The 258,406-nt window shown below is 38.5% G+C and overlaps 3 protein-coding genes across 11 annotated transcripts; 2 read left to right on the top strand and 1 right to left on the bottom strand.

Moving 5' to 3' along the window:
- Positions 1–28,548: 28,548 nt before the first annotated feature.
- Positions 28,549–32,816, top strand: NEUROD1 (neuronal differentiation 1). Its single transcript, XM_003990912.5, has 2 exons — positions 28,549–28,743; positions 30,440–32,816. Exon 2 carries the CDS (start codon positions 30,451–30,453, stop codon positions 31,519–31,521), a length of 1,071 nt encoding a protein of 356 aa, XP_003990961.1. The 5' UTR covers positions 28,549–28,743; positions 30,440–30,450; the 3' UTR covers positions 31,522–32,816.
- Positions 32,817–46,158: 13,342 nt separating this feature from the next.
- CERKL (ceramide kinase like) lies at positions 46,159–156,654 on the top strand. Of its 6 annotated transcripts, none has more exons than XM_023259525.2 (13): positions 46,191–47,064; positions 86,205–86,447; positions 122,361–122,492; positions 129,953–130,016; positions 136,706–136,848; positions 141,936–142,010; positions 142,986–143,163; positions 143,244–143,303; positions 143,898–143,923; positions 144,019–144,127; positions 146,778–146,874; positions 151,969–152,144; positions 152,790–156,654. In XM_023259525.2, the coding sequence occupies exons 1-13, from the start codon at positions 46,827–46,829 to the stop codon at positions 152,869–152,871; spliced, it is 1,623 nt and encodes a 540-aa protein (XP_023115293.1). In that variant the 5' UTR covers positions 46,191–46,826; the 3' UTR covers positions 152,872–156,654. The 6 variants fall into 6 exon arrangements, with proteins under 6 accessions (XP_023115295.1, XP_044890027.1, XP_023115296.1 ...); XM_045034091.1 differs by having other exon boundaries at positions 46,197–46,489; XM_023259527.2 differs by lacking the exons at positions 151,969–152,144; positions 152,790–156,654 and adding an exon at positions 150,395–151,570 and having other exon boundaries at positions 46,159–47,064.
- Positions 151,943–246,980, bottom strand: ITGA4 (integrin subunit alpha 4). Of its 4 annotated transcripts, XM_003990911.6 has the most exons (28): positions 246,082–246,617; positions 245,601–245,722; positions 226,051–226,157; positions 225,825–225,954; positions 223,981–224,048; positions 222,602–222,731; positions 220,942–221,027; positions 219,964–220,026; positions 219,737–219,874; positions 215,773–215,884; positions 209,497–209,591; positions 208,094–208,184; positions 207,474–207,519; positions 206,949–207,103; positions 204,285–204,439; positions 182,362–182,511; positions 179,922–179,998; positions 168,016–168,166; positions 166,572–166,667; positions 165,804–165,883; positions 165,350–165,439; positions 162,955–163,045; positions 160,300–160,407; positions 159,159–159,284; positions 158,440–158,559; positions 156,529–156,627; positions 156,025–156,144; positions 151,943–155,412 (listed from the first exon to the last, which is right to left on the bottom strand). In XM_003990911.6, exons 1-28 carry the CDS (start codon positions 246,285–246,287, stop codon positions 155,314–155,316), a joined length of 3,111 nt encoding a protein of 1,036 aa, XP_003990960.3. In that variant the 5' UTR covers positions 246,288–246,617; the 3' UTR covers positions 151,943–155,313. The 4 variants fall into 4 exon arrangements, with proteins under 4 accessions (XP_003990960.3, XP_044890022.1, XP_044890023.1 ...); XM_045034087.1 differs by lacking the exon at positions 160,300–160,407 and having other exon boundaries at positions 246,082–246,980; XM_045034088.1 differs by lacking the exons at positions 245,601–245,722; positions 246,082–246,617 and adding an exon at positions 230,609–230,833.
- Positions 246,981–258,406: the final 11,426 nt, after the last annotated feature.

The raw sequence follows: 258,406 nt of genomic DNA, 5'->3' as shown, positions 1-258,406 counted from the left end.
ATGGATATTTATTTGTGCTTTAATGTCTATTAACACCTTAACATAGAAGAAATTTGGAGAAGAGAGCTGGGCTCTGAAGGAACATGGAGGGTGGCCTGTAAATTAGGAAAGGTCCTGGGATTGATTTTCTATGTGGCTAGAAGAGGCAAAATAGAAATACTGCAGTGATGCGTCATCCTTTTTCCTTCCACCTTCTCCCCAAATACAGTATCTTGGGCCAGGATTTATGATTAAGATGAACTGTAAAGATGTTTATCTTGCCCCTTTCTTTTCCCTTTTAAAATCATCTCTTTTTCCTTTTGAACTAGAATGTAAGTTTGTCAGACTCACCAAATGTATAGGTAAGAATTTGAATATTAGGTTTTTAAAAGGAGGCTTGAGTCAGCATCATTTTGGGGAGCAGGGGAAGAACTCACAGGCAAATATTTCAAACAATATTTTGAAATATTTAATATTTATTATTGAAACAATATTTCAAACATATTTTCAAATATTTTCAAAACAAACTTTTCATTTCTTTGAGGACATTTTTGGAGGGGCCCAAAAAGGGTAAGCAAGGGTCTGGGGCTTCGGACTCACGTTATCCTGACTCTGCCAAATGCCAGCCTTGTTGGTCTGGCATTTTTATTTATGTCTTTGCTTTGTTTGTTTTATATGGGTGTTTTTAAAGCAGGAAACTAGGAGGTTTACAGTAGATATGGCTCAATAATTCTTTCAATTATGATGATTTCTGCTTGAAAACAATGCATATTCTAGCACTCTTACTTGACTCACAACTTTCTAGAAGCTGTTTATCACAGTTACTTAACTTGTACATGATTTTGCTATGTTCTCACCACCATTTGGGGGAAAGTTATTCAGAGAGAATAAATTAAGAGTTTTGTATTTGCTCTTAAAAAAAAAAAAAGTTGTGTGTACTCAGCACTCAGGGCATTGTGCTGCAAAGAACTGAGATTTTCCATAAAAAAAAAAAAGAAGAAGTTTTCCCTGCGGTGTTTACAATGTGTTCCACACATATCAGGTTCTGTGCCAGAGCAAGGACTAGCACAGTGTCATCATGCAATGGCATTTCAAACATCACCATGCCAGATGGGCTATTACAAGAAATATGTAAAATGATCCAAAACAGCCAATTAAATTTCTTTGTGTTTTATAACCAGATCTAACATAACGTATTCTCTCTGGAAGAAAGTATTTCTAGATCAACCAACTCTCATTCTTATGTTGTATTCAGGGTCATTTTCATTCATGGAAAGCCTTTGAAAAGTCAGCCTAAAAGCCTGACCTTTGGGATTGGCATTGTATAAAGTGCTGGGTCATGTGGACCTGAGAATTCCGAGTCACCAGGGCACATGAACCCCCACTTTAACATTGTTCTCCTCTGGATTCCTACATGGTGAAAGTCCAGACACAATGAGAACTCTCTGGTTCTCAAAAACAAATTCACAAGCAATTTGTGAAAGATAAGACTGACTGCAAGGTATTTTCATTTCTGATTACAAAATTAGGACACTCCTTTGATCATTATAATTCACATCACATTGTACTACTCCTTCCAGAGATTTAACAGCTTTTTCTGGCATAGGAAGATCATTTAAACATTCAGGATCATCAGTGTATTGGCACCGAACCTAAAAGAAGTCACCCACTGACAAATTAACACCAAAAAATATGAATTTTCATTTTACTTTCCAAAGTCTCAAGAGAATTTTTATTGAAAATCTTCCTTCCACTGAAACAGAGGGAGCAAAATAGTTTTAGCAGTGGACAGTTTTTGTCATGTTGTTTTATTTTCTCTCAAGGATTATTATTTTTTTCAGAGGAGAAAATGCAATTTCAGTCTACTCAGAATTAAGAGTTAGTAGTAAAAACAGGAGTTGCTCTTCAAATGCAACTAAGTTGCAGTTCTATGGTATAGTGTCTGTTATGTTTAGGGCAGGCTACCTCTTTTAATAAGTGCTTCTTTTTTTAAAGATATTTTTAAAAAGTTTATTTATTTTGAGAGAGAGAGGGAGGGAGAGAGAGAGAGAAAGAGCACACACGTGCAGGTGAGTGGCAGAGAGAGAAGGAGAGAGAAAATCCCAAGCAGGCTTCCCCCTGTCATCAGGGAGCCCAGGAAGCCCATTGTGGGGCTTGAACTCACAAACCTCAAGATCATGACCTGAGCCGAAATCAAGAGTCAGTCGCTTAACTGAGTGAACCGCCCAGATGCCTCTTAATAACCACTTCTTGCTGGTGCCCAAGCCTGCTGGAATGCTCTGTCACTGTAGATACCTTCTTCAGAAATTTCTCTTAGGTTCTATCTCCTTTCTTGTTTCAACTCATGTTGCTTCTATCTGGCTGTCCCCGTTGGTATCCCACTGCCCTCCTGACTTTGATTATGCTCCATCTCGGATGCTGTTGTCGTCCTGCCCATAGCCCCCAAGACCTTGCCAGTGTAGTGCATGTTGGCCAGACTTCTAGCTGCCAGCATCCTCATCTCACTGCAAAGCTTGCTCTGCCCATGTGCCTGGGAGCGGCTCCCACCGATGACTGATAAAATGTTAAAGTCTTAAGCTGGGAGTTTGGGGGGTGGAATTGGTGTATAGATACCCCAGCTCTCTCAAACCCAGGTAGAATAGTTCTGAGGCATATGTTCTACAATGGCTCCATGATTTCTCCAGCAGTATTAAGCTTCAGTTACTTACAGTAGTAATTACTGATAATGCATTCTTTATTAACTTTCTTAATTTTTTTTGTATCACATCTCCATTCCCCTGCCTATGTTTCCTAGTATAACCTCCCAAATAACTACCTGGGTTTTATCTCAAGGCCTGCTTTTAGGGAACCTTAATCAAAATACTTTCCCTGGATTTCCTTCTTTGCTTACATGCTTTCTGTCTCCATTCAAGTGATGTCATACTCCATGTCCCAAGTAGGCAGACAGATAATATCCCAGTGCCAGCACCCTATATATCTTGGGGCAAGGTTGACAATTAGATGCCCTATTTGTACTCAAAAGGCATGATTTTATATGCAATATCTTTTTCTTTTATTATATCTTTATCTGCCTCAGTGAATTGATCTATATTGTACTACTGTACTAATGATTCAGAAATCTGAGTCTCCAGGCCAGAGCTCTGTCTCATATTTTGAACATGTATATCGGACAGCCTTGGATGTGCTCACACCCATTACACTTACCATAAGCCGTCTTTAGCCCAACAAACTTCCTTTTAATCATTTTTTTGCTCCCAGGCTCCCCTGCACCATTCACCCAATTGCTTAAGTCAGAAACCGGAAAAAAGCTTTGACAGTTCTCATTTAATCTGATATCAAAGATGCACATGGTCAGCTCCATGGTAGACAAGTCAATTTATACATCCTTGATTAAGAGCAGCTTAAATGACATTGCTTTATTTTTCTCACATAACAAGTAGGTTCAAGGGAGATGACTGTGGTATTGATTCAGTAGCTTAACAACACCCAGCATTACTTCTGCAGTTCACTTGGTGTTCCCCAATGAGATCAAGATAGAGTTGCATTATTTCTTCTTTGAGGAAAACAGAAGTAGAAGACACAGCAGCAGGCATGAGTCCCTTCCACCAGGAGACAAAGCTTTCCCTGAAGAACCTCCCAGCAGATTTCTCTTTGGCTTATTTGTCAGAACAGAGCAGATGACTACCCCAGCTCCAAGGGAGACTGAGAAAGCCGACAACAGGATTGCTACCATTGGATTACCTCAGTCAAGTTCCATTGCCTCAAGATGGGCATGTTTCCACCTGAGAGTACCAAGAGAAAAGAGAAAATAGATATTCATTAAGTAATTTGCAGCATCTGCAACAAACTCCATCCTTCTTCCAACCAAGGATCAAGCTGGGTGTATTGTATCCCTTAAATATCAATGAAATGTGTTTACTTCACCACCGCCTCCACTTTAGTGTAAACTGTCATCCTGCTCAGGACAACAGCAACAGACTCTTGCTAGGTGTTTCTGTGCTTTAAGTCATAGTTCCTTCCCCCGGTCTCTTCTCCAACCCTATCCAGAGTGATCTTTCATGGAGATAAATCTGAACTTGTTATCCATCTGAATTAAACTGCTTCAGCAGCAAATGCCAGGGTACTTAGGTCCTATGCTCATCTTGTCCCCACTGCTTAGAACTTGTTTCACCAACCACTTCCACTTACTGCATTTAGCTAACTCCTAATCATTCTTTAAGATTTTCTCCCTCTTCCCATCCCATCCCTCATCTCCCAGATGAGGTGGGTGCATTTTTATGGGTTCTCAATAGTATATTGATATTGTATACTTGTTCTATATCATATCACATCATATCATATCATATCATATATCATATTTTATTGTTATCATCACTGTTAGACTTTCTTTCAAAGAAAGGTATTTGTTGCATTCACATCCAGGTCTCCACCAACCAGAAAATATTTGACATATAGGGTTCAATTAATGCTTTTTGAAAAAACAGACTGATTGATTAAAGAAGAATATTTGCATATTGTTAATTGAAAAAGTTGGAAAGTAATTATTTCTCTAGACAGCTGTAGTAAAAGGATGAGCAAGAGACACCATAGTGAAGTTATTGGGAATATGGATTCTGGATTCCTACAGACTAGCTCCACAAGGTCAGCTCTGTGACCTTCTGTTAGTTAAGTTAATCTCTTTGTGTGAATTTCCTCACGTGTAAAATGTGGATAACAGTAATACTTAAAAGGTTGTTATAAGGATTTTAAAAGTTAATGCTTGCATTTGTAAGTAATTCATAGAATGATACCTGATAAGTGGTGAATATTACAAAAGTTTTTGAAATAAGTGAATAAGACAGTTGTGATTCCTGTCCTCATAGAACTCATAGTAGAGGCCAGTGCAATCCAATAGAAATATAAGGTGAGCCACATATATAATTTAAAAAGGTCTAGTAGCTACATTAAAAGTAATTGGATTACAGGTAAAATTAATTTTAAAAATTCATTTAAACCTATATATCAAAATATTACCATTTTAACATGCAATCAATCTAAAAAGTCATTAATAAGATATTTTGCATTCTATTTTGTAGCAAATCTTCAAAATACAAAGAATATTTTATGCTGATAGTATATCTCAATTCAGCTGTTTAATTTTAATCTACATTTAGATTTAGTTTACTTACAGTTGTAAGTAAAGTTGTATTTAGATTTAATAAACTTACAGTTGAATAAGTAGACTCACATATCCAAGTAGTTCCAAATATACCTAATTTTACAATAACTGTTTTGAATATAATTTTTAAAATTGAAATTTACTGGGACACCTGGGTGGCCCAGTTGGTTGAACGTCTGACTTTGGCTCAGGTCATGATCTCGTAGTTCGTGAGTTCAAGCCCCACGTCAGGCTCTGTGCTGACAGCTCAGAGCCTGGAGCCTGCTTTGGATTCTGTGTCTCCCTCTCTCTACCCCTTCCCTGCTCATGCTCTGTCTCTCTCTGTCTCTCAAAGATGAATAAATGTTAAAAAAAGTTTTTTAATTGAAATTTACTAAAATTAAATAAAGTTAGGGATTCATTTTCTCAGTCACACTAATTTACATTTTAATGTTCAAGAGCAACATATTGAACAGCAGAGGACTAGAGAAAAATATGATAAGTAAGCAGGTGATTGTAGAATGTGGTGAAATGCTATGTTAGGGCAAGGATAGAGTGCTCTGGGAGTACATATAAGGGGTGTTGACATAGTGTGAGCAGAAGGAATTTATCAAAGAATTTCCTGGAAAAAATGCTGTCTGTTCTGAGACCTCAACAATAAGCAAGAGCCGGCCAGCTGACAAGGAGGAAAGAGTGGCTGACAGAAGAAATGGTATTAGAAATGAGAGGATGAGGTCCCAATAATTCATTTTTGCTCTTATTTCTCATCTTTGGAGACACATCAAGTAAGAAGTTGCTGTGGCCGAGGTCAGATATGTTGTTGCCTGTTTTCTCCTCTAGAATTTTGATGGTTTCCTATCTCACATTTAGGTCTTCCATCCATTTTGAATTTATTTTTGTATATGCTATAAGAAAGTGGTCCAGGTCCATTCTTCTGCATGTTGCTGTCCAGTTCTCCCAGCACCATTTGCTAAAGAGACTCTTTTTTTCCATTGTATATTCTTTCTTGCTTTGTCAGAGATTAGTTGGCCATACATTTGTGGGTCCATTTCTGGGTTCTCTATTCTATTCTATTCATCTATGTATCCGTTTTTGTGCCAATACCATACTATCTTGATTATACCATTGTAGTAAAGGCTAGAATCTGGGATTGTGATGCCTCCAGATTTGGTTTTCTTTTTCAACATTACTTTGGCTATTCAGGGTCTTTTGTGATTCCATACAAATTTTAAGATTGTTTGTTCTAGCTCTGAGAAGAATGCTGATGCTATTTTGATTGGGATTGCATTGAATGTGTAGACTGCTTTGGGTAGTATTGACATTTTAACAATATTTGTTCTTCCAATCCATGAGCATGGAATGTTTTTCCTTTTCTTTGTGTCTTCTTCAATTTCTTTCATAAGATTTCTATAGCTTTCAGGGTACAGCTCTTTAACCTCTTTGGTTAGGTTTATTCCTGGGTATTTTATGGTTCTTGGTGCAATTGTAAATGGAATCAGTTCCTTGATATCTCTTTCTGTTTCTTCATTAGTGGTGTATATAAATGCAATCAATTCCCATACATTGATTTTGTATCCTACAACTTTGCTGGATTCATGTATCAGTTCTAGCAGTTTTTGGTGGAGTCTTTTAGGTTTTCCATGTAGAGTATCATGTTATCTGTGAAAAGTGAAAGTTTGACTTCTTTGCCTATTTGTATGCCTTTTATTTCATTTTGTTGTCTGATTGGTGAGGCTAGGACTTCCAACACTATATTAAACAACAGTGGTGAGAGTGGACATCCCTGTCATGTTTCGTATCTCAGGAGGAAAGCTCCCAATTTTTCCCCACTGAAGATAATATTAGCTATGGACCTTTCATATATAGCTTTTATGATGTTAAAGTATGTTCCTTCCATCCTGACTTTATTGGGGTTTTTTTTAATTAAGAAAGGATGCTGTATTTTGTCAGATGTTTTTTATGCATTGACTGACAAGATCATATGGTTCTTATCCATTTTTCTATTAATGTGATGTATCACATTAATTGATTTGTGGATATTGAACTCTTGGGACTTCATCAAGATAAAAGGCTTCTGCACAGCAAAGGAAACAGTCAACAAAACTAAAAGGCAACCAACAGAATGGGAGAAGATATTTGCAAATGAAATATCTGATAAAGGGTTAGTATCCAAAATCTATAAAGAACTTACCAAACTCAATACCCAAAAAACAAATAATCCAGTGAAGAAATGGGCAGGAGACATGAATAGACACTTTTCCAAAGGAGACATCCAGATGGCTAACAGACACATTAAAAGATGCTCAATATCACCCATCATCAGGGAAATACAACTCAAAACCACAATGAGACACCACCTCATACCAGTCAGAATGTCTAAAATTAACAACTCAAGAAACAACAGATGTTGGCGAGGATGTGGAGAAAGGGGAAACCTCTTGCACTGCTGGTGGTAATACAAACTGGTGCAGCCACTCTGGAAAACAGTGTGGAGGTTCCTAAAAAAATTAAAAATATAATTTCTCTATGACCCAGCAATAGCACTACTAGGAATTCATCCAAAGATACAGGAGTGCTGATTCATAGGAGCACGTATACCCCAATGTTTATAGCAGAGCTATCAACAATAGCCAAATTATGGAAAGAGCTCAAATGTCCATCAACTAATGAATGGATACAGAAGATTTATATAAGCTACAACGGAATACTACTTGGTGATCAAAAAGAATGGAACCATATGGATGAAACTGGAGGGTATTATGCTAAGCTAAATAAGTCAGAAAAAGACAGATATCTTATGTTTTCATGCATATGTGGAATTTGAGAAACTTAACAGAAGACCATAGGGGAAGGGAAGGAAAAATAGGTTACAAACAGAAAGAAAGGCAAACCATAAGAGACTCTTGAATACAGAGAACAAACTGAGGGTTGGTGGGAGTGGGGGGCAGGGAGGCTGGAAAAATGAGAGATGGGCATTGAGGAGGGCATTTGTTGGGATGAGTACTCAATGTTATATGTAAGTGATGAATCATGGGAGTCTACTCCAAAGTGAAGACTACACTATATACACTATATGTTAACTAACTTAACAATAAATTATTTAAAAAAAAAGAAATGAGGGGAAATACAACATTTTCACAGACCTGAACATATTTCAGAGTGACAAATTCAGAGTGTACATGTGTGTGTAATAAGTGGAGAGCAGGTTAGGAAGGAGGAGCTGGAAAAGGGACCAGGTGAGAGGGGAGGCTGGGAAAGGAAGCAAGGGAGGAAGACAAGCCAGCGTTCCTGAGATATATGAGGAGGCCGGACGAGCCTAAAGGCAATGAGGAGCCCCTAAAGGATTTAACAGGGTAGTGACATGATCATCTTGTGTTTATTAAAGATCATTCTGACTACCTTATGAAAAAAATTTGGACAATGAAACTGATGGCTGGCATGTCACACCCATTAGAATGGATACTATTAAAAAAACAAAACAAAACAAGATAGAAAATAACAAGTGTTGGCAAAAATCTGAAAAATTGGATCATGGGAATCCTTATGCTCTATTGGTGGGAATGTTAAAATGTTGCAGCCACTATGGAAAACAGTATGGAGTTTCCTTAGAAAATTAAATTAGAACTACCATATGATTCAGCAATTCCACTTCTGGGTATACACTCAAAAGAACCGAAATACCTCTTTGAAGAGGTATTTGTGCACTCATGTTCATAGCAGCACTACACACAAGAGCTAAAATGTGGAAACAATCCAAGTGTCCATTGACAGATGAATGAATAAGCAAAATGTGGGGTATATACAATGGGATATTATTCTTCCTTAAGAAGGAAGAAAATTATGACACATGCTACAACATAGATGAAGCTCAAGGCCATTGTGCTAAGTGAAATAATCTAGCCACAGAAAGATAAATACTGTATGATTCCACTTACACTAGGTATCTAAGGTAGTCAAAATCATTAAGACAGAAAGTAGAATGATGGTTGTCAGGGCCTGGGGCGGGGGAAGAAGAATGGGGAGTTATTGTTTAATGGGTATGGAATTTCAATTTTGTAAGATGAATAGAGTTCTGGAGAAGGATGTTGGTGATTGTTGCCTAACAGTATGAATGTACCGAATGCCACTGAATTGTACACTTAAATATGGTTAGGATGTAAATCTTATGTTGTCTGTATTTTACCACAATAAAAAATGTGTAGGTATCAAGTTAAAAGAGGTTATCACTGGGGGAATGGTTTGTCTTTCTCTCTGTTTATAACTTATTTTTCCTTCCCTTCCTGTATGGTCTTCTGTTAAGTTTCTCAAATTCCACATATGCATGAAAACATAAGACATCTGTCTTTTTCTGACTGACTTATTTAGCTTAGCATAATATCCTCCAGTTCCATCCATGTGATTGCAAATGGCAAGATTTCATTCTTTTTGATCACCAAGTAGTATTCCATTGTATCTTATATATCTTCTGTATCCAGCGCTCAGTCGGTTAAGCCTCCAACTCTTGGTTTAGGCTCAGGTCATAATCTCATGGTTTCATGAGTTTGAGCCCTGCATCCGGCTCCGTGCTGACAGTGCAGAGCCTGCTTGGGATTCTCCCTCTCCCTCTCTCTCTCTGTCCCTTCCCCATGTACACTGTCTCTGTCTGTCTCAAAATAAATAAACTTAAAAAAAATAAAAAAATAAAAGAGGTTATCATTGTGATATAGCCAATAAAGAGAGGAGCTGAAATGGGGTAAGAGAAATATGGATGGAAAGAAATGGGTTGATTTCAAGGATATTAGGGGTACAGATAACAAGAACTTGTTGGTGATTGATTTTAGTCAAGTATGAGGAGAGTCAGAAATCAAGCTACGTCCTAGGTTTCTAGTGGTGAGGGAAATAAACCGTTCACCTTCAAACACACTGATTTTCAGGTGCTTGCAGTGAATCCAAGGGAAATTGTCTAGCAAGGAATTGTAGATATAGGTCATAATTTCTGGAGACAGATCCTGGAGCCACTTTCATACAGAGGGTAATTAAAGCTGTAAGAGTTGATGATTAACAATGAGTATGCCATAGGCATTTATGGTTTGTCTGCCAGCACATTTCCCTTGGTTTTCTTTTGAGTATTTTACACATTCTCACCAACAGTCTATGTGATTTGGGTGGCAGGGGACGTGGTGGGGAGGAATCCCTTCTGGCCTTAAGGATAGAATATAAGACCCAGGTTGAGGTCAAGTAGAAAATCACATGCACCTAGAAGATCAAATACCCATAACGACTAGGGTAGAGGAGTGGCAGCTTAAGCTAGTTTTTAAAGTAGGAGTCTAAGGACTTGTACTGGAACTACTGGTTAAAAAAAAAAAAAAAAAAGGCTTCTATTCTCAATCCCATTAGTCTAGAACCTAGAGAGAGATGAAACTAGAGCTATTGCAGCCATCCTTGCTACCATGAGAATGAGAATCACTTAGAGCCTGAGAAGGAAACAAATACATAGATTCAAGATGAAGAAAAACCTGAATTCTTTTTATGTCATTTCAGCCTGAATCCAGCCGTGCCTTAAAGAATACCTAGCCTTGCACATTTAAATTATGTGAGCTAAAAAAATTGCCTTTCTTCTTAAGCCAGTTTGAGTTGAGTTTTTAAGATATCTGTATTATAACAAATACAAGCAGTCCTCACTTTGCATGGTACTGCAGGACCATAAAAATGCTCTTTCAAGCAGAAACCATGCAGTGATCTTAAAAACCAATAGGAAAAAAAAATACAATTCGTCTGCGACCTTTAAAATGTTCTTGTCAAAACAGTAAAAACTCTTTAATTGTTGGAAAATAAAAATAATCATAAAACTAATATTTATTTAGTACACAGAAATTTAAAACATTAGAAACATTGAGAATTAAAGTGTTCTTTTTCTTTGTGCCACTCTTATCAAAAAGAGTTTGAAAAGTTTTTGCCTTCTTCTCATGATGTAACCTAAGATATAGAGAATCTTTTCTAGGCCTTGGTGAGCTCTCATATTCCTTTCTAAGTTTGGATCAGCTTCCAATATTTTATCTTTTGTACCTAAATGTCATGAGATTCTCCATGATTTCCTTTCCTTTGGGCATTTTTGCCAGTGTCACTTCTGGCAAAAGTTTTTTGCCTTCTTCTCATGATGTAACCTAAGATATAGAGAATAGTTTTTGCCTTCTTCTCATGATGTAACCTAAGATATAGAGAATCTTTTCTAGGCCTTGGTGAGCTCTCATATTCCTTTCTAAGTTTGGATCAGCTTCCAATATTTTATCTTTTGTACCTAAATGTCATGAGATTCTCCATGATTTCCTTTCCTTTGGGCATTTTTGCCAGTGTCACTTCCTCTGGGATATCATCCTTGGAATCCCAACCACTTTCCATACTTATGTTGGTACATTTTCTTTCCAGAAGTTCCTGTGGCTGCACGTCTAGAGTCATGGACAGCAATAGTGTCAACACTCCCACAGTGAGCTATTTCTTTTGTAACTCCATTTACATTCACTTCAAATTCTTCAAAAATCATGCCAATTTCTAAAACAATGAAGTAAGCCTTTACCTGCAGTAAAAGGATCTTATTCAGTCTTATAATTACTGTTTTCTTTCAATGTAGCACCCAACTTCAGCACTTGGCCTAAATGCTCGTTAAACTGATTAGGTATGTGTTTTCCTCATAATCTTCAATCCAAAGTAGAAGTAAAATTTCTGTTTCCACCACGTAGTGGCTTTCTGTTTTGAGTGCAACTTAAACAGTCTTGAAGCCACTTTACCTTGTTTTTGTTCGATTCATCACACTTTTTCAGTATTGTTAATTCAGTGGCTTCATGCGGTCCAGGTCTTGTCCTATCTTCGGTCTGCTGTCCCCATTTTCAAATCTCCTAATCACATCCAAGTTTACTTCCAGAATTAGCATTTTAAATTTCATTGCTGCACTTTCAGCTTATTCCATTATTCGTTTTTGTAAAATATCACACAGGTTTATCACTGAGAGACAAGGAGATGACTCAGCTCCAGACTTTGCTGCACATAAACTGAATAACTGGTATGCAATGGCCAACCATCAACAGACTTTGAAAGAAGGAGTTCGGTTGGTCACTGATCCCTATGTGGGTCTGTTATTTATGCAGGGATCTGTGGGGCTAGCTGTGAAGTTTGTGTTTTATGCAATTGTAGTTAATGTACAGTGTAACTAAAATTTGAACCCTTGTTATTGGAGGACTTGTGTTATTTAACTAAACCATGGTAAATAAAATTTGCACACATCAGAACTGTTCAAAGCAATGACTGACTGCCTTACTACCTAATGCAGAGATTATGTAAGGGGAAAACAGAAGAAAACCCAGAAGAGAACCCTGAAGAAAACCAAGATTTAAGGAATGGCAAAAGAAGAGAAGCCTGCACAATAACTTATAAAAAGTGGCCAAAGAGGTAGGAGGAAAACCAGAAGCTTGTGGTATCACACAAAGCAAGGAATGAGATATTGAAATTGCATTTTCTACTTCTTTAAATCAAAATATCATTTTCATCTCATAAAATATGCCATTTTAAAGTGTACAAGTATACTCACAAGTATACAAGTATATTCACAATATATAAGTATATTCACAAGTTGTGCAACCATCACCACTATCTAATCCCAGAATATTTTCATCATCCCCAAAAGAAACCCTGTACCCATTTGTAGACCTCCCATTTCCCCTCTTCTTAAACCCTGGAAACTATTAATCAACTTTTTTTTTCTTACTGATTTGCCTAATTTGGACATTTTACATAAATAAAATTATACAACATATGCCCCTTTGAATCTGACATCTTTCACTTAGTATAATGTCTTCAAGGTTTATCCATATCAGAGCATCTATCTATACTTACTACTTTTTATGGCTGAATAATATTCTATTGTGTGGATATACAACACTTATTTATCTATTTATCCAGTGATGGACATTTGAATTATTTCTATTTTTTTGCAAATGTGGCAATGATCATTTGCATAAAGTTTTTGTGTGAACATATGTTTTCAATTTTGGGGGGGGGGATATACCTAGGAGTAGAATTGCTGGGACATATGATAACTCTAACTTTTTGAAAAACCACTAGACTATTCCTGCAGTGGCTTTACCATTTTATATTCCTATAAGCAAAGTATGAGGGTTCCTTCATTTTTTTCAAAATCTTTAAAAAATCTTTTAAAAATATGTGGATATTTCCTCTTATTTTATTCTGTTTGTCTATTTTCTCATTTTATTTTACCAATCATATTTTCTTCTTGTATCTTTGACTTCCATATCCCACATTTGGTGAAGTTACTTCTACCTGTGCAAATAATAAATTTTCTTCATACTGCAAATCATTTATGGTTTTCCTATCCCATAGTGTATACAATTTATTTAAACTATGCAGAGCATAAGGTCTCTCATATGTCTCAAGTCATTTGTCCAAGCTGTTTATAACCACCAAAAACATTTCCCAAGTTGGTTAAATATAGATAAGAACCCTGACTGTATTTACCTTCCTTTCCTCTTCAATTCAATTTATTTAATTCAATTTAATAACTTTGGATTTAAAACCTGCCTAATAATTTTAGTGGTAGGTGATGCAAAGTGAAGAAAATCACCTTTTACTTTAAAAGAAATATCTGGGGGCGCCTGGGTGGCGCAGTCAGTTAAGTGTCCGACTTCAGCCAGGTCACGATCTCGCGGTCCGGGAGTTCGAGCCCCGCGTCAGGCTCTGGGCTGATGGCTCAGAGCCTGGAGCCTGTTTCTGATTCTGTGTCTCCCTCTCTCTCTGCCCCTCCCCCGTTCATGCTCTGTCTCTCTCTGTCCCAAAAATAAATAAACGTTGAAAAAAAAAAAAGAAAAGAAATATCTGTGTGTCCCCCACCATTGGACCCTCAGAACCTTCACTGAGGGATCAGCCTCCTAAATTTTCCTTGGATTTGCTTTCCATCCTCTGGCATGTGTGAACCTTCTTAATGCATCTATAGTATCTGTTGCTTCCTACATTCCACACCTATCGACATAATGCCGTTGATGTAGTAGACCAAAATGACGTTCTACAGAGCGGTGAGGTGATCAGAGTCCTCAAAGACTAAATTACTGAATATGCCTCAAATAGAATATATCAAGGCAAGTTGTGTCTGGTGTTCTCTGCTTATTGGGATAAAGAAAAAAAATTGTCAGAACAGTAACTGGATACCATGAATCAGGACTGTGTTGACTTACTCAACTATAGAGATCCTGTGGCATAGCACCTACATTTAAAATCATCACTTGTTTAAATTTAATGTAACTTGCTGACATTCTCCAAGACCCATCTGTCACCTGCATAAACTAAAGAAGAGGTTTTTTGGTTTTGTATGGGGATTGCACAGGAATCATTACCTGCATTTGTTAGCATATGAATTCATTTGCTGGAAAGAGATCCAAGGTTATACAGGCATTAACAAGATGAAAATTTGTTTCTCACTAAAGTCCTTGCATAAGCAGACTAGAGCTGGTGTGGTGGTACTATCAGTGACCCAGTTCTTTCTGTCTTATTCTCACACACACTGTCTCTAGGGATATACCTTGGTCTGCCTTCCAGCTGGCACAAAGGGGAAAAGGAGAAGGGGTAGACACATCACTTCATTATGATGGCAAGATCCAGAAATTGCTGTCGTCACTCTCACTCATGTACCATTGTCCAAAACTTAGTCACATTGCCATACATAGCTATAATACGGCAGGAAAATGTAGACATTTCTCCAGAGAGGCTATTTTTCTAGCTAACACCTGGAGATGTTACTTCTATAAGAGAAAAGGGGAGCACCATTGGGGGACAACTGGTAGCTTCTGCCATATCACCTTACACCTCTCAAACTGGTGATGCTGGTCTTATCTCTGCGATCCCCTCAGTGTGCAGCTTTGCCCTGGGTAAGGTTAGTAAGCTCAAGATGCTTTATTTGACCCTTTGTTCCATAATAACCCTCGTTGGGTGGGGGGAAGGGGGTTAGGGAGCCAACCTGGATATTCAGTCATCTGTATATGCAGGAAATATGGAAACAACCACAGTGTGGGTTGCAGACCCACAGGTACCACTAAAACAGAATTAAGCCCCCAAATCCAAATGTCATGTCACTTTCATACGTCCCCATTCTGCTAGGTAGATCATAGTGACATCCTAGACTGTGTTACTTCAGAGTCAGGGACCAATAATCCCCGAAAGATCCAGCTATTTCCCTTTTCCAAATACCCAGTTACCTTGGTAAATAGTCAAAGATCCTTTTGGAGAAGGCTGAAAGATTTATAGGATGTGCTTGTGATAATGTTACAAGGTCTTCCTTCAAGGTTGGCTGATTTCCTCTAGATTCAAAGAGCTGTGGGTTTGGAGTGGATTCAAGTGTGGGAATTAGGTGAGCAGCCATGGTGATATTTGGCGACTTATGATAAGCCGCTATTAGGTTTTATCATTCATTTATTATTATTGTTATTATTATTCTGACCTAATTCATTCCTAGGAAATCCCATGGAAGTTTAAGATACCACCAAGGAATTCTCTTTTAAATTACCCCATTCACCCTCCAGCTCTGCTACACATTATGGTTAAAATTGCACTTTGCTTCTGATTTTTCTATGAGGCTCCCTGGCCTGTTGCTCTAGAACCTGTCATCACAATTGCTATCAGCAATTGCCGCTCAACAGTAAATCACCCTCTTTCCTTCCCACCTGAAGGGGGGCTTTTAAAAAGATATTGTTGGTCCCAAAACAGTGTACACAGTGCTTCTGGTCATAGTCAGACAGAATGAAGAGGTAATCAAGAAGGTTCCAGATAATGATGAATTCACTCTGACCTTTTCTGCTTAAAACTTTGGATTGCTTTTTCTTATATCACTGCAACAAATGTTTTGCATCTCAGCTTCATGCCATGTAGGTCATTTTTGAATGTATATTTTAGTCACCCTCTTAACAAACATTGAGAACTATTCCCGGGGACTTCACTAGCACTTTGGATCCAGAATGACTAATAATTACAACAATATCCATAAATTCAGTCTGATCTGAAGTGGCATTCTATCCTCCCTAGACTAGTATGTTCAGAATCTGTTTCCACACATTTGCCAGTCATTTAGGAAAATAACAGACAAAACCTTGCAATTATTTACTGGCCTTCTGGGCATGCCATTACTCTTGTCTCACCTGAACCCTGCTGGGGTCTGACACAGTCATCAATGAGAGGCAATGAGAAGTGGGAGGAGTGGGACAAGAACAGAATTTCTACTCTCTTGCACGCTGAGCACTTCAGGCAAGCTTATACGCAAACCCAGAGCAGCCTCACTGGGTATGTCAGGAGGAGGTGCTATAAGTTGGACATAAGTCGGACATAGGAAGGCTCTCAGTATAATTTGAGTATTCAGAGTAGTTGGAACCATCTCAGTCCTCCCCAAAGTTGCCATTGCAGTTTTCAGTTTTTGCTCTTTTATGAAAAAAAGATCTGCAGATGGTTGTGGTGAAATATTGAGAACCTATAGTGGTTCTCAAACATTAGCATGAGCCGAAATCACATTGAGGTCTCCTTAAAACCCAGATTTCTGGGTTTCTCTGTCAGTAATTCTAGAATGAAGCCCAAGAACTTCCTTTTCTAATGAGTTCTGGCTTGGCGCTTATGCTGCTGATCCAGGGACCACATCTTAGGCACTACTGCACCATCTTGTAATTCAACAACCTACATTTGATATCTGGTTGTATCAGTTCTGTAGTTACAGATGATTGGAGTTTCGTACAGAGAAATCAGAAATCCCTAGCTTTTGATCGTCTTTTGACTTAGTCATGTTCTTTCCTAAAGTTATTCAGTGTACTTAATGGCAGACAGCCCACCTCCATGCTCTTCTATTCCTGAACTCCCATAATGGTTCACTGCAGTAGCCACTCAGTGTGGCATCATTCCCGGTGATCACAGGTGAGAAGTTAACTAATCTTTTGCTGGGTGCCATGGATTACTGTCATCTCTTCTTTTAAAAGCTCTAACCCAAACACATATATTTAAAAAAATTTTTGATCACGTATTCCCATCTTCTTAACGTTCTGTTGCCCGTAAACCATTCTGGTACCAATTACTATACAGGGAAGAGTTTTTAATTACAGACAATATGATCAACTCTACCTGGAGTCTGTGCAAATGGATTTCATAGTGGTTATAGAAAATTCACAGAAATGATATGAGGCCTGACGAAAAACTGGAGCTGAGATTCTAGGTGTGAGGTCCCAAACTATATCACAGAAGAAAAATACTGCCTCTCTAGAGTCAGAAAGCTGACAAATCAAAAAGCCACCACCGCATCTGCTGGCTTCACTACATTGCACCAGAATTTGTGCCAACTGAATAAATCCCCTGTCTTCTGACTCCCCCCCCCCCACCATGTAACTTTGCTCTAAACTCAAGCCTAGTGCATATGATTAGCAAAAACACATCTGGGGAGTGTAGAAAACATTTTTAATGTATTCCTTTGTTGTGGCTCTCCAGCCTTCTCACTCTACAAAAGCATGCAGAAAGGGAGTGAGATTAGGTGCTGAGTGAACCAATCCATAGTATCTGTTCCAGGTAGAAAGTGCTGTGTGTAATCTGTATGACTGTGCTTGGCTGGCTAAAAGAGAATAGGCACTGAGAGGATCATAAGGCTGACGGGAAAGTGGAATCAGAACATGGTGGGCCACAAAGTTTTCCAAAACGTCATACTTAATTAAATTGGTAATCAACTAATCTGAATAAAAGTAAAGGGTAAAAAGTAAAAGAGGTTCACCCTTTTCTAGATATGTAACTTTGAACCAGATACTTAACTTCTCTGTTTCCTCATCTATAGAATGCCAATAATAATGAAAATAATAATACCTATTCATAGAGCTGTTAAAGATAAATGACATAACTTTTCTATATCATTTAGCACAACCCCTAACACATACATACTAGTTTAATACTTATTATGAGGTATAGAATCAGTTTCAAAATTCTTGAAATACTTATAAGTGTAGGATATTGATGGAAAGTCTCACCTGAACATATATTTTTAATTAATCAAAACATTGAAAACCCTACTCAATTTGGAAGAAATTGAATTTTTTCATAGTAGTGTATCATTTAACTATTGCTGCCTGGAAAACTAACCCAAAATGTAGTAAATTAAGGAAACAAACTATTATTTCTCATGTATCTATGAGTCAGCTGAATGCTTTTGTTGATCTGGGTTGTATTTGTCAGGATTCTTAAGTAGCCCTCCTTTCTACTCTCATGGACTCTGTTATGCCTCAGATTACATTGTCTCAAAACTAATAGTTTATAGGACTCCCTTCTCTATGTACTAATATTGATGCTTGATTATACACAGTAGTTTTTAGATATTAATATAACAAAAAATAAGAAATTAAGGGAGCCACAACTCTCAAAATCTAATTGCTAAAACTAATGTTGAATTATTTATAAACATAGGGTTTATCATCTTCAAATAGAAAAATAACATACCTGGTTATTTTCAATGAAAGAATTCTATTGCATTCAGAACATAAACAATTTGCCAGTTCAATGCTACATATTAAAAAACAGTAAGTTCCCAAAGACTATATACTATAATTAGGCAACATTTTCCCTCAAGTGGTGGTTTGTCCAGATACGCAAGAATAACCAGAAAAGTTATCCATGAACTGGGGGAAAGCAAGGCTTTACTGACCAGATCAGGGACTAAATGGGAAAAAGAGTTCAAGAAGACACATACACACACATATATGTGGAGAAGGGAGCAAATGGAGGATATGAGTGAGTATATGTGTGTATGTAAAAGTAGGAAACACTAACATTTAATGTATAAATGACCCTGAAAACCACATCCAGTGTGTTTTCTGAAATAGACAACTTTTACAGCATGGTTTCCATGAAACTAACAATGACTTTCTTCAGCGAAGGAAAAATGGAACTTTATTTTTCTGCTTTCCAGCCATGCATTTGATGTATCTGCTTATTAGCTGCCCAAATTGAAACACATGTATTATTGACTTTCTGAATCTTTTGATGTTTAGAAACTAAGAAGATCATCAATAAACTAATTACATTAACAAGCGATGCCAGGTACAAGGTTTCCCTTTGCTCTCCCCCCATCTCCTTGTGAAAGTATACTCCTTTAGGCAATGTGTTTGCTAAGGAACAAGGGCTGAGTTGCAATTAAATAAGATTGTTTTTCTGAATGAAAAAGAAATCTTCAATTCTTTATTAAAGGCTAAAGTAGAAGCATATTAAGTAAGGATTTCTTATTTTGAACTAGGTAGGTCCAGAGCCAAAACAATTTGAACTCTTTAAGGAAAACAAATTTTAGTGTAATTCTCAAATAATGGGCTTTCAATGACAATGATTATTCCTATGATGTGGAACAATTTATCTGTATGATTTCCTCCAACTTGATACATTTTATCAGTTAGTTTGCCTACAAAACTTGGATGCATAAAACTGACTAAATTACTGGCTACCATTCCACCATTCTTATTTCTAGAAAGACTCAGCAATTTATAGTACAGTTGTATTTATTAATGTTATTTTTAGATTAAAGGATTAAACTGAAGCTTAAAACTGTTTGAAACAAAATTAAAGTGTGTGTGTGTTTATAAAACATAGCTTATAAATAAATCTTGGTAATATCCTTTTTTTTGGTACAATGTAGTAGCTAAAAGGTACAAGCTTTAGAGTCAAGTAGACCTGACATTGGGCATATTACCTGACATATATAAGCCCAATTTTTCTCAGCTGTCAAATGAGAATTATCATTGTTGTTAACTCAGTGCACTTGGAATGTCTTAAGTACTCAATAAATGTGTGCTGTTGTTCTATTACCTGCTTTGCAAAGTAGGCAGTACTATTAGATTGTAATTTTTTAATGGGTTCATAAGTTCTTATTGAACTAAATTAAAGTCAGTATGTTACTTCTGAGGAAACCAACAATATTCATCCAAAGTTGTAAAGAATCATGGTTTTTGGTGGCCATTGGGTAATTCGTGTGAAACTAGGTTGTGGTTTTAGGGTAATCTTTCTAACTCTATCGAAATATGTCCACTAACTTCCTCTCCAACCAGCCTGGTTCAAGTACATCATCTCTTGCAAGGAAAGCTGCAACAGCCTCCCTTTGTTTGACTCACCCTTTATGTAATCAGATTTCTATACTGCGATTAAAATGATTGTCTAAAGGGGCACCTGGGTGGCTCAGTCGGTTCGGCTCAGGTCATGATCTCGCGGTTCAGGGGTTCGAGCCCTATATCGGGCTCCACGCTCACAGCTTGGAGCCTGGAGCCTGCTTTGGATTCTGTGTTCCCCCCTCTGTCTGCACTCTCCCTGCTTGCACTCTGTCTGTCTCTCTTTCAAAAATAAATAAACATTTTTTTAAAAAACTTTAAAAAAGTGATTGTCTAAAAATGTAAGTCCTACTCAAGTTTCATTCATCTGCTCCCAACAGCTCAAAGCTCTTCAATGGAAAGCAGGCTCTGGGACCTGTCTTCCTTTTTGCTACCTCACTTCTTACAATTATCCCTCCTCTCCTTAGTGCTACACTGCATATTTTTAGGTTCTTAAACTTCCTATGCAACTCTTGCCTCAGGCCCTTTACATATATTCTTTCCCTTGCTTGGAAGACTGCCCCCCAGATCAGCCCCCTTCACTGGGTAACATATTTCTCATTGCCTCAGCTATGCTAATGTGGGGAGCCCTCCCACATCAGTCTTTACCAGGTTCTTTTGTCCTCAGGTTTATGGACTAGTGAGTTTTGTTTTCCTTTCCTGTGCTTTATTTCAAGTCTGATGGGAACACACTCACTTGTGAGTCAATCTTATTAAAGTCCTATTTCTTTCACTAAATAGAAAGCTTTGAGGAAGCAGAGACTAATGTCTGTTTCCATGTGCTCTGTATGCCTAACACGTAATGGTAGCACAGTGCCCGCCACATAGTGGCACTCAATATAGATTTGCAGGATACATGTGTTAGTGAAGCAGGCAGTTTCTGGAAGGAAAGTAATGAAGAGACAAGCTCTCCAAAAAATAAACTGAAGCAACTTTAGAGCCTTTGCATATGTCCAGCTCTGGCTCTGTACATAGCCTCTATACCCCAGCATTGTGAACCAACATGAAAAGATAGGACTTTTTTGCCCCATCAGAGATGATCAATCTTTTCCACATCAAGCCATATGAGGTGGGATCCAGGAGAGAATGTAAAAGAGAAAAAAAACCACATTTGGTTTAATGGAGGACTGCTTTAAATTATATCTCCTTCTCTCTACTTATTATTATTATTATTTTTAGTTCCTTGAAAAATAAAGTTCTCCGCATCCAAAATAAACAGCTAAAAAGACCACAAGATTTGTGACTTTCTCCTTGTGCCATCAAAGCATTTGAAAGTCTCAGTAAATGATGGCCAGAGACAGAGCATCCCAAGAGGCTGGACCCTCTTCAGTCCCTAGCCACATATACCACCACCTTAGGACCAGTCTCAACAGTAGTCAGAGGGACTGTAACCTGCATAATACAACTGCAGCAGGACATGGTTCTCCAGCCTCCATCCAAAATATACTTCCCTTAGGCTTATTCATCTATGAATGTCAATACCAAGTACTCATTTTCTTTCACTGTACCTTGTTACTTTGCAAGTGCTCCAGGTAGAGGCATAAAATTAAGTAGCATCTCTCTCTTTTAACCTCTTAAGAAGTATGAACTTACAGATTCCTTTCACCAATAAGCATGGACCAGAAAGAGTATAAAGGTGCTTCGAGCACCTGAGGGGACTTGGAAAGGTGTCACCAGTAGCAAGAAAACAAGAACATGTAAAGGGTTAGTGTGGGGCAAAGCAGATGCCAGGGTCTAATTTATAATCTTGGCAATATCGGCTGTAATCTGCCTCATCAAATTAAACCATCATCAAGGAAAAGAAAAAGAATTATGTAGAAGCACATATAGTTACAAATGGGTAGAGGAAAATGTGTCTTGCATCAGGCAACTGTGGATGCCTCACCTCACAGCTTCTCACCATATGTTAGGATCACCGGGGTGGCCAATTCCCTTCAAGATAACTCTCAGCATTCATACTCCTCCCCCTGATGCTTTTTTTTTTTTTTTTTACTGATGCCTATTTTTCTTACAAACTAGCTTGCCTGCTTAGGAAAGGAACCAGCCAATGAGTATGAGTGATAAAAGTCTCAGATCAGACCATCTCACTAAGGAGCAAAGATCTCACAGGAGGAAAATAGACTGAGGTGTTTATCCATAACCTAGGAAGTCGTTTTTAAAATCAACTCCCATGACAAGTAGATCCTTTTATGACATCATTGTAAAATGCCTAGAGCTTAGGCACATTTGTGTCATTTGGGTATGTATATATGTGTTTAACTATTTATCTGTTTATTTATTATTAGAGCCCAACTTCATAATCAGATCCTCCTGGTTGGGCCCCAAAAGTGGCTTGTCACTGAATGAAACTAATTTCCCATGGCAGGTGCTCCCAGCAGGTGGCTGCTCACAGTACCTGCATCAAAAAGGTAGATTTAGTCAGAGATTTTATTTTAATATGAAATCTGTATTGCAGCCTGAGCCACTACTGGGTGATGTGCCAAAATTCATGTCTGCAGCATGATTTATTATGTGAAAATACCACAGAACTAATCAGTGGAGTTACTAATTAATACAAATCTGCATTTTTTGCATAACCAATTAGTGCAAGGAGAGAGCAGTGAAAGAGGAAGTTTGACTCCTTTAATCTCAGTGCCTACTCAAGCAGAAAGACCCACCAGGGCCAAACTCCAAGATCTACATTTGGAATTTCCCCCTTTTGATTAGTTAGAGACATAAAAGGTCAAATTATCAATATTTAATTCATATGAAAATGTATTTGTTAAAGAAAAAAGGAAACATTTCATTTAAAGAAAGTGAGACTCTAGGTGTAAATTCTTGGATCAAAAATAATGTATTTTCCATTTCAATAAAGTCTGAATATTTTATAAGGATTTTGATTGCTAATAATAATGACATTTTAAAATTACATCAATAATGGGGGAGGGGTTTGTGGCATATGTTTCTAAGATGTTTAAACCACCAAGGTGCTTGTTCTTCTGAGTTGTATCTCTACTAGACTTTTCCCAGTATATTTTGGATATCATGTGTATTAAGACACAACACTCTAAATCCAGTATTTAGATAACGTGGCTCACCAAATCTGAGTAAATAATGCCATTTAACTTCAGTTGGTTTATTCCCCCATTAATTTAATAGAAATTGTTTATAATATGAAATAAGTTGAGAGTTGAAAGGGTGATGGTGATGGGAAAAGATTTATATCATCAATAAAATGTACACTCCATACAATAAAAGCAAAATTAAAAAAATAATTTTAGATGCTCTATTATTTCTGTGCACAGCAAATTTAAGAGTTCACTTTGATTTTCATGCTGTGTGGCAAATAAGCACAAGTATCTTTCTCAAAGTTACTCAGTCTATCATTTCTTTGTTTCAGACTCCCTAGCTCAAATGATAATTTAAGCCCTTCCCTCGCCTCCCTGGATTTCTAGTTTTCCAGGAAACTTATTCTGAAAAGAAGGTGGCTAATTAAACGCAGATTTACAGGGCTCTCTCATTAAAAGTTCAGATGTGGTGGTCAATGTTTTTGCGAAAGAAGGCAAATAGGAAAAAGCAAAAGCTGCTGAAAGGGTTTTTTGTTTTTTTGTTTTTTGTTTTTGTTTTGTTTTGTTTTTTTGAATCTTAGTACCGCGAATTTCAAGGCCAACGAAGTGGGAATTGTCCACGGTGCTGATACCTTAAGGAAACTATTTTTCCTACAAGCTGCCTGGGGCTCTAAACCTGGCTTGCCTGGCTTCTGTGCAATCCAGGAACTTGCCCGGTCTCCTCCCCCAACCCCGAAGCAGCCATTGTTCAGGGCGTCGTCGGTGTTTCTCTGCTCTCCGTACCCGCAGCAACACCCACTTACCCGGGATTGTTTGCTTGTTGCTTTCTTTTAAGGCAAAAGTAGGCGCTTGTCAGCTACTCAGCCCTGTGGTCCCCTTTAGACCTCAAGCTGTTCCTCAAGTCTCACAAAACAGACACGCACCCTCCTTTTACCCTCCCCACCTGAGAACAGAAGCTCCCACAAACACACACTCATGCACACACTCACCCACATTTACGCTCACATAACTCAGACACACTCCCTGACACATCACATATACATTCACACACTCATTCACATACATACAATCGCACACGCTCATTCACACAATCTCATACACTCATACTCAGATCCACACACACTTGTACGCTTAAGCACACTCACACGCATAGCGTATCTAACCCACCAGGCCTTGAGCATTCGTGTGGGTGACCTACGCTTGCCACAATGCTCAGAGTTGCTTTGATTTCGCATTGTGGATGTGGGTGTTGGATGGTTTAAGGAAAGCCCCTCACTTCTGACGGATAATCAGAGACGAAGTCCCTTGGAGCCCTACAGGCGCCAGGAGGGGAGCTACCCAGGCCCCGGCGGGACAAGGAGAACGTAAATAATAAATAAAAGAGCCCAGGCAGGCCGAGCTGGGGAAGCCCGGTACTAAATCACTTCCCAAATCACAGCCGCGTTGTGCTCCATCCAATAGCTCTAAGCGATTTGAGGGGTTGGGGGTTGGAATCAATTTTTTTTCCGTTCTCGCAGGTGCAATATGAATCAATTATCTTAATTAAGATTATGCCGCAAGCCCAGGAGATTTGGGGAGGACGGGTTTTGCGCTCGGGGCGACGGCGAGGCATTTTAATAGCTTCTCTCTTGCTCCCGGCTTTCCCCCGCCGCCTGCCTGTCGAGCCCGGGCAGCTCCAGCCTCTGGCCAGGACCTAGGCGCCCAGTGGCCTCCCTGGAGGCATAGGCGCAAACCTGGCGCCGCGCCGGCGATCTGGAAGGAGCCCGTAACATTGTCCTCTGGCCTCCCAAGGGCCTCTGAGCTGCCGGGCCTTTGAAAGACCTACGTACAGCTCTCTGCCCTAGGGCTTCTTCGGCCCCAGCGCCCTATAGTCTCGCCCGCCTCTCAGTCTCCCACCACCTCCCACCTCTGGAACAGGCTCAGGCCAGAACACCCCTTTCCTGGGAGGGGAAGGGAGAGGACGCTAGGGCCACTCGAGGTCGGTGGGGCCACCCGAGCCACACTTGAGTCTTTCATGGAACGCAAGCCTCCCTTTGCAAGCAGCAAGCATCTGTTTCCGCGAGAAACAGGTCACCGCCGGGATCGGCGGTCCTGCCCCTGCTCTTTATCTAGGCCCCGCGAAAGCGTTGAACACCCCACCCCCACCCCCCGCCGCCCGCTACACGCTTCTCACTCCCCTCATCCCGACCGCAGGCCTCCTTCTATCCCCCTCCCGTACACGGTGGCACACGCCTCCCTCCCCCCATTGTCCCCGCCCAGGCCACAGCCCCCTCTCCCCGACCCCAGCCACAAGCATCCTCCCGCCCTCCTTCCCGCCGGCGCTCCTGCTGCCGCTTTAACGGCCGGGACCGCCCGGCCCGCGCCGCGCGCTCCAAGCGGGGACCCGGGGGGCGACAGATTTGGGGCATTGCTCGAGGGCAGTGAGTCATGAAAGCGGCTTTTGTTACCCGCGCGTGCGGTTCGCGTGCCGCTCAGCAGCCTGCAGCGCCCAGTGGGGACCGGAGCTGGAGGAGTACCGCTAACGGCAGCGCGGGCAGAGAAGAGAGACGGGGCGAGAATTTAGGGAATCGGGAGGGGAAAAGTGTGCAACTGTCGAAACAAAGTCCAAAGAGGGAGAGGAAAATAAGGAGGCGGGGTCGGCGACTGTGCTTCAGTCCGTCCTGTTCCAGCGTTACCGCCACCACCGTTCTTCTCTGCCCCCACTCTCTCGCGCTGTCCCCTCTCAACAAAAAGCACCTTAATCTAGGTCTAATCTGCACTCCTCCCTTCCCCGCCTGACTACTCGGCTGCCGCCTGGGGGAGGTCCAGCCACACTCTCTGGGCGCCAAAATTCCCTCGCTGGGGGATCGACGTTCCCCGCGCAGAGGAGGGTTTGCACCCAAGCTCTGTGAGCAGGCAAGCTCAATGAGAGCCACCGTGAGACCGAACCTCGCCAGGATTCTGGAACATCCCGGAGTAGCCTTTTCTTTGTACACATTCCCAGGCCTGGGGAGACGACGGGCAGTGGGATTAGGGGTGAATTTATTAGAAGGAGAGGGAAGGAACGCGTCTAATAATTCCTGCACTTTGCGAATTTGAGTCCAGGCTGGCGAAACACCCGGGTTCTTTCCCGCCTGGAACATCTGGTTCCACCAAGAATCTCCTGCATTCCACAGGAAGTCGCAAAGTGAGGAAGTTTCTGCTACCCAGGGGGAAGAGGGATCCCCTAGGTCATCCCCAAGTCTTCGGGCAGCTGGAACCATCTCTTGCATCCTCCCCCAACATTTCCCCTGAAGCTCCTCTAAGACAGAGGAGTAAGAGCTAGGGCTCGAGTTCCACATCCCAGCAGCACGGTGGGCTAGCCCGTGGGGCGGCTGCCAGGATTGCAGGGAGCACTTGGTCCAGCCTGGCCGCCAGTGTCATGGACCCGCCTCTTCAGGCGGGCAACTTCGATGCCCCTTGAGTTTTAGCCCATCACTGATGATACAGACGGCGCAGGGGTAAATAATGAGACTAGGCTCTTAGGTGCATTCTTTTATCTTCCTCTGTGCTCTTCGTACACTGACGAGTGAACGCAGAAAAGCAAGACTCTCTACAGCTCTTCTCTTGGAAACTCAGTACAATTCACCTCACGCTTTACGCAGCGGGTCAGGGAGCACACCCCCCCCCCTTTTCCCCTTTTCAGATTTGTGCTGGATGGGGAAGGGTGCATACACCGCCTTCCAGACACCGGTGATTTCGATAGAACCCTTTCCCCCTCTCCACAGCGTCCCCCCTCTGGTTCCCAGAGGCACCTAGCTTCAGCCTCTCAACCCTGACACTGTTTGCAAACTCAAGGGGCTTTTAAAGCAACTGCCTTTAAATAAGCAATCCAAGTTCGACAAATTCATTTCAGGGGGCTACAGGTCTGGGAGGGATAGGGGTTTAGTTAAGGGAGGATTAGAGATGAAGCTGGTGGTGAAGGGATGGAAAAGATGTAATATATAATGTATGATTCTAAAACATGCCTTGGTGGGAACGAGTAAAAAAAGAATCGCCATTTAAACACAACTATGGCTCCTTCAGAATTAGTCTGGAATCTCTGGTCTTTGCCTGACATGCAAGGTGGAGGTGAAGACTCATCAAGTCAGAGTCTTTGAGGTCTGGAGGAGTCATGGCCACTAACCCTTTCCAAAAAGAAGAGAGAGAAGAAATATTTAACATAGGCCCATTGCATCCTCCCATTGAAAAGGCTTGTCTGAACCAAGTACCTATTTACAGGCCTAAGAGTGGGGAGTGCCAGCCTGTGGCACGGAACAAGAGGCATCCGATGAGGGCATCCTTTGCAACAATCCAATGGCCTTGGTTAAAAGGCAGAATCCAAGCATCAGAGGAATACCCCAGCTTTCACATCGAGAGCTCTAAGGCCAAAGGAGCCAAGGCCTGAGAGCGTGGACTAGCTTGCGCCGAGGACAAGGACCTCTGTGGGGAGGGAGGTTGATGTGTTGAGGGGTCTCCAGGGACAGAGGCAGCTGAAGGTGAGGGCACGCCAGGTTGCATGTATGGTGAGGTAGAGTGACAGGTACTGTAGAGGCTGGGAGTGAGTGATCCAGGTAGAGGCTAGAGGACTAGCATCAAAGCCGAGTGCACAGATTAGGCCGTTTTATATGGCGTACGTTTTCTTAAGGGGTTGATGGAAAAGAGGAGAAGCCACCCTTTGGCGCCAATAAGCAAAGCGTCTGCCAAGCGGGGGAAACCAAGAGATGGACAACTCAGAGAGGGCAGAAAGTCTTGGTGCTCAGAAAGCCAATGTCTGGGCGCGGCATCCTACGGAGTCAGGACGCTTCAATGAGCGCCTCAGTCTCCAGGCTTCGGCCTCTTTCACCTCCGCCCTACTTTCCGCCCCTACGCAGGCCACTCACTCCGATCTAAACCCAGTCTACCTTAGCTTTCCCGCTCCCTTCCCTCAATTCCCCTCCCCCCCTTGCCCCCTCTCCCTTCTGCCGCCTGAAAGGGTTAATCTCTCCTGCGGGTAAAAACAGGTCCGCGGAGTCTCTAACTGGCGACAGATGGGCCACTTTCTTCTGGCCACAAAGGGGCCGGAATGGAGCGCTCCGCGGCATACAAATGGGCAGGTCACGTGGTTCCCGGCTCCTGGCTGGACCGGGAAGACCATATGGCGCATGCCGGGGAGGAAGGAGATGGGGCGGGGGTTGGGGTGGGGGAGAGGGGAGCCGGAGTTGGAGGAGGGTGGGAGAGGAGCGAGGCTGAAGGGGCGGGCGGAAGAGAGCGCTCAGCCTGGACGCGTGCGCAGACGCGGGACGCAGGGACCTGCTAGCCGCTCGGCTCCCGGGCCCCGCCTGCGCTCAGCATCACCAACCCGGCTATATAACCTGAGCGCCCGCGCGGCGGGGACACGAGGAATTCGCCCCACGCAGAAGGCACGGCATCCGGAGGCCCCAGGGTTATGAGACCATCACTCAGGACCTACTAACAACTGCAGGTAATTACAACCCTTTCGTTTTTGTTTGGGAATAAAAGCAGTAATTGAAGACCGGATGTACCTACACATATTCTGAATGTGTGCGTTTGTGAGCGCGTGTATGTGTATTGAAGCGGGCATTCCTTCCCTTGATTGCCCGCAAGTACTAACACATTTCGACTTGCCTTACTCAAATACCCACCGCAGGCTTTCTAAAAAAAAAAAAGAAAAAAAGAAAGAAAGAAAGAAAGAAAGAAAGAAAGAAAGAAAGAGAGAGAGAAAGAAAGAAAGAAAGAAAGAAAGAAAGAAAGAAAAGAAAAAAAGAAAAAATGTGTTAGTGTTTTGGTTTTGAAGGGAAATTATAGGAGCTATTTTGAATTAAAAAAAAAAATAACGCACAGTAACTCTGATTATTTGCTAGTAGTGATTTCAAAGTCCTGAAAGCAAATAACTACTTCACTTTCTCACTTCTTCCAATAAGTAAAAAGAAAAAAAGAAAAGCCCTTGTTACCAGATGTGTTTTGTGTGCATGTATTTTGTGCGCATTGGAAGTGCCAAGTTATTTTTTCAGTGCATAAAAGGGACACGGATACCTTGGTACACACATCCTGAGAAATAATTGTGTTGAGAGATAGTTTAGTTGAGAAAGTGAAAAAAGGTGGAGAAAGGGAGAGGAACCAACTCCTGCTACCTGTTACTGCTCCAGAGGCAGCCAAGTCCCTAGCAGCCACTGCAGAAGCCAGAAATTCAGTTGTCTCACTAAAGGCTTTTTATTTTCTTTATCAGAAGCGGCAACTTCACTATTGCCAATCGCTGACCATTATAATTACCCAATCTTTTAAAAAGAGGTTTGAGGCGAACTTTGAAAAGCCCCAATAAAGAGCGGGCGGCTATTTCAATGGGCTGTTTATTAGAGAAGAGCCTTCCGCACCTGATCCCAAGCGCATGGAAGGGTGCTCTGTGCGGTGCCCCCAGCCCTGGCCATATAGCTAGTGCTTTTGTACAAGGTGGAAATTCAGCAGAGGGGTAGTGTTGGGAGGCGAGAAAAGAAAGGCGAGGGTGGCATGCAAGACCCCTGCCCACTTTTGTTGCCAAATGTTTCGTTGATGGTGAAATAATTTGATGGAAACTACTTTTTCTCCCCCATGAATTTGCTCTTCAATCTCCGGTTAGTATAATCGTCTTAAAAATCACTGCCACCGTGAGTAAATTACGTAATGTCTCTTAACTGTAATCGCTAAGTGCCAAGAAGCCAGGGAAGAGAATGGAACAAACAGAATTGCAATTTTCAAAGTCATCATTTTTTTGTGTGTGGATTGTGACTTTGAACTCATGCAGATAACCATGAAGTAGTGAAACGTTTGCTCCTTTTTGTGCATATCATCCTGCTACATAATCACCATAAACACACTTTTGCCAATCATTAGAAAACATACACACAGGAGTGCACATACACATATATTTACTCTCTCCCCCACCTCCAGCCCTGCCCTGTCTCCTGTATGCCAGTGGGGCACACACACGCCATTATAAAACAAGCCATTTAACTTTTCCTTAGGGGCATCCATTTTGTAATGAGCTGGTACTTCTCTTCACATGGATTTCTATAAAGTTAGGTAGTGAGTGGTAGCTGAAGGCACAGGTAGTTCGTAAATGTAGCATTTTTCTCCTTTTCTTTCTGTTCCTCTCCCCCCCCCCCCCGCCCTGTTGAATGTAGGAAATTGAAACATGACCAAATCTTACAGCGAGAGCGGGCTGATGGGGGAGCCTCAGCCCCAGGGTCCTCCCAGCTGGACAGACGAATGTCTCAGTTCTCAGGACGAGGAGCACGAGGCAGACAAGAAGGAGGACGACCTCGAAGCCATGAACGCGGAAGAGGACTCACTTAGGAACGGGGGAGAGGAGGAGGACGAAGACGAAGATCTGGAAGAAGAGGAAGAAGAGGAAGAGGAGGACGACGATCAAAAGCCCAAGAGACGGGGCCCCAAAAAGAAGAAGATGACCAAGGCACGCCTGGAGCGTTTTAAGCTAAGGCGCATGAAGGCCAACGCCCGGGAGCGGAACCGCATGCACGGGCTAAACGCGGCTCTGGACAACCTGCGCAAGGTGGTGCCCTGCTATTCCAAGACGCAGAAGCTGTCCAAAATCGAGACGCTGCGCCTGGCCAAGAATTACATCTGGGCTCTGTCGGAGATCCTGCGTTCGGGCAAAAGCCCTGATCTGGTCTCCTTCGTACAGACTCTCTGCAAGGGCTTATCTCAGCCCACCACCAACCTGGTTGCCGGCTGCCTGCAGCTTAATCCTCGGACTTTTCTGCCTGAGCAGAACCAGGACATGCCTCCGCACCTGCCTACCGCCAGCGCTTCCTTCCCTGTGCACCCCTACTCTTACCAGTCGCCGGGGCTGCCCAGCCCGCCCTATGGTACCATGGACAGCTCCCATGTCTTCCACGTTAAGCCACCGCCGCACGCCTACAGCGCTGCTCTGGAGCCCTTCTTTGAAAGCCCCCTGACTGATTGCACCAGCCCTTCCTTTGACGGACCCCTCAGCCCGCCGCTCAGTATCAATGGCAACTTCTCTTTCAAACACGAACCGTCCGCCGAGTTTGAGAAAAATTATGCCTTTACCATGCACTATCCTGCAGCGACCTTGGCAGGGGCCCAAAGCCACGGATCAATCTTCTCGGGCGCCGCTGCCCCTCGCTGCGAGATCCCTATAGACAATATCATGTCTTTTGATAGCCATTCACATCATGAGCGAGTCATGAGTGCCCAGCTTAATGCCATCTTTCACGATTAGAGGCACGTCAGTTTCACCATCCCCGGGAAACGTACCCACTGTGCTTACAGTGACTGTGGTGTTTACAAAAGGCAGCCCTTTGGGTACTATTGCTGCAAAGTGCAAATACTCCAAGCTTCAAGTGATATATGTATTTATTGTCGTTACTGCCTTTGGAAGAAACAGGGGATCAAAGTTCCTGTTCACCTTATGTATTATTTTCTATAGCTCTTCTATTTTAAAAAAGTAATATGGTTAAAAAAAAAACACCACAAATTTGGTGTAGCTGTTTTCAGATCATATTAATTATCTGATCGGGATAACAAAATCACAAGCAATAATTAGGATCTATGCAATTTTTAAACTAGTAACGGGCCAATTAAAATATATATAAATATATATTTTTCAACCAGCATTTTACTACTTGTTACCTTTCCCATGCTGAATTATTTTGTTGTGATTTTGTACAGAATTTTTAATGACTTTTTATAATGTGGATTTCCTATTTTAAAACCATGCAGCTTCATCAATTTTTATACATATCAGAAAGGTAGAATTATATCTAATTTATACAAAATAATTTAACTAATTTAAACCAGCAGAAAAGTGCTTAGAAAGTTATTGTGTTGCCTTAGCACTTCTTTCCTCTCTAATTGTAAAAAAAAAAAAAAATTGCACAATTTGAGCAATTCATTTCACTTTAAAGTCTTTCCCTCTCCTTAAAACAAAAACCAGATCCACAACTCTTAAGAGGATGAAAAAAAAAGAGATTTAGTCCTTATCAAAACATATCAATTCAATACATTACTTGCACAAGCTTGTATATACATATTATAAACAAATGCCAACATACCCTTCTTTAAATCAAAAGCTGCTTGACTATCACATACAATTTGCACTGTTTATTTTTAGTCTTTTACTCCTTTGCATTCCATGATTTTACAAAGAATCTGAAGCTATTGATGTTTCCAGAAAATATAAATGCATGATTTTATACATAGTCACACAAATGGTGGTTTGTCATATATTCATGTAATAAATCTGAGCCTAAATCTAATCAGGTTGTTAATGTTGGGATTTATACCTATTGTAGTCAATTAGTACAGTAGCTTAAATTCAAACCATTTAATTCATAATTAGAACAATAGCTATTGCATGTAAAATGCAGTCCAGAATAAGTGCTGTTTGAGATGTGATACTGGTACCACTGGAATCGATCTGTACTGTAATCTTGTTTGTAATCCTGTATATTATGGTGTAATGCACAATTTAGAGAACACTCATCCAGTTGCAATAAACTAGTATTGAAAATCTGACCAATTGTTGCATTCCTTCTTAAAGTGATTTTTTAAAGTATAAATAATTCCTAAGCATAATAGATGCTTAATTCACTGAATTAAAACTAAATGCTATTTGTAGAATAAAATAAAAGTTTACTTTAGCATAGTCTCCAGTCTGTTGATCTTGTTTAGGGAGTCACCAGCTTTTGTAGATAATGAAAGAACCAACTCATATTTCATTACATGGAATATGAGGCTGGGGGGTGGGGTGGAGAGACAAACAGTTGGGTTTTCATTTTTCTTTGTTTTAAGTATCTTCACTTTTAGCTTTTTGGGTTTTATTCTTTTAAATGATTGTATTATGATTTTTCCTATTTTTTAAAAAGGGGTATTTAGTTAATTATAACAAGGAGACGCAAACAAGCGCCGTAACTTAGTTTGTCTATATATTTAAAAATACATAAGAAAACTTTACCATTTTCTTAGTGCTTTATTATCTGTATATTTTCCCGAACTGAATTGAAAATCAGTACTATCACAGTACCATTGCACTTTGCAAACCAGCACTATACAATAGCAGCATGCAATATAGTACTGGATTGCAAACCAGTAGTAACCCAAGAGAAAGTTAAATACCTTTAGAAAATGCCAGGAGGAAATGATTTAATTAATTTAAAGAATCCAAGAAGTGGCACTTTGTAATTTTTTAATGAACATCTTGTGATGATTTCAAAAATTTTTTTTTCCAGGAGAAAATGATAGTAAGTTATTTGTGTTCAAGAACATGCTATTTGTAGTATAATATATTATAGGATGATACAATTGTGTCCCTTCCCTTTTTTGGAACACTAAATACAACTCAGTGGAAAAACTTACAGATGACTCTGTCCATTGTTAAGTCCACTAAAAAAAAAAAAAAAAAAAAAAAAAGTTTGGCATTTCTCTTCCTCTGGATGTACTGACTGACAGGAATGCTTTCTAGGGAATAACGTTTTGGCACTTGTGCCCTGGCTCTACCATGGTGCTCTGATTACTGTCATTAGTAACTCCATTGTTCCTCCTCTGATTCGGATGCCACATTGGATGACTACCTCTCTTCCCAAGCTTGTTCCTTTAATCTCCTTCTCATTGGTGATTTAGGGGTTCCAGAAAGCTGACCTCATTTAGCAAACTGCTCCAGAAAAATGTGAGTAATCTAATGGACGGGAACAATTAGCCATACTAATAACATTGCCAATGGGGCTATGTCAAGCTGTGACAGTAGCAGTAAGGAATATTTCAACATTAAAAAATGTTTGAGTTCAATTTAAAATATATCATTTTAACATGTTTTCCATCAGCCTTCATCACATGACAGAAATACTTTTAAGTTAGTCTCAACTTTATCCAAAATGCAATAATCTCATTCCAAGTGAATCAGAGTTGTTATTTTGAAATCAAGCTGTTGCTTCTAGGATTGCTCTCACTGTTCTTATTTTATGAGACATAATACTGATACGATATCTGAACATTGTCAGCCTTCCAGCCTAGGAGACCATGAAGTGAACATTCAGATCTGATGTGATCTATTCAGCAGCTCAGTTTCACCTATAATTAAAATTATACATCTTCATGCAAACCAAAATCTGTTGCCTTAGTAAACAGAAGAAATAGTTAGAGAATGCATTTTAAAGATTCCAGCTTTTAAGACTACAAGCAAGGAAATCTATACTGTGGATATATATATATATATATATATATGTATATGTACATATTTGTATGTAAGGTAGAAATTCGAACTGTAAGCTGGGTTTTTTCCCTTCAATTTTTCCTATATAACTTCATTCTAAAACATAAGGATTCTTTCAGTCAGTCAAGGAGTAACTCACATGCCACCATCTTTTATTCAAAGGCAGGCACAGATGTTCCTTCTGCAGGGGAGGTTTTAATTTATGAAAATGATATTGTTTATGCATGAATGAACTGAATGCACTCTGCATAACACACAGCACTTCCATCTGATCAGAGAAATACCACAGAACCAGTGCCAATGTCAGAAACATATTCTACAAATTTACTCACTTAAATGTTTAATGAATATTTGGAAGGCATTTTCAAACCACAAGAAACCTTTTCAATTATCTTTTTCTTTTCTTTTTGAATTGCTACCAATGTTTAAAAGAGACACGGCTTTTATAATTGGCTAATGCCTATATCTAGCTTATAAGAAAAGAAAATATTTTACTAAGTGTAAAACCAGCCAAAAAGAAGAAACACTGGTGACTTTGGCTTCGTGGAAAAAAAATGTTTTTTAATGTTGCTGTATATTGCTTGTTATGAGTAGCATTTAGGGTTTTATGTGTTCCTTCATCTTGGGCAATTACTATTCCTATCAAATAAGATGCTTAGATCTACTTACTTAATGTGAAAATGTTCTAAAGAGTTATTTCCAGAAAAAAATGGTATTTAAAATCAGTAGACAATTTCATAGTGGGAAATGAAATTTAGCTAAATATTTTAACCAGTGCATAATTCCTTTTGAATAGAACACTGCATAACTTAGATTTCATTTACATTACCAACTGCATTCATAGAGTATGATCTATCTACTTTTAATCCAAAAAATACAGTTAAATGAAAATTAAAATGAAGGATCATAGTATCTTAAGAAATTTGGTAATTTTAGGTTTCTAATATGGTACAGTAAAGTAACACTTGAAACAAATTGTAAATGTTCTAATGTATTAATCTTAAAAAACTCCCCGTGTTTTTACACTCGAAAGTCTATAATTCTTACAAAATTAATGCATTTCTGAAAGAAGTTAGCAATTACTAAAATGATATATGGATCATTAGCTAACAGTTTGAACTAAGCTATTTTAGTTCTATAATTAAACAAGAGATTCAAAGTGAAAATATCTATTAAACAGTTAATAAAACTAGGCTTCCAACATAAGCCGATTTTGTCCTAATGGGGATTGTAAAACAGTAAAGCTCTTCTTAAAGTACACTACAACCTCCTCTCTTCCCTTTTCATCTCCCTCCACCATTCATTTCCTAAAAACTGTCTAAATAAAATCTTTAATTCCAGGGTCTGATAAAGAATAAAGGAGCCAATATAACATCTTGTGGAACACCAGGACTGAGAACTCTTGTTGCTACCATTGCACAGAGGCATTCTGGCGTCAGATACACAGTGATTTGTATGGTGGCATAATCATTGGCTCCTCGCCAGGCATTATGTTTCAGAGGACACTATTGTCAAGAACCATTCAACTAGAAATTTGTGCTGTATGCACTGAAAAGTTGAGATCATCTGCCTTCCCATGTCAGGAAGAATTTTGTGCTGGCAATTGACTCATAGACTCTTCACACACACTAACACTTGGTTCAATGACTCTGATGGAATTAGCTGGGTAACCAAACTAGTGGCATTGACAAGACAAGACCACAGCCTCTGGGGGACTTCTGTTTAAATTGCTGATTTTAAAATATCTTAAAATGCAGAGTATTATGTTAATGCTGGACTAAGCCTTCAGATACATTAAATGTGGATGTGGCCATCGAAACATTACTGTGCTATTTGCCTTGCTAATATAGAGGTAAGTAAGTGGGGAGTGACAATAATCACTTTTATAGATCCTCAGGTATAGAGCAATCCAAAGGGATGGATTCACTTGTAAAATAACATGTAGAGATAAGAGAATAAATTTTATCTCACATTGATGAGGCAACTTCGTAACTCATTTTGCTGTTAACAAGATTAAAAGCTAACCCTGCTTTAGGCTTTGATGTCTTAAAGACACATCTACAGAGGATGGCCTCACAGGCTTACTGGGTCAGTACTCTCTGCTCTTTATTAATTTACACATTTCATAACCAAAGCAGCCATATGCCTTATTTTACAGATGAATGACTGCAGGAACCTGGGATACCTAGATCCTTGCATTACTGGTTTCCTTTCTTCGTTTAGGTTCTAGTGCAAATGCCGCTTCCCCAAATCCCCAGCTGAAGTATTCAACCACTTTCACTCTCACCAAAATCAAAATTATATTGCCCATTCCCTTTTCCAGAGCATTTATCTGAAGTTATCTTGCTTCCTTATTTGTTTTGTTTTTGTTAAATCATCTCTCTCCTGGTAGAACGTGGGCTTCATAAGGACAGAAGCCTTGTCCCTTGTTTGTTGTTTCGCTGGTGCTTAGAAGACCTAGGAGATCCTCCATACGTATTAACATTACGAGAAAATCAAACCACACTACTCTAATGCCAAACCTATGTTATAAATCAGGTCAGTTGAGAATGGGAGAGGACCACAAATGATGCTCAACTCAGTGAAAGTTATAAGCATTAATTCTAGAAAAAGAGAACGATTGAAATGAATTTCGTACTACATAGCACCAAACAGCCCTACCCCCACTCTGCTTTACGATAAAAGCCATGACTTAGCGGTTCTTTCTTTTTGTTAACATCAATTTGTTAAGTATGATTTTGGAACTGTAATAAAAGAGAAACTAAAATGTTGTTGGCTCTTTCCAGACCCTGCTTTTTTAAAAAAAATCTTTAAGAGCTTGCATGCTACCTTTTTCCTTTGTGTTCATCATTCTTCCAGCAATTGTTCTTGTTCTTGTTGGTGTTACATAAAATTGTCCCGAACTTCCTTACCATCGTTGAAGAATTTAGATGACAGCAGACCAGAATCTAACCCATAAGTACTTTGTAGTCTAGCAATGAGTTTGAGAATTTGAGTAACGTTCAACAAATAAAAAGTAAAATAGGTTACCCATAGGTAGATGATAGCACGGAAGTAGAAATACACAATATAAAAGAGAGTACTGTGTCATCACAATAGTTTCTTGTTAAATTTATCTTCTTTCAAAGTATCAGTTAGAACAGAAAAGTGGTTAAGTTTATGGGGAATGTAATCGTCTTTGTCAATACAACACAAATGAAAGAAGAACACAGAGTAGTTGTTTTTAGCAACATCAGGTATTCATCTTAGCACTGCGCATAAATTATTAGGAAAGGTGCTCAGGGACCAGAAACATCAAAGGATCAGTATTCTTGGGAGGTGATTTTGTTTAAAATCACTGAAAATGAAAGGACAGCTAATGTTCTTTATAATCATTGTATTAATACACATCTTCATATTAATACACAGTGTGTGTTCCTGGTTGAGGTAAATGCTGCTGAATTACCTAACCTATAATTTCTACTTCAAAATGTTCACTGTGTAAACCTAGCACATCACTATTATTTCTTTAGTGTTCTTTCTAAATGATGTCAGTTAGAAGATCATCCCCACTTTTGGTGACGTCAATGAAGGGGTATTACAATGCTTAAGAGACTGTTAATTCCTTACCGCTGGTGTCACTAACAATGGTAGGGCTAGTCTCCTCATAGTAGGGCATTATAAATTTATAATCTGCGGTAGGTTGCAGGTATGTGACCAAGAAATGTTCACATCCAAGACTAGAGAGGGTAATAAAGCATTTTAAAAAGGAGAGTTGGGCTAACATCACTTGTCATTGTTAGGTAACTGAATCAGCTTTACTCCAGATAATGATTAAATACACAGCAAACAATAGTAACAAATGCATGCAAATTATAACTAGAAGATAAGTAGGGTTATTTATCAAAATGTTTCTTTACTGGAAGAATTTCCTAGTTAATAGAGGCAAGGCTGCTTATTATATACTTTTAAGTTCCAACATGAGATTTTTGGTTATAGAAACTCTATTTTAATGTTTCCTTTACTCTGGCTAGCATGTTAAAAATATTGAGGAAAGAGATCTTTTGCTTCCCAAGGTTTCATTTTTGCCTAATTAACAATAACACACTTATCTTAAAATATATTGCCAAGGAAACAACACACATATATAAAATATGCATGCATTTGTTATATATATATACATAAACATGTATATATACACAAACATGCATTTGTTATATATATGCATACACACACACACACACACACACACACACACATATATATAGTACTGAGTTAAAGAGTCCCATCCCCCAATTCCCCAAAATTCATGTCCAGCCAGAAATTCAGAGTGTGATCTTATTTGGAAACAGTATCCAAGTAACACATCCTAATGTATAAGATGTAAATTAAGATGAGGTCATACTGGATTCAAGTGGTCGTTATAAGAAGAGGACTGATGTCTTTATTAGAAGAGGATGGAACATGCAGACAGAACACACAGGGAGAATGGAGATATAGGCAGAGATTGGACTGACATATCTATTCACCAAGATCTGCAAGAATTGTCAGCAATCACCAGAAGCTAGAAGAGCGGCATGAAACAGATTTTCCCTCTGACTCCCCAAGAAGGAACCAACTCTGCAGACTCTTTAATTCTGGACCTTGGTCTTCAAAACTGTGAGCAATACATTTCTGTTATTTTAAAGCTCCCCAGTTGTGGTCATTTGGTATAGCCATCCTAGGAAGCCAATACATATGCTAAAGTCTACAATAAACTCATGTTAAAAATGCATAAATATGGGAGATTTCATTTGAATTCTTGTGAGAATATTACCATGAAGTTTTAATGACACAATACATAACTACTAGCTTATTTCAGTTAATACTAGGTTTGATATTTGAACAAGCTGACAAATAATAGCTATTTCATAAGCATCTGAATTATGTTAAAGTTTATTGGTTTTTATTCATGTGAATTATTAAACTGACATCTAGATTTAGTGAAGTGTGAATGGGCCTACTTAATAATCTAAGGATGATTTTGTTTAAAATTCTTAGCCTGGAATTTATAAATATATCTATATTTATAGAATTTAAAAATACAAACTGCCATTTATTCTTCATGTGAAAAATGCCATATTTATTCTATATGTGGGGGCAGCATGTATACTAATAGATGGACCTCTCAAAAGAAAAATATAACATTTTCCCTGTTTTACAAACATTTAACATACAATTCTATGACATGCAAAATTACATAAAATATCTTTTTTTAAACGTTTATTTATTTTTGAGAGACAGAGAGAGACCGAGGGCAAGCAGGGGAGGGGCAGAAAGAGGAGGCACAGAATCTGAAGCAGGCTCCAGGCTCTGAGCTGTCAGCACAGAGCCTGATGCGGGGCTTGAATCCACAAACGGCTAGATCATAACCTGAGCTGAAGCTGGACGCTTAACCAACTGAGCAACCCAGGTGCCCCACATAAAATATCTTTAATAATATGGTCCAAGTGAATTTAACTGCCATGACCTCTAAAAGTTCTATCTACCTATTCCAGTTTATTTAGGGCCTGAGCCAATACTCTCCTTGTAAGCTTAAAACCCAAGGATAGGGGTACCTGGGCGGCTCAGTCGGTTAAGCAACTGACCTCAGCTCAGGTCATGATCTCATAGTTTGTGAGTTCAAGCCACTCCAACCTTAGTTGCGTAGGGCAACACATCTCATTAGTTGACTATTTTGATTGATCAAAATATCAGTTACTGATTATATCTTCTGAAGGTATTCAATTAATCATAAGTTTTAGTTTATATAAATCTGGGATGCTATCTTGTTTTTAATCTTTTTTTCTTTTCTTTTCTTTGGAAGAATATTATTTGGCTTCTTTTAGGGTCTTATCAAAAAGTGACAAACAAGCATAATTCAGAGGAGCTACAGAAGGCCCAGGACAGACAGTCTGGCTTAAAAAATATTCGAAGAGCAAGAAGTGGCCTCAAATCAAAGATGAAATTCGGGCTGCTTCCAGTTAAATAAGTCTTCAGGTCAAGCCTCAATCAAAGGTATAGTTGGAAGACACAGTTTCCCTAGACAAAAGTAATTCTAAAAATATTAGAAGAATTATACCCCAATATTCTGACTTGGAGTCCAAAGTATAGAGGGACTAATATCAAAGAGATTTGTGGAAATATCTCCTGTATAATATTATAGAATATGAATTATATATATATATGCACAAATATCATATATCATATATACATATATATATGAACAACATAAAGCTTACAAAATTTCTAAAGGAGTTATACACATTTGGACTAACACTTCAAAATTAAAAGAAGCCTCTTGACCTCCAACTTTTTACGGATAAAAAAAGGCTTAAAAACGACTCAGCTGTCATCGTGGGCAATTTCTTGTCAAAAAGAAGAATGGTATAAAGGGCAGAACCAAAATCGCAGAGGTTGGAGGTAAGAGCTGTGGAGAACAGTGAATTAGAGAACCTCTCCTAGGGAGCAGAGCTGGACGTGAGATAAGGAACATGTGATCTAGCAACACATGCCTGCTTGAATCTCAGAATTGCTCTGAACAAGTGATTGTGATGTGCTTTCTGCCCCACCCTTACCCCCACCCTCGGTTTTCCAGTGGGAGCATTTACTGTGGTTATTCTCTGCACCTCTCCCCATTGTATGTTGATGTGGGGGGCCGATAACTTACATTTGTAGTTCACAGTTTCCCAGAATACAAGGAGCACAAAAAACCTATGTGATCTGGACTTTGAATCTGATTCTGTAATTTTTGCAGAGACATTTTGCCCTCTACCTTTTAGGCAGCAGAGGCCAGAACAGCAGGAACATTCTGACAAAATGCCCACTCAGGATGAGAGGGAGGCTCCCTTGGCAAGGTTCCCATTTTGCATTAGAAACACCTGAGAGGGGCCCCTGCGTGGCTCAGTCTGTTAAGCCCCTGACTCCAGCTCAGGTCATGATCTCGTGGTTGGTGAGTTCGAGTTCCATGTTGGGCTCTGCTCTGAAAGCGCAGAGCCTGCTTAGAATTTTCTCCCCCTCTCTCTCTCTCTCTCTCTCTCTCTCTCTCTCTCTCTCTCTCTCTCAAAAAAATAAACATTAAAAAATTAGAAAAGAAAAAAAAGAAATTACTGAGAGCTGGACACAATTAAAGCTCACTTCACCTACAATGTATGTTGATATGGAGAAATTAAATATGTCCTGAATTTTTCTTTTTTCCTTACCCATGAGATACAATATGTTCAGTGATACCAACAATTAATGCAGGAACTCAATTTATTCCTTTATGGATTCAATGAACATTTATTGAGCATTTATTCTTCTCAAGGCACTCTTTAGGCATGAGATAGAGCCATAAGCAAGCATACCAGGCCACTGCTGTCATTGAGGTACCCATCTGATGGGAAAGGGTGACAGAAAAGAAGTGAACAAAAAAAACAATGACATACACTCAGATAGTGGGAAGTACAATGAGGAAAATAACGTTGGGTAAAAGTAAACTTTTAACCGGCCAGGGAAGAGCCTCTGAGAAGGTGACACGAAGTTGACCTGGGCACCGTGCAAAGCCATGCCACAATAAAGATTGTTCCACACAGAATAAATAACAACAGCAGAGGCCCTGCATGAGGACTAAATTTGGTTTAATTGAATAATGGAAAGAAGGCCAGTGTAGTTGGACACAAGTATAGAAAGAATGGAAGAAAAATGATAGGAGATGGGGTTTGAGTGGGTGGGCAGGAGTCAGATCATAAGGAGTCTCCTACGCCATGGTGGGAGTTTGTATTTTATTCTACCTGCATGGAGCAGTCCTTAATAAAAACTGTTCTCTAAAGTAAACTGGAGTTTGCAAAAGACGATGTTGATGGTAATTTGATAACACAGGTACTCATTATTGCTCACACAAACTCCAAACTTTGAAGCCAACAGAGACTGTGTGAGACTAAAGGGAATGATCTAAGATTATCCACTGGCCAAAGCTCAGGTGTCAGAATTCTTTGCCCCTACCCTTAATGCAGTAGATCTCGATGTCTCAGCGGGCTGTAACTTCACCGGCCTCCATCTGTGGAACTAAGGTGTCCCTGACTTCAGGAGGCTGTCCCATTAGGTCTAACTCTCCTGGATTTGCCCAGATATTTAATGATATCCTGAAAACAATGTTAATAGCAGAGAATTTTTCAAAGTCTTTTGCTCAGACATGAATTTCTAAAAAAAAACAAAACAAAACAAAACAACAGGGGTGGAGATTGTATTTCCAGATCTAGCCAAATATCTTCCAAACATACAGCAACCATGTGCCTGTTATATTAGGACTCTTAATGTTTAGTGCTCTGAAAACTAATCCCCAAGTTTCATCCAAAGCAGGGAAAGCAATGTTCAGGAAGCTGCCTGAAAATTTTCAGAGAGCAATGTTCATGCATTAGTGGATCATATATATGCACCACTTATGGGACAACTGATCCTTAAGAACTAGGGAGAAAACTATTGAGGTCCTTCAACACTATTATTACAAATAAGTATTAAAGGAATTCATTCATTCTTTCAGATATTTCTTGAGCACATACTACATGCTAAGCCCTGTGCCAGTACTTGAGAATTTAATGAAGAACAAGATAAATTCTCTGACATCAAGGAACTTTTATTCTAGCAACAATAATAACACTTAACATTTATTGTTTCTTGTATTCCGGCACTGTTACTAAGTGCATTAACTCATTCAATGGGAAATCTAGACAATAAACAAATAAGTAAACATACAGCAAGAGGTAATAAGGGATGTAAAGGAAAATAAAGCAGGAGATAGTAGATGAATGGTGGCCTGCAAATATCTATGTCCTAGTCCCCACAACCTGTGAATGTGTTACCTTCCACAGCAAAAGGGACTTTGAAGATGCAGTTAATGATTGTCCAGATGGGTCCAATGTAACCACAAGGATCCTTATAATAGGGAGGGAAGAAGGTCAGAGTCAGAAACAGAAGATGGAAGGATGGAAGCAGAGAGAAGATGCTTGGCTGCGGCTTTGAAGATGGAAGAAGGGGCCATGAACCAAGAAATCCAGGCCACCTCTAGGAACTGGGAAAGACAAGGAAACAAATTCTCCCCTGGAGCCTTCAGGAGGAACTCAAGCCTGTTGGAAGAAGGGGCCATGAACCAAGAAATCCAGGCCACCTCTAGGAACTGGGAAAGACAAGGAAACAAATTCTCCCCTGGAGCCTTCAGGAGGAACTCAAGCCTGTTGATGCCTTGATTTTAGTCCAGTGAAACCAAATTTGGATTTCTGACCCCCGGCAATGTCAGATAAAACATTTGTGTTGTTTTAAGCCACTGAGTTAATGGTAATTTGTTGCAGCTGCAATAGAAAACTAATACACACAGTTAAGGGAAGGTGAATGACGGAGGAGGGTCAGCAGTGGTCTCTTAGAGATGGTGATCTTTCAGCGGAAGGAGGGAGCCCTCTGGTTGGCTGGCTGGAAAAGCATTCCAGCCAGAGGAAGCAGCAAGTCAAATGCCCTGAGAAGGGACTAGTCTCAGTGTGTCCGAGGACTAGTATGGAGGCTTGTGTGAGTGAGCAAGGTGGAGGGTATGAGTAAGTGACCTCAGAAAGGTAACCAGAGCCCAGATTATGTAGGGCCTTGTGCACTTGCCAAGAATTTTGAGTTTGCTCCAAGAGTGATGGGAGATCAGAAGAAGGTTGTGAGCAGGAAATGATATGATTTTGTTACTTTTAAAAAGGAGCAATGTGATTGCCAGGTGGAAAATAGACTCTGAGCTGGAGGAGGCAGTATAGGCAAAAGGGAAAGCAAAGAGCTGGGAGGTTGTTGATGTTGTCCAGGTGAGAGGTATACAGGCACAGGCTGGGAAAGCAATAGGCTGAAAGGAGTGTCTTTTGCAGATGGAATTGACAGGATCTGCCAGCGGATTGGATGTGAGGCCTGAGACAATAAGAAATAAGAATGACATCAAGGATTTTGATGAACCTATTTGCTGAGATTTGGAAAGTTCTGGGAAGGTAGGTTTATAATGGAAAATCATAGATTAGGTTTTAGATATGTTATGTTTCCGATGGTTATTGGACAGCCAAGTGGTGATGTCAGGTAGGCAGTTGGCACTAGAGCCTCAAGTTCAGGGGAGTGATTAGAGCTGGTGACATCTCTCAAGGAGCCCTGAGGAGGATGGAAAGCCATGGTGCTGATGCCCGTGTGGCTAATCCTGAGGACAGAGACCATGGGCCCTGCAACCTTCAGAGCCCTGGGAGGGGACAGCTCATCAAGGGGAAAGACCAGAGCACAGCCGTTACTTTCATCCTCAAGAAACATAAAGCCAGTATTTCTGACTCTGACCTACTGAAGCAGGAGAAAGGGCAACTTGTAAAGGTCCTAAGAAGTAGCCACTGCCTTGGCCTATTTGCCCTGGCTCTCAGTGAGCTTTGAAAATGCCAGTGAGCTCTGTGTTGAGGGTCCAACAGCTGTGAATACAAGATGCTGACTCCAGAGCAGCAACTCCTTCCGCAAGGGCACCAGCCTCCCCAGGAGTGACTGCTGGGCTGAGCCACCTGAAGCCTGCGTGGGTTCAGCAGCAGCTGCACTTCTGCTCCAAGAAACAGCTCTCTGCCATCAGATCAAACAGCGGCTCTTCCCTGCTTCCCTTGGAAGCTTGGGGATTTGTTTTCAGAGCATTAAGCGGTGAGAGTCCCAGCTTAACTGGCACACAGGCGCTTCGGCTCTGAAAGGGATTTGGCTAGGCCTCCAGTCTCCCTCCCTGGTTGTTTGAAATCCAGGTTTGAGCAGAGAACCTTGAGACACTCCTGCTGCCATGCGCTCTTCTGTCTGGCTTTGCGGTGTGAGCAGGACAAGAAGAGAATGAGAGGAGCTTGCGTAGCTGAAGTCACTGGTTCGGCACCAGCACCCTGGAGCTACATCCACGAGTCTTCAAACTCAGTTTGCTCTTTACCTCCCTCACCCCTAACGTTTTCTTGATACAATTATTCTGACTTTCTAAAAAGGCTGCTGACTGACCTCCCACGATGCTCCTCTTCCAGAGAACTCCGTTTCTCTGTTTCATTGTCACAATTTGTCAGCTGCCTGTGAATACACTGCTTTCAGCAGTGATTCTCCGGCCTAGCTGAACATTGGAATCACCTGGAGGGCTTTAAAAACTCCTGAAGGCTGGGTCCCATCCCCAGAGATTCCAATTTAATTGTCTTCAAGTGTAGCCTGGGCCTCTGGATTTTTTTTCAACTCCCCAGGGGTAACTCCAACGTGCAGCCACAGTTGAGAACCGATGCCTCCAGACTCTGTGCTAACAAATTATCAGCTAATTTCATGAATCTCTACTATAAGAAGAAAGGGAAGGATAAACCCACCCCCCAGGGCTCTCTCCATTTGCAGGTAACACTACACTGTAGCAACAGCCTTCCAGAGAACAAGCCCGACTGCTTGTAATCTCCCTCCAGAGAGTGCCAGATCCAGGCAAAGACGAGTTTGCAAAGGAGAAATCTTCCGGGGAAATTAGGACCCTCAACACTGACAGCACAAAGGCACCTTTTATTCATTAAGGTGTTTTTTTTTTTTTTCCTATTCCAGTATAGTTATCATCCAATATATTAGTTTCAGGAGGACAATATAACGATTCAACAATTCTAAACATTACTCAGTGCTCATTATGATAAGGCACCTTCTGTTTGTCAGGTGAGAATCTGTGAATGTAAACCAGAGACTTTGGCTTCCTCTCGGGGCTTTTGGGAAACGAGCTCTCTCTACCAGGTGCATAAGATCAGCTAACTACCGGGGGTGTGCCAGCACGGTTATATAGCATGACCTCTGCCTTCTGAGGGAGCCCACTGGGAAGCAGGTGGGGAAACGAGAAGCCCTTGCCACTCAAAGTGTGTCCCGAGGACCAGTGGCATGGGCGTCGCCGTCATCCCGGGGCTTCTTAGCAATACAGCCTTTTGGGCCTCCTCTCAGACCTCAACAGTAAGAAACTGCATTTTAACAAGATGCCCAGGGGGTAAGTTTGCGAAGGGAGGGCGTATAGAACTGTGGGAAACTCAGTGCACTAAATCCTACTGAACGGGGAGGGCTAGGCGGAGGGACCCACTTCTTCGTCTGCCTGCATTGGGCACCTTTGGTAGTGAGCGGCAGCGACCCGAAGCCGGCGGCCCAAGGTGCGGGACTAGGTCCGGGCGGCCCCGCCTGCCTGCCCCGCCTCCCTCCTGGGTCTCTGCCCTGCGCGCGGTTGCTGTGGCAGCGCCGGACGCAGATCCAGCCGAGGCTGCTGCGGCCTCCACCTCCGCCTCCAAAGGCCTCCCCAGACCCCAGGCTGCCGCTCAGCTAGCGTCTCCGCCATGCCTCGGGGGAGGCGCGGCGGCCGGGTGAGCGCCCTGGAGGGCGGCCCGGAGGAGGAAGCGCCCCCGGCGGCGGCCGCGGTGCCCTCGGCGCTGTGGGCGTCCCAGCTGCAGCCGGAGGCGGCGGCCGGGCAGATCCTGCTGCGTGGCATCTTCGAGATCGGGAGGAGCAGCTGTGACGTGGTGCTGAGCGAGCGGGCCCTCAGGTGGCGGCCCATCCAACCCGAGCGCCCCGCGGGTGAGTGTCCCGGCACCTTAATCTCCAGCCTGGCCTCCACCCTGCAACTTCGCCGGCGCCTCCTCTCCGCCCTCCCCAGGCTCCTCCCCCCCCCGCCCCCCCCCCCCCCCCCCGCGTCGCGAAGCCCCCGCCCGCTCCTTCCGAACTGGGGAGAGCAGTCTAGTCTCCTCGCGGCCCCGGGGGCCTCAGGCTACCCGCCCTGCCCGCCTGGCTCCCCGCCTCTGGGTGCATTCCCTGGAGCAAAGTCACGGCCAGCTTCTGCTCCAGGAGGCCGAAAAAAGAATTGAGCCCCAAAGGGCCGGTGTTTTCCAAACTGCGGGAAGGTCCTCTCCTTCGCTCCAAACTGGTGGAGTTTGAATCCATCAACCTCTGCCCGTCCCCTGAAAGTATAACCACTTTACAGAGTACATCTACACGTGGGTTCTGAATCGAACTCTCACTTTGTTGACTTCCGAAACTTTAATCCCCTTTTGGGCTCTCTGGACTTCTCCATCCCTCACATTCCTTGCCTTGTCTAGGATCAAGCCCTCTACCTACGTAGAAACCCTTGATTTTTTTTTTTTTTTTTTAAGTGTTGACTTTAAAGTCCTCATGCTGCTTATCGCACTCGCCTTTTATTGACTTGACTTTAGTTATTTGGAAATGTTACAGTGCTGTATTTACAACAACTATTTCAAGTCTTCGTCGAGAGAAGATTGCTCAAAAAACCTTCGGATGTGACACTGTCTCTCCTGGCTAAATACAAACTTAAGAAATTATTTTTAAAACATTGCCTTCCGTTGCAAAACCAGGCGCCCTGTACTACTACTAGTAAAGTATAGAAACATGCCACTGTTCTAAAGTTTCCCGTGCAAAAAAAGCTAACAATGCACTGAGTAGCCTTAACTAAAATTACCTTCTACCTTAATTAAAATGTTTTCAGGTGTCATGAAAACCAAGGTAGAATGTTTTATTGAACCTCTGAGTTAAAACCGAGGGATATGGATGTAGAATTATTCCGTGAAGTTTTTAAGTCCGTTTGAATTTGGGAGATCTAGAAGTTTCTAAGTTATATGAAGTTTAGGTGAGCCTACAAGAGCCAGCTTAACCTACAATGAAGGTGAAATACTACAGAATTTAAAACGAGACCTTGCTCAGTGAGAGCTCCTATAAATAAGTGTTGTGGTACTGGGACACAAAAAGGCAAATAATGACACGGAAAAAAAATGCTGTTGTAAATTAAGTGGTGATGGAGGAAAAGCAGGCTTGCTCTGTGTTCATGGAAGTAGAATTTAAAAACTATACAGGTTGAAAGTTTTGATTGTTTTTTTTTAAACTTTGCTTGAAACCTCTTACTTTTCTTTCACCTAGGTGTATTTTTTTTCTTAATGAAGGCCTAGTGTGCAAACTTCTTCAGGCCTTTAAAATTGGAAATACGGAATCCTAGCACCTTAGTAAGAACCTATATTTATAAACAGATGTTTTACCTAGTAAAAGGAGTGGGGAAAAGAAAAGGGAGTAAGAGGTATACTTAAATGAAATGATCTCTGATGTAGAATTAGTTTAGATGTGAATGCTGAAAGACCAATGAGATTGTCCAGATAATAGAGGATAAGTTGTGTTAAGGTTACCATGCTTGGGAGGACGGGGTATAGGAGGATGTAGTAGGGGAGACCATGGGTGTATTGGCCCCAGGCCATGACTGGCGGCTCCAGGAAGGATGGGGGTGGAGTGTGGGATCACCGGGCTTTATTAGATCATACATAGGAAATATTTGCAACACCAGTTTTTGAATCTCAGAGTACCTTAGTTGCTGCTTTTAAAAGTAGATGTCATTTTTTAGAGCAGTTTTAGGTTCACTGCAACATTGAGCAAAAGGTCCAGAGATCTCCATATGTTCTCTGCCCCCTACACATGCACGGCCTCCTCCATTATCCACATTCCTCATCAGAGTGGTACATTTGTTACGATTCATGAACCTACGTGAACACATCATCACCCGAGTCCATAGTTGATGTTACGGTTCGCTCTTGGTGTCATACATTCTGTGGGTTTTGACAAACTTGTAATGATGTGTGTCTTGGGGTTCCCCAGGGAAACAGAAGCTTGGCTGTATGTTTGAGGAGATCTACCATGGGGTTACGGTGGCTGAGCTCTACCACTGTATGCCATTTGCAAACTGGAGAACCAGGAAAGTCAGTGGTATAATTCAGACCAAATCTGAAGGTCTGAGAAGCAGGAGAGCTGATGGTTTAACTGTCAGACTGGATCTGGATGGGGAAAAGGAAAGCTGTTCGGAACCTGTTTTGTTTGCTGTCAGTACCTGGAAGAGTACCTGACACGAAAACCATTGTTGAATGAATTTGTTAACTGGCCTCATGAACCTTACTTTTGCCTACTGCGTTATACTACTGACTACACAGCTACTTGTGACTTTTCATCACCTGCAAGAGTATCCTCTCCCCTTTTGTTAAGGTATTGGAATTCTTTTCTATAAAAACTTTCTTAAGCTAATGTTGGCCTACTTCTCCACTGTGGGTATCCTGGCCAGAAGGTTCCATCGTGCTAAGCTGCAAGGTGGTAAGCACTGACCTGGACATAGATTGACCAGGATGCCACCACTATGATACAAAATGTGTACACAAACGGGCATCATCTGTTCAGAAAATGCTAACCACAAACTGCTTAATGATCTTTCTATTGGAATCTTAAAATTTGACCATTTGTGAAATCACGAGTTTATGCATGTGAGTATAAAGTAATTACCGAGTTAGCTGTGACCTAGAAAGGAACAGAATCCAGAAGAAATAGAAGGATCAGGTGAGTTCTCTGAGGCTTCGTGAGAAAAGTCAGGCAAGTCTGGGGCATGGAACCCAGACCAGGCAAAGCAGATCAAGGGTAGTACCACAGTGTGGGTAGCCCCCAACGGTCTCTGAAATTGGGGAATAAGGTGTCAAAAATTAAGGGCGCACAGAAAGGGGACATGGGCAGATGTATTAGACAACTTTGCATATTTTACAGCATAGGCCTTCACTTGTGCTGTTACTGGATCAAATACATTCTGAGTTCAATATTTTCAAAAATATCACAGATTGCCTGTTGGCATTGTTCTAAATCTCAGCCAAGGACAAATTTCTAGGCATGTTTGCTTAGCAAGTAGTAAGCTTCTATTTGAAATGTTAGATGGAAGCAGGAGGTAGAAGCATTTTTGTGCATCCCCAAATCGGGATCTGCTTACTGTACTGTGTGACTGGGTGATAATGCTTTCCCATCAAGGAAAAGCTACGGGTGAGGAGAGTTAGTAATGGGTAGGATTACACTGTATTAAGCTCAAATTTTAGTACAGTTAAGAATGATCAATTTAGGAATTTCTGTGACATGAATGCCAAATGCTCACAAATGTGTCTGCCATTTCACAGTGGGAACTTCACCATTTACTAACGGATAGCACCTTGACATGGGAAAAACACGATGGGATCTTTTAGAGGCTCCCTCCTCCAGCTGTCTGTACTCTCCTGTCTGTGATGTAGGAACATTTTCAGGAGTGGGCACCAAAGGATATGAGGTCTTGTCTGCAACTAACAGGACCATAGCTGACTTTGGGCAAGTAATTTAATTCCACTTTTTCATCTGCAGAATGAGGCATTTATATTACAGTTGACTCTTGAACAACTTGGGTTGGAACTGTATAGGTCTACTTACACACGAGTTTTTCTTTCTTTCTTTTTTTTTGATGCAGTACAGCACTACAAATCTTTTAAGATTTTCTTGACTTTTTTGTAGCTTTATTGCAAGAATACAGTATACAATACATTTAGCATACAAAGTATGTCTTAACCATATCATGGGTAAGGCTTCTGGTCAACAGTAGGCTATTAGTAAGTTTTGGGGGAGTCCAGAGGTAGATGTGGACTTTTGACTGTATGTGGGTCACCACCCCTAACCCTTGCATTGTTCAAGGATCAGCTGTATATAATCATTGAAAACCAACTCTCAAGTTGCGTTTTAAAGAAAATACCTATTTTTATAGACTTCAGATGTTAGGACATCGTAGGTAAGTCTCTGCTTTGAATGCTCAAGGGTCAACAGTGTGATGTGTAGGAGGAGGTGTTGTATTTTCCAGCAGGAGCTTCTCCACCCTAATGAACTTCTAATTAGAAGAAACATGGGAAATATGGGCCCCTTGCTCCCCTTCCCCAGCTTCAGGGCATAGTGATGAGAGGTGGAGGGTCATCTCAGCACAGGGCCTGCCTTGAGAGAGGAAGAAACCATTTTCTGATAGAAAATTATTGGTCAAGCTAGTCATCAGACTTGTTTTTTTTATGGGCAAAAGGACTAGCTTAGCTTCGATATCATTTCCTCTACCTTAAAAAAAGTTGTTTTTTAATGTTTATTTCAGAGAGCAAGAGAGAGACAGAATGTGAGCAGGGGAGGGGCAGAGAGAGAGAGGGAGACACAGAATCTGAAGCAGGCTCTAGGCTCTGAGTGGTCAGCACAGAGCCCGACATGGGGCTCAAACCCATGAACTGTGAGATCGTGACCTGAGCTGAAGTTGGATGCTTAGCCGACTGAGCCACCCAGGTGCCCCTCATTTCCTCTACCTTCTAATCAAAGTTCAGGGCAAGGATTTTACGGTATGTCCGGTTAGCATCTGAAAATTATGTTTTAAATATTAAAAACAAAGAGTTTCAAATCTTAGGGCTTAAAAATCTCTATTTTTCATGGACTTACTACTGCAGGTTACACAATTTCATGTTAGGTTTTTCCAAAGGGCTGTTTGTAACGCAGCTCTTAGCTGAGTTGAAGGAGAAAATCTGAAAATCTGAGAAAGCTGGGCTGCAAATTAAGGTCTCTTTTATGAGAGCTAAAATGATTTGCTTTATATTTGCTGGAAACTTACCAATGTGAAAGGTAGTGTGGGAAAATGTGAAAATGAGAAAATAATTTAAAAACAAGAGTAAATGGTTGTTTGGGACTTAGCAGGGCTGGGTACATTCTAAGTATTAATCTGCCTAAGCTGTTTGGGAACAGATGTACGTGAAACAGATCCCAGTCTTCTGTTGTGTACATCCAAAGTGAGACATCTGTCGGTGGACCTTGTGGTCAGAAATAATGGAAGCAGGGGTTAAACCCCAAAATGACCTGTTATGTGAATTATTGAAGGATTAATTACTCAGTAAAACCTGATGCTTTGATTCATCAGTGTACATGTTAAGAAAATACTTCTTTAAAAAAAATTGACAATCTGTTCCTACACTGTCAAATTTGAAGGAATTTTTAAAAGATGGGTGTGAAAAATCAAGCTCACCCTGTAACTGCATGTACTGTTAATGAAGTTTTTAAATGCTTTGGAAGGTCTGTTAACCTATTATATAAATATTAAGTAGTTATATTGTATAAATATTAGCTTTTCATTAAAGTAAATTGGTCCACGCAGAGAAACAAATGCAGAATGGATCTCTAAAGCATGACCGTGGAGTTAAAATTTCTGTGGTGATGGAATGTTCTGTATCTGAACTGTCCAGATTGCACCATCCATGTGTGGCTATTCTACCTGAAATGTGGCTAGTGTGACTGAATAACTGAATTTTTATTTAATTTTAATTTGATAGCTGCATATGGCTAGTGGTGATCACATTGGACACCCTGGCTTTAATGCATGCAGAGTTGAAATCATTTATTTCCTTTATTCCTAGGTATTGGTTTTAATCTTTATAGGAAGGCAAAATTTCAAATCTTAATGTACAATTGATATGGTTATACCACCTGAGCTACCTATTTAAGGATAAATCCACTTAATCCAGAAATGTCAAAGTGGCAAAATCCTTTCACGTATTTTGTGAATACGAAAAATGCTTTGTTTATTGCAAATCATTTGATAGTAAAGTTGAAGTCTTGTCTATAAAAATTGTGTTATTCCTCATAGTTATTATTTGAACTGAAATTCAGCAAACTAATCTCTTTCTTACTATAAAAATAGTATATACAAAATAACTGCCCTGGCCTGTGTACCCTGACCCCCGAGGAGTCTGCATATTAATGTTATTCCTTAACCATGTGGCACTATCTGAAGGCAAGTACTTTGAAAAACTTGATCTATTATGTCCCCCTTCTTTTTGCCCTCCCCTACATGGGATCTTTGGGGCTACAATTGGCATATAAATACCTTCCTAGGAGTGGGGAACAGTACATGTGCTGAAGCCAAGGGACTTAAAAATTGAGGGTCCAATGGCTGGATCAAGGTCAGTAAACCAGAGAGGTAAATCCAGATGGGATTGTCTGAAGTGGGAAGATCTGAAGTGACTTGCAGAAGTCTAAACGTAAAGCTAAGAATCAAAGAGCCATGGCAGTAGGTAGAGGGGTTGACAGATACTTTGGGTACTCAGGAGGATAGTATTGCCTCGACTAGGCATTTTTGTGCTCTCTGCAATTTGGGAGAACAGACCATCGTTGTTTAAAGACTAGGGATACAGCTGTTAAAGACTAGGGATACAGCTAGGGATCCCTGTTAAAGACTAGGGATACAGTTGTTAAAGACTAGGGATACAGCTGGGTGGCTCAGTAGATTAAGTGTCTGACTTCAGCTCAGGTCATGATCTCCCGGTTTGTGAGTTTGAGCCCCATGTCAGGCTTTGTGCTGACTGCTTGGAGCCTGCTTTGGATTCTGTGTCTCCCTGTCTCTCTGCCCCTCCCCTGCTTACGCTCTGTCTCTCCTGTAGGAATAGGAGATGTCTACTGGGGGCAAATGTCTGGGAAAGATAAAAGGTGGGGGGAGACAGATTGGGAGGGATACCCTTGTGACTCTGAGACCTATAAAAGGAGGATAAGGCAGGCAGGGGCAGGGAGAACCTTGGCCCATGATGCATATCTGGTCAGGTCTCTGCTTACCTATGGTGAGATTTTGGGGGAAAAGACTGCCCATTAAGAGTCCTGCCTTGAGCATAAATAGCCAAACCTCAGCTGTGTTTAGTCCTGGGAACAGTGTGACCTCAGCAACAAAGCTTAGGAGAAGCCTTGAAGGGACCAACAGCCGGAGGCTGGCTGTTAGCTAACTGCACTCTTTGCAGCAGAAAGGAAAGTTCTTCCTCAAAGGGACAGGACGGCAGCCGCAGTGACCAGTGAGGTTTACTGTCATCGTTATGAACTCAGGTATTCAAATGTATTAAATAGGCTTCAATTTGCAGAATGCCAGTTCTTACTGATTCTCAAGTTGTCCTAATTTCTGGCATTTTGGATGAACGGGAACCCCTCCAAGTTGACTTCTAAGTTTTTTTTGACATTCCCTTGGCTGTCTCTCATAGCTTTCTTGCTTTCTTGAATGGCAAGATATTCCAGGCTAATCTACATGTCATGCCCCAGACATAGCATCAACCTGATCATTAAAAGGAAGCTTAGTTCCTTTGAGTAGGGGTATTTAGAGACCACAATTGGAGCTCCAGTTGTGCTCATTGCTAATATTTTCCGTTTTCCAGTTTTTTCAGAAACAGCAAGGAAGTATGTATTTTTCTTCCAAAAAGAAAACACATCATGGAATTATGCTGATACTTCCAGTTTAAATTCAGGACTAAAAGGTGTTTACTTTGTCTCCTTTCTGCTATCCTTAAAATCTTGATTTCTAAGTGCAACAGTATCATTGCCAACCATATCATTGCTCATTTGCTTTATCTTGTAACGTGTAAATCACAGAGTAACAACACCAATGCTACCATTAACAGTACAACTTCTGAAAGTCATTTAAGATCATTCTGTAATTTTTTATTGTTGTGTATAGAGTACATACCAGGGTATGTGCTGTGTGTAGTCAAATTACTAGGGTTTTAAAAAAATGTTTTTAATGTTTTATTTATTTTTGAGAGATACAGAGTACAAGCAGGGGAGGGACAGACACAGAGGGAGACATGGAATGTGAAGCAGGCTCCAAGCTCTGAGCTGTCAGCATAGAGGCCAATGCAGGGCTCGAACCCACGAACTGTAAGATCTTGACCTGAGCCGAAGTTGGACGCTTAACTGACTGAGCCACCCAGGTGTTCCAAATTACTGTGTTTTAAAGACGCTTACAGTCCTCCCTATCTGTGATGTTATATCCTCAACCCAGTATGCAGAATTGTCTATTTACATTTGTTTTTGATTTTTGGCATTACTTCTTTAAAATTAAATTTTATTTTGTAATTATATAAACTATTTATAGGGTTCCAGACTCAAACTTACTAAACAAACTATATTCTGGGAAGTATAACTTTTTATCTGTGTCCTTTCTACCCTTTTCTTCCTTCCTATTACAGGTAAGCTTATTTGTCTTTTCAAATTTTGGGGTTGTTCTTTTGTAAATATAAGCAATCGTGTATATGTATATACTTATATGCATATGTATATATATTCTCTTTACCCGACTCCTACCCCACTTCCTTAAATGCATGGCAGCATACCATATTTTTTTTCCACCTTACTTTCTTTTTAAATTAACAATATATCTGGCATATCACTCTAGGGTGAGAGTCTACGTTTCCTTTTATATCTGCACAAAAATCTATTGTGTACTATAGTTTATGGAAAGATTGGGTTGTTTCTAGCCTTTTTTTGCTATGGAAAATAGTGGTGTAATGAAAAACGTTATGTGTCCATTTGATTTTTTTTTCAGTATATTTTTGGAATAGATTCCTAGAAGTGGGCTTGTTGACTAAAAGAATAAATGCGTATGTGATTTTTATTAGATTTTATTTTTTAGAGTTACGTTTTAGGTTCACAGCAAAGTTGAGTAGAACATGCAAAGATCTTCCATGCACTCCATGCCTGCCTGTATACCTTGCTCAGTATTTCCAAATTACTTCATAAGAATCGTACTATTTTGCCTTTGTATCATTGTTGTATCAGGACACCTGTTTCTGTGAAGTTTCTTCTAAAGAGTATATTGTGAAACTTCTAAAAAAAAGATGAGATGAGAAAGGGTATCTGATGAGAAAGGGTATCTCAGCATAGTTTTAATTTATGTTATTCTCATTAAATCATTCATACTTTTAGCTTCTTTCTTCCCCAGTTAGGGAGCACCTACTATGTGCTGAGTTTTCTGATAGGTTCCAGAGATGCTATAATCAATTGGACATAGTTTTTCCTTCCAAGTGTTCATAATCTGCAGGAAGATTTACCAGCAAAATTACTGATGGTCTATTTTATGTGCAATTGAGATATTATAGGGCATTATACACATACATGGAAATGTAACTAAAGGAGAAAATCATTTTGTTGGGAGGCGGAGGAAGAGGTCAGGTAAAGGTACAGAGGAATGTGAGGGTAAACTTGAATATGGGCCTTGAAGCATGGCTAGGGATTGGCAACACAAAAGAGTAAGGAAACCGTTCTAGGAAAATGATAACTTTTTTGGCAGGGGGAATATCAGGAGAGCATGCTTTGACCCATTTGGAAAATAAGACCATAGTCTGTGAAGAGAGTGTTAATGGAAGAGATGACAGTGCTTGGTGATAAGTCAGTGGTTTGTATAAGGCCCTGAATAACAGGCTAGGAAGTTGGTGTCTAAACCTAAGGGTTGAGTAAGGGGTAGCAAAATCTGAAGGTTTTTGTTCTTTAAGTGAGTTTGGGTTTCGAGAAGACCATTAAGGAACCAGGATGGATTTTAAATGGGCAGTACACTGGAGAGCCTATTTCAGTGACTGGTATACCAGAAGATCCAGGAATAGCGTGTATGTGGCAGGGAGAATGGAAATGTGAGGCTAAGTGAAGGGATATTGTCAGAGAATTTGGAGGATGTGGAATTTGAGGGAAGGGGAGGATACCATGGTGATGCCGAGATTTTTAACTTGAATGATGGAATGGATACTGAACACTGCTAAAATTCTCAGATCAGCAAAATGAGAAAGTATCTTACTTGACATGTATTGTACCATGTATCAACTATGCTGGTGACTAGCAAAATGTCCAAACATAAAGGAAATTGAAAGCTTAAAATTGAATGCATAAGCTGGAGAAATGGCTCCTGAAGGGACTGTACGTTGAACTCTCTCAAGCCTAAGGTCTGTGTTTTTCGTGAGCCTTGGGATGTCTCTTGTGTCCTGTTTCTTATTCGGTTGAGGCTACTTAAAATTTAAAGGTATTTTTGGAAAACATTGTTCATTAAATATTGGAAATAAGGTTATGATCTTTATGCAGCCATAATATTTAGGTATTACTGAAATGAAAAAAATGAACACATCAATTTTTATATGTAGAAAAGAACTTCTTCTATATCATTTTAAACTCCGAAAAAATTCATTTCGTAAGATCAGTTTTTCGTCTAGTACAAATATTCTATGTTAGACTTTTAAGTGTACTGAATGTTACACATAATTCAAAGTACTTTCTATGTCCATCTGTGCAGGAGGAATAAGATCAATAAAACTGAGCAACTGTTAGCGTATGTTGGTTTCCTTATGTTTTAGCCATGTTTTCATGTATTGAAAGTGTAAAGGAAGACAGTGTATGTTTTGTTGTTGTTTTCATTCTATAGGTAGATGCTTATTATAGTTAAAATTTCAGATATAATGCATTTTTAAAATCCCATCCATAACCCAGTTACTTTAGATAATTTATTTAAATACTTAGGGTATACTAAAAAAATATAGATAGACTTTTGTCATGGGATTTGATCGATAATCTCTTATTTTAGAAGTAGAAATAAAGTTTTCTCTAAAAATCATATTTCCATTTCGTAGAATTAGCATTTTTCACATTTGGGGAAAAATATCTTGGTATTCTAGCTTTTGCATTAGAGACAAATCTATCATTTTCCAGGTTACTTGGATGTTTTACAGGACTAAGCCTACTCTGTCACAGGGCTTCATGCCATGGAAACATCTTATGGGTGAGCCTAATATTACTTCAATTTTCTTGACACTTGAACACTTTGTTAGGTGTATGCCAGATTCATTCTTCCATGCAGAAGCATTAGATGCAAACTATGTCATTGAAACTCTAAGAGCCTTTTCAAATGTAACTTTGCTACGGTATAACGTGAGTCCCAACAATCAGTGTAAAAAGTTATGCAATGCCTTTTGGCTTTGACTTTTGAAAGATCTTTAGTCTGTAACAATTAGCATCGGTTGTGTGCATTGTATACTTTGGGGCGATAGGACTAGTTCCCAAGAAATACCATAGAAGGTCTCAGACTTCTGAGGTTGAGGTTGATAATACACTTAATAAATTATTTGCAGTTTTACATTACAATAGTGACCTAGCAGTTACCAATTGCTTAAATACAGAGTATAGGACACCAGGTTGAATGCATTGATTTTGAACTGAAGAATTCCTGTTCATGTCCCAGACTTATCAAGTATTATCATTAGGTTTGAAAATAAGAGCTGTCTTCATCTTGGTAGCCTGAAGAAATCAGAAAACCCATCTTAGAGGCTCCTATAAAACCTTTAGGGTTCTTATTTGGTTAATATTCTGCCTTGATAAGAGTCTCAATAAAATCAGTTAAATGCGAACTCTGAAAATTCAACCTACTGTCTGTCATGTTCAGTTTACCATTAAACAATAGCATGCCCTGGATATAACCCACTAATTTTATTTTTTTCACCTTAATGAAAGCACTGGTCATTATTGCTGCCACTGATGCTCTTTTGTCTGCACATACTGTTGCAACATAATGTGTTGTGCATTTGATACGGATATTACCATATTGCCATAAGGAGCTGCTATTATTTTAGACACCAACTGATTCCATGATAGTGTCAGATTTCTTTAACATATGCTTATGTTTTTGTACAAATGACCTCAAGAAACATCTGCTAGTTTTGTGGTGGTATCTACTGTTTCTTTTTTAGAATTTGACCTGTCAGTCACTTTTTAATGTGACTATACAGTATTTCATTATAGTAGGCTGTCTGGTTTCTTATGCTGTTGATATTAATTAATAACATTCATGGCATAATTCAGAAAAAAACTGAAGTCGCCCATGCACGTTATTTTAAAAATATCTTTTCATGGTTGCTGTTTTAACTTTTTTGTCATTGATACTTTAAAATAGAAAAGAGCCCTTTTAGTGGATCCTTTAGGATCCAAAATTTTAGGTCCAAAATTGCTTTCTAATGGTTCTGAAATTACTCTGAGTTTTATAAAAATGTGTACTAGTTGTGGCATATCATTAATTCATATCCTGTGCTCATCGCTAATCTTTCTTAGTATCTTTGATGGGTTTAGAAGGGCAGGCAAAGGAAAAGAAAATTTTCTATGACGTTGTGAAATCTTTGCTTTAGGATACTGGAAAACTCGTAGAGAATATGAGCTATTGATTCTATTATAGGTGGGATCCTTTCTTTTACTTTGGTATGACCCTGACCAGAAAGCAAAGATCACACATTTCCATTATCTGGAATTTTCTTTCCTGCTTCCTCTTTGTTTATTCTACTTTTTTTTCCCCAAGACCTAGCTATTGATTCAAAGAAAGCAATACGGCTGTAGATTTATGGTACTTAAAACATCCAAATGAAAGAACTGTCTCTGAATAGCAATATTGGTTCATGTTTTCCAGTGGAAAACCTATAAACAGAATTTTTTTCCAATTCCCTTTATTTTATTAGATGACGCTGTGTATAAAATTTTCTTACCTAAACATTTGATACCAAATCTAAACCAAACAGAGTAAATATATATGAGGTAATAGTCTTAACCATAGTTGATGTCTATGTTCAAATAGTAACTAGAACAGCTTACTTTTATTTTCTCCTCTTTTCCATGCATCAGCTGTTGGACTCCTTTAGACTCTAAACATGTCCTCATTTACATCTCTGTGCTCATTCAGTCACCCTTGCTGCTTTTAGGCTCTCTTTGTCCCTTGGGTGACTTATGTCATTAGGACAACCTTCTGTCCCCTGTTTGCCATCCCTTGGCTGAAACTGAGTGGAGGTCCTTGCCAGTTACCTGAGGTGCTGGCCCTGCTGTGGCTCATCTTTGGCCTTGGTGATGTCTGTGTGCTTTTTATGCCAAAACTTGGTTCTGTGATGGGTGAAAGGGTTACTGAAAGCTTTACTTTCAGTGGTAATACCAAGCGAGGCTATGTTGAGTGCCTAAGCAGCTTTCTTTTAGGCCTGAAATAGGAGAGGCAGGGGCCTCAATGTCCCTTGAGAAAGAGGGATTTCCCTCAGCCTTCTGGGCCCAAGGCTCAACCATTTAAGTGAGCTAGTGGCCTGGACCCAAAGGGGAGTATAATTCCCCCAAATTATGGTTTAGTTTACCTCTGGGTAGGATGGGTATTGGACCATCTAAGTGAAGTCCCCAGTGACTTTTCTTGCCTCTTACAGAGCAGGCCATTTACTAGTTTCCATGCCTCTGTCCCCCCTACCCTATGTGAGACATTGGAGGAACCACAGGGATAGGGGATGTTCATGGTTTTCAGATGTTGGGTATATCTGGAGTTGTATTTGAAGTATAGAGACTGTTTAGTGGTTTTACTTTACTTACTGTCTACGCTTTTGGTTATTAGTTTTTAGTGCAGGGAATTTTGTCTGTATGATCATGGTGGGGTGGAAGAGGGGAAGCAGAATTAAGCATATTTCCAAGAACATTTTATGGTGCCTGGTATGACATCATGAGCAGGTGGGCCCATAACTATTTACTTGATGCTCTTTTTAAGAAGTCCCATTATATCATGGGAAATGGAAAAATAGCAAAAACAATTTGTTGATGCATTCTTTAGGAAATCTTGTATGCATGTTCACTAGAGAAACATGGGGTTTCTCCCTTGAAGGACAAAGCTTTGTTTTGTTTTTAATAAGACACACTCTTCATAATTAAAACAAAATCCCAGTGTTAAAGGATTACTGTCTTAAATAATTGGATTTCTTTCATTTGTTTCCCTGATCCCTATATATGAGAATAAATCTAATGGAGTCTTAGGATAATACATATTTCTAGATTAAATAGTTCTCGTAACCACTGAATTTTATTAACACCTCTCAAGGTTTATGGATAATGTAGAAAATCATGTAAAAAATAGAAAATAATTTAAGGTGAGGAACTTATTTTATGTTTGGGAAGGGGGAAGATCCAGAAACTGGTTAAGAACAATAGAGGCTGTGGAAACACTTGTGAAAGATGATGTGTTGCTCTTTGCAATAAATTATTCAAATAAACTCCTTATTTGCATAACTTTCTTTAACCCTGCCCTTAAAATACCAAATTTAGTATTACATATTTCTTATTTCAGATGGTATTTTAATATCTGAAGATGGTTTAGCTTAAAAATGGTTAAGATTTCAAGTGATACAGGGGAAAAGCAAGATGTCCAGCAGTTGTAACTTGAGAAAAATTCACAGAAAAAGCTCTGTTCCCCTGCCTCTTCTCTTTTTTTGTCTGCATACTCCAGAGCCCTTTTCTAAGACTCTTAAATCATGTGGGAGCCTGGGGGAGGACAAACACTAGGATGAGTGGTGTAAGAAGGGGGAGTATTTTGCTTGCGGCAAAGTATTCCTCCATATGGGACTTTCTTAAAGCTGTCCCTTCAGCCCCTTAAATCCACATTTGAGCTCTCGGGAAGAGGCTGTGTTAGGGGCAGCAGAGGAGAGTGAAGTGTGAAGGCAGACGAAGGGTCATTTTTCTAGTTGATCATTTCTGGGCTCTGGTGGACCTTTTCAGACTGCCCTGTCTCTCCATTTAATTCTGGGTCAGTCTTGACCCCAGTTTCCCAGGCATAGCGGTGCTCAGCCCCCCTGGGTTTGGAAACTCAAAGAGGCACTGGTTCTAGTTCTGGTGGGAGCAAAAATATCAAGGACTTTGGAAAGATTTTGTATTTAATGCTATAGAGAGGCGACATGAGAGAGGAATGTAAATGATGCTTTCAAAGCTTACACACATTTCTCACTTAACTTCACCTGCCTTCTCTGGGCCAGATTGTATCGCTTGCTATTTTGATGAATTCTCACCTAAAATAGTGTCTTCTCTGTGTAAGTCTGGTGTTCTAATGATAAATGAGGCAAGTAAAGCTTTTAGAAGGAAAAAGACATTTGATCAGTTTCTCTGTCATCTTTCGCTTGATATGGTGATAAGACGAAAGGTCACCAGCATGCGGCGTTTTGTTATGGCAGCCCTGGCAGACCTATATCCTTCCTTAGGTCTTCATTTGTTCTTCCTGTGCCCTCATGTGGCCTGCCTTCTGTGTGCACATGGGGAAAAAGAGAGCCTGGTTTCTTCCTCTTCTCATAAGGATACCTGTCCTGTCAGGTTAGGGTACCACCTTTATGACCTAAGTTAACCTTAATTACTCATTAAAAGCTCTGTCTTCAAATAGAGTCACATTGGGGGTTAGGGCTTCAACAGCTGAATTTTGGAGTTGGGGGACACAATTCAGTCCATGACAGATGGATTTACTCGTTTCGCTAAATCTTTTCCAACCCTGAAAGTCATTTTACCGCCTCTTCCAAATTCCTGTTAACAGTAAGAGGTATTTTTTTCTTTTTGAATTTTAATATAATGGTTAATGCATGGTTACTTTTACATTGTTTATAACACTAAGAAGTAATAATTGTTAGGAGCATCAATCATATTAAAATGGTTTGGAAATATGGGTTGTTTCTTTTAAAGTAGGTTTCCTCAACTCTAAATCTCTATGAAATTGGACAATCTAATCAGTCTAAATGCAGCCCAAATAGTAAGCTTTTGGTTCTATAATAGCAGCTCTTAAAAGATAGTGAAATACATTTGAGTACCACAGACAGAGTCAGGAGTTTGCTTGACCTACTAAACTTTTCTGAAAATGTGCTGAACTTATAACTTGAATTTTTGGTCTGTGATTACAAATGTTTGGTGAGAGAGGACGGTGTCTGATTTGTTTTTCTCCCATTAAGGGTTCATTTCAGATTTGGTACTGAAATCAATGTTCACCATCTCTATCTTTCTGGAACATCTTGCCAATAAATATCTTACATATTGAAAAATTCTCAGGATTATCCGATGGTTAGGCAACCTTAAAAGGCTATGCAGAGAAGTGATTTGGATCATTATTGCCCTGCTTTCTTCAAGTTTGAACAATTCACTTTTGTGGTGTAATCAAAATACTGACCTACATTTGAAAGTGCAACACTGTCCTGTTATCTAAATCCACTGTGCTATTAAAGGGTGAAATAGAGAAAAGAGGTCACCAGCATTATTTTTTCTTCTGTCCTTGATTATAGGTTGCTTTTGTTGTTAGTTGTTCGATGGTCTGCTTCTGACAGATAACTGAAGTAGAAAATGCAACTAAGATTTCTATATGAAATCATAATAAAGATAACTCATGATTATTAAATAATAAAAAATGATATAGCTGTATTAAAATCTAAGGACTGAAATGAGTTAATTCTATTTGGAAATATTTAAATTAGAAATAGCTTTTACTTTTGATAAATACTGCTTAAAAAAATTCTGTGTATTTAAGCTTTTAATACTTGAATCATTCTCCCTAAGGTTGACATACAAGCGTGTCCCTTTGGTTTGGTAAGGCTCTGAACATGCAAAGCGACAGATGTTACACCCAGCATAATTATATGTATCCTGGAAACACATCTTTATAGAGTGGAATTGGTTCTTGGGAAAACAAAAATTTGGCAAACAAAGGGCATTAAATTGCTGATCTCAGCAGTAATTACCTGGGATAGATTATAATAATCTTGTGTAGGTGGTAACAGCATCCATGCATTGGAAAAATAATGTAATTCTAAAATACATTAAAAGGAAAATGAACTTGTGTAAACTTTAGCTCATCTATCCCTTTAAAGAGCAGAGAAAGCCCTCAATTTTTTTTTCTTTCTTCCTTCTTCTTTCTTTCTTTCTTTTTTTTTTTTTTTTTAATTATTACAGCTCTTTGGGAAAGATTTCCAGGATTCCAAATCCTAATAATACTGGTTTTTGACCATGTCTCTGTAAGGTTACTGCCCCTTTTTTTAAATGCCCACTAAAAATAGACCATTTTAAATAAATAAATTGATCTCTAACCTTCCAGCACCCAAGTAACTCTGTGAAACGAATTAGGCACTGTAAGATCCATAGTTGGTTGTACCAATAACCATACTAACACAGTGGTTTCTGTAATTTTGGTGTCTTCATCCCAAGGGCATCTTAAAGCACCCACTCTCCCTTCCCCCCAATAGATAAAGCAAAACAGAGCTACTTAGGTCCTGTCATGGAAGATCTAGAATTGTGTGAAAGTCATTTGGAGAACCACTGTATCAAATGTTTCTTAAATATACAGCTATAGAGTTGTAGAGGTCCTTACAAAAACTTGAAGTTGATGGTGTTGGGTTTTGGTCTGAAACTTTTTAGTTTAGGTTTGTTTAATTTGGGAGAGAGGAAGTGGGGGAGGGACAGAGAGAGGAAAAGAGAGAGAATCTGAAGCAGGCTCCGCAGTGTCAGCAAAGATGCAGGGTTTGAACCCACGAACTGTGAGATCATGACCTAAGCAGAAATCAAGAGTGGGATGCTTAACCAACTGAGCCACCCAGGCACCCTGGTCTGAATCCTTTTTATTTTTTTTTTTAATTTTTTTTTCAACGTTTATTTATTTTTGGGACAGAGACAGAGCATGAACGGGGGAGGGGCAGAGAGAGAGGGAGACACAGAATCGGAAACAGGCTCCAGGCTCTGAGCCATCAGCCCAGAGCCTGATGCGGGGCTCAAACTCACGGACCGCGAGATTGTGACCGGGGCTAAAGTACGACGCTTAACCGACTGCGCCACCCAGGCGCCCTGGTCTGAATCTTTTTAAAATAAGAATTTGTCAATAGTTGTGGTTTAAATACCCATTTAGCACCAAGATCATCTGAATGGAGAGTTGTTTACTTTTTTCCCCCCACAAAAAGATTTTGAACACAAATGAAACCTTAAAGGCAGACTTAGGAAATTCTGAAATAATTATGCTATGGATCTTGTGTATCTTAGGTGATGGGCATGTATTTTGCTGTTACTGATGATCATTTAGATATGCTATCACCTAGTCTCAAATTTTTAGCAGCTCCTTCACCTGTAAACTGTTGCTATGACATATTTTTCACATCTCTTGAGAAGCTGAAGTGGTGAATCGGGAAAATGGCACATTTCAGGGCTGGTTTGCCCTCATGTCTAGCGTTTCTCTCCAGTGTGTGAAGATTTTCCTCCTCAGCAGCACAGCCTGCGTGTTTCCATAACAAAATCCAGGATCCAAAGAAAAACCACAAGATGATAAAACCAGGTGATTGTGATCAAATTTCTGTTCCACAGAACATAATCATTAGTGCTTCTCAAAAACGCTGTTGTCCCATCCCGGGGGAGAATTGAGGAAGAACTTTGTGTTGTGAGTGGAGCACACAAGCCCTTTTTTTTTTTTTTTCAACGTTTATTTTATTTTGGGGACAGAGAGAGACAGAGCATGAACGGGGGAGGGGCAGAGAGAGAGGGAGACACAGAATCGGAAACAGGCTCCAGGCTCTGAGCCATCAGCCCAGAGCCTGATGCGGGGCTCGAACCCACGGACCGCGAGATCGTGACCTGGCTGAAGTCGGACGCTTAACCGACTGCGCCACCCAGGCGCCCCCACAAGCTCTTTTAGGATGAATACAAACTAAGCCTGATACGTTTCCCAAAGTATTTGGGGAAAATACTTGTGCCTGATGAGGATCAGAGTAATTAGAGCAATGTGAGTCAACTTCCAGTGATTTTTATTTTTTCCTATTATTTGTAATATATCTCCCCCTTCTTTTTTCTTTCTTTTTATTTTTTAGGGAGAGAGCACAAATCCATTATTTTCTATACTCTCAATTCCTACTTTTCTCCTTCTAACCTATTCCACACGTGCCTTAGTAGACCCTTGACCAAGTAAAGTTTCCTAGTCTGCTTTAGGGAAGGCACTCAGGGTGACCCCTTCTAATAGGAGCTACTTAGTAAACTTGAAATAAGGCCTGAGAATTTTTGTATTTTAAGTGTAGGGTAGAGTCCTACTCAAATCATTCCTGCCTATTATCATCGGTCATACATGCTGTTTTTCTAGTTTATCTAATTCAGGCATTGGTGTGGTGACTGCAAATGGTTTGTTGAATTATTTCAGGTAATAATAGCCAATACTTACATAGCACATTGGATGTGCCAGGAACGTTACTGGCATCTTATTAACTCCATGAATCCTGACAAAAATCCTCTGAGGGTAGGGGCTATTATCACTTGCATTTTCTAGATGAGAAAACAGAAGAGGAAAACTTTAACTTCTCTAAGGTCATACAGGCAGGGGAGGGGAGAGAGAATCCCAAGAACGCTCCATGCCATCTGTCACCAAGAGCCAGACATGACTTGAGTTGAGATCAAGAGTCTAATTCTTGACTGAGTCACCCAAGTGTGGTTCTTTACAAGTTTTCCTAGCTTCTAGAACAGAAGAAAAGAACATGAGCTTTAAAGTCCAGTCTTCGGTTTCAGTTAAGGCTTTGCCATTTTCATCTGTCATTAATGAGCCCCTTTGCCTCTCTGAGGATCTGTTTGGTCTCTAAAATCAAGAAACAGGGATGGCTATCTTTTTTTTAATTCTCACTGTAACCTGAAGATAATTTAGAGTCAAATGAGATGGAGTGTCTGATTGAGTGCCTAGCCATTTCTCTGTGTTTCTATGCCATGCTATTTACAGCAAGAACTGGCTGCTACTTTGCATGATGATGCAATCTTAATAGAATATATGTATAGTAAGGTAATTTGGCAAAGACAGGAGTTTTATTGCTTAGTATTAACTTTATATCTACCGAGAACTTGGGGAATAGCTGAGCCTCTGAATACAATATTTTCCTCTCTTGTCTATCATTCTTAGCTGCCTCATAGTAGTTAATAAAGCACAGAAACATTTGGCATGGAGAACTAATTTCAGGCAATGTAAAAACTACCGGTTTGAAATGTTTTTTTTTTCTGATTATATGTATACATTGTACTCCAAGTAGAAATTTTCAACAATTGAAGAATATGTAAGGGAAAACATAAAAGCATGTTTCTCAGAGGGAGATTTAGTTCTCATTTTACCTTTTAATGCAGACTACTTTTTAAAGAGGCCTCTAGAGTACATGAATGAATCTGAATCTCTGTTGAAAAGGTACTTTAGATAGAAAACTAGAGTGACAAATAGAGAAACATATTGGATTGTTGTTTCTTAGAATCTCCAGTGGGTCCACTGTCCTTTTGTGAAGGAGTAATTTGTGAATAATCTGGTGAAGTTCCCCACGATGGTAAATTACCCAGTGTGCTTTTGTTCACCAATATACTAAACTGCTACAGGGACAGAACCATATCTAATCATTCTTCAATCACTATTTAGTTCAGAAAACACCTGGCATATAGTAGCTACTCAGAATTTGAAACTCAATGGATTATATTATTTCCTGTCTCTAAAATTTATAAAGCAATATGATCTTGAAATAATCTTCATAATACTAGGAAAAGTGCTAGCTCAGAATGGTTCTGCAAAGGGAGAAACCCAGTTACTCTAATGTCATCATTCTCTGTTGAAAGTGAGGGAAAACAAAATGGCTACAGAGGCTTCCCTGTGCACCTGGTTTCGGCTAAAGGTCCTGATGTAAAGGGATGGGCTCAATCTTGGAGCTCTACTGAAAATCCCAGGGTAGCCTCAGTTGTAGTCAGACCAGGCAGCTCAACTCTGCCTCCTTTCTTCTTCTGTTTCCTGTAAGGATTTCAGCTCTTAACGCTCAAGAGCTTTTTTCTTTTTTAATGTGGTTGTAACAAAGAGTATGAGAAAGTAGCTAGGGCTCCTTTATGAAACATTTTAGGGACTTTATTTACTTTAAGTTTATCGGAAGTGTTGATTCTCAGTAGGGTTGGTAAATGGACAATGTGTCTGAGTGACTTGGCAACAGAATAGAAGACACACCCCACACCCCTCTGTTAGAGCTACTCTGGAGCCATGTTTGACAAGGCTTGTCTGTTGTCCTATATGGTTATACCTGTGGTGTCTTGTGGCCACCATCTGAAGGGCTGTTGCTATTTCTCCTACTCCTTCCAGACCTGGTTTTTGTTCATGATACTGTAGTGCTTTGGTTTTCTTTTGACTTTATATCACTATTCACTTCTACTTCCGAATTTTTGTTTTTTTTCTTTTATTTCTGTTTCCCATTTTGAACATTTAGAGACCCATCCAGAAAAGTAAAATAACAGGAAAGGAAAGTTAAACACTAGTAAACTGAAATCTTTTTTAAAAATTTTTTAACATGTATTTATTTTTGAGAGACAGACTGAGCATGAGCAGGGGAGCGGCAGAGAGAGAGAGGGAGACACAGAATCAGAAGCAGGCTCCAGGCTCTGAGCTGTCAGCACAGAGCCTGACATGGGGCTCGAACTCACAAACCGTGAGATCATGACCTGAGCCGAAGTTGGCCGACTGAGCCACCCAAGCGCCCCTGAAATATTTTTAAAAATTGTTTAAGATTTTATTAAGTAATCTCTACACTAAATATGAGGCTCAAACTCACAACCCCAAGATCAACAAGAGTCACCTGCTCTTCCCACTGAGGCAGGTTCCCCTAAAATAAAATATTATAATAGTAACTTACCATACTGTTGAGAGTGACTAAAGGATGGGTTCCTGGAGTAGTACTGTTACAATTTAAACTTTGTCACTTCCTGTGTGACTGTAGTACAGGTTATTTAAGCTCTCAGCTTGTCTCCCTCCCCACCTTTTGTAAAACAGGGCATAATAACAGTACCTAGTTTACAGTGCTGTGGGGTTTCAGTAATAAAATAAATGTAAATTAATTTATTACTTTTAATTTATTACTATTAATACTTATCAAACAGCTGTTAAAGTATTTTAGAGCTGAAAGAAACATTAAATTGAATATTTGTCATCTTCCTTACCAAAGGGTTAGTTCTTGCCTTTTTTATAAACCACTGTTTAACACCTAAAATAGTATCCAGCAAATAAAGACTGAATAAATATTTGCTGAATGAATAAATGAATCTATCCCAATCTCCTGATTTTAGGAATGAGCTATCAAGCTTAAAATTTAAGGGAATAGCCTCAAGATTGGTGACCAAGCTAGAGCTCCAATTAAGGTCTCCTAAGTCCTACACCAGTGTCCTTTCTGGGAAGACGATGCCATTTTCTCAATATTTATTTTGTATGGTGAATTCATAGGAAGCTGCACACTGGTATGAGAATGAACTTGATAATCACATGTGCTTGGAAATAAAAATCTAGCATTTTCATTAAATCCTTGGTGCACTACTTATCTTAATTTGCACATCTTCATCTATAAAATGAGATAATTTCCACCTTACAGAGCTATTATGAGGATTAATTAAGATAATCCACACAGAGCACTTGGTCCCATTTCTTTGGCCCTTCCCACACACCCTGATTTATTAGTCTAGCTAGACTAATTATACATTCACTGTCTCCACTTAGTTTCTCTTTTTTTTTTTTTTTTTTTTTCTTGAATCTTCTATGATCAGGCTTTTGACTCCTGTGAGTCTACAGCTCAGTTGTCAAAGTCAGTACTCATCTGTCTTGACCTATGGACAGAGTTTTAAAATATCACAGTGTTCTTTCTCTACAATTTTTTCTTACCTTCTAGGACGTCACTCTCTTGATTCTGTCCTGTCCCCATTGGGCTGCTCCTTGTCAGTTTTCTTTCTTAGCTGTTCTCATTTTCCCATGTCTGTTCCCTGACCTTTTATTGTCTATTTTTCACTCTCTCTCTGGTTCAGCCTCCTCTAGTTTGTGGCTTCTAATACTATCTAAATGCTGATGACTTTCAAATTTCTATCTTTAGTCCAGACATCATCTCAGAACTCCAGATTTATAAACCTCACTGCCTACTTAGACATACTTAAAAGTCCACTAGATTTCTCAACCTTAGCATATTCTAAAATAAACCCCATATTCCATCCTACAGCCTACAACTACACCCTTCTATGGATCTTCCCATCTCAGTATGTGAAGATTTCATCTTTGTAGTTACCCAAGCCAAAAACACTTGGAAACGTGCTAGAAATGGAAATGTTCTACTGCTTATCTCTCTACATCCAGTCCATCAACAAATCTTGTGGCCTCTTCCTCTGAAATATATCCAAAATTGAGCAGCATCACTGCCGTGTTAGTAAGAGATATCATTTCTCACCTGGAATATTGGGTTACTTTTCACTTTGCCCAGAAACATTTGGAACCAGCTATATCTTAAAATTGAGATGTTTACTAATTTTAGAAAGCTAATGTAGGGCATATATGTGTATGTAACACCTAAAATGAGCCTCAGGTAGCATCCCATAATTGAATATTAATATTTCTGAACGAAACATGAGGAGTACCCAGGCTAAGTGGGGTAAAGACTTAAAATGCCATTGTCAGTTTGGGTCCAGTTTTGCTACAAAATGAGGTCAGCTCAGGTTTTGCTCCCAAATGATTTAAGAAAAAATGTACGAGTTTCAGAGCTTTGGGAATTTTGGAATTGCAGATGAGAGATTCTCAACTTGTATTTACATGACTTGTTGCCATATATTTTTTTTCCCCAATCTTTATTCAGTGATTATTGGGTAGTCAGGGAAGATCTCTAAGATTCTCTTTGTAGAACAAACAAATCTGACATGTGGAAAGTATCTAGTTAACAATTATTGAAAGAAGGAATAAAGCTGAAATGATTTTTCACTTAAATATGTGTTATTTAGAATAATGTATGACCAGTTTAAGAATAACCATTATTGAAAACAAAATACTATTTGATTAGTGATAGTTCAAATACATATTAGATTTTTTTAAGGTTTCATTTTATTATTACTATATATATTTTTTGGGGGGGGGGAGAGAGGGAGAGAGAGAGAGAGAGAGAATGAGCCAGGGAGGGGCAGAGAGAAAGGGGGATACAGAATCCGAAGAAGGCTCCAGGCTCTGAGCTGTCAGCACAGAACCCAATGTGGGGCTCAAACCCACGAACTGCAAGATCATGACCTGAGCCAAAGTCAGACGCTTAACCGACTGAGCCACCCAGGCGCCCCTCAAATACATATTAGTATTTAGAATATCAGACATTGTTAATGGATGAGTCATCTGCTGATATAAAACCCATTATCTACTCTAGTGCCAGGTAGCCTAATTGGTTCGACCCTGTTTCTTGATCTGTTATTGATTTGTCATGTAACTTTAAATCCCTTTTTAGTATAACTCGATCCTTTTCTGATCACCCTGTGTCTTGGAGCATTTCAAGCAATTGATCAAGGATAGTGCCACTATTTTAATCTAATTAAAATTAAACATTTTAATACTCATCCATTTTTAAGTATCCTTTATAAGGTTGAAAATAAGCAAATAACTTTTATTAAAATCACCTGAAATTTTAATATTTGTTATAAACCTTACGTAAAGGAAATTATTTTTCTCTACAGAAAATGTAATAAAGTGCTATATTATTATTTGTCTTAGTTTTGGTTGAATATCCATAGAAGAAAGTCAGGTATGAGTGGAATCATTGTAGTACCACTTTTCCCAGTGGTACTCAAGCAGGAAAGATATTGTATACATTTAGAAATGAATCATTTTTCTCTTCTTTTGTGCTCTTAGACCATAATTTTATTTAAATTGTGAATCTGTTTTTGAAGGATACATAATAAATTTTTTAACATTTATATTCAATCAGATTTGTAATTTGTATGACTTTTTCAGAACATTGGAAAGATTGAATTTAAGAAAATGAGAAAATGGAAATGCTATTGGAGTTTTACTGTATTTTAAAAAGTTGGCCCCTGATCTACAGACTGAAATCATTCTTCAATTATGAATTTTTATTGCTTTTTCTCTCACAGACTAGATACAGCAGCTGTGATTTTATTTTTTAATTCACATTATGGAGAGAGCTTTCTTTGGGTTCTATGGAGAGGATTTTATTTCTTACTGAAGTTGTGTAAGAAAATGCTATTTTAAATACAAGCAGTAATTTACTTGCAGCCTTAAACTTAGCAAACATGCCTTTAGATAGTATTTTTGAAGATCTGTGTCTGACCACAATGGCTTATATTCAACAGTGCTATTAAATGAAATAAACATGGATGCCTCTCCTGCCACAGAGGCACAGGTGGACATCTTGGTAGCAAGCCTCATGCGGTGTGACACATGGCGCAACCCAACATGGGGGCAGAGAGCATGCAGCTTGAGCTAGGAGTCATTTTCTGGATACTTTGTTGCAAATTTGTGTTTTTCTATGGGACAGCCATTATTCAAAACATTTACATAATATGGTGTTTTTTAAATTATTATTATTGTTATTAAATGTTTGTTATTTCTTAAAACAGATCCTGGCTAGCATAATCTATTCGGGAGCCAAAGTTCCTGCACCCCGCCCCTTGCTATCTATATAAATGATATTTTTGACTCTGTCCTTTATAATGTTGGCACCCTGTGCATATTAGATGTAATCAGGGCTGAAAGGAAACTTGAATCCATCTGGAAGCAATAAACTTTTCTAAAAGACTGCACAGTGTTATTTAATCCTGTGACTTCTTACTGTGAGTGAAATTAAGGTTTGATGCAGTTGTGTCACATCGTATTGATATCAAATTTATCTTTCTAAAAAAAACCTGACAGTAGTATTACAGCACAGAGGAGATGGCTTGCTGTAATCCCATAAGCTATTTTGCTTTGATTACATGTTATATAGTGTAGCTAAATATATCCTTTATCTAGAGTATTTAAGTTTTCTTTAAAATTTTTACACTATCAGGTAACAATTTCTTACTTTTACCCTTAATTTTGTCTTTCTGTCATCATCCTAACCATATGGTAAAAAATATATTATGATGAAATGCATGGAGAAGAAATTCTTACAAAACTCCTTTTCAGTAAGAACACCTTTGCATTAAATACCATATATGTAGGACACCAAGGTCAAATATTGAGCTTATTTTCATATAGGACTCTGAATTAATTTAAAATTTTTCAGAAAATAATTAACTTCCAATTTTTACTCCAAAATAGCTTTAAGTTTTCTTTTTTTACTTCAAGTATAGGTAGAGGATCATATTTTGTGTGAATAGTAGCCTAAATGGTATTAACTGACCAGCATAATTTATAGTGTGTGTGTGTGTGTGTGTGTGTGTGTGTGTGTGTATGTATGTGTATGTCTGTTTACTAACACTTACATTTGTTCTTTACATTTTGCCTAAATCCAACTGAAAGCAAATGAGGAAGTTAGGAAACTTGGCTACATTTCATAAGTAATTTCATTGTAATTTTTTTCTTAGTGAATCAATTCTCGCTGGGTTTACTTAGCCAGTTTTTGAATGCCGAAAACAAAACAGAATCCAAACATGTTTGTCAATTATATGCTTTTAATGGTGGAAATGAAATAAGGGCCATATCCCCCATGTGCCTAGCATATTAAAAATAAACATGAACTTTGTCTTGAATGTAAAATTAGATTTTTTCACTAAAACCATGATAGGCTATATTAAAATTGTGCATTACTTTCCTTTGTCTCCACTAAGTCTAGGTCTGCAAATCCTCCTCAAATGAATAAATATTTACAAATATTTTTAGAAAATCTCAAATTATGTCCATTTGTTTATTTACATGTAATTGGCATGTAGCATATAAATTTCAGGTGTAGGACATAATGATTGGATATTTGTATATATTCTGAAATGATCACCACAGTAAGCTGACATCCATCTCCATACATAGTTACAAATTGTCTTCAGTGATGAGAACTTGCAAGATCTACTCTCAGCAACTTTCAAGTATGCAGTACAGTAATGCATAGACACCATGCTGTATGTTAGGTCCCCAACATTTATTTTGTAACTGGGAGTTTGTAATTTTTGACTACCTCCACCCATTTTGCCCATCCCCCACCTCTGGTAATGATCAGTCTGTTCCTTGTTATCTCTGAGCTCAGTTTTTCTATGTTTGTTTGTTTTTGTTTGTTAAAATCCACATATAAGCCAGACTATGTGGTATTTCTTTCTTTCTTTCTTTCTTTTTTTTTTTTTACATTTCCCTTCTTAGTACAGTGCCCCAAGGTCCATCCATGTTACAATGGCAAGATTTCTTCTTCTTAAGGCTGAACGATATTCCACTGTGTGTGTGTGTATCACATTTTCTTTATATTCATCCACTGACGGACATTTAGGTTATTTCCATATCGTGGCTATTGTAAATGTGTACATTTTAAGTTTGCTTTTGTATGTTCAGTATATGTAGCTTCTGACAATTTCTCTCCCTTCCTCCCCCACGCACAGTGATTCCTTCACTGCAAGAGGGCCAACTCTGGCCCCAGGAAGATATACTGATAGTGAGTTCAGATGTCCTGGAGGCTGATTAGGTGAATCTCTTCCAGTCTGTTTCTGGACAGTCAGGACTGTGGCACTCTGTTCCTGCACTGTCTTGGCTCCTCAGATGAAATTCTTACTTTCTGGTACTAGGACCAGTCCCTTCATCAAGGAAAAGTTACTGCTTTGTCTCTCATGTAATGGTTCTTCTTACTCCCAGCAACACAGGGGCTGCATGTGCTTAGTTCAGTAGTCCTGGACTTTGAGTAGTTATTCTCAATATTTTCTTGTTATCTTGGGAGCAAATAATTACTGTCTTCAGGGTAAACCTGAATGGAATTGGTAATAAAAGTGGGTTTCTTAGTGTCTCTCAGTAGCAAAACCCATCAGATTATCTGGAGGGCTGTGTGATCTCTTTGTTGGGACTACCGTGAGGTAATGGGGGATCTGACTTGCACAGTAGGGCATTGGTGGCTAGTAATGGCAGAGGTGAAAACAAAGTTGGTGTGACAATCTTTGAGGTCCCCAGAAGGAAAAAGCCTTTACCTGACAGAAAGCCCAGACCAGGCTATGTTAGACACTGGCGCTAGAGATCCTCACTCTGGCTTAGATACATATAGTCCTGTTCCCACAGCCCAGCGAGTTCCAGGTCGTGAAAGATGAACTCCTTAACCTTTGTTCTCATAGAGACAGTGATCCATGGAGATTGTTAAATTTGTATTAGCATTTTAATATACACACAAAAGTGCCTGAAATATAGCAGGTGTTCAAATATATTGAAATAGTAAACTTTTGGGCTTACCCTAAAGAGTTACAGTCTCATCTTTAGCTAACCCCTTCCCCATTACCATTTTGACCCATCAGTTAGTATGGTAAAAATATATAACTTAAGTTCTTAAAAGGCTTTGAAGGGCCTTTGTGCTTTTGCCCTCTGGTGAGTTAGGAACTTCTGATATGTGATTGAATCTCAACTGTGTACTGGGCCATAGGAGCTCAGAAGGACTGGGAAATGAAGAATGTCTCTTAATGTGCTTTGACAGATGGTTAATGTTTGAAAATGGAGTCAAGAAGGCCTTTCATTTCCTGGGAAATAAAGGAGCAAAGGTTCAGAGGTCGAAATGCATACAGTGTGATTGAGATATCATCTGACTGATGGTAAAGACTGTCAATAACAAACTTCTATTGGAAGCCAAGCCTATGTCTGAAGCATAGCGCAAGGTACTGGGATACAGAGATTAGAGACCAGGAGGACGATGAAGATATTGTTAAAGTGAATTGCTGAGAGACTAGAGAAAGGAAGACCAATTGCTGTACTTCAGAGGTTCAAGGGGTATCTGCACAAAGGCCGTCTGGTGTGATGTATGTAAACTGTACATCATGGTATGCATACCTGAACTGATAATGCCTGCCAAATGACTAGAGTATAAGGTTAAGATGAATCAAGGCCATATTTTCTATTGGTGCCATTATCAGACACTTTCCCTTTTTATTTATTTATTTTTTTTACATTTTATTTATTTTTGATAGCACAAGTCGGGGAGGGGCAGAGGGAGACAGAGACACAGATTCCGAAGCAGGCTTCAGGCTCCGAGCTGTCAGCACAGAGCCTGAAGTGGGGCTCGAACTCACAAACCACGAGATCATGACCTGAGCCAAAGTTGGACGCTTAACTGACTGAGCCACCCAGGCGCCCCAGACACTTTCCATTTTTAAATGCTTTTCGTAAGGAATTGAAATGGAAGTGAGCATATAAAATGCAGGCAGTGGCAAATATCTAAGTAGATCATCAAGTCAAGGATAAATTGTCCCAAAGGAAGTAGCACATTAGTGCTCTTGCTGAAGTGAAAATGACAAAACCCAATCACATTGCATGATCAGGCCTGCTATAGAATGTGAATTTTGCTAGGTTTCAGATGTAATAGGGACTCATGGCAGAATCTAAAAATAACTTAGTATCATCGTATTTGATTTAAGGTGGTTAAAGATGAAATGCATGAATCATGCCATCTCTAGGCTGCATTTTCTTAAGGTTAGGCCTATGTTCACAACACTATAGTGCAGGGGTTCTTGGGCTTTTCAGCCCTGGGACCACTTTATAGTCTGAAATTATCAAAAACCACAAAGAGCTTTTGCTTATAAAAATTATACCCCTTGGTACTTCTGGTACTAGGACTTAGACATTTAAAATATTCATTAAATATAATAGTAATAAATCCATTGCATTTAAGATAAAATATTTTTGTTAAAAACAATTATTTTCTAAAGTTAAAAAATGCCAGTTTATTATGCCTCTTCATTATCTTACATTTTTTTCAAATGTCTTTAATAGAAGACCTAGCTTTTTAAAATAGGATGCTTAATATAAGACAGCTGAGTTTTAAAAATTGTGTCTGCATCCAATCTATTGTGAATATGTTGTTTTGATTAAAGTATATAAGGAAAATCCATTTTCATATAGATGTGTATTTGGAAGAGAAGTATTTTAATCATGTTTTCAGATAATTGTGGCTATCCTTTGATATTACAACAAAACTCAAGTGCCAGTTTAGTAAGGCTAGTTATAATGTTGAATCTGAAAACACAGCAATGTAGTTATGTAGTCTATTTGAAAATCTGGTTTGTCTTGCACTTTGAATAAATCTCTTACCCGTGCATGATTTTATAACATCCTGCATTGCATATTTGGAAAATTTGATGTACTGAGTTAAATAGAGCTTCTAAATGTTGACACATTATAATACCCAATATTTAAAAAATATCAGCTACATTAATATGACCACCAGTCTCATGAGAAAATTTTTTAAGTATTGGGAAGCTGTCAAACTCATTGTGATGGATACAAGTTTTATAAAATTCTAATTTTTTACGCTAAAGCTTGAATTTTGTCATTGACAGTTTTAGCTGTTTTTCTTGAGCGACTGGCTCACTTTGCTCATTTTTCCAGGGAATGTTTGCCAAATACTCCTGTCTGAATACCATAGCTTGTCTGTCAGTGGATCTTTCAAGTAAAAATAGTCTTCCACAAAACCAGCTAGTTCAATTGCAACTTAAAAGTATGAGTGCTTTTCCTGGAGACAGTCATCACTTTCATTTGTAGCAGAAATGCTTTATTCATAGTTTCCATTTCATCTCACATAATATTTAAAGAAAAATGTAGTCCAGGGTGGAAATTTTAAAAAAATTAGATTGTTCCTATTTCATCAGGGATAGTTAAGTGAAATGGACCTTTTAATTTCTAAACTGTGAGTTTGGAGTGTGGTAAAGAATGCAACAATACTGGTAAAAGTGTCACTGCCTTGATGCACACATCACCACTTTGGCACTTGAAACATCAGTGCCAATGCCAACACGGTGTAAAGGCAAATAACATGTTTAGAATTATCCTAAAGATCAGTTTGACCACGTAAAACCTCTGAGACTCTACATTGAGAACTGCTGCTGGGTGTTTTATTTTAAGTATTTAAATGATTGACTTAATTTGTCAAGTTCTCCTGATTATCTGCTCTGTATAAAATAACAGTAAAAGTATAGTCTTACCTTCTATCAATAGAGATTTAGGGGAAAACTGATCTCTAAGAGCTCACTAAGATATTTAGAACATGAATAGGTTCTGACCCAAAAAAGTTTTAAAGCCGAAGATTGCCTATGATTGAAAGTTAACCTAAATTTTCACTTCTACTGTTCTTTAACAATTTTATATGTTCATGATTAAAACATACTAAGTAATTTAAAACTTCTCACATCACTTAGCATCATAGGCATTAAATGTTGTTTGGAATAAGGAATTACATGTTGCCTATATGTCAAATCTGCAAACCAAAGACTGATACTTACATTTTTTTGACTGGCTAGTTCATTTTGGACTTCTTGCAAAAATACCTAAATATCTCCAATTAGTCAAATTTTTAACTCTAAGCTGTTTACACATGATAGAATAAGTGGGTGAAAAAAAACAGGTAGAAAATGAACATTAATTTTCTATCTGATGTGATAAAAATGTGACTTTTGGATATTGGATTGGCAGTTTCTCTACTTCTCTCTGTGAGAAGTTTAAAATTTCCTGTATAATTTTTTTTTTACTAGATAAGAATGCTATATCTTGTCACTCTTGATATGTGTATGTATTTAGCAACTTTTTCTGCTAACGAATGCTGTGTCCTAATTCTTGAGGATAGTAATGCATTGTGAAGGTTTTTTCAGTAAATTATAGGAGCAGCCCTATTTGTTTAAACCCTGGTTTAACCTGATTATTAACAATTAAATTGTGTTTTCTTCTTACAATTAAAGTGTATTCAAATTTATTGGTCCCCTGCTTCACAGATTTATCTCAGTATGTGGTGTATTCAAACAGAATTTTGTATTTTTAATTAGGGGATTAGATAAGTAATTCTGAAGAGCCAAAAAAAATTGTTAGACATCACATTGCTTAACCATGTAATATACCATACGTGTGTGTCTGCACTGTGTTGTGGGAGCTGTGTATCGGGCAGGCCTGTTTTTCAGGCAGTATTTTAAAGAGTGGGCATGTGCAGAAACTGTGAGCACAATTAACGCCAAGCAGATAAATCCCGCTCTAATCCTGTTTATGGTCCGCATCAGACAGATGTGCCAAGATTGATTTAGACAAGCCCTGGGCTTACAGTAATATTTTTAAAAGCGCCATTCACTGTTCTATTTTTGTTAAACCTTTGTTAAATATTCTTAAGTGTTGTTGGTTTTACTCTTCTTTTAACCACTGTAACCTACTTTAAGTAGGTCCTGCTTTGCTCTCGTGGTGACAGGGTCACCTGCCAGGAGAGGTTATCTTTATTCCCTGTAATTAAATTGACTTTTCCCCCCAAGAAAATACAACAATAGGAAGTGGGTGCTGAATTAAATAAATAGCATGATATCCAATAGACATATACTTAAATCCCTTGCAAGAACAGATGGTCCCCAGTATCTCTGTAAGTAATGTGAGAGGACAGTTAATGTTCTGAAACAACTAGCTATAACCAATATGATACTAATGAACCAATAGATTTCAAATAATAAACCACATGCCACAAAGAAAAATTACATGTCATCTGTAAGGTTTACGTTTTCATAACCTGAAAAAAAGTATGTGGAAGATTTCCATATTTTTATCTACTGTTATAAAATACTATTCTATGGATGAAGGTTTATTCCACATTTTTCACCAATAAAGATGTCTTTTAACATTAAGGTAAAATTAAAGTTGCATTTAAAATACATGCCCCAAAGTATTTTTTTTTTTAACTCCTCTTGTAACATACAGTTTGCCTGTGCTTGGTTGTATGTGAAAATGTGGGTTTTGCATACAATTATGAAAACATTTGCTTTTATTTGTGGAGGAAATTGGTTGTACTATAACAGAGGTGGCTAGCATGGGGATCGAAGCAGCTATCTTGTGGATGAAACTTTAAGCAGATATATGACCGAAATTTTTTTCAGCATTTATAAATTTATAAATAGTTTAGATATACAAAGCAGTATGTTTTTAATCTGGAGAATAGAGTCTGAATCATTCTTAAGGTGCTACTACAAAGGGGTCCAGATAAATGGGCAATTTTATAGACCCAGAGCAATAGTATTTTCTCTCAGAATGGTTTTTTTCTCCTTAATCTAGTTTCTCATAAATGTGTGTGTATTCTAAGTATACCCCGAAGAGTAAGTGTTTTGGAGTAGGGATTGAGGAGACACAGTGACCTGAGATTTTTCAGTTTATCCTATTAGATGATCTCTAGAACCGTCCTCCTTAACTGGGAGTTAGCCTCAGGGCTTTCCACCTGGAAACCTGAAGAACCTCGGCCCTAGCTCTCTTTCAAGTCCGGGAAACCAGTGTCCTGCTGCTGTACCCAGCCAGCTGGTCCCCCGCTCCTATCTTAAGAACTTCAAAAACAAAACAAAGGCCTAAAAAAGTACCACCCAATCTGATGTCTGGTTAAACAATAAACAGTTCCAGGCCTTTAAATAAAAACATCTTTAATTCAGGTTCACGGAATTCTAACAAGGTTTATTCCTGAAGACTATATTCAGAATGAAAAAAGAGTTTTCTGTAAAACGAGTAATACTGTACACATCTTCAAATGTCAGGAAACAGTTCTATCCAAAATTAAGTGAAATCTGTGATTAGAAAACTGGGCAGATTGACTTATGTAAATGGTTACCATTGCAGAAATAAATAATAGATCAGGGATTCCGTGTAGGAAATTGGTACCTGAGAGATTTGTAGCTGCTGAGAAAAACAATGGCAAAGAACATCCATCTATCATGAAAAATTTAAGTGTTTAAAAATTTTTTTTTTTCAACGTTTATTTGATTTTGGGACAGAGAGAGACAGAGCATGAATGGGGGAGGGGCAGAGAGAGTGGGAGACACAGAATCAGAAACAGGCTCTAGGCTCTGAGCCATCAGCCCAGAGCCCGACGTGGGGCTTGAACTCACGGACCGCGAGATCGTGACCTGGCTGAAGTCGGACGCTTAACCGACTGCGCCACCCAGGCGCCCCTTAAGTGTTTTATTCACAGATCAATTATCCTTATTTTCCTATCAAATAAAAGGACAACGTTTGCTTTAAACCTGTAGGTCTTCCTCTTAGTCTCTTCTTTTGTCGCTTCAGCAAAGTAACCATTCGCATAAAAACCCCCAAATTTGAATCTGTGGGCAAATGTGGGAAAAGACCCTGGAAGCCTGAGCAAAAAGAGTGGGAAATATGGCTCCGAGTTACAGGGATTCGGCATTGTATGTAAATGATGAATCACTAAATTCTACTCCAGAAACCAACTGTATGTTAGCTAACTAAAATTAAAATTAAAATTAAAATTAAAATTAAAATTAAAATTAAAATCAAAATTAAAAAAAAAGCTAAAGGAATTCTCAGAATGTTCTCTGTAAGCTCCTTGTTGCTGTAATCTAACCTCACATTTCCCTCGTGGTCACCTCAGTCTGATGTAGTACGACTCTGTTAAGGGACACATTTGTTGTCTTGCTGTTAGAGACACAACGGCTGTTCACCTAGTGTTTTAAGTTTGACTAGACTTAAAAACCCATCTAAGGGACATCTGGGTGGCTCAGTTGGTTAAGCGTCTGACTTTGGCTCAGGTCGTGATGTCACAGTTCGTGAGTTCAAGCTCCACATTGGGTTCTGTTGCTGATGGCTTGGAGCCTGGAACCTGCTTCAGATTCTGTGTCTCCGTCTCTCTCTGGTCCTCCCTTGCTTGCGCTTGTGTGTGTGCTCTCTCTCTTTCAAAAATAAATATTAAAATAATAATAATAAAAACCAATCCAGAAGGTCAGATGAGAGTGCGTTTACCTGAAGAAGCTCTTTAGGTCAGCCCAACATTGTTACAAAGTTGTAAAGACCAGCTAAAGTGCTTGGATTAAAATCTTGGGTCTGTCCCTACCAGATGTATGACCATGGACAAGTTACACACACTCTGTCCTGAATTTCTTCTCATTTAGGAAACAGCATCTGCCTCTTAGGGTTGCTGTGAGGAGTAAATGAGATAATAATACATGTAAAGCATTTAGGGCAATGTCTGGCGTCCAGCACATGCTCATTAAATATTAGCTACTCTTTTTAGGGAATGGAATTTTAAAAATTAAACAATATCAGGAGCTATTTTAGGATGAGCAAAGGAAACAATCTTTTTCAATTGATTATAGAATATTCTCATTGTAGAAAAATTAGAAATTCATACATGCAAACAAAATCACAATCTGACTACCCTTCCAAGTTTTCATATGCATTTTCATATAAATGTGCATATGAAAATATATTACACGTACACAATGTATTCAGTAAACATACAAAACAATAATAGAAATGTGCTACTTTAGACCCTCTTCTCGTCGGATTTCTACATTTCAATGGCTGAATAGCATTTTGTTATATGAAATATACTTTATAGAACCAATACTCTGTTACTCATTTAGATTATTTCTAAATTTCACTCCAATAATGCTTGGGTAAACATTCTTCTAGTTAAATTGTGCATATTATCTATTCCCTTAGGGTAAATTCCTGGAAGTAAATTGCTGGATCAAACATATGCATACTTTAAAGCATTTTTCCTTTTCTTCATTTTTAAAAATTGTAAATTCAATGCTGATTATAGAAAGGGAAATTATGGAGGTTTATAGGAAACAATTAATCTCCTGTTCCCTCATATTTCTCTTTAATAGGTGACCAGTATTTGTTGTGTGTTTTCTACTTGAGTTTCTTTTTTCTTTTTAATGAAATTGAGCTTAAATCCCCCAGATTACTTTGTGACTTGCTTTTATTCTACTTATTCATACCTCTTAACATGAATGTCCTAGAGTTCTAACTTGCTCATTTATGGGCTGCAGAAAACTATGGTTGAACCATTCTCCTGTTGAAGAACTTGAGCATTGCTTTAAATATTTCTGCTACTCTACATACTGCTGCAATTAACATTTTGAAATCTTTTGATACATATTCCCAACTTGTTCTCCAGCAGCTACCATTTTTGCATTCCCACCAGCACTGGGATTGGTTCCCTTTACACGCACCATCGTTGAGCATTATTTTTGATCTTGTGCCAATCTAAAAGGCAAAAAATGGTATCTTGTTGTTTTAATTTGCATTTCTTTGATTGCTAATTAGATTGAACTTTCTCATATGTCTATTGGTCAATTTGCATTTCTTCTTTTGTGAAAAGCCTGCTTGGGTCTTTTATGTACTTTGCCACTAAAGTGTTTCGTTCCTTGATTAAATAGATCATTTAATTGTCATGTGTTGCCGATATTTCTGCCTGGTTGGCTTTTGCTTGTGACATCTATTTATGGTTCTTCAGGCCTTTATAAGCAATTGAATAATTTCCTTTCTTTCTTAATTGAAGTATAATTAACATACAGTGTTATATTAGTTTCAGGTGGGCATTGAATAATTTTTATGTTACATATTTCAGTCTCTGTATATCTGCCTTTACTGTCACTCTTAAGGCTTTACTAATTGATGATTATATGAAATTCTTTCTACTCTAGAAATACTGGTATATATTATGAAATAAGGCTCTATTTTTTTCCTTTTTCAAAAGATTAATCCGCTCTAAATCACCTTTTACTGAATATTTCCCACTGAGCTTAGATACCACCATTATCATATTAGTGATTTTTAAGCGTATACAAATCTCTTTGAACCATTCTCTTATCTATTCCTATATTTTAATTATTATAGCTTTACAAAATACTAATATCCAATCAGGCATATACTCTGCGTCCCTTGTTGCTGTACTTCTAAAACATTTTACTCATTAATGTAATACATTTATTTCAAGAAAATTTGCAAATCATTTGATTAAGTTCCTTGCCCCTTTACATCAAAGAAAATACCATTGAGATTTTGACTGGAATAGCATTATCAGTAGTTATTTAATAATGAGGCATGGAAAAAATGTAATCTTGGAGCTTAATATATTTCCACTTATTTAGCATTTTTTCCCCATACAAGTCCAAGATCATTTTGCTAAATTTATTCCTAGGTATAATATGCTAATTGGCATGGGATATCTTTAACCCCATTATGTCTCCTTCCTGGCTATTGGTATATTTGTAACCTGTTTCCTTACTGGGTATTTTTTTATTAGTTCTAGTGATTTTAAAGATATTCTTTTGGATTTTACAAACATACTGTGATATCATCTATCAATAGTTATGATTTTAGCCCTCCTCCTGCCCCTTCTGCCACTTAATTGCCTTTTATTTCATTTTTCTTTCATATACTATCAGCCAGAATGTCCAGGATAATTTGAAATAGTAAAAGTGGCAATAGGTATTCTTGTACTGTTTCCAGAAATTCTTCTGGCTTTTCCTACTAAGTTTGATCTTGGATGTTGCTGTAGGATCTTTAGATTTTCAATTTATAAGAGATTTTAAATTAGAATAGCCATTGAATTGTTCACTGCCAAAGTAAAGCACACACATGATAAAGAATTCAGATTATAATACAGGTCTTCGAGTGAAAAGGGGAGTTGATTTCATCCTTTGCATTTTTTTTTCTTTCCCTCAGTGGTTCTTTGTTTCCTTTCATCCTTCTTCAGAGCTCTTGTGTGCTATACAACATAAAAAAATTAAATTTGTATGAGAGAGGAGGGCATAATCAATATCTTAAGATTAGTCTGGAAGAAGCACCTTTAACAAGCCTGCTATCTCTCATCCTTGAAGGTATGAAGTGTTCTTGAAGTGCTCTAGAGACCCTGGCCATGTGCCTCTGGGTAACAATAATAGAAGTGCACTGTACTTGAAGCCTGAGCTTTCCAAGGAGATGACAGGCCCCTAAAACTGACTTTGGGTTCACCTTATCCCCCCACCTTAAACACTGAGAAAAGGGCTTATTTTTTTTTTTTTGCCCGTGGTATGTATGCTTTGTGAACAACTGGACATAGTTTGCAGAATGGTTGGGAGAGGCCCAAACAGTCACTGAGAAAGCTGGGAAGCAACTTCTTAATGTACCTGGAAGTCCTTGCTCCAATCTGAGTGTATTGTGCCTGCTCAAGGGCCAAGGAAGCCGAGAGAGGGGACCTCTGATTTGTGGGGCTGGTTACACTGGTATTAGTTCTGCATCTGTTTCTATTGGCTTTTTTTCCTCTTATTATGGGTCATGTTTTGTTGCTGTTTTACATGCGTTGTGATTTTTGGTTGAATGAGAGGTACTGTGAATTTTGCCATGTAAAGTTGGTAAACATTTTTGTATCCCTGTATTCTTGAACTTTATTATAGGATGTAATTGAATTACTAGGAGACAGTTTAATCCTTTTGAGGCTTGCTTTTAAGCTCATGGTGGGCATGTCTGTGCGATCTCTGAGCATTGTTCTGTCTCATCCTTTGGGTCTCTCTCTCCCTGGCCTTGCACGTATGTCTTTCATACTCAGCTGAAGATTCAAGGGGGCCCTCTGCAAATCTGCAGAATTCCCACTTCTCTGCAGCTTCCTTCTCTACAGTAATTTGCCTAGTGAACTTAGTCCTTGTGGCTTTTCTGGACTCTTACTTCCTGCTTCACCCAGTAAGACAACCAGGTTCCACCAGGGCTCCCGACTTGCACTGTGGCCTGGAAACCCTCCCCGGACGGTAGCCTGGAACACTCCCATGGTTCCTTTGTTTCCCCTCTCTCAGGGAATACTGTTTTGGGCTACCTGATGGCAGATGTCTGGAAACTGAGGTTTCGTGTATCTTGCCCACCCTTTTAGTTATTTCAGGCAGAAGGTAAACCAGTCCCTGTGATTCCATTTTGGCCAGAGTAGAAATTTTAGAAGTATTTTTTAAAAGTATAAAGCACTCCTACTTTGAGAGTCCACTGAAATGGTCTTTTACCACAACACACGTTTTCTGACTGGAGGTTAAACATAACCAGTAAAATTTGATGCCACTATAAAATAAAGTCTGACTGACTGTGGTAAAATTCAATTCAGGTGGATGTTTCGTTCTAGACTGGCAGGGATTTACTTTTCATACAGTAATCTTCCTCTGTTTCCTTTTTGTACATGTTTTACTTTACCTGGAATGTACGTATCCTTTTCCTTACACTTTGCCTCTAATACTTGTTATAAACTCACTTCTGTTAGTGAATTCTGTTCTTTCCATCATTTTATTCTGTCTCTATTAGGACCAAGGAGACTCTTTCTTGGAATGTTGCTTTGTCTATATTCTTGAAATTCTTCTATTGAATATTTTCAGTTTTTGAATGTCTTGGACAGGGACTTGATGCCATTTTTCTCCGTTTTAATTCTTGGGAAAATAGACCCAATTTTCCCTTTCTTCCCTCCCCAACTCACACATGGACTTATATGAAGCATAATTGGTAAAAATAAATATGATAAAGGTTTTATGGGCTTTCACTTTTTATTATTCATACATATAAAATATGGACACTGGTTTTAATTGGAAATTTTAATTTTTTTCAGGTGACTCCAAGTATGATGTTCTATGTAAAGAAGAATTTATTGAACTCAAGGACATATTCTCTGTCAAACTGAAACGGCGTTATTCTGTTAAACAGCAGGGAAGTGGTACCTTATTAGGTATCACACTCTTCATATGTTTGAAAAAGGAACAAAATAAATTAAAAGATTCTACGCTTGATCTTATTAATTTAAGTGAAGACCACTGTGATGTGTGGTTTAAACAATTCAAGAAAATTTTGGCTGGTAAGTACTCCTGGTGGGAAATTTTAATGAGTTTCTTTGCTGTAGGTTATTAATCTCAACATGATGTATTTATGAGTACAGCCATCCTTAATTATGTTAAGATAGTTTGTTTTATTCCTAGTTTGCTGAGTGTGTTTTTCATGAAAGGTGTTGAATTTTCTTACAGGCTTTCTCAACATCAATTGAGATAATCCTATTTCTTTCCTTTATTCTGTTGACAATGGTATATTGATTTTTTTATGTTGAACCATCCTTGCATTCCAGAAATCCCACTTGATCATGGTATATAATCCTTTTAATATGTGACTGAATTTGGTTAGGTGGTATTTTTTTAAGTTTTTTTATTTATTTTGAGGGAGAGAGCACAAGTGGGAGAGGGCAGAGACCATCTAAAGCAGGCTCCACGCTGTCAGCATGGAGCCCATTGTGGGGCTTGATCTCACAAACCATGAGATCATGACCTGAGCTGAAATCCAGAGTCAGATGTTTGACTGACTGGGCACCCCGGATTTGCTGGTATTTTTTTGAGAGTTTTTATATCAATATTTGTAAGAGATGTTGGTGTGTAGTTTTGTTTTTCCTTATATATTTTATCTGGCTTTTGGTATCAGGGTAATGCTAACATCATAGAATGAGTTGGACAGTGACTCTTTTGAATGATCACTTCCATGAAGAAGCTCCGATAATCTGAAATAGCACAGTTCTTAAGTAATTTAGTCCACTTAAATTGTTTTTGAAAGCATATTTATTTATCTATTCATGTCATTTGAGCTTATATTAGAATTTATTTTCCTTCCACATATGTTCTGATGACAAGTGCATATATATCCTGAGTTGCTTGAGTTTGTTCAAGGGTAGACAAGGTTTTTCTAAAAGTTAATATCCAGAGGACAGAGCATATATGTATTAAAATATTATCTCATAATGAATTAAGTATATCTGGAATTTCTAAATGGCATTTATATTTTACATAAATACATGAATACAAATATGCAATTTGGATTTCTAGAATGTATCTAGTTGAAACATAATCAAACTGAGTTTCAGGATTGATTTTTTTTTTTCCTCAGAGATTTGTAAATCTTGTTTCTTTTTGTGCCCATTTCATTCTGTTTGCCAGATGGATCAGGGTAGAGGCAGCTGGTGTAGTTGATGGTGCAATTTGGTGTAAGATGACACAAGGCAGAGAGGGGTGCCAGACAAAGAGCAGGCACATGGTGATGTTAGAGAGTTGGAGGCCAGGCATTATTGATCAAGAAGTCTGAGGACCCAAGTTGGCCAAGGGCAGCCAACTGAGAAGGTCATACCCGTAGACAATGAGCTGAAGTGACATATTAAAACTAGGAAACCCTGTTACTAAGTGGACCCATGCTTCCTTGTTGGCTCTTTGGGACCTTCAAGGAGAGCTGTTACTTTCAAGAAGCAAAGAAACTATAGAGACTATAGTATAGTTCAAGTCTCTGGAAATATAGTGAATATATATGTTTAACTAAAAGCAGTCCACTTTAACAGTAGGTCTTTTATAGTGTTTTTATTTTAAATACATGTGAGAAGAGATTTTAGAAAATTTAAATAAAAATGAAAAACTTAAGTTCCACTGAATTAAATTTCTTTGCATGGGCAGGTACTCAGGAGACTTTCATGTTCTATAAGATAAGAATGTGCCATTTGATTAGGGGAGGCAAAGCTCTTCCTTTCACTGAAGGTCTGAGAAAATTTTCTCCCATGGGGCTTATGAAGGCCTGGCTAAGTGACCTAAGAGGCAACTTGCTCAATGTATCTCACCCATAAAACCAATAATAAGTAAGCAGAGAACATACAACAAAGCTCAATTTAGTAAAAGCAATTTTATAGGAGTAGAGAGACTTGTCTAAACACAACAAAAACCACACATACACAAGGAGCAAACACACCCAAAACGCTGTCCAAATATGTTTTCAGCTTAATGAATGATATTTTGGTTTGGTCTAGGATTAAAATCTAGGAAAATTACAGAAATGAATAAATTTACATATCTTTTGAATATAATCCTCAGGGAATGTTGCTTTTTGTAATTTTGATTTTGACAAGAGTTGGAGATAATAAAATATATGAGGTCATGTCCCCTGGGAAGTTTCCTGCAGGACAGTGATTTTGCTGATTAAAGCAAATAGATTGACATTTGAAATCAACCAATGCAAACAAACAAAGGAGGGTCGAAATCCTCTAATAAAATGAAGGAACCTAAACAAGATGTTCTGAATGAATGACTGTTGGATCTTTGCCCCCATGGACTTAGCAGGTCTTGTCGGAGAAGCCAATTCCCCCTCATCCCCATGCCTCACAAAGACAATCCCGGGTCTGTTTCATCATACACAAATGCATGGTTACAGCTCCAAATCTCTCTACCAAACTTTACATTATACTGACATTTCTTTTTTAGGTTTACAATTTTAGAATATTTCTCTTGGCTTTTTAAAGTTTTTACTTACAAATCCACGTGTTCATTAAAGTGCCTATCATCTGAGAGACAAACACAATTGGCTCAAGTCTCATTCCATAAATGGAGGGGGACTTCAGTATTTCCTCTGGAGGGGATGAGGGCGATAGCTTTTCCTGGCCCTCTCTGGCTCTGATTTGCACAGAGTTGGTCTATTTGTGGATTATCTTCCTATCTCACATTCACTGTCTATTCCATGCTACGTTGCATCAGGCTTGGCAGATGGTAGTTGCCGATTTCCAATTTTTTTTTAAGTCCCTACCCAAGGAATTTGTGTTTGTACCAGACTTGACTTAAGTTCAGGAAGGGGGGGCAGAGAGAGGGCAATACATAGAAATTTACAAATTATAAGTTACAAAATTTACATCACAAAAATATGAATATAAATATATTTGAATATTAGACATCACTAGTTTAAGTCCCCAAATCCTGCTTTTAACTGGTTCTGTGGCAAAACCAGATTTAAAAAATAGATTTTTGTATGGATTTATTTTGAATGATGTCTTTAATCAGCAAGTGGATTTTTTTCCTGCCAGTCTTTTACATCTTCCCCCACTCCTTTTTTTCTCTTAAGATAAATATGCAGAAGACACTAAAATCTCCAATTAGTTTGTCCTTTAGTCTAAATAGTTTAACAATTATAATTATAGTATATTTAGATATGAAGAATTATTTTCAAATAGGCATATTTTGTATTTTGAACTAAGATGTGATGAGTTTTTGAGGAAAGAACAAATTGGCAGCCCTAGAAGGAGGAAGAAGGCAACTCTCATACTTGACATTTTAAGACATAGACACTAAATGACCAGAATTAAGGTTATATTTATATTTACATTTATACTTCTTTTTATAAAAAGCGAGTCTTAGAACTATTCAATTTTTGTTTGAAAATAAGTCCTTTTACATTTTGTTTTTTAAACATAGTTGTGCATGGTATCTTTTTTTATTCTTAGTAATAGAAAAGTCACCTTAATTTTATTGACTAATAAGCAATAGTAGGCTAACGTATCCAACACACATTTTGTGTCAGGCACTGTATTCATTGCTGGGAATATAAAAATGAATGAGATGTAAGCCTGTATAGAACCCTCTTGCTCTGGGAGACAGACAAGAAAATATGTATTATAAATGTGTTAAAGGCCCCATTGAAGATATGAACAGACCAAAAGGGAGCAAAACCATTGATCGTTGATTCAGAAATTAAAACCTCCAAAAAATGCAATTGATTAAGGCTGGTATATAGTCACTGATAAACCTAATATATAGTTACTATGGTGAAAGTAATAGTCTTTTCTGCTTTTTTTTTATAACTGTGATGCAAAGACAAACACACAACCTTTAAATACAGTCTGTGTGTACACTAGATATATTAATTTTTATTCAGTTAGGGTGTGACCTAATCTCTACATATCTGGTTTCCCGGAAATGGTGAATTGCAAGCTTCTCTGGATCCTGAGCCAACCTTTTCTTTAGAAACCATAACCAAACCAACCAAAAAATTCTAAAGCCTCATGCTCAAGTAACTTGGAGAATGGTAATGTCATAAACAGACACGGCAGAATCAGAACAGTAGTTGATTTGAAGGAAAGGCGTTCTATTCTAGACACATTTGGCATTTATTATAATATCCTGTTGGAGATGTTGAGCAGGCTGGCCTTTTGAGAGGAATACATAAGGACATGAATAAGAGTTGATGTAATGGGCAAGATGAAAGCTTGTAAGGAAGTAGTATGGAGTTATTAAAAAAAAGAAAGAAAAGCAGAGAGCTACAGACAGAATCTTGGGGGACATTCCTACATTAAAACAGGCACAGAAGACAAAAGCCAAAACAATAACAATAAAAAAATGGAAGGCATGGTCTAAAAAAAAAACAAAAATAAAAACAAAACTGTTCTAAAATGGAACCATTGAATTTTGTTATTATATTTAGGTTTTGCTAACTTATTTGTAATGTTTAATAGTTATCCAGAGGCAGTTAATGGAGGCATTTTTAGCATGTATTTGGTTGAGTGACTTCTGATATTTTTCTGTTTCATTTCTAAGTGCTAATTTCATGAAGTAGGCAAATATAAATGATCCATATTTATTGAATACATTTTGGCCTTGTAATGTAAACTCTCTGTTTTAACAGCCTTGCTCAGTTTTCAGCTATGAAAAATAGAGAAAGTGGAAAAATTACTTAAATACTTATTTTTTTATTCCTAAGGAGAGTAATTTTTTTTCTGGTTTCTCCTGAATGTCAAATCTGTTTCCCATCAGATGATAATGTTGGTCTTCACAGGGTGCTTTTTTTTTTTTTTTTTTTTGAGCTTATGTATTTATTTGAGAGAGAGAGAGAGGCAGAGGCAGAGAGGAGAGAAAGAGAAATCCCAAGCAGGGTCTGAGCTGTCAGGGGCTTGAACCCATGAAAATGCAAGGTCATGACCTGAGCTGAAACCAAGAGCTGGATGCTTAACCAACTGAGCCACCCAGGTGCCCCCAAGGATGCTTTCTTTGATAGCAAAAGCCAGGGCTTCTTAAAACATTGATTTTGTTTAATATTTATATTGTCTTGTGTAAGAAAATCATGGTGAAATATGTTTTGGTTTTTAATCCAAGCTGTATCATTTATATTATGATGAATCAGGCAGAATTTCTCTTAATGAGAGAACAGAATGATAGGAAGTTTTACTTGGATATGCTGTCAAATGATGTACTTATTAGGAAAAATAAAATGAAAATCAACATTATAATGATTATTTAAAAATAAGCAGTTGTTATACGTCAGATGTGTGATAGTTTCAGACATTTCATTGTGTACTTTTTGAATTGGCAATACTTGTCTCCTTAGGGACAAGTTATTTTCTGCAAAGACGTTGTGTCTGAAATATGGGTGGCTTCTCTTTTCAGTTACTTTTCAAAGTAATTTAAGACTGTTTTACGGCCAGTTGAGTTGGACATCAAAATTATGCATGTCACTTTTGAATATGTTTTTACTATTAATATATGTTAAAATGATGTAGACACTGATTGAATATGTATCAGCTTATTTACATATAAATATCAAAGTCCAATCCCACTGGAAGTACCCTGTCCAACAAAGGTCATGTGATATCTGCTTCCTGTAGTGGTTTCAGACTGAGCTCCGGAGTGTCACCATCCCATTTCCCAGGACCTGCCTCCTGGATGGGAACCTGTCTGCACCTGTCACTCACCCTTGAGCAAGTATAGCTCCTAATTTATATGTTTTATATTTACTAGGATTGTGTAGGGCTTTGTTTTGAAGACAGCTTCCAAAATGAAGGCATTTGAAAATCTCTGATTCAAGTATCCCTAAGGATGGTAACCCTGCAGCATTTTTTAACCTGTCATGCATGTCTTTTTTGCTGACTGCTGGACACACAAAGACCTCAGGATGTCTTTTAGCTACCCATACACTCTAGATTTTTAACTATCAGAGACTGTCCACATAATTCTATAAATTTTGATAAAAGTTGCTTTTTAGTATATACTTAAATGTGTGTTTCTTTTGTATAATTTTATACAGTATTTCTTACAAATCAATTTGCAGATAAGGAAAACCTTTGATCAAATCGGAGATTGAAATTCAGTTTAGAAAGTTTACTTCAAAGTTTTTGGATTTTTGTTTTCTCTTTCTCGAACTTTTTATTGCTTTCTAGCTGGATTTTCAGAGAAAAAACAGTGAAATTAACGTAGCTTCTATTAAATTCTTACTGATTAGTAGTGCTGCTTAGCCCTTCAAAGGATGTTAACGTATTAAAAAGAAAAACTTTTTCAACCAAACCTTCAATTTCATCCAATGTGTAACTGAAAATATAATTGTACGGAAACATTGTGCTCATGCAAAATTTGCTTAATAATGTGTAGGAACAAATACTATTTATCTTGAACCAGTTTGACATTTTGTACCATTGTTTCATTCTAGCCATTAGCAGTGTGAAAAATCACTGTGAATAAGAGTCCGCAGACATAACAAAAACTTGAGCAGTAGACGCACCCCCAAGAACTTCACATGCTAGAGCAAGCAGAGAATATGAAAATAGTACATTAGAAATGATTTAAAAATTGAAAATATAAAAAAAATGGGGTATAATTGAAAAGGATATAATTTCTGGTAAGGCATGTATGCGTGAATGTCATTTTTAAAAAATTTATTCTTCTTAGGACTTAGCTATTCCTGATTCTGAGAATTCAGAGGTTCTGATTAAACCAGTCTCAAGGAATCAGGCATCATTTTCCTTGAAGTAAGGTTCTAATATGTTGTCAGGGCCAAAAACCACAGATGTCAGAGATTTGACCAATACAAGTTTGATTTAATGAATATACGTAAAACTCTGTACCCCACACTTACTAAAGGTGTCTTTGCAGGGCTTAATTATAGACATATTCTTATTCTTGCTGTGTGAACATGTTCTTAAAGGTTAGCTGTTTCCTGACTCACATAAGGTTATCACTTATTTTCCAGAAGTATTACCTTGGGACTGGTTCAGGAGAGCCTGGTAAAGGCTGACAGGAATGCCAAGAGTTTCTCTTGCCCCTTGAAGTTTCTTTCTTACTAGCATGAGCTCTAATTCACTGCCATTGCTCCTTCAGCTGAAGGCAAGTTAGAATTAGTTTTAGAGAAACTGTTAATGTTGTTTGTACTTGGGATAAGTGACACGAGACCATCTTCCCAAGAGCTTCTTTTTGGCCTCTGCAACATTTTCATCCTAAGGGAGCGATATGTTTTTGAATGTAATGGACTATAATTATATTTAAAAACAGTTAATTGGTATCTCATAGAAGAAAATTATCTTCCTGCTGCAGTCATTGACAGTATCTTGAGAATAGGAGTTAAGAGGTATATATTCTGAAGCTATTTCTGATATATTTCAAATTCTTGTGCTAGCTAAAAGTCCTCTTGACTAAGCCTCTTGTGTAACTAAATTTCTTCTCTGGAGAAAACATTTAGGGATGCGTTGTCACATCTTACCATGTGATTATATTCAAAAGGCTAAATAAGGATTTCTTTAAATATTTCTAGTAATATGTTGCATTAAGTTGTCATGCTATTAAATAAATTAGTTAATATTTCTTCCTTTACTAGATTATAAATAAGTCATTATTTAAAAATTTTTAAATCTTAATGACAATAGCTGACATTTATTAAGCATTTATGTGCCACTTTTGTGAGTAATTTTTATTGATTATCTCATTAAACCCTCATAGTATCAAGAACTATAAATGTGTTCTCATGTAAAAAGGGGACTATTTATTACTTAGGAGTTTTGTTTTAAGGTTTGAGGAATTAAAATAATGCATGACAGCAAATAGCATAATTAACTAAATTATTTTTATTACTATACTCATTATCTCTTAGTTTATATATGAGAAAACTAAGGCTTAAAAATAGATTCAAATTTTACGGATCTGGGGTTAAGCAGCTAATATGTGGTAGAGAAGCTGGGAGCAAAGCCAGACCTGTCTGCATCTGTAGCATGAACCCTTAACTGATGTGCCATTACCTACTGGGTCAGTGGTATACTCTAAAGTTCAAAAGTATATTGTATTACTGTACAATTTGGACTCTGTCTGAAAAAAAAAATAAAGGCTTTAAACCGTTTTGTTATAGGGGGAGAACTATGTCATCTTGTTTGAAGATTATCACTTTCTAGTATTTTTTTCTTTTTTCACCAGCATTATGATTCAGAACTCTAGATTCTTGGAGTTCTAAAAGGTCTTCCCAACAGTTAGCGTGAGCAGTTGACATTATAACACATTTCTTAATCTTTTAAAAAAAAATTCCTCATCATGACTATCACAATTATTGAGATTTCTCAAATTCCTTGAAGTGAATTTGGCAAGCACTTATGAAAAAGATAGCCGTTTATTTTTTTAGCCTAAAGGAATTTAAAAACACACATAAACATAATGGTTTGTGACTGATTTCCAGACTTTGTGTTGAGCAGTTTCCTAAGCAAATCACAAATTCTGTAAGCCTACAGGAGAGATTGAAAGTTTGATCAATCCTAAAATGAGAGTATAATGGATTGTCATTTAACAACTTTTTCACTGGAAAGAAATGAAGTAAAGTAATAAAGCAGCATCCTCACAGTATGTGTAAGTAGGAAACACATAATATTTCATATTAAAGTGACAAATTATTATTAAGCCCCCTGGCATTCATTAGACTACCATTAATACTAATGGAATTGTGTGTTATTTATATAGATATTAAGTGTAACTCCAGACATTATAATCTTGTATGAATATATTTGTTGCTCTTTGAGGCAGGTAGGTGGATTTTTGTGATGGCTAGATACTAACACATGGTGATAGGACTTTCAAATCAATCATATTTTTTTTGTCCTTATCATTAAGCAGAAAACACCTATTATTTCATTCGTTGAAAAATTACCTTAAATGGAAACTTGGGTAATTTGAAAAAAGTTCACCTTCTGTTTCTGTTACACGTTTGAGTTGTTTTGCCAATGAGAAGAGAACAGGGCACAAGTGAAGCCACTTGTATCGTTGGGTTCCTGGGCTTTCTGCAGCATCTAATGCCAGACTGTGTTCTCTTGTACCTCCGTGCCTTCCCACGTCCTAAGTGGCAAAGGTAGAAACTTCCCTCTGTTTCTATCATCTCCTGTTTGCCCAGTGAAATCCAGTTTGTAGTTCAAGTGGTATAACCAGCAAATCCTCTGCAAAGCTAACCCACACAGCAAAATCAGGCACTTCTCATAGCTCTGCTAGAACCAGCGGTCGCTTACATTCTAATTGTTGGTTTATGTAGGTGATATCTTATTAGACTGTAGGCTCTTTTGAGAGCAGCTTTTTCTAAGCATGTGGAAGTGGGTTTCACATATTGGAAGTACTCAATAAGTGTCTATTATGTTATGTTACAAATGTTTACCTAACTCAGTAAATGTTGGGGAAGTGAACTGAATATTTCGTCTTTTAAAAAAAAATTTTTAATGTTTATTTTTGAGAGAGAGAGAGCGCGCGAATGCATGAGCATAAGTGGGGAAAGGCAGAGAGAGAGGGAGACAGAATCTGAAGCAGGCTCCAGGCTCTGAGCTGTCTGCACAGAGCCCAATGGAAGGCTCAAACTCATGAACCATGAGATCATGACCTGAGCCAACATCAGACCCCGGCTAAGCCACCCACGCATCCCAATATATTACTTGTCTAATGTGTGTTAGGCATAGTCCTGGCTGCTTTTAACATAAGCCGACTCATTGAGTCTTTATTACAACACTTAATCGTGGTCAAAACTTTTTTTAAATCCCCACAGATAGCTAAGGAAACAGCTCTGAGAGATTAACTGACTTGTCCTGGGTCACACAGTTACAAAGTGGTAGAATAAGATTCAAACCTAGGCTTTTCTAACTCAAAAAATCCATCCAGTTTTCACTATACTATACTGCCTCCCAACAGAAAGATTTAAAACCTTAATATATATATATGTATATATATATATACATATATATATATATATTTTAAGAGAGTTGTATTGGTTTATTAAAAGGCAAAATATAACAGACCATGCCATGTATCTGGAACTAAATGTATTATTATCAAATATATATGTTTTAAGAGTCTGTGACAGTACTGGAAGGGGATGACATCATTGGGCCACGTAGGCTGAAGAATTTCTGGAAGATGAGAATCTGATGAAATTGGTCAGCCGGGAAAGACCAATAATGCCAAAACTTTGATATTAGCAAAGAAGGGGCCCCTGTGAAATCTAAGGAAGTAGGGTTTCCTATTCTCCAAGTTTGGAGCAGCAAGACTGGAAGGTTGAAAACAGTCTGACAGGATACGTGCCCGACTTTCACTAGTGATTTTCTCCCTGAAAGTGTTACTCTTCATTCAGAAGTATCTATCCTATCAAAAATACCTCCATTTTGCAGTGAGTAAAGACTTTCAAGTTCACACTCCACAAGTTGTTTTGAAAGTTAAACTGCTTACCATGGACACTAATAAATCTGTCAGAAATAGGATGACTTAGTTCTGACAGAACAGATAGATGGAAAGGATGATCACGCCAAGATGGCAGCATGGCTGGCTCTTCTTTTTGTCCTCATTTTACTTCAAATTTTTTTAATGTTTAGTATTTTTGAGAGAGAGACACACACCAGGGTGTGAGTGGGGAGGGGTGGAGAGAGAGGGAGGCACAGAATCTGAAGCAGGCTCCAGGCCCTGGGCTATCTGCACAGACCCCAACGTGGGGCTTGAACCCACGATTGGTGAGATCATGACCTGACTCTGGCACTTAACCTACTGAGCCACCCAGGGGTCCCTGTCCTCCTTTTACTTAAATGAATGAAAAGTCTATCATTGCTCAGTTTATGAGGGGGCCATTGTGATGAAGAGATTTTTATTCGGATAGTTGAGGTTTGGTTCTCAGCTTTGCCACTTAATTTAGCTGGTATCTTAACTCCCTAACTTCTCTGAGCCTTGGCTTCCTATCTGTAAACATAAAGTTGATAATGCCAACCTAGCAAGGTTATTGTGATACTTAAATGTATAATGTGTGTCAAACAGTGGACACTCAATAAACGATAACTGTTCTTACCCAAAGCTCTCCAAATTTTTGTTAAGCTTCTTTAGAATTTCTATTCCAGAACCTTTAGCTCTTCAAAACTAAGTTTAAGCATCATCTTTTCAGAGGGAAGGATGAGAGGGACTATCAGTTCCCTATAGAATATATACTAATAGAATTCATCATTATTCCTATCATCATCATGATTTTTTGGTGCACCAGGGAGTGTACTGTGTCCCTTATACCAATTCATATTAATTTCTACAATATCCTTCGGACGGATACTATTATCATTGCCAGCTCAGGTCATGATCTTGAGGTCCGTAGGTTTGCGCCCCGTGTCAGGCTCTATGCTGACTGTTCAGAGCCTGGATCCTGCTTCGGATTCTGTGTCTCCGTCTCTCTCTGTGCCTTTCCTGCTTGTGCTCTGTCTCTCTCTGTCTCAAAAATAAATGCTAAAATTTTTATTTAAATGAGTTAAAGATTTGTTGGCATTTTTTTTTTGGAGGGGGTTATTTTGTTTTTGTTTTGTTTTTTTTTTTTTTGTTTTTTTTTTTTTGTTTTTTTGGCACCTTAAAAACATGTGACCTCTCCATGAAGTGATATGGAGTGATTTTCAGTATATGCAGTTAGGTGAAAAAAGCAATGTGCAGGAGACTTTATATTGTATGTTACTTTTTGTAGACAAGAAAATTTCAAATTTCAATAGATTTTCAATTTCAACTTAAAATACAATGCAGATACTGTGCTCAAAAGTTATGTGGATTAGCTTTTTTCCCTTCCTGATAGTCATGTTATTCATGCATTCTGTTTTAGGTTTTTTTTTTTTTTTCCTTTCCTCTCTGTCTTCATTGATTTAATTATATTTTTTGAATGTGTAGAACATAAACATGTTTCCAAAAGAAAAAAAAAATCCTTTTTAATGTCCTCTTTACCTCATCTCTCTTAAGGTCCCAATATGTACTAAGTCCATTGGTTTCTGGTGTATCTTATATTTCTCCTGGCAAAATTACCAGACATACGGATGCTTAAAATTCCTTTCTTATACAAAATGTAACATACAATATAAAGTCCTCTGTACTTTGCTTTTTTCACCTAACTACATATACTAAAAATAACTTAATAGCAAGAGAATTGGTTTTTTGGCTGTTGGTGGTGGGTTTTATTTTTTGTTGGTTTGTTTTGTTTTATAGCTGTATAAAACTCCATTACATGGTTTGTACCATATTTTATTCATTACTTTCTCATGTTTGGGCATTTTGATTGTTTCTAATATCTCCAATCACAAATTCTGTAAGAAACAATTTTATACATATTGTATCTTGAGGGCAACTTTATAGAAGTAGACTTCTGGGTTAAAGGGTAAATGTATATATGGTTTTATTAGATATTGGCAAGTTCCCTACTACAGAATTGGTACCATTTTTCGTGTTTACCAGCAGTGTATGAAAGTGACTTTCCTCACCAACAGACTGTGCTTTCATGCTTTAGAAATTTTCCAGTGTTATAGGTGATAAATGGTGGGTTAATATAGTTTGAATTTGCATTTTTAAAAGTTACAAATAAAGTTGAACATCTTTTCCTATGTCTCAGGGCCATTTTAAATATCTTGTGAATTGTCTTCATATCATTTGCACATTGTTCTATAATACTTTTGGTCTTTTGCCCCTCAATTTTTAAAAGTTCTTTATATTAGCCCTTTTCTGTGGTGTATATTGCAAATATTTTTCTCCTGGTATATAATTTGTTTCTTGACTTTTCTTATAGTGATTTTGATTAAAAGGTTTTTTTTAGTTTTTTTTTTAATGTTTATTTTTTAGAGAGACAGAGACAGAGACAGAGAGAAAGGGGGGAAGGGGCAGAGAGAGAGATGGGGGGAGATACAGAATCCAAAGCGGGCTCCAGGCTCCCAGGTGCCAGCACAGAGCCTGATGCGGGGCTCGAACTCAGGAACTCTGAGATCATGACCTGAGCCGAAGTCAGACACTTAACTGACTGAGCCACCCAGGAGCCCCTCATTCAAAGTTTTTGTTTTAAAATTTTTACATTGGCCAATTTTTCACAGTTTTTCTTTATTGCATCTGATATTTCAGTCCTAGCAGAAAGCCTTTCCTTATACCAGGTTATAGAGAAAATCATGCAAGTTTTCTTCAAGTACTTGTAATGTTAAATTTTACATCTCTAATTTATTTGGGGTTTATTTTGTATGTGGTGTAAGGCAGGGACCTTATTTTTTCTCCCACATAATTATCTAGTTGTCCTAACACCATTTACTAAAAAGTCTGTCTTTGTCCCAGAGTTTTGAGATCCTACTTTTATCATATACTAAATGTCTCCATGGATGTGGGTCGATTCATGAGCTTTCTTTTCTGTCCCACCGGGTCTATTCATTCATGTGGTAGTGCTTTTTTTAAAGCATGCTTCAGTATTTGGTAGGATGCATTCTTCTCATAGACCTCCCTCTCACCCCCAGTGTTTCTACCTATTTTTGCAGGTTAATTTTTAGATAAGTACTTTATTGTCTGCTTGTCTTGATCTGGAAAATACAGCTTGGTATTTTTACTGAGAGCACATTACATACATAAATAAACTTAAGAAGAACTGACATCTTGGACCAGAGCTTGCATGGCAAAATTTGGTTCAGGCAGCTGCCATAATCTCCCAAAATGAAAATCCTAAATCAGTATCATTTTGATGAAGAGTATCCCTCCAATTTTTTTCTCTGTTTTCTTATGCTAGATTGTTAGGCTTTTGGAAACATCTGTTACTATCATGAATAATACAGGGCTAATTTTATAGAAATATCGGGCTTCTGAAATTTCCCCGACATGCATCTGTACACTTCCTTGTAAAATACATTTTTAGCAAGAGCCCAGCTAAGTCAGTTTAACTGGTGTCCCCTCCCCCCCATATCTAATCACCCTTAATGTCTGATATCTGACATTACTGACATTAGCACTCCATGATATCTGATCACCTTGTCTGTCTTCCGTAAGAGTCCCTTTTACCTGTGATGTTTCCACTTAGTAATTTTCCATCCACTGACCCCCATCCTGCTCCTTGGGCTATAAATTCCAGTTTCCAGTGCTGTATATACAGAGGTGTCTTTCCCCCAGTTGCAACAGTTCTAAATAAAACCTGTTTTTATCACTTTACTGTTCAGCTCAGGTTTTTCTTTGACAACATGTATTTCAGTATATAAACTTTTTCAAGAATGTTTTTACAATGAAACCTATGTTTTTGGAATAATAAATACTGATTATTTTGAAGCCCTGCAGATACCTAAAAACTCTCTGAAAAGACACATCGGATTACTTCTATATAATCCAGAGATGATATGTTGAAAAGGCTTGCTAACTGATAAAATCATTGAATTAAAAAATGGTCACGAAATTGTTCTCTAACATTTTCATAATTTAATAGCTTATTAATAATAAATGTACATAATTGGAATAATTAATCATATTTATTTATTTTTAAAAACTTTTTAATGTTTATTTTTGAGAGAGAGAGGCAGAGCATCAGTGGGGGAGGGACAGAGAGAGAGAGAGAGGGAGACACAGAATCCGAAGCAGGCTCCAGACTGAGCTGTCAGCTCAGAGCCCAACGTGGGGCTTGAACCCATGAACCACGAGATCATGACCTGAGACGAAGTCAGATGCTTAACTGACTGAGCCCCCAAGCGCCCCTAATTAATCATATTTAAATGCTATTTATTTTAACTAATTCTGTGGTTGACTTCTAAGCAGTGCAGGAAAAAAGGACAAGAAAACTTTGTTCTATTGATCTTTGTCAATTTTGTGCTAGTACCATACTGTTTTAATTACTATAGTTTTGTAGTATATCTTGAAATCTGGAGGTGTGATATCTGGCTTCATTCTTTCTCAAGATTGCTTTGGCTATTTTGGGTCTATTGTGGTTCCATATAAATTTTAGTATTTTAGTTCTGTGAAAAATGCTATTGGTATTTTGGTAGGGATCACGTTGAATCTGTAGATGGTTTTGGGTAGTGTGGGCCTTTTAACAATATTCTTCAAATTTATGAGCATGGAGTATTGTTCCATTTGTTTATGTTGTCTTCAATTTGTTTTATCATCATTCTATTGCTTTCAGAATACAGGTCTTTTACCTCCTTAAGTTTATTTATAGATATCTTATTCTTTTTTGTACAATTATAAATGCAATTGTTAATTTCTCTTCTACTTTGTTACTAGTGTATAGAAATGCAATTGATTGCTGGGTATTAATTTTGTGTCTTGCAACTTTACTGAATTCATTTATTACTTGTTGTTTTGAAGTCTTTAGGGTTTTCTATGTATAGTATCCTGTCATTTGACAATAGTGACAGTTTAACTTCTTATTGACATGGAAGCATTTTATTTCTTGTCTGATTGATGGGGCTAGGACTTTGAGTACTATGTTGAATAAGTGGCAGGAGTGGATGTCCTTGTCTTGTTGGTGATCTAAGAGGAAAAGCTCTGTTTATCACCACTGGGTATGATATCAGCTAGGGTTTTTAAATACATGGCCTTTATTATGTTGAGGTATGTTCTATATAAACCCACCATGTGGACAGTTTTTTTGTTATGAACAGATGTTGAATTTTGTCAAATGCTGCTTCTGCATCTGTTGAGATAAGCATATGATTGTTATCCTTCATTTTGTTAATGGGGTATATCATGTTGATTGAAAAATACTCAAGTATCCTTGCATCCCTGGAATAAATCTCACTTGCTCATGATGAATGATCTTTCTAGTGTATTGTTCAATGTGGTTGTCTAATATTTTGAGGATTTTGCATCTATGTTCATCAGGGATATTAGCCTGTAGTTTTCCTTTTTTTGTGATGGCTTTGTCTGGTTTTGGTGTCAGGGTAATGCTGACCTCACAGAAAGTATTTGGAAGCTTTCCTTCTTCCTCTTTTTTTTTTTTTTGAATTTTTTATTTTTTGGAATAGCTTGAAAATAGTAGAATTCACCTGTGGATCTATATGGTCCTGAACTTTGGTTTGATGGTAGTTTTTGATTACCAATTCAATATCATTACTAGTAATTCATCTGTTTAGATTTTCTGTTTCTTAGATTTTCTATTTCTTCCTGATTCAAGTTTGAAACATTTTATGTTCCTAGAAATTCATTTCTTCTAGGCTGTTTGGTTTGTTGGCATATAATTTTTTGTAGTAGTCTCATAATCTTTTATGTTTCTGTGGTGGGAGCTATTCTCTCTTGTTTATTTTATTTATTTCATTCCTCTCACTTTTTTTTCTTGATGCATCTGGCTAAAGTCTTATCAATTTTGTTTATCTTTTCAAAAAATCAGATTTTGGTTTCCTTAATCTTTACGATTTTTTTCAGTCTCTATGTCCTATATTTTTGTTCTGATCTTTATCTCCTTCCTTCCACTCACTTTGCTCTTTTTTCTATTTTCTTTCAGTATAAATTATTTATTTGATATTTTTCTTGTTTTTTGAGGTATGTCTGTATTGCTATAAATTTTCCTTTTAGAACTGCTTTTGCTACATCCCAAAGATTTTTGGACCACTATGTTATCATTTTAATTTGTCTTCATGAGTTTTGATTTCTTTGATTTCTTTGTTGACCCCTTCATTGGTTGTTTAGTCAAATGTCATTTAGCCCGTGTGCATTTGTGGGTTTTTTTTTTTTCAGTTTTTTTTTCTTGTGATTTATTTCTAGTTTCATAACCTTGTGGTTGGAAAAGATGCATGATATGATTTAAATCTTCTTAAACTAATTGAGATGTGTTTTGTGGCCTAACATGTAATCTGTCCAGGAGAGTGTTCCATGTGCACTTGAAAAGAATATGTATTCTGCTATTTTTGGATGGGATGTTCTGTAAATATCTGTTACATCCATCTGGTCTAATGTGTCCCTCAAAGCCACCATTCCCTTGTTGATTTTGTTTGGATGATCTATCCAGTGACATAAGTGGGGTGTTAAAGTCCCCTACTATGATGTATTCCCATCAATATCTCCCTATACATCTGCTAATGAGTGCTTCATGTATTTATGGGCTCTCCTGTTGGGTGCATAAATAGTTACAATTGTTATATCCTCTTATTGGATTCATCCCTTCATCATTGTGTAATTCCCTTCTTTGTCTCTTGTTACAGTCTTTGTTTTAAAGGAACAATGTGGGTTTTTTTTTAAGGGTTTTTTTTTTTTTAATGTTTATTTCTGAGAGAGAGACAGGGTGTGAACAGGAGATGGGGAGAGAGTGGGGGAGATACAGAATCCAAAGCAGGCCCCAGGCTCTGAGTTGTCAGCACTGAGTCCAACATGGGGCTGGAACTCACAAACCACAAGATCATGACCTGAGCTGTAGTTGGACACTTAACTGACTGAGCTACCCAGGAGCCCCAAAAGAACGATGTGTTTTGAACATATTCCAAAAAAACTTCATTTTTGCTTCCGCCTCTACATTTTATGTATATGCCATCATATTTTACATTTTTATCCATACTTTTCTTAGTCTAATTATAGCCTTTTCTTTTCCACTTAAAGAAGTCCCTTTACATTTCTTGTAAGGCCAGTTTAGTGGTGATAAACTCCGTTAACTTTTTTTTTTTTTTATTGCTGGGTAAAGTATTCTTGGTTGTAGGTTGTTTTCCTTTTAGCACTTTGAATATATCATGCCACTTTTTTCTGGCCTGCAAAGTTTCTGCTGTAAAATCAGCTGAAAGCCTTATGGGATTTCCTTTGTATATGGCTTTTTGCTTTTCTTTTGCTACTTTAAAAATTCTCTATTTTTCCACAGTGGCTGCACCAGTTTGCATTCCTACCAACTGTGCAAAAGTGTTCCTTTTTCTCTACATTCTTGCCAACACTTGTTGTTTCTTGAAAATTTTATTTTATTTCTAATCTTTGATGTTTTAATTATGTGTTGATGTGTTACAGTATAGACCTCCTTGGGTTCATCTTATTTGGAACTTTCTGTGCTTCCTGAACCTGAATGTTTATTTCCTTTCCCACATTAGGGAATTTTTCAGCTATTATTTCTTCAAATAAGCTTTCATCTCCTTTCTCTTCTTCTAGGGTTTCTGTAATGCAAATGTTTGCTTGATGTTGTCCAAGAGAGCCCTTAACTTATCCTTAAAGTTCTTTTTTTTTAATGTTTTTTATTTATTTTGAGAAAGAGCAGAAGAGCAGAGGAGGGGAAGAGAGGGGGGAGAGAATTCTAAGAAGATCTATGCTGTCAGCACAGAGCCCAATGTGGGGCTTGAACTCACAAACCGTGAGATCATGACCTGAGCCAAAATCAAGAGTCAGATGCTTAACTGACCGAGCCACCCAGGTGCCCTTTTTTCTTTTTGAGGTTCAGCTTGAGTGCTTTCCATTACTCTGTCTTCTAGATTGTTCATTCTTTCACACCTACTAATCTGTTGATTCCCTTTAGTGTATTTTTTTATTTCAATTATTCTTCAGCTCTGATCAGTTTTTTATATTTTATCTTCATTGAAGTTCTCATTGAGTTCTTCCACTCTTTTCTATAGTCCAGTGAGAATCTTTATGATCATTACTTTAAATTCTTTTTTTAGGCATATTGTTTATCTCTGTTATTTTAGTTGTTTTTCTGAGGCTTTGTCTTGTTCTTTTGTTTGGAATATATTCTTCTGTCTCCCCATTCTGCTTGATTTCTGTTTCTCTTTTCTGAATTAGAACATCTCCTTCTAAACTTGAAGAAATGGTCTTATATCTAGCCATCCCCTGTGTAGACTGTGTGTGCCTGGTGACTTTTGTTGGCTGGCTAGAGCTGGAGCTCATGTGGGTTAAGGATTATGGGGCACTCTGTGTTGGGGCTGCCCTGGTGGGATGGCCAGAACTGAAGCGGGTAGGCCAAGGTGTTCCTGAGGCTCTCTGTACTTAGCTGTCTGGCAGGAAAGCTGAAGCTGGGGGTTGGCGGGGATGTCCCGGGGCTCTCGTGCAGTAGGTGCTCTGGCAGGACAGCTGAAGCTGAAGTGCATGAACACTGTGGGGGAGGGGGAGGGTCCTAGGGCTCTACACAGAGGGCACCCTAGCAGGACAGCTGAAGTGGGCATGGGCCAATGCGGTCCCTGGCCTCTCCACACAGTGCCCTGGAAGGACAGCTGAAGCAGAAGGGGTACAAGCTGGAGGCCCCGAGATCTATGTGCAGAAGCCCAGATAGCTGAAGCTGAATCTGGGGTATTCTGAGAACCTCTATGCAGAGGGTACCCTGGTGCAGTGGTTGGAGCCAAGGTATGGGGCACGGGACAGGGGGACACCCTGGCATGACAGTAGTAGCTAAAGCAGATTTAGGACCGGGGTGGTCCTGGGGCTCTTCACAGTGAGGGTGCCCTGGTAAGAAGCTGAAGCTGAAGTGGGTGCAAGCAGGCTAACTTGGGGTATTCTTCCAGGGGGTGCCCTGGCAGGGCAGGTAGAACTGAGGTGGGTACAGGCTGGAGCTTCCTAGTGTGTTCTGAGCAGGGGGCAGACTGACTGGTTAGCTAGTGTTGAAGCAGGTGTCAACAAGGAGGTCCTGGAGCATTCAGTGCCGGGGTGCCCTCGCTAGCTGTCTGAAGCCAAAGTGATGTGGGCCTGAAGTGTTCTGTGTGCTTTGCACATGTGTCACTGTAGTGGGATGGCTGGGGCTGGTGTGGACTCAGGGCCCAGGGCTCACTGAGGTGGTAGGCCATGTAGAGTGCTCAGACCCTGTTCCCATCCATATTGCCAAGGTCAAGGGGGGACATAAACCATGGTGCTAACCTGTTTCTCTGGCCAGAAAGTTCCAGCAACTTCCCCACCATTTGGCAGGATTCTGCGGCTAGTTGTTCTTTTAAACAGTGGCTTTCTTGTCTGTGCCCCTGGTCATCTGGGGCTGGTGTGGGCTAGGGGGCCTGTGTTCACTGAGGCAACCCACCAGCTATGGTGGTCAGAGCCCTGTTCCTGACTGCATTATCAAAGGTGGAGGAGGAGTGTAAGTCATGATGCTCACAAACCCCTCCAACCCAGAGCAGTTCTGCAGGTCTCTTGCCATTTGGCAGAATTCTAGGGCTGCGTCTTTTATATACTAGTTGCTCTTGTAAGCCATGCCTTTTTTTTCTGTGCCCCAGGGCAGAGGAATCTGCTCTCAGTACTATCCCGTCACACTGTCTAGGATAGGAGTTCTCTTTGTTATTGTGTCATCATCTCTCCTGCTGTTCTCTTATTGCACAGAAGCTGTTCAGATACCCCTTAGTTGTTCTTCTTCAGGTCTATAAATAGGTGTAGATTTGGTATGTCTACGGAGGCAGTTAGTTCGGGGTGTTCGTACACCTCCATCTTGAAATGGACCTCTGTGCATTTTTAATTGGGGAAAGTGATGTTGTGAATATGTCTACTCTGTAGCATCTTCCAAAAAGAATAATAATTTATTTTATGAGGATAATAATAATCTGATAAAAATAAATGAGTAACATAATTGGCTGAAATTTCTTTCCCTCTTTCTTTGCTCTCTTTTCTGTTCACTCTCCCTCTATGTATACTTTTGACTACTTCATTATTAAAATACTGAAGAATTGAGGTGACCATTTCCTGCAGTAGGTGATTCTTTCTACTAATTGCTGTTGAGCTTGTCTCAGCTGTTAGAAATGTTCACCTTGGTGGGCTGCGTGTGCATTTACAAGTTACTGGGTTTAAGTAGACTATAGCATTGAGAATATTTTCATCTGTATATGTAAACATGTGCATCAATAAAATTTGTTAATAAGGAAGTGAAATTAATGCATTTTAATATAAATCTCCTAATATAAAATACCTTTAATTCTGAGTTCTGCTGGGAAGTTGTGACATCTTGTGTGTGAAAGGCTTTTTACCATCATTGTTACATATTAACTGGGCATAGTTTAATATTAATAGCTCCTGAGAATCGTGGTTCATCGAGGTCTTTATTTCCTGTATTTGGGTTTTATTTATGCAACAGTTTGGTTGCTTCTTTGTATAAAATGGTTGTAAGTATACCCAATACTCTAACAAGGTTCTGGGCTCTTAACTTTGATGAACACCATGTCATTTCCATCGTGCTGCACTCAAAACAGCACAGATGTGAGTCTGGGAGTGGCGTCCCTGCTGCTCTCATGAGCCTTTGTTTGGAGAACACCCTGATTAACCCCCACCCTTCATGGTTCATTGACTCACTGATAGATCAAGTTTAAACTAGTACATATTAGCACATTTGTTACTAACAGAGGAACAGTTGGCCATTCTGTTTTACATTGCTGGTTCATTGCAAACTGGCGTGCTAAAAAGGTGTATACTCTAGAGTGTGAATTGAGAGGTTCCAAGAAGACTGAGAACTGAGTCAGTTGCGTATTAATGTTGAATTATACCTATATTTTAATCTTGTGTTATCTATTTGGGGGATGCTTATACTATTGTGAAATTATGAAAAAATGATTATTATTACTTTGAGGTTCTTTTTTTTCCCCAGGGCATTCAGGGGATTTAAGTGTCTCAATATCACTTTCATATTAAACAGTTTGTCATGATTCTATGAGAGAAGAGCCGGGTCGTAACTGCCTGATGATTTGTGTTGCATTCTTAAAATGTTTTCCAGGGTTCCTTGTAGCTAGTGATTTTATGTAAGTCTTTATAGTGTACTACGTTTCCGTATTACATGGAAACGTTTATTGTTTCAAGAGGACTAGAATGTACATGTCTATCATGTCATGAAAAAAATTAAACTGTCTCCTATTTGTTTTTCAATAAATTAAATTCCTTAAAACTTAACTTTTTCCTCTTTCATACCTTCCTAACATAGTTTTCAAGGTCTGCAAATGCTTTTATTATTGTTCTAGTTATTTCTATGGCAAAGAGTTTTGCTAAATCATTTGGCACTCTTTGTCTTGCCTTCATCATCACTCACTGGTGCCATTTCTTTAGCCAGCTACTTCTTTGCATTTTCCTTTCTCTTGTGAGATGATGAAGCACAAGTGCCGTGACAGAGAGAGCAGCACTCTGAGTCCAAGCCCAGATAAGACCATTGAGGCTGCCTTTCAAAACTAATGCTATGTCTAGTTCTAGAAGATGGCTGAAAGTAATGGGAAAGGGAGCCATATGGATATATGAGGGAAAAATGGTCCAACCAGAGGGAACAGTATGCATAAAAGGTTGAGCAAGAAAGTCACGTACAGAGGGAGTTAAGTGTGGGAAATGAGGTCACAGACATGTTTGGGGGGTAGAGCATGAAGGGTCTTGGCAAGCTTTGTATGTTTTTTTTTTTTTTGCTTTTGTTGAGAAAAATGGGGGCCATTGGGGAGTTTTAAGCAAAGGAGTGATGTGTTAAAACTTTGAGAGTGAATATTCTGGCTGCTAAGTGGAGAGCAGACTCTGTGAGTGGGGAAAAGGATGGAGGCAGGAGACCAGTTAAGTGGAAATTGGTATAATCCAGGCAAAAGTTAGTGACTTAAATCAGAGCAGGAGCAAGAGAGGTGGTGGGAAGTGGTTGATTAAACTTTGGATTTGTTTTTTGAGATAGAGCTGTCTGGATTTATTGACATTGTAGGTATGGGGGAGGGATATTAAGAGAGAAAAAGCCAATGATGGCAACAAGACCTTTTTATCCTATTAGGGAAAATGTCAAATAATATAGAACACCTAAAAAACTGGGCACCTATATTGCTAACACCTAGATTCTACAATTCCTAGCATTTTTTTCCATATTTGTGTTAACATTTTATTCTGTTAGTACATTTTAAACTACATACATCATGACATTTCTCTCTGAAATACTTTAGTATGCATCTCTAAAAAAAAAAGCATTTTGCAAGTAACCAAATATCATTACCCTACCAAAAGAATGAACAATAGTTTTTTATTATCATTGAATACCTGGTCCATACTGAAATTTTCCGCATGTTTTCCAAAATGTCTTTTATAGCTGATTTGTACTAACTAGTATTCAATCAAGGATCATTCGTCAAATTAGATACAGTAAAACCTTGGATTGTGAGTAACTTGTTCTGTGAGTGTTCTGCATAGTGAGCAAACATTTCCAATACATTTTAACCTGATAAATGAGCAATGTCTTGCAATATGAGTAGTACATGACACTGTCACATGATCACAACTGAGCCAATGGTTCTTGAAATTCACTTTGATATACAAGTGCTTTGGATTACAAGCCTGTTTCTGGAATGAATTATGCTTGCAAACCAAGTTTCACTGTATATTTAAACTATAATACTAAACATTCCCCTCCTCATTTTTTAAATTCTGACATTGATTTATGGAAGAGATGAGGTTGTCATGTAGATATCTTTAGGTTGTACTGTAGATTTCCTACATAAGGAATAATTATGTATTCCTTATGGAATATGGATTACTGGTCCCCACTCCCAGAAATTCTGACTCAGTGAGTCTCTGGTATGGGCCTTTCTACTGAACTGCTGGGTGATTCTGGGTTGTCCTTCTGAAGACCACCCTTTGAGCAGTAGTGTTGTACCACTGTCTGATTGCTTCTTGGTAGTGTCATTTAACATGTTCTTCTATTCCTTCTCTTGAAAACTGTATTTCTAATATAAAGGCTTAATTAGGTTCATATTGGGCAAGAATACTTCATGAGTGGTACTGGGTACTTCATATTTCATTATCTCAGGTGATATGCAATGTCTGACTATCTCATGATTAATGTGGATAAGATTTCCCCAAGGCTAAGATTGATCCCTGAATCAAAGGGATGATGGCTTGATCTCTCAATTGTAACATTTCTATTTGAAACCAGTAGATAATTGTTGGGTAATACTCATGGACCAGGGAGAATAGTTTTCAATAAATATTTTACTTAATAGTTTTATCACTTATCATCTGTGCCTGAACTAATTGTTTAAATAAAGGTAGATCATGAAAATTTTTATGCTTAATCATTATTTCTAAATTAGTCTTATTATTTTATAAAAAGGGATGTTGCTTCTCCTACTGGTACTATTTGATTACTCATAAATGCAGTACTTACTAAAGAGGCAGGATAAATTCATAACTAGTTATTTGTAATTACCAATTTTCAGAGTAAAGTTTCTGACTGGAGCATGTGGAAAGAGGAAATTCTTATTTAGTGAAATAGGGAAGACTATGGGTAGATAGACCGACCCCATTTGGTAGTGAAAATCAGAATTTCAGTTTTGAATATGTTAACTTTGAGATGTCTATTAGACATCTGTATTAGAGTTCAGTTGTATAAAACATAAAATACTCTAGCTATTTTAAATAAAAAGCTGTTTTATACAGATAATATGATGAAATGGCTAGAGGAGAAGGGTCTAGTAAATTGAATATGCTGGTGACCTACAACTGTTACTGCATTGCTTTATTTTTCTTGCTCCCACATATGTGGCATCGTGAGATGTTTTCTAGAACTAGTAAACTAAAGGAAATAAATGGGTATCTTCATGATACAATAGTAATTAGCCACTGAAGCATACAGCCCCACTCGAGTGTTACTAAAAGATAGGGAAAGAAAATTCTTGTGGTGGGCAGAACTTCAGACAATTGATACTAGTTATTAAGGAGTGATGGCCAGAGGGATAGATCCATCTTAATGCATGGACAATGGTTAAGAGCTTCAAGAACTTGGAGGAAACAATTAGAAGTTTGGTGACAAGGATGTAGGAGGCAGATGTATATGGTTGGTTTTCACAGAATAAGGACAGAATATGAGATTTGTGTTTTATGTAAATGCTCACCAAAGAGCATTTATTTCAAAAGAGGAGATAATTAGGCAAGCAAGTTACCCCATTCTACAGATGTAAGTCAGCATCTTTTCAGAGCAACACTAAGGCTTGCACAATGAGCACATACACAAAGTGGCCTTCATGCAGAGATGGGGGAAATAACAGCCAGTACTTGTGTTCACCAAGCCTGGTTTGACTCCCATTATTGCTGAGTATTCTACCTGTAAACAGATCTTGAGTCTAAAGATGGCTCTGTATCTTAGAGCAACCAGTCAACCATTTGGTGGCAGGTTGATTACATTGGAATCCCTCCACTGTGGAAAGTCAGTGGTTAGGCCTCATTGCTATGAATGTTTACTTTAGGTATGGATTTGAATTTCCTGTCCACCATGTTACTGACAACACTACCATCTGGGACCCTACCAAATACCTTTTCCATGAATTTACATTCTATGCTGCTTTTGATCAAGGGACTCATTTATATTAAAAGAAGTGAGGCAATTGGCTGACAACTATGGGATTTGTTGGTCTTACCATGTTTCCTGTTGTATTACATTGTGTTCTACCCAGGAGACAAAATTTTGGGAAATTAAAGTAGTTTCTGTTCTATAAACCAAATACATGGGTCTATGAACCAAGAAGTGAAGATGAAAGTATTATCTCTTAACTTCACCTCCAATGACCCCCTCATAAGATTTTTATTTCCTGCCCCTACAACTCTGAACTCTGCTGCTTTAGAGGTGTTAGTAGGAGAGAAGAATACTTTCATATGGGAATGTGACAATGGTTCAATTGAATTGGACATTGAGAATTAGTTGACTACATTATTGAACCAACAAATGGAAAAATATGAGCAACAAATGGAAAAAAATAATAATGAAACTGCTATGCTGCCAAAGGTGATCAGTTCTAATTATCAAGGGGAAATAGTGTAGCTACTACTACTCAGTAAGAAGACTGTGTCTAAACCCAGTGGGCAACCTGGGCAATCCTAGGAGTAGGATGAAGTGAATAAGCCTATTGTCTAGGAAAATAAAAATGGCCAAACTGACTCTAGAAGACATAAAAAATTTAAACAGACCAATTACCACTGAGGCAATAATTTTTTTGTGCTCCTAAAGGACAAACAAACAACACTGACTCTGATATTTTCACAGAGATATCTACCATGCCTTTAAGGAACAGAAAACTTCAATACTATTTAAACTATTGTAGGGCATAGAAAAAGAAGGAAAACTCCCAGATTTTGTTTACAGAGTTTGCATGAAATATATACCAACATCTGATGATGCAGATGCAAAAAAGGAAAATTATAGATTGGTCTATTTATGAATGCCAAGCAACTCTTAATAAAAATAGATGGATATGTTGTCAACATGATAAATACATACTCATTTTAAAGGTTCCATGGAGAAACTTTTGAGGTATTCTCAGTTCAATTCTAGAACTGACAAGAGTATCTTTTATCAGCACTATTAGTCATATTCTTCTGGTGGAGCCGACTAGAGAAGAAAATAAATGTGAATAACAGATGGAAAAGAGAAAGTCAGATTACCATTATTTGCAGATGAAATGAGTTTTAGCCTGGAAAATCCAAAAGAATAAAGGAAATGTCTGTGATGAACAATGAGAAAATTAAGAAATATGTTAGGTGTAGAAATTAATTGTTTTGATAGATGTGGTAGTCAGTTGGGAAGAAATTGGGAGCATATTGACAGTAAAAGAAAAGATAAAAAATCTAGAATAGTTCAGTATTTAGCTGAAAAATGTTTAACATGGTACTGAGGGACACAGGAGACTTAATATGGAAAAGCATACCATGTTTTTGTACAATTATTATTTAATCCCAATAAAATTCCAGTAGAATTTTTTTTATGCTGGACAAACTGATTTTAAAGATCATGTGTAGGGGCACCTGGGTGGCTCAGTGGGTTAAGTGTCTGACTTCGACTCCGGTCATGATCTCAACGCTTGTGGGTTTGAGCCCTGCATCAGGCTCTGTCCAGACAGCTCAGAGCCTATAGCCTGCTTTGGATTCTGTGTCTCCCTCTTTCTCTGCCCTCCCACTCACACTTTGTCTCTTTCTCTCACAAAAATAAACATAAAAAATTCATGTGCAAAGATAAGCCAAAATAAACATGAAAATTCTTAAAAGTAATAAAAAAGAGACAACCCTTCCAACTATTAAGTCATTTCAAAACTATAATATTAGAAACATTATGGTACTGACATATGAATTGATCAGTAGACTTCAGATTAAATGGATCAGAAGAAATCCAAGCACATTCAGAAATTTATCTGAAGGTGGCATTTGAAATCTTTAAGAGAAAGATTATCCAATGAATGAATGATGTTGGGACTGAATGAATGATGTTGGGACTGGTGGATAGTCATCTGGCAAAAAAAGTGAAGTCAAATTCCAATTTTATACCTCTATTAAGAGAAATTTTAGATAGGATTAAGTAAAAATATGAAATAAAGACCATAAAATTATTAGAAGAAAAATACAGTGTTTTCTTGGATCACAAAAGGAAACTATTAAATATGACAAAACTCAGAAACCATAAAAATGATAAATTTAACAATAGGTGCATAAAATTAAAACTGTCAGAAAAAATAAAGATTTTTCTCAAACAGAAAAAAATGGCATGATTAAAAATTAAAGGCAATGACACAGAAAAGTATTTGTAACTCATGTAACAAACAAAAGATTAATCTTATGGTAATATGGCAAAGGCAATATGAATTAGCTAATGCTATAAACTGACAGTTAACAGAAAAATAAAAGTATCTTAGATACTTTTATTTCTCAGCCTCTCTCATAAAGAGAAATGTAAATTGAAATTAGCATGAGATACAATATTTCTCTTCTCATACTGTCGAAGATCAAAAAGTTTGAAGATATTTTGGGTTTATAAGGGTGTAAGAAAATAGTCACTGTTCCTGGTGGAGTATAAATCGGTAGTAATAAATTGCTGACTATGTGCCATGTACTTTCTACGCACTTAAATTTGCTTATTAACCATCACAATTACCTTTTGTAGGAAGTACTCTTATTGTCCTCATATTACAGATCAGGAAATTGAAAAACAGAGAATTAGACAAATAACCCAAAGTCACACAGTTGGTAAGTGGGAGAGCTAAGATTTAAAATCATTGACTTTGGGGCGCCTGGGTGGCTCAGTCGGTTAAGCGTCTGACTTTAGCTCAGGTCATGATGTCACAGTTTGTGAGTTTGAGCTCTGCATCGGGCTCTGTGCTGACAGCTCGGAGCCTGAAGCCTGCTTCAGATTCTGTCTCCCTCTCTCTGTTCCTCCCCCATTCACTCTCCCTCTCAAAAATAAATAAAGATTAAAAAATTTTTTTTTAAATCACTGACTTTGATTCTAACACCCACTTACTGGCAGGGAGGGTGGGGGTTGCAACTCTAAATTGTTTCAACAGCAAGTAATTAGGCAATAGGATAAACTCTCAAGGGTGCATGCCCCTTGATCCAGTAATTCTTCTAGAAATTTGTCCTGTAGTTACATGCAAATAGATGCAAAATGATATTCATTGTAGTATTGTTTGCAGTAAAGGAAGATTGGAAACAACTTAAATACACATTTCCAGGGAACTGGTTAATTAAATTGAGGTTCATCCAAAGTACTAGTCAGTTTTAAATAAAGTGAGAATGATCCTTTATGTAGTGATATGAAGTCATCTCCAAAATATGGTAAATGGAAAAAAATCAAGATCCAGGATAGTGGGTAGGGATGCTCCATCTATGTAAAAAGTTATAGAACATACACATGCATTTTTATATATGCAGAGAATATTTCTTTTTTTTTTTTTTTGCTATATTATTATTTTTTTACATAGAATATTTCTGGAAGGATTCTCAAAGTGATACTAGTGGTTGTCATCCAGAAGGGGAACTGGCTGTCAAGGAATGAGCTGAAAACAGAGATTTTGAAGTTTTTACCATGAAAATGTTTGTACAGGAGACAGCTGACCATGTGATTCTCAAATATAGAACATTTGCACTGAGGTCACTGTGTGAAGAGCATAACCTAGTGCCTCAGACAGACTTGGGTTTAGATTCAAACACTGGTTGGTCTACTGAGAGGGACAGAGACTTTGTAGCTCTTCTGGCTCCAGGCAACATCTCTCCTCCCCCAGCTTTGGCATTGGCTGGAGGGAGGATAAATTCTTAGAGCTCTGTGTGCTTGGGGCAAGACCCCACTCCTCATACTCCATTCTCCAATCCCAACTGCTGCAAACAATTCTTATTTCTCTCATGCTGTGTTACTGCCCAAGGCCCTTCATCAGTTGGGTTGCCATTTGTCTAAAGCTCTTTGTACCCTCCAGCCTGACATCGTCCCCCTCTGCTTTGCTCCAGACACTGTTCTGCCCTGTGGAACGAATAGTCCATCATGAGCAAAATCTCCTATATTGTCAACCACTTTCCCCCAAATTTCCCTTACCTTCTTACTTTAGTAGAGAGACCCAGCTCTCCCAGGAGTTTATTTATAGCTTCTCTTGCAGCCCTCAAGTGGTGGCTGTTTTCTCCATCTTGCATTTCAGACCACTGGTCCTGGAGGTGTTGTCAATGTCTCCATATCTGTCTTGCATCTCACTGCTATTTTGAGACCATTTTCTCTCCTTCTTTAAAGGAGAGAAGGACTCCTTTAAGTGTCCGACTTCAGCTCAGGTTATGATCTTGCAGTTTGCATTTTGAGCCCCACATCAGGCTCTGTGTTGGCAGCTTGGAGCCTGGAGCCTACTTAGGATTCTGTTTCCTTCTCTTTCTGCGTCTCCCCCGCTCATGCTCTGTCTCTTAAAAAACATAAAAAATGTTAAAAAAAAAAAATCCTCAGTATTGAAGCTCAGTCCATTAGATGTCACTAGCTTAGCTTGTTATAGTCCTGTGCAGACTACTGGTTCGTTTTTCTTACTCCTTGATGATATTAGCTTCTGTCTTACTGTCATTCTCTCCAACATTATAGCTGCAATAGTTTTATGTGTTTTTTTTTTTAATTTTGTTAAATGTTTATTTTTGAGACAGAGACAGAACGCGAGCAGAGGAGGGGCAGAGAGAGGGAGACAGAGAATCTGAAACAGGCTCCCGGATCCAGGCTGTCAGCAAAGAGCCCGATGTGGGGCTCGAACCCAAGAACCACGAGATCATGACCTAAGCTCAAGTTGGATGCTAACTGACTGAGCCACCCAGGCACCCCTAATTTTATGTGTTTTTATAGATTTTCTTTCAGTTTTTAGCTTTCCTTTCCTTCAAAGATCTTGATCTACACTTCATCCACCTCCTGTAATCATACTTTTAGAGCAGTGGTTCTCAAAGTGTGATCTCTGGACCCAACATCATCAGTGTCACCTGGGGACTTATTAATAAATTCTCAGACCCCAGATGACTAAGTCTAAAACTCTTGTGCCTGGGAACCAGAATCTGTGTTTTAAGTAGCCCTTCAGATGATTCTGATGAATATGAAGTTCATCAGGTTTTATTATTGTCATTACCAGTAACTCAGTCTCACTTTCTTTTTTTTTTTTATTTTTTTAATTTTTTTTTTTAACATTTATTTATTTTTGAGACAGAGAGAGACAGAGCATGAACAGGGGAGGAGCAGAGAGAGAGGGAGACACAGAATCTGAAACAGGCTCCAGACTCTGAGCTGTCAGCACAGAGCCCGACGCGGGGCTCGAACTCACGGACCGTGAGATCATGACCTGAGCCGAAGTCGGATGCTTAACTGACCGAGCCACCCAGGCGCCCCTCAGTCTCACTTTCAAACATGCTACCCTGCATGTGGCTATTGGCTTCTGTCTTTCTACCTCACTTGATCTACTCTCCCAACTCCTAAAATTACTCAACCCCTATCCCGAGACTACAGTTAATTGATTATACCATGTTTTCATTAATTCTTAATCCTTCTTGTGTTTTCACTTTCCCCTTACCCACACATTTGACTACTCTTTGACTATTCTCTTTCACATAACACACCTAAAGAGTAAACGAAATCCTGTCAGCTCTACCTTTAAAATATGTCTGGAATCTACCTTTTCTTAGAATCTCCACTTCATCCAAACACAGTCATTTCCCACCTGTTCTTACTTTGTCTGTCCTTGTACCTACAGTGTCTGCTTTCCACAGAGCAGCTCGGGTGATCCGTTTAACGTGCAAGGTTATGTTGCTATGCTGTCACAAATCACCATGCTTTTCTTCTCACTCAGAACAAAAGTCAAAGTCCTTGTCAGTGCCTACAAGGCTGGGAGTGATAGGATTTTCCCTGGCCAGAAAGTCATTTCTTCTACCTTGTCCTCCTCCTTTCCCATTTTGGGGTTTCATTTTATCCTGAGAACTTATTACCGCTTGACATACTCTAAGTTCTCTTATTATTTCCGTCCCTTACCATTAAAATGGAAACTTCGTGAAGGCAGAAACTTTGTTCACTGATAGAGCCTCAGCTTCCAGAATCCTGTCTGGCAAATAGTACGCATGCAGTTATTTGTGGGTAAATGAATGGATGCCATTACTATCCATATGGCTAAAGGTTAACACTACCCTTTTATTCATTCATCAAGTATGTGATCATCTATTATATGCCTTGCACTAAGGAGATAGGATATGGAGAAAAACCCCAGAGTTTCCAGTCTAAGGTCTGAGAACAAATAATAGGTATAAAATTATAATGCTAAAAGAATCAAGATTGGAAAGTGTAGGGACCTGTAAGAACAAATGATAAGGGGGAAATGACCTAGCTAACGTCACAAAACCAAGGGGTTCATGGAAGTCCTTCCCAAGGAAGTGATGACTAAGGCGAGATCAAAACAAAGAGTACAGGTTAATTAAGCAAAGTAGCAGCAAGCATAGGTGGGCAGACAAGGCAGAGTGGGTGAAATGGCGCTGTGGTAGAGGGAGCATGGTGTGTTGAAGGAGCTGAATAAAGTAGAGAGAAGCTTGAGGAGGGAGCCTGAGAGCAGAGAGGTTGGAGACTTTTTAATTATCTCTCTTTATTCCACCTAATTAAGAAAATCTTTTAAAAATCCTGCTTTATTCAATAGAAATCCCCCCTTCTGATCTCTAAATAGGTATCAAATTGCTACCTAATTTTTATATACTTAGACTCTAGCTTCATAATCATCATATTAAGTGCACCCAAAAGGAAAAGATAAATGAGAAAAATGAATACATGCTCTGGTGAAAAATTGGCTTTGTTGTTTTATGTTTAAAAAGACTGCAATTTATCAGGGTGTCTAAGGATTGGAACATTCTGCTTAATTTATTTAGTTTCTATTGCTATTGTTGTAAACTGGGGCTTAAGAATAAAATTAATTTGTTTAAATCTTTTTTTCAAGCTTGCTTATTTATTTTGAGAGAGCATGAGTGGGAGAGGGGCAGAGAGAGAAAAAGAGACAGTATCCCAAGCAGACTCCACATTGTCAGCGCAGAGCCCAATGAAGGGCATGATCTTACAAACCATGAGATCATGAACTGAGCCAAAACCAAGAGTCTGACGTTTAACTGACTGAGCCACCCTGGCACCCCTTTGTTTAAACCTTTTAAGAAAATCTTAATAGTTTTAGCCTCTTTCCTGACTAAGGGGATTATTTCACAAAGGTTGAATCGGACATATAGCATACTCTATATTTATATAGTATATGTATATTTATAAGGCAATAAACCTTCAACTACAATGTCCTTATCCTCATAAGCCCCAAATGACTGTTTCTTATTTCCAAAATCTTCTGTTACCTCAGTCATGATATAGAAACGGGGAAATAAAAGTTGGTTTTTATAACATTGATGACTGACATTTAGTGCCTAGACACTTTGCATGCTGGGCCTGAGAAATGAAGCAGGGTCTTTGGATAAAAATACCGGGTAAGATAAATTTAATTTGGATATTTAATCTGAGTCTTGGCTTCTGAGGTGTAGAACAAGTTTCTTGTCCTTGTCACGTTTTAATGAAAGTGAGCCCTAGCTTTAACTGCTTTGTCCTTCCTGGTTAAAAGACAGCGGTCTTACCCTTTATAGCAGGTTTTTGTTTTTGTTTTTGTTTTACCTTTATTTCTCCTCTCTTTAGTCTCCTTTAATCTGGAACATGTCTTCAACTTTCTTTGTTTCTCACGATACTGACATTTTTTGAGAGTTTAAGGCAGTTATGTTGAGAACGCCCCTCAAGTAGAGTTCATCTGAGTGTTCTATCATTGTTGGAGCCACATTATGCACCACAGGAGTGCTGTGTCCTTGGTGTTGTGAATTACATATCACAAGGTATTACAACGCTTATGTATCCTTTTGTACCTTAAGGGTATGGTTAACTTTGATTACTTGACTAAGGAGGTGTCTGCTAGATTTCCCCACTGTAAATGTCTCTCTTAACTCTTTGTAATGACAACAATAAAGAGGGACAGAGTTTAACAGTAAGTAAATATTTTGTTCCCCAACTGGCTGTCACTGATGGTTTTACTATCCATTGCTGAGTCTTGCCTGAATCTATTATTAATAGAGCTGGGTGGTAAACACAGTGATTTTTCTAACTCTGTAATTTCTTCCTTGTTTAGTAGCTGTCATTCTGTAAGACAGAGTTTTTCCTTCTCCTCCTTAGTATGATATATTATAGTCTTTACTCCATTTCATGTTGGCCCAGGTTTGGCAATAGGAGTTCTGAGATTTGGGGTTTTTCATCGTGTTGTGTGTGTGTAAATGTAACAAAAAGTAGTTAATAGAGGCACACAGAATAAAGTGGGAATGAGAAGCCACAGAGGTGAATTCTGTTGGTGATTAGGAAAGGCTTTAGCGGGAAAATGGTGTTTGAGGTAAGCTTTTAAAAAGTGGCAGAGGGGGGTGCCTGGGTGGCGCAGTTGGTTAAGCGTCCGACTTCAGCCAGGTCACGATCTCGCGGTCCGTGAGTTCGAGCCCCGTGTCGGGCTCTGGGCTGATGGCTCGGAGCCTGGAGCCTGTTTCCGATTCTGCGTCTCCCTCTCTCTCTGCCCCTCCCCCGTTCATGCTCTGTCTCTCTCTGTCCCAAAAATAAATAAACGTTGAAAAAAAAAATTTTTTTTTAAAAAAATAAAAAGTGGCAGAATTTGGGATGCCTGGCTGACTCAGTTGGTAGGTAGAAAATGCCGACTCTTCATCTGAGGGTTATGAGTTCGAGCCCCATGCTGGGCATGGAGCCTACTTAATTTAAAAAAAAAAAAAAGTGGCAAAATTGTCACAGAAATGGTGATAAGGTGGAGTGGAAGGGAAGAAATTGTCTGAACGAAGCCTGACCTACCTGGTATTTGGCAGGTAAAATTCAGTGGTGCCAGAGCATGATGAGGCAGCTGAAATGGAACAGAAAAACCTCTGCTCTTACTGAGTTTCGTGCTGGTCTCTGCTTAGAATTTCTTCTCTGGCCTCGCTCCTGCTGTTTTGCTAGGGGAGAGGATGAGGTATGAGGAAGGAGGGAATTCTAAGTAGTGAAAATCCACAGGAGCCAAAAGCCCCATTCCAATGCTCCCTTCTCCAGAAAGTCTTTCCTGGATCCCTGATAAGAATTAACCACCCTCTTCTCATACACTCCCATGGTTATTGGTGCCTTTCTGTTAATGATTCTATTTTGTTTTGTGGGGTTTCTATTTTCTAGATTTATCTTTCTCCTTTAAACACAAACCACATCTTAATCACTTTGCTCTGGTAGTCAGCACAAATGCTCAATAAATGTTTATGGAATACATGGGAGAGGGAAAGGAGAGGATAGGTTGGAGTTGGTTGGAGAAGTGCTCTGAATGACATGTTAAGGGGTTCAGGCTTGCCCACACGCAGCTTTTGACAGGTACAGCTTTTGACAGATACAGGCCTGATGGAGGTATGATGTGGGGGACTCAGGGGAATGGGAAGGACAGTGAGTTGTCCCTGCAGCAGCCGCAGAGAAGCCAGAGGGCAACAACTAGGAAGGCCAGAAGGCGTGGAAGCAAATAGTTACCATCTCGTGGATCTGGATCTGGGCACTGGTTTGTAGGAATGTAGGAATCAGAAGCGGGAAAACAAAACAAAACAAAACAAAAAAAACACACACACCAAAAACAAAAAAGAAAAACAAATAACAAAAATGGAAGGAATTGAACATAGTTTTGAGATTTTAAGACTTGACGATGAGATTGACAATGGCCTCTTAGCAAAATATTAAGCACAGGGACAATTACAGAGAATGTAGGCAGTTCAGCACAGTCCTACCTCTTCCTCATCTAATACTCTCCCTGAATTCAAAACAGTATGTGCTGTTGAAAGATTTCCTTCTATCAAATATGATGAGAAATGAAATATTGTCTTCAAGTGCAAAAAAACTGACTTTGGTGTAATGGACTTTTCCATTTGGCTTTAGGAATGGTTTTATTAAGAGCAGATGCTAGTAACTGCTTTCTTAGCCTTGAAACGTGGTCTTATGACAGCAGCTTACCTTGGAAGAAGTGATCTGTAGTGTTCTGGCTCCTCTGTCCCTCCTGTACTTCCTAACAGAAAATTTGCTTTGCACCTGCTCCAACTGGGTCTAAGTGATAAGCATCTTGCAAGCCCAGAAAATTGTAGTATCAAATCTCAGCCCCAACTGTGAGGCAGTGCTCTCATCGAATCCCCACTGAGAGGCTTTCTTTCCCAATTCTCAGGGGAAGAGTCCTTTCTCCCCTGGCCCTTTTTCAGGCTTGAACTCCGACCTAACCCTTTTTTTTAGGTCCCAGCATGCATTGCACTGGGTGCACACCCTGACCCAGCCCTGTGTACTCTGCTCCACCCTGGGCTCATCCACAGGTCAAGCGTGGGTAGCCCTGGGGTCACTGGAGTGCCCAATTCCAATAATGAGCATATTTATCTTAGGAGAGGAAGTGAACCTTTCTGTTTTTTGCAGCCTATTGCTTTTTTCCCTCAGAAATAAATACTAACGGGGCATTTGATATATTATCTGTGATTGATAAGTGTACATTGCCTAATAATATTCACAAAGTTGCTTTCATCCACATTTTCCTTCATAAATGCTTTGTTATAACTCATGATTTAAGAGGGATATACCTATTTAACTGCTAGGGAAATGTAAATGTTTTAAAATCATGCCATGTTTGGGAAAACTTATAAGAATTTCAAATAAAAACAGAAAATGCTATTTAAATGGGTGAATAACATTCTAATTGGACTTAATGTACGTTTTTAAAGGGAAAGAAAAAAATACCTTTGTCTTTATGTTTTCCTCTTAGGTTTTTCAAATAGACCAAAGTCATTAAAAATAATTCTTAACCCCCAAAGCCACAAAAAAGAAGCTACCCAGGTCTATTATGAGAAGGTTGAACCACTGTTGAGGACAGCAGGAATAAAGACTGACGTAACAAGTAAGTCATTTTCACAGTATAATTTTGCCACTAAAAAATAATACTTAAGGAAGCAAAATAACCTGTATTTGTTCTTAAGTCAAACTGAGGAAACTACCTATGATAGCCAAAGCTTTTTTATGTGCTTCCATAACCTACCACAGTCAGGTCCGGGATTATAACTTATTTTGTTTTCTTTTTTTATTGTGTTATTTTTATTAGAATATCAGTATTTTCTCTTTAGACCCCCTTTTTCAGACTTTAAAAATTATTAGGAATCATTTCAAGAGGAGCCACGTACTTTTTGATATATTCATTGAGATGTTTATTATTTACACATTATTTCTGCAGATTCTCAAGCAGTTGGTTTCTGCTCACTTAAATGTTTGTCTTCCCGTGGAATCCTTCATTAGGTGGTTTTTGTTCTGACTCTGACCCCTGCTGGTTAGGTCAAAACTAAGCATGTAACTGCAGGTTTAGATGAATTTTGGGAAGCCAGTAGCTTAACTTCATTGCCTAAAATAAGAAAAGTGCTTAGGTTTTTGCTGAGGAAAAAGAAATTGGCCAATGCTAAAGTTAATAGAAAGAAGGTTAGCAAAATCCTTTTCAACTTTTTGAATTTGGTGACCAAATTCCTTTGTTTCCTTTGAGTCTCTTATTTCTCCCATGGGGGGTGGACTGAAAAGGAGAGTTGATGCTGTCAAAAATCATAACCCCAGTTTGTCTGATTTCATTTCTATGTCACATCACTAACATACAGTGCAGACTTGTAAATTTAAATTGCTGAAGAGTATTTCATAATAAACCTATCCAGGAGACAAAGTCGGAATGTGTTTGGGTTCTCCTAGTCCCATTTACAAATTCCTTGGGAAGGGATTCAGAGTGATGTGGTTTTGCTCAGCTGTAACCATGGAGATGGGTTTCACCATATAAATCAGACTTGATGCCCTCACCTCTGACTTGACGGATTGAGGTAGAAGGAAGTTCCTTACAAAAAGTAAACAAAAACAAGCTAGCAAACAAAAAACTCAACCACATATTTTTAGGAAGGTCAGCCACTCCAAAAGGCATCTATTACAATGGCGGTTCAAAAGAAACTACCATGAAAAATTCAAGAGGAATTTTTGAACTGAAATAAAATTGTAGTGAGAAGTTAATCTTTTACCTTTGTGGCTTTTGGCTTACTTAGAAGTGATTTGTAAGGAAAAGAAACAATGAAAATCTATCTTCCCTTTCCACTGAAGATTTTCAAAGATTGGTAGAAGAAAAGTTTGAAATTGATATTAGGATGAAACAATTAAAAGTTGAATAAACTTATTGGTAAACTTAATAACATTAATTATTTTGTTTCATTGATTTAATATCCAGAAGTTTGATGTGGATACTACTATATATCATTCAGTTCAGCATGTGTGTTGTACCCATAATATCTTTGGAATTATTTCATTAATTTGCTTTGACTTCCTTAGTTTTGACTTCATCATAAATTTGATCTTTTCCATCATCATAAAATGGTTCAGCGGACTGGGTCCTTCTTCGTTCAAATCAAATGGGATGGGGCAAGGTGTGTATATGTGAGAGCTCTAACATGCTTTAGTACTGAGCAAGGATTAACATCTCTTCCTGTCAGTCTGACTGTCTTATTATGTGTGACCAACCTGGAGCAGTCAGTCTTTTAAATATTCAGACCCTTTGTGTGGGCTGGAAGTAGGACTCCCTTTTCCTGAAGTCTGAAAATACCTTAACCAAATCTGGCTTCTATTAGGGAGGGGGGAAAAGGTCCAAATGGCTTCTGAAAAGTCTCCCAACAATGTGCACTAGAGGAAGTTTAAATCCAGATTATGGATGAGGCCACACTCAGGAGTTTACTCATCATGTATTAATCCGAAGTTGGTGTAAATTTTTTATCATAGCATTGTACTCTGGTTTACTAAAGATGATTCTGCCAGCGGAATAGAGATTAGGAAGGAGGAGAAAGAGAATAGAGGAAAGAAAACTGATAGACGATGAAACCTGACCTAAGAGGAAATGATCAGAATGTCCTTTCCTCCTTTTGCACTGGAGAGAAAAGTTTTATGTCCTTGGCTCTTTTTTCCCCTAAATTTATAATTATTATTGAATATTATATTTAGTTTAATGTAAAATAAAATTAGGACATTACATACAGCAAATTTAGAATTTTCTTATATATTTGTGCAGAATGGCTAATTATTAGCTGCCTAACACTCCTCCTACAGGCAAAATTATAAAATTACATCTTTTGCTTATAAACCCACCTTGGTAGGTACATTAGCTAAATATTTATATTTTAAAAGTTTCCTATTTTGTGTGAGGGACTGAATAAACATGTGAATGCTTGAAAAATTTTAGAATCTTCTTGCCTGTTTCACGGTATTGTTTTGTAGTTTGAGTCGGGTAATATATTTGACACTCCTTGTATATTATGAAGTTCTATAGAAAGATGCTATGCATGTCTGTTTCATAAATCATGTAACAGTAAGATTCAATTAACACCTTGAAAGGAAAAGAATATAGGAAAGAGTAAAGCAGAAAAGGTATGTATTTTCTGTACATCCAGTGTGACCATTATTTTAACCTATCTTGTGTGCATTGCTGAGTCTAAATGGAATACAAGTTACATAATAAATTCTACATGATAATGAATTCACAAGGAGATAGTGTCATATAAATGAGGCAGGATTTGAAAAATTCTAGCTAGGTACATACACTTTAAAAGGTTGTTTTCTATATATTTCTTTTAAAAATTAATAGCAAAAAAATTAATAATTGGACTAAAAAATGGGTGAAGGATCTGAATAGCCATTTTCCCAAAGAAGACATAAAGATGGCCAATAGGAACATGAAAAGGTGCTCAGCACCACTCGTCATCAGGGAAATGCAAATTAAAACCACAATGAGACATACCACCTCACATCTGTTAGAATGGCTGTTATCAAAAAAAAGACAAGAAATAACAAGTGTTGGTGAGGATGTGGAGAAAAAGGAACCCTGGTGTACTGTTGGTGGGAATGCAGACTGGTGCAGCCACTGTGGAAAACATTATGGAGGTTCCTCAAAAATTTAAAAATAGAACTGCCATCTGATACAGCAGTTGTATTTCTGGATATTTATCTGAAGGACATGAAAACACTAGCTCAAAAAGATATCCGCACCCTCACGTTCATTGCAGCACTATTTATAACGGTCGAGACATGGAAGCAACCTAAGTGTCCATCAATGGAGGAAGGGAGAAAGAAAATGTGGTGTGTGTATATACACACATACTTACAATGCAATAATTGGCCATAAAAAATAAGAAAATCCTGACATTTGTAACAACACGAATGAACCTGAGGGCATTATGCTAAGTGAAATAAGTCAGAGAAAGATAAATTACCATATGATCTCACTTGTATGTGGAATCTTAAACAAAAGCAACTGAACACGCACAGAGAACAACATGGGTGGTTGCCAGAGGTGGTGGGGTGGGAGAAATGGGTGAAGGGTGTCAAAAGGTACAAACTTCATTTAAAAAAAAAAAAAGAATCACCACATTAACAAAAATATACTTTTCATTTTGGTTACTGCTGAAACCCTGACCACTTCTGAGTATGCATCTTTTGAAACAGTTGAGCTGAAGCTGTATTCCCCCTCTGCTACCAGCGCAAATGCTGTATCTTATCTAATAATGGTATCAGAAAAACTTGTGGAAGAACTTAGAAAAAAAACGGGGTTATTTTTTTCTAATAACTTGATGGCATATGAATCACAGAAAAACAAGTGGTCAGCCCATGCTGACATGATATCATGTCTTTATCTTCCTCTCAAAACAGTAGACTTTAGGAATTACACTGGCTAAGGCGTGAGAGAATTTGTGAAGATCATGGATCCGTAGGATAATTCATAAAACAATAAAGTGAAAAAAGGCAACAGAGAAATCAAACTGGAAGGAGCTTTAGAAGCCATCCAGCTGAATTCCCTGTATGTGGTGGGTGTAGTGATGATACTCCTCGTGGATGAACTCCCAGCCTTTGCTTGAGCACACTATGTGTGTCCCCTCTTGCATAGAAGAGTCCCGGAAATACTCAAAACAGATACTGTGTCTGCCCTTGATCTCTCTCATTCATGATAGGCAGTTCCATCTCCTTCATTCAATCTTTCTGTTAACAAAGCTGCTAGACCTTATCATACTCACTGTCATTATCACGATCAAAGACACTTCTCTGAATTTAGCCTTGATCTCTGTCAGCTCCGGGCCCATGGGAGTGCCTAGTCACCAGATAATTTTTACATCCTGTCTGGCCCTGGTAGAATTATCATGAAAGTGGAGTTTGTTATCAGTTTCATTTAAAAAAAAATTTTCTCCTTCTAGGGTCGTGAGTTTAACTTTTAATACTTTGACCAAATCTCCTCTTTGATTTTGTGTTTTTCCTCTTTGGCTCTTTGTCTCTCCTTAAAGCCTTCTCTCCTTGGAAATGCCTCTTGCTATTCCCGATCTCACCTAGCAGAAAGCTAGGCAATTTGATAAAACTGAATCACGAAAGATGCTAGTAAGTTGAGGCATTCTATCTTTCCAATTTTACCTATATTTTAATAAAAATCTGAAGAGGAGCTGTTCATGTATCATATCCAGCTAAAGAGAGATTTCTGTGTGAAAGATTCTTTTTGTTATCCCTTAAATAATTGTGGATTTATTTGGCCAATCTTGTTTCTAATACTCAGATGTCAGGGAGTTAGAGTTTTGTCTCTGGGGACAATAAAGAGTCATCAGTAGAGGTTTTGTAGGAAAAGGATTTGATCAAATAAGTGAGAAAGTCATTCTGGGCAGAGTAGGGTAAAGACTACTATCCCCATTAAAAAGGCAGTGGCTGGATCATGGGCATTGGCTTGAGATGGGATGCTACAGCAATAAAGACCAAAACAACTGGTCTTGGCCTTGGAGTGGTTGGGAGAGGAAGGAGAGGGACAAGCTAGGAATTAATTTTCCTGTCTTGGGCAGCAAGGAGGGGATATTGGAACAATATATTTGAGAGGCAATATGAAGGTGGCAATGACAGATTCCATTTTGAGCTTACTATGAGGCACCTGTAGAACAGGAGAGAAAATGCCATCTCAGTATCTCAGCCCATTATAGAATTTTATCCCCAGACTAAGAAATGTTACCGTAAGTCCAAATCTCATCTGATTTTACTTCAGCCTATTTCCTCATCAATACTTAGTATCAACCTCATTACTTTCCTCCAATCTTGTCGTCTTGAGGAAGTAATATTTAAAATGGTTAGGGTGAGTGGGGAGTCCCAGCAATGAGAACTGAGTTCAAAGCCTTGTAAAGAATGGAACCTCCAAATTTCCTGAATAGAAGGGGCATAGGGTGTCATTCTCATCAGAAAAAGAAAGCAAGTGAAAGAAAAGGGTAGTAGTAACCTTTTGACACTACATTTGCCCAGCAGTCTACTCCTTATGTTTATTTAGAGTGGGGTGATTTGAATCTAGCTCTAATTCCAGGGCCCATAATATTCTGTCTAAATGCATATTTCAATTCCTTCTACTGTATCTAAATAGTAGTCCAGATTATTCTCTATCCTTTTTCCCTATATTATTTTTCTTTATAATCACTTATTGCTACTTTATATTCTATAATCATGTTTTATTTTTTAAAAAAATGTTTATTGGTTTTTGAGAGGGAGCATGAGTGGGAGAAGAGCAGAGAGGGAGGGAGACATAGAATCCAAAGCAGGATCCCGGCTCTGAGCTGTCAGTGCAGAGCCCAACACGGGGCTCAAACCCATGAGCTGTGAGATCATGACCTGCATCGAAGTCGGACGCTTAACCGACTGAGCCACACAGGTGCCCCTGTGCATTCATGTTTAAAGTTCGTGTCTAGTGTCTGTCCCCAGAATGTGAGCTCCCTGACATGGAAGTCTTCGTTCCTTTTGTTCAATTTTCTACTATATTGTGATCAAGTTTCTTTCATCTTTTCTCTCTGTTCCAGGTCACTTTTTTTCTTTTTAACTTTTACAATGTCATTTAAAAAAATCACTCTTCTTGGGTAATTTGCATCAATATATAGTCAAACTCCACCTGCAAGATCAAAGAGAGTATTATTTAAAATTTTTCCTAAATTAAGATAGCATTTAGCCATAGCATAGTTTGAAAGCTAATTTTATATTGGATTTGAAAAGCTTTACCAAAGTGAGCTTTAGCCTAAAAAGCAAGATTTGATCCAATGATTCTCAGCATAAATATTTCTTCATAATATCATTAAGTATTTTCAGTGTATGTAGGTAACATTTTGTATTTTGAAGTTTGCAACTACTTGCTGAGGCTATAAATGATCAACACAATCATTTATGATAACCTTCCAAGCTTATTCATATTAATATTTTGTACTTAGTTTTCTTATAGCTTTCTTCTGATTAGAATTTAATCGAGAGAAGTTTTATTCCTGTGAATGTTAACAGCATTTGAATCAGCTGTGGGAGAATTACAATGTAATGTTCGCTGGATACAGAATGATCCTTTTAGGCACCAAGACTAATAATTTTTAACAATATCTAAAAACATTGTAGGAAAAGCTTGAACCATGCTGGCACCAGGGACAGACAGGCATGAAAGATTAATGTAATCTTGCATATAATGATGCACATTCTTACACAAAAAATCCATCTGCAATGTCATGTCAGTCAGCAGAAATCTTTGATGGGTGGATACAGCTGGGCCGTCTCTTCTGGCAGTGCTGCCCTAGAAAATGCTAAATGGGGCTGGGATGCTTGGTGCCATCTGCAGTGTGCCAGCTTACCCTGTCTCCACTGGCATTTACAACACTGCATAGGGCATCGTGACCGTAGAGACAGCGATAGGGAGTGACAGATTCATTTCCTCAGAGGATCCGGCTCTGGTGGGTCCATGCCGCCACCTTCCTCGGCTTTGGGTCTGTTATCATTGGTGTTGGCTTTGCTTCCGTTTTTCACATCCAGCTTCTCTTTTTAGTCTAGCGGTTCCAGATACACATTCTTCTAGTATGTAAATCTTACGCTAACCTTTCAACTAATTTATCCGTGTGAGGTTGCCAAAGCGCTTTAACATTGACTGTCTTGATGCCAGCTAATATGCCTTATTTTCAAAATACTGCTGCTCTTCGGCTTCTGATTTAAAGGAAATGTATCTTATTTATAATATCAGGAAGGGAACACTGAACAGACAGGCACCAAGATAAATGATCTAACTGCTGTATGTGGGATGTCCCCAAATGACTTACGTAGTTGGAACAAATATATGACCCTCTTTTACATAAAGCTATAAAACACATCAGGCAAGTAACACTTAATCCTCTTTCTCATGATTAAAATATAAATATTCAAGAATAAATGTTGTTTTATGACCTGACCATATGTTTATGATATTATTTTGCCAAACTCAGTTAAAAAGTGTAGATCATTGTTTAAAACTTTCACCTTTTTTGTGTGTTTGTTTTTAAATAGTAACAGAATATGAAGGACATGCTCTGTCACTCCTAAAGGAATGTGAACTCCAGGAATTTGATGGGTAGGTTATATTATCAATCTGTATACATAATATAGTTTATGTTATGAAATGTTGTCATTAGTTTTTAGTGACATACTTGGGACTGATAAATATTTCAGTATTCATGGTATATGTAATTAGACTCCATTTTGTTCATATCTATGTAATAACAATTAATGATGATAACATGGCGTGGTCATCTACCTCTCAGGATCAGGCACAGGAAACAAAAGAAGAAATCTATACAAGTACTTGGAAATCAAAGGGTACCACGTTCTACTGACCTACTGTGCATATATTTGCATCGGCAGTCCTTAATTCTTGGCTTTAACCATACGAGTCTCTAGAAAAGCCTTGATGGAAGATACACTGTTCTTATGGTAGAACTGTATTGTGATTCTCTTTTGCAAATTTATTGATGGTGTTCATAGCTACCCACTGTTTAATTTTGCTGTGATTGAGGGTAAATATTTTATAAAAACAAATATATTATTTTCAGTATGAATAAAATATGCTAATTTTAATTCTTTCATAATTTAGTGGCTACCAATTAAGTGTGTTATCTACAGTAGGCATTGGAAACTGTCGTTGGCAATACGTTGCTGGAGTGCATAGAAATTGTTCACTGTCATGCAAACATTAGAAACAAGGCAAGTGACTTACACTGTAATGACCAGTTTAAAAAAGTAGCCAAGTCAATTTGCTAAAGTGATGGATTGATGTGTAAGACACAAACATTTTAGGGAAGATTTTTTGCAAGGGTTAATATTTCAGGGTTTTAAAAGGTGGCCAGCATGTGAATTACTTGCGTCACATGAAGATGGGCAGGAAACAAACAAGTACTCATAATCTCAGGCAAGAGAGTTGTGTCTCTTTAACTGTAGATTGGAAGGCTTTGCTTTTCCCAAAGAACTAGTAGAATGTTTTAGGGAGGAAAGTGATGAGGTTGTTTTTTGAGAAATGCTTAATATTTTTTGGTAAGAAACAATATTAGTGGATGAAGAAAAAAGTTTGATAAGTAAAATAAGACTTTTTTTAAAATTTATTTATTTTGAGAGAGAAAGAGCATGAATGGGGCAGGGGCAGAGAGGGTCTCAAACAGGCTCCATGCTGTCAGCGCAGAGCCCGACGCAGGACTTGATCCCAAGAACTGTGAGATCATGGCCTGAGCCTAAATCAAGAGTTGGACGCTTAACTGACTGAGTCACCCAGGGGCACCAAAACAAGACTTTTATAAAAGGAATCTGAGAAGAGTAAATCCAGATGGCAACATTATATAAATATTGAGGATGAAGAGTATAAGGTAGGAGACTACTTAAGAGCTTTATACTTATAGCCAGACAGACTGATTAACAGGCTACATTTGGGAAATTATCTTGCAAGTATACAATTTAAGAAAAGTGACTGGAGGAATCATGCCCATGAGCTACCACCTTAATATGCTGCATAGTCACACAACTTGTGAGTATATGAGTGTGGCTGTATTGCAAGTAAGTCCTTTTTTCAAAATATGATCATATAAATAATAAAGATAACAGATATCGTAGATATTAGACCTGGTCCTGCCCATCAGCATTTTGAAGTGTTCCACTAAATGTGGTGTGTATAAATAAGTTCTGCTGGTAATTATACTAGGGAAGGATCAAGAGAAATTTTGCGGAATGATGAAAGACTATTGCTTAAGGGTAGTATAGTAATGCTGTTTTCTTTAACTGAAAATACTTAAATTTTTGTTTATTTCACATGGCAGGTATTGTTATTTAGCAGTGTGGCCCTAAAACGCACACAGATCTTTTAGTTATTATCCACGTTTTTTTTAACTTGTTAATATTTATTTATTTTTGAGAGAGAGAAAGAGAAAGAGCGCAAGGAGAGAAGGAGCAGAGAGAGGGGGAGATACAGAATCTCAAGCAGGCTTCAGGCTCTGAGTTGTCAGCACAGAACCCAACGTGGGGCTCGAACCCACAAACCATGACATCATGACCTGAGCTGAAGTTGGACACGTAACTGAGCCACCCAGGCACCCTGTATTATCCACATTTTTTTAACCACAGAGTTTGACCTAACCATTCTATGATATAAGTTCCAGTGATTTAACAGTTTCTGAATTGTACAGCATGCTGATTTATTTAGGACTTCTAATAATTTAAAATGTCTATTGAAAATAATCTATTTTGTAAGATTCTTTAAATATCTCATTTTCATGGGCCCAGTTTTTCCCACTGGGAGCTGGAAAAACTTAATAAAATGCTAATTTTAAGTCACTCCACTTAGAAGTAAATAGGTATATATGGAAAACAATGGAAACAGTTTCTTTAGACAGCTTAAAAGAAAAATTCTTCACATGTATGAATTTTATTTTGTTACTTAGATTCCATATGTAAGTGAAATCATATGTATTGTGTTTATCTTTCTTTAACTTATTTCACTTAGCATAATACCCTCTAGGTCCTTCCATGTTGTCATAAATGGCAAGATAAGAGAACAGATTGGTGGGTGCAGATGGGAGAATTGGGGTGGGTGACATAGGTGAAGAAGGTCAAGAGGCACAGACTCCTAGTTATAAATAAGTCAGGGAAGTGTAACGTAGAGCATGACAACTGTAGTCAATAATAGTGTTTTGCCTGTTTGAAAGTTACTAAAAGAGATCCTGAAGGTTCTCATCACAAGAAAATAATTTGTGGAGGGGTAACATTGAATGCTGATCTTCTTGTAAAGATCACTTGGCAATGCATTATGCAATGCAATGCATTAGTCATTATGTTATATACCTGACATTAATAAAATGTTACATGTTAAATATGCTTCAATTGAAAATAAAGAACAATTCTCTCACAAGTATTTGAAAATGGAATGCGCTCTATTTATGGGTTCCCTATTTCTGAACTTGATCAGAGAGAGGCTATTGGAGTACTTTTTGAGAAATAGGTACAAAAGATTCAAGGTTGGGGACAAGGTACCTGCAAGATTCTATGATCTTTCAATGAAGAGGGGCTCACATTCCTTCAAGAACTTGAGCCTGAAGCATTTCTGCCTGATTAGGATATCACCTAAAGGTATTTTAGACACAGACTGGAGAGTTTAAGATCCAAGAATGATTCTGTGCATGTTATTTAATAAAGCAAAATGGTGGCAAATACTGTTTAAGAAATGTCACTTGCTAAAATTTTGGAGTTTTTAATGAGTTACGTATTTTGTATGAAGACACAATATGAGATAAGAGCCAACAGGAATGCATCTGTCAGTATTCAAGACAGCTGTTGTGCAGCTCTAGTGTGTTCTAGCAAACACTCTAAGATCCATTGCTAAACCTTGTAGGAGTGTCAGTTTTTACTTGCCCCCTGCATGAATAGAAAGTCTTGTAAAGGCAGAGGAAAGAGTAATGTCAGCTGCACAAACTTGAAGCAGTAACAATTGAATTTACAAGCATCAATATGGTTAAGCTAATCTATAGCTCTTATGCAGTTGTAAAAATATCAACATTTTCCTGTTTTGCTTCATAGTATTTTATTTGAATTTGTTAAGTAACAGTTTTTTTCTCCTTCTGTTAATTTCACCATTAACTAGACCCATAATGATTTAGACATTGACATTTTATCATATTGTCCATGATACCTGTCTTCTTAAGTAAGGTATTTTTTAAAAAGTACCTCTTTTCAAAAAAGAGAAAGTTTAAATCAAAACCTAATAATATATTGAACATTTCAAGGATGATACTGGTTTATAAACAAATAAACACCCATTTAAAAAAAACGTGTCACTTCTTATACAGAAAAGTAAGGTATCAGCCCCAGTGGCACTTTTCTAGGCAGAATCATTGTATTTGGGGGCATGGCAAGAAGGAGTTTACTTATTCTGAAAACATAAGCTGTACCCCATGTGAGAGATTACTTTAAGGTTTATATTTTAGGATAACACAAGTGTGGTCAACTTGTTATAAAAAGTTGTGGGTGTTTTTGTTTGTTTCATTTTGTTTTTTGGCATTTTGTTTTGTTTTGCTTTTGCCTTTTTATGTTTTCTTGTTATGTCCAGACTCTTGTGGTAGGTTCGCATTAAGTATATCCCTTAGGTTGAGTAACTATACCTGGGGCTGATCCTAATGATACAGTAGTTGTCAACATAAATATGTTTTTTTCCTAACAAATTTAGTTCCACATTGATTCTACTGGCAAACTGATTTTCAAAATAGTAAACCTCTCTCGTAAGGTGATTTTCATTAGGTTTCACCTACAGGAAAGGATTATAATCCATTGAATACTAGTAGCGCAGTCTGTAAGGTTGAATTGCCTCTGTTTCAATTCCCCCTTCTGTCACTTACTGTGTAATGACCTTGGAAAAGTTACTTAATCTTACTACGTGCTAGTTCCCTAATTTGAAATTGAAGGTAAAAGCATCTATTGCATATAGTTATTGTTCAAATTAAATGAGTTCATACATGGAGGGTGCTGAGAACAGTGCCAGTACATAGTAACTATTCACTAAATGTTACTTTATTGTTGCAATGATCATTTGTTATAGTTTTAAAATATTTAACATAGAATGTGTTATGAAAAAATTTCAAAGGCTTTTGTAGCAGAGTATGTTCACAGAGGAGGCATCTCTATTAATTCTAGCAATGAGTTAACATGTGATGTGCAAGATGCTATAACCAGATGCAGGATCCCAGGGGTCAGATGTTGCTATATTAAATGGAAAAGCCAACTTCTTCTATGCTAAATTAGATGCTTTGTTGGATTATTTTAGTGATCCTTTTAGATCACACATACCTCAGCAGGTAGAAAAGGCATGAATCTGATAGTTATAATTACGTTTCTAGAATGTTTCTCTGAGACACAGAGATCTTTGAAATCACACTGATTAAGGTTCACAGCAAACCTTGGCTTCCCCATTTATAAAGATGAGGCAAATGCCTACTTTATAGAATTCTGAGGATTTGATAGAAAAGAATCAACACATTATCTGACATAAAGTTGACCCTCAGTAGATACTATCACTTTTTTCTGAATTAGTGGCAACATTGCGAACCCCTAGGATTATTTCAGACATAAAATAATACCCCTAGCCAAAGGTGATCTGGGTGATATCCCATGTCCTGGAGTCTCTTATAACTATGGTGGATCTGGATCTCCCAGGCAGGCTGTGTGCAGCCACTGGCTGAACCTCAGCTCTGTGCAGGGGCTGGAATGCTGAGAGCAAGGTGGAGGGACTCCATGGACCCTCTGGATTCCAGAGCTTCCTAAATTTAGGGAAACATTTAAAACCTGCTGATCATGGTCCATGGGCTGTTTTGTTTGGCACATAGGGGTTTTAAATGTATTGAATACTGGTTGATAATATTGAAAAATTAGGAGACTCACCCGCAAATCAGAATCTGTGGTTTCTCTAGAAAAATCAGAGGATGTGGTCCTCTAGGCTTGCCTCCCAGATGATGTGAGTGGGCTGGAGCTGAGAATCTGTCCCCCCACTGAGACTCAGTGTACTCTTCCATTTTTGCTGGACTCTTGTAGGCTTGAATTATAACACCTGCTTTCTTTTTTTTTTTTTTCAACATTTATTTATTTTTGGGACAGAGAGAGACAGAGCATGAACGGGGGAGGGGCAGAGAGAGAGGGAGACACAGAATTGGAAGCAGGCTCCAGGCTCTGAGCCATTAGCCCAGAGCCCGACGCGGGGCTCGAACTCATGGACCGCGAGATCGTGACCTGGCTGAAGTCGGACGCTTAACCGACTGCGCCACCCAGGCGCCCCATAACACCTGCTTTCAATAACACAAACTCTTCCTCCTTTTGTGTAAAGTAATATGATTTTGCTACTTAAGACTATTTTGCATCTTTTTTTTTAATTTTTTTTTTTAACGTTTATTTATTTTTGGGACAGAGCATGAACGGGGGAGGGGCAGAGAGAGAGGGAGACACAGAATCGGAAACAGGCTCCAGGCTCTGAGCCATCAGCCCAGAGCCCGATGCGTGGCTCGAACTCACGGACCACGAGATCGTGACCTGAGCTGAAGTGGGACGCTTAACCGACTGAGCCACCCAGGTGCCTCTATTTTGCATCTTTTAAATACAAATGATTATGAAACAACTTTCTGAAGTCTTATGTATTACTTTCAGAGATTCCCACCACCACCTCTGTTATGCTCTACTTACCATGAGATCTTAAAAAAAAATTATTAGCAGTACTGTCTATAGTCAAATGGTAGTAACAGTAATTTTAAAAGTGTCATAGAGGAGGAATGTCCAGGAGAGAAAAAACAGTTCACGTTTGCAATTACTATATTTACATACTGATGTAAAAGCTTTTTACGTGATTATTATAGCTGCCTGTCTTTTTGGAGCTATGTTGAAAAAAATTAGCAGTTAAGTGAATTGCACATGAGTATTAACATAAACAAAATGAGAACAATATACTTTTGGATATTAACAGAGTAAATGTAGGTTCAGTGTGAATTAACGTGTTGAAATGTTTTAATGTCTCTTAACTCACTTAAAATATTTTGTCTATGGGATATCGTGTAAGTATTGTATTTGTGAAGTAAACTTTATGCAGTGCTGGAAGCTTCTTATTCGTTGACCCTTACTAAAATGTTTGAAGGTATGTATGTGTGATCGTGCATGCGGACATGCAAGATTACCATTTTGAAGTTGAGATTTCATGAATTATTACCAATTGTTTTAAAGCTGCTGCATTCTCAGTGTCTTGTTTTCTAGTGTTGTCTGTGTTGGTGGAGATGGATCGGCCAGTGAAATCGCCCATGCTTTGCTTCTTAGAGCCCAGAAGAATGCTGGGAAAGAAACGGACCGCATCCTCACCCCTGTCCGTGCAGAGCTCCCTCTGGGTTTAATACCAGCAGGTGAGGGAGTGGCCATGGCTTTGCTAAATGGAACCTCTCTTCCTATCTTTCTCTGTCTTCCTAATCTAGACAGTGTAGCACAGAGTTAAATGCACTCTGAATCAGAAAGACCCGTGTTTGGAATCTCCACTAGCAAATCTGAGACTTTGGACAAGTTATTTCATTTGTTTAAACCTCCTTGTTCTAATCTGTAAAGCAGAGATACACATATATTCACTTAATGACAAGGTTATTGGAGTATATGTGGAGGGTTTGATACATAGGTAAGCAGTCAGTAAGTGGGATGATGATTATTCTACCTTCCAATATAAAGGTCTAATGATTACACAGTAGCAGATATGAAATTTCAAAACAGGTCAAGCTGTTTACAATGTAAAATGTAGTAACTCCCATAATCAAAGTATAAACATAACCTTGAGTTGAGAATGCCAAAAAATTTATTCTAACGGCTGGGCTGCAGCAGCTAGAATAGAATAGAACATGACACGATGAAGGCTCAATGAAGTTTATTAAGTGAATGAATGTGAGGAAGACCTAATTACCACTCGAATTAGGCGTAAAAATGGGTAGGAATCTGGACTGAGAAGATGAGGTTGAGTTATTTTCTTCGTTGCAAAAATAATCAATGCCAAAATCCAGGAACATTGAGAAATAGAAAAGAGGCCATTTGTCGGGTGATGATGGGATCAAAATAAACCTAAACCATGGTGGCTCCTGGATGCCACGGGGAGGGGTCTGAATTGTATTTGATAAACAGTAGGGAACAATGGAAGATTTAGAGCCAGGGAACAGTCTGCTGCTAGCCTGGGAAGGGGGGTTGGTGATGAGGGGCAGGGAGGGACAGTGGAGGTCCAAGCCTGGGAGAAACACTGAAGCAGCACTGGCATCTAGGAAAGAGGAAAATGTCTTTCACAAGTTGATTACATTATATCAGCCACTCCTCCCAAATTATTTAAACAAACAATAGTGATGGAAAGTAATGATTTCATTTTGAAATCCTCACACATTCTTAGCTCAACAAGAAAAGCAGAAACAATTATTGTTTCCTATGAAAATAGGAAATAATGCACATGGTTAAAAAAATTCAATATTCTATCCATTTGATAACCACATTCTTTGAGGATGGATTGTGGTATATTTAGTATTAAGTGACAAAGAACAAAAAGTATACAAATGCTTTTTTAGACTGTGAAGTCTTTCAAAAAACCAAGGCTTTAAAAAGGAGAGGCGTATTTAGATATATCCTGATAATTGTAAAGCAGGTAGAGAAAAACCTTTGATGGTCTTGAAGCAGAAGGGAAACAAAATAACCTCAATTCGAGAAAAAAAAATGCTGGCAAAGTGGAGCGGTGCACTTTGACCTTTTCATGTCATTTTAGTAGCTCTGTCTGTAATGGTGGAGCTTTTCAACATTTCCCTCCATGCAAAGTGGATGTGCTTAGGTCGTTTCCTCTTCACTGGTGCTTACACTCCTGAGGTCACTTATTACTGCTGTGAATTCAGAAGTGAAAAGATGAGTATCCTCACAGGTAGGCATTTGACAGAAAGTGAATAGTTAGCTAGAAAAACTGGTGGTTATGCTTAGCTTTTTAATATGCCACTTGAATGCATTTTGTTTAGAAAATATAGCCTGTTGCCAAAATTGGGATCGTTCAGAATTCCAGCGTATGGATTCCATCTAATAGGAGGGAAAGTCCTGTGCAGGATGTACTCCTAGGAGGACTCAACGCCCCCATCAGGGCTTTGACAGAGAATGGGAACAAGAGCTAGGCAGGAAGTTTCCAAGCTGCATGCAGAAGATTGTCTGCCTTTGAAGCCATTTGCCTCCTGGAGAGAGATGCCCAGAGGGAGAGTGTTTAGTAAATTACTCCACTGAGCCAACAGACTAAGCTGCTGAATTATGGTCAGACTCACATGGATCAGATGTGGGGAAGCCTGTATTTGAACTGCTGGCCATTAGCAATGGTGTTTGTTGCCATGGGAACCGGTGCTAAGGAACTATACAGAGAGATTCAGATTAAAGGGGTGGGGGAGGACAGAGGAAAAAGCCAGAGAGGACATAAAAATAAAAAAGCAATCCAGTTGTTGTAAAACAAGCCTCAATCCACATACTGATGGCTGCGAACCATATATTCGTATGGCGTTCACATAAATAAATTCATGCTTTCCAATTAATTTGAGGAGAATAAAATATTGCCAAGGGACTGTTAATTTCTATGATATTTCAGGCAAAGAACCAAAATGTAGGTGCAGTTTTCATGAGAATTTTAGATATGCTTGACTAGGAAGTCATTACATCACATTTATCTGTTTGGATGTGGGAGACATTAACGGCCTTATGAATATTCATGGTGTCTGGTTAATTAAGTTAATTGTTCTGCAGAAGTGCTTGCACTTCCAAGGACAATTTTTTTCCTTTTTTCTTTTTGCCTCCATAGTTGCTGCCTGGTACTTCGATCATTCATGCTTTACATGAGCTGCTACTTCTGTCCTTACCTTCTTTGCGCTTGGCACCTTTTAGCAGGTCTGGGGAGGTGGTGGTGAGCAAAGTAGCTGCTGGCTGTTAAGAAAAGTAACTTTCCAGGCTAATTAAAATGTTTACCTTGAGGTAGAGCATTTATAACTTTGGTGAGGATTCTAAAATTACATAGTTGTTATTTATGTGAGCAGCATGTTCTTTTGGCATGGAGACATCTTTTCAGATAGATCACATTTTGTTTCTAGAAACTGCACTCTATCTTGTAGATTATCCAAACAAAAATAGAGAGCAGGCTATAGTATTACAACTTTATATCCACTTTCCTCATGCACTTTCCTTTTTAATTCAGAATGTAAGAAACAGTTCTTAAGGACTAAGGTGCATGCCTGTCTGCCAAATTCTATGGAATGAAGTAAAAGTTGTGAAAGGTGCAAAGCCTAAGACCTAAAAAAAAAAAAAAAAAGATCCTTAACGGTCTAGAAGGATTTGTGCTTGGGCATGGTTAGCATACTTCAAACTCCCAGGGAATAAATGGTCTTTATTTTCTTGAGTCATGATATGTATCATTCTCTATTGCACATGACAACATTACATTATGTTTTTTAATAGCCTTTCTAGAGGAATGCTTTTATGGTCTATTCCTAATTAACCATGGTAATGGAGGAAATGTGTTTCATGGAGTACTGTAATCCATTGATAATCCTAAATATTTCACTCTAATTATGTGGCCTCCTCCAAAACCTTTACCATAAATCTGATTGGGAAGCAAAATAGATTGTTTCCTCTCTTCCCTCCCACCCATTCCAGATTAATTAGCAATTAGATGGCCAAAGGGCAGGCTGTAGATGGTCAAAGGATAATTGGAAAGGCTCCTGTAATTGACTCCTGGGTAAAGATCCACTGAGTAGCAGGTTTCTGGACCACTTGTTCTTAAACCTTAGGGTGCATATGAATCACCTTGAAATCTTGCTAAAGCATGGACATCCTGGCCTCACCTTGCTTCCAGACATTCAGAATCCGGTGGCTGGAGGTGGGACCCAGAAATGTGCCTTTTAAACAAGCTCCCAGATAAGGTTGATGTTGCTGATCCCTGGACAATGCATTCTAAAAGAGTGCTTTAAAATGCAGACTCTGACTCGGTAGGTCTGGAGGGGGACCTGAGAGTCAACATTTTAATAAGCACCAAAGTATTATCATATCCTGCTGGACTGTGGGCCATATTCTGAGTAACAAAGGTCAGAGCATAATTTGCCCTTTGATGAACCACTTGGAACAGGTTTACTAATTGGTTGAGGTAGACTTTTCTTTGAATTGGTATTGCTAGAGGTCTGAAAATCATTAATATTAGATGAGCCCCTTATGATTATTTTAATGACAGTCTTCATTGATAACATTTGAGCTGCCTCAGCTTTGTCAGCTGAAAAACCCTAGCACACATTAGTTCAAGTGATACAAATTGAATAGATCACATATGACCACACAGAAATGTTCCTGATTAACAAATCCAGGGAGCTGGCCTTTGCCTTGATAGCTGTAGTACACTCCACATCCACGCTTTCGAAGTTCTCGGCTGTTACTGATTTCTTTCTTACATTCTGTAATTTAAGAAAACGTGTAGCTTCTTAATTTTAAACCCTCTTAATCTCCTGGGAACAGCAGGAGCTAACTGGTATTTTCCCTTTCAGAGGAAGGCTTTTATCCAAGATCTCAGAGAAACATAAATGTTATAGAAGTCTGACTTGAGCAGTGCCTGGGTGACTCAGTTAAGCATCTGACCCAGGTCATGATCTCATGGTTCCCGAGATGGAGTCCTGTGTCGGGCTCGTGCTAACAGCATGGAGCCTGCTTGGGATTCTCTCTCTCTCTCTGCCCTTCCCCTGTGGTCTCTCTTTCAAAATAAATAAATAAACGTAAAAAAAAAAAAAAAGTCTGACTTGAGAGAGTTCTTTTCTTCTGTAGGCTGTGGCAGAAATTCATGTGGATCATAAATTATCCTAATGGTTATGGAAATAAGAAATCTGTAATGTCTCAAAATAGACTTTTATAGCATGGCAAATGCCATGGAATTAAATGTTTTCTTCATCTAGGATACCATTTGTCAGATAACAGGAGAATCCCCTCGGATGAAAGCTTACCTCTAAGATTCATTAGTATTTAAAACAGGTCTTTTGTGCTTTACAGTGATTTTATATTTTTTTCTTCATTACTATTTGGATTTTTATTTATATATTTATTCATTTGTCTCTGCTTTCCAGAGACAACCTTATGCTGTTGGTACTCATTTAGGTATAGAAATTAGAAACCCACTCATTGAAGTTGGATGGAGTAGACTTTGATAGCTAGTGTGTTTTGGTAGAAGATGGACATTAATGATGGCAAAAGCTGTGAGCAAGTGGATACTATAAACTGTTTTCTAATTTTAAGTGGTTTAAAGGTTGAACAATACAGCCAACATCTGATGTGAATTTAAGCTATGAGTGAAAATTTATAAACTTATATTACTTTTTTATTTGCACATTGCATAGGGATACCTGTGTAAAGTAGGAGCAACTGGATAACTCAAAACATACGCTACATTGTTTTACGTGTTTTAAAACTGATTTGGCAGGCTCTACCAACGTACTGGCACATTCTCTTCATGGAATCCCTCATGTGGTAACTGCAACTTTGCACATTATAATGGGTAAGAATTCTTTCAAAGAAGTTCATGTTTGTAAGGAAGCTTTTTATAGGGAAGTTTTTATATTTATTTAAGGCTATTTCTGTCAAACTTATCTAAGGAAGGACAGGTTCTTTGTCTCTCAATGCAGAGACGTGTTTTACTAAAAACCAAAGGTCAATTAGACAAAGCTTCACTATTTGGGCTGCCTCCCTTTTTAGAGTACAGGTCCTGTAAAGAACAGTAAATGAAGTTTACGCAAGGTCACAATTTTATAATCAAGAAAATCTGTGTATACTATTTAAGTATATCAGATATTGTTGTTTGACTATACCAAGACTCTAGGGCTGAGATTATGTTATTAAAAGAAAAACATAAGAAAAGAACAATTCATTGCACATCCACTAGAATATTTATCCTCCCAATTGATGAAAAGCCTATAAACTCAGATAAATACAATGCAACACTAGTGTTAAATCTAAGTTTACTTTGCACACGTACTTCAATTTTACTTTCTTAGCCCTGTTTGATAATTAAAAACAATTTTTTTAATGTTTATTTTTGAGCGAGACAGAGCGCGAGCGGGGAAGGGGCAGAGAGAGAGAGACAGAATCAGAAGCAGGCTCCAGGCTCTGAGTTGTCCACACAGAGCCCGACGCAGGGCTTGAATTCACGAACCATGAGATCATGACCTGAGTCAAAGTCGGACACTTAACTGACTGAGCCACCCAGGTGCCCCCCACCACAACCCTGTTTTATATGAAATAACAATATGCTGCCGCATTTACTACTTTGTGTTTCTCCCTTAGTACCTGAAAAAATTACAAATGGAAATTTCAGTGGTTGCAGGGAAAGAGATGAAAAGAAAGGATATTTATTATTGTATGAAGTCACTTGAGATTGTCTATAAGTAAATAAATCGGCTTTTCTATGCTTGCCATTTTGACAACTGGCCCTACTGCACTCCCTGCTTGACGAATATCCAACATAATATTCAAGGACACATACAACCTGTCGATGTCTGCACCTTCAGCACCACTGGCAAATTTCTTCGCTTTGGGTTCTCAGCCATGTTTGGCTTTGGGGGAAGAACTTTGGCTCTGGCAGAAAAACATCGATGGATGTCACCCAACCAACGAAGGGATTTTGCTATAATTAAGGCACTGGCAAAACTTAAGTAAGTCTTTTTTTGCGTAAACCAAAAATTTTGTATCTCAGAGTCAATGAGTGTCAATAGCAAATTTTATTGTATTTTAGGCCTGAAGACTGTGAAATATCATTTTTACCATTTATCAGCTCTCAGAATTTACAAGAAAGGTAGGTAAAGAGCACAAAGTAATGTAAACATCTATATCTTTCTTTAAATCATGACATAGTTTGATATGCATACTTTATTAGACTTGTGATCTTTGGTTGTTTTTCTAAAATACTAGCAAAGAATATAGAGTAGTGAGATTCTAGTAGGCCATGTCGTTTGGCTTTTGTCTTCAGAAACAACTATTCACTCCGTCCATCCATGCAATGATTCATTCATTTATCCAGCAGTTGTTTATTGAATGCCTACTGTATGCCAGACACTTTGGATACATCAATAAACAGCAACAAAAAAAAGCAAAACACCTAGTTTCTGCCCTCATGAGAATTTCAGTCTAGTATGCAACACAAACTTTACTCAAAGCTACACAAAGGAAATGTTTTGGTTTTTGAAAGAAATGAAAAATCATTATTATGGATAATACCTTTAAATGAACCAACATCATGTAATGCAGTAATGGAATTACTTATATGTTTTTACTTACTGTGTCTAGTCTAAGATAATATCTGACATACTAGGTTCTTGAAATTTCCCAATTTAATAGATGTCATTTTTTGTGTGATGTAGTTTTCTTTGTTTTGTTTTCTTACTTTTAGGAAGGTGGAAGGATCTCCCAAATCTGGTGAGTCTAAATGTACCTCTTTGAGAACTAAATCAGGCTCTATAGACATGTTGCTCTGGTGAGGGAAAGTAACCAATCACTTCCATTACCTTTAGTGAGTAATGATCAGTGGCAAACGATCCAGGGTCAGATCCTGAATGTCAGCATTATGGCAATTCCTTGCCTGTGTTCAGTGGCACCTCGAGGCTTGGCACCTAATACCAGGTTAGTAAGCATTTTTATTGAATAACTGACAGTTTTCTATAAACTAGTTTTATTTTTTTCTTTTAGAATACCTTGCTAACTTTTGGCTGGCTAGCATATTATCAATGGGTAGTCTCTCTTGGATAGTATAACACTAGAGATTCTAAGGGACTTATTGGAGCAAGCTGACACCAACTGTTAAACTGGAAATATTAGACAACCACTGATTTCTTAATATTACTGAGGCTAGAATATTTCTGGGGTTTTATTAACATGATTTTATTGTGTCACTTTATGCCTACTTTGCTGATGTTCATGTGCTGGTCATTGAAAACATTATATTCCTGGTATTTCTTATGAACATCTCTACTTTCACATTTTAGAGCAGACATAAATATCCTCAGCATGAAAAGCAGGTATGTGGGTATATTTGGTACCTATATAGTCAAAGGAAGCTGAATTTCAGTTATTTATATTTAGTGTGGATAGTGTGAATCTATTGCCCACACTTTCTTGAGACATTTTATATATGATTTTATCTACGAAAATATAAATATTTCATCTCTTGTACATTCTTTTCAAGCAGCTGTCCATTACTGCTCTGAAAATGTTTCTCTCCCACTCCCAAAGAAAGCGTAGAAGAAAGGATCATGAGTGTTGTATAATATAGTCAAATCTAGATTTTCTCTGGAAGTGGAATAAAAGAATGACTATGTGCTTTGGCAATTTATAACATAATTTTAATGATTAGTTTCATCTTCCCTGCAAAATATTTAACCAGAATGATGAACAGCTAGCAAAGGGGACTGGTTTAAAATTTTTTTCTTGGCAGTTGACACAAAGGTAACAGGGAAACATCCAAAGTTAGAGGAGAAGAAAAACTGGATAGTTTGATACTAATAATCTCGATGCCAGTGTCCTCATTATCTCCAGTGCTGAAACTTGAAAGGAGTATTTTGAAGCTCATGTGATAGAGTGATTGAGCTTAAGTGTTCCCTCCTTATACCCTCAAATCCTAGGTAGCTGTGTGCCTCCCTAATGTGGTTTCCCTCACTAAAAGTGAAAAACAGCTAGCTGACATTGGAATAATGTTCTACGGGACTTGGGACGATACTTGTCTAACCCTCCTTCCTCTCTGACTGTCATGTTTGCTCAAGGACCTTCATGAGAGGTAGTCTGCTCTTTTGGGGGTCAATTCATGCTTCCTTCAATGCTGCTCCATGCATTTTTCAGCTTGCCTGAATTCCACCACTGATTCTCTCCAGGTTCAATCAGTGTTGATGAATTTTTTTAGAGGGTGACTAGTTAGAGATTTCCTTTGTGGATTGTAATTAAACACACCATTTTGTACAAAGGCCTTTAAAGCAGGTCTTAGCTGACCAGAGGTATTTAGAGATTAATCTTCTGAATGATTCAGGATCATTGCACAGGAGATTCAACCTTCAATTTTATTTTTTTTCCACAGCAAAGTATAATTTAATTCAAAAGGCATCAGTGCAAATTGCCGATAGAAATCAGTATTAAGTGTTCAGAGAATAAATGCATAATATGTTAAAAAAAACCATTCAGAACAGTGACAAGTATATAGGGTGTGTTTCAATTACTAATAAGTATTGAAAGTAGACATGAAGTGCTTTCATGTTTCTGAGTAAAAATTCAGCAATTTTTAAAAAATAAACACACAAAACATTACTCTGAATGTGTCTTGATACTATTTATTTGCAGGTGGGAAGAGGTGGGATGTTGAGTAAAATGAACATTGGACCCTGGCAATTAAGAGATCTGGTACCAGTGATCATTTTGCTTTCAGATCTGTGTGCTTCTGAACAGTTGACTTAAACTTGGGGTCATCTCTTCCTTCTATATAAACTGAGTGAATGACTGGATAATCTCCGGGGTCCCTTACAAGTTCTACCCTGAGCTTCCATAAGACTTAAAGAGCTCTTTTTTATGTTGTTGTTATTCTTGGAATAACTTTATATTTGCCTTGAAATCAAGCTAGAAGTCATTTGCACATATTTCTGCAAACTGCCTTCTAAAGCTACATGCAATTGTGAGTGGCTTTTTTGGCACTAAATCACATCTCTAAATTTGCAGTGTCTTATATTAAACTGAACAGTTATGCAAGATTAAAATGCTCAGTCATTTAACTGAACATGTGTGGTAGCATGCGTCCCTCTCATCCATCCAAGGGCCACTTTATTTTCCTATGTCACTTAGATCTGCCTATAAATAAATATTTAAATCACACTAGGTTTTTAGAAAGAACAATCGTCATACCATTTGTATTTATTCACTATTTTACATCTTCTAAAAACATACATGATTTTCACGTTTAGAATCCTTAAGTAAATACATTGGATTTTAAATGATGTCTTGATACATGAATAGGATGCCTGATGGTTCATTTTTTTAAAAAAAGCCCTTAATATAAGAGCTTGCTCAGAAGGGAGTCAATTGTTTAATCGAATTAATTTGAAGGTCTGTGCTGTTTAAAAATAATACAGCGAGATAAGATTTAAGAAATTAAGGTAAATTTAATGTGATGATGATTAATCTATCTTACCTAAAACTTCTAGTAAACATGATGTTTGTTGGAAGGAATGATACACGGTAATTTTAGTTGCAATTAATAAACTTCTCAGTTTCCCGTATAAAAATTTAATTTCAGATTAAATAACGGAAGCATGGCTCTTATAATTGCACGAAATACTTCTCGGCCAGAATTTATAAAACACCTGAAAAGATATGCCAGTGTTAAGAATCAGGTATGGTACATTATTTTTGCTACTTATATGCAAAGCTATTAATCATGGAGAGATATGCTGCAAGAGTTGACATAAAATCCGGCTTCCTAAGAAGGCGTTTTTTTTCTAAATAGATTAATCTTTTTTCTTTCCAAATTTGTGTTTCCTCCAAATTTTGAAAAGTATCTACCATATTAATATAGATTTGCCTAGGAATTGGCAGTTACGTATATTGTGTGTGTGTGTGCATGCGCACGCACACATGCATGCGTGTGCGTGAACACACGTGCAAAGAGAAAATAGAAAATGTAGTGTTATATTGAAATGTGAAGTAAATTAAAGCTAAAATTATATACTCAGCTGTTCTTCAGAATGAAAAGTAGTGAAATCTGATATTTTAATCTTGATGTTATGGCAGGAGACTTTCTCTCAAGTTATGACCTTTAGATTTTCCTGCCTTTTATTTACAGATCTGCCTACCTTCGCTCATTGAAATAGATAGGCAGACCTATTTTTAAAACACACCATGTTTAGCTAGTCATTATTCTATTCAGAACTATGATGTGTGGTTGTAGAGGGAGAGAAGATTTACTTCTACTTACGGGATTTGTTTTAAAGAGAAGCAATAACTATTATAAGCCACATTCTTTTGGCAGAGATTTTGACCCAGTTTTTAGGTAACTGGTCCCGAAATATGTGATTTCTGAAATTACGAGTCTTGAAGTTGATCGGTCTGCTTGTAAAACCCTACAGTCTCACTCCCTAAAGGCATAAAAGTGTACCTGGATGTAGCTGGAGAGAGTAAACAGGAAGACGAGGAGAGGACACTGAGTCAACCACTAGCAGCTGAATCTTGCTTGCAGAAGTGGCCGTGGTGACTCACATTTTGCCCCTTTATAATTTTAAACTTTCATACGCAGTTCCCCTGAAGTTTCAGTTCTCTACTACCCACTACGTTATTAGATGAGTGTTTACTGAGCAACCAACTGAATGAAATGTTTAGGAAGTTGTATCCTAAAAATTATAGTCCCAACGTAGACAAAGGCAGATGTAAGGTAGGTTGTGAGCTGAAGTAGTAACTTCACGTGTGTGTGTGTTTAGGAAAGGCAGTGATTGTCAAAGGAATGTATGCCTTTTGGGATGTGACTCATATTGTTTGAAATATTATTTTTCTTAATCTAAAGGCCGTACGTTCATTATTTTTCCTAAGTCAGAAAGTAGAAATACTCAAAATTGGATATTCCAAGGGATCGTCGGTGTCATTACCTTGGTATAAACTTCTTAATCTTTTTCTATTAAATAAATGTGAGTGCTTAAATGAGTATTAACCTGAAGGTTACTTACCCTGAGAAGCTCTGTATTTATTTTAGGGAGGCACCTACTGCACAAATTATTTATGAAAATAAATTCTTTTGGAATTGCCTAAGGGGCAAATTTCTAAGGTAGTTTCCATAGACATCCATTTTTCAACATGAAAATAGCTTTCTTCATATATTTAAAGTAATAAATACTATAAAAATAAAGGCAATGACAGAGTGAATAGAATTCTATATAGGGAAAGAATTTTTTTTAAAGTGAGATCACGTTATGCAAGATATATTATAACCTGCTTTTCCCACTTACTGGCCATGTCTTGTTTTTGATGGAAAAATTGTGTGTGTGTGTGTGAGTGAGGGAGGGAGCATGGTCATTAGACTTAACTCTGATTGATTTAGCTCTTTACTAAAATGAAGTCCATGCTATTGCTCTGTGATTTTTTGACAAATTCTAAAAATGTTTGATGCAATGGTATATATACATAAGTAGATGGATTCCCAAGGTCACTGCTTTTAGCAATGTTAATGTGATATGTTTAAAAAATACACATATGTACACATGTGTGTGTATATTTGTAGTCTCTTAGTGTCTTTCCTTCATTGTGACATTTTCAAAAATGTAAGTTTATATAAATCATGGAACATTATAAAGACCACGTACAGATAAGATATATAATTCACTAATTCGTAGTAGTTGTGCTATCCAGAAAGGACAACATGGCACTGCAGCCTCAGGAGAGCCACAGTCTAGGTCTCTGAACCATTTTTTCCAGGTTAACTGAATCTACATATATATTAGTTCTAGAGCATAATGAAAACCACTGTCTGTGGGGTGACTAGTTTTGCCTTCCCCATCTCTGCGAAAATAGAAAAATACCACCCTTCTTTTCAACTCTGTCCTCTCACTGGCCTCCATTTCCTCTGTCCTCCATTCCTCCATTCACTTTGACCATTGTTTCTGGTAGGGAGTTTAAGACCCTCAAATGTTAGTCCTTCCTTGAGGACTTGTGTGCTGCCTTGTCGTTCTCTTGTGATACCTTGTCCTGAGTGTGTCCTCCCCCTTGTTTGAACCACCATCTGAGCTTTGCACACTTTGGAGGTTCTGTTTTCTCTGCTGATCGTAGGACCACTGTGCTTTCCTGTGTGCTCAAGTTGTGAAACCCACGCATCTGGAGTCTGGCACGTTCACAGCTGACCTTATTGTCTTTCCCCTAAAGGTGCTCCTTCTATGATTCCCTGCACAGGGCGATGGTGTGAAACTCTAGCCATCCTGGAGTTACTCTGGATTCCTCTCCCTCTCTCAATCCGTACAACCAGCCCACCAATTAGTTCTGTTCGTTCTCCTCTCTGATGTTTCTGAAATTTCTTTCACCTTAATTTGAACCTTAATCCCTTCTTACAGCAACCTCCTTCTGATCTTCCTTTTTCTCTGGTCTTGTGTTCCACACTTAATTCTACAGGGACTTTTCTAAAACACTTACCTGTTTCTCTCCTGCTGAATTCTTCAATGCCTTGCTCATTCTTGTCAAGATGACATCTCATTTCCTCAGCGTAGAATTCATGGCCCTTGTATTCTGGCCGTTATGTTGCCTCACCTCTGGCCATCCTCGCCAGATTTCCTATGTTTTGGCCATTGTACTCGTGTTAGGGCTGCCATGACAGGTATGATAGATTTGGGTGCCTTAACAGAAATCTATTTTTTATAATTCTGAGGATAAGAAGTCCAAGATGCTGTTGACAGGTCTGATTTCTCCCAAGGCCTCTCTCCTTGGCTTAGAGATGTCTGCTTTCTGGCTATGTCTTCACGTGGTCTTTCCTGTATGCATGCACATCCCTTAGTGTCTGTATGTCCCAATTTCTTCTTTTAAGGACACCAGTCATAGCGGATTAGGGCCTACCCTAAAAACCTCCTTTTAATCATACCTTTAAAGACCTTATCTCTAACTGTGGTTACATTCTAAGGTACAAGGGGTTATATCAACTTATGACTTTGAGGGAGAGACCCAATTCAGCCCATGATACCATCTATGTCTCTAAAAAAAAAAAAAAAAAAAAAAAAAAAAAATCAAACACAGGCATTTATATCTTCTGTAAAAGTAAGTGACAGAACACCACTATTACAATATCACAGTATGCTCAATGTTTTGTAGTTGTGTGATGATTGCCGTATCTCCATACTTAGCAAATGTTTCCTCTCCAAATCTTCCTCCCTTCTCCTCCTTCAGGCTAACTCTTCTGTGTTAAGACTCCTTCACATGGGAAGCTCACCCAACATCCTGGGCCTGTTTGCCTCGTTTCTGTCCTTTAACTCTATGCTTACACCATCATGGCACTTGTATGTATCACAATTTTAACTGTTCACTTCTCTTCCTCACATCTTAAACATACCCTCACATGAGGTATTAAGCTCATGGCTCCCTAAAGTCCCATCTACCAATGTGGCTTCGTAGGAAATAAATTTGCTAGGATGCATGGAGCTTCATTTTGCGAAGTATGCACATGAAAACTGAGGATTTAAGATAATAGACTTACGGGTGGTGGCCATCACTTCTCGAAATCTCTTGGCTTACAGTTGTCTGCTGCAGTCTCTTTTGTCACATGGCATTCTTCTCTTTAAAGGACATCAGTCATAGTGTATTAGGGCTCAACCAGATGACCTCATATTAGCTCCATCACATCTGCAAAGACCCTCTTTCCAAATATGGTGACATTTACAGGCACCAACAGTTAGGACTTCTATGTATTTTTATTGGGAATACAATTTAACCCATAGCAGCCAGTTATCAATGACTCATTTAAAACACATTCTTTTTTTACAAATTAACATGGAATGAGGTTCCCATGGCTTTATATCTGAGATGAAGGGAAGTCTAATGCAGTGACTGCCAAGCAGTTTCACAGAGAGCTACTTGGGGCACTCTAATTCTATACCTCAATTAGAACAGCCGATGCCACCATGTAAACCCAGTATAAACCATTACGTAATCCACTGCATTATACAGTATAAACTGTAAAATCTGCTGGACTTAGGTTTCTACATATGTAAAATAAGGGTGTGGGGGAGAATGTTAGTTTTCTGTCAACTTTTAAAATTCTGTACCTCACTGAGGTTCATTTGTGGAAGGGGGAAAAAAATGGGAGTAAACCCCATGTCATTTGCCTAAAAAGTGAAATAAATGAGTTATTGTACATTGCTACTAAAAAGGTATTTGGCTATATTATTTATGGGAATAAATATTTTTCCACTAAACTTTCCTTAAACAAGAAAAATGGAAATTTGAAGATACTTTGCACCATGTGGAGTGCTCAGAAAGCAAACAACTGTCTTGCAACATGTGTGCATCTTTAAAGTGGGAAATGAGGCAGGAGGAACACCTGCAAAACTCACATCAGATCGACTTTCTCTTTTCTCCTTCATAAGCTTAGACCGAGGTTCTTCCTAATTAAATTCTAAGTGTGAAACTTAAGAGTTTGCTTGACCTCACCCATACAAGTTGACAAGTTAGTGGGATTATATAAATCTTCTGTGTCAACAGGTATTAAAAACTCAGTCTTTAATTGGAAATTGTATGGTACTGTATACAAATGCATACACATCTACTATTGGTCATAAAACAGGTTTGCCAGTAGCTAGATCTACCAAAGAAATTGGGGATCCCTGGCATAGACTTTCAATGCTATAACAATGTCATCATGCATGTTGATATTTACATTCAAGAGACAACACGGTGAACTTTCTTTTCATTAGCAGTGTAGGCATAAAGCAAGTACCATGACGATTTACATTTGTTTTATTTAGTTCAATTTTCCATTTGTTGAGACTTACACTGTTGAAGAGGTTAAAGTTCGTCCGAGGACTAATAGCGCACCCAATCTAGAGGAGGATGCTGGGAGGCATGCAGCTGCTTCAGAAAACAATTTCCCTTGGAATGTAGATGGTGATTTAGTGGAAGTCGCATCAGAGGTCCATGTTAAGTAAGTGTAATTATTTCCCCGCCTTAAGTGTCCACCAGTAGACACAAAACTGAGTGCAATGGAAGTCTCCTTGTCGTGACTATTTTTTTTTTAGATTAGTAAGGGAAGCATAAAAAGACCGATGTACAATTTTAATAAATAACTTTACACTTATTCAGTTGTTATATACACCCAAAGCATTTTCATAGACTCAACCACAATTTATGAGTCTCTATTGGCATTGTAAATTTATCATTCTCCCTAAACTATACAGATAATGCAGGATTACAGTTTACATTTGATATTTCCAGTCTTTCCAAAGCATTCAACTTACTTCATGCAGACACAATTGTACATACTGTCTAAGTAACAGGAACAACTGGCACAAACAAGTTTAAGACTATGCAAACTCATTGTTGGTAAGCATTATGCCTCAATGGGTAAAAAGTATGCAGGAGCACACCACTAGCTGTGAGCTTTCTATGGGCACAATGCCTGGAATTTATAGTAATCACTGGTGCTGAGTTATCAGGCCCCCCCAGTTTTACAAGATTGCAGCTCTTCCAATGTTTAACTATCGGTAGATTTGTATTGGGTATCATGTACCATATTCTATAGGTGAACAATGATAGGTTGATGAAATAATCACACCTATCTTTTTTACAGATTACACCCAAGACTTATCAATCTTTATGGAGGAAGCATGGAAGAAATGAATGATTCTGAAGTTAACTGTAATTGTTTATAAAAGGAATGTACAAAATAGAATTTTAATGGGAGGGAATATGGTCATTCTTTAAACATAGCCTAATAGGAAACAAAATTCTTATTTTTTAAAGAAATTTGCTATTTTGTTACTAAAAATTAGCTTCTAGAGCTTAAAAAAATTAGGCAATATAACCATTTAAATTATGGGTTTTGGAAAGCATTGGAATGGAAACTATTTCATATACTTAAAACATGTAAATTCTTTTACTTTGGAGTTACTGATTTTACAGGATGATTGTTTTAACTTTTCAGGATTTGAGTCCATCAGTCCTGACATGAAATTTCCTGTAGCCTGGTACACGTGGACTAGAGTTTATGTAAGGATGCCCTGATGAGGTACTAATCTAGATTTCAAATCTTTCCAACATCTACATTATTTGCCAAAAAGGGAAAGAAATTGTTATGGTACCAATTTTGTGACTATTCCCTAGAAGTTGAAAACTGTTGATTTTCTTTAAAGTGTTTTAAAATTTGTAACACAGATGAAATTTATAGCAAATTTTAAATTACACAAAATATCACACGGTCTGGGAGATGCATTCTTTGTGCTTCTGAAAGTCCTGCTAGCCAACAATTATAACACATTGGTTTCAATGTACTCAGTAATACCGAAAATGCTATCATTTCAGAAAAGAGCCAAATTTCAATTGCCTCAGGGATCATCCTCCACCACTGATCCCAGAGGTTCTCCTGAAAGACTTACTTTGTTTTTTAGGTAATGAAAAAACAGATCTTTTGCTTAAATAAAGGGTTGTTTTGAAAGCTTAATTACTACCAGTAGACAGTGAGTTCAGGAGGTTTCCTGCTCTCAGCATTCGAGGAGTGAAACCCAGTCACTTTCACAACCTTGTTCTGGGGCCAGCAATTATATACTGAGGGCTTGTGAAGAGGTAACTTCTAGAAATTTCAGCTGAGAGAGACAGCTGGTGGCAGGGCTTCCGCTAAGGAGATATTTTCCCTAATAGCTAAATTAGAGGGAAGTCTTACTATCTGATCACTTCCAATAAGATTTTCAAAATTGCCTACAGCTTCCTTATACAGAGGGTATAAAGACAGAATAAATAAATTCAGATGAAATTATAATCTGCAGCTATCAGAATCTAGGTCATATGCATGAATAACTATTACAAAAAATATATCTGCAAATGAAAAGGCAATATTTCACTCGTCACTAAAACCTCTATGATGGAAATTTTGATGGCACATTTTATTCACCGAAAACAAGCAAAATCGGTAAAGTTAGATTTCTAAATTTTGTTTCTCTAGTTCCATGAAGAGAATGCTCTTATAGACCTGATAAAAACACATTTAATACATAGATTTGAAGAGAAAGAGTAACATCTAAACAAGGAGGTGCATTTGCTTAATTTGATAGTCAATATTTTACTCAGTATCTAATTTATACGAAATACTGGCCTCTAATCAGGCTCTTTGTAGAGTTTTGGTTTTAAGAGTCATTAGTGAGGTACAGTTTCCATATTTTACATATATCAGTGTATTAATATTTGAAATATCAGCTAAAGTGCAACATTCACAATGTTTCAGAATATAAATTAGAATTTTTAAGTATTGTTTTCATAAGCAAAAAAATTTCACTGAAAATGGATTTTAGAAATTTACTCCTGGGTACCCTTAATAAAAATGTGTTCTAAGATGACTAGCAGATTTATACCTCTATAAACATATATTCTTTTAAAACATTATGTATATATACAGAAAGAAAAAAAAACATAGCTGTATAAACAATTATTCAGAAGTCATCTTATTAAGCTCAAACCAGTGTATAAGTTCATTCTGAAGTTTGCTCATCAGGATCATAATCCTCCTAGAGCCCATCATGAAGGTATTACAAATAAAAGTGTTTAAAGATAAAATCCACTTTAAAACATTAGTGGTCTTCTTGTATCCATTCAAAAATTTAGGAACAGCTCTTGGAAGTATGTTCTCTGAAGATATTGAGCAGGATTTTTCAAACAAGTCTCAAAGATCTATTAGAAATGAATCATTACCTATCCATGGAATTTATTTTACTGAAGCAAGCACATATGGTAAATAATTTCTTTTAAAGGAATGCTATTTCAAGTCCAAGACTTCTCCAAATGAGTTGTTTACTTCTTCAATATGATTGAATTCAGATGCAATATCTTCGAGGGATTACTTACCTTGAATAAATTGAATGCTTTAGTGTTTTTCTATCCGTTTAAGAGCTGAAAGATTCTCTTTGGATATATTAAATATTCCCTTTGCAGTTATTTTCCTCTCGAAGAGTAATCATTGCGTAGATTTTTCATTTGCATGGAGACCCAATATGTCACAAGGTCATGAGTAAAAGAAGTACATAGAAGAAGTCAGTGTTGTAAACAACATCTTAAGTTTCTTTGGTTAACCTGAGTCCGTTGTCCTCTCAATTTGAAAGATGTCTTCAATCATCATCATTGCTTTTGCTGTTAACGTAACTCCAACTGTCTCTTCTGTTTTCTTCTTGTAGGATAGATTTGTACTGTCTTTTAAAGAAACCAACCTGAAAATGGCATTGCATAATCATTAGTGTATTACTACAAACATATTACACTCCTATCAGATACCTGAAAACTCACTGTCCCGTGTAGACAGTAAAATCCAGATGGGAAATACTGGGTTTAAAGAGCATTATTTTTGTTACTCCGGGACTGCTCAGTGACCCACATTCTCCAAAATGGACATTAAAAATAATATGCAGTGTTTTCCAAATGCTTTATTTTTAATTAATTTTTATTTTTGAGAGAGAGGGAGACACAGAACCCAAGGCATGCTCTGAGCTGTCAGCACATAGCCTGATAGGGGGCTCAAACTCGTGAACCGTGAAATCATGACTTGAGCCGAAGTCGGATGCTTAACCGACTGAGCCACCCAGGCACCCCATCCAAATGCTTTTTTTCTAGAACATCTTTCAAAACTAGTGTTATGGTCGGAATACTGGCTGAAGTCCGGAGAAATGGGAGATCAGTACTATATACTCATTTGGGAATTTAAAAAGTTAACATTAAAAGTTAATGCAATACTTAAATCTAATAACTTGGGAGTCACAAAAGTCACTTTGTGAAAGGCAAGAATGTTGTATTTGGTTTGACATTGGTAATTATTAATGACTTACCTTCCACATAACATACGAAATCAATAAAAGTAAAATAAGGCCAAGTAGCAAGCTACTTGAAATAATTGCTATTGTGAAATGACGTTTGGGTCTTTGATGATGTAGTCCTTCAAGGAAAACCTACATAAATTAATGAAAAGAAAGAGCCACCAGTTTAAAAGTTGCTTCTGTTCCTTGTGAAGCCCCACCCTCACCCCAACCCATGATTCCCATAGTAGTTTGAACAACCCGTCCCCTTCTCTTGCCGGTTCTAATAACCCTAGGAAACACTGGTAACTGTTGAGCTGGATGGCCTTGCACCATGGTTCTTCATCTGGTTAATGCTACCAAGTTTGCCTCCTGAACGAGCCATCTGCGTCCTTTCCTGGCACCAGTTGCGGAAAATGCCAAATCTCAGTAAACTATTTCAAGCCCTCCATGATCTAGTCAATCTATTTTCCTGACTAAACACCCCAGCAGGTTTTCCCTATAATTGTAATGTTTCAGGTAAAGTGGTAATCTTACATGTGCAACATTTTCATCCTTGTTTAGTTCAATAACTTTTGGATTAGGCTCTGGAAAAGCCGTTGCTCTTATCTCAAATGTGAGCGCTGAAGTCTCATCCTGTTAAATAAAAGAAAGATCACTGTAGCCTGACTCATAGTTTTATTTCATGAAGATGTACTAGTAATTTATCATGATCCTTACCTACGATCTCAGAATTTTACAACTTATCTTCCCCAGTGTATTTCACCATTTGTGGTTAATTGTAATGCAATGCTTTCTTTGCTTCCAAAGGCACAGCCGTGGTATTAATTTTCCTGGCATCATTTTGTTCAAATCCTTTTATTAAACATGACTACTTTGCAGATAACTTGATTTAGATATTTGTAATAGTTAGCAGTGTGTTTTTTTCCTAGTCAGTCTTTTTCCCCAAAGGTGACTTTCTTCACCTGATAAATGGTTCCTCAAACTTATTTTATCTAGGCTTTTCTTTTTTTCTAAAACAGTGTTATCATCTTGCTGTTGTAAAATACCTATAGTTTAATACTGTAATGGAAAAATATGATACAGGTAGTTATAGCATGCCAGTATAAAATTGGTAGGTGAACTCTGAGCTTTACTATCTAACAGACAGACTTTATAACCAAGAATCCATGGAGCTCAGGAATCTGGGGATGGGCTCCACAGACTCTAATGACCTTTTACAACTGCATGTAAAATTGAGGGTTTTTTCTCATATATGTATTCATTGAGGTAGATGAGAATATGTTGTTTACGAATTTTACTAAAGAAGTCTATGACCCTCAAAAGTTAAAACTACCGCACAAATGTTATTTGATGTTTTGGAAAGCACACGGAGAATTTTAGGGGTAAAAATAGATTACATACTTTATTAAAGCAGTGGTTTCCAACAGGAATGCTTCTATCCCCTAGAGGACAGTCAGCAGTTTCTAGACTGTCAGGACTTGGGAAGTGGTGTACCAGCATCTAGTTCGTAGAGGCCAGCAATGGGCTAAACATCCTACAATGCACAGCACAGCACCTAACACGAAGGAATTATCTGGTCCAAAATGCCAGTAGTGCCCACTGTTTAGTAACCTGGACCTCAAGAGTAGGAGAGGGCAAACTGCTAAAGTTTAAATAACTTGGTCTCCTAACAATTTTTAGCACAACTGAAATGACAACAGACTTCTTAATTCCCTATCTGGTGCATCTATTCCACCCCACCCCCCCCCATCCTCTTTACCACCGTGTGGCAATTTCAAATACTCCTCTTGAAACAAAACAAAACCACCGATTTTCTTTGGCTTACTATATGCCATGCACTAAATGCTTTACAAAAAAAGTATCTCATTTAGTCTGTAACACCCCTGCAAGAGATTATCAGATGAGGAAATGGAAGAACAGAACTCCAGATAAAACTAATTTTATGTCAGTAATCATAAATATGCATACTCATTTCCAGGAAGAAGTCCAAGATGTTTATTTGTTATTGTACATTTCTGTTTTGTTGATGAATGTTGATGTTTTAGTTGGGTTTTATGAAAGTTTTGCTTCTTAAATTTTATGCATAATTTCAAGTAGTTTAGGAAAAACCTTAAGGTTAGATAAAATGTTAAGGTAGTCCATTTCTGTGACTTAATCAAGGTTCATAAATAGTTGGACATGCTTTCTAAAATAAACCTCTTAATTATTCCACAGTCTATTCTACAATCTTATCTGTTTAATTAGAAAAACTGTATCATTTAGACAATCTATTCAGCTAAAGCGATAAACGGAAACACTTTTAGAGTTCCATTCCCAATTTTACTATTCATACCTTTTTAATTACTTCAATGCCTCCTCACATAGCATCCTACCTAAATAAGATGACTGAATCTGTAGATTCTGTATAAACTTAGGCACAAAGTTGTCATTGTATTTTAGACTTACCATTTCTGAAAGAGATGGGCGGCCTTCCAACTGCATGTGAACACTGGCTTCTTTTCCACTTTCCATATTCCCAAAATTACATAAAAGACTTAAACAGTATGGATCAGCTTTTATGCAGAACTTGAAAAAAATACCCAAAAAGCTACATTAAAACTTTTTTAAAGACGGCTAAAATATTTTACATGGAATTAAACATCTCCCATTAGTGGAGTTTGTTTTATAAATTATAACAAGAAGTATTTGAACTTGAAGCATGTGGTCTCATTCTTATGAACTTAACCTTCGGAGACAGAGTTACAACAAAGACTCCTAATCAGAGCCTTGCTAAGTCACATGTTCCATATTCCTTGTTAAACTTGGATTATTTGAATGTGAGATGGCTTCCTGGGGGTTTTTTTTCATAAATTCACTAATATGAAAGGAGTGATAATCTCATGCCACAAAGTCTGCTCAGCTGAGTACTATATCTTGGCCTTCTACAGGATCTGGAACAATGTCTGGCTGGCATGAAGTAGGCATTGGTTTAGATAAATAATGAAATTGTATAGTATATTTAACCCTGGGTCTGTCTCTCCCATGTCTATTCCTCCCATGCAAGTGTATTAACTTGTTCCTTTCCTACACTCAGCTGACAGTTCAAACCCAGTGGTTCTTGGTTTTAAGGTTTCACTTCTGTGTGTTGGAAAGCAAAACCTACAACCTAAAAAAATGAAACTTACCAATAGCTTCTTATCAGTCTTTGACAAGAATCTGAAAATGTCTTTCAGGGTCTCCAGTGGACCTTTATCCTGCTCTGATGCACACTTTCTTTGATAACTTTTAAAATGGCAATCTCCAGCAGTAGTCTATAAAGACAGAAAAATGTTACTCCATATTGGAAAGAACGGCAGAAGCTACACGGTCTTGAAAGGTCCAATTGGTTACCTTTTCTAAAATATATCAAGTATCTCTGAATTGTGAAAATATCTTTTGGACAGATTTGGGAAAGATTAAGTCTCTATGGCACAAACACAAAAACCCAGAGACATTTTAACAAGGTGGGATACAGATGTTAAAGTGATACAGGGCCTAACCTTACAGAAATTAAAAGCAATGTAAAAAATGGACATTTAGACATTACCATGAAATTAAAATTTCTTTTGCTTTAGACACAAAACAGTAACATATCAGCATATCCTACTGTCTAAATCTGGAATTCAAGTAAATTTTAAAATTAGATCTCGAATCTACATAGCAGATTTATTTGTTGGCTGGTTGTCTGGAAGATGGTAAGCTAAAATAATTCTGATGTAATCATCAACATAAGAATATTAATTCTTTTTTTAAAAAAAAGGCTGGGGCGCCTGGGTGGCACAGTCGGTTAAGCGTCCGACTTCAGCCAGGTCACGATCTTGCGGTCCGTGAGTTCGAGCCCCGTGTCAGGCTCTGGGCTGATGGCTCGGAGCCTGGAGCCTGTTTCCGATTCCGTGTCTCCCTCTCTCTCTGCCCCTCCCCCGTTCATGCTCTGTCTCTCTCCCAAAAATAAATAAAAAACGTTGAAAAAAAATTTTAAAAAAGGCTGAAATACTGATTTTCCAACAGCAGCCTCAAGATTTATAGAGAATTTCACCAACAATTACTTCCACAGGGCCATTTCACAAAGAAAACGCACTGAAGATGCTAGAGCAGAGTTCTGTTCTATACTGTATACGTCAAATGCAGAAGTTGCTACAGCCTCACAGTTCTATGTAATGTATAACACTCAAAGTATATTCAGTAATTGCATGGCGAATTCACAGCTTACAGTGGGACTCAAACACGTTAACAGACATATCCATTTTAGCAATATTACTTAGGTTAAAGGAAGGAACCCATTTTTACCTGGACATCCAAAAGGTTGAACAGTTTATCAGTTTGGGGGGCAAAAGAATTTGGTACCATTATTTCCACACTAACATTTGGAGCCATGCTATGGCCAGTGTTGATAACCTGATAAGGAGGAAAAGTTTTTGTTTTAGCAACTTAAGAATATTTTTCATAAACATAGGTACAGATATCAATGATTTTTCAGGGGGAGGCATGGGTTTCATGCAACATTTATAGTGCTGGTGGTTTGCAGTTGGCAGTTGCATAGCAAAAGGAGACAGAATATCCATATCCAGAACATTAAAAATGTTTGCTAATAATTTATTCATTATTCCTAGCCCTCTCCTTGATATTGATTAGGCCGAAACGTCCAGGCTGATAATTATTGCAGAAATAGTCTAAAGAAAAAGACAACAGCATACATTTGTATGGGACATTATGTGTCTAAAAAAACCATGATTGACTGATCCTCACAAGCGTCCCATGAGGTGAGCTGACGTTTTATTATTCTCCAGCTCAGGAAAAGTCTCAGAGATGTGAATGATGTGCCTAAGATGGTTAAAAAGTGACAAGAATTAGGACCAAAACTCAGGTATTCTAATTCTCAGTCTTATTTTCACAAAATCACTTTGTTGAGAGGATAATCATTATCACAGTAAGTGAATAAGAATATATTTTAGTTCAGGGTAATGATGCTGATACACTCAGAAAATCAGAAGGGGGTAGGTTATTGGGTTTTAATAGTAATGCACATCTAGCCTTTTAAGAATAACGCGTAGGGGGGCACCCGGGTGGCTCAGTGGGTTGAGCATCCAACTTCAGCTCAGGTCATGATCTCACGGTTCGTGAGTTCAAGTCCCACATTGGCTCTGGGCTCTGTGCGGACAGCTGAGAGCCTGCTTCAGATTCTATGTCTCCTCTCTCTCTCTGCCCATCCCCTGCTTGCACTCTCTCTCTCTCAAATATAAATAAGCATTAAAATTAAAAAAAAAAAAAAGAATGCATAGGTATGGGGCACCTGAATGGCTCAGTCGGTTAAGCATGTGACTCTTGGTTTCAGCTCAGGTCATGAGTTCAAGCCCCATGTCTCTTTGTGCCCCTCCCCCACTTGCTCTGTCTCTCTTTCTCTCTCTCTCAAAATGAATGAATAAAGAATAATGCATAGGTAGATGATATTTCTTTATTGATAAATCTTGGGATTGCAGCTCCCTGAAGAAGGAAATTGGGCCAAAATAATTGCCATCTGGGCGTGTAACTACGGAACCAATACAATATCTGATGTTCCACAGAATCTGAATGAAACAGCATCACTCATAGATCTGCAGTAATCTTTAGAATGCACATGACCTAGAAGAACAAACGTGTACCTGGCCTATTAAAACTGCTAGGCCCTGAAGGCACAGGGCACTTGCAAAAGGCAGTTTCAAGCAGTGGGTAACCAGCACTGCCCAGACCCTTAGACGACATCTTCCTCATGCCTGCAAATGATCAGTCTAACCTAAAATATTCTTCACCTTTGTCTAGTAATGTTGAGACCTTTAAGAACATTTTCAAACTTGCACAGCCTCACCAAACCTAGAGATTCAAAGTACCTCCAGTCCCAGTCACTCCACTGTAATTTAACTGGAAAAAAACCTATTAATTATAAATTAATAAATAGACCTTCTAGAGTTTAGCGCAGTTTCTGTTTTAGTTTAACAGAGCACAAACTCCCACTGGGGTCTGACAGGAGCATTTCTTGGGACTTCAAAGTAGAAAGCTATATTTTTCAACACTGATGTACATTAGTATAACATAAAGTTGGGTATACGTAGACTCAGTAGGATTCCAAGGTCATTCTCTAAATCTGAGGCAGGGCCCAGGAATTTGCATTTTGAAAAAGTACCTCAAGTGATTCTGATATCCATTTTTAAAAGCACTGCCTTACCAAAAAAAAAAAAAAAAATGACCTTACGAAATATTAATGTACTTAAATCTAGACTCACTGACATTCTATAGATTGTTCTATGGCCCTAAGAATGTTTGGGCAGTGCTTTTGGTTCAAAAAATGTTTTTGTGGCCATTATCTCCAATTATCACCATCCATGATGCATCAAAACTTTGACAGTAAACATTAAAAAAAGTTTAGCTTTATATTAATATGTTTGGATAATGATACTCTTTTTAAAAAGATTATTTAATAAATGACACATCACTTATAACAGGCCATCTACCTATGGCCTAAAAGGCTGACCAAGCAGATGTTAAATGGAGATGCAGGAGGTAAGAGCTTCCTTTACTGGGTAATGTCAGCGCTTATATAAAAGCTCGAATCAAGAAGAGAGTTCACGGATTCACACCTCAACCTATCCTGATTTCTGTGTGCATCTCGAGTGGATGCAGTTCCTCCCATAACTTTGTGTGTTTCAGCAGTTACCTCCATTCCTGTGTTTGCTCCTTCCCACTGTATTGTAAGGAATTGTGGGCTTCAGTAACAGGATAGAGATAAGGGTTGGGAAGGTGGCAGGGGGAAGCAAGAACCCAGGAGGAAAGTCCATGAGTAACCGTGCTGCTGTCAGCCAGGGGGGTCCTGGGCTGAGGGACATCACAGCATATGATGTCCTCTGGAGCCATACAGCAGGAACAAGCACTCAGTTTGTTACAAATATCCCAACAATCAACTTCTCTTACATGAAAAGTGAAGTTCATTTTCTCTGACATGCATGTTTCAGGCTCATTTTCTTCCTTTGGTCCATACACAAATGAAGTTGGGTTTACAAACCTGAAAGAAACAAATTCAAATTTGATTGGTCTTACTTGATGGGGTATTATCAACACTCTTTCTCTCTGGTCTGGATTATTGCATCTCTCTTAAATATGGCATTTAAGACTATATTCCCAACTATAGATGCCTCCTAAGCACCACTGAATATTTTTGGTTTCTTGGTAAGATAAGAATTTAGTGAAATGTAATGAAAGCAGAAAGCCATCTGCTCTTTCTCACTAATATCCTCTGTTTGTCTTCCCAGCACTGACCATTCCTTCTCTCTTAGTTCTCAAATGATTCACATCAATTTGACAATTAGGAGACAAATTCTTAGCTTTTCCCTACAATTCTATTATCTTCCTATAAATCAACCTATTTTACCTATTTTTGAGTTTTTTTTTTAAGTTTCATTATTTGGGAGGTGGGGAGAGAGAGTGAGTGAGTGAATGAATGAATGAATGAATGAAACCTAAGCAGGTTCCTCACTATCAGTGCAAAGCCTGACATGGGGCTCAATCTCACAATTGTGGGATCATGACCTGAGCAGAAATCAAGAGTCAGATGCTAAACTGACTGAGCCACTCAGGCGCCCTGGAGTTGTTTCCATAGTCCAATTCCTGCTTGCTATTTGTAATGAAACCCAAGGTAGGAGAACAGTTCAAACGTCAGTAAGTATGGTCAACTTTTTGGTTAAGAATACAAGGTTGTCATTCTTTTGCCTGTGATTAGACATATACATCAGTAGTGGACTTTAAGAAGTATTTTTCTTGGGAATCCCAACTCTAGCAGTTGCCCTCATTTGTCAGCTAATGTGAAGTAATACACATTAAAGTACTGGTTACACAGAAATACTGAAATGCTATAGATTTAGGCAGTTTTATACTCAGAACATTTCTTGCCCAAAATCACACGTAGAGGACACTCCTCATAAGAGGATCAAGAAAAGGAGGTGAGAGATGAGGCTTCAAAACCAGGAATATGCCATCAGCTCTTCTCTGCTCCCCACTGACTCACTAGATTCTCTCCTGAATGGCTTCCTCTTTCTTCTGCTTGTTTTATCTCGCAAACTTGATACTCTATATTTTCAGTTGCAGACACCATTTTATTTTTATTAAAAAAAAATTTTTTAATGTTTATTTTTGAGAGAGAGAGACAGAGCATGAGCAAGGGAGGGGCAGAGAGGGAGACACAGAATCTGAAGCAAACTTCAGGCTCTGAGCTGTCATCACGGAGCCCGATGTGGGGCTCGAACTCACAAGTCATGTTCATGACCTCAACCGAACTTGGACACTTAACTGACTGAGCTATCCAGTGCCCCATCATTTTTTCTTTATATAATTACATGTCATCTCTATGGGTGATTAAAAATGATTGGTGATGGTTTTATTTACAGCAACAAGAAAAACTCATCAGTCCGTGTGTTTGGTTATCTCCTATCTTCTAGTCCTTTAATAATATGGTTTTAAAGACTAATAGCCTGAGTCATTTCCAATAAAATCACAAAAGGTTTTCTCAATACCCCTTAAATCTTTCTCCATACATTTCCTTCTTGATCTGAGGAGGGTCCACACAATCAATCACTAACATTGCGGGGAACCGGTGAATGCTGGCTCCGAGGCCACAAGTGAGAAACTCCATAATTTATGGGTATGGAGAGTGGACAGGGAACACCTTGCAGCTGGCTCTCTCATAACTCAATCGTTTTGGCACAGAAGTAGATGTGGGCTCTGGAGAGTGGTGATTTGACTAAGCTTATGCTTCTCTGAACTTCACGCTTGCCATAGCCACTGAGCTTGATTCATTCCAATTGAATGCTGCCCCACACTGGGGCTCCTGGCCTGCACAGCATAAAACTGAAAGGTTGGGCATGACCTGCTAGAGGCTTATGGGACTTTTCCAATAAGAAATCTCCAATTGGGTGCTAGTTTGAAGAAGTCTCAGTAACGATTATAGAGTGCGTGAAAATAACGAACAGATAAGCAAGGGAATGCAACACTTAAGGTCTGGGCTAAGGGACAGAAACAGCATAGGATCTTTCCTTAAAAAAACTTAAATATATTTTAGACCAATAATGTAAGAAGAAACAGAATTTAAAATCTGCTTTCCGGGTTCCTGGGTGGCTCAGTCAGTTAAGCATCTGACTCTTGATTTCAGCTCAGGTCATGATCTCGTGGTTCGTAAGACAGAGCCCTGTGTCTGGCTCTGGACTGACGGCGTTAAGCCTGCTCATTCTCTCTTTCTCAAAAATAAACCAACATCTGAAAAATGAGAAAATAAAATCAGCTCTCAGCTTTATAGGAGGCCTTAGTATTTACTTACCCATGAACAGATAGCATGACTTCATACTTGAGAGGTATTGCTAAAGTCACTTTGTTACGCTTCAGATTGTCCATTTCTCCTTCATTTGCACTACAGAAGCAAACAGAACACACCCTGTTAGAATCCATCAAGCATAAAAATCATCTTCAGAGAGAACTAATCACATACCATGTATCCCTAATATACTTGGAGGCTTTGGGGAGTGGAGAAAAAAGCAGATGCAGTAGTAAGAAATGTTTATGACAGGGTTGGCAAAAATTTGCTCCCATTATTTACAGTGTTATTTGCTCCACAGACAGATTTTTTTTTCCTTAGATCACACAAGCGAAATTTTCTCCGGCAGACAATAGAACACAGCTCCAAAGATTCTCCCTAACTCCCCCACCCTACCGACACCCTAAAGTCAGGGGTCCATTTCCTTTAGCACAATTCTTTTTTTCACAATGAAACGTACCAGGTGGCGTGCACTGTGATGTTGAGATCCTCTTCTGCTCTGCTGAGTGAGCTCCCATCCAAGAGAAAGCTAATATCTATCTGTAAAACGCAGAGAGGGACATGCCCATTTTTTTTAAATGTAGAAGTAATATTTTTTATAATCCGAATTTTAATTTCCCTTAATGTTTATGGTCTGTGGAATGCAGATTTAAGACTAAGTTCTGGAAGCACAGATTACCCCTCTCTTAGGCGGTGAGCTATGGGGACGCTGTTGGGTTTGCGGCAATTTTCAAGCACCAGCGTTTCCACAAGTGACACTCAGAGACAAAGCCGCCTCTAAATGTAAAGACAGGCAGGTCCAGACTGACAAAATTAGAGATGCTTTAACAACTTGAGTGAGGACTCTTGCCAGTAACACCTTTTTGTATAGCAGAGGTAACATGCCTGGCAGATAGGACCACCTGGGGTGGAGAGGGGTGGGGGGAGTGTTGGAGAAGGGTGAGACAGGGTAGCAGAATCCTGATCCACACATTCACATGCCCATCTTGACACAAACATGTGCCCCCGCTTTTTTAAAAAAATTTTTTTTTTCAGTGAACATTGCCAAGAATATAAACACAATCTCAAAAATCTCAAGCCCAGTTGGTTGGAGTTTTATTTCATCACTTAGCTGCTTACTCTAAGCAAATAAATAATAATGGTAAATCTTATATTTGCATGTGGCATAAACATGGAAGAAATAGAAAATATTTTATATTCATGTTAGTAAAACATGCTAAATGCTTACCCTTGATAGGTGATCTACATATATATATCCAACACTGCAGTCGAGCTTTACTAAGCCAGCACTGTCTGTTACTTCACAGTTTATTTGTTTCTCTTCCTAAAAGGAAAAATGAAACAACTGGCTTAGGTAAGAAGGAAACCTGAAGTTTATAACATCTGTTAGAAAATGGTTTTTTAAAAGAAAGTCATCCCTGAAGAATTTGTTCTCCTGGAAGACTGTTTTTTCTGTTTACTTTGGGGATAAATAGAAATAAAAATAAAATTTATAAATATGTAAATAAAAATGTATAAATATGTGTGTCCATGGATACACATATATTGGTATATTTTAATACTCATGTAAATTTTCCACAGAATACTTCCTGGACCTGTAGCTTTCATCCCTGTTTGTATTCTCTATTTAATTCAAGATCCAGTTCCTTGAAAAACCTTGAAGCAAGGAATTAAGGAAGTCCGTATTTCATTGGCCCTCTTGTCTGAGATGTGAGAATGTGACAAAGTATATAATTGTAATAACGGTCATCACAATTAGATATATATAGTCAAATATTCAGAGAAACGTATATAAATATACACTGTTACCTATATACTGTAGATGTATATACACTAGACATGTATATATACTATATATACTATATAACATATCACATACACTGAATATTTGACTTTTCTCTCATACTATTGCAAATAGGCTGCCGATGCTCTAGAGAAAAGGGTAACTTATTTCTGAGGAGTCAAAGACCTCTCTACATGTCCTTGGTTTGAAGAGATGGCCTCTGGATAAGAGAGGAATACATTTGCTAAGGGATAAGATAGGCATCAAAAGAGAAAGTGACAGGCTTTTCCCTTTGAAATCAACCTTATTAATGCCTGGATGATGGATTTAAGTGTTGACGATTGAGGCATGGTGGTAAGAACAGGTCTCTAGGTGCTTCAAACTCTTGTAGGAAAAGAGAAATTGCCTGTGATCTGGTTGGCACCAAGATGTCAGAATTTGTGGAAGACTGCTGGTTGTACGGTATTTGTTGGAAGTTCTTTGGGAACAATACTGGGCATGTGAACTTAAAATCGAGAGCAGTAACTATGGGAGCCCAGCTGAGAGGACCAATATTGCCTGTGCAGGGACCCCAGCCAAGAAGAGCAGGATCGTAGCACCAAATGAGCATGTCATCTGTGAGAAAAGCAATGGCACCAGAACAGCTTGCTTGGACAATTGGACAGTTGTGTCTCTCACACAGTAGCATTTGGAAGCAGGAAGCTCTTTTGATCTCAGATCCCAAGGAACTTGTCATTTTGATCAGGAGCATGAACGAAGTCTCAAAAATCAATGGAAGCTTGAGTGATAAGTCTGCATCTACCCCAAATATTTAGGCCTAACATTGATGAAATAGAGTATACCATTTACATTTTAAAAAATGAATGTGACTGTGGTTTTTGAAACTTACCAGATCTAAAATCTTAACGAAGTAAAGACCGGAGGGGAGTCTGATGTGCAGAGTCGTTTCGTACGCATCATCTCCAGCATTAAACAAGGACACGTTCAACATCAAGGTCTTCATACTTCCAACAGCAAGATAGGTCTTATTTTCATGTGGCCTGAAAATTGATGTTAATATTTAGCTCTTGTTTGGGAAATAAAAATCCCATCTCCTCGTTTATCCTGAACATACAATACTAATTTAGAAAAACACCATGGGGAGATGATCTCACGCAAGTAGATGCAAATTCATGCTCGAAAGAACTCAATTTCTCATGTTTCAGATAAATTCAGCCAACTATTACCCAGGAAGTTTGTTATTTTTAATTAGTTATAATTAAGCAAATCTGCTTTACATTTTCTGTTTCACTTCTTCTATACTTTAACAGATTTTTCTCATATTTCACAGTATTTTTTTTTTCCAAAAGTGAAGATGTTTATTTCTTTTCTTTCTTTACCCTTGGAAAGACACTGAACTAGCTGTTGCCCAGACCGAAGGGGGAAATGGGGAGTAGTGGGAGAAAAGGAGAAGAGAGAGACTACCTCCACCAAAACAGAGGATGCTTCGGTGGAATGAGCACAGCGCATGAAAAGGACCGCCAGGCCCAGCAAGTGGGTGCCACTACAGTCTGTCGCGCTACCTTCAGTGTCTTAAGGCAGGCTGGCCACCTCTACCAATAACCAGACCAAGTTAAACACAGAACTGCAGCCATGCTTCATCGTCCCGTGAACTGGAAAGAGAAGGTTGCTGTGAATCTAGACATAGGAGTGAGTGAGTTCAAGTTCTGGCTCTGGCCTAGTTCTTTGGGGTGGTAGGAGGTCATTTAGCATTTTTAAGCCTCAGTCACCGACTGTAATAGTAATAATTACTATTACTGAAGGTTTGGCTCATGCACAGCCCACGAAATCCACAGAAAAATACCTTGATATATAAAAAACCTGAGGTTTGGCTCACGCACAGTCCACAAAATCCACAGAAAAATACCTTGATATATAAAAAACCTGAGGCTTAAGGAACTGATTCAAAGTATCACAGCAGGAATGTTCTTTTTTTTTTTTTTAATTTTTTTTTCACTGTTTATTTATTTTTGGGACAGAGAGAGACAGAGCATGAACAGGGGAGGGGCAGAGAGAGAGGGAGACACAGAATCGGAAATAGGCTCCAGGCTCTGAGCCATCAGCCCAGAGCCCGACGCGGGGCTCGAACTCACGGACTGCGAGATCGTGACCTGGCTGAAGTCGGACGCTTAACCGACTGCGCCACTCAGGCGCCCCACAGCAGGAATGTTCTAAAGTCTCAAGATAAATGTCTGCACAGCCCAGTCTCTCTACCAATTAGAGAATTAGAAGAGTCAAAGAAAACTTGTACACAATGATTCTATAATCTCTCCATAAAGACAGACATTCTTAGATATTGAGTAATTTTTAACCAGTGAAGGATGTGACCCAAGGCAAAGCATCAGGTGAGGGTAATCGTAACAATTAGAAAGGTAAATATTCACCTAGTACCAGAGAAAGTTTCCCCATGTTTACATTGTATCATTCTAATCAACATCTGTATAGAAGATTAGTGTTTGGATAAACTAAACATATAGTCTGCATTTAATAGTTATTGCTGAATTGATTTCAAACAAAGCGTGTCTGGGAACAGAGTTTAAGAACAGGTTTCAAAATTTATGCTGTGAAGACACATGAATGACTGATCAACTGTAATTGAAAGCTCCTATGTAATCATGATATTCATTATTCCAGATACAAAAATAAATTCCCACCCTTATAGATCATATACAGTAAAGGACAGATGTATAAACAAAATTTAAATATTGTAAATACATGGAAAGGAGTTGTGAATAAGCAGCTCTGGGAAACCAAGGCAGGAACCACTTTTGCCTGAGGGCAAAGGCATGTTGCTTCTTTTTTTTTCTGCCATTCTGATTATTTAATTTTAGGAGTACTTTTTTTTTTTAATATAAAGGTATGAAAACTTCATGATTGAACATGACTTAATGTGGATTATACCCTTAACTGATTTCTCAAGTCCTCCTTCTCCAATCCAGTTTTCACGTTGCCAGGGAGGGTCACTTTACAGAAAGCAAACTGAGAAACTTAACAGAAACCCATGGGGGAAGGGAAGGAAAAAAAAAGGTTAGAGTGGGAGAGAGCAAAAGTATAAGAGACTCTTAACAGAACAAACTGAGGGTTGATGGGGGGTGGGAGGGAGGGGAGGGTGGGTGATGGGTATTGAGGAGGGCACCTTTTGGGATGAGCACTGGGTGTTGTATGGAAACCAATTTGACAATAAACTTTATATACTGAAAAAAAAAAGAAAGCAAACTTGATAATGTCATAGGCCCACTTAATGTCCTTCAGCGCCTTCAAGACAGAGTGCTAACTTACTAGCACAGCACATGAGGCCTCACTACTCTGCACAACTCATTCCTTTGCTTGAGCCATACTTAACTGCAAACAGGTATCCAAACACCTGCGTTCTGTACCTTCTGTGAAGCTCTCTCTCTGCCTTTAACACCTTCCCTCTTCACGTCTCTGGGTGATTTGTTCACGTTCAAGACTCAGTGAAGTGTCAGTGTTACTAGTTCTCAGAAGTTTTTCCCGTGGATACTCAGTGCTAACCCCTATCACTCAGCACTGCATTCTCCCTAACAGAAGCAGCTTCTCCCTCTCCCAAAGCACACTGGGCACCCCTATAAGGAAGTATTTTCGCATGGTTTGGCTTTTGTCATCACTAGAATAAGTTCTCCTAGACAGAAGATGCTAAATCATGATTACCACTGCTTTCTCAGAGCCTGCAAACATAACTAGTGTTCAAAAAATATACGTGGTATGCAACTGTATCAAACATTTAAAAAGGGCTGGGTAGGGGAGCCTGGGTGGCGCAGTCGGTTAAGCGTCCGACTTCAGCCAGGTCACGATCTCGCGGTCCGTGAGTTCGAGCCCCGCCTCGGGCTCTGGGCTGATGGCTCAGAGCCTGGAGCCTGTTTCCGATTCTGTGTCTCCCTCTCTCTCTGCCCCTCCCCCATTCATGCTCTGTCTCTCTCTGTCCGAAAAATAAATAAACGTTGAAAAAAAAAATTTTAAAAGGGCTGGGTAACACTAAAGAAAAGAGTGGAGAAAATGCTGGATACATGTTTGTAAAAAGTTCATTAACTCGTCATGATAAATTCTACCAAGTTACAGTCATGGTTCTGTGTTCTGTGAATTCTAAGTGTTTCATTAAGTAAACATCTACTACATTCACATGATCTGTACCCCATCACACAACTGACATTGTAGTGGCAATACAATTGTTGAATTGACCAATACATTAATGGCAAGATCAATACTGGAAAGAGTATGATTTTTGAGAATTATTTTTATGAACCTCAGAATGGGCAAATTTTAGACACTTCTCCCTACTCATTAACCTCAAATGGTATAGCTCTAAGAAGTTAGACAGTTCACTGATACCTAAAAATTCTTCCCCTCTCATCCTGATTTTTTCTTCATTTTACACTTACTTATCACGATAGTACAAAGAGAAAAATATGCATATCCTAAGAGCACAGCTCAGTAATTTTTATAAACTGAATGCATTGAAGAAAGGAGCACCCACATCAAGAAGACATATTAACGGCAGAATAGGATATTCTGCCCCCCTCCTTTCCAGTTATTGTCCCCACCCATCATCTTCCTTTTATTAGTATCGACTGGCTTTGCCCAGTTTTTTATTTCATGTAAGTGGAATCACAGAGAATTTTTAAATATCAGGCTTTCTGTACTTAAAATTTTGCTTGTAACAATTTCTATTGATGCATGGAGTTCTAAATTGTTTATGCTCACTGGTGTATACATTGCAGTTTGTAAATATACCACATTTTATTTATCCATTCAATTATCATTGGGAATTTGGGCAATCCTAGTCTGGAGCTGTTACAGTCTTTTGGTGAACATATAAATATAATTCTTTTGGGTTAGTCTGTCTCTGAGCAGACCGCTATAGTTTGTTAATCCAGGATTAACTCTTGAAAATCTCTAAATCTGGTTAAGTTTGGCAACCATCTTAAATTATACCAACAAACTATATTTAATAAAATATAGGGAATTATAGTGTATCAATAAATAAAAAACATACCACAGAACTGTCATGTAAAAAGCCAACATCCCATAGAGTACGGTTTCAAAAAATGCCTACAGGCCAAATTTGGGCCCCTGTCTGGTTCTGTAATAAAGGTTTACTGAAATACAGCCATGCTCATTCATCTGTGGCCACTTCTGCACTATGATGGCAGAGTTGAGTAGCTGAGACAGACCTTTGTCCCACAGGGCCTAAAGTATTTACTATCTGTCCCTTCATGGAAAAAGTTTGCTGGCTATACCACAGACCAATCTGACTGAGAAATACCATTAGTTTCAAAATAAGCATACAACATAATAGGACTATATTTAAAATCTGTATTATTCTGGCAATAACAAAGGCTTTGTTATTTCGGATGGCATCAGATGCAGCATCAGAGAAAACAATGCCCCAGACCTCATAATTCCTTGGTTGGTTCGGGAGACATTGAGGAGAAGGGAATGAGGAACATGTTCGTACGTAGCATCTCTAGTTTCTAACCCCTGGGTTTGAGAAGTCGGAGCTTTTCTGCAAGGATGTGTATCAACTGAACAAAACAGTCACTCTAAACCATGGCTACCATTTCAGGTGGGAGAATGCCACTCTGTGGCAGCAGGCTCCATTTTTCCCACCATCTTAGGGAATGCCTGTGACTGATCACTCTTATGGCATAAACCTTTACGTTACGTAAGTACACGTCTGCTTGGTGGAGCTGTTAGAGGGCAGAGAGGGAAGGTGGGAGAGCACCGCTGCCCTACATTACCCCCCACTGCTCTACAGTCCCGTCACAACTACAGGAGCCTAGGAGGTTCTAAAAGTAAACTTCAGCTTGACATTAAAGTTTAATTAAGACTTGTAGAAGAGCTGCCTAGAAATAGACATTTATAAAATATTCTGGCTTGTACCCAAAGCATTAGTCACTGAACACCTTTGGGAAAGAAGTTGGCACTTAGACAAGCAACAGAAGGTGAAAGTACTGCATAAGCAGCTAGGTTCCAAGACAACAGCAAATTAAAGAGAAACACAATGTTCACATTTCAGCGGCTATACTCCTGGTTTATTTTCCATTTTTAAGCTATTTTGCCACATTACCATAATTACAACTCTACTCTCTTTTTTTTTAATATACATCTTACTGTATCTTGATTCATTAACAAGGTGCCGTCAGAAAGATACCCACCAGCTTTTTATGTGAGACATAATAAAGGACCAGGTGCACATCTGGAAGTGCGACAAGGCTGAACCAGAGCTTTCCCCGGGAATCGTAGCTCATTCTTCATTAAAACGTGCATAATGCACACTTGAAATTTACAAAGCAGCCGAGAACCCACATAATTTAAACAAATCAAGGTACTGTGTACATACAGAATCATAACTTAATAAGTGAAAGAGGAAAGATAGAAAAATGATGTATTTCAGCACGAGGCTCTGTTTTCCCTGAGTATTATTTTATTTTATGAGAAATCCTCCTCAAGTCTTAGTATAAGGAATGCAGTTTGCCTTGATAGAATGAATTAATGCTTCATAGCTAACGTGTTTTTAATCAAGATGTTAGAACAAAATCTAATTGTAAACTGATAATGTACTTGTGTCAAGGTACAGGACTCATTTATTTTTGACAAAAACCTAGCCTGCAGCAAGTGGCCTATAGGTCCATGTGACAAATCATCCTCTTTTTTTCTTTACTACTGACTTCAGGAAAAAAGAAAATACTGGAAAATTCTCATCAACCACAATATATCAGTTAACTGACATTTAAGAAGATTGCATTTGAATAGGGGCAAACTCATTGATGTCCCAAGAGGTACAGCAGAAGAACACAGATTGGAAGATACAGTTAGTAATTAGCATGTTTTCAGGTATAAAGCATGTAATTCATCTTTCTAAAACTCTGAGATCAGTGAAGCATATATTCCTACCATCTCCTTTTTAAAAACAGACAATTTTGTTAGACTTGCTCTTTTGGGGACAAACAGCATAGTGGCAGATGCTGTGCATTGCCCAATGTCCACCCAACAGTAATTTTCCTTCTTAGCTGCTAGAAGAACCCCAGATTATTCAGGCAGAAGGCTGTATTCCATTGAAATTGCAGAAGAGAAGCCCCTAGTTTAGCTTCAGGGAATGAATTATGATTGATCTAGGATGGTCATGATGATTCCATTCTTCCACCAGGACAGATTCAGGGATGAGCATGTGACAAGGTCTCAATCAGAAGAAGAAATCTGTAAAGATGCTTACCTTCCTAGAAAGGCAGCCTCAAGTGGACCCAGAATTTTGCTCTTGCCCCTTTTTTCTTGTTGGGAATCTAGGTGCTGCTACAGCCATGGGGTGACCATGAGGGAAAAGCCGAGAGAACTAGAAAGATAACCATGCATGTCCCAATTTTGCTAGCTGCCCATTTAATCTGCAGCCACTTTCTGCTTTATTTATTTTTAATATTTATTTATTTTGGGGAGAGAGACAAAGCATGAGCAGGGGAGGGGCAGAAAGAGGGGGAGACAGAATCTGAAGCAGGCTCCAGGCTCTGAGCTGGCAGCACAGAGCCCGACGCGGGGCTCAAACTCACGGACCGCGAGATCATGACCTGAGCTGAAGTCGGATGCTTAACCGACCGAGCCACCAGGCGCCCCACCACCTTCTGCTTCTTATGCAAAACAATTAAGTGCCTTCCTTGTTTAAGGCACTATTCATCAAGTATCCTTACTTGCAGTGAAAAGCATTCCTAACTGATATGAATGCACTTGCTCAGGAAAAGCTACACCACTTGCCTGGGACACTTGACTGAGGTAGACAAGGGAAGCAGTGTCATTTGTATCAGTAATCTATATGAAAGGCTGGATTTGAAACAGCCTATGTGATGGCTAATACCTGCTATTAGATTTGTGATCTTGATAAAACCATCCTTGTTGATCATTTTGCAGTGCAAGCCCATTTGATTGGAGTTTATTGTCCTGAGAATTTAGACATTCGGGGGAAGCCTCCACTTAATGAAGACATGAGACAGAGTGTGCCTGTGTGCTATATAGTTTGCTCTAGGCAGTCTGCTACCACAGTCCTCACAACTCATGTTCTTTACTGAGGAAATAAATGCATTTAGCTAAAGCAGGTTTCTAGCTCTGAGGCACATGAACACCGTTAGTATCAGTGGGGTTATATTCAGGGGAACGTATAGAACGAGTGGTCATGTGTGCTTACTATTACCAACGAGGGAGAGGGGACTTCTAGGTGAGAGAGGCATACTTCTGTCTGATAGCATAGAATTTGTTATAATGCAAAGCAATTTTCAGAACCCTTCATTGTGGGCCTAAAAGTTAATTAAGAGTTTTCATTTGAAAATTTCTCAAGTTATCATTTACCTAACAGAAACAGCCTGTAACTTTCCTAGTTGGTACAAAAGATGTGGGACTTACACCTTACACTGGCATCCTTGCCACCTCAAACCTCGTGAAACTAACAACTTCTGACCTAGTCAATCAGCGGCTTTCTTGGGACATAAAGAGACATTAAACTTTGGGCAAATAACCAGTACATATGTGGAGAATGTTTAGGATTCTTTGGCACTATTTCATTTTATCACCAAACTAAAACTTTTTTTTTAATTAAAAAATTTTTGTTTTTTTATCGAGAGAGAGAGAGAGAGAGAGAGAGAGAGAGAGAGAGAGAGAGAGAGAAAAAGCATGTGCAGGTGACCCAGAGAAGGTCAGAGGGAGGAGAGAATCCCAAGCAGGCTCCTTGTTGTGAGTATGGAGCCTGAGGCAGGGCTGGATCTCACAAACTGTGAGATTATGACCTGAGCTGAAATCAAGAGTCCAAAGCTTAACCGACTGAGCCAACCAGATGCCCTAACTTTATTACTATTATTTTTTAATCAAAGGTTGTACGTATGCCAACAGCAATGTTATCAACAATAACTGTTAGGAACCTTTATGTATTCCAGGCTTTGTGCTATGCCCTCGGTTTGTATCACTGCATTTTATCTTAAAACAACCTTGTAGAGTAGGTATGATTTTACTTTCTTATCAATGAGGAAAGAGGTTTAGAGAACTGATAAGGCTTCTCTAAAAAGGTCATTCAGCTAGTAAATGGTAGATCCACTTGAACCAGGTTAGTTTGACTCCGAACCTGAAACTCAACTACAACATCGCTGCCCACATTTTAGTTTGACAAGAAACACTCGTAGCCCTATGACTACTGAGCATGTCTGGCCTGGCACTCATAGATTCCTATTTGGATGGTGTGTGGCCTGGAAAACTCCATTTCTCATAAGCATTACAGGTGATTCTCATAAAGGTGACTCAAAGGCCACACCTTCAGAAACACTGCCTTATCCTTCCCTGGCTGCTGTTTAAAATCACAATAAACTTGATAGATTTCAAGAAAAATGATCAAATTAAAAATGTAAAGTAGGTAATATAATTTATTGTGAGAGAATATCTTAATTCAGTAAGATGTACTTTCATTCTTCAGGAAAGAAGCATCCATGGTGATATTTTCACATAAACTTCAACGCCCCATTTTTTCATCGGCCAGAGTGGTTGCAGAGAAAGGTGACAAAAGGGACAATGGGAGTGTCTGATTTATGAAAATGAAAACATGACTTATTTATAGCTTAGATAAGCTTTCCCCCCCACAGCTCTTCTTATCAAAGGCCGGTGGCAGCAAAAACACTAAGAAAACTAAGCGTTTGACAAAAAAAATAAATACATGAATGGGAAGGTTGTAAATTATTCATCTAATAACTCAACAAAGGCACCACATTACATGCTGGGGTACAAAGTAGTTAGTAGTCATTGTTTTTGGGCTCTTTGAACAGCTAATCTGGATAATTTAAGTATAAAGTCCAATTATAAATCAAATAGGTTAGGGCTTCTTGGCCCTCAACTGTGGATGCTCAAGGCTATACTGGCAGTGACTAAGTGAAAAGAATTAATTTATTCTCTGCCATATGTGATCCCACCCCAGCAGGGTACTCAACACTGTTTGTCAACCTTTTTACTCATTCCTATCCCATTTATCCTAACAGCTCGTTTGAATCTTTTCCCATTCCCTTCAAGTTCTCAAGTCTTTTCTCAAAGCCTTTGCTTTCCATACATAAACTCCCTTTATATCCTGGCCATCCATGAATTCTCTGCATTTCCCTTCCTTCCGCACAGAGCTTTCTCAGTCTATTGTCAAGCACCTTTTCACAATTTCTTAGCTCAGGGTAAGGAGAATCTTAACTTCTCTCTAAGGGGAACTCCTGCATCTGAGTCTGACCGCATTACATACTGTTTCCTTAGGCCCTTGCTCTGTTCTCAGCAAACATCCATTAGTCACCTGTAGCATTCCAGGCACTGTGTTAGACACTGGGAGCACTGGGATGAAAAGCCAGAAACCTGCCTTGATGCAGCTCACAGGATAGCGTGGAGACAGACAGTAATGGTGGTGAGCCTAAGTGCAGTGGGACCAGGGTCACAGGAGGACTTGGGTTCGGGTAGCTGGAGACAAAGGGGGCTTTACCTAGAAAAGAGCTGAGATTTATAAGGTAAATAAGAATTAATCAGGTAGGTAAGTGGGAGAAACAAAAAGATACAGAGGCTCAGGGAAGCACACAGGGCCAAGCAACTCTGAAGTATCCTGCCATTAATGGAAAAAAGTCCTGCAGCATTGCTAACACTAGGGAGTTTATGTCAGAAAGCTCACACTCTGGAATCACCCCAGGTAGAGGAACTAGAATACAAGACCAGAGGCCCAAAGGCCAGAAAGTGGGAAAGCCTGGTGATCCAGGGAGGATATTGAGCGCCTGGTTTGGAACAATAGTGGTAGAGATAGAAAAGTAGGACAGATTAACAAATACACCTTTAGGTGGTAGTATCACAGAACTAAGTAATTTATTGTGTTTCAGGGATAAAAGAGAAGAATGCAGGCTGAGCTCCAGGTTGTTGGCCTTGGTAACTATCGGTGTGTCATTGGTAGACAGTGACTGGGTCCCCAACAGGACCTGTCTTAGTGGACAGTTGCCAGTGTAGGTGTGGAACTCTGAGATACTGAGCAACAGCAGTGTAGACAGGCCAGGGGAGGTCACAGCTGTGGGCAAGATTACCCAGGGAAAATATGGGAGTGTGAGAAAGGGGTGAGAGAGAATGGTCCAGGAACCCAGGAGAGCCAAAAGCATGGATCCTCCAAAAACAACTGAGAAAAAGCTAGAGAAGTAGGAGCAGAAGGCGAGTTCTATGGCAACATGGAACTTAAAGCAAAAGATGTGCAAAAGGTGAAGTGAGCGGCTGTCAGATGTTTCAGAGGAGAGTTCAGGTCGAGTCTGAAGAGCGCCCCCTGGTTTTAAGAACATTTCTCTCTTGGATTTAGTCTTTCCTCTGCCTTTGACCCTCACACGTGTTCATGTTTTTCCATGATTAAATAAATAACAGATTTCATCACTACATAAAAATTCTTCAGCTGAAACTACTCGTCCCCGGTATATTATTTTTCCCTTAAGACCTGACTGCCTACTACTGCAATGAAATTCCCATCTCACAATTTGCCAGGGACAGCCTTTTCTCACCCGCCAGTCCCGTTCTAAATGCCAATTCCCATGACCTTTCCTCAGGCATTGTGGTATCTGATCTCTCTACAAAATTTTACGGTATTAAATCCCTCTTTCTATATTCTCCATTGGCTATTTCACGATGGGTTTGGTTCTCTTCTTAGTTCTCCAAAGATACCTCTTCAGTCTCCCCCCAGGGACTTGCTATTCTTGTTAAGATCTTTAAATAAAATCGACTCCTCCCCAACTTGATCCTTGGTTCTTTTCTCTGAAATTCCCATCTCCACGCATCTCCCCACCCCCGAGCCCTGCATGCTCACAAACTGCTAATGGGAGAAGACTTCCAAATACAATCCTGAACTAGATTTTCAAGAGGAAAGCTGCATATATGGAAATCGCACCAGATTCAACATGCCCCAATTAAACTTGTTTCCTTTCTATCCCTACCTCCACAAAATCCTTTACCGTTTTCCTGTCCTGCCACTGATTCCTCTTTCACTTCCTGTACACAGTGAGCCTTCAACCGAAGTTTAGATTCTCTCTCTCTGGTCCTCATTTCTCCTATCTTCCCTCTAGTACACAGAGCAATTTCCAAATAAGGTATTTAGACGGGATACAAAGTTGCAGTGGCTTATTTCCCATGATAAAATAGTAAAAGCAAGCAACCTTTATCTAATTTTCACTATGTCTTGTGGAAGCATTATTCTTGGCATGATACATGTATTTTCTTTTTACTGTCCCCCCATCCATGAATTTAGAGAAGCAAAGTGGCTTATTCCCTTTCAAATGTGTCATATATACATTTAGGTATTTCTTTTGTTTTGTACATCAGTCTGACTTATGTAACCAGTTTGTGGATGATAAAAAAAAAAAAAAAAAAACTAATCCTTATGTTAGTGGATGTTAGCCCGTTTTGCCACCTAAACTCTATTAACAGGCACTTACAATGTCTAAAACATAACTACAATAATGATAACCCAAGGCACAATTAAATCCTGAAATATCTCCTGAGTGGTCAGTAAAAGATTAAAACCTTGGTGCTCACATATTCTCATTCTTTCAAAAAGTGGTTAACTCTGAGTATATATGTTCAGGGAGGGATATACAGACCCCTTCATCTCTCTCAGCAGAATGTTGTTCAATTCATTGAATGCCTCTAATCCCCAAGGATTAGTCTCTTCAGAACAGACCAGCACACACCCATTACCCATCTCAGTGAGGAACAGGAAACTACACTTACTTAAAAAATCCAATTCTCCCAGAAACCTGTAAGTCAGCAGAGCAATTTTGGTGGGCACAAAATCTTGCAAAATTTATCTGGAAGTAAAACAGAACAGTATTTTTTATGTTAGTTTAATAAGGAGGTATGCTTCTATGCTTTTTTTTTTTTTTTTAGAAAGAAATTGCCATCTGTAGTACACGAGAAAAGTGAAATAAAAATGATGAACACCTCATTTTGTCCCTTTTGGAGTTTGATTTGAGAATTAGTCACAGTTCCAATGACAAGTAACTGCAGGACTAAAAGGTACCAAGTTCTTCCAACAGGTTAACATAAAGCCTAGATGTGTTCAATGGAAAGATTAGTGTTTCTTCTACAATTGCTATAAAAAATGAGTTTAAGCAGACTGAGGTAGTACCCTAGGTAGGTATTTAAAGCCTGTGCTGCCAGGGGGTCCTTCGCTGAATTCCTCTCAATTTTCTGGTGCTACCGTGTGATCCCACTTATGACTAAGAAGCATGGCATGCACTTTTCACAGGTGATGGGAAGTGAGCCTCCATTTAGTGAAAACAGCAAAATGTAGAAAGTTAGAAATTTTACTGGAGGACACCTGGAGCTAAATTAAATGATAGTCTATCCTAAGGGTTCCAGAACTTATTTAACTCGGAACATTTTAATAGGACCCAGAGATACTAAGAGGTACGTGGGAAGACCTGAGGTCTAAGATAGAGGAAAAAGTGGAGAGAGATAAAAAGGAAGCTAAGAGGAACAGGTAAAAAGGGAAAGATGCTGAGAGAAATCTACCAAGTCAGAGAAGGAGCTAGGTTCATTAAATGGGAAATGACTAGCATGTTGTCAGATAGGGTGTCAGACCACAGACTACCTCAGCCTGGGGAAGCAGAAGGGAAGTGTAAATCTTTCTCTAAATGATGAGGTAAATGTGATATTTTTCCTACCGCTTTTACTTGTAAAGCAGGGTGTTCTAAAAATCAAAATGCAGGTTATTCTAATTTCTCTTTAACATTTATTTACTTTTGAGAGAGCGAGACAGAGCATGAGTGGGGCAGGGGCAGAGAGAGGCGGGGACACAGAATCTAAAGCTCTGAGCTGTCAGCACAGAGCAGGATGCGGAGCTCGAATCCACGGACCGCAAGATTATGACCTGAGCCGAAGTTGGATGCTTAACCAACTGAGCCACCCAGGTGCCCCCCAAAATGCAGATTATTCTAACGTAACTATAAATTGCTAAGGTTTTGGCTTGGGTACTTACAATATTGAATTTTTCATTATTAAACATATTTAAAAATAGTTGATATTGGCAATTGAAGTTCAAAAGAAGAGTGAAAACACTGATTTCCACAATTATATTCATAAGAGTATCAAGAAAACTTGCTCTTAAGTTATGCTCATTTGATCTAGTATTCTAGAGAGCAATGATTGTAATCTCGAATATCTTCAGGTGACTTAAGGGCAATTACTCTAAACAGGATATGAACTTGCCCTTTAAATGTCAAAACATAAGAGACTCTTAAAAACTGAGAACTGAGGGTTGAATGGGGGTGGGAGGGCGGGGAAAGTTGGTGATGGGCATTGAGGAGGGCACCTGTTGGGAGGAGCACACTGGGTGTTGTATGGAAACCAATTTGGCAATAAATTTCATATTTAAAAAAATAATAAATGTCACTTCTGCCTTTTACACTGTGTGCCATTAGCAAATGCTTTAAAACATGCCTCCAAACATCCTGTTGATGACACTGTTGGACAGTAAAGGTCCGAACAACTGGACTCCTGGGAGTAAACAATCTGCCAGTGAAACGGAGCTATTAGGGGATACACTAGAAAAAGCAGCCCACTGGTTAGAATGCAGGATCCATCTCAAAATGCAATGGGTCCTGGGATGTGGCTAAAAAGCCTATAGTTGAATATGAAAGTATCAAGGAAGGAAAATTAACATCTCATGTATATGGGAAACCGTTTCTTGAACTAAATGCATATGGAAACACACTCAGAGCTCAATATCCTAAAGGGAATATAAAAAGTAAAGAAAAGTGGAAAATAAGGCACAGCATAAATCTCTCCGTATATTAAGAAAATTGATGTAAAAAATTTTAAAGAATTCAGAAAGAGAATTCATTTCCCCAGAATTATGCAATATTTCAAAAACTGAGTTATATGCACATAATGTTTGGAACAAAGGAAAATATTCTTTTTTTTTTTTTTTTTTTTTTTAATTTTTTTTTTTTCAACATTTATTTTTGGGACAGAGAGAGACAGAGCATGAACGGGGGAGGGGCAGAGAGAGAGGGAGACACAGAATCAGAAACAGGCTCCAGGCTCTGAGCCATCAGCCCAGAGCCTGACGCGGGGCTCGAACTCCCAGACCGCGAGATCGTGACCTGGCTGAAGTCGGACGCTTAACCGACTGCGCCACCCAGGCGCCCCCAAAGGAAAATATTCTTACCGTTTTTTCAATTCTGTCTTTTTCTTTCTTTTGCTGAAGAATTGGTTGAAGTGGGGGGAATTCCTCTGTACTTCGTTTACTGATGACGTGATGCCCAAGGTGGTAAGCAGCTTCAATCTGAATTGGGGTGAGGATGTCCCGCACATCTTTCTAAGGGAATAGAAAACCATCAGTTAGAAATCAGAATAAGCATGTGAATCAAAAAACAGACATAAAGCTCCTCTTTTCTTGCATTAAGGCCAAACGTAGGAAAGGTAAACAAACTATTTACCCTTTCATCTAAATTGTTAAAATACATTGAATGTGGGTTTTTTTCCACATTCCATAAGCATTTATGTTTATTGGAAAAGACACAAAAAGTGTAAAAATAGAAAAAAACCTATCCATCCTGTAATAGTTACATAGTTTTACATTTGGACATACTTTTGTGATATTTTCTTGGCATACCTGTCTTCACCTGACATTATATCATAAGCTTTTTCCATTACAAATTCTTTGTAAATCATTTCAAAGAACTAATCAACATTTTAGTCTATTTAACATTTCTGTGTAGCAGACCTGTAGAAATAAGAGATCTCTCTCAATTTATTCAAGTTTTCTTTTTATATCTCTCAGTAACGTTTTAATTCAATGTGATTCATTTGATTTTACATTTATTATTAAATATATCATTTTCTTTGCTATTATTTGTGGAGCTTTTCCAATTATATTTCTAAATAGATTATAAATGGTATGTAGGAAAGTTATTTCCTGTATTTTCAGTTAGGCATCCAACTTCAGCTCAGATCACGATCTCACAGTTTGTGAGTTTGAGTCCCGTGTTGAGCTGTCAGCACAGAGCCTAGAGCCTGCTTCAGATTCTGTGTCACCCTCTCTCTCTTCCCTTCTTCCACTCATGCTCTATCTAAGATAAATAAACATTAAAAAGTTTTTAAATTATTTTTTATATGATTATTCACTAGCCTCCTCATTAAAAAAGAATATACTACAGAGGGAGTAGTCAGGATGGCAGTGTAGTAGAGGGACCCTGGGCTAGTCTTGTCCCTTGAACACAGCTAGAGCAATATCAAATCATTTTGAACACCTAGGAAACACCTAGGAAATCGATCTAGGGATTAAGAGAACAATCTTCATAATTTGAGGTATGAGGTGCAGAGACGTGAGGTGGGGGAAAGAAAAGCTATAGTGCCATGTTGGGTAGGGAACCCTTTCTGCATTGGAGAGAGAGAGAGAGAGAGAGAGAGAGAGAGAGAGAGAGAGAGAGAGCGAGCGCGCGTGCGCGCGCACAGGAGCAAGAGAGTGTGAGTATCCCATTGGGTTTAGGCAAAAAAAAAAGCATTCCCCTAAAACCAATGACTGGGGAATTGGGAGGAATGGACTATCACAAGTTTTTGCCATCATTAGAGCTCAAATTCTGAGGTTCTGGAAGTTCGTGCCGTTCACCGGAGTTGATCTAGGAGGGTGTTGGTGCTCCTGGGGAGAAGGAGGGTAGAGGCCCCTGAGAGTGGACAGAGTGGTATGGGGATCCCCTGGGTCACTCTGGGAGACAACATTCTGCTTCCTGGAGTGCATTTGGAAGGATATACTTCCTAAGGACAAAAGACCTGGGTGGCACCTTTGAGTAGCCATTCAACAGCAGGGGATAGAAGCATGTGCACAAGGTAGATAACTGGTTGCAGCTTTTCTCTGTGCTTCACCATAAACTCCAGGCACCTGCACAGCCCTGCAGCTGCTTTTCTGGGACAGAAAGTCACCAGGCACAGCACTGCAAGGCTCTACTCCAGAGAAGAGGAGTGTAATCCTTTAAGATTTAGAGTTTTACAATAGCCAAATTATGGAAAGAGCCTAAATGTCCATCAACTGATGAATGGATAAAGAAGATGTGATTTATATATACAATGGAATACTACTTGGCAATGACAAAGAATGAAATCTGGCCATTTGCAGCAACGAGGAACTGGAGGGTATTAAGCTAAGTGAACTAAGTCAGCCAGAGAAAGACAGATACCATATGTTTTCACTCATATGTGGATCTTGAGAAACTTAACAGAAGACTATGGGGGAGGTGAAGGGGAAAAAAAAGTTACTCAGCAGAGAGGGAGGGAGGCAAACCATAAGAGACTCTTAAATACAGAGAACAAACTGAGGGTTGATGGGGGGTGGAGGAGTGGGGAAAGTGAGTGATGGGCATTGAGGAGGGCACTTGTTGGGATGAGCACTGGGTGTTGTATGGAAGCCAATTTGACAAATTATACTAAAAAAAAAAAAAAAGATTTGGAGTTTTGAATCCCAGCCACGCACTAGAACTAAAACACAGAAGAGCTGTGACGCCAGGCATGTCAATGGCCCAGGCACAGACGAGTTGAGTGCAAGGATCTGATGGAAGTCTGGGCCACAGGAGGGGAGACTGTGTGCGTGTCTGTAAGGGTTTCCTGAACAGTGGCTGGTGAGAGCTCCCAGACCTGGGGACTAGAAAGCAGAGTAACACCATCTTCCCCCCTGCCTACCAGCAGGGTTGGACTTCAGTGAGCAACACAGTGCCCCCAGTGGAGGGTGGAGTCACTTATACCAAACCCCACCCCCACCCTGCAGGAGCATCTTTACTAGGTCAGCTCTGTGAGCCAGCACAGCCGGCCTCTCCCCCAGAGGACCAACGTAGACACTCCAACCAAGTCTACTGATCACAGAGTACTCTAAAGTATCAGTTTCAGTTCTGGTGGAAATAGGAGCAGGTGCTTTTTTTTTTTTTCTTTTTCTCTTTCTTGTCTTCTTCCTCTCTTTCTTTTTTGGAATCAGGCTTATAGTTTTTTGTTCCTTTTTTTTTTTTTTTTTTTTTGATCAGGCTTCTTTTTATTTCTTTTCTTTCTTTTTTTCTCATCTTTTTTATTTTCTTTTTCTTTGGAATCAGGCTTATAGTTTTTTGTTTGTTTTCTTTTTTATTCCTTTTCCTTTTCTCTTTTTCTGGATGAGGTTTTTTGTTGTTGTTGTTTTTAAATCAGGCTTATTTTAACAAACAAATCAAAGCACACCTAGTTAAAGATCCAAACACTCCCTAGTGAAAGCAAGGAGGAACTCTGCAGAGGACTGATCTGGGAGAAAGCAGCAGAAGCATTTCACACCAGAAGCATTTCCTGAAGCACCATGCTCTAGACAGAGTATAACCCCTTCTTAATATAGCATTACACTTAGGAGCAGAAAATACAACAAGCTTTCATTAACACAAAAGACAGAAAACTAGATAAAATGACAAGACAGGGAATTCTCCCCCAAAGAAAGATCAAGAAGAAACACAGCCAGGGATGTGCTCAAAAAAGGTAAGTAATATATCTAAGTAAGAATTTAGAATAACAGTCATAAGAATACTAGCTAGGCTTGAAAAAAGCATATAAAACACCAGAGAAACACTTGCTGCAGAGAAAGAGACCTAAAAACTAGTCAGGCTGAAATAACAAATGCTATAACTGAAATGCAAAACCAACTGGATGTGATTAAAGGATGGAGGAAGCAGGGACTGAATAGGTGATATAGAAGATAAAATTATGGAAAATAATGAAGCTGAAAAGGAGAGGGAAAGAAAACTGTAAGATCATGAATACAGACTTAGGGAAATCAGTGATTCTACAAAATGCAATAACATATGTATCATAGGAGTCCCAGAAAAAAAAAAAAGCAGGAAAAAGGGATAGAAGGTTTATTTGAACACATTATAGCTGATAACCTCCCTAATCTGGGGGAAGGAAATAGGCATTCAAGTCCAAGGGACACAGAGGATTCCACTCAAAATCAACAAAAACAGGTTAACACCATGACATATCATAGTGAAACCTGAAAAATATAAAGAAAATTCTGAAAGCAGTTAGGGACAAAAGGTCCTTAACCTTCAAGGGTAGACACATAAAGTTAGCAGAAGACCTGTCCACAGAAAGTTGGCAGACCAGGAAGGAGTGGCATAATATATTCATCATGCTAAACAGGAAACATATGCATCCAAGAATACTTTATTCAGCAAGGCAGTCATTCAGAATAGAAGGAGAGATAAAAGGTTTCCAAGACAAGCAAAAACTAAACCAGTTCTTCAAGAATTATTAAAGGGGACCCTTTAAGTAGGAAAGAGAGACCAAAAGCAACAAAGACTAGAAAGCAACAGAGACAATCTAAATGTACAGCAACTTTATAAGTAATACAGCAGCACTAAATTCATATCTATCATATCTATTGATAATTACTCTGAATGTAAATAGACTAAATGTTCTAGTCAAAAGATACAGGGTATCAGAATGGATTGTTAAAAAAAAAAAAAAAGACCTTTTGATATGCTGCTTACAAGAGACTCATTTTAGACCCAAAGACATGTCCAAAATGAAAGGGAAGGGGTGGAGAACCAGTTATCATGCCAATGGACATCAAAGAAAGCTGGAGTAGCCATACTTATATCAGACAAATAAGACTTTATCTATTTTTTAAATGTTTATTTATTTTTGAGACAGAGAGAGTGTGTGTGTGTAAGTGGGGGAAGGGCAGAGAGAGAGGGAGACAGAGAACCCGAAGCAGGCTCAGCAGTGTCTGCCCAGAGCCCAACATGGGGCTAGAACTCACAAACCATGAGATCATGACTTAAGCTACAGTTGGATGCTTAACTGACTGAGCCACCCAGGTGCCCCCAGACAAACTAGATTTTAAACCAAAGATGATAGTAAGAGATCAAGGATACTATATCATAATAAAGGGGGTCTATCCAACAAGAAGAGCTAATAATTGTAAATATTTATGCCCCCAACTTGATAGAAGCCAAATATATAAATTGATTAATAACAAACTTAAACTCATTGATAATAATACAGTAATAGTAGGGGACTTTAACACCATACCTACATCAATAGATAGGTCATCTAAGCAGAAGATAAACAAGGAAACAATGGCTTTGAATGACACACTGAACCAGATGGACTTAACAGATATATTCAGAGCATTTCATCCTAACACAACAGAATACACGTTCTTTTCAAGTGCACAAGGAACTTTTTCCAGAATAGATCACATACTGGGTCACAAATCAGGCCTCAACCACTACAAAAAGATCGAGATCGTACCATGCATATTTTCAGACCACAACACTCTGAAACTTGAAGTCAACCACAAGAAAAAAATTTAAAGCCCTCAAATATATGGAGGTTAAAGAACATCCTGTTAAAGAATGAGTGGATCGGTTAACCAGGAAATTAAAGAAGAAATGAAAAAGTACACTGAAGCCAATGAAAATGAAAATATAACAGTCCAAAAGTGTAAAGGCAGTCCTAAGAGGGAAGTATATAGCAATTCAGGCCTTCCTCAAGAAGGAAGAAAAATCTCAAATATACAACCTAACCTTACACCTAAAAAAGCTGGAAAAAGGACAGCAAATAAAGCTCAAAACCAGCAAAAGAAGGGAAATAACAAAGATTAGAGCAAAAACAAGTTATATAGAAAAAAACAAAAACAAAAAACAGATCAACTAAACCAGGAACTGGTTTTTGAAAGAATTAACAAAATTGATAAAACCCTGGCCAGACTTACCAAAAAGAAAAGAGAAAGGACCCAAACCGATAAAATCATGAATGAAAGAAGAGAGACCACCACCAAAACCACAAAAATACAACTATAAGAGAATATTATGAGCAATGATATGCCAATAAATTAGGCAACCTGGAACAAATGAATAAATATCTAGAAACATTTAAACTACCAAAGCTGAAACAGGAAGAACTAGAAAATTTGAAGATACCCGTTACAAATAAGGAAATTGAATCAGTAATAAAAAAAATCTCTCAATAAGCAAGAGTACAGGGCCAGATGGCTTCCCAGGGGAATTCTACCAAACATCCAAAAAAGAATACCTATTCTTTTGGAACTGTTCCAACAAAAAGAAATAGAAGGAAAACTTACAAACACATTCTATGAGGCCAACATTACCTTGGTTCCAAAACCAGACAAATATCCCACTAAAATGGAAAGTTGTAGACCAATATCTCTGATGAACAATGGTGCAAAAATTCTAAGACACTAGCAAATTGAATCCTCAGTATATTAAAAGAAGTATTCACCATGATCAAGTGGGATTTATTCCTCAGAATCTGCAAATCAATGTGATATACCACATTAAGAAAAGGAGAAGAACCATATGGTTCAATAGATGCAGAAAAAGCATTAGATAAAATACAGTATCCTTTCTTGATAAAAACCCTCAAAAAAGTAGTAATAGAAGGAACATACCTCAACATCATAAAGGCCATATATGAAAGACCCACAGCTAATATCATCCTCTAAGATCAAGAACATAACAGTAACATCCACCCTCACCACTGTTGTTCAACACAGTACTGGAAGTCCTAGCCTCAGCAATCAGACAACAAAAAGAAAAAAGGCAGGGAAGAAATCAAACATTCAATATTTGCAGACGACAAGATACTCTTTGTGGAAAACCCAAAGACTCTACCAAAAAATTGCTAGAACGGGTACATAAATTCAGCAAAGTCACAGGATATAAAAATCAACAAATCCATTACATTTCTATACACCAATAATGAAACAGCAGAAAGAATTATGAAGGAATCAGTCCCATTTACAACTGCACCAAAAACCATTAAGACACCTAGGAATAAACCTAACCAAAGAGGTTAAAAAAAATGTGTATGCTGAAAACTATAGAACACTTATGAATAAAATTGAAGACAACACAAAAAAATGGAAAAAACACTCCATGCTCATGGATTGGAAGAACAAATATTGTTAAAATTTCTATACTACCCAAAGAAACCTACATATTCAATGCAATCCCTATCAAAATAGCACCAGCATGCTTCACAGAGCTAGAGCAAATGATTTTAAAATTTGTATGGAATCAGAAAAGATCCCGAAAAGCCAAAGTAACATTGAAAAAGAAAAATCAAATCTGGAAGCATCACAATTCTTGACTTCAAGCTGTATTACAAAGCTGTCATCATCAAGACAGTATAGTACTTGCACAAAACAGACACAGATTAATGGAACAGAACAGAGGACCCAGAAATGGACCCCAAACGATATGGTCAACTAATTGTTGACAGAGCAGGAAAGAATACCTAATGGGAAAAAGACAGTCTCTTTAGCAAATGGTGTTTGGAAAACTGGACAGCAACATGAAGAATGAACCTGGACCATACACAAAAATAAACTCAAAATGGATAAAAACCCTAAATGTGAGATGGGAAACCATCAAAACCCTAGAAGAGAACACAGGCAGCAGCCCCTGTAACCTTGGCTGCAGCAACTTCGTACAAGTCTCTGGAGGCAAGGGAAACAAAAGCAAACATGAACTATTGGGACCTCATCAAGATAAAAAGCTCTTGGCAAAGGAGACAATCAACAAAACTAAAAGGCAACCAATGGGATGGGAGAAGATAGCTGCCAATGACATATAGGATAAAGGGTTAATATCTAAAATCTGTGACGAACTTATCAAACTCAACACCCCAAAGATAATACAGTTAAGAAATGGCCAGAAGACATGAGAAGACTTCTCCAAAGAAGACATACAAATGACAGACACATGAAAAGATATTCAACATTACTTATCATCAGGGAAAAACAAAAACCACAATGAGATACCACTTCACACCTGTCAAAATGACTAAAATTAACAACCCGGGAAACAGCAGATGTTGGTCAGGATGCAGAGAAAGGGGAACCCTCTTGCACTGTTGGTGGGAGTGCAAGCTGGAACAGCCACTGTGGATAACAGTGTGGAGGTTCCTGGGAAAGTTAAAGATAAAACTATCCTATGACCCAGCAATTGCACTACTAGGTATTTACCCAAAGGATACAAAAAAGGTATTTACCCAAAGGATACAACTACATACTATCAAATTTGTTTCCTAACACACATATATGTACCAATAGTAAAATAAGTGACAGGAAAATAACTTTGAAATCATTTAGGATTCAATTAAAGGATAACTTTGATAGTAAAATTGTTCTGGAATCTCAGGTCTATAAAAAAATATGGGAGTCCAGTAATATATAAAACATGGTATTGCTTAAAAATCCCTTAATCTGAGCCCTCTTTAGACCGAAATGAGATCTTCAAAGTGTACTTGACAAAAACAGACTCCTTTCTTTTTCTCCTTCTCTAAGTAGGTAGGCAAATAAAATTTTACTGATAAAGTAATCCAGGAGGATTTTAACAGAATTCAGGAGACAATTTAATTAAATTGCATGAAATGAGATATGTTGATGACAAACCTATAAAACAAGTATCTTAAGCACAACAAAAATTAAACAGACATTATATCTCAGGATTTGAGAACGCAGTTAACAATCAGTAGATAAAGTCTATCTACATGGAACTAGACCATTTTTACTTTTCTTAATATTAGAATTGCTACTATACTCAGGAGATATTTGAAGAATTAGTTTCTTTATATCACAGTTTGACTCTACTTTTCATACACTTGTTTCAATCTCTAGGTTCTTCTCCTTTAAAACAGAAATTCAACAAAGTTCCTTTTAAACATTAAATAGACTCAAGTGTTTGCATCAGGGCTAGATATATTACCTTAACCCATAATTGAGGTTTCTATTTATTCAGTTCCTGAGTAGATCCATGGCATTGTTATTTACAGAAATCCTAGTCCATAACGTTAGTGGAACAAGGTTTTAGTACCTATAAACATTTTAAGATTAGAATATGGCTTAAACATTACTGCCTGAAAGCAAATGAAGAACAGGTAATTTCTAAAGCTCAATTAGTAATCCCGAATGGGTAGGAAAAAATGCCTGTAATACAGATGATGGCTGTGCTACTTACATCTGTAGTAACTTTGGATACAGTCAATGAAGTAAATTAATCAAGAGGATTTATCACTTAAAAGACTATTCTATGTCCTTATGTAAATAAAAAAGATAATTTTTCTTTTTACATTATTTATAACTATCAATATATGTATACCATGCTTAAAAACAAGAGGCCTGGAGGTACAGCAACTGGGCTTCCAATCTCAGGTGCAACCCTATCTGTATCTGTGTGACCTTGAGCAAATTACTTTGTCTGTCTATGGCTCAATTAACCTCATCAAAAATGGGGATAATGATGATTCTCATGATGCCTATACCTATTGTTATGAGAATCCAGTGGTATGATGTTTGTAAAATACTCACTGAGAACAATGCCTGGCGTTTCAGATATCAACAGATGTTAGAGATTGATTATGTAGATGTCACTTCAAAATATAGCTATATAAACCAATCAAGATATTACTGAATTTCAGCTTCTTATAATAGGATATTCAGGTGAACGTTTGAAAGGAATTTAATGAAAAAGAAAATCTGACTATTGCCAATCAATGAACATTAAGTAGAAAATGAGTTACATACCAAGTATTAGACTTGTATTAATTAAGTGGTATCTGGACGATTTGGGGCATGAAACAGAGTACCTGAGATCTCTCATTACTTTTCCATTCTTATGCATGGAGAGGATTTTATTAAATTACTTGAAAAGTGATCATCTCAACATGAAACTTTGACCATATAGGAATGCCGCAAATCAAGGCCCAAATCCCAAGTTATCAACTTGTGAAAACCGAACAGCTTGAAGCCCTGAGTATTACAATAGCAAACTTGATTAAATTATTCCCTAGGTGTAGGAGCTAGACAGCCACTGATTGTCCCTCCACATGTCCACTGTTTTAATTCTTCTCAACAAGCTTGCTTTGACCAAATCACATGTTACCTAATTCATACTAATTTTCCACAAGGTCTTCTCTACATCTGGTGTATATTACTTTCATTATCCTAATTAGCTATTAATTATGCTTTTCTCACAATATATAAAATGTACGTGCACTCTTGCAAGAACTGTGTTTGACAGATATTCACACTTATTTAACTTTAACAGCTCCACCTAAAGACAAGAATAGCAAAAATGTCTTGAAGTGACTAATTACGTATTTGGGAGGGAAAAAGTAGATTTGCTTAAAATTTTTCATTTGGATGGTCACGTGCTATCTATATTAAAAATAATGAAGAGTCCATGCCACATTTTTATGGACATTACATAAAATAGGGCAACCCATAAGCGTGCAAATTACCACATGTCTGAAATTATACAAAGTCTGCCTTCTTGTTTAACTTTTATAGAAATTTGTATTTATGGCCACTAAGCAGTAAGTCCACGTCTTCCTATTGTGTGTATGCAGTGGAAAAACCTAAAGGGTGGAGCCAGAAATATTTATAAGGTTTACTGAATGAAAAATGATACTGCACTATAAACATTTCAGTGTATCTATTCGTGGGTCTGCCAAGTACAAGGAAGGCTCTGGGGACACAAAACTGAAAGTCAATACCTATGTCAGCATCTATATAATCCATAAATCCACATACAATGTAGGGTATGAGCATTCCAGTGTAAGTACACACAAGTACAGAAGAAGGAGGGGCACCTAATCTACACTTAAAGGAGGACTGGAGGGCCGCCTGGGTGGCTCAGTTGGTTAAGCATCGAACTTCGGCTCAGGTCATGATCTCACAGTTCGTGAGTTCAAGCCCCGCATTGGGCTCTGTGCTGACAGCTCAGAACCTGGAGCCCGCTTCAGATTCTCTGTGTGTGTCTCTCTCTGCCCCTCCCCACTCATGCTCTGTTTTTCTGTCTTAAAAATAAGTAAAACATTAAAAAAAAAAAAAAAAAAGAGAGGACTGGAAAGTCTTAGAAGAATTTTAAGCAAGGAATATGATCAGATTTGTGGGTTTTTTTTAATGTTTATTTATTTACTTTGAGAGAGAGAGAGAGAGAGAGAGCAAGCAGGGGAGAAGCAGAGAGAGAGAGAGGGAGAGAGAGAATCTCAAACAGGCTCCATGCTGTAAGCACAGAGCCTGATGCAGGGCTCAATCTCATGAACCATGAGATCATGACCTAAGCCTAAATCAAGAATCAGTTACTTCACGAACTGAGCCACCAGCTGCCCCCAGATTTATGTTTTTGTACAAATGGTACAAATGTGGGAAGTGGATCGGGGAGGGAGAAGGTAAGACTGAGGCATGGATCGGAACCTAAGCCAGCACCACCATCTGTAATTATAACCACTCTAGCTAGTATAAGCTTGCTTTGGGAAGTGGAGAACTGTCAAACAGCTGGCATTACCAACATCCTGAGAAAAGACAGCAGCCCCAAAACAGGTGCTCTAATCATAACACCAATAGAACATTCTCAGATTTTCCCTTATAGAATTCTTTAAATAGCACAGAGAAACATCACTCATCAATTTTAAGAATATTCATGGATTTCTACCTTATATAAGGAGTTGTATTAACTCTAAGGGAATGCAAACATACAAAAAGTAATATTCTGTCTTCAAACACCTTCCAATCTAACAAAGAATTAACATATCCTGGAATCATTAATCCCCTTCCTGACTACCATAATGTCAGTATAATTATATAGTCTGTTTGTACTTGGACAACTATATGCCTATATGGATCAGTCCATAGTTTGCTGTGTTTAATATATAAGGGCTTTGGTTAATATATAACGGTTAATATATAACGGCTCACTGAATTATGTACTAGTACAGTTTAACAATATAAATGAATACATAAAATACAAATAAAATATAATTACAAACCAAATATACCTTAATTTCCTTGAAGTTATTATTGAAAAAGATGGGTTTTAGAAGTTGCCTAAAGACTCACATAACAAAATAAAACTGTTTTAGTTCATAAATCCAAAATCCAGAAAGTTCAGGAATCAAGGGAAAGAACAAACTAATCTACTATACATGTAGGCAGGTTGATTTCATAATTATATAACATTGCTAAGGCCACTGAACTCACTGGGTCTCTCAGATTATAAACAGTGGCAGGCATTCCTGATCAGATGCCTAAGCTACATATTTTTAGCTTTATTGGAAATATTGCAAGCAGGGAGAGAATCTTGTTACTTCATTTGTCATCCCACTTTACCACCCCTCTTCTCTTCTTAAACATCAGTGAATAATTTGATGCAGAGATTCCATCAAGATCAACCAATAAATACCATCTATAAAAGCCTTAAGCAAAGTCTCACTTCACCACGGCTGCTCCAACATTTCTAAAAACTGCTGCCAATTGTTAATTGAGTTTCCCTAAATCAAAGCAGCCTCAAAAGTATCCCTTGTTCTAAGATCTTGTTTTCAGAAATCATTAAGATCTAATAAAGTTATATATATGAATATGGCAAAGGCAAAGATTCATCGTCATATATTTACATGGACAAGGAACATTATCATAGAGGGAGAGTGACATCTAATAGAAGAGAATTTCAACAGATAACACACTAAGATGTAAAAAATGAAGCATTTCCACTAGAAGAAAATTATAAAAGGGAACAATTTCACAGGCAAATGTGATCGCACAATAAAGGTAGCAGATTAATCACTTATGTAATCAAAGAACTCCCAACAAACAAAAAGTCCAGGACCAGCTTAACAGATGAATTCTACCCAATGCTTAAAAAAGAGTTAATACCCATTCTTCTTTTAACCAATATGGAGATTAAAACACAAAAGTTGTAAGATCAATTTCATCCACAAAAATCAGTCAAGGAATACACAAAATAAAAGGATGCAAAATATAACATCATATACATACAATGTGGAGGAGAAAGTAACAATTTAGTGCCTTTAGAATGGGATCAAACTTAAGTGACCATCAACTAGATACAAATTGCTGTATACTTTGGATGTTATATATGATCCTCATGGTAACTGAAAAATCAAAAGCCTGTAATAGATACACAAAAATAAAGAGAAAGAAATCCATGCATAACATTAAAGAAAGCCATAAAATCACAAGGGAAGAGAACAAAAGAAGAAACAGAGAAGAACTACAAAGCAATCATAAAACAAGCAATAAAGTGGCAATAAATACATGCCTACCAATAATTAAAAGTAAATGGACTAAATGCTTCAATCAAAAGACACAGGGTGATTGAGCGGATTCAAAAAATAAGATCATCTATATACTGTCTATCAGAGACTCACCTCAGACCTAAAGATACTATGTACAGACTGAAAATGAAGGGATAAAAAAAAACATACATACATGGAAGTGGGGAAAAAAAGCTACAGTGGCAATACTTTTATTAGACAAGATACTTAATACTGTAGCAAAAGACAAAGAAGGGCACTACATAAGGGGTACAATCCAACAAGAGGGTGTAACAATTTATCTATGCACTCAACATGGAAGCACATAAATACATAAAGGAATTATTAACATACATAAAGGGAGGAATTGACAGGAATGCAGTAATATTAGGGGACTTTAACACCCCATTTACATCACCGGATAGATCATCCAAACAGAAAACCAGGAAATAGTGGCTATGAATGTTACATTAGATCAGATAGACCTAACAGATATATACATTCTATCTAAAAACAGCAGAATACACATTCTTTCCAAGTGCACATGGAACATTCTCCAGGAGTGACCATATGTTAGTCCACAAAACAAGTCTCCATAAATTTAAGAAGACTAAAATCATATCATGCATCTTTTCTGACAACAAGGGTATAAAACTAGAAATCAATTACAAGAAAACAACTGGAAAAAACACACATGTGGAGGCTAAGCAGCATGCTATTAAACAATGGGAAAATCAAGAGATCAAATAGGAAATAAAAAAATATATGGAAACAAATGAAAATAAAAACATAACTGTCCAAAATCTTTGGGATGCAGCAAAAGAAACAGTTCTAAAAGGGAAGTTTTATAGCAACACAGACCCACCTCAAGAAACAAGAGAAAACTGAAGCAAACAACTCAACCTTACATCTAAAGGAGCAAGAAAAATAAGAACAAAACCCAACACCAGTAGAAGTAAGGAAATAATAAAGATTAGAGCAGAAATAAGTGAAATAGAGACAACATACACACACACACACACACACACACACACACACACAGAGGGAGAGAGAGGGAGAGGGAGGGAGAGGGAGGGAGAGGGAGGGAGAGGGAGAGGGAGAGAGGCAGAGAGAGAGAGAGAGAGAGAGAGAGAGAGAGAGAGAGAGAGAGAGAAAAGATAAAGGAAACCAAGAACTGGTTCTCTGAAAAAATCAACAAAATTGATAAATCTTCAGACCAGACTCATCAAGAAAAAAAACAAGAGATAAGACCAAAGTAAATAAAATCAGAAATGAAAAAGGAGAAAAAACTAACATCACAAAAATACAAAAGATTACAAAAGAATGTTATGAAAAAATTATATGCCAACAAACTGGACAGCCTAGAAGAAATGGCTAAGTTTCTAGAAATGTGTAATCTTTCAGACTGAATCAGAAGGAAACGGAAAATTTGAACAGACCAATTGCTTCCAACAATAATTGAAAGAGTAATCAAAGAACTCCCAACAAACAAAAAGTCCGGGACCAGCTTAACAGGTGAATTCTACCCAATGCTTAAAGAAGAGTTAATGCCAATTCTTCTCAAACTCTTCCCAAAATTAGAAGAGGAAGGAAAACTTCCAAAATCATTCTATGAGGCCAGCATTACCCTGATACCAAGACCAAAGACACTACAAAAAAAGAAACTTATAGGCCAATTTCTCTGATTGACATAAATGTAAAAATCTTCAACAAAATATTAGTAAACCAAATTCAATAATAATTAAAAAATCATTCAACACAATAAAGTGGGATTTATTCCAGGGATACAGGGGGGTGGGGAGGACTCAATATTCACAAATCAATGTGATACATCAACAAGAGAAAGGATAAAAACCATATGATCATCTCAATAAATGCAGTAAAAGCATCTGACAAAGTACAATATTCATTCATGATAGAAACTCTACAAAGTAGATTTAGAGGAAACCCACCTCAAAATTACAAGGCCATATATAAAAAACCCACAGCTAACATCATACCCAATGGTTAAAAACTGAAAAGTTTTCCTCTAAGATCAGGAAGAAGACAAGGATGCCTACTCACACCACCTTTACTTATTAACACAGTATGGGAAGTCCCACACCAGGAATCAGCTAAGAAAAAAAATTAAAAGGCATCCACACTGGTAAGGAAAAATTAAAACTTTGCAGATGATATGGTACTATATATGGGAAACTCTGAAGACTACAAAAAACTACTAGAACTAATAAATATTTTCAGTCTGGTAGCAAAATACAAAATTAATACAGAGAAATCAGTTGCATTTCTACATATTAATAATGAAGTAGAAGAGCAATTAAGAAAACAGTCCCATTTACAATTGCACGGAGTAAAATACCTAGGAATACACCATGCAGGTGAACGACCTAGCCTCTGAAAGTGATAAAACATTGATGAGAGAAATTGGAGAGGACACAAATGGAAAGATACTCCATGCTTACGGACTGAAAGAAACTGTATTGTCAAAATGTTCATAAATAAATCTGTTGCACTTTTATACACCAATAATGAAGCAGCAGAAACAGATATCAAGGAATCAATCCCATTTACAATTGCACCAAAAAGCATAAGATACCTAGGAATAAACCTAACCAAAGAGGTAAAAATCTGTACTCTGAAAACTATAGAACACTTATGAAAGAAACTGAAGACAACACAAAGAAATGGAAAAAAAATCCATGATCATGGATTGAAAGAACAAATATTGTTAAAATGTCTATACTACCCCAAAGCAATCTACACATTCAGTGCAATCCCTATCAAAGTAACACCAGGATTCTTCAGAGCTAGCACAAACAATTCTAAAATTTGATGAAACTAGAAAAGACTTCCAAATAGCCAAAGTAGTGTTGAAAAAGAAATACCAAAGCTGGAGGCATCACAATTCCAGACTTCACACTGTATTACAAAGCTTCATCATCAAGACAGTATGGTATTGGCACAAAAACAGACACAAAAATCAATGGAACAGAAGAGAGAACACAAAAATGGACCCACAACTATATGGTCAGCTAATTGTCAACAGAGCAGGGAAGAATATCCAATGGGAAAAAGACAGTCTCTTCAGCAAATGGTCTTGGGAAAACTGGACAGCAACATGAAGAAGAATGAACCTGGACCACTTTCTTACACCACACACAAAAATAAACTCAAAATGGATGAAAACCCTAAATGTGGGACAGGAAACCATCAAAATGCTAAAAGAACACAGGCAGCAACCCCTATGACCTTGGCTGCAGCAACTTCTTAGGAGACAAGTCTCTGGAAGAAAGGGAAACAAAAGCAAACATGAACTATTGGGACTTAATCAAGATAAAAAGCTTTTGCACAGCAAAGGAGACAATCAACAAAATTAAAAGGCAACTGATGGAATGGGAGAAGATAGTTGCCAATGCCATATAGGATAAAGAGTCAGTATCCAAAATCTATAAATAACTTACCAACTCAACACCCAAAAAACAAATAATCCATTAAAAAAATGGGCAGAAGACATGAATAGACAGTTTTCCAAAGAATACATCCAGATGGCAAACAGACACATGAAAAGATGCTCAACATTACTCATCAGCAGGGAAATACAGACCAAATACCACGATGAGATGCCACTTCACACCTGTCAGAATGGCTAACATTAACAACTCAGGCAACAACAGATGTTTGCAAGGATGCAGAGAAAGGGGAACCCTTTTGTGACATTGGTGGGAATACCAACTGGTGCAGCCACCCTGGAAAACAGTATGGAGGTTCCTCAAAAAGTTAACAATAGAACTACCTACAACCCAGCAATTGCACTATTAGGAATTTATCCAAAGGATACAAAAATGCTCATTTGAAGGGGCACATGCACCCCAATGTTTACAGCAGTGCTATCAACATTAGCCAAACTATGGAAAGAGACCAAATGTCCATCGACTAATGAATGGATGAAAAAGATGTGCACACACACACACCCAATGGAATATTAACTGGCCATCAGGAAGGAAGGAAGGAAGGAAGGAAGGAAGGAAGGAAGGAAGGAAAGAAAGAAAGAAAGAAAGAAAGAAAGAAAGAAAGAAAGAAAGAAAGAAAGAAAGAAAGAAAGAAAGAAAGAAAGAAAGAAAGAAAGAGAAAGAAAGAAAGAAAAATTGCCATTTGCAGCAACATGAATGGAACTAGAGTGTGTTATGCTAAGCGAAGTGAAATAAGTCAGAGAAAGACAAATATCAAATAATTTCACTCATGTGGAATTTTAGAAACAAAACAGATGAACATAGGGGAAGGGAAGGAAAAATAAAAGAAGATGAAAACAAGGAGTCAAACCATAAAAGACTCTTAAATACAGAGAACAACCTGAGGTTTGCTGGAGGGGAGGTGGGGGGGGGATAGGATAAATGGGTGATGAGCATTAAGGAGGGCACTTGTGATGAGCACTGGGTGTTATATGTACGTGATAAGTCACTAAATTTTACTCCTGAAACCAATAAAAAAAAAATGTTCATACTACCCAGAGCAATCTAGATTCAATACAATCCCTATAAAAATGCCAAAAGCATTTTTCACAGAACTAGAATAAACCTAAAATTTGTATGGGACCACAATAGACCCCAAACAGCCAAAGTAATCTTGAGAAAGAACAAACTAGGAGGTATCAAATTCCAGATTTCAGGTTATATTACAAAGCTGTAGTAATCAAAACAGTATGGTACTAGCATAAAAATAGACACATAGATCAATGGAACAGAGTAGAGCACCCAGAAATAAATCCACAAGAATATACAATAGGGAAAAGACAGTCTCTTCAACAAATAGTACTGAGAAAACTGAATAGCTACATGCCAAAAAAATGAAACTGGACTTCTCACATCACGCACAAAAATAAACTCAAAATGAATTAAACGTTTAAATGAAAGACTTGAAACCATAAAACTAGAAGAAAATATAGGTAGTAATGTGTTTGAAACTAGCTGTAGCTACATTTTTCTAGACCTGTCTCCTGAGACAAGAGAAATAAAAGCAAAAATAAACTACTGGGACTACACCAAAATAAAAAGCTTTTGCACAGCAAAAGAAACAATCAACAAACAAAAAAAACCTACTGAGAGAAGCTATTTGCAAATGATATATCCAATAAGGGGTTAATATATTCAGACTACATAAGGAACTTAAGCAACTCAACACCAAAAATTTTAAAAATCCAATTAAATAACAGGCAGAGGAACTGGATAGACATTTTTCCCAAGAAGACATACAAATGGCCAACAGACACATGAAAAGATGTTCAACATCACTCATCCCCAGGGAAATACAAATCAAAACCACAATGAGATGTCACCTCAAGCCTGTCACAATGGTTAAAATCAAAAACACAAGAAAAACAAGAGTTGGTGAGGATGTGGAGAAAAAAGGAACCCTTGGGACTTCCGGTGGGAATGCAAACTAATGCAGCCTATTAGAAAACAGTATTGAGATTCCTCAAAAAATTAAAAATAGAATTACCATATGATCCAGGTATCCCATTACTGGATATCTACCAAAAGACAATGAAAACACTAATTCAAAAAAAATATGCACCCATATGATTAGTGTAACCTTATTTACAATAGCCAAGACATAGAAGCAAGCCAAGTGTCCACTGATAGATGAATGCATAAAGATGTGGTATGTGTACACACACACACACACACACACTGGAATATTAGCCATAAAAATGAATGCATTCTTGCCATTTGCAACAACACGGATGGACCTAGAGGGTAGGATGTTCAATAAAGTAAGTCAGAGGAAGACCAATACCATATGATTTCACTAATTTGTGGAATTTAAGAAACAAAACAAAGAAAAAAAGAGGTAAAAACAGACTCTTAAGTATAGAGAACAGCGGGAGAGAGGTTGGGGACATGGGTGAACCAGATAAATGGGATTAAGTGTACCCTTATCCTGATGGGCACTGAGTAACATATGGAACCGTTGAATCACTACATTGTACAGCTGCAACTAGTGAAACACTGCATGTTAACTACCCTGGAGTTAAAATTTTAAAAACAGGACACTTGTGATCATCACTAATGCACAGAATGATTGAATCATTATATAAAACATTTAAAACTAATCTAACACTGTGTGTAAATTATACTTAAAAAAATAAAATAAAATGCACCCTTCATTTTTTCTCCAGCACTCCAGTTTCCTGTACTCTGCCCTTTTTAAATTTTTAAATGTTTATTTATTTTTGAGAGAGAAAAAGAGAGAAAGAAAGAGAGAGACAGAGAGACAGAGAGACAGAGAGACAGACAGGTGGAGGGAGGGAAGGACGGAGGGGCAGAGAGAGAGGGAGACACAGAATTCGAAGCAGGATCCAGGCTCCGAGCTCTCAGGACAGAGCCTGATGTGGTACTTAAAACTACAAGCTGTGAGATTGTGACCTAAGCCGAAGTCGGACGCTTCACTGACCAAGCCACCCAGGCGCCCCTGCCCTTTTCTTTTTTGATCATGTTTATCTTGTAAAATAGTCTAAAATTTACGTTTTTATCATGTTGTTTACCTCACTCCACTAGACTATAAACACGGTGAGGGCAGTAATCTCTTCATATTTCATTCATTGATATATACAAGTGTCTCAAACAGAATGTTGGTACTCAAATACCTACTCAATTAAGTGGAGCTTATCTGGTATGACCAATGCCAAGGACCATAGGAGGAAAGTGTGCCCAACTGGCAGACAGAGAGTCCTGTGAGAAGTGGAGGCTGTGGGCCAGGCCACATAATTAACAAGTGTACCTCACTTCATTGTAAGTGACGTTGAAGTAGAATATGACCATTAATATTCCTGATACTGGACAAGTTTTATGGAACAAAGGGACAGACAATCCAAGCGTCCTGACCACTGCTCTTCTTTTTTTACTATCATTAAGAAGGCAGAATAATATCAGTTTCTGGGGTACCTGGGTCGCTCAATCAGTTAATTGTCTGACTCTTGATTTCAGGTCAAGTCATGATTCTAGGGTCATGAAATCGAGCTCCACAACAGGCTCTGTGTTGACAGTGTGGAGACTGCTTGGAATTCTCTCTCTCCCTCTCTTTGTGCCCCTCTCCAACTCTCTCTCTCTCTCTCTCTCTCTCTCTCTCTCTCTCTCTCACCCTCTCAAAATAAATATACATCTTCTAAAAATTAAAAAAAAAAAAAAAGACTATCAGGTTCTTTTGGACTCTAGAAGCACAGTAGTATTAGCATTGTGAAATACCTCCAGTTACCAGGCTGGTGGGAATGGACAATGCACTCATTATCTTCCCATATCTTCCTGAATAACAACTAGACCTGTTTTAATTTTAATAATGGTTTCAATCACTTTTTAAAAAGTCCCTACTGTGTACCAATCCCAGAGGTAAATGCTTTTGTTTGACATTGACAATATGGCCGAAAGTCAATCGCTGTTAACCTGCTACCATCAACACCAGGGTAACATTACAAGTGTGCGTCAAGAAACTTCTGCTAAATTGTCATTTCTACTACAAATGTATCCCAACGAAAATACACAATTTTTGATGAACTCTTACTTGTTGGAACAATGCCAAGAAACACAGGAGTAACTAAGTAAGTCAGATCAATTTCCTGTCATACAAATTCAACACAATGTTTCTTTGCAAATGCCTAATGTCAGCCCCTTTTACTGCCTTGAAAATGGTCTCAATGATAGGTGAGTCAATTTTGGAGACTAAGTACAATCTCAACTATATAGTATTAAAAAATCCCTCTTTCATCCCTAACATATAAATGATGGTTACATCAGTATCATTCTATGTTTTTGGTTTTCAACCATCTCATAGCTTTCTTCTAGTACAATAAAAAGTGTTAAGGGAAATGAGGAAATGGCATAGGGATTATTGCTCTTAGCATTTAATAGTGTTAGAACCTTGATGCTTGTTTGCATTTGCTTGGAATAAGTATCCAAGGGAAAATTAAGTTCTAAGCGGAGGCTACTATTTGCAATCCCAGAAGGGGCTCCTGGGAATAGTTTGGCTTCTTTGTGGCCGTAGATTTTCTGATGAAGTACACCATTCCCTAATGAAAACGACCTGGCACTGCTCCATAGGATAAAATTTGACCAACGCAAGGAACGTGATGATCAGTTTGGGAATGAGTATTTTAATAAAAGAAACATGAAACTGGCTGTGCTTTGGCAGGACATACCCCCAAACATCTTGAGAGTCATTGTCCTGGCCCACAGATGATCCCTACCACGCTGCAACTGTGCGAGTTCCCACTGACATCACTAACAATGCTGGCATGGGGACAAAGACCTGATCCAAACGCAGTCACGATGGCTTCTGCTTCATTAGAGTCACACGAAAAACAAACCAACTTCCCTGCCCCCACCCTACCCTTCCCTACCACACCCCTGTCAAGAAAAACCAACCTGGAAACAGATCTCAGGCTCAGCAGAGCTACTCAATATGTACATTTCTAGGGAAGCATATAAAACAGGGTTGGGAAAATAGCAATTGTAGAAAGGAAAAGGCAAATCTTTAAAAAGAATGACGCAGTAAAAATGTGATAAACGTGAAATAAAGAAGATGCAAAATGCGGACTCTGCATTAGCCACATCACAGGATTGCCGAACATCTTAACCCTGTAACAATAGGCCAGCTAGTTCAGGAGGGAATCACATCTGCTTTTAAACCACATTTTATAGGGGCGCCTGGGTGGCGCAGTCGGTTAAGCGTCCGACTTCAGCCGGGTCACGATCTCCCGGTCCGTGAGTTTGAGCCCCAGGTCAGGCTCTGGGCTGATGGCTCAGAGCCTGGAGCCTGTTTCCGATTCTGTGTCTCCCTCTCTCTCTGCCCCTCCCCCGTTCATGCTCTGTCTCTCTCTGTCCCAAAAAATAAATAAACGTTGAAAAAAAAAAAAAAAAACACATTTTATAAAAAGATACCAATGCAGTAAGATTTTCACTGTAGTGGTAATGCTGAAGTTTACACGTTCATTAATAAAAAACTGGTCTACATTACCCGCATAAATGCTTGATGTGTTCTGCAGTTAGCTACTTTGCTTGACACTTTCATGCTGCTTGTAATCACATCAGATGTTCCATTAGAAGAAAAGTAAAATCTTGATGGAGATTCTATCTTCCGGTTCACATCCAGACTCATGTTATAGAACAAAACTGCAAAAATGTAGAGAGAATTGCAGTTAATGCAAATAAGTACCTAAAAGCATTTATTATTTTTGAAATGAAAATAGTCAAAATGATATCCAGTATTTTCTTATTTCAGTGGCTTTTCAAAACTAACCTGAAATCTGGAAGACGACACATATTGAAAACACAAGTTGAAAAAATTGTTATAAAATATCAATCAACTTTTCTCTAGGTTTCTAGTTTTAACTGTTACCATCTTCAGGTATTTACTTAATCTTCCTATATATACTTCAAAACTACAATACTAAAATTGTAACTACTCATAAAAGTTCTAAGTTTCATATTTCTTTGGAATCCTTCTGTTCTTAGAATGTCCAACTAAAGAGCCACAGACAGAATACTGCACTCACGTATCACGTATCACTAATTTTATACACGGTGGGGTTCATTGTTGTTTCTGACTTGAGAGGTGATTGATTTTTATTATTTTTCAAAATGAAAAGTGAACAAATTGTTCAAAAGCCAAACCTATATAAACAGTTCACCCAAAGGCGTCTCCTTTTCCAGCCCTAGACCCTGATTAGTCTCCTCCATGTTTTTATTGATTTCCAGTTTGACCTTCCAGTGCTGGTTTGTGCCAAATATAGACATCTTCTGAATAAATATTCTGGCAGTTTAGTAATATTTACTTCAAATATCACATAGTAGACAATCATCTGCTGAAGAATGTCCTCAATAAGCAAAAATATAAGGAAATCTAATAAGTATCCAAAAAAATTCCAAGACAGATATTACAAAGAAAGAGCGATTTTTTTAACCTAAAAGAATTTTTTGCAAAACAAGCTACATTAACAGTCTGCTGAGATATCGCTCATTATATAGGAGCAATAAATTCAAAGTGATATTTTAAAGAATTTATATAATTCCTGAAGTTTTCATTTACATCTTGGGAGTAACTTATTCTTTCGGAGCAATTTTATCTACTTTTTTCAAGGAAACTTAAGGATAAAACCTGTATTACTCCTACAGGTTTCAAATAAATCTTTTAACCTGACTTTTATTTATAAAATAAACAATGAAGTCCCAATCAATTGGCTTCAAAATTACAATAGCGGAGATTCAGTGTCTCAGAGATGAAAGAGTAATTGAAACAGCCATCCACAATTCATCACCAGGAGTTCAGGCAAAAAGTAAAGGAAAAAAGGGTGAATAAAAATCCATTCACAGTAAGTGGCAAAACATCGGCTTTTATGAAAAATGCTTACCATGTGAATTATTTCTCCCAAGGACTCATTCTATGCAACTCTAAAGCTTGCTTTTGTAACAGCGCTGTGATTATTTACGAGTGTCATACATTTGTTTTCAACCATTTTAAAAAATATCTGGTCACAATGGAATCGGTAGTACAACAAACACGGATTTTACATAAAGGGAGATAGTCGTATCAATTCAACGTCTGTCTTTCAGCTAATCCATCAATTTGTCTGTGTTACTGGGGTCATGCCCTGAAAATGCCACTTCTTGTAACCAGGTTAAAGTTTTGCCCACTTTCCTACTACTGTATGCCTAGCCAGGACTTTTGCAGTGCACAATGAAAAGTGAGTCTGTTCTAAAGTAGATACACTACGCTCATTCTATACCTCTCATTGTAGGCTGATTCAGAAGGAGATTTCTGTTACATATCCATAGTTTGATTCAGTGTATTTGCTGCCCTTTGTGATGTTTAGATGATGAGAGTCTGCAGGGTCATCAATACAATCAACTCTGGATAGGTTCTGGGTGGCTCATGAAGTTTATCTAATTTTAATGTCCAAATAATAAACCCAAGTATGCCACTCTCCTACCATTGGCTAGTTTCATTAGTAGTTATTCTAATACTAGCTTAAGTATAACATAATTAGGAACATAACCTGCTAGAAAAAATTTAATGTGCATAAAGTCACACATATGTGATTTGAGATTAACCACAATTTTGCATGAGCCCTATCAATACTCTCTTCTCCAGAGCGGGCAACTGAGAGCTACCTATATAAAGGGAATGGACATGGCTCTCAGAAGCTGACAGTCATAGGAAATCCTCAAGAGATGTGTGTTATTTATGGAAATTGAAATCAACGTCTAGGTTTGAGATAAGCTTCTTCACTCACTCAAAAGACAAAATATAAAGAGAACAATCTCCCTCTCAGGACTTCCAATTTAAGCCAGCTCCAGCTGTGAAAGGAGCCCAGTTAAACAAAGAAGAAGCTGTGGTAATGTTCTTTCTATTCTAAAGATATTTCATATATTAAGCTCAGTTTAGCCTACCCCAATACAGCAAGGTGATACTTCTGATTTACTTCTTGTCATAATTTTCAGAAAACTATATACAGCCTCTTACTGTTGCCCACTCATTGGTTAGAGTAACTTGAGAATCCAAAAGATGAGGCAGAAAGGAGTATTCACCTCTAAGGTGAAACAATGTCAGGGTTCAGAAGACGACCATGAGATTAATGAGTGAAGTACACACTCGGGGTAAATTCTGTAAGGCCATCCTTACCAATATAACCTGGAACCTCTTTGCCCTTGTATGAGAAACAGAGTGTTAGATCCATGCACACAGAAGGCAATCCATTTTCAACACAGTCAAAATTTGTTCTATTTACTGACTCAGGATGTTTTAAAGAAGCTTCAACAATCACTACGGGTCTTGTCCTAAGAAGGAAATAAAATTAGCAATATTACTTTTCCTTTAGAAAAAATTGGATTTGTTTTTTCAGTTTCCATTGACCAAGTAACTTCATGAAACTGCCTTATTAGTAGAAAGTGCATATATACTCAATTACATTTCTGTGAATGAATCAAGAGAAATTTTCATTTGAGTTTCTAAAAATACTGACTTTGCCTGAGGATTTAATTATAATAGCCACGTAAGATGGAAATACAATCCTAAAGTTCAATAAAATTTCATAATACCAAGAAAAAAGCATTATGAGGTCACCACCACTGCCAATTTTAAAAACTGCCTCCCATCATTTACAATTAAGCCCAACTGTCATTAAGCAGTGAAATGCATCAACCTTACCTCAGCAGCACAGCAGAATCAGACCGAAAAGCACCAACTGCCACATCTGGAGGATGAAAAACAACAGATTAATGAACATCATTAGTCAAAGAGAATTGCTTTCCAGCCACAAATACCTATGTATCACCTTATGACTGTATCAAAACACTATTTACAGAAAATTAATTACAAAAGATATACTTACATCTTAGGATTCATTCCACATTTATCTGAGTCTATTCATCTGTAATAACATTCATCCCTTTATAATGTAAACAAACTTTATGATAAAAACTTATAAAGTTTACTAAAAAATTCAACGTTTAGACTACACATAGTCACCCAGGAATCTCCTCTCAAGGTACAAAAACGTGTCTTTTTTTCCAGCACCTCATGTTTGATTTTCATGGGTGCCTTTCATTTTTTCAAGAACAAGGAATAAAATGTCAAGTAACTAACACGGTACAACTAATTATTTGATCATTTCTGACCCATCCTTGCATTCAAAAAAGCTTTAAAAAGGAAAGAAACAAATTACCAGTAAATTAGGACTTTTCCATACCAGTTCTATGTACTTTGTAATAAGGCAACACCCCAATAGAGCTCATTTCAATTTATGAAATAGTCAATTTAATACTCACCTACATATCCATTATTATCTGCATCAATTTGTCCAGATATAGACTGTCCAAACATACTTAATGATTGGCTGATTTGAAGTCCTTCAATTCTCTGAAAAATCGGTAAGTAGGAAGCAGTTGTTTAACACTCAAATATCTCAAAGAATATCTCAAAGCAGCAACGATCTAGTTAAATCATGAGCCTTACAACACCTAGGCACATTTAGTAACAAAATGCATTTAAGTCAAATACTTGCATCTAAAAGAAATGAAAGTTGCCAGCTTGAGTTGGGCAGATAACATCTATTTTTTGCCATGAAAAAAATCATTTTCTGACTAGAAAAAGTCACAAAGAGAAAATTATACAGAAGGGATCTTAAACAGTCCTGACTCTCTCTCTCTCTCCCCAGTCTTCTTTCAGGCTTTGTATTTATTTCCCTACTACTCAGGCTTATGATGAAAGCCACCCCATTTGGCCAGATTGCTTCCTAGCGTGTGACAACTGACATCAGACACGTGTTTCCTATTCCATATGTCTAATTTCACATCCGGATAGATTTATTCGTGTCTGGCCACTATTCATACTAAGAAAGTCAATAGTTTTTACTAGACAAGTACAGAGGTTTCATGTTCAATATGGAGAACCATTTACCTATTTTGCTCAATCAAGAATAACAGTATTAGCTAATATTTCCACAAAAAGATCTTTGGAAAAACTTTTCTTCTCTGCATATGTATGGAGTGTTTCCTATACACTGAAATAGCCCGATTGATCGAAAGACAAAAGTCAAGTCAGAGTTAGACCAGGGAACTTTATTAAAAGCTCCCATCTTGCGGCTGCTTCCTGAAAGAATCAGAGTATCATGTGCTTGCTCTCCCTGTGCGACCTCCCTGAAACATGGGGCTTCAGGCACACTGCAAGACACAGTTAATCAAATCCACATGGGCTTATCTGAAAGAGTACGGATACTATCTCAGAACATAAATTTGATGGAATGCAGAGGAAATGTTTTTTTTTTCAGTTTATTTATTTTGAGAGCAAGAGAGAGAGCACGCATGCATGTGTGTGAGGGAGGCAGGGGCAGAGAGAGAGGTAGGAAGAGAATCCCAAGAAATCACGACCTGAACCGAAATCAAGAGGTGGAGCCACCCAAGAGCCCCCAGAGGAAATCCTTACTAGATTAAATACAAACTAGAATGCACGTGAACCAGAACTCCTAGTTATGGAGAAAACATGTGATTCCAAAGAGTTATTAATGACCTTCAAAATGAGACCAACTACTGTTATTATAAGAAAAAGGGTGAAATAGAATACATTAAGTACTTGAAAGAGGAAATTAAGAAAAATAAATCTACGTTAACCCTGGAAGTTTCAGGAACCGTTTATCATCAGTGCTTCTCTTGAAAGCAGAATAGTATCCTACCTGTGAGAACGTTGGTGAGACCCCATCTGCTCGGCCGTTGTAAATATAAATAGCACCTCTCAAGCCATCTTCCTGTGGAGCTCCAATTGCAACATCTGTTCAAGGATTTAAATGGCAGAAAAAATGAATTCTTAATAGAAAGAATGCAACTCTGAAGACTTTCATGCTACTTAATTCATAGCACATATGAAAGTTCCTTATCAAGAAATGAAAACTCACTACACAGAAAACAAACATCACAAGATGCATCCGTCATCATAACAATGTGCAGAATGGTATAAAACAGTCTGTGCATGGAAGAAAAAGAGCAAATGGCTCTGAAAGACACTCTAGTAATGGTTAAGGGCCCAGCCTCTAGAGCCAAACCACCAAAGCATGACCCCCAGCAGGGCCCTCTTCTTAACCTGTATCTCAGTTCCTTCACAGATAGCCTGGGATCATGAGAGAACTCACCCTCAGCATAGGACATAACTCATGTACAGTGCTTAGAGCAGACCTGAGCACATAATAAATTATCATCTGTGAATATTATAACCATAAGAGTCCTTGTTTTGAGCTCTGGGTTTTACTTTATTTGCAAAATGACCTCTAAATTCCTGTTCTAATGAAAGTAATTAAGGTATTTGTTAAGAACATCTGTATCCACCCACCCATGTATAAACATGCAAACTGGATTTCGGAAACTGAATTTGTTCTGTAAAGCAATGACTACATCATCTTTACAGCTTTATGGAGATTCGTATCAGGTTATGATGCCAAGAGAAAAAATAAAAGAGTTCATCAACTGACATAAGCAAAAGAAAACAAACTAGGAATGACATGATTGCTTAAGGGCCATAAATATACAACACACAGGAGAAAAATAATTTTCTACAGCTGCAAGAGCATTTCATTAGTTTTACATTTATTTGGGTTTAGTCATAGGTTCATTTACATGCAATGTTTTATTACTTTCATAGAAACCCAAAATACAGCAAGTTTGCTTTCATGATAGTCAATACTTCTTAGTTTATCAGATCTGAAAACTTTTTAACAGCTACGGTGGTAATTGCTGACTGCTATTTCAATGAGAATAAATACCTCTTTGATATGATTCTATGCCAAATGCTGTATAATTTCTAATGGCATCTAAAAGTAAATAATAGATATACTTTATATATTGTTTAAACATAATAAGGTTGTGCTCTTTTGACTTGTGCCAGTTATTTTAAATCCTCATGTGCAATTACACCCATTTGTTGATTTATTCAGTGGAAAACTATGGAGCACCTACTGTATTCTGGGCATTTGACAGAAACCAGCCATACAGGAGAGGGCCATGAAAAGGGACTGTGGTCTAGCAGGGAAGAAGAGAACGTAAAACCAGAATAAAAGCACCACATATGAGAAGGTGGTAGAAATGAGGAAAGGCTTCACATAGAAGAGGACACCCAAGCCGAGATTAAAGTAGTGACAGGTCATAGCCAGGTGAGAAAAAAAAAAAAAAAGGGTAAAGGCAGTTTAGACAGAGACAATAGCCTGCATCATGACAGGGGACTAAGGGGCAGCATGGGACACAGGAACAATGGCAATGAGTTTGAAATAGCTGGAGCCACACCTGTGCAAACTAAATACTCACAGGTACATAAGGGGAAGGGGTGGGAAGGAAGAGAGAGAAGGAGAGAGGAAGAGGGAGGTAAGGGAAGGAGTGGGGGGAAAGCATCCCGTGGCCACTGAAGGCAAGACCTGTCACAGATCTCAGTAGTCAGGGCTGGTTTATACTTCAACTACTATGGCTACATCATTAGTAAACTAGAGTCCTGGATCTTCATTCTCAATGATACGTAAAGCTAACAAGCCTGGGGCTATGAAGCTGTTGACACACAGAAATTCTCGCAATAAGTCACTAGCACTAGTGATGAAAGGCACAAGTCTTGACACGATACAGATGTGCCCTTTCAAATGAAATATAAAAAAGCCCAAATCAATGTCATTTCAAGCAGAAGACTTGTGGACTATATTCAGTTTTTTCCTTTCTTATATAGAGATCCAAATTCTTATTTCCTAGGATTACATTTGGATCTGTTACAGAACATACTAAATGTTAGCAAACGTTACAGGAATAAGGAAAATACGTATTATTAATAATGTTTTTTTCATGCCTATCCAAGTCAGTTTGGGACACAACATATAGAGCAAAACACTGACAATTTTTAGAACATTTTATTTCATTGTTAGTGCAAACTGTAACAATTATTGGCATAATCAAAATAATTTTAACATCAGCTAACAATGGAAATAAACACAATTTTATTATAATGCAGGCACTGTAGTAGGGGCTTTTCTCATGTAACTCTTAAACTTTATCAAATAAGTACTTTTTGATTCTAACTTGGATGAGGAAACTGAGGCACAGAGTGTATCTTGCTAAAGGGCACAGAGCTAGGATATGAAGAAGCTGGGATATAAGTGCTGCGGTCTGGCTCCCAGAGCCTGTGTTCACCCATCAACCATGCTCTACGGAATCATGAACACTACAGACTATCTCCAGTGTTTTCCTCTCCCACAAACTCCTGCAGTCAAAAGAACTGCTCAATTAATGACGTGATAATATATCAACATTTCAGGGGCACATAAATACACAGCTTATACTTCATTATGGCTCTGCTTAAAAAATATTCAAACATACAGTCTAGAAGTCAATGCTCAAGGTGAAAAAACTTAAGCCAAAATATAAGTGGTTTTTCCGTATCAATTTTATGGATGAAATCCAAAATGCTGTCAGTTGTGTCCATCATGTAGGTTTATTCATGTACCTATTCCCTAACTTCCTCACACTCTTGATGAGATTTTTATGCTGGACTCTTGCCAAATTGGTTATCTCCTTAGAAAATGGCCTTCATTGCTTTTCTAAGTACACAGGAAATTCAGCCTGATTTTTCCTATTGAATTAAAAAAAGAAAAAGGACAGGATATAATGAATGCAAAAATAACTTGTCTCCTCTACAAAGCACCACGAAAGTGTGAATAGTAAGGACTTTAAGTCTGTTTGCATCTGTGACTGGACGTGGAAGTTAAAAGAACAGGTGAGATTTTCATCCCCTTTCTACACAATCCCACACACTGCCATGAACAAAAAGTAACTTCACCCATCTACTCCAGAATAATTAAATAAGATAGAAGATGCAGTAAAAGAATAGGGAAATAAATACAAGACAAGGTTTCTTGCTTTCTCACCGAGGCAGATATGGTAGAGAAGAATTAAAAACCTCAGTGAAGAAGTACAACACGCTGAGCCCACTTGCAAATCAGCACAGTCTTGTTAAGATCGAAAACGTGCGGGGCGCCTGGGTGGCTCAGTCGGTTAAGTGGCCGACTTCGGCCCAGGTCATGATCTCGTGGTCCGTGAGTTTGAGCCCCGCGTCGGGCTCTGTGCTGACAGCTCAGAGCCTGGAGCCTGTTTCAGATTCTGTGTCTCCCTCTCTCTGACCCTCCCCCGTTCATGCTTTGTCTCTCTCTGTCTCAAAAATAAATAAACGCTAAAAAAAAAAAAAAAAATTTTAAAGATCGAAAACATGCAAAATGCTTACTCATTGGCAAAAATAAAAGGCTACCTTGGCCATAAAAAAGAAATTAATCCTGTCATTTGTGGTAACATGTATGAACTCAGAGCATTTTACTCAGTGAAATAAGTCAGAGAAAGACTAACATGGTAGGATCTCACTTTTACATGTGGAATCTAAAAAAAATCAGACTCACAGAAACAGATCAGATTGGTGGTTGCCAGAGTTGAGGGGTAGGGGGAATTGGGTGAAAAGGTCAAGGTACAAACTTCTAGTTCTAAGATACAGTTCTGGAGATGCAAGGTACAGTGTAATGACTAGAGTGAACGATATTGTATCATCTATTTCAAAGTTGCTAAGAGAGTAGATCTTAAGTTATCACAAGGAAAAAAAATTAACTGTGAGGGAATAGATGTTAACTAGACGCAAGGTGGTAATCATTCTGTACTACATCCGTATATTAAGTCATTCTGTTGTATACCTTCAACTTACACGATGTATTTCAGTCACATTTCAATAAGACTAAAAAAAAAAAATTAGAACTGATAAAGTAGAAAAAGATAAACAAGCGTGCATTGAAGTGTATCAGCATTAATAGAGTCACTAAATGTAAATATGAGGTAAATTATAAATGAAATTGTAATAGCACAAAAATATACTGAAATATGAGAACTAATCATTTGAATAGAATCCTAAATCATATAATCATATGTGTTTGAATAGAACACATAAGACCATTACCTTTAGGAGTCAAGAGCCGAAGACTTTAGGACACAAAGTGCTGTCTGAAACCTAGGTTGTCACATGCAGTCTGGAAGACCGCCTCGTACCCCCAAGGTCTCCCCTAGTTCTTCTTCCTAAGTCTCATGGACAGAACACTTTCTGTCCTTCACACGCCACTGGAAAACTGCCTGGGATTCTCCTCGCTACAGGAGTAATGTCCATGACCTTTTTACCACTATATCTGATTTTAAGAATTCAGGTTTGTCATTGACATTTTGATGCCACCAAAAAAAAAAAAACCAAAACACTTCTCATGTGCACTCACCCATGTTTCATTTTAGTACATTCAAAACAGCAAATGGTCTTCCTCAAATGTGTCAATTAAAACAAGATGTATAAGGGATCATAACAAAGTAAGTATCTTACTGAATGATTTTCTTTTTCAAGGAAAGAACTGCATTATCTCATAATATCTATGAAATGTCAAGGTGCATAAACATGGCTTTATCCATAGATATTTATTAGGTAAATTCCTTAAATTTCACCACTTAAGGTTTTTTTAATGTCTTAATTTTATATTCCATTTGATTTTAGAATTATAGAAAAGGGTGTCACTATTTCTTTTGTTTACATTTATTATGGCATATACTCTCCACCTGGCATGGTACATCTGACACAAAGTAAGTGCTCAATAAAATCAGAATTGCTGACTCTTGTGAAATACAGCATAATAAAACCTTATAGAAGTTTTAATGTAAAGCTTACATGTAACCATAACCTTAAAAATATATACTTAATTTCCTTTATTTTTAATAAGATAGTAAAACTCTAGAAATGGTAATATTTGTATTACCTTACATTTAATAGAGTCCACATATTCAATATGTGATATCTATTCAATGTATATTCAAAGTATTCAAAATATATAGTCAGTAACCCACTAACTTTCTTCTTGAAGACCAACACATTTTATTTTTTTAATGGTTATTTATTATTGACAGAGAGAAAGAGACAGAGCATGAGTGGGAGAGGGTCAGAGAGGGAGGGAGACACAGAATCTGAAGCAGGCTCCAGGCTCTGAGCTGTCAGCACAGGGCCCAACACAGGGCTCGAACTCACAGACTGCAAGATCATGACCTGAGCCAAAGTCGGACGCTCAACCAACTGAGCCACCCAGGCACCCCAAAGACCAACACATTTTAAACAGAGTGAAGCCTTTTGGCGTAAGAGGTATTAAAAAAATTAAGCGAGAACTTATAGTACTCCCTCATCTATTTCCTGTATCCAACTCAGTTTCAACTTATTACCATATACCAATTGCTAATGATTACATTAAGATAGACAATTCTGAGCCCTGAAAATATCAAATACTTATTTGCTGAACTCTGCAAATTGCACACCCTCCTTTCAAACCCATTCATCATCCTATGCACAATTTTACCAGACTTGGTTACCATTCCGTATTAGACTGAAAAAAGTAAATTTTAAGAGGAAAGGCTGGTAGACACAGGTATTTCAACAGCAGGGCTGATATCCAGGCAATAGGCACAGTTATGACAGAACTATCTAGTGCATTAGGGAGTGGCTTCCATATAAGTTGGTCAATAGCCAATATTACTGGGTCTGCCAGCTGCCCCTCACTACTGCTAAGCGTGCTCTCCTGCCATTCACCAAATCGTCCCACAACGTAGCACCTGAACAAGGGATGCCTGGCACAACGGGGTCTTCTAGAACCCTGCTCCAGCTCTGCAGCCAGGCTCTGTTGGGTCTTGTCAGTGTCTTTACTGTACATAGAGTTAAATAGCCTGGTCTAATGAGTCTGCAATCAATTAAGAATAATTAACCAGTGAGGAGAAGTCAGGTATAACACCAAAAAGAAAATGAGCTTAAGCGTAACATTTTGGCTCCATTTTCTATACAAAGGCTAACAACTTAAAACTCCAATCATATTATCTTCCATGTTCCACTTTAAAAGCAGAAGTCAAGTACCAAATTAGATACTTTTCATTACCTTCAAAGCCATCATTATCAAGGTCTCCAAGATTAACAATAGATTCCCCAAATCTTGCAGCATATTTGTCACTTCCAAGGAGCTCTGTTTCCATTTCGTTCATTACTGCTCCCTAGACAGAAAAGGGGAGAAAAGATGTCATTATAACCCTCTCTGACAACTTTACACATGATTTACTGTTGTAATTGGATATGGATTTTTTCTAATGCTTCAAACAAGTTGGACAAACTACAGACTGAGCTTTAGTACACACATCTCCGTTCCATTCAATAAATATTTATCAAGTATGTCAACACATATAATAGTATGATTAGAGCTCAGAGGACATAAAAATTGTCGAACTCATGATCCCTGGCTTTGAAAATCCAATAAGTCATTTTGATAATTCAATTTAGCAAATATTTATTGAGTTTCTACTAAAGGCAATGCACTGTGCAAAGAGGAAAGAGGCGAAGGAGGACCAAGCAGTGTGTGTAGGAGACAGTCTCCCCTTCCTGAAGAAGCCCAGTTACATGGAAGGCTTAGCACGAACACGGAAATGACGGAGAAGCACAGACTGCTTTGTATTATCAAGAACAGCATATCTAACTGTAAAAGCAAGGAGAGATTTCATAAGAGATGGTATTCAAGGTGGCTGTTGAAGGATGGACATAATTTTAATATGCAGAGAATACAATCAGCAAAACAAATTTCCAAAGAATTTGGCTGTTATGAATGGTATGTAGAACGAAGGAGACAAAAAAAAAAAAAAAAAACAAAACAAAAACGAAGTGTTATGGTGTGGAATTTTGAATACTGAGGGAAATTTACTTCCATTTAGGGAACAGGAAGCCACTGAAGGCTTCTGAGTTGAGGAGTTGGCACAACAGAAGCTAGCCTTGAGCCTTATCCTAGCGGCAATGAAACATGGGTTGGTCAACTGCTATCTCTTAAGGTGGAATATGAGTTATTACAAGGAGACATTCAGGGGCACCTGGGTGGCTCAGTCGGCTAAGCCTCTGACTTGAGGTCAGCTCAGATCATGATCTCACAGTTCATGAGTGTGAGCCCCTCATCAGGCTCTGATGACAGCTCAGGGCCTGGAGCCTGCTTCGGATTCTGTGTTTCTTTCTCTCTCTCTCTCTCTCTCTCTCTCTCTCTCTCTCTCTCTCTCCCCCCCCCCTCCTGTGCTTGTGCTCTGTCTCTCGAAAATAAAAGAAAAAAAAACCAAACAAACAAGGAGACATTCAATAATGTTGCAATATTGAGCCACTGCAGTAACAACTGCCAGACCTCTTTCTAAACTCTGATTATGTCACTCCTTTGTAGTAAGAAAAAAAAAATCCATGCAATCATCATAGATCCTTTCCTCTTCTTAAATAAGTCTCTTCATAATCCCCTAATCACACAGGTTCTTTTCCTTCTGATTACGAAATACCCTTCCACTTTTACTTTCCAACCAAACAACTCCTAAACTTAAATTCTTTACTCTCATGTTTGTGTCTTTTCTAGACTTGAGGTCTTAGAGGTCAGAACTAAGATTATTCTCAGCTATTTCCATAGGTTTTGTTACATTTCAGATATTTGCTCAGTGTTTTTTTTTAATGAATCATCTCTGCAGACAAAAATCACTGGCACCGAAAACAGAAATTATTTTATCAGGGAATAAGGGATGAAAAAGCTGGACTCCAAGGGAAATCCTAATTTAAAGAGAAGGGAGAATGGGCTCCAGAGAGGACGAGAAGGTATAGACCTAAAACAATAGAATGGCACTGAAGTTCCACGAAGAGGGTTTCAAGAAGTAGTGATCACTCTTCAAGTATTCTCCAGTCAGAAAATGGTGACCTCTGGCGACCTCTTAAGAATTATTTTCGTAGAAGCAGGTGGAAGCAAGATTCACTCAAGTATCATTCTTCCTTCAGTTCATTCAGAAACAATTACTGAGCACCTATTTCTTCAGTCCTCTTTCAAACCCTAAAAACACAACAGTAGAAAAACACTTCCAGGAGAAGATCAGACAGTACCAAGCCAAACTAATATATTGCCAGGCAGTGGTTAGTGCCATTTTAGAGAGGTAACAAATAGGAAGTAAGAAGGGAACAAAGAAAGAATAATCTAGGTCAGAAGGGTTAAAAACTGCAATCAGTTATGAAATTACCCCATGTTCAGTAGTGGTGCCTCCAGGTAGGAATGAGAGAAGAACAAGAGGGTAGCCTAACGGGTACAGCTCCTTCCTTGCCCTTTAAATCAAAGGAACACACTTTTATTTGTTTTTCCCATTAGGATTGCTTAAGACTTCAATGAGGAAAAAAAGATCACATACTGCCTTATTTTAGGTGTATAGGATTACTTTTTAAGCTGTTTTCAAAAAGTTTAGTTTATAAAGAGAACTATGCATGATGAGGATGTAGCTAGTATAAGATGACCATTTATGAATAGGGGAATGTGAAATATCTGTGCAAAAAAACCTAATGCCTGATATCACTGTTAAGGAGATATGCATGATCACTTTGCCGATGATATGCCTTGACTATTAGATTTAAGTGGAAACACAGTCTAGGGAATCCCAATTAACAACTTTGCTGCTCTGTATTCGGAACTTTGAAAATCTTTTAACTGTATAAGACTATTCACTCTCAAATAATAAAGTGTTTAGGCCAGTGCTTAATATAGGACCTTATCAAATGCTCTAAAACCATTGATTAAGACTACAAATACTTTCTTGAAACAGATTTTACTTTGTTGAATCCTAACTAAAATTGCTGTGCCTTAAGAAATTAGTCACTTTTCTCACAATTCCGTTCTTTCTCTTAAATCAAAGGAACAGACCAAGAAGACTCCATCAAGGCTCTATCAATTCTTTGTTTTTATTTAATGCCAAGAAGACAGACTGGCAAGATAAGGTCAACAGAACTCTTTAAATTGAATTGTGAAGTGGTTAGTTTCTACTCCACAACATCTCCCATAATTTATAACTCAACCAGAAGCAGTAATTACTTGTACACCTACTGTATCTACTTTGGAATAAACTATGCCCATTTTTTAAAATGTGTGTTTATTTTTAAGAGAGAGACAGGGAAAGAAGGACAGAGCATAAGCGGGGGAGGGGCAGAGAGAGAGGGGGAGACACAGAATCCAAAGCAGGTTCTGGGATCTGAGCTGTCAGCACAGAGCCCAATGTGAGGCTCAAACCCACCAACTGTGAGATCATGACCTGAGCCCAAGCTGGATGTTTAACTGACTGAATCACCCAGGTGCCCTTTATATTCTTCAATTTTTTTTTTTTTTAATATTTCTGAGACAGACAGACACAGAGTGTAAGCAGGGAAGGGGCAGAGAGAGAGGGAGACACAGAATCTGAAGCAGACTCCAGGCTCTGAGCTGTCAGCACAGAGCCCAACATGGGGCTTGAACCCACCAACAGCGAGACCATGACCTCAGCCGAAGCCAGACACTTAACTGACTGAGCCACCCGGGTGCCTCCCTTATATTCTTATATCAAGAATATCATCTACATAAATTGTGTAAATTAACATTTTATCCAAACACATCTTGTTTCCTATTCTTTTCTAATAAATAAATTAAAAACATTTTCTACTTTATCTTCTACTTCTGATAATATTTGTAAGCAAAGACATTCACTACAGAACCAATAATAAATCTACATTTTGAGGGATAGATAAAAATCATTCTTTCAAATGAGATTTGCATTATAATAAAACTAAAAGAAACTTTACTTGAAGTTCAAGATGTCAGTAGAAAAACACCAGAACAACTAATCTCCTACTTCTGGAATGTCAAAATGGGACCGCTTCCCATCCACCAGAATGTTCCATTTCATTTTTAGAGCATTAGTACCATAGCAGAGTTTCTACTTTCATTGGTAAACTAAGCCTGAGAATCTATAGCCTCAGAAGCCTGAACTAACTTCAGTTTGTATCATAATATCATAGACGGCCTGCAGCTGGTGAGTGATTGGACTTACTGAGCCAGAGTTGATATACACAAACACTCTGCCTTCCTCCCTGATGATGCTCTGCATGGGAGCTCCCACGAGGAGGTCTGAGAAGCCGTCTGCGTTGAGGTCCACGGCACAGACAGAAGCTCCAAAATAGGAGCCAAGCTGCCCAAAACAAACCAGATCCCGTCACTGAGAAAAGCAGCAGGGTGATTCACGAAAGCCCTCGGTGATACCAAAGGTGGAGACATTACCTTTTTACCTTTCATTTCATGTAAGATGTTTAGTTCTCTGGCCTCGATGCTGAATATGTATGCCTGCAATTAGGAACAGAGTTAGAAAAACTGAGACTGCTATCACGTTAAAAAAAAAAAAAATCCTCAGGTGATCAAAACATCAACGTTCACAACTTGTAACTGCCCAAAGAGTTAAAAAAAAAAAAATCCTTTTGGGTGCAATTCAAAAGCTTTAGGGAACCACATTCACATTAATATGCCTTCCTTGAACTATCTTCTCAGGGACTATGGTCTTGATCCCTTAGAGCACAAAGTGCTGTTTGCCTCACTTTCCAAAGTAAGGCTCAGAAAAGTTTAGTGATGTCCACACTACAGTGGAACAAAAACCCAGAACCAGAAAGAACATCTGATTGTTTCTGGTCTTACACAAAACATACAGCTCGCTCAATATCCCTTCACCTAGAAACGTGGTAACCAGTAAATATATTCCCTAGACATCTTGAGATCTTTTTTTTTTTCCAAAAACAATTTATTCACAGGAAAGAAAAGCCTCTGGGGCACCCAGGTGGCTCAGTCGGTTAAGCATCGACTTTGGCTCAAATCATGATCTCACTGTTTATGAGTTTGAGCCCTGCATCAGGCTGCATCGGGCACTGTGCTGACAACTCAGAGTCTGGAGCCTACTTTGGATTCTGTGTCTCCCTCTCTCTTCCCCTCCCCCGCTCACACTCTGTCTCTCTCAAAAATGAAAAAATGTTAAAAAAAATTTTTTTAAAGAAAGAAAAGCCTCAATTTGACTTTCAGAATTTTCCTTTAAGCTTTTCTGTTAAATTTAATCTAAAAGCCATACAACTTTCACCATGAAAGGCAGTGCACAGCTCATCACTTTTAGTTTTCATTCCTTAGAATTTTTGCAGTTTCTCCTTTAGTATCTCATTCTCTCATGCAGTTTCCTTGAAGTTTTGTCAAGAATTAATGTAAAAATGTAATTCTTACTTTACCAATCTGTTCATGTTGAGGGGCTCCTCCAACTACTTCAGTAGTATGCGGACTCCGAAAATGACCAGCTCCAACGGAGTAGCCTTCAAAGAAAGTCGACAACAAACATGGGAATCATTATTTGAAATGGGTAAAATATATCATCATAAATCCATTCACAGAATCAAATGAGACTGAATTCCAAAGACTACACTAAACGGTTTTAAGAATATTTAGCATAGCAATATTCAAAACTGTTCATTTATCATATGCTTTAAGCAGTTATTAGTCTGTTATGAAGCTAGGCACATGGCTTTCATTTCCAAGTCCTAGAAATTAAAGAGAGCACTTTTACATCTGGTCTGTTGGTCTCTATGTAGTACCAGAATATGCTAGCTTCTAGTATTACAAGTGAAATATTTTAGAGATCTAAAATTTAACATGTTAAACTTTAAGCAAAAACTCCCTAAACTTCAACTCTTTCACCATGGAATCTTTCTACAGTGATAAAACCGTATGAGGACACAAATGGTAAGATATTTTGTTATAAGACAAAAGGCATAATGCTAAGTTATATTTCTTATAATACTTCAAGATATACTTCAACCACAAACAATTAAATGTTGAATTGTAAGCAAATTCCCTCTGTTTGAAAAAGAATTCTTACTGTATGAATGGGAAAAAATAACACCGCTTTTTCTTATTGTAATTATTTCTGAGTATAGGTTGCTTACATTTGAAGCACATATGATTAACAGATCTGTATTTTCTAAAAAGCTATGGGAAAAGCATCCCTTTTTACTGTAACAGGAATCAATGCTGAGAAATCTTGGGTTTCTGTAGAAATACAGACTATAAAGTGTCCTACTACACAGGATGAGGAGGCAATGGAGGGGGAGGAAGAGGAGAGGAAGGAGAAAGACAAGAATAAACTCTGGGAAATATTTTCTAAGAACATATGAGGCTAAGGTCAATGAGCTGTTTTTAGAACTGTATGCTTCATAATGTTACTCATTGTGTAGAATGCTGTCGATAGCCCCACTGACTTTCAGCTGGTCCTTTAAGAAACTACACTTACTCATACATGATTCAATGAATTCGTGTCGAATGCCTATAAAAGTTCCTTGGTGGGCGCCTGGGTAGCTCAGTTGGTTGAGTTTCTGACTCTTGATTTTGGCTCAGGTCATGATCTCATGGTTTGTGAGTTTGAGCTCCACATTGCTGTCAGCACAGAGCCCATGGAACCTGCTTGGGATTCTCGCTTCTTCTCCTCTCTCGCTGTCCCTCCCCCACATGTTCATTCTCTCTCTCTCTCTCTCTCTCTCTCTCTCTCTCTCTCTCTCTCTAAAATAAATAAACTTAAAAACAAAAGTTCCTTGGATACGGTAAGCACTCAATAGATGCAACCTTTACGATAACATGTTTACTGCATCAAGATACAAGCTTGTAAGAGTAAACTAAACCAGTTCTCTAGTCTAACAAGTAAATATTAATGTTTAACATATATAATTACAATCATTAAGTTAAAGTTTCATTGATTATACCCTTAAAGTGACAGTTTATGAACTCTTTAATTGCTATTGGCCATTTTGATCTTTTGAAGAGACTAGTAATCATAAGTAAGAGAAATAGTATCTATAAGACCTAAAGGACTGGAGTTTGTCCATTTTTACAGTACCTAAATAACTTCCAAATTTTACTTCATTATCTTTGTCTAAAAAAGCCTTGTACTTATTTGTAGTTATATTGTAGACAAAAAGAGAGCCAGTCCAATAAGATGATCCTGGGGCTCCCATCACAATTAAATCCTGTAAGAAAAAAAACAATTTATCATCATTTCAAAGTTTAATCCACTCAAAACCTCCTCCAAATATACATTTTAAGTAGTGACAAGAATACATTTTGATAATACATTTCTAAAATCTGAGCATTTTATGAATTTAAAAACATATCAGAAAAAAAGCCAGAGAAGCTAGCTAATGAATTTTCACCTACAAGCACAATCTCATAGAAGAAACTCTCCCTTCACATTCATCAGTGAACCTTAAAATTGAAGAAAGAATCATGGAATACTAGAGAAAGCTTTTGGGAGACAGGTAATGTGGTTTCTAATCAAGTGAATCGAATCTGGATAATTCATTAGTACTTATTATGGAGATAATCACGTGTTGCTAAAGAGTAAAAAGTGGATTTAATTTATTCCTATTTGCTAAGAGTCAATGACTAGTTTCCTTAACAACGTTAGCTTAGAAAAAAAAACAAATCCAATGGAATTTGGTGGCATATTTGATGATAAATACAAATTTAGGAAAAGGAAACAAAAGTAAAGTCAGAATGAACAGATATATTTGGTGAAATATGAAAACTTACAGCGATCAAACCTATTTAACATATTTCTAAATTTCCTAAATGATCCTGACCTTATAAAAAGGTCAATTTAAGTATAAAGTGTTTTTTTTAGGTAATATTTATGGAAATTGTTAACTCAAGGCTTGATAGTCTGACCACATAGATCCAGAAAACATCCAGAAATTCCTAATGGGTTTTGAAGGTAAAATGGGAGATTTGGAAGTTGAATACAACTGTGATCTTTGATTGTATATCCTGCTTGGAGTGTTAGAGAAAAACAGAGTTTGGGAATACGTCTAATTTAAAAGGATATTAAATTCTTCAATCTCTCAATTCTCATAATTTTAATGAAAGATGTGGATTCATATGTTTTTCCTCTCAACTAGTAATTAAAAACATATTTGAATATTTTAAATGTATAAGTTAAAGCAAATAACAATAGCTTCCTTTTATTTTTATTAAATTTTTGATGCAAGTCATATTCTTTAGTGTAGACTTTTAGTTGGTCTTGTGTGACACAGCCATCTTAAGTATTAACCGGTTTTCAAAATATGTTGAATATTGAGTGTTGAAAATTAAGCTGTAATATACTCAAATTTAAGAAAACTATTATTTAGGTGTTATACAATTTTTACCATAAAGCGTAACACCTGTAAACCAGAAGTCTGAATCTTAAGAATTAAAATTCTGTATTTTAGGAGTTATTACCTCAGTGTAAAAACTAGATATTCCAGCTTGACATGATGCAAAATTTTCTCCAAATTTTCTCACATAATCTAAAATGAAGTAAAAAAACAACAAAAAACAATTCAGGATTTCATTGAAAAAGACAAAATTTGAATAATTTTGTTTATCTTATAAATCCTTACTAACATACATTTTAGAGTCCATATTTTATAGTAACCCATTTTTAAGATAGTAGCTTTGATAAAATTTAAGATAAAAAATCTCTTCCATATTAATCCCCAAAAATATTCCTGCAAAATAGCAATAAAAACAGCGACCTCTGCCTCTTTCTCATGGAAAGAACATGCAGCATACACTCGAAAAAATTGTCAAGTGAGTATCTAAGACAGAGGTAGAATTTGTGTCTTCCAGTCCAGGTCTGCATTAAAATAGATTTCCTGGGGTGCCTGGGGTGACTCAGTTAGTTGAGCAGCCAACTTCAGTTCAGGTCTCCCACTACCCATGAATTGGATGCTTCTGGAACCTACTGGGAAGACAATGCTCTGCTTCTCCCGGGGAACGGATGTAAGTAAACCTCGATAGAAGAATCAGGCCCACATCCTTGTTTTGGCTTTGCTAACCGGAAGAGTTAAATCAATTAAGTCATTTGTAATTAATAGTCCTGGGCATGATTTTTCACTCCTTTTTATATCCCCCCACCCTTTTTTAAAATAAATTTCCTCATAGTTTTAGGTGTTTTAAGTTCAAGGTAACTTTAATGTTTTGCAGGATGTGGCTGGGTATAACTGAACAACAGCACAAAATTCTACTCTGAGAAGGTTTTAAAGTGTCAACCATACACCCCGGAGAAAAAGAGAAGGATAAACATACAGAACACTAGACTGAGTTTCACTTCATTAAGAATTTAAAATTCACCTTTTGTCTTCTTGGATGTCCAAAGGCCAATTAGAGATTAGGAGTTTTTCCAAGACATCCCATACCACAGAAGACCCCAAAGTTAACAGAATAACTGAATTTGCATGCATGGTCAAAATTTTGTCAGGTAAGGGAAAGGTTATTTGGACACTGTAGTGATCATTTTGGTTAGATCATTTGGTTAGATCATTTTGGTTAGTGGACATTTTGGTTAGAAAAAGTGGAAAATGGAATGCATATATATTTAATTCTGAGTTTTCCAAGGATACATTTTTAGAATTTTAGTTCTGTTAAGATAGGTTTTAACGCTCTGTTGACATTCACCCCTAATTTTGCTCACTTCAGGTGTTAATGTCCCAACTCTGCTTACACTACTGCTACCTAACAATCTAGAATTTTCATGGGAAAAATTTTCAAAGTTAAGATACCAATCCCTTGTTGTTTCAAGGAATATATGTGAATTAAAAAAATAAATAAAGACACAGTGAGTGGGAAAGATTTGCTTACACTTACACTTGAATCTTTCTAAATATTCTCGAAGGCTAAAGATAAAACAAGAAACCTAAACAGTTTTCATCTTCCCAGACTTTTCAATCTCAAGTTTTTCATCATAATTTCATGATTTTAAGTGTCCTCTATATTCTGGACATTAGACTCATTCATGTGGAGTTCAAAATATATTTAGTGCAAAAGTGGGTAATTATCAACTAAATTCTAGAATTATTCAAATGTAACCGTACAAATTTCTATTCCTAAAAGCACAAAGCACATTTTTTGCACTCACACTACCACAACTGAATAAAAAAGAAATACTTTGAGTAGTTAAAAATACAGCTATTTTAATAAGATTTCTTCTCCTCTCTCTGCATATGCAAAATTGAAAATTAAAAAAATATTAAAGGCATTCACTTGTTTTTCTTGATCCAGGTAGTACCAAAATGATTCCTTACCTTGATAACACGGAGCTATTCTTTTGCTCAGTTCTGTTCGTAAATCAGGGGGCATTCCATAGCAAACACCTGTAGGGAGCTTATTTTCATTCTTTATATAAAATATATTTTTCCATCTATGCCCACAAGCCTGAATAAAACACAAACGTAGATCAAATGATGTGACCATCACACCCAGAATATCTGATCCCCTGATTTTCTGAGTGGACTAATCCCAATAGCTTACCACGATGGAGCCATTTTCTCCTGGCTGTCTGGAAAGTGTGACCCCCAACCACTGATTGTCTCTTTCTTCCAGACAAGTCTTTCCACAAGGTTCTCCAGTAGGGCTACCTACAGTATTTGGGGGAGGGGGGGGGGAAATACCATCAGTTATCCTGAAAACCATAGGACAGAGAAAATAAACATGCTTATCCCCAAGTTTTCTCCTTCACCACATATAAAACGTCCTTGACTCCTGTTCCTCTATCACCTTATACTCAGTGCACATTATGGGGGGGGGGGGGGACAGTGAGTTACTCTGTGCCAACATAACTTTTCTCTCACCAGGTGGTTTGTGTTTGTAGAACACAACATCTCCAGCTGGTAACATCATGAAGCAATGGGCTCAATATAGAAGACAGGTAACCAACACGACTGGGGGTAGAGGGTCGCAGGGAGACCAGTTGAAACCCACACAGGCTGTGCAGATACAATTACAGGGTGTCATTTGTGGTAAAGAACGTGCCTTTGTTTTGACCATTTGGCTAGCATTACAGGCAACATTACCAGAGCACGTTTTCTTATATTAAAATTTTTGATTTCAAGTTTTTATTTGAATTCTAGTTAACATATGGTAAAATTGCTTTCAAGTGTAGAACTTAGTGATTCAACACCAGGTGCTCATCACAAGGGCCCTCCTTAATCCCCATCACCCATTTAGCCCAGCCCCACCCACCTCCCTCCATCAACCCTCAGACACTTTACTCTAAAGAACAAGCTATCAGAATACTTTCATTATTTTTTAAATGTTTACTTATTTTGAGAGAGAGAGAGAGAGAGAGAGAGAGAGAGAGAGAGAGAGAGAGAATGAGCAGGGGAGGGGCAGAGAGAGGGACACAGGAAATCCCAAGCAAGCTTCACACCCTCAGCACAAAGCTGGATGTGTGGCTCGAATCCATGAACTGTGAGATCATGACCTGAGTTGAAACCAAGAGTCACCTGTGCGCCCCTATCAGCGCACCATTAAAGACATTTCTTGCATTGAGACTTTAGGAATAAAAGGCAAGAATATGGTCCTCAGAATTTAAGTCACATTCCAGCATTGAAGCTGGGAGGTGATGACTGAGCACATGGAAAGTGGCTGTGTCTAATTAGCAGAACATTAATAATGCCTAGCATTGAAGACAAACTGCCCTACAGTTTACATTTAGTTTATTGTGACTATTTTCCAAAAAAAAAAAAAAAAAAAAAAAAGACTGGAAAACTTGATTTTTTTCAGTAGTGAATAAAACACATGAAAAGGTACTTTGGCGGGGCTCCTGGGTGGCTCAGTCCATTAAGCGTTCAACTGGACTCTTGATTTCCGCTCAGGTCATGATCTCAGGGTTCTGGAGTTTGAGCCCTTACCAGGCTCTCTGCTGTCAGTACAAGCCTGCTTCGGATCCTGTCTCCCACTCTCTCTGCCCCTCCCCCACTCATCCTTGCACTCACAAGCATGCTGTCTCTCAAAAATAAGTAAACAAAAAAAAAAAGTTATTTAGGGGCATCTGGGTGGCTCAGTCAGTTAAACGTCTGACTCTTGACTTCGGCTCAGGTCATGATCTCATGGTTTGTAAGTTTAAGCCCAGTGTTGGGCTCTGTGCTGACAGCTCAGAGCCTGGAGACTGCTTCAGATTCTGTGTCTCCCTCTCTCTGCCCCTCCCCTGTTCATGCTCTGTCTCTCTCTCTCTCTCTCTCTCTCAAAAATAACTAAAAAAAAAAAAAAAAAAAAAAAAAAAAAAAAGTTATTTTAAAAGGTACTTCGGCAAATGCATGAATAGCCAGAAAACCAAACATAAATATTTTCATGGGTAATATAGCACTTCTAAACTGTACAGAAGAAAGTGATCTTCCCAATGATAATTTTTTTCTTTTGCTAGAGTGACTTCTTTGCTTTATAGCTACAATCCTATTAACATGCTTTAAAGTAAGTGATTTTGGGGTAGAGTAAGATGTAGTATCTTAGGAATCCTTTCACTGACCTTATGTCTACCCTCTTCAATTGCCATGTGACAGTTCCATTCCACCTGAACTGAATTCCAAAGGCAGGTGATTACATTTTTCATCAGCTTAACTGGATAAGGATGTGGAACTTGGGTTTGTTTACTTAACTCTTAACACTAGTCACTTGTACCACTTTATCATATATTTATAGCGACCATTCTCAAAATCATCAGGCACTCCATCTCCTATAACCTTGACATAAAGCTTCTCAGGCAAACTCATACTAACTACATAGATAAGGCTAGTATTTTGAAAGTGAAATTATTTGCAGCAATGTCCTGAGTAGGAGGAAATTTTGTCTCAATGAGAATGGGAAGATGTTTGTGTATTCATTTGTTCTCCAAAATGCTGTTCAGGACAAACAGTAAAACACAGCTGAACTGAACCAAGTTTCCTAGCTGCTCCCCTGAAGGTTCTGATTCAGTAAGGCCAGGTGAGGCCCAGACTACCCCAGTTGACTCTCATGGTCTGGAATATTGTTCCAACAGAATGTGGATAAGAGTTTTCTGGCCAGGCTTCTTACAGAGTTTTCTACCAGACTTCCACATCTTGGTAGCGGCTCCCCGGAGCACTGGACTTGAAAATGATTAAGTATAGGTCTGAAAAAGTAATGCTATTGATAAGCAATGTGTACCTGGAATGAAAAGGGGGTCTGCTGCAGCCCAAACCTTGATAAAAGACGGTCCAGGGAGAAACAGAAGATCCCCATGTTAAAAGTAATGAAGAAAGGGAAAAAGAAAGAAAAGGAGAGAGAAGGAGGGAGAAAGACCATTGTGAGTGTTGGGTGGGTAAGGTCTAACAGAGTTAGCATGGCTACATGATGCCAACCTAATTGAAAAAAGTGAAAAAGACAGTGACAAACACAAAATTTTAACTCACTGTGATGCAACTTCCAGTTTAAGTTTTTCACAAGAACTACCCATTATTTTTGCCAATGTCAAAAATAGATAAATGGTAGGTTCTGTCTACCTGAAGGTGAAGTTCCTAATTACCACAACAGACATCTAAATAAACTATCTTCTCTGAAAACACCAAAGCCTTTGTGAAACTGCCACGTGGTTGACTAAGGCACCTGAGCAAGAGGAAAATTAAGGACAGGAGAGAAAGGAGGTCAGAAATAACACCTGATCGCTGTTTTCATCATGATTGCACAACTGAATACAGCCAATAGTTAGAAACAAATTTACCGTTCTGGAGCTGCTACCCCAAAGTTAAATAAATATGCAGTAATTCAGAGCTGCACAAAATATCCTGTAAGTTGCTCGATAAAAATGGCCAAAAAGTTCGTCTGTGAACTGTGAACTTCCATCAAGTTTAAAATGAAAACCAGCGCCTGAGGGGCTCAGTCAGTTGAGCTTCCGACTTCGGCTCAGGTCATGGTCTCGCAGTTTGTGGGTTTGAGCCCCGCGTTGGGCTCTGTGCCAACAAACAGCTCAGAGCCTGGAGCCTCCTTCGGATTCCGTGTGTGTCTCTCTCTCCCCCCCTCCCCTGCTCATGCTCTGCCTCTCTCTGTCTCTCAAGGATGAATAAATGTTAAAAAAATGAAAACGAAAACCAGAGAAACTGTTGTGTTATTTCCTGGAGCCACAGATGATTCCACTTTGCATCAGCTTCACCTGTTGACGTGGCAGAATCATCACTGCTCAGAGCTTCATCCAGCGTGGCCAAACAATTCATGTTCCCACCTCTCTCCAGGTCACTTCCCGCAAATGTTTTTCTCTCCACGTCTTTGTGTAGCTCTCAGACCTCTGGACTTACACCAACCACGCCCCACCTCCCGCCCGCTGCCGCTCAGGCCTTGGGCCTGAATGACGCTACTGACTTTCCTGGATCTTCAGCTTGCAGAGGGCAGATCACGGGACTTTCTCTGCCTCCTAACTGAAGGAGCCAATTCCCATAATAAATCTCTTCTTATATCTATCTACCTACCTATTATCCTCCCACCCTACTGGTTCCATTTCTCTGGAGAACTCTACTACAACTACAGTTATTTATTCACAGCTAGCCTACTTCCCAAACTTAGTCACTAACAACCTAGTTCATCACGTCTAGGACCACATCTTGCTCACCATTATCCCGCCCCCAACACAGACCCCAGGAACATGTGTTGAAAATGGGTCAGTAAATTAAAAACACAGTTCAGGGCGCCTGGGTGGCTCAGCCAGTTAAGTACCCAACTCTTGATTTTGGCTCAGGTCTCCATTTCACGGTTTGTAAGATCGAGCCCTGTGGCCGTATCTGATTCAGCTGACAGCACCGAGCCTGCTTGAGATTCTCGCTCTCTCTCTGCTCCTCCCCCCCACCCCCGCTCACACATGCAGGCTCTCTCTCAAAATAAATAAATGAACATCAAAAAAAAAAAAACAATAGTTCAAAGCTTCCATGGTAGTTTAAGTATCTTCTATTCGTGTTTCATATCTTAACGGGAGACATGTATGAAAGGATGAATGCATAGGCAGAAAGAAAATTCACAGTCATGAAACAATTATTCTTTCAAATGAGAAATAAAAACTAATTCCATTAAGTGAACACACACTCACATTTGTATAGGCTTCTCCTTCCCACTTCCAGACACTGCTTTTGCCCTGGAGGCAGCACCCAACAGCGAAGGTCCTGCCAAGCTACTCTCTGCACTGGTTTCAAGACAGGATCCATTCAAAGAACAGCCTGTCGGGGCGCCTGGGTGGCTCAGTCGGTTAAGCTTCTGACTTCCACTCAGGTCATGATCTCGCAGTCCTTGAGTTGGAGCCCCGCGTAGGGCTCTGTGCTGACAGCTCAGAGCCTGAAGCCTGTTTCAGATTCTGGGTCTCCCTCTCTCTCTGGCCCTCCCCCGTTCATGCTCTGTCTCTCTCTGTCTCAAAAATAAAATAAACATTAAAAAAAAAACAACAGCCTGTCAGTCATCATCACTGCTCTGGGTCTTTTCTTCAACTCAAGGAAGTTTTTACCCTCGTCTTCTGGAGTGCTTGCAGAATCATGTCGGAGAAGCAAGACCTCTGCATCGTCAGCCTATGCTCAGGACCATCTTCAGCACTCTCCCTTAACCTTGCTTGCCCGAGTTCACGCCTCTAGCACGTGGTTCTCAGCCTTGACTGGACATTAGGATCACCAGGGAGGAGTTCCGAATAAGTACCAACACCTGGTCCCCACTTTCTGGTGGCTCAGATCATGTGTCCTAGACATAGAGTTTTTGAAAGGCTCCCCAGACAGGTGTGTGTAACTGGGCTTGTGCTCTACAATGTTAACGATTGTGCCTTCTCCTGGACTACATCGTATCTGAAAATACTCTATTTTCAAAATACTAGTACTAGCTGTTTGTCCTCCTTGGTTTCAGCTAGATACTGAAATAGGATATCAAGTGTTAAGCAAACTTTCTTCCTGTGGAAATACAGAATTTGTAATGTGTCAGAAATGATTATTATTAGAACTGTCATGAGTTAATTCTGGTGAATTTCCCTGACATAACATCATAAATAAACTCAGATTATCTTTATATTTTATCCAAATGTCATACTGAAATGATTTGTAAGCAGGTTTTCAACTCAGCTCATACATTTCTAATCTAAACTGTTAGTAAATCAAATCAGCTTCATAATTGAAAAAGTACTTTACATGGTTTTACATAAAGGAGGGAAGCCAAATTAACATGTGATAATTTCCCATGCTTTTATACAACTACAATGACTAATCTTAGCAAAGTTGATTGCATTTTTTCAGTATATATTAAAAATACGAAACCACATAAAACCATATCCTTTATTCGAAAAATTAGGCTAGTTTTGCTTTTTCCATTATTTTTCATTTGTGAAGGAACATACAAGAAGTGTGCTTGTTACTTCAATTTTTTTATTTCTATCTGCTGATTTGGGTTTTTAAAAAATGTTTATTTATATATTTTTAAGATAGAAAGAGCAGGGGAGGAGCCGAGAAAGAATCCCAAGCAGGTTCTCCACTATCAGCACAGAGCCCGACTCAGAGCTTGAACCCATGCACAGGAGATCACGACCTGAGCCGAAATCAAGAGTTAGACCCACTGAGCCCCCCAGGAACCACCACCCCCCGCCATCTGCTGATATTCTATCAGTAAATCCACATGTGAATAAATGTGAACGAGCAGTTAAATTTGTTAGATGAATATAAAGGTTGTTAGTACAAAGCCAGTTAAGTACATTCATCACCATCCCTGTATTTGTTGTTACTTGTATCACCAGTTTTCACATCATCGCTCAAGTGCCAAAGTATGACAGACCATGGAAGACTAGATATTCAATCTTGAATGTCACCTCATGAAGGCAGGTTGGCTAGTTTGTTGACTGCAACATTCCCACAGAACAGGACCTTATGGACAGTAGGCAGGAGCGACATAGGTATCTGCTGAGGGAGGTAATACCTTTTACCGTCAAATCTTGAATGATGATATGCCTACAAAATTTTCACCAAACTCTCAGGGATTTAAGCTTTGGAGAGGTCTTCTTCCTTCACTACTCTGTCTCTCCTCTGAAATATTAACTCCCTTAAGTATGAAGACAGTAACAGATGGTCTGAAGGGAAACCACATTTACAGGTTTGAAGAGCTTAACAATGTGTGCTCTGGGAATAGGACGATTGAAGGCTGAGAATCAGCTGGGGCCTCCAGGAGATGCCTATCTCAGAGGGTTTCTGTGAGGATTTGGGGGAGTAAATGAGATATCCAGGAAGTGCTTGCGTCAGAGCCTAGCAGAGGAAGCACGCAAATGATAGTTGACGTTGACATTATTATTACTTTAAGGATTAAGTTAACCATGTTTAGGCTGCATGTATGTCCTTTCATATATCCTCCTCCATAAAATATTTATGGCACATCGCGGTCAGGCCTTATCATTCACATTTCACTCATTTAATTTTCACGGGAGCAGCAGAGGACTACGTTATCAATCTCATTTTACAGATGAGCAAATTGAATCTTAAAGAAGGAAGGTAACTTCCTTGAATCCATGGGGCTGATAAATGAAAAAGATTAGAATACAAAAGTCAAAAACTTGTCAGAAATCGAAGACCTCTGTTATTTCACACTACTCTATGGCGTATACAAATATTTCAGAGGCGTGAATTAACTGAGATCAATTTCACTTTCTAAATCTTTTGTTTCAGCTTCAAATGTGTAAAATACCACAAACCTGCCCATAGAGTGTTGAGTCAACTGTCTGGTGCTCAAGAAAAATGTCACTGACTTAGTCCCTATCTCATCCCGCCCTTTTCCTCAACTTGGATCAGTTCTCAGTATGTTGGCATTTCCACTGAAGAAGGCCCAAGGGGAAAGATCAGACCCCACGTTCTTCTTTCTATAACTTGTTGAGAACTTGGGTGAAATACTTTGTGAGTGAGAGAGCCTGGGACTTTTGCATGCAATGACATGTTTGGTTTATCTGCCTGCGTCACACTGCTGTGGCTTCCCCGTTAGGGGAAGCACTCAGTCTGACATTCTCCATACTACAACAACATACACATTTATCTGACCTTTCCAAAATGTGATGTTAATTTTAAGTTTCAGAAAAATATTGAAAGCCCTTCCCCCACCATTACTTTTTTTTTAAGTTGAAGTTCTTTTCCATTGAAAGATGAGTCCTGTATTTTTCAAATTTTTCTTAAATAATCCTGAAGAATGGATGAACATTGTTCTCTTCTCTGTTGTATAAAGAGTCATTTATTCAGCATATCTTTATTTGTAGAAGCAATAGTTATCGAGTAAAATTAATCACATAATTATTTCCTCTACCTAAATTCAGAATATCAGAAAAACATATGGGATTAAACTGAAAAATTCAATTCAAATATGAAGAGTATAAAATATACCATTGGAGGGTTATGAGGATTATATAAAATTTACTCTTAACAGATACAAGACTGCCTGGTACCTAGTAGGTGTTCATTAAATGGGAAATGCTTCCGTTCCCCAACATCCCCCCACATTACATTGATTTGGACTTCACCAGCAGAGGGCGCTCACAGTGCTGTGAGATTTGATCAGCGGCCTTCTGCTCCTTAAGCCAAGTGGCCCCTTTTAGTTTTTCTTATCAAATTATAATTACTATTAAATCCATTATTTTTACTATATTAAACTATGTACTTTTCCCACACACCAAATAAGATGTGGCGATGATGCTTCTAAAAGATAACAGTGATGTTTATGAACTCAGTAGCAATAACAATAATTTTGAATCATGAAAAGGAAAATATCCAGGTTTTAGAGATGATATGGGACGTGAGAGTACTGAACTTCCAAGACCATTTCCTCCAGCTTGTCTGGAGTCAAGATATAAAAATAAGCAAACAAGAGGCAAGATATCAAAATAAACACCAAAATTAGAAACCAGTCTCAAAGTATTTTCTTTCGGGGAAAACACGTATTTACACGCCATATTCTCAGGCTTCCTGGTCCATATCTGACAATGACTGATCATCACACTCAGTTTAGGTGAGACAGGGCTGATATAACCATAGGGCTGAAAAAGCCTGCTATTTGAGTCTTCTGTTTCATTTTATTTAATAGCCCTTTTTTACTTTATAATTTTATTTATTTTACTTTATTGTATTCAGAAAGAGGTGGATGTCCCCAAGCAGAAGAGCCAAGTTTTAGGGTTGCAATTTTATAAATCTGGGTTGATCCTGAGTCATCACTAGACCTCAAAGTTCTAGAAAACCAGGTCACTTATGAGCTTAATTCTAGGTTCGGGTTCTCCTCCAGGGACTTTAGGCCCAAACTTCTTCAAATTCCTACAGAAAACCTAAACAAGTTTTATTTTTATTTTTATTTTTATTTTTATTTTTTACTAACTACAGCAGAAAAGTGTACCACAACGGATACATTTGGTGAGCATAATTTAAAGAGGCACTGTTGTCTTACAACAACAACTAATATTTATAAAATGCTTCCTATATACCCAAGCACACTTGTAATCCATGCAAACATATATGAACTCATTTAATTTTCATTATAGCCTTATGAGCAGATATTGTTATTATCATAATCCAAATTTTACAGAGGGAGAAACTGAAACAAAGGGAGATTAAGCATCTTGCTCAAAGTGGGAAAGGAAGGATTCAAGTCCATGCTGTCAACCGCCACCCTATACTACCCTTCAATGATTGCTATTAGTACTTTTCCCTGTGAGGCAGGGAAAGAATCCAAATATTGACGTTATTAATAAACCTATACTAATTCTCTGTCTATAATAACCTACTATTATAACACTAATTTCCAATATTAGGAAATAAGGAAAGAAAATTCTCTATTTCCATGGTTTGCAATTCATCTCTTGGACTTAGGGGTTCATCTGAAAGACTATCACTAATATACGGATACCATTTTGAGTGTCTTTGAAACAAGAACAATACAAAAGTGTAAAATAGAAAACAAAAACAAAAACAAAACCTCCAGGAAAACCTGCCCTCACTCAATGGTAGGTGGTCAATATCGAATCACTGTGCTTGGTTTTGGAATTTACACGGTAGGACGGAGGAGGTCCGGAGGATGCAAGGTCTGAAGTACATGAAAGAAAAGTCAGTCAGGAACTCCATGGCATCATCCAGTAGAGGGTCAGACTGAGATGAGGAGTTAGGGATGTCAGAAGACATGTCTCTGTCCAAGGTTTAAAGGATGGGATAAGATGTTAGACAACGGTTTGTAGGCAAAGTGATGTGCTCAAGAATAGTAGAAAGCTTTCACAAGAAACCAAGAATGGTATCAGGTGAGGTAGACCTAGAATTATTTCACAAACGTAGGGTATACACTGAAAGAATCTATATGGGGTGTAATGTTAAAAGGACACCTCTAATCCATTTCACACAATATTTCCCATAAAAGAGATTCAACAACTAAGTCTGCATGCTTACTCTTTCTGAATGTATTTATTGTGAATTATAGTATTTCAAATAATTTACAAGAAAAAGATTCCTCCCCCCCCCCCCCCCCAATTCTTGGAGGTTAACAGAACAGACATCAGATATCAGAACAAACACACTGCATCACTGACCACCTGTAAGTCCACTTCCATGGTCCCTTTTGATGCTTCCAGCTATCTTTAAAAAAAAAAAAAAAAAGCCCTGTTTTTAAAGATGGTCAGTTCCAAGCTCCCTATCTCAGGAGTGCCCATTATTGTTTAGATTTCCTGGTATGAGCAGGCAGAATCTCTGGAAACCAAGGCTGGCCCAGACCTCCTGGGATGATGCTCACGTGTGCAACAGAGGAATCACCCAAATCTGAGAAATGTATCCATCCATTTCACATTTATTGAGCTTTTACTACACTCTCGTCAAAACTGGTCAGAACTGGCTCAACTACTCAGGTATCTGCTCTTCCAGGAACCCTTCTCTCATCACCCAAACAATTTCCTCTTCCCACTGTGTCTCCATCATCACGTTTATTGCATATTCTCATAATTAATGATCTAACGTTTACCTGTCTCTCATCATTTAAACTGAATTCTTTGCGAGCTTCAAAGTCTTACTCAACTTTGTATTCCCAGTACCTGGCATAAGTAACCAATAAAATGTGTTTAATCAATGAAGGAAGAAACCAGATAAAAAAAGTTGTTGACACCTGCTACCAATATTTTCTCGCTCCTCACTTCTCAACTCTCTGTAGTCTGGCTTCACCACTAAAATTGATCTGACTAAAAGGTTATTCATGAACAGTTTCTCTCTATATTCAATGAAATCTCTTAAGTTCTTACCTTGCTTGACCTCTTGGCAACTTTCGATACTGCCAACCACTCATCTCTCCTCAAGATCTCTCACCTTTTGACTTCCATAATGCCATACTGACCAGATTTCCTTGCTACCTCTTTGGCTCTTCCTTCTTAGTCATTTTCTCAGGCTCCTCTTTTCTTGTCTAGTTGTTCGAAACCATGAATGAATACTGGTGTCATCTGGGGACCTTTGGAAACCCTAATGCCCTACTAAGGATTCTGCATTCAATTCCATTTTGTAGAGGGTGGGGGTGGAAGAGTGGTTTCTACACCACCAACAAGCAATTTTCTGTCACTAGCTGGGTCAATTCACTAGCTACAACTCAACTCAATTCTATCTATCCAGAGATTGCACCCAATCCCACAGGTTAAGGACTTAGTCCTACAAGACTGCCCCTCTCCCAATACACATACACATACACATACACACACAGACACTTCAGAGGCCAATTGAAAGTCTAAGTTATCAGCTATACTTCTGGCCACCTGGTTCTCAGAGGTTCCAAATTCTCCATCCCTGGGTTTGATTGATTTGCTAGAGCACCTCACAGAATTCAGAAAGGCATTTTACTTACTAGATTACTAATTTATTATAAAAGGATATAACTTGGGAACAACCAAATGCATAGGGCAAGGCATGAGGAAAGTACTTTCTCTAAGTACTCCACTCTGTTCACTAGCCCAGAAGCTCTCCCAACCCTGTCCTTTTGGGCTTTTATGGCCGCTTCCTTACACAGACATATCTGATTAAATCATTGGCCATTTGTGATTGATTCAACCTCCAACCCCACTCCACATCCTGAAGATTAGGGGGTAGGACAGAAAGTTCCAACCCTCCAATCATATGTTTGGCTCTACTGGCAACCAGCCCCCATCCTTAGGTAGGGTCCAAAAGCCACCTCATTAACAAAAGACACCTTTGTAACTTTCTTAGAAAATTTCAAGACTTTTAGGAGCTCTGTGCCAAAAACAGGGAATAAAAGCAAATATATTATTCTCACTATAAATCACAATGTCACACCTACCTAGACCCACCTGCAAAGATTTTTATTTATTTAGGATGAGAACTGGTACTTTTTTTTTTTTTTTCCAATGTTTATTTATTTTTGGGACAGAGAGAGACAGAGCATGAACGGGGGAGGGGCAGAGAGAGAGAGAGAGACACAGAATCGGAAACAGGCTCCAGGCTCTGAGCCATCAGCCCAGAGCCCGACGTGGGGCTCGAACTCACGGACCGCGAGATCGTGACCTGGCTGAAGTCGGACGCTTAACCGACTGCGCCACCCAGGCGCCCCGAGAACTGATACTCTTAAAGCTCTGCAGGAGAATCCAAGTTTCAGCTAGAGTTGAGCAGCACTGCTCAAACCAATTGTCAAACTGTAGGAATCCTCTGGATCTATCCTGGACCCTCTGATCTATTCATCCTAGAATTTCCAAGTTAAACTCATTAACTCCCATGGTTTTGATTACCATCTCTATGTCAGTTGCAGTGAACTCTGAATTGCCAGTACAGACCTCTCCTGCCCAGCAGACCCATACATCCAACTGACTACTAGATATTTACTCCTATGTCTTCTGTGGCCAACACCATCATCCATCCAACAGCCCAGGTCGGAACCTTGGGTAACACCTTTGGAAACCTCCTTTTTCATCTCTCTCATTTAATAATTACCAAGTCCTACTGAATCTGTCTCTTAAATAACAGTAGAATATCTATTTTGCTCCATTCTTACTGCCAGTACCTTAGTACAAGCACTTATCATAGGCAGCCTAAATTATAACAAAATCTTTCTACAACTGTCTTACTACCTTCAGCCTTGACTCATTTACTCCAAAGCATTCACTATTCTGCAACCAGAAGTATCTGTCTAAAACACAAATCTGATTAGGTCAGTCCCCAGGTTCAATTACCAGTGGGTAATTCATACTCCTTAAAGACAGCTCACAAAGTTGTATTAAAAAATAATCTCCAACCTACCATCCACTTCATACTCCACAGTCCAGTCGTATGCGTATTTCTTGCATTTCAAAGATGCCATGCTCTCAAAGACTTCAGGTCTTCATACACACCGTTGGCTCTGTCTGGCACCCTTTCCCGTAAACCTCTTCCTCTAGCCAACCCCCGAGTTTTACTCAGTTCTCCAGTTGAACATCAATTGCTCAGGAAGCCATCACCTTATTTTCTATTTCTAATTAGATTAGATGTTCTCACCCTACTTTCCTATAAGAACCTGAGCTAGAGACTGTAAACCCCCCTGGGGGCAAGGATTGTGTTTCTTTCTTACATCCAAATTCTAGCCCTTTTGCAATCCTCAGTAAATGACTGAAAGAATAAACAACCCACGTGTACAATAGATTGCCATATCTGGCCCTAGAACTGTTGCTAAGGGGAGATATTCTTAATCATTAGGAATATTAGTGGGTGACCAAGTAAACTCAAGGCAAAAAGCAAAATGCATTTAGAAAACCTCACCTCTCAAATTCAATGGCAAGCATTCTTTAAAGACGAAGTTTGGGAAATTTCTGGAAATCAGGGAACTTACGTTTCTTAACATGACAGTTTATTAATGAAGCTCTCTGTCTTGATTTTCTTCATGATTAGAACCTATGTTCAGGGACAAGTTTTCAAAATGACCAGTCTGTATCAGCTTCATAAGCTACAATTTAAAGAGTTTGCAAATGAAAAAGAAAAGTTATCAAGAACATTATTTGAAGTTGCAACATTATTTGAAGTGTGAGGTTTGTTTGCCCTTCAATGTTAAGCTAATAATTCTTACAAATCAGGCAGAAGTGAGAATGAGGTAATCATTAGTTTAATGGCACAATGCTAATTAAATTCACCTCTTCCAAACAGGTTATTTAAAATGAGCCAGGAGGCTGACTAGGGTGATAAAATTCTAGAAAGAAATCTGAAGGGGAATAATGATGACTAACTTGCGATGGATCACTGTTCTTTCCAGTAAAGAAAAGAGAGGCACAAGCAAGAACCGTAAAGGTCTAGTAACTATACAGCACTTGTCTGGGAAAGAAAAGTGAAAGTCCTATTCATTTACACACAGACGCTGGGGAAGCACCTGCTACAAAGTTGGTGTTTTCTCATGCAGGGAATTTATAATTCTCTGGGGCAGTGCTGTCCAAAAGAAATTACTATATAAGCCATATGTGAAGTGTTCAATCCTATAGTAGCCACACTAATTTTTTTTTTCAACGTTTATTTATTTTTGGGACAGAGAGAGACAGAGCATGAACGGGCAAGGGGCAGAGAGAGAGGGAGACACAGAATCGGAAGCAGGCTCCAGGCTCTGAGCCATCAGCCCAGAGCCCGACGCGGGGCTCAAACTCACGGAGCGCGAGATCGTGACCTGGCTGAAGTCGGACGCTTAACCGACTGCGCCACCCAGGCGCCCCCACACTAATTTTTTTTAACATTTATTTATTTTTGAGCGACAGAGAGAGGCAGAGCATGAGCAGGGGAGGGGGAGAGAGAGAGAGAGAGAGAGAGAATTTGAAGCAGGCTCCAGGCTCCAAGTTGTTTGTTAGCAGAGAGCCCGATGCAGGACTCAAACTCACCAAACTGCAGGCCCATGACCTGAGCTGAAGTCGGACACTCAACTGACTGAGCCACCCAGGGGCCCCTATGGTAGCCACATTAAAAAGTAAAATAAACAAAATTAGTTTAAAAAATTTCCTTTATGGGTCGCCTGGGTGACTCAGTCAGGTAAATATCCTACTTCAGCTCAGGTCATGATCTTGTGGTTTGTGGGTTTGAGTCCCACATCAGGCTCTGTGCTGACAACTCAGAGCCTGGAGCCTGCTTCAGATTCTGTGTCTCCCTCTCTCTCTGGCCCTCCCCCACTTGCGCTCTGTCACACTCTCTCTCAGAAATAAACATTAAAAAAAATAAATAAAAATAAAAATATACCTCATTTCACACACCCAAAATATTCTCATTTACATATGTAATCAATATTAAAATATTTATTTTGACACATAATTAATATCTAAAAAATTAATGAGTTATTTTAATTCTTTTTTTTCAACGTTTATTTATTTTTGGGACAGAGAGAGACAGAGCATGAACGGGGGAGGGGCAGAGAGAGAGGGAGACACAGAATCGGAAACAGGCTCCAGGCTCTGAGCCATCAGCCCAGAGCCCGACGTGGGGCTCGAACTCACGGACCGCGAGATCGTGACCTGGCTGAAGTTGGACGCTTAACCGACTGCGCCACCCAGGCGCCCCTTAATTCTTTTTTTCTATACTAAGTCTTTGAAATCCAATATTACAGCACCTCTCGCTGCAAACTAGCTACATTTCACATGCTCAACAGCCACATGTGGCTACTGGCTACCATATCAGGCAGTGTAACCGTGCAACTTTAGACTTTTATTACCCAGATAAGTGTGTGTGTGTGTGTTTGTGAGTGTAGCAAGCATATAATGCTATTAGTGGTGACTCCAAAGTAATAAAAGACCTAAAATATCTTCTGAATAACCAAATAAAAACAATCTGTTTAGTATAATTTTAAAGTCATTTATGTATTTTATTATATTCTAATGCTTTGAATATTGGTAATCCATGGACAGTCTATGATTACATACAGTTCTGGAGTCATCTGTGATCACAGTTTCCTTTAAAAAAGCCTCAACAGGGGTGCCTGGATGGCTCAGTCGGTTAAGTGGCCGACTTCGGCTCAGGCCATGATCTCGTGGTCTGTGAGTTCGAGCCCCGCGTTGGGCTCTGTGCTGACAGCTCAGAGCCTGGAGCCTGTTTCTGATTCTGTGTCTCCCTCTCTCTCTGCCCCTTCCCTGCTCATGCTCTGTCTCTCAAAAATAAATAAATGTAATAAAAAACTTTTTTAATAAAAAAATAAAAATAAAAATAAATAAAAAATTAAAAAAGCCTGAACAAGAAGTGCCTGGGTGGCTCAGTCAGTTAAGTGTCTGACTCTTGATTTCGGCTCAGGTCATGATCTCATGGTAGTCAAATTGAGCCCTGAATGGGGCTCCACACTGAGCGTGGAGCCTGCTTGGGTCTCTCTCTCTCGCCCCCTCTCTCTCTCTCTCTGACCTTCCCCTACACACACTCTCTCTCAAAATAAATAAGTAAACATTTTTTTAAAAGCCTCAGCAAAGACACAGAACATCTGAGTGGAAAAGCAACTGGACATGTGAAGTCACTATGGCCTCCTCAGACACAAAGTGTTCATGAACATATCTGGGCTCAGGCCTTCCTGATGGGGACACCACCTTCCTTTGGCTGGCAGAGGGAAGGAGGGAAGAAGTGAGAGCAGAGACACTTCTTAGGCAGGCAGGGAGGTGGAGGAAGCCTGTTTGCACGCAGGATGCAAAGTGTCTCTTCTACAATGAATTCACTTCACTGAAAGGCGTATCTTACTCTCAACACCTTACACCCTGGACGTTTTGGACCAACGGGCATCTGCTGCTCACTTCTGATTATGGCCACAGTGAATACACCACAGTGTGTGACAACATCATCCTGGGGTGGAGGCATGTAATGGGAGGGTATTGATCTCCTCTTTCAAGGGAGGAGTCCATCTGATTCAAACTTTGATCTGAAATTCTGAAACCTAAACACCAGTCCAAGTGAATAGTATTGAAATTACTAGGAGATGGGCACCGTTTTAAGAGACCTGCCAACTTCATTTCCTTGATAGTAAGTGAAGCCATTCCAAGTGAAAGAAAACACCTTACTGACATGGCAACCATAGCTCAATATTTAATTGTAAGATTTTGTTGGTTGAGTCAACAAGAAAATATTTCTCACCATGTTTCATCTCAACTGTTACTTCTTACTTTATGCATGTAACTTTTTTCTTTGTTTATTAATTACCTATTTATTACCCTCAACCTGACTATAACAGATAACATACAGATAGAGATTTAAGTAGAAAATAGAGACTAAAAGAAATAAATTAATGCTTTTTAAATATCTGTTCTATGTCAGGTATTGAGCTAAGCATTTTCTATATATTATAGTGACCCACATTTGAGACAGGAAAACTGAGGCAACCCTCATAATCTACAGAATTAGAATACTGTGTGTGTCCATAGTTACATAAATTTTTCTTAAAACTTCTTCACAGAAAATATTACATAGTTCACAAACCTGAAAATCCTTAAATGTCTTTCATGACCAATTTATTGTTTTCAGTGCTTCTCTGCTAGACTTCATCCCCAATCCCTTATTTTACAGCTTCAAGTGACTTGAGTTTGTTCTGAATGGAAACACGATTTCCTTATTTAAGGAACAGAAGGTATATTGTTTAAAATGTTATAGGAGAGGCAACTTCAGTCAATTCTTTTACAAATATGCCAAGCTATTACCAAGGCTATAAGTGTTTCAACCAATGGATTGACTGAAAATCTTGTCTTCCTTTTTGCTGTTTATCTCCATCAATATCTTTTTGTATTGACTGAAAATGTGAAAGTTAAAAATGTCATTTGGTGGGGCACCTGGGTGGCTCAGTTGGTTAAGCGTCTGACTTTGGTTCGGGTCATGATCTCACAGTTCATGAGTTCAAGCCCTGTGTCAGGCTCTGTGCTGACAGCTCAGAGCCTGGAGTTTGCTTCGGATTCTGTGTCTCCCTCTCTCTCTCTGTCCCTCCCCTATTCTCTCTCTCTCTCTCCCTCTCTATCAAAAATAAATTTTAAAAAATGTCATTTGACTTATCATTTCTAATTATTCCCCTATTCATCAATCAGGTTGATGACAATCAAACTTCCACTTTGCCTTTGTTCGTTTATCCATCCAATAAATCTTCACTTAATTCATGCTTGTTCTGTATCTACCATGGATACATTTCACTGAGGATATTTCTATAGTCAATCTCTATGCTCCACATGCCCCCAAATTTAGGTTTTTCTTTGATTTTGACGGGCATTTTAATCTCAAATTGTGTGTAATATTATGACGTGATCTTTCCAGTGAAACACAGACATCTAGAAATAGATTCAGTGCCCTTCCAGACAGGAAGTAGGTACTAAAGCCAGTAGTTATGATGCCATGGATCAGGAAACCGTGACAGGACAACAGAAATGCAACTTCTCCTTGCTGAGACTTTGTCAAGATCCTCTGCAGACCAACCCTGTGTCCTCTAGTCGCTAATTCTTCATCCCACAACTGTCTCATACAATGAAAATTATGCTTTGCAGAATTATTCCAAATGGGTAGGTCTGTGAACGTGTTAGGCTTTCCTAGTCTGCCTTTTGGGGATGGAAGATAATTAATGAGAGGCTAGGGTTTATTCTACATGCTGCACACAACTGCTAGACTTTTATGGATGCTCTCTGAGTTATGGGCATACTCTCTTTGAATTCATTCTAAATGAGGGAAACCAGCTTCCCAGTTGGAGAAAAAGCAAGGACTACTCTAAAAAGAAAAAGGGATTAAAGATGCAGTAGCTTATCCCAATAGTCTATTTATGGCAAAGATAAATATGAAAAAGGTACCAGTTGTAACCTTTTATTCACCATTCACAGAGAACATATCAGTACAGCAGACAACATATTGGACTCTTCATTTAATTCTGTCTGCACTGAAGACACACACAGGAAAGGAAAGGGCTTGGGCTTTGGAACCAAGCTGACTGGACTGACCTGAGATCCCATCTTTCACTCATTAGCCGAGTAACTTTAGAAAAAATACTTGCAACCCTCTGAGTCACAGAATTTTCACGTGTAAAGTAGGAACAATGCCAACCATGACCCACTGGTGCTTTGAGGAGAAAAAAAATTAAGTAACATATACATATAGCAGTGTCTAACAGTGTTTGGAACAAGATAGGTCTAAATTAATATTAGTTCCCCTTTTTTCCTCCATGTGTCTACAAAACAAATTTGTTTTTGGCTTTGACATGTGAACTTTCTCCCCTCCCCCATGAAAACACATTTGTTTTTGCCTGTTTGTTTGTTAAATGGTTTTATTTATTTTTGAGAGCGACAGAGACAGAGTGCAAGCAGGGGAGGGGCAGAGAGAGAAAGCGAGACACAAAATCCAAAGCAGGCTCCAGGCTCTGAGCTGTCAGCACAGGATCCCACCTGGGACTCGAACTCACGAACAGCGAGATCATGACCTGAGCTAGTCGGCCGCTTAACCCACTAGACACCCAGGTGCCTCAAAAAAACACATTTGTTTTCAAGTTGTCGCATAACTAAGAAGAGACATTAAGAAATGACTTCAAATAGATGTATTCATTTAACATGAGAGTTTGGGGAGAGAAAAATTGACAATTATGTCTTAGTCCTCATTTAAATTATATTAACAATGGAGATGCCAATTTTTCCTTGTTCTCTTCTTTTACATTTCATATTCTAAATAAAACTATATCATTTTCTTCTTTAGAAAGTCCTTAAGCTAAATGTCAGGATATGGGATCAACTCCAACTGCTTTCCCTGATCTGTCCCTTAGCCTTTTCTTTAACAAGGCTGATAGGTCAAAGATGGAAATAAAATTCTTAAGTGATGGCTTAGCTGGATCCTGTCCCTAATGTGCTGAGAGACTTATTTAAAATGTGTCTTACATGAGGAGGAGAGAGGGAGAGGTGAAGAGAATGTATCATAAGGAACTTTCCTCTCCAGAGTTTTGCCAGAGTACTGCAATCATTCTCATAAGCAGAAGGGAGAAAAATGTTGGCAGAAAGAAGGCAGTCACTTTTACACCAAGGTTAGAATGGTTTTGAGGGAAGGGTGAAAATCACTCACTTGAAACTAGAATAGGCAACATGGAGTTTTCCACGACTTGTGCTACCCCAGGGTCACTCGCCCCTGGTCCCAGGCCCAACTCACCCAGCTGGAGCTGTTCGCACGTCAGGTCTGGATTCTCTCCGATCTTGCATCTGTAAATCGCGCCAGGATTGACCACTGAAGCGTTGGCGAGCCAGCTGGCGGTGGGCGCCCCCACTACGAGCCTAAAGCGAGAAATGTGCACGTGCACGCAGACGTGAGCTGTGCTGCCCACTGAACTCCTGGTCTCTACACGCTTGCAGCTGGCAGCGGGGCGATCCCCCCCCCCCTCCTCCGCCCACCGCCTCGCGCAACGAACCGCCACCCCGGCCCCGCAGCTCCAGAGCCTTGCGCCAGAGCGCACCCGAGGCGTGCCACCCCGAGATCGGATCGTTTCCCGAGCAGACCCTACGAGCTGGCCGTCGCAGCGCTCCCCTTCTGGCTCCTCCAGAGGGAGGAAAGTTTGAACCCGGCAGGGAATCCCTGAGGCGCCCTTCACTCGTGGCTCCCAGGTGCCCAGAGCGCCGAGCCCCACTCCACTCACCATCGGTTCGCCCCGTGGCTGTGCAGCACCACCGAATAACCGAACAGGGTGTTGGGGGGGCCCTGGTAGAGCAGCGCGCTCTCGGTGTCCACGTTGTAGGGGCGCCCGGTCGGGACGCCCAGGCACAGCAGCAGCAGCGGCAGCAACACCGCCTCCCGGACGGCGGCCCCTCGGGGACCCGGCCAGCACCTCGCTTCCCCAGCCATGCGCTCTCGGAGGGGAACATTCAACACCAAAAGGCCGCTGTCCCAAAGTTGCGCGGGATGAGACGGTCGGCCAAGGGGAAGAGCGCCCCAAGAGAAGTGCAGCGTGTCCGGCGCCGGCGGGCGGGAGGGAAGGAGGGAGGGAGGAAGGGAGGGACAGAGGAAGGGAGGGGAAGTCGGGCCGCCGCGGGCGGAGCAATCTGAGTTGATCTGGGATGCAGCACGCCCGCCGGGCCCCACGATCCGTTTCTGCAGCCGGGAGGTGCGGGCGCTCGCGCGGTCTCGGGGCGCCCGCCGCTGGGTGGGGTCCCGGGCGTGGTGCGGAGGAACAGGACCCTGCGCCGTCTCACCCCGCGCGTGGCTGTAGGGGGCGCTAGGGGACCTCCGCTGTGTCGGACGCGCGCCCGGGCCGGGGCCTCCAAGCCCGAGGAATGCGGGATGACTTCGGGCTCCCGGGCTTTGCAAGAGTGGAGCTGGAAGGGACACGGGACTTAGCCTTTTAACCTTAGTTAAGGCCTGCTTGCGGAGCGGCGTGGCCCCAACCTGCCCCGCGCGAGCACCGCTATGAGCATAGGGTCTCCGTGGCCTGCCCAGCGTGGCCAAAAAAAAGCCAGCCACAAACTCTGGCACCAGGACGGAGGCAGGGAACCGTCTGGATCCTTCGTGGATAGTTAAGGTCTGTCTCTGATTTGCAGGGGCGTTAGCAACCGCTAGAGAAATTAACAAGAGGGCCGCAACTAGAAACAAAAAGAACTCCCTGAAAGCTCCTGAGGCATATTTTGGTGACAAAGACGTTATGGCTATTCACTTCAGGACTCAGTGCCCTGCACCCTTCTATGCCCACTTCCTTCCTCCCCAAGCTTCCTCTAAAGTACCGGCTGCGTTCCTGAGGCAGACTAGTGGTGAGCTGGTCAGGGTGAATGGCACAAGGTTTATTTCGGCTGTTGCTGAGTCCAACAGGGAGGCTGGGTTAAGGAAGCAATGACTTGCCTCACTTTAACGGATATCTCCTTCTGGTTCTTGATGCTCCTACTTTCAGGTATCCATCATTGCCACCGGACACACCTGCCATCAGGGGTCTAGACCCACCCAGTATGAGGTGAAGAGACAGATACCATAAGAAGCCCCTGAAAATGTGCTGGAGACCCACAGCACTACATACCTGAAATGGGTGATGATTTTTATCCCAGTGCATTCCAGATGTGCCTTAAGTTTCCAGAGCAACCAGAAAGACGCCATAGATAGTTAAGCTGATATTTGCAGGAGATGCAGGTTCAGTTATGAATTATTGCTGTATGGATTTTAAAAAAGAAAGAAAAGAGGCTCATTAAAACCAAACAAATAGCACATCTTAAGTTGTAATGGCAGACACATAATTAAAATACTTGTTCACCTTTTCAGCATATTTATTGAGCAGTCACTATGCTAAGCCCACAGGATACCACCGTGAGCAAAGCAGGACAAGCCTTCAGGAAAATTTTTAGCCAAGTGGACGATAGACAAACTTTGCATGACTAGGAAAAGTTCTGAATGCCTTGGGAACACTTTAAACGATAGTTTAAGGACAGAGGAGTGAGTTAGGCTGAGCAGTTTGAGAGGAGGGAGGAGGGATGTGCCCAGAAGGCCAGATAAAGGAACATGGAGAGGAGGCCTTGGCTGGATCATTTATCTGCCCACACACAGGTGAGTACTACAGGAAACTGACTAGGGAAGCAGGAACACATCGTGAACATCCTAAGCCAGGTTAGGAATTTTTAACTCTGTGTTGGGGTGGATAGGAAACTATTGAACGATTTGTCTTGGGTTGCAGGTTTGCAACAAAAAGACTGAATACAGAAAAGCTAATTTGGGAGGCTCCCGCAACAGTGCATGTCAAGATGGCATTGCCCTACACTAGGAAGGGGGATGAAGGAAAAAATAGATTCAAGAGATATCTGAGAGTTAGAACCCAATAGAACTTGGTGATAGTACTGTTAAATTTGAATGTAAAGCTGAGAAGAAGTCAGAGTGTGTCCGTTTGGGATCTGGGTATGTGGTGCTAATTCATAGAGAAAAAACACAGTGGGGGAATGAAGTTATGCATGTGTGTGTGCACAGGTGAACGTGTATGACTGGCAGGTGTTGCTGAACTAAGTTTTAAACAGGTGGAGTTTGAGATGTTTGTGGAATGTTAGGATATTCTAGCCATATCCAATCCAATTATTTTTACTCTTTGGCCAACAGACAAAACAAGAGGAATAGTAACCCTCTCTCATTATTTGCAACAAAGTAAAAGGAAAAAAAAAGCTGTGTTAAATCTATTGTAAAAATGAAATGAAATGGCTTCCAGAAAAGTAGCTATGAGGCCCATGGTGAAGGGTCCCACTCTGTTTTTCCACTCAGGGTATATTTCTTTCTGGGTAGATCTATGTGCTGATTTCAACCCAGTCTACAACTAGCTCAGGTTGTCATCATTCTGAAATCAGCGGTCCCTCTGGTTTGCAGCCACAACATTTTCAGTTGAGGCTTGAGAAGCAGATATATCAAAAGCATTCCCACACCCTCCAGACTCCAACCACGCCACTGACCTCAACACCTACCTCTTTCTTTCCCTCCTTTACCAAACTCTTATGCAATGAAATCCACTCAACATAATTTTTTTCATCACATAATTAAGAAGAGTAGCAGTCAATAGGGCACTTAATAAGGCAAGAACTTATTTCTGTGATTATGGTTATAATTTCACCACTTTTGCAGAAAAACCACCCATAACTACTTCACACCCTATGTTAGTTAGCCCTGAGTTTCCTTCCTCCAAGGCTTACAGAACAGTTCACTTTTCTTAAGTCAGTAGAAATAAAGGGTGTTTGTTTCATATTGCTTTGAAAAAGCCTGAAGATACTGCTATGTCTCTAATCAATGCTTTTGTAGGCAAGTGTGAGAATCATGTGGGGGGAGGCGCACGGGTGGGGAGAAGAGGAGGACTTTTCAAAATGACTTATGCCTACACTTCACCTTCAACTAAACTTAAATGTGCACTCATTCAGTTAATATGTATCATTTGATCAATAGATTTCAAGTGCCCACTGTGTGCCAGGAGCCTCAGCAAGGACTCAAAAGTTGAAATAGCAGGTGATCTCTATCCTTGGTAAGAAGTCCTCCCCAGTAGAGAGGACTCTAATAAAGGCTCACCAGCTTCTCAGAATAAACATTCCTCTTTCTTCAAAACCTCTCTTCTTGGAATACTACCTTTTTGAGATTTTTTTTCCCCTTTTCTATCCAGCCACTATGAGTGTCCTTTGCTGGCTCTTTTCTCTACACCACACGTGTTGTAAAGCCCCGGGGCTCCATTCATAGCCCTCTTTCCTTCTCTTTCTCATCTTTAGGAGATCTAACCCATTTCCTGCATCTTTCAGTACCAGCTACGTAATATTATTAAATACCACCATGAATCCCCAATTCATGTCTCCACGTTTCTCTTGAGAGCTCCAGGTTCGTAGGTTTTATGAACATATGTTTAGCGCCTCTCTACCTGGATGATCAGCGGCCATTGTGAACATAACATATCTAACACTGAGTTCCGTTCCTCATTCAAGACTAAACTTTTCCTCCACCCAGTCAGTGTCTTCCTTTCGAACAAATAGCACTCCATCTGCCCACTTGTTCAGACCAGAAGTTTGGCAAATAATCCTTGATTTCTTCTTCTCTCTATTCCCCACATCTACTCCATCAATCATCACTCCATCAATTGTCAAGGTCTATCAATTCAACCTTCAGAATATATCTCAAGTTCATCCATTTATTGTCTTCTGCCCTGCTGGTATCCTCTTCCAAGTGCAGAGACCTCATCTGGGCTTCTCACCTGGTTTCCCTACTCATCCCTCCCCACACTATCAATTTTCAACAAAGAAGCTAAAGTGAACTTTTAAATTCTATCAAATCATGCATGCTACTCCCTAGCTTAAGTCCTTTAAATAATTTCCCACTGCTCTTCCAGTACAGACTCCACGGGGCTGACACGGACCCTAGGACTTTGCAAAATTGCCATTGGCCACTTGCCCCAGGTCACTTTCTTTAGCCACACAGGCCTTTGTTAATTTCCTAAATGCATCACAGTGTTTTCACCCGAGGGGCTTTTGTTCATATTGCTCCCTCTGCCGGGACACACAACCTCTGACTTTTCACACGATTCTTTTCTGTCTTCAGTCTCAACCTAAAGGTCTCCTCACGGAGGATTTCCTTGGCTATCCATTTAACATAAGCCACCACATCGTTCTTTCACAGACAATGCTCTCTATTCTCTTCAGAGCTCTTTAAGTCATAATCGTACATGTATTTACTTCATTTTGTCTTTCCTTCTAGAATATGAGCAGAGAACACTTGTGTTGTGTTGTTGCAGTTGTTCACCACTAAATCTCCAGCACCTGACATTCTGGCTGGCACAGAGCAGGTGCTCCATAGTAGTTTTTGAATGGCCCTGGCATGATTTGGACTTTTTACATTATTAATGCCATAAGCAGAGAGAAACCTGGATGTTTATGAGCTTATTGTCATGCGTTATTACACGCAAAGCAATGTATGAAGTCTCTTGGCAGATGCAAAGACATATAAAGATAGGTCTTGCTCTCAAGCAGCTTGTAAATTTCAAGGAGACAGATGACATGCCTCACAGAACCAGACAATACAGTCAAATATGAATGTCATATACACTGGGGAGAAGGGACAGTTGGTTGCTAACAAATGGTGTAGGCATAAAGGGCAGTCTCAAGACCCAGATTTAGGTAAGTATAGGGCAGGGAAAATGAAAGAATTGGTATGATACATTGGGTAAAAACTTGACATGAATTGCCAAGTACAGGTAATATAAGGAGAAATAAGGTAGCAGGGGCATTTTTAGGGCAGGTGACCGAAACAATGGTGATACTGAAAATAACAATAGAGAAAGGAACAGAGGAAAGAGTGGGAATGGAGAGAAAAGAGGGAATGTGTTTGGATAATGCTGGGTGAGTTTTAGAGATGAGCCTGAGAAGGTGGAATAATTATAGATATGTCTAGCAAGTGTTATTTTTTTCTTTTTGCTGTTTCTTTTTTTTTTTTTTATTTTTTAATATTTCTTTATTTTTGAGACAGGGAGAGAGACAGCGTGAGTGGGGGAGGGGCAGAGAGAAGGAGATACAGAATCTGAAGCAGGCTCCAGGCTCTGAGCTGTCAGCACAGAGCCAGACACGTGACTCGAACTCATGAACCGTGAGATCATGACCTGAGCTAAAGTTGGATACTTAACCAACCGAGCCCCCCAGGTGCCCCATACTTTTTCTTTTTTAAAAAAAAAAATTTAAGTTTATTTATTTTGAGAGAGACAGAGACAGCAAGTGGGGGAGGAGCAGAGAGACAGAGGGAGAGAGAGGGAATTCCAAGCGGGCTCCAAGCTGCCAATGCAGAGCCCGATGTGGGGCTGGAACTCAGGAAACGATGAGATGACCTGAGCCAAAGCCAAGAGTCAGATACTTAGCCGACTGAGCCACCCAGGTGCCCCAGTTTTATTTTTTCTTTACTTTTCAAAATAATTGAAGTAGGGGAACCTGGGTGGCTCAGTTGGTTAAGTGTCTGACTCTTGATTTTGGCTCAGGTCATGATCCCAGGCTCTGCACTTCAAATGGAGCCTGCTTAAGATTCTGTCTCTCCCTCTCTCTGCCCCTCCCCCACTCATGCCCGTGCGCTCTCTCTCTCAAAAAAAATAAATAAAAAATTAAAATTACTGAAGTATGCAATATGTAAAACATTTAGTGATGCATAAAGAAAATGTTTACAATCTCTCCCTGCTTCCTTTTAATCCACCCTTCTGAGGCACCTCCTTCCCTTCCTTCAATAACTTGACTGCACTCAAGTGCTTGTCCCAAGGTCTGCTCTTGGGGCATTCAAACTAAGACAATACAAGGGCTTCTTTGTTGTTTTGTCTTTACAGTAATAAAGTTCTCAACAACAAACAGGAAGCTCCAATTCTTTTATCCTGAAAGGTACTATTAGATCAGATTTCCTGATTCTTGAATGTGAATATCGATGGCACGGTTGCTTTTAAAGAAACATGAACCAATGCATCTTCTCAGTCATAAGGGTTGAGAAACCTGCTGTGAAACTGTGTGGAAAACACCCTAGAATTTCTCACTGGGAAAATGAGTCTGTAGCATTTATCCCAGGACTCATGCTCTACTGGTGAAAGTTTGACCTCCCCAGACCTACAGATTGCACCTGTTTGCAGGCAAGCACACTCCCAGGTGCTGGAGAAGTCCTCAGGCAGAGAGGAGAGACACGGGCTCCCTGGGAAGCTGCCAGTGGGCTGAAACTGTCTACCCAGCAGGAGGGGAGCTCAGGTAACCCCAGGTACTGGTCATTGAAGGTGTCTGTTACAACTGCCAATCGAAACTTTGGATGGTTTACTAGTGTTGCTCAAACCTGGTTTTTTATCCCTCAAGTTTTCTCTGGTTGGTTGGGGAAAATGAGTAAAGCACTTAATACAGTGCTTAGCACATAATGAATACAGAATAAATAACAGCACTTACTCTTTCATCCTTCTTTTCTTATCATCATCATCATCATTAGTGATATAATTTATGTAGAAATAAAGTACCTATAGAAAGAAACAATGTATGGAAATCTGAGCTCAGGGCTACTGACTCATGTGAAAGCTTGTCTATGTTAATAAGAGGCATTTTCTGTCTGTGATTGCTTATATTTATTTACTCACTCAACAAACGCTTAATGAACACTTATTATGCGTGGTTGAGACACACTGTGCATAACATGGTATAAAAATTTGGGATCCTTGTCCTTTTTTACATGTGCATTCCAAAAGGCAATAGGCAATAAATGATAATAAATATTTCCTCTTTTTAGTTTTGTGACTTTTCAACACATTGACATACATACGTAGATGACATTTTTTCTACAGCATAACTATGAATAAATACATCATTGCCCTGCTCAGGGACTCCTAATCGTTCCTTCCCCAACTCAACCCAATTAAATTAGAATTTCTTACCTGGGGTTTAATACTGTCCATTCCTGGCTTCAAACTAACTTCCTTTTTACCTACCCCAAACATAGCCTATTTCTCCTTCCTTCTGGAAATGTTCCCTTTAGTTTGGGAAATCAACAGATGAAGAAATAACTACTTAAAGTAGTAGGTACCAAATGCCATACAAAATAGTATTTATAATGGAGAGATTCAACCGACAGAGGGACTTCTTCTGGCTGGGGTGTTTGGGGCAATTTTTCTGGAGTAGAAGGGCAATTTTGTGAAATTTTCTTTTTACAGTCTTTTCAAAACTCCTGAAACTACTGATACTTTATAACTTCTTAAACCAAGTCTATTTCATGCTTCAGTTCAGAAAAAGAAACAATTGCTCCTGTTGTTACAGCATATAGAGGACCTGGTATAAAACCATTTTCCCCTCAGAGCACATAGTTATTATGTGACAACATTTTATCTCATAAGTAATCTGACCTGGAAGATTGGATTTGTGCACTGGAATGATTTAACAACTGGTCCACGCAGGGATCTCAGAGGTTCACATGACACACAGATAGTTCACAATCTCTTCTATTATCAGAGGGTAGAGTCAATATAAAAGTGCTACACAACATGTCTTGTCTGAAACCTCTCATACGAAGACCTCATCGGGAAAAACAGTGTTCCTCGGCATTCTGGAAAGGGAAATGGTGAATAAGCAGTGTAAAATTGGCTAATTGTGGGTGAAGTTATATCACACAACAACCATTTATGTACCTCTGTTCCAGTCACTTTGAAGACACGAAAGAAGTTAAAGATATGTTGTTATTCTTGAATTTCTGGCAACCTAATTAGACAACATACACTAACTTGAAACCAGAAAACAATTTCAAAGCAACAAACGAAATGCATTGTGAATATGGCACAAATTATATAATGTAATAGTGATGTATTCAAAGTAGCTAAATGTAACAAAAAAACAAAGTAGCTAAATGTTTTGAAGGGGGACTAAAGGAAAAACAAATCTAGTTTAATCTTCCATTTATCTAACTTTCTTTTCTTCTTTTTAAACCAGACCACTTTGGGAGAACATAAAAGATTATGCTTTGTAGACCAGATTAAAGATAAGAGAACAGCAGAGACTAAAATATCATTGGTAAATGGGAGGAATGTAAATAGTGGAAAGGGGCTATACCACTTTGTAAGGATAAGAGTGAGAAATAAGAAAAATAATGTATCAAAGTTTCCTGAATTGTTTAAAATCATACAGAAACTTCAGAATTATTTCTGATTTGGATTAGCAAAGTGTAATGAATTATGCTATAGGAACTAATTTTAGCCCTATTCATGTCTGTGTGTTGGAAAACCAGCAGACAGACTGGATGTTCTATTTTTGGTGCACACTGAAAATCAGCTTGGTTTATAACAGTTGCACAGTATATTGACCCAGTAAAGTAAATTTCCTTTGTTTAAAGAAACTAGAAAAACCATCTTGGTTTTAAAGCCACATGTTGTTCATAAGGAACTCATTAGATAGTGGGTAAATGTGAAAAAGAATCCATTTCAGACCCATCTTTTTATTATTGTCCAAAGGACGGTAATACTAATTCAACATAATAATAATATAAACATTTTCTTTGCAGACTGTAGAGATATTTCTTACTATTTTCATGCTTCACATAGGAATAGGCGGGCTTGTTTTGTTTTATTTATTTTGAAAGAGAGAGAAAGCACGATTGGGAGAAGGGCAGAGAAAGAAAGGGAGAGTAAGAATCCCAAGCAGACTCCATGCTGACAGCATGGATGCTTAACTGCTAAGCCACCCAGGCACCCCAGAATAGACAGGCTTTTTTTTTTTCTTTTTTTTTCTCTTCTTATGTTTTTTAAAAAATGTTTATTCATTTATTTTGAGAGAGAGAGGGAGCGAGAATCCCAAGTAGGTTCCATGCTGTCAGTGCAGAGTCTAACACAGGGCTGGATCTCATAGACCATGAGATCATGACCTGAGCCAAAAACAAGAGTTGGACACTTAACTAGTGAGCCACCCAGGTGTCCTGGAAGGCTTTTTTAAAACTGGTTTTAGACCATGCAGTGATTTGGGAAACCCGAAGCCTAATAATGAAGTGGTCTTTATATTTTTTTATAGCTTCTTTGTTATTAAAATGAAAGGTTTCATTCAGGTTGTCATTAGTGTTCTTTCGGTTTCCAAAATGTTACTGTTTTTAGTTACCATACACAGCTGGAGAACTTTGTTCTTTCAGAACCTGCAACAGGAATCAGGAAATGACATAGACAGGCAGGCAGGTGTAGGGTGTTCAATTCAGCTGATAACTATTGAAGAAGGTGAGATGATTCAAGCAAGAAGAAAAATATGAATATTGAATAAATGTCAACATTTATGTATCCACCTATCAAAATCTATAATTGGCTGGGTATCTATCAATCAATCATCTATCTATCTTTTCTTTATCATATGCTGGCTTAGTTAAATATGTGCAAAATAGAAATGTTTAACTTTTGTTTCCAGAGTTGGATAACACTCTTTTCTAGCTGTGATACTATGATATAATAAGAAATATGTACTTTGCTCTTTTTTTTAACATTTTATTTATTTATTTATTTATTTATTTATTTATTTATTTATTTTTGTTTTGAGAGAGAGAGAGAACAAATGGGCAAGAGGGGAAGAGACAAAGGGAGAATCTTTTTTTTTTTTAAGTTTATTTATTTATTTATTTTGAGAGAGAAAGAGAGCGTGACTGGGGAGGGGCAGAGAGAGATGAAGAGAGAGAATCCCAAGCAGGTTCCACACTGTCAGCTCAGAGCCCATGTGGGGCTCAAATCCACAAAGCATGAGATCATGACCTGAGCTGAAATCAAGTCATATGCTCAACTGACTGAGCTACCCAGGTGCCCTTATAGTTTGCTCTTTGTCCCTAGCTCCAAGCCAGGGCTCCTAAAATCTCATAATTTCATAAGTGATAAAGATGAAGGAACCATCTTGATTATAGTATTTGGGTTTTGTTTCCAGCTCCTTGAGTAGCTGTGTAAGGATGAAGTTGACTTTTAGAAAGCCTCTGAAAACGAGGGCTGGCTGCCAGATGAACCAACCATGTGACTTGAGGGTTGGAACTTTCAGCCCCATCCCCCCAACCTTCAAGAAGAGAGCAGGGAGGCTAGAAATCAGGTTCCAGCACTAAGGACTAATGATTTAATCAGCTGTGTCTATATGTTGAAACGTCATAAAAATTCTAAATGTTGGGGTGTGGAGAGCTTCTGGGTTGGTGAGCACTGAGGTGCTGGGAGGGTGGTGTGCTCAGAGAGGACACAGAAGCTCTGCATGTCCCCCTACCCCTGTACCTTGCCCTATGCATCTCTTACCTGAGTTGTATCCTTTGTGATAAACCAGTAAAGATAGTGTTTCTCTGGGTTTTGTAAACCAAGCTAGCTAATCATTGAACCTAAGGACAGGGTCACAGGGAAGCCTGAGTTTTAACCAGACAGTCAGAAATGGGGGGGGGGGGGGGGCTCAGGCTTTTGACTGGCACCTTTTTTGTCAGACGGAGCCCTTAACCTGTAGGGTCTAAACTAACTCTGTCAGTGTCAAAATTTGAATTAAATCTTAGGATACCCTGATAGTGTCTGCAGAGAATTGGAGAATTACCTGGTATGGAAAACCCACACATTTGGCGTTAGAAGTTATTAATGTAGAGAAAAGAAATAAGTTTTTCCTTTACTAGTGTTTCACAATTGCCTTCCCCAAGACTCATTTCCCTTTATACTCTTCTAGATGTGGTCTTCTGATAAATGATCAAAAAAAAAATTGTACTTGTATGGATCTTTACAATTTACAAAGTACTTTTTCCAAGCTGCACTAAGGTAGCTGTGAAATAATTATCAGTGAAGCCTGAGATCCCAGGGGTATTGTATAGGTGCAAAGGGAAACAATACAAAATGCATCATAGTAGCCAAAGCTACACTTTTAAATTAAAAAAACATATGTATAGGGACATAATTTTCATCTCAGGCTTAATCTGGAAGTTACTCTTCTCATGAATAGATGAGCAACTAAGAGCAGCACTGTCAACTCAGAGACATCTAGACAGGTCACAAACACTTAGATCTCTGGGACACAGAGAACTGCAGAGACAGAATATTTCTGGAGCAGTACAGACCAAATTAAAGACCATTTTGTAGTATAATTGGAGAACACTGTAACCTCTATTAATGGAGATCGAGGTTTGAGGAACTGTATGTAAAAAACTGAGAAGCCTCTATACTTAGGATTAACTGACCTAATAAAAGGAGGTGCCACCATAGGTCTTATTAATGTGATGCCATCACAAACTGGGGCATAGAGGTCAAGAATGGGTAGGAACCAGGTCAAGAGAACAGATAAGAGATAGCACTGACCCCATGCTAATAACCATTTTTGTTTGTGTTTTCCCCTCTAGCCACAACAAAGTAAAGATTACTACAAATGCTTCAGAGAGGAGAGATTGAAATTTTAGTATCAGAAGTCTGCAACCTAGGGGTGCCTGGGTGGCTCAGTCAGTTGAGCATCCGACTCCGTCTCAGGTCATGATCTCACGGTCTGTGAGTTCGAGCCCCTTGTCAAGCTCTATGCTGACAGCTCAGAGCCTGGAGCCTGCTTCGGATTCTGTGTCTCCTGCTCTCTCTGCCCCTCCCCCCACTCATGCTCTGTCTCTCTCTGTGAAAAATAAAATAAACATTAAAAAAAAAAAGAATTCTGCAACCTAGCTCATATTTTTTAAAGTTAATAGTATTATATATAGTTCACTTTCCTCTGTGAGTTTAGTTAATCCTAGTTGATCTTTTATTCTTAGTACAGAGTGCTGAGATACCAGTTTTGACCTAGAAGCATCTCAACTAAAAATTGCAGTCAATACTCTGCTACCAAGAATACTTAACCAGTTAAGCAGGAGGTAATGCTGTCTTACCAAGTCTTACTCTTGGTTCCTTAAGTAAACTCTCTATTATAGGTTTAATGTTCTACTTTATTGACCCTTAGAAGAAAATATTGAGTGAGGGAGAATAATTTCTTTCATTTTAGAGATGAGGCAATGGCTTCCAAAGTGTTAACTGGCTGGCTCAAGGCCTGCGACTACATTCC

This window comes from Felis catus, chromosome C1 (genome assembly GCF_018350175.1).
Source record: "Felis catus isolate Fca126 chromosome C1, F.catus_Fca126_mat1.0, whole genome shotgun sequence".
Classification (NCBI taxonomy): domain Eukaryota; kingdom Metazoa; phylum Chordata; class Mammalia; order Carnivora; family Felidae; genus Felis; species Felis catus.
The sequence above is the reverse complement of the archived record's forward strand: the minus strand, read 5'-3'. Positions and strand labels throughout refer to the sequence as shown.

Excerpts from the sequence above, each read along its gene's own strand:
- NEUROD1 (XM_003990912.5), top strand. The coding sequence starts at position 30,451 with ATGACCAAATCTTACAGCGAGAGCGGGCTGATGGGGGAGCCTCAGCCC.
- ITGA4 (XM_003990911.6), bottom strand. The coding sequence starts at position 246,287 with ATGGCTGGGGAAGCGAGGTGCTGGCCGGGTCCCCGAGGGGCCGCCGTC. Across the intron at positions 204,440-206,948 it reads AGAGGTTCCAGGTTATATTG|TTTTGTTCTATAACATGAGT; the intron begins GTAAGGATGGCC and ends ACATTTTTGCAG. Across the intron at positions 168,167-179,921 it reads GGGAGAATTGGATTTTTTAA|GCCACATGAAAATAAGACCT; the intron begins GTAAGTGTAGTT and ends ATCAATTTTCAG.
- CERKL (XM_023259525.2), top strand. The coding sequence starts at position 46,827 with ATGCCTCGGGGGAGGCGCGGCGGCCGGGTGAGCGCCCTGGAGGGCGGC. Across the intron at positions 86,448-122,360 it reads ATTCAAGAAAATTTTGGCTG|GTTTTTCAAATAGACCAAAG; the intron begins GTAAGTACTCCT and ends TTTTCCTCTTAG. Across the intron at positions 136,849-141,935 it reads TCTGGGTTTAATACCAGCAG|GCTCTACCAACGTACTGGCA; the intron begins GTGAGGGAGTGG and ends CTGATTTGGCAG.